At 44.6% G+C, this 254,749-nt stretch overlaps 1 protein-coding gene across 3 annotated transcripts; it reads left to right on the forward strand.

Annotated features, from left to right (window-relative positions):
- The first annotated feature begins 67,018 nt into the window (after positions 1-67,018).
- Positions 67,019-240,157, forward strand: ZNF654 (zinc finger protein 654). Of its 3 annotated transcripts, none has more exons than XM_085622680.1 (9): positions 67,019-67,207; positions 87,731-87,876; positions 92,642-92,723; positions 129,234-129,369; positions 189,259-189,461; positions 201,658-201,797; positions 212,441-212,582; positions 231,344-234,632; positions 235,111-240,157. In XM_085622680.1, exons 1-9 carry the CDS (start codon positions 67,097-67,099, stop codon positions 235,119-235,121), a joined length of 4,260 nt encoding a protein of 1,419 aa, XP_085478806.1. In that variant the 5' UTR covers positions 67,019-67,096; the 3' UTR covers positions 235,122-240,157. The 3 variants fall into 3 exon arrangements, with proteins under 3 accessions (XP_085478806.1, XP_085478805.1, XP_085478804.1); XM_085622679.1 differs by having other exon boundaries at positions 67,025-67,207; positions 234,780-240,157; XM_085622678.1 differs by having other exon boundaries at positions 67,025-67,207; positions 231,344-240,157.
- Positions 240,158-254,749: the final 14,592 nt, after the last annotated feature.

The following is a 254,749-nucleotide window of genomic DNA, read 5'->3' on the forward strand; positions in this document are numbered from 1 at the left end:
TAATCCTTCTTGTTCCAAGAACGAGTCTTCATTCCTATTTTGTCCCCTTCCGTTCCTACTTCCCTTGCTCCTCCTTGTTTTCTTGTATTGTCTACTCTTTTGACCTGCTCCCTGTTCCCTCTTTTGATGCGATTCACCTCCTGTAGAAAGGAGGAGTTTCCCAAAGGGCCTGGTTGTCTCTCAGTAGTACTTGGTCCACCTTCCACATCACTGCCACTTGTTGGTATTGCGCTCAGTGATGTATTACTTGAACTGGTGGACGGCATCTCTGTTATCTTTTTATTCTTGTCTGTTACAATCAAATGGTCATATTTTTTGGAGAACGTAAAAACCCTCCCATTGTTATAATCTACTTCGTCCCTCTTAAGCTTACGTGCTTTCCTTTGTTTAACATCATTTTGATGATTTACTAGAACTCCCTTTAAAATCTCATAATTTTAGCCGCTACCTCAGGCATATTGAGAGATGCGATTTCCTCCTCCAATTGAGCAACCTCTAGCTGTAAACTTTTCACTTTTCTTTCGGCATTTTCGATCAAAATTTCCATCAATTTGACTGAGCTAGATGTAAGCTCTTTCTCCCAAATTCCCAGAAGATCCTCGTCCAGATCATCATAGGTTGGGATGATTTGGGAACGAAGACCCCTTGGGATCCTATTTAATTTTAGATACTGTTTGAGCGTGGTGCCATCCCACCATTTTGACATCTCTGAACGTCTCAATCTCTCTAATCTTATAAATTTACTTCTCAATCCTTCATTCTTGGGTTAATTTGTTACCCTTATGGCTTCTGTTACTGTATTTCATTTACACAGATTATCAAACAACTCTGCAGCCAGTCTGTCTCTATCCAGATTATCACTCATCTTAATAATTCAAAGTGTTTGCGGTGCAGCCACCCTTAATTGGTACAAAAATAATAGGATGGGTGTTAAGGGAAAGAACGCGCAACCTGCAAATTTACACAGTTTTTAACCATATAGACCAGAACTTTCTCAATACGGTGCTTTCAACTTGAGGATAGACACCCTAAATCCTCACAAACAATCGATGATTGATTCAAGTATTTTCTCTTGTCGAAGCACACGTGAAAATTAACAATCAATGTCTCTTGTAACAATAATGAAAATAGGAACAAATTAGTGTGGGCTTCTCTTCTTCCTTTAATTTTCAATTGAATCTTCAAACTTCTTTATTCATTCGTACTTGGTCGTGGCACTAGGCAGGGCTGTCCCCTCTCTCCCCTACTATTCGCTCTGGCCCTCGAGCCCCTTGCAGCGTGGATACGCAATGATGTTGTCATACGTGGGATACACTGGGCGCCAGGATGGGAAGATCGCATATCCCTATACGCTGACGACATTCTCCTTTATCTCGCCTCCCCCAAGAGATCCCTTATCGTGCTGCTCGACATCCTGGACATCTTTGGCAGATATTCCGGGTTCCGGATAAACTGGCAGAAATCTCTCAAATATGTCCTCAGCGGAGACTCTCCGCAACTGCCCCGAAATTGCCCGATATCAGTGGCCACAGACGGATTCAAATATTTAGGCATCTTTATTTCCCTTGATCCGACACTCCGGTACTCTCACAACCTGACCCCACCCCTGCAACGACTTAAAAGCGACATCACACACTGGAAAAAACTCCCCATCTCCATGTTGGGCAAGGCAGCGTTATTCAAAATGATGTCCCTGCCACGCTTCCTCTATGCACTCCAAAACACGGCTGACCCTGTACCTAACTCGTATTTTAGAGAGGTAGAGGGCCTGCAGAGAGACCTCCTCTGGAGCGGACGGCCAAGAATTGCCTTACCAAAGCTCACGCTTGGGTGGTACGATGGGGGAATCGGATTGCCGGACATTAAAAAATATTACTGGGCTGCCCATCTCATAGCCATTAATCATGGCACCTATGGCCCCCCGGACGCCCCGGGTTTCCGTATGGACCACTGGATCCTCCCTGGCGGGACATACAGCCGAGCTCTATATTCCACACCTGGTAGGTTCCCCTTAACAGGGCCCACCAAACACACAGTTAAGGTGTGGCACGATGCGGCAAAATCACTGGGCTGGGCCCACAAACTGACGCTAGCAACCCCGCTATGGGACTCGCAAACATTAGGATACCTGGGCGACTCAAAGGGGTTTGACAAGTGGGACCTGATTGGTATATCCACTCTCGGAGATCTTTGGGCCGCGGGGACAGTCAAACCATTCAGCACACTCCAGACTCAATACTCACTTGCTGACTCAGAGTTGTTCAGATACCTTCAGGTCCGACATGCGCTACAGGCCACGATACCAAGGGGCGCCACCTTGCCAGAGTACTCCCCGCTGGAGGACAGACTCCTTGACGGGTACCTACCTGAGCGGGCAATATCCCTGACATACAGGAAAATAATCAATAACATGAGTGATCCCCTGACTCTTCTGCAAGAGAGGTGGACCGAGGACGGAATAGAATTAGATGACGAAGGGTGGCAAACAGCGATCTCGTCCCCTAAAATTGTAGCAATATCGGCGCGGCTCCGCCTAGTACAGCTAAAAATCCTGCACAGAATATATTTAACAGGGCCTCAATTGGTACACATGGGGGGGCACACGGATGGGTCTTGTAGACGGGGGTGCTCCCAGCCAGGCATTTTCATACACATCCTTTGGCATTGCAGGTTCATTCAGGAGTACTGGCACAAGATACACTCAATCATTAGTGAAATCCTGGAGATTGAACTCCGACCGGAGGCTCCTAGATGCCTCCTAAATATCTGGGAACCCACAGATCTCAATGCCTATGCCATACAATGGGTTACACTTGCTTGCATGATTGCAAAGAGAAATATTGCTCAGCACTGGGGGGCATCCAAGGCACCCACGATAACGGACTGGAAAAAGGACCTTGATTGGTGCATGCAACGAGAAAAATCAGTATACACCGCAAGGGGCTGCCCCCGGAAATGGTCCAAGATTTGGACACCCTGGAACTTATATAGAGGCGAAATATGTACCCCCCCCCCCAAACTTCACGATGTAGATGTCTCCTCCTCTCCGTGATTCTGACTGTATCGTTACATTCTGTATTGATGAATCCTTGTGCTTGCCTTTGCCTATGCTGTATTGCTGTGATACTATGCCTTGCTGTCGGTGTTTTCCTAATAAAAAGAGTTTAAAAAAAAAAAAAAAAAAGTCATGGATAATGCATTTACCTTGGAATGAGTAGACCTGACATTAAGCAGCCTCATCAGCTGGTGTTTGCTAGGTGATTTACTAGTGTATCTTTGTGTCCCAGACTTAAGTGAATGACGGCGTTATATGCAACTCCCAAATAGTTAATAATTTGTGATTGTGATTGAAGGTGTTTTGCAGACATGACAACATGACAGTGTCCACCCTGTGACAGTAGTGTGCATAATTTACATCGTGAGATGCTGAGCGCATTTGGTGTCCTGCATATCTGGCATTACATGATCCTATTGTGGGTACATTTGAACCATGAAATTGTTCTCATAAAACTATATCTCTGCTTATTTGGTGGGGAGTTGTTGAGTATGTGATGCTTGATTAACACGAACGGTGAAAGACTCTAGTGAATTTTACACAACAGCACTCTAATTGCTGTGACACCATACCTTGTAACATATCTGGCAAGGGTCATAATGCTGTGATATGTATCTGAGGTCAACTTTTTTTAATTGAAATGTGTATTTCCATTGTTATCTAGTCTTAATTGTGGTCATATTTAATGTTCTGTTTGTCTAAATGCACGTTGCTTTGTACATTGTGAACTAACACCAACTGTGTTTACACTCTACACATAGGTATCGCAGACGACCTCCAGTGTACAGGCCCTTTCCAGACCTACAAACCATGGAAGAACGGGATAGCATACTGAAATACTGTTGCACAAGGGAAATAATTGAAGAGTTGTCTGAGCAGTTGTCACCTCATTTGTAGCCTGGTCACACGTATCCAACTGGAAGAGGAAGGTGATGGCAGCATTACATTTCTTTGCCACGGGTTCATTCCAGTACACAGCGGCAACTTAGGGGGGAATGTCCCAAGCAATGTTCAGCAATGTCCTTCGGGATGTGTTGGAGGCATTGCTCCGTTACCTAGACCAGTACATAAAGTTCCCGACACTTAGAGAGTTGTCGGACATCAAGGGGAATTCTATGCTTTGGGACGGATACCCCATGTCATTGACTCTATTGATGGCACACACGTTGCATTGATCCCATCACAGGCAAATAAGCAAGCCTATTGATACAGAAAACAATACCACTCTATCAATGTCCAGGTAGTATGTTTGGCTGACATGTCCATCCCCCACGTCTGCCCATGTTTCCCTGGCTCGACACATGATGCAGATATCCTGAGAAACAGCGTCATCCCCCATTTAATGTCTCAGCTGCACTGTTACCGGGCCTGGCTTGTTAGTAGGTGATCTTGTATATGTATGTTGTGGTGTGTGCTGATTGTATGTCAGATAGTGCTCTGTTGTCAGACAACTGAAGTTATTTTCTGCGTTCAATGTAAGAGACTCTGGATACCCCAACCAGCCTTGGTTACTGACACCACTCCGTAACCCTGTCACCCCTGCAGATGTGCAGTTTAATGAGGACCATGGTAGGACCAGGCGATTCTTTGACCGGACTTTTGGGCTACTGATGACCAGATTCTGCTGTTTGGATCGCACAGGAGGAGCTCTCCAATATACCCCATTGAAGGTGTGCAAGATCTTCACAGCTTGCTGCATGCTCCACAACCTGGCAATACGGAAGGCAATTCCTCTCATACCGGACGACGAAGACCAGCAGGCGTCAGCGAGGGAGGATCCAAGACTGGGACATAATGACAGTGGTGATGAGGAGGAGGGCTTGGATTTCAGACAACAGATTATCCACAACTTTTCCGCATGATTGTAAGTATGCAATGAGAGGAGGTGACAAACCCCAATTGTGTGCTTGTGTGTTACAGGTGGACAATGTGTATGTATGCCTGTGACTGTATGATAATTGTCCTGAGGTTTTTAACAAAATGATTCAATTAAATTTGCAGGTTAACATGTACAATGCTATGGTAAATCCTAGCTAGTGTTCACACTGACATTTTTGTGCATTAGATGACATTGTTTGCAAAATTGGGCTACCTTATTCCTGAGTTCCTGACTCTGTTCTATGTTTCTCCTTACCAGGGTACTTTGCTACGTCATCTGCAGAGTTGTGACCTCACCAGACCCATGATGCTTTGACATACTCTAGCATTGAACTGTTGCTGAAATCCCTGGCACACACTTCCTTCTGACCTGATGGGTATTTTTTTTACTTGGGGACATTTTGTTACTGTGTGATGTGATCTGACTTTGTGTTAAGGCGACAGGTTGTATCTGGAGAATAAACCTGTGTTCCACATTGAGGTGTGCCTTGTCTGTTATCACACATCCAATGAATTTTAGACACAAAAATGGACCATGATGAGCTGATTTGCTAACAATAATTGTTGAATGTGCAGGCAAATGGTGATAGTTTTGTAGACAATAGACTTCTATTAATTCTGTATCACATACTACAGGTTGTGTGATAACCTGGTTGTGTCTATCTAACATGCTGTGACAAGGTACATTTACTCACAAGCCATTAGTTAACTTTTTGGAAATAATTTGTTACTAATGTTGTTGACAATTTCTTCTTTGTGATTTTGTAGGACCTTACAATATGTTCATTTGGGATTCAAATTCACGACATGAGCTAGTATTTTGTGAAAAGTGTTTTATTTTGGTGCATGAAGGAAGGAGATAATTCCACACTATGGTGGTGTACTCACAACAAAAAAAATAGAAATGTACAGATGGGAGTTGAAAGTGTTTGTAGATGAAGTCTTCAAAGGTAAAGCCACAGTTATTTGAGTCGAAAGTCCGACTTTGACCCTCCATCCAATGATGGCAGTCAACAATGTGAACACTTGGCACACAATGGAGGATTTCAGGGGCACATTGTCACTTCCTGGGGGTGATGCATTGCCATCTGTCTCCCAGGGATTCTTCCTCGGACGACCCTTCCCACGTTTTAAGGGGAGATCCTCAGCTGCAGGCAACTGGGATGCTTAGGACTCTCTGCCAGACTCCACGTCCCTCCCTGTGACTTGGGCAGTGGTTGGGGCACCAGATGTTGTGGGCACACAGCGAGGTGTGGACAGGTTATTTGTGATGCGGCGGAGGCAGGTAACAATATCCTGGTGCACCGCAGTCATTTCATCTATTTTTTGCATACAATTGTCCGGCCGTTGATTTTGGCCTGCCTGCATCTGTTCAATGTTCCTGAGGATCCCTATGACCTGGTGACCCTCATATGCATTGATTATCCGGGAGAGGTTTGGGGGATCTTCCTCTGCAGCACCAGCTGCATGACTGTGTAGATCCCAACGGCCCCTCCCACCACCCATACCCACCCAAGCAGGCCCAGTTGGTGGTGGCACAGTCAACACTGAGCCTCCTTCCTTGTTGACAGGGTGTTGTTCACCAACTCCAGAGCGCCCTGTGTTGTTGTGCTGTCGTTGGTATCCCAGGCTGTTGTGATCGTCAAGGTATGAGTCAGCTGGGTGTTGTCAGCTGAGGTGGGAGTGGTCGCAGTGGATCCTGCTGTAGCCGCTGCTGGTGCTGAGGGCCGACCCAAACCTGATGGGCCAGGTCGTTCCTAGTCATCCCAGGATGGTTGAGAGAGATCAACCAGAGTCTGGGACTGGCTGTCATGATTAGTTCTGGGGGTGTTCCCAGCTTGCCCTGTGAAGACATAAATGACACAATGATTGATGTGAATGTCCACTGCACCTCAAATCATACCCATTACATAGATTACTGAACCTAGTGATGAGTTAATGTACATAGATTGGCCTCCTTCATCCATGATGCTGGCCTATGTTTTTGGAGAACAATATAATTTGGACAAGATGGGGATTGATGAACATGTCCAGCTATGAGCCTGAATGGGCATGTTGTGTTTAGTTCACATTACATGTCAAAAGACATTGACTGGTTCCTGACACCCTGTGAATGACACTGGTGGGCTGGTGTTGTCCACATCTGTACTTGCATGGTGACATACGTGCTCATTAGCTCCCAATGTTGGTATTTTTCAAGCATGTGTACTGGCCTTAGTCCGCGTCTTTAGCAGTCACATAGGTGTTGCTGCCTACACACTCACAGTCTGTTTATTTACCCTGAAATTTGTGGGAATTGTGTGAGTGAGGTGTTTATTGTTCTCATCTCATTACATACACGTGAATGGTTGTGAGGAGCCAAATGGGTGACTGCTTATCTTTCTGCCTACACAGATAATGTATTTTGTACATTTACTCCATAGTCAGATGAGATCACAAACTCTGCTTTCTGCCCTTTTCTGGCAAAATAATTTAATGAGCTGAGGTTTGAGTGTTTATGGTGTATTTGTGAAACTTACACTCCTCCTCCCACCCAGCCTTACCAGGCCACCAGGAAGAGTGTTGTCCAGAGAATGCTGGGAAGTGTACTTGCAAGATGGCTGTCACTGGTGGCTGGCATTTGTAGCACAAAGGCAAATTTGGTAGTTGTAATAGGTCCAGACAGCAATCCCCAGTGTCAGCCACTCAACTCACTGTCAGGTAGACATAGGCCCGATGACGTGGTTGTGCTGTGTGTGTGGAGGAGTGTTCGCTGTTATTCCAACTCCCATCAGGCTCGGTCCTACATACACCTTCCCACCCAGCCCAACCAGCCAACCTGGAAACACGCTTTTCTAACAGTGAGTGTGAATGTAGTGGCAAGATGTCAGACACTGGGCCCTGGTGCTTGGAGCACCAGGCCAAGATGGGAGTTGTTGACAAAACACAGCCCATTCACCAGTGTCAAACATCTTGCTTGGACATTCCAAATAACTATCATGAAAGCAGAGATCCATGTAGGCTTTTGGTGCTGGGTGGGAAGGTGTATTTAGGACAGTGCCTGATGTGAGTTGTAACCATTGTAAATACTCCTCCTTCCACCCAGGCCAGACGTCTCGTCTGAGCCTATGCCTACCTCACTGTAAGTGGCAATGTACTTGCAAGATGTCTGACCCTGGGAACAGGTGTCTGACATGAGACTAACTGCCATCAGGGCCTTGTGCTTCTCACACCACTACCCAGTGTCAGCCATCTTGACAGTACATTTACACTCGCTCTCAGGAAAGTGGAGTCCCAGGTGGGCTGTTTGGGATGGGTGGGACGAGTGTGTGTATGGCACTGTCTGATTAGATGGCAACCACTACTACCCACACAAAGCACATCCACTCAATCTGGGCCTATGGCTAACTGACAGTGAGTGGAGAATGGACTAGCAAGATGGCAGACACTGGGGATTGGTCTTTGGAGCACGAAGACATCATGGTAGTTATGCTCAATTCAGACACCAGGGATCACTTTGAGCTATCTTGCTAGTACACATCCCCCTCACTGTCAGGTACCCATAGGTCCAGAGGAGCTGTTTGGTTCGGGTGGGAGGAGGAGTGTTTGCACTGACTCCATCTCCCATCAGACCCTGTCCTACATACACCTTCCCGCCCAACGCAAACAGCCCAACAGGACTTAAGGTTACCTCACAGTGTGTCAGAACGTACCTGCAGTATGCCTGACACTGGGCACTGGTGTTTGACTTTACAACAACTCCCCTCATGGCCTTGTGCTCCAAACACCAGGCCTAAGTCTCAGCCATTTTGGCAGTATATTTCCACTTACTGTCAGGAAAGCATGGTTCATAGTGGGCTTGTAGGGCAGAGTGGGAGGAAGAGTGTTTGCAATGGCAAGATCTTCAATCACGCCCTGTACTACACACACACTTTCCACCATGCACAAACAGCACTCCTAGAACTATGCTTTCCTGAGAGCGAGTGGATATGTACTGACAAAGATGGATGATACTGATGCCTGGTGTTTGGAGCACCAGGCCCTGTTGGCAGTTGTGGTAACGTCAGACACCAGTACCCAGTGTCATGCATACTGCTAGTACATTCTGAAACACTGTGGGTAAGCTTAGTTCCTGATGGGCTGTTTGTGCTGGGTGGAAAGGTGTATGTTGGACAAGGCCTGATGGGAGATGGAGTCAGTGCAAACACTCCTCCTCCCAACCGAACCAAACAGCTCATCTGGACCTATGGGTACCTGACAGTGAGGGGGATGTGTACTAGCAAGATGGCTCACAATGATCCCTTATGTGAGTTGTAGCCATTAAATACTCCTCCGTCCAACCAGCCCTGCTAACTCCTCTGAGACTATGGCTAACTTGCAGTGAGGGGAAGTGTACTAGCAAGAAGGCTGACACTGCTGCATGGTGTTAAACTTGAATCCAAATCCCAACAAAGCCTTGTGCACCAAACACCATGCAACAGTGTCAGCCATCTTGCTAGTGCTCTTCCATTCACTGTCAGGTAGCCATAGGACCAGATGAAGTGGTTGTGCTGGGGGAGGAGGGAGTGGTTGACATTACTCCAATGCCCATTAGGCTCAGTCCTACACACACTCTTCCCACCCAGAGAAAACTGACCACATGGCAGAATGGTTTCCTGACAGTGATTGGAAATGGATTATCAAGATTTGTGACACGTGTGCCTGGTGTCTGACTTGGCCAAAAATCCCAACAGGGCCTTGTGGTCCACACACCAGCCCCCAGTGTCATCTATCTTGCCAGTACATATCCACTCACTGTTAGGTAAGCAGAGCTCCATGGGTGCTGTTTGTGCTGGTTGGGAGGGGGAGTGTTTGCTCTGACTACATCTCTCATCAGGCTCTGTCCTCCACACACCTCCCTACCCATTCCAACTAGTCTCTCTGGTACTCTGCTTTCCTGACAGTGAGTGGCAATGTACTTGCAAGATATGTGACACTGGGGACTAGTGTCTGATTTTCCCACAACTCCCAACAGGGCCTTGTGATCCAAACACACGTCCCCAGTGTCAAACAACTTGTCAGTATATTGCCACTCACTGTCAGGTAAGCATAGTTTCTGGTAGGCTAGTTGGGCTGGGTGGGGAGAGTGTGTATAAGACAAGGCCTGGTGTGAGTTGTAGCTATTGCAAATACACCTCTCCCCACCCAGCCTTGCTAGTTCCTCTGTGCCTCTGGTTACCTCACAGTGAGTGGCAATGTACTGCCAAGGTGGCTGACACTGGGGCCTGCTGTGTAAACCACAGGGCCGATGGGAGTTGTGGTAAACTCAGACAAAAGGCATCATTGTCAGACATCTTGCCAGTTCACTTTCCCTCATAGTCAGGACACCACTCTTCCAGGTGTGCTGTTTGAGCTGTGTGGGAAGGTGTGTGTGGCCCCTGGCCTGATTGGAATTGTAGTGAGAGGAGTGTTTGCTGTCACTACAATTTCAAACAGGCATGGGCCCACACACACACCTTCCCACACAGCTTCAACAGCACTCCAGAAAGAGTGATGTTCAGACAATGGGGGGCAGTATACTATCAAGATGTCTGACACTTGGGGCTGGTGTCTGAGTTGACCACAACTCCCATCATGGCCCTGTGCTACAGACATCATGCACCAGTGTCAGCCATCTGGCCAGTACATTTCCACTCACCATCAGGGACAGCATAGTCCCAGGAGTGCTGTTTGAGCTGGGTGGAAAGATGGGTGGAGGACAGAGCCTGATGAGAGGTGTAGTCAGTGCAAACACTCCTCATTCCAGACAACCCAACCAAGCCACCAGGAAGAGTGATGTCCTGGCAATGAGGGGAAGTGTACATTCATGATGTCTGACACTGGTGCCTGTTGTTTGACTTGGCTTCAACTCCCATCAAGGCCTTCTGCTCCAGAAAACATGCAGCAGTGTCAGCCATCTTGCTAGTGCATTTCCATTCACTGTCAGGAAAGCATAGTTCCAGGTGGGTTTGTTGGGCTGTGTGGGAGGAGGAGTGTTTGTTGTTACTACAACTCCCATCAGGACTGTGCCCAAACCCACCTTCCCAGCCATCCCAAAGAGCCTACCTGTGACTCTGCCTTCCTGAGAGGGAGTGAAAATGTGCTGGCAAGATGGCGGACACTGGTGACTGGTGTGTGGAGCACAAAGACTTGCTGTTAGTTTGTAAGAAGTATGTACCTGGTAATAGTCGTATGCATTTTCCTTTTCATTGCAGTTATGTTATTTATCAATATGAAATACAGATCACATGCTCATTGACTATATATTTTTTCAATCTAATGACAGTCGTTTGTTTAACTGTATCATTTACAGTGATATCTATAGCGGTATAATTGGTAACCTTATTGGAATGTGTGGTAGGTACTTACCAGACTCTGGTGCTTCTGGTAGTCCATAGACGCTCTACGGCGGAAGGATGGCATGCAACTTCTCCTCCCAGGAAGTGAAGTGCACAGGTGGTGCAGGAGGGCCACCGCCAGTCCGCTGACTTTCTGCATGCTCTTTGGATAGCAGTTTTTTTACCCTCCTTCTCACATCATAATACCTATTCCTGATATCCTCCATTTAGCATGGGACAGATGCTTCAGTGTTCACCTTGTTGACTAATGTGTCCCACATCCTATTTCTCTGGGAAAGGGGGGGGGGGGTTGTTGGATTAAGTTCCCAAATAAATGTGGCTCTACTTTAAGTATTTAATCTACAAGCACTTCCAACTCCTTCTCTGTAAAATGTGGCTGCTTCCTCTGGGGCATGGTGAGGGTGAGTGTGAAGGTGAGGGTGTGTGTGAAGGTGAGGGTGAGTGTGCGTTTGTAAGAAGTGTTTTAAAGTAAAATCTGTGCAAGTTGTGTGGTGGGGGAAGTGTGTGAGGCAGAGGGAGGCAGAGAGCAGGGAATGTGACAGACTCCTGAAACCTGGCAGCAGTTGTGTTAGAGAAAAAGATCACGGTCATGTTTTGGCCCTTTATATAGGTGGATTTGTGGGCGTGGCTAATATTTGGAGGGGGGGGAATTATTTGGTGTTGCCAATGCTTGTTGTTGTGGCTGTTTTTATCAGTTTATACTTATCATTTGTAACACAACCCGACACGGTTCCGAAGCCGCGTTGGATGCATCATATTTTGGCCGTCAGGTAAACCGAGTCTGTTTCGTAAGCGGAATGCCTATTCGTGGGTGTTTCCGAACGAGTCAGTCGGATCGGGCTTGTTTCTGGACGATTCGGTCGGACGTATTGCTTTCCGACCTACTCGATCGGAATTTTACATGCAATGTATCGTAATACGTCATTCGGAAAGCTTGCGGTCGAGTCGGTCGGAAACCATTCTGAAACAGATTCGGTCGGAATGCTTTCCAACCGACATTGTAATCGGCCCCTTTGTTGGTCATTGCCCTTCCTACTGTTGGACAAGGTATATGCTCAGTATTCTGTGGCGGCCTTTTGGGGGCTACATCTTGCAGTTTATTGCAAAAACTTCAACTTGTTTTACTAACAACAGGTCAGTACAAAACCGAAGGAGAGGACTTCCAGAACTATTGTTTTAGCCCTGAAGAAGTTGCGGGATAACTTCCCGATAACGCGAAAAAAACACGAGTTGGCTGAGGTTGTAAAGGATCTATTGGAATCTAAAGAAACCTCACTCACGGAAGGAAGAAAATATTGAAATCAGAAGATTAAAGAAGACGATTGTTGTTCTATCTTCCTGTCACTTGACTATACACTATAAGGGTGTGCAGGGGAATATCGTGAACTTTAGGAACAATAATAGAGAAGGAAGGCATTATTACATCTTCTCCTTGTGGGACTTTTCTAACAAACTCAGGCGGCCAATCTGCTTCAGCAAAGAGAATGTCATAGGTGGTTGTTAACTTTTCTCAGAATATTACTTTAATAGTACGCAGTATGTCACCCTCAATTTGGATGTCCAAATCATAAAGTCTGTTGGAAGGGTTAACCTGCTGATCTGGTGATTCAACTTGAATGAATTAATTAGTTGCTTTAGAAACCAGAAACTCTTGAAGATTCTGCTGAACTATTGCGACCTCTGCTGCGCTGTCTAGCAGTGTCAATGCCCATGTCTTGTTCTGAAGGAGCATTCTCAATATGTGTGGCATGTTTAGTGGTAATACCTGCCACTTTCTTCTTTTTTAATTGGAGTTTTTGTTGTGGAAGCTTCTTTTCATTTTTTACAATGATGTTAGATGAGCGTTGTGAGTCCTTTTTCGGTTTCACATACTCTTCGTGCCTGCATTTCAGTCATCTCCCTCTCTCCAAGCATTTGTCAGGAGAGTCCTGCACTAACAAGAAGGATGTGTATCAGTGTACTGATACTTATCAGGCTGTTTAAGTGTTTCACTGTTACATAAATTGTAAAGTTTTTCAGTCAGCTCCGGTTGCAGAGATCCACCCCATGTTTTTGTTCTATCTTTTCTGTTTGTCCCAGCATTTTTTAGAAGACTCGTGGGCCTGCTTGGTATCATCTTTTTCAGAATTGCCTTTTAGCTGCGGCCTTATTAGGCCTGGCTCTTAAATTATTTTGACCTATAGATGTATAGTTTCAGCAACAGTTTTTGGTAATTCTGGCTCTTGATCCACAGCCAGAACCTGTGTGAGATGTTGGTGTACTGCCAGTGCTGCTGCCTTGCCTTTAATATTACTTACAATAATTGATTAAACTGTGGTGAAGTTGCCAATTGATTTAATCCCCAAATCTAGGGGCAGCTCCGTATTCATTATGAATCTGTTTTAGCACCTCAGGCAAAACAGCAATGGATTATGGTAGCTATAGCAGCAAAGACTATGCCCCAAGTCGCACACTTGTCTACTGGGAGAACCATACCAAGTGGTAGACACACTGTGATAATTCTATGATTGTTTTGGGATCCCATATGGAGAAAAACTGCTTCATGCTGGTTTGTTTTTTGAGTAATACAAAACGGAATTTCCTCCCATCTGGTGGGAACTTTACCCATAATTGCATTGATAGTGACTGGACTAATTGCAGGCACAGCTAGCTGTGTCTGCACAGATTGAACAGTCCTTGCTGGGGCAGCTGTTATTGTATGCTTAACGAACTGGGTTTAACATCTATATGCCCTAACTAGACCTGTGGACAGAGTACGGATGTCTGCAACATTTAATGGTGCTAAATTTGGCCATGATGTATAGCCGGCAACAACTGGCTAGGTCGTCCCATTATTGCTGACGGTACCCAGTCTTACATTGTTTAGTGGATGTGGAAAGGCACCTTGGAACCAATTCTGATGTTCCTGAAATGTTAATGGTACTTCTAAATATTCATAATGTCTATATTGACATGTGAAATGCCTGTGAAGTGGCATCAACTTTAGAAAAATGAACCCAAGAATAAAATACTTCACATTTATTTGCTTTGTGGGCCTTAACCACGAAGGTAACATCTCCCCCCGCCGCCCCCCTCCCACAAGAAGCTCATGTGCCAGTAACAGTGCTGTAACAGCATGTCTACATTTAACAGGAATGTTAACTGCTAGCACCATATTTAATGAATGGAATTCAAGCAAAGGAAAATACTATAGTGGGGTAATCCTTTTAAAGGTTTAAGCTTCAACAACCTTCAGACATAAATAGTGGTTTCCTATTAAGCTGAGGAGGATTAATCCCAAACACCAAGGACGTCTCCGTACAAGGTGTAAAGAAGACCTTGGGCACACCCAACAACTACTCAGGAGACCCACTAAATAAATACCTGACCTAGAATGTTGGTGGCACCATGGTATACGGTTCCTACAAATTAAGTAGGATGGTGTATCTGGACGTCATGAACTTCAGAATATGGGGACTCATTTCACACATCAGAAATTGTTTGCCCAATTCCTAGCTAGATCACAGTGCCCCATTTAAACCCCTAACCTTACCAGGGTACCAGATGGTATGTGCAACCTCGTACGTGACCACTCCTGTTTCCCAAGGAAATCGTGGCAACAGAGCTACCCTTTCATTGTCACTTTGCCTGCCGAAGGTAAACACAAGAAAGATACAAAAATAACTTTTGAAACCTTTATTGACGCAATCATATTCTTGTATAAAAAGTGTATACTGCAATTATTCAGCAGCTTAAACAAAGCATTGTAACCAGCATTATGTAATTGGTAATAAAGAGAAACAGTTCAACCATGATAACATTACTATGTGATTATACTCCTATCTAATACTATCTATACTATCGAGAGCATAGAGGGAGTATATTCTACCAGATACATTGGGTTAGCCTAACACCCCATACCTGGGTATGATGTGTCTTGAAGCTGATATGATGTACAGCAGGCTATCGTCCTTTGCGGGTTAGAGGTCAGGTCAGCAGGACTGCATCTCAGTCACTGTGCATCGCATTCCAGGACAATCCCAGCAGAAGTGCTCCTCTGCCGAATGTGGCACAGAGGCTGTCTATCTAATAAAAGCACATTTCCAATTGCATTGTGTCAAAGGGGCAGAGCTGATGCGATAATTTTTCTGGAGGCCTAGAGCTGTCTACAGAGGGACAACATAAATGCCAGGGCATCAAGTTCTTTGTGAATAGCCTTGGACAAAGTGAACGAAGAACATGATAGTAAGACTTACTAAGAACTGAACTACATATGTAATAGCTTCTCAGTTTATTATCATGCAAGAGTAAAGCATGCAAAAAGTCACAATTACAAACGAAGCCAAGCTAAAACATGAAACTAAAATGGAGTCTCAGAGTGGACCCTAAGGTACCCTCACTACACCTTGTTATGTAAAGAGAAGAAAAAAAACACATAATCTGCTCCTTAATTCCTATTTGGTATTTTCGGTTGTGGCTGTAGGTGAAAAATTACAAAACAGAATATTTTGTTATGAGAAGCATATTCTCTTTATGCTTATCAACCTCTATTAAATGGAGTTGCATACAAATCTCTGTGTGACTTTTACCTTCCTGCACAAAAGAAACACAAACACACTTCCCCCACATGTGTTGACATAACAGCTGTAAAGCAGAGTGCTTTTGTAGGTGCTGCTCTGTATATATACCTTACTTAAAGCTAGTTCTGCCATATGGTTAGGCCCATGCTTTGCTGGAAACTTCTGCTGTCTAGGTATTGCCAGTTTTTAAAAATATGTAACAACTGTTGTAATGTCAGGATTTTTTACATAGTTAAATATCTGCCGCCTACCAAATGGTATCATGGTCACTTTTTGAGTGCTGCTTTTGCATTCATTTCCTACCTCAGTGGAGTCCCTCTCTCACCTAATCAAGTCAGGCAATGGGAGCGCATCGTTATTTTTTGTGTGCAAACCATATGTGTCCAATTTCAAGACATACTGGATGCGGCAATGTCAGATGGTGTAATCAAGCAACCTGTTGCTAGGATTCCTGGGATATGTAGTTCTCTTTGTTTTGTTACCGTTCAGCATATATGTATGGCCTGTTAAATTGTTCACAATTGTTGCCAAATGTTTGGTTAGGAGTTGTTATTGACAGTAAACACCGCATTCTGTGAATATTACGAGACACTGTACAAAGCCTCTGACAATACGACGAGCGAGCCCATAGAGTTCTTCCTACAGGACCTAAATTGTCACCAACTTTCCAAGGTCGAGCAGGATGATCTAATAGGTCCAATTACCAAAACTGAATTTAAGGAGGCTATTCGAGACCTCCCACGCAATAAAACCCCAGGCCTTGATGGCCTACCAGCAAAATTCTATGACACCTTCTCGGATTTATTAACCCCTCATCTGAAACAATTATGTCAATCGGCGCAGGAGAGTGGCAACCTCCCTCCCACTACCATGCAAGCTTTGGTCGCTTCCCTACCAAAGCCAGGCAGAGACCCAACAGACATATCAGGTTACTGCCCATTATCGGTCTTAACCACAGCATATAAGATCCTAAGCAAAATTTTGGCTCATCGATTACTACCCTATTTATCAAAACGTATACTTGTTGATCAATGTGGCTTTGTCCCAGCCAGTAGCACTCTTGAGTATCAGACGTTTATATCATGTAGTGGATGCCACCCCTGTCGGTTTGTTGAATGCTGGGTGTATCTCTCTTGACTTGCGCCAAGCCTTTGATACTCTCAACTAGGATTATATGATGAGGGCTTTGGATAGATTCGGCATCCCACCAGGATATGTGAACTGGGTCAGACTACTATACACAGACCCTACGGCATGTGGCAGATCTGGAGCCCACATTTCACGGCCGTATCGGGTGCACCGGGGCACACGACAGGGCTGCCCGCTGTCGCTATTATTGTTTGTGCTGGTGCTGAAGCCTCTGGCTATCAGGCTCAGAATGGAAGCTGGGGGAGTGGGTGTTCTGATGGACAATACGACGCATGTGCTGTCTGCATATGCGAACGACCTTATATTATACATTAGTGACTTATCGAAGGACCTAGAGCCCATACCAAGTATATTTAAACAGTTCAAATACATCTCAGGCCTCGCCATAAATAAAACAAAGTCCAGTGCTTTTTTTTTCACCCCAGAGGAGCACCCAGAAGCCATTTGATGTGGGCAACTTTCTATATCAGTTGCCCCAAGCACCTTTAAATATCTATGAGTCCAGATATATAGAGCCTCTTCAGACTTACTGGAGGGCAATTTGATGAAGGCTGTCAGGTCATTGCGATACCAGATTTCCTTTTGGGTGTCGTTGCCTCTCTCTGTGATGGATAGAATCGCCTTTTCAAAAATGGTTGTTCTCCCGCGCTAATTATACTATTTCACAAATTTACCAGTAATGATCCCTATTTCCCTTTTCAAAGCACTATATTCACTCTTGGTGGAGCTCATTTGGGGACAGGGCCGTAGGAGAGTTGGGCTGCCCAAACTACAACTGGGGACAGATAGGGGAGGCCTGGGAGTACCTGACTTCCGTGCGTATTGCTATGTAAGCCAACTGCAATGGCTATCATACAGGCTTGCAGTACGTAATTTACACAAACTGGGTTACACAGCACATTCCCACAATGGGGTACCCTACACACTTTATTACTACCACAAAGTAGGATTCCCCCTAAATCCCCATTGTTGCTATGGATAGCACTGACGTATTGGAAGAAGGCCCTACAATACACCAGTCGTAGCCTGTTCTACTCCCCTAACACTCCGCTGCTTGGAATTCCTACACCTACGGGGTTGATCACCAAACAGATCCTAAGCGGGTGGTTACGAGAAGGGCTCTCTATAGTGGGTGAACTCTTTGAGAATGGAACATTGATGGACTACGAAAACCTTGCCCGAACACAAGGAGTTCCGCGCTCCCTTTTTATTTTACATGCCGGCATAACCAGCTATACAAAGAAGCATTGGGCACCAGGTGGTGAGGAACCCCCAACACATGAGTTGATATATGCAGTATAACTGATGGGCGAAGGTTGTCATCTTACACAATGGCTATACAGGGGCGCCAGGGCACATGCAGATACATCTCTTTTAGTGCAGAGGGAGAAATGGTCTAGAGACCTAGGAAAGGACCTTATGGATAAAGACTGGTCCTCTCTATTGGAATTTCCTTGGAAGGTTTCCCGGAACGCTAAGTTCAAACTGATACAATACATGATATTACATAGGGCCTATTTTACTCCACACCGTATAAATTGTATATACCCTGAAGCCCGGGTTTGTTGCCCAAAATGTCAGTCTGAGGATGGGGACTTGCTGCATATGCTCTGGACATGCGCACATCTAAGAGGGTACCGGATCGAGATCACACAGATAGTAGGCGATATTACAGGAATACCTAACTGGGACTCGATAGAGCTCTGCATACTGGGCCTTTACAATCCCTCTAAGGCACAAAAGTTACAGCTTAGATTAGCGGACCTTGTTCTACTTGTAGCAAAGCGTTCCATTACTATGAGATGGAAATCAACCTTCCCCCCAACCATCCACACATGGCGTGAAGAGGCAATACGTTGGAGTAGAGTGGAAAGTACAGTAATTAGGAGGGAGGAATACCGGGGCCTGAGGAAGATATCGATCTCGATGGAATGGGATATAATGGTAGAGGCACTTAAGTCAGTTGAACTTTCTTAAACATGTAATACAGAGAATCTATACCCTGCAAAAGCCAAAGAGGCCGGATTCCCCTCCCCTGTTCCGCTTTTGATAAGAACCTAATGAGTAGAACTGTGACACTACATAATAGACCCCAATATGTCGTATGAAGCGAGTTAAGACTGAATCCAGAGATTGAATCATGTGAGCAGGTCTGAGCCAGGTAGGAGGGAGAGGGTGGGAAGTTTGGGACTGTTTTGTTAGCAATTGTTAACGAAAGATACTCAGCAAGTAAACCACAAAATCCACAAGTTGATAACAAGAAGGTGTTATCCTACTTTAACAGTAATAATGTGTAGAAAATACCTTGTAGAAGCACGCATAATCGCGCTAATATGTTTCCTAATGACTTAGCTGCGTAATGTTTGTATAAATGCTATCATATGACATGCTATCGCACAAAAACAATAAAATATGTTTTTTTTTTAAAAGAGTTGTTATTGACACTGGCTCCGTTGTTATTACCCTTGTTGGGCACTTTGTATAGGATATGAACTCCAGAGGTTATTGGGATTTGTAGTTTCCTGAATGCAGTTACAGGCCTCTTTAAAACATTTCCCTTTGTCATGTTTCCTTTTAAAAATCTGGCCTTATATAGAAACGGGTCAATTAGCTATTTTTATTTAAATAAAGATGTCACTCGGCGCAACATTGTTACCACTCATATTTATTACTTATGGAAATTACATCAGTACAATCCTTCAGCTGGAGCTAGACGTTTGGATGTATTACGCAAGGTGCATATGTTAAAACAAACTTTAGGCGTGCCAATCAATCATTCAAACCCCTAACATCGGTGGAAAGTTTATAAATACATTCTTGTTGCTTAGATAATCGCAGCCTTGTGTTAAGTCTTTCATTACTTGAAGGTTTTATATGATCAGTTACTGGTCAATGCGGTTGGTCTGTTGTATGTTTCATTAGCATATAATGGGGAAACATATGTGTAGTTAATTTTGTACATCGATTGTACTTTTAAGCTCTAGGACTCTTGTTCTAATTTTATGTGTAGTCTTTCCTATTGAATGTCATTTGCATGGCCACCTAATCCTATATTCCACCTCACAGCTGTTAAAGTTGATGTGTGACCTTTGTTGCCAGGGGCTGTTAAGCCTAAGTCTCTCTATGGTAACATGTTTGGTTATGTTTCCACAGACTACATGTACTGATTGGAAGTACCCCATCACTGGTGACATGTTCCACATGTTAGTTTGTCTACTGTTCTTCTGCAGTCTGAGTCTGATGTTTACAATGTGATCGCTTATGCTGTGGCCTCTTTTGAATGCAAACAATGGCTTATGCAATTCAGTGGAAGCAGTGCTTACTGATTATTGTTTAGCTGATTTGAAAGTGTTGAAAGTGTATAAACACGTCGTTCTAGTATTTGTAGGCATTTTGTAGGTTTTAAGCTTAGTATCTAATTGTTAGGTCGAGCCTTATCAGCGCTCATGCACTGCTCTGTGAGGCATGTGGTATGCCATCTGTGGTGTTTGTCCACGCCCATCACTTGTAATTGGTTCTTTGTAGTGCCCCATGAAAAATCTTGCTTTTGAATGGTTCCTTTGGTGTCTTTGTCCCGCCTTTTGGTTCTTTCTACCCTGGCGACTGACCCAGTGACATGGATCAGTTCACTTATAACCACTTAAGCACTTTTGGTGCACTACTTTTTGTTTTGCCTCAGCTCGCGCGCCGTCCCTTCACTATCACCCGCCCGTTGCTGCCGTTCATGCTTGTTTTTAAACGTCTTGGCACTGTTAAATGTTAAACTGATGTACTCATGCACTGGTAATACTGATGTCCTTGTTGACCTCTACGCTGCCGGCCCGACCAGGGTTGTAGCCAGCATGCCGTGTTTAACAGTGATTTCCTTCAATAAAGGTTTTTGAAAATCAAAACAAAAAAGTTAAACTGAGTGTGAGAAAGCAGTGTAATGAGGGACAGAAGCAAGGAAGATGTGCTAGATGACGTTGGGGGCGTGTATGATGGGAGCTCGCACAATCTTCCTGGAAAGTACTGGGTTAAGTTGGCCCGACGCCGTGGTGCAGTCTCTCTGGCAGCAACTAGTGGCGGTTTTCATGTCTTCTGCTTTAGGCTGCCGTGGGGGCAGAAATAAAACTGTACCCTACAGGCCAAGTTCTTCCACCCTCTCCTCATCGCAGAGCTTAGAAGCCGAGCAACAGCAGAGGCTGAGACCACCGCCCGCTGGCAGCATGCTGTGGGGAAGCGCTGGGCTCGCCCTTTTCAACCTGGGGCTTGTTTAATCTGTTGTCATGCTCTGTTATATCATTTTTTCACCAGCGGAGTACTAGGTTTTTTTTTTTATGCAGAGAATACTCAGTTTATCTTTGCTGTTCCCCATTTCGATGGGCAGCATCCATCTGGAGAGTGTCATCTCCTTCTCACAACCGGTTGAGGCCAAGGTAATTATCTCAGTTGAATACAGCTCAGCCCATCTCATGGCTTCCAGAAACAAGCATTTGCAATGCAATAGGTCTCGCATTTGCACGAGTGTGAGCTATTGGCATTGTAAATGACAAATGCCTTTTATTTATGTTTTGGTTTTTAAGACATAAATAAAAGGCATTGTCATTTACAATGCTAATAACTTAAACTCTGGCAAATGTGAGACCTATTGCATTACAAATGCTTGTTCTACTTTTTTGATCGATTTTAACAGATAGGCTGTTTATCTCTTGTGTTCATTCTTTTGCTTATATACTGTATGATATATCAGAAGAATTTCTCCTAATACATAGGAACTGGCCTATTGGAAGATTTTCATGTAATGATTTTGGATGGCGAGTCTTGAAACAAAAGAGGGCATTTCCATATGTAGATTTGGGAAATTCTTGAATGATTCGTGTCTTCTCTAGGAAGGAGTTCCAGGTCTAGGAATGTCAATTTATCTTTATTTATCGTCATTGTGAAATTTTTACATGGCTCATTATTATTCAGTCACTGTTGGTACTCTACTGATGTTTCAGTGCCTTCCTTCATTAGCAGATCATTTATATAGATAATTTCCAGAAAAGTGATTGTTCTTGTTGAATATTGCTTCTAATTCAAAATTCTGTACGTATAGGTTAGCTATACTAGATGAACATGAACATCTGTAGAAAAAATGTGTGTCCATATTGAAAGTAATTCTTAACAATAGTCTTGCACAAGCAAGTATGAACGTTATGGGAGTTCAATAAAACCATTCCAAACTCTCTAGTAGTGTCTTAATGACTCTTAGGGTTGATTCTTGCTGAGTATTTGTGTATAAAGAAAGGTACCACACAGAAAGTGAGCATCAACTGTGTGTTCTGGTTGAATTATAGCTTCTTAATAAGATTCACTTTCATTAGTAACTTGAAGGGATGATGGCATATTCTTTATTAGAGGTTGCAGAGAGATATCTACAAATTGAACTAAAGGCTCTAAAACAGAACCATTGTCTGATGCCATAGGTCTCCCTTGTGGGATTAGGATACCCCTTTCCGACTGCCTGTTCATGGTGGTCTCACCGCCATGAACAAGCAACCGGAAACAGACTTTGGGGGCGCCTAGCAAGGCCCCCGTCCCACCACCTCCACTATGTGGCCAGGGGGGCACATGTGGTGCCCTCCCCGAACATTCATGCACCGTGTGCCAGCACACGGTGCATGGATGTTTTAAAACATTCCTTTTTCATTTACGGTGCTTTTTCAGGCCAAAGCACAAGCCGCAATTGAAAAAGGGATGTTTCTGACCTCCTACACGGGGGTCGCATCCTAATCTCGTGGGTGGAATCGGTGACTACTTGCTAGCCTGTCCCAATCCTGCAACGATAGCAGTCGGACACACGCCCAACCGCCTTCGTAATTACCCCCTAAGTGTCCAATTCACAATTTTCTTTGCTTTATTTTCAGTGGCTGTGAACTCTGGACTTACGTAGTAATACTGTTTGGTATATGGGCATGTTTTTTCATAACTGACTTTCTACTGCTCTTTCTGAAGTTTGGTTATGTTTCTGTTTGTCAAATATTCCTTAAAGTCTGATGGTTCAGTATTTGTTTATTCTTTTCGTGTTTTATATTCGACCATTGTTACTGTTGTTCTTAGTATTCTTTCCTTGGCAGTAATTTCAATCAACATAGCCACTGAAATTCTTTTTGGTGGTATTAATGACTACAACCAACCAATCTGTGGCCAAGCTAATAATAGAGCGTCACGTTATTTTGAAATTTGTAGGGGTGCATCATATTCACCGTTAGTCAGCACCCACATATTAATCGATGTAGGTTAAGTGTGCCATAGAAATGTATTAGTAGAATTGTTTAACATAGGTGATTAGAAATGTAACAATGCTTTTCATAAAGAGTAATGCTGCAGATCATTGCAAATGTATTTTAGTAAACGCATAATGTTTGTTTTTCACGTAATGCAATGTGTTAGTTTAAACGTGTGCCATGTTGAAGTTACACGTGCAAGTTTGCTTATTCACTTATTAAAGATTAATGAACTAATGCTTAGAGTGTGATTTAGGAGTGTTTAACAGTGTAAAGGCCTGATCGCATATACGTTTAAAGAGAAAGGGCTGTTCATTTTTTATGTTAGCTAAACGTTGTAGGCCGTAAATGATTTCCCTTGATAAAGGCTTTGGGTTACAGGATGATGGAAAATCTTAGAGAAGAGAAAAGTTTTTCGTTCCCATGTTTCTGTTGCAGGTGCAAGGACATTTAGCTCGTTAGTGAGACTAGGTCTTTGTTTTAGGAGTTAGGATGGTACGAGAAGCCAACAGGGGAGTACAATGGAATGTGCTGATGATACTTTCAGCAGAGAAGGTGCCTGGGACCCAAGGTCAAGCTAACCGTCGTTGGATGAAGTACAAGTTTCACTGGAAAAGTACTGGAAGAAGACCTGGCTGAAGAGATGTGCCGAAGGGCTTGTTCTACGCTTTTGGGAGTTTGTATTAGGGACAGTGCCCCGTAGGTTGAGCAGTTGAGGTCTAGATGAGAGGCTAGAAGGAGCATCTTAGAACGAGCTCTGACTAAGTGAATGTACTTCTTAGGAAGTCTTCATTTCTGACACCTTTTTATCCTCTTGCCTGGGGAAGGGAAATGCTAAGTAGGGATGTCACCTTAGAGATAGAGTAGGGAAAGAATAATTGATTTTCTTTTAGGCTAATGGTTTCAGATATAGAGATTGTTCTAACCATTGTTTTATTAATGCTTTTGGAATTGATCATTCTTTTTATTCTGAGTGGTATGAGACTCTTGCGTAGAATTTCCTTTGTATTAGTGCCCATTTATTTCCTTCACCATGTATTGAGGTGTTTGTATGTGCATTTATTCCTGGTTGTAATAAAATCTTAAAAATTTAGATTCGGAGTCAGTCATCCTTAGAAATGGGAAAGTTGAGTTTGTTAATTATGTATTGAGATTTGAATTTTCTCCCCTCTACACTATTTAGCAGATATAAAGATCCTGGTGACCGGAGAGGATTCTTAGAGATAACCAGGTAGGCAAGAATCCGGTCCTATCAGTTGGTAGCAGAGTTGGATGGTTATCTCTGATACTGAGGGAAGATCTAGATTAAGATAAGAAATTCTAGAGGCCCCCAGAAGTCAAGTGATGGTGACTCATCGGATGGCGAGCAGCAGACGACGGCAGTTGATAGAGATTGATGGAGAGTAGCGGTGCGGCGTAAAGCAGCAGTTCGTGGAGGAGTGAGTATGAACAGGGTGTGATGTTGTAGATTGCGGCGTTTATTTGTTTGCGTGATGTCTTGCGGAGTTGGAGTGAGTGTTGAGTGATTGTGAGATCAGGCTGTGAGCGTGCGCAGCCCGGGAAAATCTTAGGCTCGACGAGTAGCTTAAGTGATTGTGGTGTAGAAGACACCCAAGGTAGATTTTGTTGACCACCGAGAGGGGATCGTGAGACATCATCGATTACCCGGACCGAGATAGGGGGTGCGAATGTGTGAGTGCATGAGTAACCAATGCTGGTCGTGGGTTGTTGTATGTGGAATTTGAGCGTTTGAAACCTATCAGAGAGGCGATTGTCCAGTCGTTTCGCGGACAGACAGTTGCCAGTTGAGGTCGACAACTTCGAGAGACTGTGGACGGACAGTCAGAGAAATAACTTGTTTGGGACAAACGGTTATTTCAGCATGTGAATGGGACGAATGCAAGCGTGAGACGTGAATTGTGAAGGAGGGGAACTGCTGCGAGCGGAGGAAAAGTGACGGCAGAAGGTGTCGCGCTGCGATAGGTCGGTTGGTGTGAGTCGTGCTGCTATTGGTGGATTGACATCAGGAAGTGAACGAAAACATTGTGCGCAATCGAAAATGTGTTCATCATGAAATGTTTTAAGGTTTTCCGAGAATTATGTAGAGGTGACAAACATGTGGTTACTCGAGGGGGAGAAGAAGCCCCTCCGGATGATACTCCGGCGCATTATATGGCAAGAAATGTGGGGTTGCATACTATAATTTGGCTTGAAAATTGGCATAAAATGACTCATGGCGAGGGAGAACTAGCTTTCCCACGATATGGTACTTTCAGGTTGGAGGTGTTGTATCAGTTGAAATCTGTAATGTCTTCGTTGTGACCTTTGCCGAGACCAACTCAGTTTGAGGCATTGCATGCATGGATCAGAGCAGCGCATGACAGGCAAAGAGACCGAAGTCAAGAAAGGGTGAAGAAGTCAATTAAGGCATTCCAGGAGGCGAGGTGGGATGCACAAGAAAAGAGGTGGAGAGTACAAACGATAGAGGGAGACAGGTTGTACCCGCTACTGGAAAAGACAGATAGTGCTAAATCAAAGAGTGCAGATGACGACGACAGTGATACAGATGACAGTCTGGTAGAGAGGTTATTGTTTGAGAGACCACCTCCATACAATCCAGATTCCTATGAAGGGAAGTCGGTTCAAGCAGAAGGGACTAGCGGATTACAGACTCAGTCAGAGGTGAGAGTAGAAGGGAAAATCTCGAAAGGAACTGAGGGCACGAAAAATCAGTCTGTAGCAAGCACAGAGGTTGGGAGAGGTGTGAGGTTACCGGATGCTCTAAAGGTACCGGTTACCATTGGACCTATTGTTTCAGTTTACAACCCAGATCAAGAGAGGGTTAGGAGTTCAGTACAGTCAGCAGTAGAATCGAGGAGTGTGGTAGAGGGAAATGGAACAGTGAGCGGGATGGAGCAGACTCCAAAACCTATAGAATGGAGTACACCACTGCCAGCCACCGCAGACTCCTCTAGGGGACAGGTGGATGCGAGATCAGCAAGACCAAGGTCCTTGGACGAGTCGAGGTCGGACCTGAGGATGTGGGTACTTCCTGTAAGGAATCAGTGTGAAAGAATGGTAGAGAGTGAGGAGCGAGGCAATTCAGGAAACAGACCAGTCTCTAGGAACATGACAGAAGAGAATAGACCTCGAGAACAGGACTGTGAATATGACGAACAAAATGGGGCAGCATGTCGAGAAATATTGAAGGGAGCCTTGAAAGGGAGAATGTTAGACGTGGTAAGGTTGAAAGCAGAAGTAGATGAGATAATAAGTGGAAATTTGCCTCTTGAAAGAACGTACATGTACGAGCAAGATGAGTTACTTTTTGTAGCGAAAGATGTGACTCGCAAGGCAAGAACGGCACATGAGAAGTTGTCAGAATTGGCTAAAAGGTATGAGGTGGACCTGTCTAAAACGAAATCATTGCAGGGGAATCATAGATTGCAGTATAGCGACCAAGAACTGGAAGAGAAGAGGGTCATGGGATTGAGTGCATGGATCATGCTTGACAAATGGGAAGAAAGGTGGTCCAAGAAGAAGAGTTCTAAGAGGACGATAGGAGAGACGCCACTTCCAGGTGGGGGGATGATGGATGTAGGAAATTTCCCTTTACGAGAGGTACAGAATGGAGGATATGTGCATGTGCCTTGGAGTAGGGGTGATTTGGCTGCATTTACGAACGATTTTCCCCGCTTGAGGGAGAAGCCTGTCGAGTGGTACAAGCAGGCTGATCGGTTTGTCAAGATCTCAAAGGTGTTGTGGATTGATTTGAACACATTGTTTGACATTGTGGTTCCGAGCGATTTATGGTCGGCATGTAAAATCGCTGTTGAATGGCCAACTTCAGAGCCTGACAGGGATCTTGTTTCAAATGGTCCGTCACTCATAGTCATGAAGAAGTTCGAACAAGTGATTACATGGCTGAAGTCAAAAATGTCACCTCAGGATATTGATTGGGTCAAAATAGATCGGACAGTGCAGGAGCCAAAAGAAACAGTGCATGAGTTTTATGAAAGACTCTTGCAGGCCTTGAAGAAGTACAGTGGATTAGATGTCTTGGATACAAAGGACATGGGACAGTTTGTTTCAAAGTTTGTGTTGGGATTGAGGCCAGAGGTTAGTCTCATGATACAGCAGCATTTGATTTGTTGGCAGAATAAGCCGGTGGATGAGATTTTGCAGTATGCCAGGTACTGTAGTGATGAGATAGAATCGAACCACAGGAAGCTGAAGGACAAATTGATGCTTGTTCAGATGCAAATGACTCAGGGACAGCCTAGTGGAGGGACGTTAGGAAGGAAGCAGGGAAATAACCAAGGAGGGAATCAGAATGTCCAAGGTCAGGGAAGACCAAAGTCAGTTGACCCCAAGACAGGGATGGATGTGGCGACATTGAAAAAGACCACTGCGTGTCATCTTTGTCACCAGGTTGGACACTGGAAACGCGAGTGTCCCTTGAATCCAATGAATCAGTTGCAGCAAGAAGTAGAGATAGTTCAGGTACCTGTACCTGAAGTAGTTCTCACGGTGACTAGACCTAGGATGGTGAAAGGGGGGACTAGTAGTTTGGAGGTGCAAGTTCCTCAGCCACCTAGGGTTCAAAGTGTTCAGCAAGGAGTCCGGACTTATCAGCAGATGCCCTTGTTCGAAGGGAGTGAGGAGTTTAGTCCAGACCCGTTGGCATGACGATGCCTGAGGAGGGAGGAAGACTGCACACTTGGAGCAGTCTTGGAGGTAGACCAGAGGGGACCATTTGTAGAAGCAGATATTGATGGTCACCCTACCACCTTTTTGGTTGACACTAGTGCTACCCGGTCTACTGTGAGATCAGCAGTAGTCCCCAACCTACCCCTCTCGGGACAATCAATCCAAGTTGTTGGTGTAGCAAATAAAAAATTGACTAGCCCGTTGACAGAGCCAATTCCTGTGAGAATAGGAACATTCAAAGATCGACACCAGTTTGTGGTGTGTGATTCAAGCCCAGTTTGCCTGTTAGGAAGAGATCTGTTGTGCAAGCTGAATTGCACCATTTATTGCACACTGAAGGGAGTCGAAGTGCAAACAAAGGATGATGATGCGACCTTCAAGGTTGCAAATCAGCGCGTGTGTATAGAAATGTACCCGGCGCTGACAGTGGAGGAGCTTCCACTTGATTTGAGGGATTCTGTGTCAATTGATGTGTGGGACCTGAGTGGAGAAGAGATCGGATTGGTCAAAGGTGTAGAGCCAGTGAAGATTCAGGTCAAGCCGAATGTAGAATTTCCTAGGACGCCCCAGTACAATTTGTCACCTGAGACGATTGCAGGGATCAAACCTGTAATTGAGGCTATGATCAAGCAGGGAATTCTGAAAGAGATCATGGGTAGCCCATGTAATTCACCTATCATGGGACTACAGAAACAGAGTGGGAAATTCAGGATTGTGCAAGACCTGCGAAAAATCAATGAGATAGTTGTTCCATGTTGTCCGGTGGTACCGAATCCATCTGTGATCTTGTTTCAAATTCCATGTGAAGCTGAGTGGTTTACCGTGATTGATATGTGCCAAGCATTCTTCTCGATACCGCTCCATGAGGAGAGACAATTTATTTTTGCTTTCCGGCTGGAGAACCGTGTGTTAACGTGGTGTCATATCCCACAGGGGTACACAGAGAGTCCATTGATCTTTAATCAGATCTTGAAGAAGAATCTTGAAAGTCTTGTGTTGCCGCAGAACTCCGTTCTGGTGCAATACATTGACGACTTGCTCGTTGCTTCAGAAACTGAAGACGCTTGCAGAATTGATACCATTGCTTTACTGAATCATTTGGCAGAGAATGGACACAAGGTGTCTCCGAACAAATTGCAGTACTGTCTGAGTGAAGTATAGTATTTGGGTCACAGAATTGAGAAGGGCAGGAGAAAGGTGTCACCAGATCTCATTGAGGCTATTATGAATATGCCTGTGCCCACCACTCAGAGAGAAGTTAGAATGTTCCTGGGGATGGTTGGCTATTGTCGCCAATGGATTCCCAACTTCTCCTTTGAAGCGAAGCCTTTGCAACGGCTGACGCACAAAGATGTGAGTGATCGGTACCATGGGACAATGATTGTTTGATGTCATTTTTGAGGCTGAGAGAAGCCCTGTGTTGCGCTCCAGCTTGGGGGATGCCTGATTACAACAAGGCATTCACATTGTTCTGTTGCGAGAGAGAAGGTTGTGCATTGTCAGTCCTGAATCATGGAGGTGTCCATAGACCAGTTGCCTACTTTTCAGCTACTTTAGATCCAGTAGCTTCTGCGTTGCCCGGATGTCTTAAATCCGTTGCTGCAACAGGTGTCAGTATTGAAAGATGCGAGAGTATTGTAATGGGACATCCACTTACAGTTTATGTGCCACACTCTGTTGAACTGTTGATGACAAGGACTAAAACACAGCAACTCACCAACAACAGGTTGACACGTTACGAGCAAGTTATACTTGCTGTAGAAAATGTAACATTGAAGAGGTGTTCTGTTTTAAATCCGGAAACATTGATGCCTATTACAAATGCAGATGGTGAAGATTGTGAGGATCACGATTGTCTCGATGTGACTGAACTATGCACCAAACCGAGACCAGACATTGTTGATGAACCGCTCCCTGACCCTGATGAAATTTTCTTTGTGGGCGGTTCATGTTTAAGAGACGATGTTGGTCGATTGAGAGCAGCGTTTACTGTATGTACCATCACCGGAGTGGTTGAAGCTGCTTGTTTAGAAGGAGTACACTCCGCACAGGTAGCCGAAATCATTGCTTTGACCCATGCCTGTTTGGCTGCTGACCAGATTCGGATAACGATTTACACTGACAGTCAGTACGGGTTTGGTGTTGTTCATGACTTCAGACAGTTATGGTCACAGAGAGGGTTCATGACATCTTCAGGTTCACCCATCAGAAATGGGGAATATGTGAGACAGTTGTTAGAGGCATTACAATGTCTGAAAGAGATTGCAGTTGTCAAATGTTCGGCACATAACAAAGGGGGTGATTTTGTGTCTTTAGGAAACAATTATGCTGATGAGGTTGCCCGGTTCTGTGCAGAACAAGGATGCATATTTACTGGAGGGTACACTGGAGAAAGCCAAGAAAGAACGGATCTCAGCATGATGTTAGCCATGGCCGAGACATGGGAGGAACTAAAGGGATTGCAGGATGAGGTCACTGATCAAGAACGAGATAGCTGGATACGAGCAGGATGTGAGAAGGGAGATGTGGATGTGTGAGTTTCGAGTGATGGACGAGCTGTGCTGCCAGAATGTCTGTTGAACCCAATGGCAAGATTGATACATGGTGCAGTACATCTTGGCAGAGATGCGATGGTGCGAGTGACATGGTACAATCCGAAGTTTCGTGCAGTTGCTGAAGCTGTATGTCAGAGGTGTGTTACATGTCAGCAGATTAATGCAGGAAAGAGAACTGCTGTAACTTTGATCCACATTGGGAGGTCAGGAGGGCCTTCCAATAGGATGCAGTTGGACTTTATCGAGATGCCGAAGTGTAACGGGTTGAGGTACATCTTAGTTGTGGTATGTGTCTTTTCAAGGTTGGTGGAGGCTTACCCAACACGTAGGTGCGACACACTCACTGTAGCTAAGCTGTTGTTGAGGGAACTTATCCCTAGGTTCGGTTTTCCGACATCTTTGGAGTCGGACAGAGGGACACACTTCCACAGTGAGATCATGAAATTGCTCTGTGCTGCCTTGAATGTGGATCAGAGATTGCATTGCAGTTATCGACCAGAGGCTTCTGGGATTGTGGAACAAGTTAATGGGACTTTGAAAGCACGGATGGCGAAAGTGTGTTCTTCGACATCCCTGAAATGGCCTGACGCACTGCCCTTGGTCCTCACGAGCCTTCGTAGTGTTCCTGATAGGAGAACGGGGTTGTCACCACACGAGATCCTGATAGGGAGGGCAATGCGATTACCAGAGATATCTGCTACTGCCTTAATTAGCATCACTGATGACTTGATTCTTGACTACTGTAAGGGACTGGCTGACGTAGTCCGTTCTGTGTCCCAGTAGGTGCAAGCAGCAACTGTTCCAGCCGCAAGTGACCTGTGCCACGACTTGTGCCTGAGAGACTGGGTGCTTGTGCGTAAACACGTGAGGAAGAGTTGCCTGGATGTTCGTTGGCGTGGCCCGTACCAGGTAATACTGGTCACGAAAATGGCAGTGAAGTGTGGGGGACAGCTGAACTGGGTGCATGCCTCCCATACCCGCAGAGTTCCAGCACCCTTGGAAGATACAGCCCCTCTCGTAAATGAAAATACAGCTGAGGTGGCAGGGCCATCTGAGAGGGCAAGCCAAGCTGTGAGGGTTGCTGATGCAGTTTGTTGTGCACTAGATCGAGCTGAAAGGGGTTGTGCAAATTGAAGCCCCGAATTTGAATCAGACGGAGAAAGTGTTGCTGTGGGTGGAGTAGAGTCAAATTCTGCTGAAGAAGGAAGTAGTGCACATGGTACCCCAAGGGAGAGCAGAAGTGCCACAGAAGCAGAAAGAGTTTGGCCTGTGAGTCAGAGACGGCTGAACTTGAGATTGGCACCTGAAAGAGATCTTGTCCCAGTTTCTGAAATGTCTGAATCTGGACAAAGTGACGAAGAGCAAGCTCGAGGTGGCTTGAGAAGATCCAGGAGAACAAGAGTGCCGTGTCAAAGGTACGCCTCACCAGAGTGGACATACGCCGTGACTGATGCCAGGAGTGTTGAGCTCGGGGAGGCTGAGGTCCTTGACACTGGTCAGCGATTCTCCGAATCTGAAAATAGACGTGCTGCTGTTGGTTCCAGGGGTGGAAATCGAAGGAATACTGACTCTCAATATTCCGAATCCACCACTTCTGAGCAAGATTCGTGAATTTATTCTGGTGACGCTGGTTTTTCCAACTTTTGGTTTTGTACCACCGCATCAAGAATTAGGGGTGCTTCGTCTTGAACTTTTGCAACGTGTTTTAGAGATCTTAGGAGCTGATCTTATTTTGGACTAAAGGTGAACTTTGTTGTATATAAAAGTCTAAAAGAAGATAACCTAGGTCAGAGTGGAAGAAGAATAAATTTAGGGACTTTCCGTCAAAGACGACGAAAGAGGGCTAGGCAAGTCTTTTTGTGGACTGTGTAAATAAGGAACTGAAAGTTGCAAGGGGATTTCCAGCTTTTGAAGTGTCGTTTGAACTGATTGACAAGCGATATCTGGAAGAGAAAGAGACTCTTAATTGTTGCTGTCGAGCTAAGAACTTTGGGAACTTTGAAAGATGGCAGATGCTGGAAATACTCACCGCAGGGCAAAATTAGTGATAGGTACACTTATAGGGTTGGCGATAGTTTCTATAGTTGTAATAGTTGTAGCCTCATATATCGTTTCACATGAGCAGGAGGGGGAGGTACAGGGGACACCTACACCTACCACTTCTAGCCAAAAGGAGGCTACTATAGGAGCTAAAAGAGATTTACTAATCGAAGAGAGTCGCAGATTTCACATAGATATATCTAGAAGTGATTTTAAGCTTATTGCGTACGCAAAACTGTTGTACGAATATGTGGATGCGATGGATGCGAAAGATTGCTATGTGTGCATGCAGTTACCTTCTTCAGTAGATGAGGGTATTAGATACCATCACCTTCCACTAACAAATGGAATTTCTTGTAGTTTGTTGCTTAGGGCCATATGTAGGTAGCCTAATACCGGTCGGTAACGGCCGATTTTCGGTAAATATACCGTTACCGACCGGTATTTAGGCTTTTGCTATGTAGGGGGAACATTTCAGGATGCGGTAATTTACCGAATCGGTAATTTTACCGATTCGGTAAATACCGAATCCTGAAATGAGATGTAGGTGACACTCAAATGAGTGATGTGTAGGGAAAATAATTCGGTATTTAGCACCAAATATATGTTGGTGCTAAATACCGAATTCATTGCAAAAAGCAATATTTTGCTGGACTAACAGTGCCATGTGGCAGACATACATGCCCTTAGGGCATGTATGTGCGCCACATGTGCACACATGCAGGAATCAGGGGTGCAACAGGGTGTCAATGTGACACCCTGCCACCCTTGAATGTGCTCCCCCCATTACCGAATCGGTATTTACCGATTCGGTAATGAGGCATACCTTCCCATTGATTCAATCAATGGGAAGGTATGCCTCATTACCGAATCGGTAAATACCGATTCGGTAATTACCGAATTTCTCCGATTCGGTAATATTTACCGAATGATTACCTACATACGAGTTACCACTTCTTAAATACCGAATCGGTAAAGTTCGGTATTTAAGAAGTGATAACTTGTATGCTACCTACATATGGCCCTTAGTATCTTCTATGAGAGAGGTCAGTTTGAGTATTTCTTTTCCAATTACGATGCAGTACTTCCTGAAGTTCCAGCTTGCAAGCATTTGAATAAGTATGATTACTACAAGTCGGAAGACAGACTTCGGAAGTATTTCATACCGTCTTTGGAACTGGATATGGCTTATGCTCATTGACATAATTTGACATGTTCATTATCGGATACAGAAAAGAAGTTTGTAGGTCAAGTAGAAGATAGATATAGAAAACTAACACAAACACAAAATACAGGAGATAGTCCAGTAGATTGGACTGACGAGGAGAGATTACACAGATCTAAGGGGAGTTATGGACCCATAGCATTGGACCAGGTGCAAAAGGGGAAGTTGTGTGTGAGACGACCTCAGACCTAGTATGAAAAAGTTTAGGTAGGACAAAGTACTTGTGACCATATCTTTACGATGGAAGACTCAGCTAAGAACTTTTTGCAAGGCTCGGTGCAAGTGATTCCAACTGTTTATTATGTGTGTGGAAGGAATGCCTATGTAAGGTTGCCTGCAAATTGGTATGATACATGTTATTTGGCTATTATTTTCCCGAAAATCTATCATGCAGAAGATTTGGAGCTTTTGGAGACTGGACATAATTCTAGAGCCAAGAGAGCTGTGAGTGCAGGAGCAGTGATTGGTGATGTTTTTGGAGCGATGATACCGAGTTTGGGTGTGGTTCTGAATGATGTGAAGATAAGAAGGTTGGCGACTGTGGTTGATGAGTTGTCCATGAATACAGCAAGGTCTTTGATCTTAGTGGATGTAGAGATGTTGTCGATAAGGACGATGGTTTTGCAGAATCGCCTTCCTTTAGACGTATTATTGGCAAAGGAGGGCGGAGTCTGTAAATTATTGAAGGTCCAGGAATGTTGTACATATATTCCAGACAATAGCAAGGATCTGGAGACCTATATCGACAACATTACCACAATTTATCAAGAGATTGAGGATCTGACCAAAGAAGGTGTGTGGGAAAAGATTGGTAAAGGATTTGGTCGTGTGGGAAGTTTGTTTGCGAATTTGGGAAAAGGGTTCCTTGGGTTTCTGCTAAAACCCCTAATTATTGTTGTGGTTTGTGTGATCTGCTTGTGGGGTCTCATCAGAGCTTATAAGTGGTACAGAGGAAACAGAATTGAAAGAGCTCTCAGAGCGAGTAAAATGCGAATGGCTAGACTGCAGGACAGTCAGTATCAGAATATCAAGAATATGGAGAGGTTCCGTCGGGGGAGGATGGCAACATGTACTGTTTAGGTCGGTTCTTTCTCCAAGGGAGTTAATTGTGTGATGGGGTGATGACATTTGTCATCAATGGGGGAACTGATAGAGCGTCACGTTATTCTGAATTTTGTAGGGGTGCATCATATTCACCGTTAGTCAGCACCCACATATTATTCGATGTAGGTTAAGTGTGCCATAGAAATGTATTACTAGAATTGTTTAACATAGGTGATTAGACATGTAACAATGCTTTTCATAAAGAGTAATGCTGCAGAGCATTGCAAATGTATTTTAGTAAACGCATAATGTTTGATTTTCACGTAATGCAATGTGTTAGTTTAAACGTGTGCCATGTTGAAGTTACAGGTGCAAGTTTGCTTATTCACTTATGAAAGATTAATGAACTAATGCTTAGAGTGTGATTTAGGAGTGTTTAACAGTGTAAAGGCCTGATCGCATATACGTTTAAAGAGAAAGGCCTGTTCATTTTTTTATGTTAGCTAAACGTTGTAGGCCGACAATGATTTCCCTTGGTAAAGGTTTTGGGTTACAGGATGATGGAAAATCTTAAGAGAAGAAAAAAGTTTTTCGTTCCCATGTTTCTGTTGCAGGTGCAAGGACATTTAGCTCGTTAGTGAGACTAGGTCTTTGTTTTAGGAGTTAGGATGGTACGAGAAGCCAACAGGGGAGAACATTGGAAAGTGCGGATGATACTTTCAGCAGAGAAGGTGCCTGGGACCCAAGGTCAAGCTAACCGTCATTGGATGAAGTACAAGTTTCACTGGAAAAGTACTGGAAGAAGACCTGGCTGAAGAGGTGTGCCGAAGGGCGTGTTCTACGTTTTTGGGATTTTGTATTAGGGACAGTGCCCCGTAGGTTGAGCAGTTGAGGTCTAGATGGGAAGCTAGAAGGAGCATCTTAGAACGAGCTCTGACTAAGTGAATGTACGTCTTAGGAAGTCTTCACTTCTGACACCTTTTTATTCCCTTGCCTGGGGAAGGGAAATGCTAAGTAGGGATGTCACCTTAGAGATAGAGTAGGGAAAGACTAATTTCTTTTAGGCTAATGGTTTCAGATATAGAGATTGGACTAACCATTGTTTTATTAATAGAATTGATCATTCTTTTTATTCTGAGTCGTATGAGACTCTTGCGTAGAATTTCCTTTGTATTAGTGCCCATTTATTTCCTTCACCTTGTATGGAGGTGTTTGTATATGCATTTATTCCCGGTTGTAATAAAATCTTAAAAATATAGATTCGGAGTCAGTGGTCCTTAGAAATGGGACAATTGAGTTTGTTAATTATGTATTGAGATTTGTATTTTCTCCCCTCTACTCTATTTAGCAGATAAAAAGATCCTGGCGACCTGAGAGGATTCTTGGAGATAACCAGGTAGGCAAGAATCCGGTCTTATCACTATACTATTCTTTTCTAAACATAAGATCTTCTAGAAAGATGTATGGTTTATTTGTAACTAATAAACATAAAGAGTGGGGAGACTCAGTTTCTATGGAAAGTATGTTTGTTATATGTATCCGAGATAGGTGAGTGAAGTGCACCCAGGTAATTGGTGCTTGCTTCACAATTTCTCAGATATAACTATCCTTCTATAAAGTGGTGTCAAGTGTATATATAGAGTCCTCACCCACAGGTACCCCCTGTGGCTTGCTTCATCATTGGACCCTCACCCAGACACTGAACGTGAGAGGGTGGACTCGATGCATTTGTAAGTGGAGCTCTTTTTGCTGGTAGAAGTGAGTGAAGGTACGGGTTGAATGAGTGAGTTAAAATAGCCTCTGAATCCTATATAGCATATTTATTATTCAAGGATTTAGGGCTAGGTTAACAATGAAGAACTGTGTGATGCTATTAGGAATTAATGTCCCCAGGCATATGTTAGGTCGACATGTTTCAGCCTTTGTGTACCCCCTGAAAGATCAGTCGGCTTTCCTCAGGACCTCGTTATCACCCTGCTTTTGGCGATTTTAGTAATTCTCAGGACTGCTTTTCCCTTTGGATATTCCATCATAATTGCTCCAGGAAGGGTTGTTTTATCTGATTTTTCTATAAAGAGCATGCAATTATTCGACGTGCCTCATTACTTCTGTGATGTTAGTACCCCCAAACAACAATGTTATACTTTCGACTTAGCTCAACTGTGACCCAGAAAGTCCCTTAAGGGCCTCCAATACACCTTCTCCTTAGAGCCAAGGTTAAGTGCAACCTGCCAGTAGCCGCTGGTCAGATAAACAGGGCTCAAAATATCTTGCTGAACTTAGCTAGTAGACAAACATATCTGTCTGCAGTATAGGGTGAATTTCTTTTTGTGCCCTTGTTGAGACCACAATAGTCCACTCAGAATGTCAAGTCTACAGCAACTTGCTTAGGAACAAATGCATCTGGACTTGCTCAAGATAAACATGAGTTCTTAGTGACTTGAATGTACCTGATCTTGGTCACCTCCTAGAAGCAGTCCTGGATCTCATCTGACATTATGTTATGACTCTTTATAGGAAGATCGTTCCCAGTGTTGATGATGTGTATGCCTCTAGTGTCAAACCTGGGGTCAATGAGAACAGGGCTACATTTTTTCTCAACGGCTCTGCACTCATCTCTTTTTGCATGTGTCAGATCTTCACAGTGGCATAACAGGACATAGTAATATGTCTCGACATGCTGGGGGTCATGAGGGAGAGCTGCAGAGGGGCATGTGGTGGCAATGTGAGGTCATTCATGGATGCACCCCTCACGGGCCAACAACAAGCAATCTTTGCTTCCTGATCAGCAAACTGAATTAGGAGGTTATCCAGGGGTCAGGGGGGCCTCAGGCAGTCTGCATCTTGAAACAGCGTCCTGCGGAATAGGGTGGGAACGAGGTGCTTGATCTAGTTCGGGCTGTGAAAAGGAGATTGATCGCGGATGGTACCAGATCCCACGAGGGCCATAGGAACTGGGTCCGGGGCGGAGGCGTATCCTGCGGCCGAAACGAACAGAGTGGATGAAGCAGGGAAGCCACGGCGAGATCCCACAATACATCGTTGATCGCCCAGGTGCAGACCACTCGCAGAGCACCCCAGAGAAGCGAGATGCCGGTGAGTGGGGGGCACAGCGCGAAGAAAAGAAAGACACAGGCCCCCAATCTTGCTATAATGCTGCCAGTGTTACGTGCGCCTGAGATCCCGGTACCGCCGCGACCACGGCGGGGACAGCGGTGGGCCTGGGGGGACAGTGGGGGCCACTTGTGGGCTCGCCCGCAGTGTCTTCCCCTGGTCCTGGTCCATTCTGTCAGAAATCAGAAGGAGCATATACAGGACCCAGCAAATGCAACTAGAGAGGCTAGATCAATTTGAATACAGCCAGGCTGGATCTTAATAGACAGTGAGTGACGACCCAAAGCAATTATGGCATGCAAACAAAGAAGCTTCTATAAGTGCATCAATGATCACTCACAGTACCACACAGTCCCTAATAAAAGGTCAGTGAGGAACTACAACAGAGGCTGGGACAGCCGTGGTAGCTTCCCCAGAAAACACATCCAGCTATCAACGAAGACCCCCACAATCAACGAGCATAATATACGATCTGAGTCTCCGCCACAAACCAACAAACACCATGGTTGAAAGATTTTGGGGCTTCCCTGCAGCACAGAGGCATAGCGAATAACAGCAGGCACTGACTAGACCCATAAGGGACCTCCTAGGAGTCAACGACCAGCCCTAGAGCAACAGCACGAAATCTCTCTACTACTTGCACTTTCCCCTCTAAGGACGGCTCTGGAAACTCTAGCCCACCCTTCCTTATAGGGTGCCTGCCCCCGTCCCACCTAGTCACTATGCCATCCGCCACGTCAGCCTAATCCAACCCCGCCTCTGCAAACCACTTAAAACCGCACGGCCCAAACTCCTTCTCGATCAGTTTCCCCCCTAACCTCTCACCCAAAGCGAAAAAAAACTTTTAACAAAAACTGATCAGACAACATCCTGAATCACTATTCACGGACATCTATCAATGCGCCTCCAAAGGACAAGTAACAAGCATTTGCAATGCAATAGGTCTCGCAGTTACACGAGTTTAAGCTATTGGCATTGTAAATGACAATGCCTTTTATTCATGTTTTTAAAATGAAAACAAAAATAAAAGGCATTGTTATTTGCAATGTCAATAGCTCAAACTCGCATAAATGTGAGACCTATTGCATTGTAAATGCTTGTTGCAATGGTCCTATCAGAAGGGGTGGGGGAGGACGCACATCTCAGCGCTGATTAAGGCTGTCAGCAATTACATAGTTTATTGACCTCCGCTGACTAGGTACGTGGCTGCTGCACAGAGGCAGCTGTGGAGTCCTAGACACGGTGTGGGAGGAGGGGGGCTGGAGAAGCAAGGCACTGTCAGACCAACACAAGAGCATGTAAAGAGACACAGTATAGGTAGAGAAGCGAGGCAAGACTAAAGAAAAGACCAAAGAGGGACGAAGAGAAAGAAAGCCTTGGGGGCGGGAATTCGATAGGAGAAGAAAACAGTAAAGGTGGAGATATATACAAGTGAGAGGCGAAAAGGGGGCTTTGGAGTGGGGGGTGTTTTTCCGAGCACTCTCCAGCGGTACTGCGCTACTCGCAGCCAGCCACTATTAAAGTGAACGTGCACATTACGCGCTCTGTATACAAATAACACCGCATTGTCCAGCGAGTGCTGGGGGGCGATCTTGGCCACTATTTTTTTTTTTTTTTTTTTTTTGAAAAACCTTTATTGACGTTTCAATCATTTACACGTATGGGCCTACAACCCCCCGGGGCCGGCCGCTAAGTAATCAGAACAATAAAAGCAAATGTAAACACAGGCGGCACCTCGGAGAGCAAAATCTTCAATCCAATATAGTCCGGCCAATGAGCCGCGCAGGTAGGACACCAGGAGAAAAAGGGTTTTTCATTTTATGATAAGACAAAACAGTAGGATCAGGTGCCAAACAATTTCCCAACAGCGATAAGGGGCAAGGATAAGAGACGTAAGCAATAAGCAGCAATATATTGAATCAATGGCGCAGACACAGGAAAGTCCGGGTGGGGAAGAATATCAAAAACAGTTGCGCCTGCAGACCCCAATACCTAACGCCCAGCGAACACCCCGGAAACTGTGGCACACATAAAGAGGCAACGATTCACAATAAGGGAAATGTACCGCGCTGATCCCAGAAAAAGGAAAACAAGAAGAAACAGAGAAGAAAAAGGAGGCCATGGAAAAAGAGATAAAGACTAAAGAGTCCCCTCCCCCAACCCCCCACCCTGCACCTCTGCGAATGAGTATGGCCCCACCCCCCAGCAGTGTGCCTGTCGCCCTGGAACTAGACCCGAAATATAGAAGAAACAGGGAAAAAGGAGTAAGAAAGAACCCCACCAGACGGGGGGCGGAGAAAGTATAATAAACTGGAGGAGGGCCTTCAAAACATACCCCCGGCTTCTCCCTCCCGCACGGTGAAGTCTCCCCACAGCAAACAATAAGCAGCACCAAGTCGATCATATCAAAGAAGGGGGGGGAATGGGGAACATTATGCACCAACTATGCGAATAACCATGAGAGCACGCAACCATGAGTCCGCCCGTCTACTAGGTGACCACCCCCGAAGGATCAGCCTCAGCCTTGACCACTCTTTGCGATTCTGCCCATGCCTGCCCCTCGACCCAGCACCATGTCCGATGTTCCAAGGTACAGGAGTGTCCAAAAACAACCGGGAAGCGACGCACACAGGTGGGGTGGAAGTCTCTGAGTACCAGCACAGACCGCATCATGGAGGGGCGTCTTTTCCAGTGCTGCCCCAGGATCTGCACTGCACACAAGGTCCAGACAGGCTGAATCAGCCAAAGGAGACACACGTTGCTGGAATTGTCCCTGGGTCGCCGGAGACCGTGCACGGGACAAGACCACCATCTTCCACTCAGGTCCAATACCTCCGGAACAGATCAAGCCCACAGTTAGCCGACCACACGGTAGCATACTGTCCGGAGTGTCCTGCTGTGCACTAATCGCAGGGGGGGCCGCAACATCTTCCTCCTGTGTGCAGTGTGGGAAGCCACTGTGTACCTGTGGACCAGCATGCCGCCACTGTCCCAACGCCGATGCCACCCCATCTAGCTTCCTCCCCAGGACCCCGGCGCCATGAGCCAAGGAGAAATGAAGGGCACCAAGGGCCTCCAGGAGGTCACCGTACCCCAGAGCAGCTCTCTCCGATCGCTCTGCCACACTCCCAAAAGTCCCACACCCCCAATCCTGCTGCGACCCAGTGGACAGGATGGTAGGCTGCATAGCAACAAAATGGCCGCTGGGAAGGCCCGACTCGTATTGGGGCCAGGACCCCGGGACAAGCGCCTCGAGGTCCACGTCGCTGAAGACAGGGATCCTGGGGCAGGCACAAATTCAGCCGTTGCGCGGTCACGGGCAATAGTCGTCTCCGCCACGGACCAGCTCCCGCGAAAAGCCGGGAGCAGCCCGCAAGGATCAGGGCGAGCTAGGGACGGCGTCCGGGCAGCTCACCGTCAAAGGCAGGGGCAAACACCACAGAATCCGAGAATTGCTCCCCCGGGCGTGTCCTCGGTCCGCAACGCTCAGCAGGGGGAGCGACTACAGCAAAATGCAGGCCGAGGGCAGCACCACTCCGGCGGACCGACTCCACCCAATCACCACAGGCCGCTGTTGTTAAACTGCCACCCGGCCAAGGCGTCCACTCGAGGTCCCGGCTCCGGGGCCGCACGGGCCGCAAAGTTCAACCGCTGATTTCTCCGGCGGTACGGCAGCCAGAAACCTCGGAGTCACACGATCGGTTGCCACTTTCGTTTACAAACACGATCTCATAGCGCAGAATAAGGATCTCATGCAGGATATCCGTGCGGGATGCGGAGGTTCACGGAGCCGGGAATCTACGCTGCCGTCCCGGTCGCCATCTTGGCTCCTCCCTCGATCTTGGCCACTATTAAAGTGAAGCGGTACAAAAGGGGGTGGTGATCTACGGAGCATCAGAACCAATCAAACACTCACAACCAGTCAACAGATCTGGGTTTGATCCATCACCGTTCTTTAGCCCACTCTGCCACCCCAGCTCAGACATGACCATATGCAAATCAGTTTGACCCTGTGCCTCATGGGAACAGTCCAGCCCGAAATGCCAAGCCATGCCTTCCCTGGACCGGAAACAAGCTTCCTAGGACCGGTTTCTGGCATTTCATCCGTCTTCACCACCCCCTTTTGTACTATTAAAGTGAAGGCACGCATTGCGCGCTCCGCATGCAAGTAGCGCCCGCCATTGTCCAGCGAGTGCTGTGTGGGCTCGCTACAAATTCAAGCGCCGCCATTGTACACTGTAACTTATGGATGTAGTATTACACATTTTTAATATTTTATCTCCCTGCTTTTAATTCTTGTATGATTTATAGATGAACAGTCTTATTGAAATTTGATTGTGTACTTTTATGGCATTTTTTGTCAAATAAAGTTATTATTAAATATAAAGATGCCATACAGCATGGGAGAGTGAAACAAAAAAGGCAAAGGTAAGCCATGGGTTAATAAGGCGTCAATTGACAGTGACAAAGCTAACCAATGGTAAGTAATGGGAGTGCTCCAAGCTCAGTATGTTTTTGATATGGTCCACAAGATTCTTTTGGCTACAGAAAGCGAAAAGATGTCTGAAAGGTGAGACCTAAAAAGAGAGGCGGAAAAAGAAAAAACATGGCAGCTCCAATTGGCCTATAATCGCATTGTGTGCGAAGAGAGCACAGAGGCAAGCACGCTTGTGAACTGCTGCTGCAATGAACCAGTGCCTGCCTAATCATCTGTCATGAAGCTCCAAATAGCGAATTCCAAGAAAACAAAAAACGCAAACTCACTGTGGACAACAGACAGCCCTTCACATATACATCCAGCAGTTTTGATATAAAATATAGTAAATCATGTCCGTAACATCAACAGCACTTTCTGGTCCATAAGTATTCATTACATAGCCTCACATATCAGCCTTCCAGGCACCTAGGCACACACGTCATACCGCCAAACGTTATTTGGCTGGAAATCATAACGAGTGACCTTTAATACCACTCGCATTTGCGCTCAATACTGCAAAACCACACAAGTGATTTGTGTGCGCAAAACAAGTGCCTTAGGGCAAGCACTGGACAGCCATGGACTCCAGGGAAATTAAAGTACCGGTCTTTGGCACAGACACGCATACGCAGCAACGCGTCAAAGATCCCATGATAAGCAAAAGATTACTAAATACAATCTTCACTATCCAGTGTCAATGATTCCAGACAACCTCGAATCCAATCAATGAGAATTCCAATTCTGTAAAGGTACCCCAGACTTCGACAGCGCTACACAAAGTAGTTTATCAAATGCTGCTAACAAACATATAGACCTTATACGATAGGAAACAGTGTTTTCTCAGGAAATAACAGGCCAATGATATTCCAAATATATAAAGAAAATTCTAAACAATACTTCTGTGTTAAGTGTATGACCGATAAGTATTCTCACATCCTTATTCTTGTCGCTGCTCTTGGTCTTGCCGTCCGTATACTAACATGAACAACTGGTCACTTGTCAGCGATGGTCCGTCCCCAGCCCACACCCGGAGTTGACAGCTCCACCTTATGCAGCCTTTCTGACCACCATTAGCCCTCAACAAACCCCAGGGGTTCGTCACAACCACCCCGCCCCTGACATCAACCTCAGACCCTGCACGACAATTGGCAGGTGCTGGCTTTGTCTGACTCCGGTGTGGGTAACTATAATCGTACAGACACTACTCAATCCAGAGCCCTGCTCCCCAAAAATCTCAAGGACTGCTGTTAAACATCGAGAGACGACCTGAATCCATGGCAGTCAAAGTGATATGTTTCACATGGTTCCGTACTAACTGGGGCTGGTGCGGCGGTGGCTCTGTCGAGCTGCGCCCTTCAATGGCCTGGGGCTCCTCTGCTGAGGGTAACCGGCTTCTTCCGACGCTCCAGGTGTGGCTTCATACTGTCAGTGAAACGGGCGCGGGTCACTCAGTGACACCAGCGGCCCCAACCACAGCAAGCAGCCACTTCCGGTTACAGAACACCGAGCGCCCGACATGGAAACAGAAGAAAGACTGGCACTTACCGGTAAGAAAAGTGAGGGAAGGGAGCACGGCAGGCGCCATTATACATTTTCAGTAACGGTGTATTCAATGTGTAGAACTACTGGACACTGTGCTGTTTATGCTTTCTATCAAATGTATATTAAACAGTAGCAGCCCGTGGTGGGAGTGCTGCTGGGCGCTGACGTGGGGCGGGGGAGGGGCAGAGTGGGGGGTAGTAAACTACGGATTATGGCTGATTAGAGGTAAGTAAACATTTAAATAAATAAAACGAATTTCGTTGCGCGCGCTGCATCGCCAAATGCGATGCAGCGCACACAACGAAATTCGTGTGTGGTGTGTGGTGCAAGCTGCAGTGGCCTCCCGACAGGTCCGGTGCACTTATTTTTTCACAAATTAAGCACTGTTGGGTTTGGCAAGAGGTGCCCTGAAAAACAGAATTTGCCTTCTCAGGAGCACGTACATATGCCATCAATCTTCTCAGGCTATGAACGAAGAAAACTCCCTGCACGGATCATGTATTTTAACTGGAAAAGCTGCATGCCGCCACAGCGCACTGTTTTTGTCATCCAGCACATGAGCATGTTTACCACATTCTCTTTACATCATACACTTAGACCTCTCGTGTATACACAAACATGTTCTGTTTCATATCACACCTAGCCCAATGGATGGTCTCTTTCTAGGGACTTCTGCATCTAGCAGATAATGGAAGTATTGTATGGTGAGTTGAAGTGGTGTGCCCAGGATCACACACCTTCCTCAAGTTGAAATTAGAAGTTAGGACTCTTGATTCCAACACGGGCGGCTGTCGCTGAAGCACTACACTTCATAATCTGTGCGTGGTAGTAGTCCCAGCCAGATCTCAGACAGCGTGGATCCGGTGGAAGTCAGCCAGCCAGCCATCCTTGTCTGAAGCCACCTGGAGCTGTGTGACACCTCGCAGCCACTATCACAATGACGTGTACATGCATTTTTACGTCACTGCGGACGCTGCTCAGCAAACTACCCAGAACTAGTTTCTCCCTTTGTTGAAATAGAGTCTTGCTATAATCTGCAAGCACAATGAAATCCATAATGCGGAAGTGACTTTTTATTAATAATAATAACAACAACGTGTCACTATAATGGCGGGTACAATTTAGCAGTTTTGAATCGCTATAATTTGATATTATCCCCATGTGACGCGTGAGCTAGGATTACCAGAGGGCTTAGAGGCAGCCTGGGACACCGTGCCTCCTGACATTGGCGTTCGCTGATAACCAGTTGGATTAGTGGGAGTGTAGTTTACTTTTTCGAAATGGAACTGACTGTATTTGATAATCAGATTACAACAAGGGTCCGTAAAAGGCGGCAATAAAAATCGGTCAATGACGCGTACGGGAGCCGCGAGTCAAATGCATACGTCCGGTATAATAAACTAGTTTATGTCTTGAATAGCGCTAGACGCAGCCACTTTGCACCCGATAATATAAAACGTATAAAACACATATATAAATATGACGCTATGAATACAAAACCTTTAAAGTGAGCAGATATGGAAATCAGCACCCTATTCGAATAATTCACTTGACCAAATGTGACTATTTAATATGTTTAAAAAATAAAAAATCCGAAAGCATCTCTCGTGTGCATCCTTCGTGCACTGAACGATAGGCAGTGCATTTGATAAGACCAGTGCTGTTCACGAGGAGCAGGGTGGCACGGCTCCGCAGCTCTCCTGCTCAGCCTCCTACCTGCCCCTCCGGACCCCACCAGAGACAAAGGACTGGGCCGTCCCAGTGGCCTGCTCGGTGCGCCAGGGTGCACTGGTGCCTCCTGCAGGCGCGGATCAGTTCTGCATGCTGTTGGTGGCAGTGGTGGGTGCGGGGGTTGTGCCCACCACGGGGACCCAGGCAGAGCTGGAGAGCCCGGCGAGGAGAAGAGGCCAATGCATCCTGCGAACTGTCCAGGAGCTGTGTGAGCCCCACAGCTGCTGCAACTATTAGAGGCATCTCAGGCTCAGCCCGCAGCCTCCCTCCCTCACACATCCACCCAGCCCCTCACACCGCACACAGGGCTCAGAGAACACCCCCGGAACCCTTGCAGAATCCTACATGCGGCACTACCGCATTCTCGGGAATAGCCGGGACTGCTGGAGCGAGCAGAATTAAGCTTTGGGAAAAATTGTGCATGCTGGCCAAGTACTTTCAAATAACAAGCACTCGCCATTCCCGCGAGGACCACGCTGCAGCCTGAGCATGGGGATCTCTTGTCTTTATGGGGCCATGTGTTTAAACACATGGCCCCATAAAGATAAGAAATCGCTTACGACAGAGGAAAGCAGTCGAGCCAGTCCGGGTGGGCCGTCCCAAAAAGCCAAAGGGAGGCAACACAGATAGCTCATTTCCAATGGCTGGCCACCGTTTAGCATACACGGTGATGCCGGCCAATGGAAATGAGGGGCGGGGCTTAAAGCCCTTTTCTAAAAGTACTCCAAGACAATAAATCTCGCCGAGCGAACTGGGCATGTGCGCAGCAACGCTAGGCGAGACCTAAAAATGGATCTCATCTTCCACACTGAAAGACCCGCAATATGGAACTCCATCCTAAGAGCGTAACTCAATATCTCCAAAATGACTAACACTTCCCATTGCTGCAAACTGACTTTCTCAGCCCCTAACCACACTAGGCGGAATGGGTACACTACTGCGACCATCTACTCCAATGGCACAGTCCTGATACAAGGCAACAATGACAATCTAGAAAAATGTGATGCTCTCTTCCCATCCCTCAGGACTTCTCCCTCCCACGCTCTCCTCCCCTGCCCGCCCATCCTCCTCACCCTGAAGAACCCGACCCGCCAACAGAACTCACCCATCATTCTTGTGCACCCTAGTAATAACACCTGACTCCCGCCGCGAGACACCACCCCTAACACTACCAGAGAGAACAAGACCCCTCTACCCGTCTCCGGAAACCACCCTCACCCGCCCTCCAACCCTCCCAACCCACTTCCACACACAGTACGTGACTCCCAACCCCCTCCCCAGTCCCTCATGCAATTTAACAGCGACGCCCCAACATGGCCCCCGCCTCCCCACACCCCTGACCCCGCCTAGATCCCACACGGACAGCTCACTCACAAAAGGGCAATTTAACAACATTAGGCTCTCCCCCCCCCAGGTTTAACTTTCCCACCCAGAACACCAATACTGACATAGAGACTGGGCAGCGGCTCACCCTGCTTGAAACCCGGATAACAACCATAATCCAGAGTCTTAGTGAAATCCTTACCAACCTCGCCGCACCCCTAAAGCCACACCATTTCCCTTCTTTCCCCTCTCTCTCTCAACAGGGGCTTTCCAAGGCTCCCCACTCGAAAGGGATCTCTACCCCGCCTCTCTAATCAGACACAGAGATGGAAATGAACTAGAGATGAAACGTCTGCGAGTGAAGCAAGAGCTCTCGCTTCCTTGTACGACAATCCTATAACTGCCACCCTCCAATCCAAAATAAAGGTGATCACTGGACTGGGAAGAGAACAGGCCCCTCTGAAATCCCCTAGACCCCCGGCCACAGCAATATCATCCCCACGGTCCCCCGAACGAAAAAACCCACAACAGAGACGTCCCCCACAAACTGCATGCTCATAAACTGCAGATCAGCCACCAAGCATGCCACAGAGCTAGCGGAATCCATCCTCACCCACGACATAAACATAGCATTCATCTCCGAGACATGGCTAAATGACTCCTCATTTCCACTCATGGATACTCTTGTCCCCCCTGGCTTTGTAATCACCAACAAAGATAGAAAAGATCAAAGAGGTGGAGGCATAGCAATCATCCACAAAAACAATATTTTCGTGACGTAAATAGACTTCTTCTACTACAACACCTTTGAGTACCTAACCGCCAACATCAACATTAGCAACAACAAAACACTTATCTGCCACCTTATTTACCACCCCGAGGCAACACCACCACATTCACTGAATACCTGTCCGACCTGCTTGCCCACTGCTGTCTCCGAGACATGAACAACCTTATTCTGGGCGACCTCAATCTACACTGGAATGAAGAAAACAACCTGCTAATCCAGAACCTGAAGGAGCTGCTTCACAGCAACAACCTTACCCAACACTGCTTAGAGGAAACCCACAACAAAGGAGCAATCCTAGACTCCATTATCGCCCAGCACGACACTGTCACAATAGACCGCACCCTGCCCGTGGACTGGTCAAACCAACACTTAATCCTTTTCCACCTCACTCAGCCAATCACACTTAAACCCCCCACCCAAGACCCTCCGAAATGGACTAGACACTTCACTCAGATTAACATGACTGACCTAAAGGGAAGGGTTAACTCTCTTCTCACTGCCTCCACAGATGATTTATCCACAACAGAACTCACCTCCCACTACAACACAAATATGACATCCATTCTAGATCAAGTAGCCCCCTTGAAACTAAAAAAAAACCAGGAATGTCCCATCCAGATCTTGGTTCAACACAGACGTTAACAACGAAAGAAGACAACTGAGAGCTACAGAAAGACTATGGAGGAGCAACCCCTCCTCAAGCCTACTCGAACAACTCAAAGCAGCCCAAAGTAAATACAAAAAACACATCAGCAGCGAAAAATCCACCTTCTTCTGCGCTGCCCTGGTCAACGCAAAAAAAAAGGCCAAACGAACTGTTCAAAATCATCAGGCAACAAACCTCCAAACCCCCGGAATCCTCCCTACAGGCCTCCAAGAAGTTGTGTGAAAACTTTGCCAACTTCTTCGAATTGAGCTCTCACTGGACATCATCGTCAACCACGTCTGCAAAAGCCTACCCCCAGTGACAGTAGATAGCACGCCACAAAAACCTGGAAGTCCTTCAACCCCATCCCGGAAACCGAGCTCCTCAAACTGATCTCCACCTCCAAACCAGCCTCTCACGTCCTTGACCCGATACCCACCGAACTGACCAAAAAACTGAAACTCTCCATAGCCCTGTTCTGGTGCAAGATCATAAACGGATCCCTGAGAACCGGCATCATACCTGAATGCCTCAAAGTTGGCCAAGTCACGACACTACTGAAAAAAACAGGCCTTGACTCCAAGGAACTGAATAACTTCAGACCCGTCTCCAATCTCCCCCTCCTATCAAAAATCCTTGAAAAATGCGTCCTCCAACAACTGACTCAGCACATGGATTGCATCAAACTTCTTGACCCCCACCAATCAGGTTTCAGAAAAGGCTATAGCACCGAGACCGCGATCCTTAACATCACAGACGACATCCACAATCCCTCAATACCGACCAATGTTGCCTCCTCATTCTCCTAGACCTATCGGCAGCCTTTGACACGGTTGATCACCAACTTCTCATCAAGGCTTTACAAGAAAGGGTAGGAGCTGATGAGGTGGTCCTACACTGGTTCTCCTCCTTCTTACACAGCCGCTCACAAAGGATAAAAAGAAAAAACTTTACCTCCGACCTACACCCCGTCAACAGGGGCGTCCCCCAAGGTGCAGTGCTCTCACCTCAACTGTTCAACATATACATGGAACCCCTCACCGCCCTACTTAAAAATGCTATCATCCCTTTCCACCTCTATGCAGATGACACCCAGATCTATCTAGAAACCTCCTCCATTGATGACCTTCACAGACTAAATGTCACTCTAAAAGAAATCCAACATTGGCTGTCGCTTAACCACTTAAAACTCAACCAAGACAAAACCGAAATATTCCTCATCTCCAACAAAGAAGAGAACCCTCATATTTCAGAATGGCTAAAAGCTTTGGATGCTCTTAACGGCAAGCACACTCTGACCCACTCCGTTAAATCATTAGAAATCACCCTAGACTCAAAACTCAACATGGCCAAACCCATCAAGAACTCCGCAAAGAGTGCCTTCGTCAACCTGAAGCTATTTAACAAAATAAAACCATGCATCCCAACCAACGAACACAAACCAGCCACCCAATCACTGGTGCTATCCAGACTCGAATATGGGAATGCCACCATCACTGGTACTACAAAATCTCACCTAACTCCCCTCAAAACTACTCTCAATGCGCAGCAGTTAGAATGCTCACTGGAATCAGGAAATACAACCACATCTCACCAGCACTCAGAGAACTAAAATGGCTCCCAATAGAACTGCATGACAGTTTCAGAACTGCCTGCCTCACACACAAAGCCCTGCAAACAGGAAAACCTGAGTATTTGGCTGCTCAACTCAAAAGGGCTGGTCAGACAAGGAACCTCAGGAGCACCAGCACCCTACTACTCATCCCTATGAAAACACGCAAGCAAAAAAGTGCTGCATGGTCCTTAGCCGGAAACGCACCCAAAATCTGGAACGCCATCCCAGTCGGTATCAGGACTATCTCGTCCTTCACAAAATTCAAAAAACACCTAAAAGTCCTTTTCCTCAACCGCTCCCTCCCGAATGGATAGCCGCCATCTAAACGTAAATCCCTGCTCGTCGTCTCTCCCAGATATTGTAGCCCTAAGACTTACCTGCTCCCTGATAATTGACCCCTAACTGCTCCTCCCCCCAAGTGGTTCAAACCGTGCACTCTATGAGGTTATCTCAGGACTCACGGACTACCTCAACGCTGCTCAGCACACTTGGACTTCTAAATCTATATATAGAATACTGCTTTACTGTATCAACACCAAGACAACGTGCACTCTATGAGGTTATCTCAGGACTCACGTACAATCTCAATGTTGCTCAGCACACTTGGACTTCCGAACCTATATGTAGAATACTGCTTTATTGTATGAATCTTGCTCAAAAACTGTTGTGAAGTGCTCCGATACCCTCGGGTCAGGCTAGCGCTATATAAAACTCCTTAATAAAATACTAATGAATAAATAATAAATTGTTGGCTCTCTCCATGTTCTCATGTTGTCATGCAGTTGGAATCTTCTTTTTCTAACAATTTTATTTTAACTTTGCATATAATAAAGAAAAAGCATTCTTAAACAGTATTGCTCATATATATAATAATAATCCACATTTGTAAAACGCGACAATCACCCGTAAGGGTCTCTAGGCGCTGGGAGTCGTCAGGAAGATTAAGCAAGCTATTGCCCAGAGTCACATGGTGCTGGGCTAATCTGCTGCTGGGGATCGAACCGTGATCCCCAGATTCCGGAGACAGTCGACCTGGCCCCGGCGCCACACCTCTTCCCTCATAGTATTCTTTGATATCTTAGTTAAAGTGCAATGATGAACCCCAATATCATGGTAAGTAAATAGACTTCATAGCAGTACTTCTATGTAATACAGTTGTGTACTTAGCACTGATGATAAGGTTTTAGCTTCCCAACATAATCACAGTTTAGTTATCCCTGCATCGGGTCCATTTGCCCCATATTTTGGTATTGTTTTGAGGGCATCCCCCTAATTTATAAATCTGCTTCTAGACTGTACACCAACTATTCATTCTGGCTCTCCAGCTGCCTATTAGTTGAGGTTCCGGCTCCCTCCAGTGTTGTTCAAAGTCTCTCTTGCATATAATTAGTCCCAGACATATAAGTATGTCCACCCTATGTGAATCCTTCATCATCTACTATACTGAGTTGGGCCATCATGAAAGAGGTCAACTTAACTGGGTCGCCCAAAAGACACACTGAAGTCTCGTTAAACTGTTTGACAAAAGGGCTGTATATGTCATGTCCATATAATATGAAGAAAGTCCCCAACTACAGTCAGATCTTTATTTGGTAAGAATGCATATAACTTCAGAAGCACCGCTGACCTCATTCCAGCAACCACCAGGCAGCTGATTCCTACTCTAACTATCACCCACCTGACTGATACAGTTTTGATGTCATCACTGAAGATGCCTTCCTTAAGAACATCTTGAAAACCAAGCCTTCGAACCATTCTCTAGACCCTATACCAAGCGACATTGCAACAGACCTCTATACCCTAGGCTCCCCTACTCGACAAATCTTGTTAACCTCTTTCTCAGCAATGGATCCTTTCTTGATGCCCTCAAAGCTGGTCAGGTGACCCCACTACTAAAGAAATCCCCCACTGATGTTGAGGAAATATGAATTTTATGATCAATTGTGTCCCCTATCTTAGACCCCAACGGCTCCATGTACATGCTACAAGTACATGTATGTTCCCTCCACTTCCAGCTATGAAGACGCAAATACATATGCGTCCAACGTTAACATGTCCTCTTTCAGATCCACCATGAATGGGTCGGATATTCCGTTCCTAAGTATGCCTTGCCACCGTCTTTATATGGTGTACCTTTCACGTTTTTCAGCTCTGGCAAGTTAGGCCCTGAATTCTGCCATCGAGCCTTTTCCTGCTTTCTGCCTCTGATTGCTCCAGCCTGGACCTGCATCTGTATCCATGACCTTTGTCTTACTTCCTGCGCGGCTAACGGTGCCTGGCCCGGCCTGTTGCCTGCCAAGACTGTATTCAGCCTTCAAGTTATCTGCTCCGCTCCTCGAGAAATGCATTCCTGTCTAGTAGTTTAGGTAAACATCCTTCCAGCTACAGAGCAAAGGGCCCGGCCTTACTGTCTCCGTGCAAGTAACTCATAGCCCCTGTTGCCATGGTAGGCCCATGCCCCCTCGCATCTCATGTAGACACGTAGACGCTTATACACGCACTAGCAGTCAGTATAGGATAGCCTCTGCCTGAGAGACCTTTCCTTCCAGATAATACCGTTTCTTAAACACAAGATATTAGATACGATTTGGGATTAGGTTGTTCTGACATCCCAGACTTCTGTCTCCTCATGTAGGGCTAAATGTCAAGTCCCCTTCACCCTCCAGTTACACGTCAATCACACGTCATGCTGCCGTGCGCACCTCTGCCATGTATTTCTGCTGACTTTGCAGGATTCTCTTATGGATCCACCCACCTGTGACATCCTCAGAATGACGTTTCTAGTACACGCCCTTATGCACGCCTATTGTAACGCCTTTTTTCATTACGTATGTGTATTCTTATCTCTCTTCTCAACTGTTACGCCTCCTGCATATGTCTTTACTGTAATGCATTGACTATATATATGACAACCTGTCAATAAAGTGGCGCTCTATCCCTTCCCGAACCTTCGTAGTGACGGAATCCGATTGCCTGGTTCGAACCAATTCCTTTGTAAGGAATAAATCCCCTTTTAAAACCTCAAATACCACGGATTCTGCCTCTTATTTTTACTGAGTTATTCTTATTGAATTTTACCGCATAAATTAAGTCTAGGTAATTAAAATTTACCACATAATTGGCGCCCGAATAGGGACACCTCCCCCACCCCACGCGCCGGAGGTGCATTGCAGACCCGGTCTCCTGCCACAGCCGGACAGACAACTACGCGTACCCGCAGGATTTCCTGTATCTCCCTCAGGCCAACGGAGGTGACTGAGGCTGCGATCAACACCCAGACGAGGCGGTGAGGAGTGCGGAGGATCCCGACCAGAGCCTAGCTGAGAGAGCAAGATCCGAGGTATACAGAGGCCCACCAGATTCCGAAGTTCCGAAGTAACTAAGTCACGAGTCGAGTCCAGTCCAGTTTGGTCTAGTCCAGTCCAGACTTTCCGAGGCCTTCTGTTCCGTTCCGTGCTTCCCGGTGAGTACCGTTGCTGGGGACGCATCTAGACGTGCGCATTGGTTTGTGCCGGTCAAGACGGGTTTGGGTACACAGATCCGGTCTGCACTGTTTTAGCAGTGTATCTGTACTGTTTAGCAGTACATCTAGTATTATGCAGTTAACTAGTTTTATTCTAATTATTATTGTTCGTTTTAAAATGTTTTAATATGTTTTAAATGTCGTGGTATGAGTGATTGTTCGATCTTCATTACTGTGTTTATTGTATTAATTGTGTTCAAGTCCGAGAAAGAATCAAGTAGCAAGGTTTAAGATGCCGTTATTCTCAAAATTAAGACAGATTAGAACTAGAAAAAGGATACTCGAGGAAGCCGTTCCCATTCCACCTAGGGACACTCCAGGGTACTTTATGTACCATAAACATGGCCTAGATGCTGTATTATATCTCGATTTGTGGGTGGACTATACGAAGGATTTAGCAGAGAATCAGAGATGGCCCGCTGCTGGGACATGGGATGCAGATTGCATCATGAGAGTAGAAGAAGCATTATGGAAAAAGAAAGCCAGACAGTCACAGAAAGATGCCATTGAATTATGGCGTAAAGAATCACATAGACGCACAGAGAAAGTACTCAGAAAAGAAGAGAAAAGTAGGGAGGATTCAGACAAAGCCCGAGAAAATGTATTAATTGAGGAAGGTATCCGAGTAAAAGCAGAACAAGTAGACAGGCAACGAAACAATCTTATGAATGGTATGTATCCTCTTCTGGCCGAGGGTTTACCTAAGGCCACCCTGGAAGTACCAAAAGATCTGCCACCTCCATTGCTTCCGACTAAATTGCACCCCAAGACCGCAAAGGACATTTTCCTTTCTTCCTATTTAGACGATGTAGCCCCCGAATATGTTAATGCTCCGCCGCCACGCACACCACCTGCTAACGGCGCTCGACCCCGAGATAATCTGCCCCCACTTCCGCAGCAACATACTCCTCCTTCCGTTCCAAACCTTCCGCCCGTTCCTTCACTTCTTCCTGCATCTATTCTTCCTACCTTACACCCAACGAATCCTTTTGGACCTAGCACCTCAGGAGGTGCGACAGGAAGTTTTCATACGCCGCCATCAGCGCGTCGATTGACTTATAGGGATTTAGCACACCAACGTACACCTCAAACAGCGAATTACGACATACTTAAAGAGCCTCTTACAGATTGTAGATATGATCCAGTACCCGGTAAAGACGACAGAATGATGCTATCGTCAGTACGTCTACGACGAGTTGCGAATTATTTAATGATACTACCAGGAATGATTGATCATCTAGACAAAATATATCACTTTGTCCAAACAGGGCAAGGTCCTGAAAGTATTGGCGAGGCCATGGCATACCAGAAAGTGGACACGCAAAAACTGTTGTTACGCTTCTTTATAAACTGCCTGATAAGACACAGAGATAGGCCAGGTGTAGACCCGGAAGAAATGAAAGCACTTAACAAATGGGGTCAGAATATAGCAGACGGAAAACATGATGAACAGAATAGTATAGAAAGTATGTACCGAAGGATCCGAAAAACAGTAGAACAAATATGTGAAAGAGAACAACCTGAAAGAGAAACAGATGCAGATAAGACTGAGTCCTCGGGGGAGGAGGAACAACTAGAAATGACAACAGGACAATTACAATTACCAGCTAGAGAAATGATAGCTTATGTAGGTAAAGGAAGATCCTTTAATAATTCAATACGTCCGATACGTCCAGAAAGTAAGAGAATTTTTCAAGCAGCTATGTCAAATCCAAAGACCCCTGAACACTTATTTCAGGCTACTGATAAAATACTTCAAGAACGAATGGGGTACCATGTACTCGATTCTATGGATGAACAAGAATTAGCCAGGTCAGCAGTACAATGGGCTGACAGTTCTGATAAATATAGTGATGATGCGCTAGCACACACGTTTTTGAATCTTTCACCAGACGAACAGCGTTTAGCTGGTACGTACATGATACAACACCTCCTTATATTGTATAAAGGCCAACACTCCGATCCTGGTCCCCTACCTGATATACTGATAGAACTACTCATGAATAAATGGAGAGGTCTAGGTACCGATCTAATTAAAGTAATTCTAGAATATCGGCACAGATATAGTGCCTTTTTGTGTCCAGAGCTTGATCCAGCTCCCTCCATGGAAAGAAAAATGTATTACATAGACAGACAGAATCCCTTACGCGAAGTGCACCCAGTTAGAAATGATGATAATACTTTTAGACGCGTGTTTGTGTACACGCCTATAACTAAAATAGAACTATTGGAAATGAAAAAATTAGTGCCCAGCCATGACAGAGATCCAGCAGGTTTTCACCGTGAAATAAAAGACATGTTACTCATGGGTGATTATACCTATCCTGACATTATGAAAATATTGAAAGTATTATTGCCTGCCGGTATTTACGAGAAACTAAAAGAAAAAGAATGGGAGGTGGGAGAACAAAAGATTGATTGGACAGCATTAGAAAATGAAGAAAATGCCCGAACTGCAGGCCTAGGGCTTGGGGACAAAACTAAAGCATTACCAGGATTATTAGTACAAGTATTGCCACGTTTATTAACTACGAAAAAGGAAGACTGGGGAGCAATCTCAGCTTGCAAACAGAAACCCGATGAAGACACTAGTGATTTTTATTCCCGATTTGAAAAATGTTTTGGTTTTAATAGCGGCCTGAAAGCAAGTAGTGATTCATATCCACATCTTTTTGTAACAAAATTAGTCGAGAATTCCCTGCCCCAGGTTAAGAACAGAGTATTAAAGGTAGAGAGCTCTTGGCAAGCTAACACCCCGTCACAAATGTTACAAATGTTACAGTACCATCAGAATAGAATTAGAGAAGAACAAGAACACGAACAAAGACGTATGAAAGACACGAAAATGAAAATGCTCGTCGCCCAGTCAGTTCCAGCTGACAGTCATAAAAAGGGTGCGACACAGTCCAGTAATTCAGCGGTTCCTGTTAAAGGGACATGTAACTATTGTAAACAGCCAGGTCATTATATAAACGATTGTGCAGTTCTGAAACATAATATCTCTACGGGTAAAACCAAGGAGAGACCACGTCCACCTAGACAGGATCAGATCCAACAACAAGTACCTCAGAATGTACAGCCTATGCCAGCTTCACAACAGACCTTAGCGGTACCACAACCACAGCCTAGTGTCGCAACACAAAACACGACACAACAGATGTACCAGTATGCACAAAATGACTATCCCGATTATCAGCGATACACATGAAACAGCCTAGAGAGGGAGGTTGGCTTACCCCTTATTGAGGTTCCTGTAGATCAAGAGGGTCCTTATGTACATAGTCAAGTATTAGGGAAGGACAGAAAGTTTTTAATTGATACAGGGGCAAGCAGAACAACTATAAGTCACGACGAGGTTCCAGGGGCACCCCTCTCAGGCTCACAGAATGTTTCCCTTGGATTTTCAGGAAAACCTATTGTTAATGAAGTATCGCAACCTCTTCCTCTTGCAGTTGGTCCATTGACACGGACTACAGATTTATTGCTAACAAAATCATGCCCAGAAAACTTGTTAGGTATAAAGACATTGAAAGCTCTAGGAGCTGTAATATGTTGTTCCCCGGAGGGGGTACGACTATTTTTTGCGTGACTTTAAAGGTCACTATGTATTTAGAGACATGGATCACCGGTTACAGAATGTCCCTGCACATTTATGGGCACAAGGCCCCACAGATGTAGGTTGTATGCATATTACACCATATCGAGTCACACTCAAAGCAGGAGTGGTATTACCACGAATTCGACAATACAAGTTACCTCCAGATGCTGTAGTGGCTTTGCTGCAAATCATTGACGAGCTCATTGCACAAGGAGTGGTTGTGGAAACCGACTCCAATGTATGTAATTCTCCTATCATTCCAATTCTTAAACGAACTGATCCAAATGCACCCCCCGTTTATCGATTAATTATTGATCTGCGCAAATTGAATAAATGCATTGTACCACAGTATCCCGTGGTTCCAGATATCTCTTCATTATTAACAGCTATTGATTCAGAAGCAACGTTCTTTACTGTGATTGACCTCAAGAACGCCTTCTTTAGCGTCCCAATCGATCCGGAAAGCCAATATTTGTTCGAATTTTGTTTAAATGGACGAAGCTTCAAATTTGCACGCGCACCTCAAGGATTCACAGAAAGCCCCAGCATCTACAGCCAAGCACTGAAAAGACAACTTGACAGTATCCACATGCCTGTTAACACTACCCTGCTTCAGTATGTCGATGATCTGCTGATCACCGCCCGAAGCGAGCCCGAATGTGAAAAAGCATCACTGACGGTTTTACATTTCCTGGCCGACAAGGGGCACAAGGTGTCCCCTTCGAAGCTGCAATTCTGTGTTCAGCAAGTTGTGTACCTTGGGCACTTGCTGTCCAAGGGGGGGAGACAGCTCACACCTGACCGCATCCAGTTAATTGTAAACATGCCACCACCCAAGACACAAAAGGAGGTGCGGGCCTTCATAGGTCTCACTTCGTACTGTAGACAATGGATTCCCCAATATGCATTTCTAGTAAAGCCACTCATTCAGTTGACAACCCAGGAGGCAGCGACTTCGACTGTCCTCCCTTGGACTCAGGAACATGCACAAGCTTTTGAAGACTTAAAGAAAGCCTTATGTCAAGCACCTGTTTTAGCGACACCATGTTACAGTAAGCCTTTTACACTTTTCGTTACAGAACGCGAAGGTACTGCCTTGTCAGTACTCACTCAGGAACAAGCAGGTTCACACAAGCCGTGTGCTTACTTTTCTAGCACATTAGATCCAGTAGCCCAGGCTCTGCCTACGTGCCTGAAATCAGTCGCAGCGACAGCTTTAGCGATCAGACAAAGCGATTCCATAGTATTAGGACATCAATTGACAGTGCAAGTTCCACATTCCGTGGAAGTTCTTTTAAACCGAACTCAGACTCAGCACTTGACTATAGCACGACTGACAGGTTATGAACTAACATTGTTCCAGCCACACATAGAAATCAGACGCTGTAGTACATTAAATCCTGCCACACTTTTGCCATTAAGTGGAACAGACCCATTGGCACATGATTGTATTGAAGTCATTACTATTACGACGAAACCCAGACAAGACTTGACAGACGTTCCATTACCAGATCCAGACCTGACACTTTATGTGGATGGTTCATGCATGAGAACAAGTACAGGAGAGTTAGTGGCCGCTTACGCAGTCACGACAGACACCGAAATTATTGAAACGAATTGTATTGACACATTGTCAGCTCAAGCAGCAGAGCTCATCGCTCTGACACAAGCCTGTATTCAAGCCAAAAATAAAAGAGTCAACATATACACAGATTCACGTTATGCATTCGGAGTTGTACACGACTTCGGAGTCCTTTGGCGAGAGAGAGGCTATTTAACTTCTCACGGTGCCAACATTCAACACGGTCCCCTCATTCAAGCTCTGTTAGATGCAATACATCTGCCTACTTCAATATCCATCATGAAGTGCAAGGCCCATACAAAAGTTACCGATATCATTTCCCAGGGTAACGACCTAGCAGACCGAACAGCTAAGCAATCCGCACAGAATCGGACTCATGCAACTGACTTGACAAAGACAATAGTTCCAACATCGACACACTGCATGACAGTTAGGGATCCCGCCCTTGATGTAATTGACATACAGACACATGCTACACCAGAGGAAATCAAGAAATGGACTGAACTAGGAGGGATCCAAACAGATCAGGGATGGATGACGAAGGGAAAATCTACATGGTTTCTCCCCGACTCCATGGTTCAAGTTATCATTAACACAATACATAGTCCAGCGCATCTAGGAGAGAAAGCTATGTTAGACAGTATTCAAAACATTTGGTTTAATAAACACTTACGAGCTGCAGCCAAACAGAAAGTGCGTACTTGTATGATTTGTTGTCAGTTCAACCAAGGTAAAGGCGTTCCTGTAGAGCAAGGTGGATTTCAACCTCCCGATCACCCTTTTGAAGTCCTCCAGATGGATTATATCCAGATGGAACGTTGTCGAGAATTCAAATATGTCCTCGTAGTTGTATGCGCACTTTCCCGTTGGACAGAAGCATATCCAGTCTCAGATTACACTGCCCCGACCACTGCCAAGCAGCTGGTTCGTGAATTCTTCCCACAGTATGGTTTGCCCCGTATCGTGTACTCAGATAATGGTCAACCATTCTCATCCGAGTTAATGAAACACATTTCACTCCTGTTAGGCTATCAATGGAAATTCCACTGTGTCCGGCATCCCGAGGCAGCAGGTCTCGTGGAGCGTCATAATCAGACCCTGAAAATTCGACTTTCTAAAATCTGCAGAGAGAAAGGCGTCGACTGGATAGTAGCTTTACCAGTTGCGCTCTTTTACATGAGAATGATAGCACATTCTCGAACAGGGCTATCCCCGTACGAGGTGGTCTTCGGTAGGCCACCAAATATGTGGGGGACGCCTATACCTCGTAAAATCACTGATGTTGATTGTAATATGCTGACAGATTACCTTGCTTCCTTGATGTCTGCACTACAATCTTGCCGTTCACAGGTAGCTGCAGCCTTTCCCGACAACACCGAGGTGAAGCCCCATGAAGTGGTTCCCGGAGATTTTGTTTTCGTAAGAAATTTCGACAGGAGGAGCCCGCTGGAGCCTCGCTGGCAAACGCCGAAATTAGTACTCCTGACCACGAGGACAGCAGTGAAGATTGAGGGTCGCAAGGGTTGGCTACATTCGAGCCATATCAAGAAATTTCATGGACTGCCTTCTGATTTGAACTCTCAGCCCTACCCTCCTCCACAGACTGACTCAAAACTCCCCCTGGTCGAGAAAACTGCTGCCCAAGACTATAAACTGAAATTAAGGTCTAGCAAGTCAGACAATTTGATTGTTTAAGTCCTCTCCTAGGTGAATCGGTTAAATTAGTCTCTGACATGTATCCTCTAGACCGAAACAGAGAGAGAGATAGACAGAAACAGCTCAAGAAACGTGCATATTGTAAATTACTTCATAGTCACTGTATAGTGACATTATTGATTATGTTTTTCCTAAATCTTCTGATTATTGCTGCAAGTATACTGTTGCACATATACTACCCTATTTTCAAGCATGCTCATTCTGCTTCCGATGTTACTGCCGAACACTCTTTTAGCGAATTACCTCCACATGAGTTGCCCTACAGACTTGCGCTGCGCAACAACACATTCATTAGTAAGTTACATCACTCCCATCAGGCCAACAACGCTACGAATTGTTGGATATGTGGCCGACTCCCTCCCTATCAGAAATACAAGGGAGTTCTGCCTCTCTTTCCATATCCATTCACACACAATGGTTCCTGTCGTGCATGGTTTAGTTTGATTAATTCTTTAGATTCAAATACCGTAGTTTACCAGAGCAACTGGGTATGGGGAAACCTGAACTTAGTTTTGCTTAAAGCCTGCTACCCTAACAAGGAGGGACTTCCCAAAAGGACAGGAACTGATCTAGAAAATGAAGTATATGGATTAGGTAATTTTACACTTAACCTCATGATTCTAAATGTTGAATCTGAAACTACACCAGTCTTGCCTGCTATGTCAGTATTACCAGTCAAAGGTGAATTATGTGTAAGAAAGAATGGTTCAGTACACTTGGGTCACAGTAAATGTACTACTGTGATCGAATTCAGTGAGCAAGGCGAGTCTACATTTAGAGCTTCCCGTCATTCCTACTTCATTTGTGGTCATACCGCATATATACGTTTACCTCTAGATTGGGATGGTACCTGTTACATTGCATTCCTTCTGCCACCTGTTTTCCTAGCCCCTCCTGATTATCATAGAAACACCCATCTAGTACACAATAGACCCCAGAGAGATCTCCCGATTGTCGACTACACTGAAACGGCATGGGAACAATATACAGACTTCAATAAAGGTCTCTTTCCCTACATAGGTGTTGTCTCTAATAGTAAACTGATACGCAGATTAACCAGAACCCTTGAAGCAGTAGTGAATGAAACTACCTCTGCCCTAGGCAACTTAACAGAGGAGCAGTCTGCGATGCGGATTGTTGTTCTCCAAAATCGTCTTGTCCTTGACGTCATCCTGGCCGATAGGGGCGGAGCCTGTAGAGTCATCGGATCGAGTTGCTGTGTTTTCATTCCAGAAAACGCGCCATCAGTATATAAAGCCATAACACGTCTTCATAAGATTGCAAGTCAGATACACCAGAATCCAGGCACCTGGACGTGGTCCGGTTGGTTCTGGAGCATGTTGTCAGCCTGGGGATGGAAAGTCCTATCCTTCCTAGGTATTGGCCTTCTCATAGTATTCAGTTGCTGCCTGTGTCTACAATGTGGACCAGCGATTTGCGGCCTGTGTGCCACATCATGTATTCCACACTCAAGTTCTCATTCAAAATCCCGGAAGAAGAAAGAAGAACAAATGATGTTACATGAACAGATTGATGGATTCCTGAGGATCGATATCTCATGAAGGGTCCGTAGGGGACAAGGAGGGAATGAGGAAATATGAATTTTATGATCAATTGTGTCCCCTATCTTAGACCCCAACGGCTCCATGTACATGCTACAAGTACATGTATGTTCCCTCCACTTCCAGCTATGAAGACGCAAATACATATGCGTCCAACGTTAACATGTCCTCTTTCAGATCCACCATGAATGGGTCGGATATTCCGTTCCTAAGTATGCCTTGCCACCGTCTTTATATGGTGTACCTTTCACGTTTTTCAGCTCTGGCAAGTTAGGCCCTGAATTCTGCCATCGAGCCTTTTCCTGCTTTCTGCCTCTGAATGCTCCAGCCTGGACCTGCATCTGTATCCATGACCTTTGTCTTACTTCCTGCGCGGCTAACGGTGCCTGGCCCGGCCTGTTGCCTGCCAAGACTGTATTCAGCCTTCAAGTTATCTGCTCCGCTCCTCGAGAAATGCATTCCTGTCTAGTAGTTTAGGTAAACATCCTTCCAGCTACAGAGCAAAGGGCCCGGCCTTACTGTCTCCGTGCAAGTAACTCATAGCCCCTGTTGCCATGGTAGGCCCATGCCCCCTCGCATCTCATGTAGACACGTAGACGCTTATACACGCACTAGCAGTCAGTATAGGATAGCCTCTGCCTGAGAGACCTTTCCTTCCAGATAATACCGTTCCTTAAACACAAGATATTAGATACGATTTGGGATTAGGTTGTTCTGACATCCCAGACTTCTGTCTCCTCATGTAGGGCTAAATGTCAAGTCCCCTTCACCCTCCAGTTACACGTCAATCACACGTCATGCTGCCGTGCGCACCTCTGCCATGTATTTCTGCTGACTTTGCAGGATTCTCTTATGGATCCACCCACCTGTGACATCCTCAGAATGACGTTTCTAGTACACGCCCTTATGCACGCCTATTGTAACGCCTTTTTTCATTACGTATGTGTATTCTTATCTCTCTTCTCAACTGTTACGCCTCCTGCATATGTCTTTACTGTAATGCATTGACTATATATATGACAACCTGTCAATAAAGTGGCGCTCTATCCCTTCCCGAACCTTCGTGGTGACGGAATCCGATTGCCTGGTTCGAACCAATTCCTTTGTAAGGAATAAATCCCCTTTTAAAACCTCAAATACCACGGATTCTGCCTCTTATTTTTACTGAGTTATTCTTATTGAATTTTACCGCATAAATTAAGTCTAGGTAATTAAAATTTACCACAATGTGGTTGACTTTAACAACTTCCGCCCCATCACCAACCTCCCTTTCCTCGCCAAAATCACTGAAAGACATGCAGCTAAGCAACTTACCTGACACATCAACGACAACAATCTTCTTGACGTATTTCAATCTGACTTCAGTCAAGGTTGCAGCACCGAAACAGCACTGCTACAGGTTATCGATGATGCCCTTCGAGTCCTAGACTCAGGCAGCTCCGGCCTCCTGATCCTTCTTGAACGTTCTGCAACCTTTGATAATGTAAACCATCACACACTTCTTAACAAACTAAAATAAAGAAGAGGAATTTAAGGCGCAGTACTTAAATGGGTGGAATCTTATCTCATGGGGCGTTCTACAAGGGCTATAGATCAAGGTATCCCTTAAGGCTCTATCCTTTGTCTGACTCTATTTAATTTTTACATTGAACCACTTGGAGCCTAATAAAAGAAGCCGGGATCCTCTATTACCTCGATGCTGACGACACCCAACATCTCACTTCTCGCTACTGATCCAGCGGGTTACTAACATCAGGTACTCAACTACCATATACGCACCTGGGCCATAAACACACACACATTCACATAGGCTAGTGGATACCGCTGGGGTCAATTTGTTGTACTAATAACTGGAAGATGAATTTATCTAATCATTTCTTACCAAACCTTTCTGACCAAATGTACTTTTCTCTGGTTAATGGATCTTTTAGTTAACCTTGTAGGTAAAATTGACGTTAGAATAAAACCTTTAATAACCAAAGACTCAGGAGAGTTTTAAATGTTTATCTGGTTAAATTCATGTGAGCCAAGAACCAAGAATACAATTAGAACATCGTTTTCTCCAAAGAAAGGAAGGGAATAAAATGTAAGCAGAATAATTGTTAAACAGAGTTATTACCATGACAGAACCTGAATAGGGAGAAAACAGAGAGAGCAGTACAATGACATACTACACAGGATTATAGTTAACTAGAATGGTGTGAAAACCAACCACTTGGCCAAGAACCTGGAATGGGTCCCCTGGGACAGATCAGGTGACAAAGGCTCAGAACAGGACTCAGGGACAGGATAGATGACCTCTTCTAGATACGACGTCTGCGTCGCACCCCTCTCTGACACTACCTTCCTCCTCGATTCTTCCGCAATCTTCTTCTATTATGTGCCTCCTCGGTTCTTCCACAATGTTCTTCTAATTAATTGGCTCAGAGTTCTAAGTCTGGAAATGGATCTTCTTCAGTATTCTTTTAATTCTCGGACAGCATCTCGGTCTCTCAGCATTCTGGTCTCGCTGCGGTCTGTGATCTAAACTGACTAACTAAACTACCTCAATTATACCTTTCTAATGGCATGTACCACCCCTAAATATTTCACATTGATGAAACTCCTAACTCTGAATGGACAGAAAAAGGGGAGATGATCATCACACCATGAAAAGATTAATATTTTTCTTTAAGCTCATTGTTCTGTGTTCCCACCCCTTAATTTACTTTCCCATGCTTTATTTCCCACCTGAGTTCACATTTTTATCGATCAGAATTATACATTTTAATATTTTCTTCATTCATCAGTCAAGAAGACAATTCTGTTCTCAGGACATGTAGAGGTTGTGGCCTTGGATGAGTTTCAAATTCATTTGTCATGGTCCCTGGCGGATTACAAGTTCGCCTGTGCGGAGGCCACGTGGGGTATGAACATCGGTCATCCTTTGAGGCTCAAAATACGAACTAATAAAGAAGTCACAAAGAGACATATTAAATTAAAAATAAAATGATTTCACTGTATACCACCTATCTCTACTCTAACCCCCTTTACTTATATAGATCTTTCACATTAGCATTTTATTAAATTTGCATGGTTTAGTTTCAGCAAAAGCATGCGCATTAACACGTAGGTTCAAAGCGGCCATCTTGAAAGTGATTGCGCAGCTGCAAAGATTTCCCTCCAAAGCATAGACACGTCATTACTACGTAGATGTAGTTGACGCATGCGCAGTAAAGATTCCCGCGTTAGCAGCCATTTTTAGTCACTCTAGGGTTACTTGTTAGTACGACACATTAGCAAGCTTCCCCTAAGCTTAAATGTACGAATTTTGATGCATTATTAGTATTTACAAACACACGTTTATTACGGTATTACGAGTTATCTGAGAAGATTTCATCCGAGCAAGTCTCTTTTATACGAGTCCTTGCTCCATCATTACCACCCATAACTCCATCCAAGAATGGATGACGTCTCATCACCTAAAATTGAATCACTCTAAAACTGAATTATTTACTCTACCTCAAACTCTCCACCTCCTATTTAATCATGGATGGCTAATCTGAACATTCTCAACAGTAAACCTACCATTGTTGACAGTGCCAAATCCCTAGGTGTCATCCTTGAAAAAAGCTCAAATCCAAAATAAAACAAAATAGTCAAGAATGCACGCTTCCAACTGTGACTTCCCTGGGGCATCAGATGTTGCGTTCCTGAGAAAAACCTGAAAACTCTTGTCCAATCTTTGGTACTCTCCAGATTGGACTACTGCAATTCTCTACTTGCAGGTCTCCCTAAGACCCACCTATCTCCTTTAAAATCCATCCTCCACTTCGCTGCATGTTTCATCTACGGGGTCAAAAGGAATGACCATTTCAAATCTTTGTTGAAAACTTTTCGCTGGCCTCCTGTTGAAGCTAGGACTATATATATATATATATATATATATATATATATATATATATATAAGACTGTTTGCTTCACCCATAAAACCATTCACACCTCCACACCGCACTGCCTAGCAAACAAACTGAAGTTATCAGTTGGCTCTAGACCTTCACAAAATGCTGAAAATCTGCTGCTCGGACCTCCAACTTTCAAAAGGGTAAACTTATGGCACAAACGTTCTCAGGTAATGCAACTAGAATTTGGAAGTCGCTACCTCCGAACCTTCACACCACTACCTCTTTCCGCATCTTCAGAACAGAACTCAAAACTCTTCTCTTCCAAAGACATTTTTCACAATAACACTCCTTGCCAAGCTCCCCACCAGGCATACGCCCTATCATTTAATGGCATACTCTGGCTGTTACATAATGTTCTCGAGAGGTATAACTCTGTAAATTCACTTAACCTAAATTAAGATAACTTGTATTTAACTCTGTAAACATGTAACATGTATCTGGGTAACCTGAATTACTTAAGTTCTCTAAATATGTAACATGCAATTTTAATATATAAGTTGTAAGTAAATACAGAAGTCTCAACATGAGTAACCGTAGTAATATGTTTTGTCTCCTACTACCCTGTTTTTCTTAATTTCTTATGTAACGTTCTTCGCTCTATTGTAAAGCGCTCTGACACCTCTGGGTGTAATGTCCCCGCTATATAAATTGGCATAAATAAATAAATAAGCGAACAGTCCACATTAGCCATGTCACTCATACATTCTATTATATCATATCACCTATACACAACACGTCACACCACCCTTGGTATGAAGACAGTGCGCTGCCCCTCTTCTGTCTGTCATCGTCTTCCCAGTCTGCTCACTGTCTGACAGCGCTCTAGGAGCAGCGTGCACACCAAACCGGACGCGCGGTCACGAGCTCAGAGAGGCACTTAAGTTTTCATCACGTGATCTGAGTCGTTCCTAGGAGCGCCTGTTGGGCTTTCCTTTACTGGGAGCTAGGGACCATACCAGTTTTGCCAATCAGTCGCTCGATTCCTCCGCTTCCGGTTGGTGATTGACTGGCAGCCGTATGGGCCAATGCATGGCGGATGGAGGCGGGGCCGGACGTGGAGGCTCGGCGGCTGCTTTTGGGTAGTAGGTACGCGCAGGTCTAGAACTGTAGCATGGCGGAAGATGAGAGCGACCAGGAGTGGGAGCGTATGGGCGAGGAGCTTGTCTCCCTGCAGGAGCCTCCACGGATTAGCAGCCGAGAGTACTGTCGCCGGTTTTGTGAGGTGAGATAGGGATGAGCTGTGCCAGTCCTGTGTACGGCGAGTGCGTAATAAAAATGCACTACCGCCGTCCATGGACATAGTACGGGGGGCTCACTATGCGCAGGTATCAGTTGCCCGCCCCCTTTACTAATTTTCCTTTTGTTGCTGGTGTTCTAAAGTTGACAAATGTGGGTGGTGCTATATGGGCAGTGCCCGAGTTCATCAGCTCTGGGTTCTGCAAGCTGACAGCGTCCAACAGTCTAGGCTGTGTTCCTTGATTATCTGCGGTATAAAACCACTTGTCATTCTGACAGTTGTATGTTTAAAGAGCCCATGATGCGTTTTTGCACAACATCGTCTTTACTCCGGGTCATTTACTTATATTTTTCACTCTATAAAATGTTCGATATCTTTTAGGTTTTAAACCAGACGATTTACTATTCGCACGCATTTTTGTTTTAATAAGAGTAGAAGAGTGCTTTGAAACTTGCAAAACTCTTTGCGTGATTTTACAACTAAAACACGTATGTTGTTTCCCATGTAGTCATCCTCTTCCCAAATTACTGATGCCAATTCTTCGTCTTGACATGACATGTTGCTGAAGTGATATGGAGAAACACAGAAGGGTGGTTAACAATAACCCATTGGCTTCTTCAGATGAGAGCCTACTAGGAAAGCGTCACTTATACATTATATAAGTTGATGCATGCTGCGCATTTTACCACCAATGGGCATTCCTATTGAAAAGGGGGCATAGATAGACAGCTAGTTTTTATTGCACAATTAATTTAAACCATTGCAATCATACTGAATTAAAATAAAGTGTGAAGTAAAACATTTCCTGTATTATAAAAAAGTATATAACAGTTTGCCAACCAGTGGTTCTTGAGATTAAAAATGTGGACACTATATTTTCAGCTGTAAAGCGTGTAGGTAAAAACGATAGGCGCAACATTGTGCCTTACAGTTCTGTGTGGTTGTCAAAGTCCGGCATAGTTTTTATTGCTGTCAAAAATGTCATAAAGCGTGCTGCCAGTTGCACTGATGCCAGAAAAACAAGTGTTCACAAGGAACTCAATTCATTAAACAATTTTTGGATATGCAAAATAAAGTTATTTGCGCAAACTCAATTTGATACACAATATTAATATCCAATATAACCTTTGGATAGGTCCAGGTACACTTTACCATAAATAGTTTTTAAACAAGCCCATCACAGCAATAAATTAATTTTTACTTACTCCAGCCGAAGTAAGTGGCATTTATTATGCATTCACAGCTTATATCACAAATGTATTGCATTACACAAATTTTTTAAAAAGTTATGCATATAATAGCACAATGTGAGTGATACGTGAGTCCCATTGGAGTGACCATAACCCAACTTAGTGAGCCTTAAGTGAAAACAAGTGAAAAAGTGGGGAATTGGTTATTGGATGCCCTGTGCTGTACTGTCCCTAGAAACGTTGTCCTGAAGAGACCCCGTACCAAGAGAGGGTCGAAACGTCGTCGACAAAAAAACAGAAGAGAGAGCTTAAAATAATTTGTTCCTTATTGTATGCAGCTTTCCTTTTGATGTTTTTTTCCAATAACCAATTCCCCACTTTTTCACTTGTTTTCACTTGGCTCACTAAGTTAGGTTATGGACACTCCACTGGGACTCACGTATCACTCACATTGTGCTATTATATGCATAACTTTTAAAAAAAATTGTGTAATGCAATACATTTGTGATATAAGCTGTGAATGCATAATAAATGCCACTTACTTCGGCTGGAGTAAGTAAAAATTCATTTATTGCTGTGATGGGCTTGTTTAAAAACTGTTTATGGTAAAGTGTACCTGGACCTATCCAAAGGTTGTATTGGATATTAATATTGTGTATCAAATTGAGTTTGCGCAAATAACTTTATTTTGCATATCCAAAAATTGTTTAATGAATTGAGTTCCTTGTGAACACTTGTTTTTCTGGCATTAGTGCTTACCCAGTTCACAAGGACGTATGGGTTGCTCTTGTTTCTTGAAATATTGATGTTGCACTGAGTCACCTTTCATGCACTCTACCAGCGCTTCTTGACATGTCTGCACATTTGGAATGCGCCAAATGGGGCGAAGCCAGTAGATTCTCAAGGTGCGCAGTTTGTCACAGTTGCACAGTATATGAATTAATGTTTCCTCTTCACTCCAGCATGCACGACACTGTAAGGCTATGTTTCTTTTATACCCTTGGCTGTACTTGTATTCCAACAGCAGTATCAAACCGAACCATAGTCTCATTATTTGGCGCTTCATTGTTGGCTTTAAGGGAGAGGACAGATAGTGTGGCAGGCCCCCGCTGTTGTAAAGCTTAGCCGCCCAACTTCAGTGACTTAAATTTTTCACGATTGATGCGTCGCTAGCAGTCGACATTATCTTTGCGTGTTTGGTTAATAGTTTAGCTGCTGCCGTTGTAGGTATGGAGCCCGACCATATTGCACGAGCTTCCAGTGCTTCCACGCAGTTCGTTAAGAATTTGTGCCAGGTTGACGCAGGGTTGCTTATCATTAACCAGATGTACTTCTTTAGCGTGTGGCCCCGTGCTTGTTTGGCTTTCAGGCAATAGGCTATGAACCTGGCTTTTAGCATCCACTTTTGCGACATCAAATTGAATTCCGTAGGGATTTGCTCATGGGAGGTAGAATTTGGGAGAAAGAATACTCTACGAAAGCAAGCCGACTGAGCTCTGTCCAACCATGGTGACATTTTGTCTTTGAGTGCTATTGCGCCGTGAGCCAATGACGGTAAGAATTTTGCCCCCATAGCTCGAATTAGGGGCGTGAGGTTAAGAGAATTCATGGCTTTTCTTTACTCTTCAGAAGGCCCCCTCTAACAACTGTTTCATTCCTTGCATTGCGGTGATATGGGTCGACTACCTTCCTTTATGATCGATCCATACTCCAAGCACTTATATGCAGTAACTATCTCGAGTGGTTGTCCCTCAACATTCCATGAGCCTCTCCTCTTTATTTGTCTGGAGATAATCCTCGCCTTTATTTTTGCCGTATATATTTTCGAGTTGTTTGTTTTACAATATGATGACAATGTTGTCAAATGCCGCTGTAGCCCAGTTAGCGTTTGATCTAACAGTATAGTGTAATCTACATATTGCAGCGATTGAATTTTTTAATTCCAGCAAGTTTAGGGGGGAAAAGCTCGGGCGTCAGCCTGACAGTCAGGTAAATCTACCAAGTATAGATTAAAGAGCATCAGGGCCAGTATACATCCTTGCTTTAGCCCCTTGTTTGTTTTTATTTTTTTTTGGTCACGCACCAGACAGAGGAGACTCTTATCTTGACCCAAGTTTCCGAGCATAGGGCAACCAGTGCTGTTAGTAGTGTATTGTTGATGCCCCAGATTTTTAATTTTAACCATAATCTCGGGGGGGGGGAGGGGGGCACGCTGTCAAAAGCTGTTTGGAAATCGATGTATGCTAGATACAGAGATCTCTTTTTTTGCGAGTGTGGTCTCAATCAGGTGGAGCATACAGACCAAGTTATCTTCAATGTGCGATCCCTTTTGAAAGCCTGTTTGCGTATACAGGATAAACTTACGCACTTCTGCCCAAGCCGTCAGTTCTTGTAGTAATATACTGGCATAGCACTTCCCATCTATGTCTAAGAGTGTGGTCATCCGGTAGTTTCTGGGGTTAGATTGCAAGCCTTACTTGTACATTGGGACCAAGAGGGAGCCCCTCCATGATTCGGGGATACTTCCTCCCAAAATAAAGGAGCCATTAATGAAGCCCATTTCTGTTCCGTACCTTTGTACACCTAGGGGCGGGATGCCGTTTAGACCTGGCGCCCCTCCAGAGCACATTTTTTTTGATGAAGTGCATAACTACCTCTGGTGTTTTTTCTTTTCGGTCTTGGGATTGCTCCTGTGAATCCTTGATCCTAGATATGTTATTCATTTCGCTCGTATTAATGTTTGCACCATTATCACTAGATAACTCCACCTAGAGAGCTTCAGTGTGGTTTTCCCAAGCTGTAGGCATGATGTTAGTTATTGCAGGTCGCAGGTTTGATCTAAAAGAATTGTTCATCCAGTTCCAAAACCGCTTTGGTCTTGTGACTTTGATTTCACGTGCTTTCTCCCAGTATTGTTCTTCCATCATTCTCCTATAGGAGAAATCTTGGTTTTCTATAGTTTTGGAAAATTGCTGAAATCTTTGCCTGTAATGTTCTATGTCCAAAAGTGTTGTTGGTGTTTTTTCGCATGATGTTGTTTAAGTTGCGTTTTGTTAGAGCCATTAGTTCTTTTTGTTTTATTAGGCAATCATCTTTTGGGGATAATTTGTTTAATCTTGGCTTCATCCCGGTAGTTAGTTTTTTCTCTTATTCCTTCCAATAGGGATTCTCAAGGTTTTGTCTTCGATAGTTCGCCATTTTTTCTGGGTTGCATCGTTCAAGAGAGATTCCACTTCTTTGTTAATTTTTTTCTTGATGTCCTGTCGACCACCTTAGTTTTTTTGTTAGTTCCAAATTTTCCTCCTCACCCATGGGTTGGTTATTGGCTGGTGGCATTGTGGAGATAAGATTTCGCAGGTGATGATTGCGTGGTTGCTTGCCACTTATTGAGTTACAACAAAATCTTGGATTAGGGCATAGTGTGTCAAAGCTAAAGCTTAATAACATGTTTACATACATTGTCGCTTAGTTGCACAAATACTGCGTTTTGTCACGAAAATGTAAATTTTAGGAATTCGTTGAATCCAGTTAATTGTCTGGGCCGGAGATGTGACCCGTTTATTGACTATCGAACCGGAAGCCCTTGTTTTTAATCCTCACTGACAGTAACATAACCTGTCCATTGAAATTATCTCCCATTCCTTCTGTTTCATTATCTGATCAGATTGAGAGCTTTTAGAAACAGGCTGAACCCCAAAGCTGCACACAGATTTCTCCTTACAAACTTTAATAGATTGTGTAGAATTACCAAAAATATAGATGAACTAACTTGAAACTCATTATAGGCTGGGACACTGGAATACCTCTAGGACCCAATTGTGTGGCATGGTCGACTGAATTATGTTCTTCAAAAAAGGAAGATTATGTGCCATATATTGCAGCTAAAGTTAAGTTATATAGCACTGTGGTATTGTCAGTATTTTTGACACAGAGACATTTATGTAAATGGAGCCTAAATGCTTTACAAAAAAGTTCATTACTTTTTGGAAGAGGTCAATGTCTTAAATTATAAAATTAGTGATAAGACCTTCCATGTATGACTGTAGATGCCCCATCAGGGTGAAAAAGAATGATCACCAGAAGAAGCAACCAGCTGTTCTCAGCAGTCAGATTTAAATAATCCTGAAAACTGTGAAGGCAGCTACTAAGAGTGGTTTTACTAGTGCCAAAGCCTGAGGAACTCATTGAACACTGATATAGAGCAACTATTTAAAAAACACATTACATGACACTTTACCGATTTAGACACAAAAGCCTAAATGTGCAGTGTAGGAAGCTGGCTCCTTATGTGATATTTCAAAAATCTGATAAACTGTGTAAAGAGTCCAGGGGTTTCCTTATGAGTGGACAGGGACTTGCTATGCAATCTCAAGTGCTTTGTTAGGGCGTAGTGTGCTCGAGCAGCCTGAAGCTTAACACAGAAGTACAAAACATCTGAAAATACACACAATGATCAATAAATGACACACGCACACTCTCGACTCAAGGAGGAGATCCACACCAATTTATAACAAGCATTTGCAATGCAACAGGTCTCGCATTTGCGAGAGTTTGAGCTATTGGCATTGTAAATGACAATGCCTTTTATTTGTGTTGTTTTTCAAAACGGCTAAATAAAAGGCATTGTCATTTACAATGCCAATGCCTTAAACTCTCGCAAATGTGAGTCCTATTGCATTGCAAATGCTTGTTACTAGTCTGTGTATATAAGTGCACGCACTTTAAGAATGTTAGATGGGTGGGTCTGTCCGAGTATTTACACAAAAAACAATATAAATAGCACTATTTTATTTCTTTTTATAGCGCTACTCATCCTAATGCAGAGTCTTCCAGTGAGGTCACATCCTGTGATGCCAAGTGGGATGCCACGCGTCTTGACGTCATGTGCTGTGTTGGCACGCGTTATGTCACTTGCATACTGCCTAACTTGGTCAGTCCCCTCACTTCTTTTTACAGGACTTGTGCCCTGGAGAGGGGTGATGTATGGTGGACTGTAGATGTGAATTTATTTGGTTAAGGGAGTGCCCCCCCATCGATGTATGCCAACTATCAAATGTGTTTGCCGACCTGGGGAGTCGGATGGGAAGGGGGGTGGCGAGGGCGATGTATGCCAGCTGTGGATTTTGATTGGCGGAGGGTCAGTGTTTGCACTTCTTGTTATTCCTATTGGCAGCTGTGTTTTTTTTTTTTTTTGCTGGAGTGCAGACACTTGGTGATACATTCCAGATATAGATTTTGTTGGAGGGGTGTGGGGAGAGGGGGTTTGTTTGTATGTGAACATTGATACGTAAAAGTGGTGGATTTCGTTGGGTGGGGGGAGTGGAAACTGGATAATAATGAATGCTAGTAAGAGATTTTTCTTGGGAGGAGGTACGGGTGATGTGGGCGCTATGGATTTTTAGAGGGAGGGCAGAGGACGACGGACTGTATGAGCCAGCTATGGATTTTCCTACACTCTGATAGCAGTGACTTAATGAACAAATATGCGAAGCCAATGCTTGGGAGTATGCCTTGCACATTTGCAAAGCATTCTGGGTAGTGGAGGTTACTGGGACTCCAGCTGAGCACACTGAGGGAAGGACAGGCAGGGCAGAGACCTCTCAGCCTGCCGATAAGAGAGAGGAGGGCACTGCACGTGAAGTGAGAGAAAAAAAATACTCAATGAAAGAGGCTGAAAGACAAACAGCAACAGAGTGTGCGAGACAATGTTGGAGAAATGTACGTAGGATGGAAAGCGACTAAGACCGTGCAGGGTAGAGACAATAAACTAGAGAATCAACAAAAAGAAGATAACGTGTCCGTGTGTGTGTCCTACCTGTGGGGTACTGGTGTGCCTGTCTCGGCGGCGCGTGTGTGTGTCTGCCTGTGGGGTGCTGGTGCGTTTCTCCCTGTGGGGCAGACACACAGCCCTCTCTCCACCCGTCTGCAGTTTTCAACGTAACTAGGGTCGAAAGTGTACGCATTGGCTAAGCTGGTCACCTGTTTCATCCTGCCGTGATGCGCTGTGGGCTGGTCCTGTGAGCGGAGGGGGCGTGCCTAGAAGCCCATTCTAAGAAAGAAAGGCTCTGCCTCGCAGTGTGGCACTCTCTCCTCCCGAGTCAGTCTGCTCATTCACACTCTGTGCCAATACACACGGACCGGACACCTTCCTCCTAGCTTTGTCACGACTCACAACTGAAAGCCATCAGGCGCTTGAGGGGGAAGGGGGGGCGGGGTCAGTGCTGCTGGACTCTCACTGCGACACACAGGGGTCCTGCTGTGCACCCAGAGCGGCCATCAACCCCCCTCCCGCCGCATGCCATGCTGTGTGTCCTTGGTAAAGCTTTGCTGCAAAATGCGTGGGTGATGACACAGGGTTTATCCCGGAGAGCACAAGAAAGAAGGCGAGAGCGCGGAATCTGTTCCTAACAATAAACGCAGAGCCGCGGGGGCAAGGGAGCTGCGTGTGTACCACAGAGAAGCGGGGGCGAGGGAACGCGGCAGTGAGGCGAACGAGCTCTGCTGCGCTTGCTAGCCACCGTCAGGAATGGGCGGAGCAAAGGCGGCCGACTTTGCCCAATTGCATGCCTTATTGCTGTAAAAAAAAAACACGCACAAGCCAATAGCAGCGGGTGAAAGCCTGATCACACGCACAAGCATGTGGTCAGCTTTCAAAACCCCATACAAAACGCAGGCGCGAGCCCTAAAAATAGCAAGTGTCTTTATGTATGTTTAGGCATCAGAGAAAAATTGTTCAGGTAAGTTCATTTTTAAATATACATTTTTTTCAATTCAATAAGTGGATAGTTAGTGCAGTTTTTGAGTTCTGCAATGTTATCCTATGGAAGGAAGAAAAAGTTCTGCAAACGGGTACAGTTCAGCGACTTACGGACCCATCTCCAGAAGTTAAGATGAGTGGTTGGCAAGGTCCAAGGCAGTACACCACCAGCAGCATGGGGGTTGCAGGGTGCACAACCGCATCATAAGCCCAATAGGTTTTTATGGAGATCTGTCACTGCAAAAAGAGACATGCAGTGGTGACTTAAAGCTTTGGATTTTCTTGCCTGCATCGGGTAGTCCACAAGGGGTGAAATCATGATGGACTCAAGCTCTGGAGGGCTGGGAGACCTAGTTGACTCAGTTGGCCCACTTCAACTTGGGCCGGGGGAAACGGGTGCACTGGTTGCTTCAGATGTTGTGTTTGGCTAATCCGGAGGCCTCAGTCTCTGCTTTGGAACTCCTGCAGGGTGCAGGAGAACAGGTCTGCTGTTCACAGGAGGTCTTGCGTCTTTATTGTAGGCAGGCAATCCTTCCAGGTTTCTGGAGTCAACAGCTGCAGGAGAAGTGAACCTTGGCGCAGTTTTTGACAAGGGATGCAGGCAGGCCAGCATTGTTGCTATCAGATCAGCTGTTTCTTCTCTTCTCTCTGCGTTTGCGGCTCTTCAGTGTCCTCTCTCTTTTTAGATCATCAGGGTTTGCATCTCTGGTGCCAAGGACACTACTGAATTTATGGGCATTCAGGGAGTGTAGGGTAGTAGCCAATGGCCTACTAACCCCTGGGGTCACTACGCCCCTGTATGACCACTTCTGTGGGGATTGGGCATAACCCTGTACCAGAATTCCTATACCATCACAAAGATGGCTACTTCTGAAAAATCGTGTCCACCTCATTGTAGCCCACCTTAGGGGTGGTACGAGCCTGGATGTGGCATGCCTAACTGACTAGCTAATTCTCCTGTCTGCCCAGGTGTTAAGGGGGTCCTGGACAAAGGGGGCAGCTGGCCCTCCTGTGAGGGGAGCCAGATTAGCATTTCAAAGGCTGCAACTCTTTGAAGCTTGCCGGCCTGGGGAGCTAATCAGCAGATCAAAATGGTTTTTGAGAATAATTTACATGTATGGACATTGAAAGTTTTTGACAGTAAACCATAGCTTATGGTAATCAATTTTGTGTAATAATACTTTGGTGAAACCTTTTTTATTATGAAGTGCTGATTTGATGCATTATATTTTAAGCTTTAAACATGTTCTTCCTTGAGCTGCAATTTTCCCTTACAAGCATAATAATTCATTGACATTTTTTCAAATTCTGCTTTGTTTGTCCTGTGCATAATTCAGTATACAGACATTCTTTAGAAGTTCATGGTGGAGTGGCTCAGTGGGAAAGTCAACTCTCACCCAATGTCATAGTCTGTTACATTGTATATTTTCTTGCAATTGACAAACCAGTAAGGCCCAGTAAGCTAAGTTGTTCTCATGAGGAGCCTGGGAAAGAATGCCGGAATAACTACATGTATTTTGTGACTACATACATAACCTAATCATACAATCGTGGAGTGGAGTGACACCACATCATTAGGGTGTCATAAGGACTATAAAAGAAGAAACCCCAAAGGAGGGGCAACACCATTGCTTTTCTTTTCTTCTCAATGTAGGACGCCCACATTGCAACATTTTTTCAATGGGACATCACTCATTGCGCTCTGGATTTTATCCTTTCTCACAACGCCTAACTTTCCATATATTGAACTCCCCTTTTGCTAATGCTGCTACATTCATGCAGTCAACGTAGAATTCTTCTTTGCCAAACAAATTGATTTTTCTTTCATATTTTCTTTGTGCTAATGCTCATGGACTCACCCTCACAGGACTTTAAATCTGATTCTTCTACCCCTTTGCTTGGATCTTAGATAGGACTGAAATATTCTTCTGCCTCTAATGGTGGTAGAAGCCTGTAATGTTGTATCTGATGTTTTGTTTAAACTCATTGCTTTAGATCTGAACTTTTACCAAATGTGTGGTCTCGTACTACATGCTTTATTATTCTTGACCAAGATGCTTAAGTAGTTGCTTATTTTTATAAATTGTGGAACATTAATACAACAATTAACTATCTAAATTGCCCGAGTCTATTATTTTGTCCTGATGTTCTTTATTTGAAACTGTACTGGATTACTCTTTTAAATCTAAACGTGTTGTAGGGAAAGTCAGCAAATGTTTTCAGAATATCAAGTGCTACTTCTTCTATTCTGTCGCAGTAGCAGAGCTTCTAAGTTTGTATCATTCTGGCCAGACTTAATTTTTTTAGGACATTGGGTCTCCCCTTTGCGATACTGTTTTTTTACAATATGGTCCTGAGAGTAGTGTATTTGAGCGTTATTTCAAAATTGTTAGTTGGTCAATTGGGTGGCTAACTTCGATGGTTTTAACATACTAATTCCCACCCCTCCTGTTGGCAGAGAAAGATCCATAAGTGGACCATTCTCCTCTGTGGTGAGGGCAATGCTGTAATCCATCTAACTATAGGGGGCCCAGTGCAGTTAGAGGGATGTATGAGTAAGTAGTGAAGTGAAAGTTAAACGTAAAATATTATATACCGCTTACACTGGATCAATACTATCTCGAGAGAAGCCCACAATGGATATTAACAGATTTCTTTTTAGTAATTCGCACTAAGAACAGTACTCCAGGGAGGGCCCCATTCGAGAAATTCGATCTCTCGGGTGTACGACAGGGGTATTGGGAAATTTGTCAAAAGCAAGTTTGATGCCAGTCTGTGACAAAAAAAGGTAAAACTGCGCATGTGCATTTCTCTAAGGTACAAAGATTAAGTCCTCCGTGACCTACAAGAAGTGTATTGCTGCTTTAGCGTCTAAGAAAAATATCCTATAGTACCTGGTTGCAGAAACGTGCTATAGCATTACTTAGAAAACCATTACTTCCCCACCCTCACTTCGTCCTCTCATTACTTTGATCCCTGTTCCAAACATTTTGATGACCATTAATTTAACCCTCTCTAACTCCCCCTTACTTAATACAAAACAAAATTAAAATGTGATTAGATTTTTATTAAAATTGTACTTGCATTTAATGTTAGTATTTACCCTAAATTAAATATAAAAATGTTTTTATTCGGCCAGTGTAAACCATAGGCTATGTTAAATTGTGTTTTATCAATAATACTGTAAAATAAAATGATAAATAAGTGCCCTTATTCTGATTCTTTAATTGAATTACATTATTAACTCTGATCCTCATTCTATTTTACATTTAAAAAAAAGTATTCCATCTCATACTTGCTCCAAGTCTACATTAAACAAAGTAAATGAAAATAAAACTGATACTGACCATCGGCATAAATCAACAAAAGTAGGGTTATTTAAAATAGTAATCTTATTCTAATTCCAACCCGAATTCTTCTTGCACCAAAAGTTGAATTCCAGGTACATTCATCAAAGTGATACTGTCTCAATAATGGCAAACAAAATATTGATGTAGTCAAAGTTATGTTCACACTGAGCAGGAGAGAAGAACTATCGCTTAGTAATATGCCCTCGCAAATATGTTAACGCACCATAAGGTATAGTAAGCTTTTGTTTAAAAATATGTTCTTTCTCAGAAATCCATCTCTTTCTCTAGGAGTAACCCTCATCCACAATTCGTGGAATACTTCCTCGGGTTCTACATCCTGACCATGGTAGGTTGGGTTGGGCTTGACCACTCTAGTGAGCGCTTTTTGGATTTGTTTCTTTTTTTATGGCTAGGGATTAGATGTATATTAAAAATGCCTTAAAAATCGAGTTTATTGGGTATATTTCTCTAGGCATGATTTTATAAAGTTAACTGGGAAAACGTATATCACGTGAAACATTTAGACAACTGTAGACATTACAAAGTAAAAAAACGTGTGATACTTTCTTTCGTGCCTGCTGTTGTATATGCGCCCCACTTTTAATGGCTACTCATCTCATAGGGTAGGTAGAGAGTACTGTCCTGTGGTGATACATTAGTCAGCAGACCGGTACTTCAGTTATGTGCCTTGCCCCCTCACTGGCCAGTTACCTTTCTAAATATCAAAGAGGGGATTTTGACATCCTAAAAACAAGTCTTGTGACTCATTCAGTATTTAAAAAGAGGCTGAAACGGGTCAGTGTACCGAGGTGGAAGGATGCATTAATTTCTGAACCATCCCAAAACCCTTGTTCTAATTGTGCCTTCAAAATTATAACTAATAAACTCAATTTTTTCTGAGGGATTTTTAATATACATCTACCCCCAGCCGTTTAAAAAGTGCCAAAAACCTTAAATCCAAAGAGCTTCCACTAGTGGCTGAATTCATCCTAACCACCATCGTTTAGATATAGAGCCCGATGATGAAGCACACCACTAAATTGTGCTTGAGGGCTTCTTATAAACAAAAAACAAAAGAATACCGTTTGGAGAAAAAACATTATAATATTAATTTACCATTAAGATTTTTTTTCAAGCAAACCTTGCGATACCTCGTGACATGTGAACATAGACAAAGTGCTGGCAGGAAAGTATTGACAAAGTAATGAGTCAAATTAATGCTTGGACAACCAAAAGCCAGCTTTCAGCATAGTGTCTTTGAGGATTAACAAAGGCTCAGGAGAGGTCCAATGTATGGACTTTGGGAGGTTTAACAAGCTTTGTTGCATGATTCTGGATATTGGTGCTATTTATAATTTTTTTGTTGAGCTGGTGATGGGATATATACTGACTGAAGAAGTAATTTATGATAATGGGCCTGGTTCTTTGCCTAGATAGTTTGTGTACCTAACATATTAATTTTGCTGTTTGTCAATTCTAACGAAGCCAACATTGGACTTGAGTTATGTGAGGACCAAACTTTTTGTACCTTGTGTGGCTGGCGCCAGTGCAGTTCTTATTCCATGTTAGTGTGAAATGGGGAGGTGTGTGCATGCTTTCCTGCTTCTCATATGGCTTTCCATGACAGAGCCTGGCTGTTTGTGTGCAACATCCTTAAAATTGTTGAGCTTTAGTTCAAAACTGCTTATTCTGTTGACAAAAGGCCTCGTGGAACCCAAACTCAAGGTGTTTAGCTTATGTATCTTATCTTTTGTAAAATATAGAAGCTCACTCCTGTCTGCTTATGGCATTCAAAGTTATTCTCCCAAGGAGGAAAATTTTAGCTGAATAAAATTCTTAAAAGCTTGCTGATTAGATGAAAGTTTACAAATGATCTTCTTTTTATCTTTTTCATTTTGCTACATTGCTCTCTGTAAAAGATATTTTACAGGTTAGTCATGTTAGCACTCGTACAATTGAAACAAACACTGTAAAGTAGAACACATGCATGCAAGAGACGAGTATACTTGGCTTGTTAATTTAGTATATAAACATATTCCAATTTGTCATGTAGGTTTCATAAATTTTCAGTGTGAACAGTTGCATGGAATTTCATCTTCTTCCACATATGGTCACCAACACATGGCATGTCCTATTTAGACTGTACTTTTATCAAGCCAGAATGGAAAGATGTGAGGCATCAATAGAGCTATAGATGCGGCCCATTTGTAGAAGTGGACAAGTATATCTTGGGACTAATTCGGGTATGTGCGGATATGATCAGACAACAGGGTATACTCTTCTGTAAGGTCTTTCGTAAAAGCACATTATCTTGTCGCAGGGATTGTATCTCAGGAGAGCCAATAAGCTATTTTTCTTGGTATTAAGCCAGCGTGCAAAACAAGCCAGTACTGGTGTATGTTCCAGTAGTTATTATAAATTTTGTTTGGGAACAAGGTAGTTACCTTGGCGTGTACTGCAATTGTGCCTGGCAGCAGGGAAAATAAATCATTAGTGGACCATACAAAACTGATCTGTGCCTTAAATGCTGACATGCCATGACTTCAGCAACTGCACTTAGGGTAATGTGCATTAAAAAGGAAACATTAGTCATGATGAAACACCTAAACTTTACACCATAACTCAATATGGAATTCAGTTATGGTGATTATAATATGCTTCTTTGTTATATATATTTGATGGTAGTTCCCCAAATTCCTTCAGGAAACACCACAATTTTAATAAATTGCTGCAACTGCTTACTGTCTCACTGATATGTATGTTTATTCAACTCTTAACTGGACTCTGATGTTATGGGCATTTCATAACCTCTGATATAAACATCCCCTCGAGCTATTGGGTGGCTCACTTTCCATTTTCTCCTAGAAAAGATATGCTCACCATTTCATCTATATGCAGGTTCTTTTTTGACAGTTCCCAAAATAATTCTTAAACTCAGTGCCACTCCCAAGCCCTCCTTAAATGTCTGACTCAGAATTCCGCGAGCTCTTTCCTGATATGTACCAACAAACATTGTTTGCAGGTCTAGTATTATCCGATTGATTGTTTTTGTTTTAAATTGGAAAACAACGAGAGCACAGGCTATGCATGGTTGATGGAGCTTTGGTTTGAAATTGACTTTGAAATTGGTTTCGTACTCGGGGATTTGGGAGAAATGATAGATAAAAACAATTATATGCTTAATTTGTTAACCATAACAACAAGGTTGTTCGTTAAATGATGATCAACAGTCTTTAAAATGTAACTGTACAGATTTGTCCCTCCTGTTGCCAAGTAGCGGCAATTCAGTTTGTGCAGAGTTCTTTTTGTGACTGGTTATATAATTAAAAATTATAGTCTAATTAAATGTCCTGAACCTGAGTTATAGACTGGAGCTACAGGCGAGGGCCTATGGCTTGGGTGGAGCAGAATTATTTGGCCTTCCATTGTTATAATAATTGCAGATTGTCCATATTAATTCAGTTTTTTAGGTCTCACACCTGCGTTGCAGTGCGTAGAACTGCTTGCGCAGCGAGAGACCTCTTGTTGGGGGCCTGAAAATGTACCTAGGAATTTTCCTTTTGGCCTACGTGATTGGCCTTTCCGTTCGTGTTTTTATTTGAGACATCACGCAATTGACCAAAGGCAGGCGCATTGCTCCGCCCATGGCCTATTGGTGTCTATTACGCGCATTCCTGCCATGTGGTTTCAATTATCGTGCCCAGACACTGGCGCGATAAGTGAAACCACATGGCTCGCTGTGGCGCACGCGCGCACCACTCGTTCTTCATTCTAGCGTATGAAAAAACTTCCAGATATGCGAGTTCAAATTGTACAAATTGAGATTTTAGTGGGGCTCATTATCATGACGTATCTGTCCTCTTGAAAAGTGCCGACTTGTTTTAAAAATCTAGGAATTTCGAATCTCTGGGGTATTGTTTTTCACTCAATTCGTAACGGGGACTTTATCAACAAACACAATAAATACAAACAGGTCAATCAAACCTGATAATACTATGGTTGTACATGTAACAGTTTGAAGAACTCAAAAAACTTGTAATCTTATGGTTAGGTTTCTAAATTGTGCGCAAATCTTTTGTCTCGTATTAAGCATAAACCCCTTCAGTTTTTAAAGTGGCAGGTTGACACGACGGTCCCGTAAGCTTAGGTGGCTATACCGTCACCGGGCAGCGCTGTCAGCGGCAGGGAGTTGGCCGAGCGTGTCCTGGAATGTAGTCGGGGAGGAGTAGGCTGGTGCGTGCACGGTGCTAGCCTTTCCATAGCCAGCTGGTGCTGGGTTACGCGCACGCGTCCCCGCTCCTCCTAACCCAGCCCCATCGCCGAGCCAAGAGGAGCAGGCAGTGGGAGTCCTGCAGCGGAGCTTCTGCGACCTGAGACCCCGGCACACAGCTGTGTAGAGGGGTGAGTGCAACTCTACAGTAGTGGATGGAGGACGGGGGTTCGGTTGCGAACCAAAGGAGGAAATGAAAGGATGCTGGGGGCAGTCAGACCCACCCTTCATCCCAAGGGACCTAGGACTTGACGCGCTTCACCGTCTGCGGCGGGTCAGAAAAGAGAAAACAAACAGTGACCCTGGTCCATAATCTCTCTTGTGCCCCTGACAAGAAGAACATCACTATGGTCCCCGTTCCGAACTCACAATCTCATCTTCTGTACGCACCTCAAAGACCTTACCTTCTTCCAGCGCGTGCTTGCCTCTTTTGCCCACCTGTCCGTTACCAAACTTGTCTTCTGTCCCAGCCCTACCAAGCCCACTCACCCTTTCCACTCACTGCGCATTCTCTGCTAGCCGTATACTTGCCGTAAGAGCAATTTGTGATTAGTACACTCGCTGTAATCACGTAATATAAGAAATCGTAAAGTTAGTATCATAATAGTACTTTTGGCAACATTTACAGTAGCTTAGAACTCTCATTCCAAAAAGTTTTTTTCCGTATTACAGGGTGTTGTGGAGAGCTTAGTAACACTGGAGGCGGGGTCTTGAAGCAAGTGCGGCCATTAGATCTGAAATTAATCAAATGACAGGGACACAGGATGTTTGAATCGGGGCAGTAAGCATGCTGTTTACATAATAAAACATCAACATTGTTTTGGGATGTAAACTACAAAGTACACCTCCATATTTATCCTCGGTTAACTTCTTAGCATTTGGTTGTTCGTCCCTGCGGTAGCCTATGTTTTATGATGAATTCATGGCAGGTGTGACCTCTTCCCATAGTATCGTATGACTCGTGAAAATTCCATTATTGACATGTGGGGCCCTCACTTGTCCAACCACCAGAAATGCTGATCTGCCTTCCATTCTCCATGTGAATGTGGTTTGTTGAGTTTCAACTTTAATAAGTCAATACTCAGCCGTTGTTCTTTAAATAGCCATGTAGTATTTCGTGTGGATTCAAAGAGTAGTCTGATCGCGCGGCTTGTGAGTTTTTAAATGTTTACTTCCTATTGCGATCCTCCTTCTCTGTTAGTGTTGTCGGATAATGTGGGTGCAGTTATTCCACTTTTGAAGCGATTTGTATTTTGCCATTTAACCTATTCCCTGCAGCATAGCATAGGAAAGGGCAGTTGTAATCCGCAGAACACATGACCAGTTGCGCCATTCTTTACCTTTACGTAGACTGAATGTGTGGCAGAAAGCTTAGGGATTTGTGATGGTAGTGACACAAGATGTACAGTGACTGCCGTCCACGCAGCACATGCCCTTCAATAAGGTTATGAATTGTTTTTTGTTTTTTTTAATCGCATCAGAGCTTCCTCTCCTGTGCCATCCTTCGTTGACCCACTGTGGCCCGTGGAGGAATTCCCACTAACCTCTAAAATGTCATTATGTGTGTTATCCGTAGGTGGCCTTTGAGTGTGTGTGTGTTTTTTTTTTTTTTTACATCTAACTTGACCATGCAGCTCTCTTTAAGCTTTATTTGCTACCAGTTATTTCAACTATACATATTGCGGGCTGAGGCTCCACCCAGAGTGTTAGTCTCCCACCTCATGCTATTGGCTACTTTATAGTATTCCACCTTCCAGAAACTTCTTCCGTTATAATACACCAGGAACTATTTTAAATTCGAGAAGTACCGAAGCATAACGCATTCAGTTCTTTATCTGCGGTGTGTACAATATGCACACAATAGTTTTTCCATGCACTGGCGAAACCAGTAGGGCAGGTTTTACTGTACTAAACAGCATTTGTGCATGCAACATGTGTATAAAACGTGTGAATGCCTGTGTTTACATGTAATGCTACAATAAAGACAGACATATTGGCTCTGCCAGTGTTTGTTTCTCTTGGCACAGCGGCAGGTGGTGTGAAAAGTGACCAAATCTTGAAGATATGTGGATATTTTAAATCGGCCATAATGTTTTTAACCTGTAGTTCCATTGCTATGCCTGCTTGAACAGCACTTTGTCTTATGCTGGGTTTTGTAGCGTACTGTGCATTTTTTAGCACACCTTCAAAAGGCCTATGGAATAAGTATAGTTGGAAATTTGCCACAGTACCAGCAGATGGACTCAAGTTGTGTATGCCTGTCCCCACGCCGTGCACACTCATGCCCCGGTGTCTCTGCCACTTTCCCTTCGTGCCCCAGTATCTCTGCCTCAGAATTAGTGTCCGCCCCCTCAGCGCCCACTGCCCCTGTGTCAATGCACCCGTATATGCAGCCACTACACTGTCCCATAAGCGCACCACCAGTGCGCGCGCCACCTGCTTCAGCGCCTCTGCCCTCACCCTAAACACCAGAGCATATAATCTATGTGCGTGCAAGTCCCACAGGATATCTGTACCATTGGCTGCGGGGACGCTTACTGTACTGCCCTCTTGCCCTCAATAAACGGCCCTACTCGCTACTGATGCCACTCTAACCTTATTGCCTAGGTTGTTCTACATTATTGCCCCTAGTCACCGGCCTAGTAATTGATCCCGCATACCTCCGGTGGCCCAGCCCTTCTTGCCCCGGTGGTTCTGCCCTATTACCCATAATCACCACCCCTACTTCTCCCTCGTCCCTCCACTAACTCTGCCCTTCTCGACTCTGTGATTCTACCCCTACCTCCAATAACCACACCTAGTACATACGCCTTCGTAACTCCAGGGATACTCCCCTTTTTGCCCTGGTGGTTCTATCCTATTACCCCCCCAAACACCGCCCTAGTAACAGCTCCCGCCTTCCTGACTCCAATCATACTACCTGCGTGTAGTTGTGCAATATGCAATGTACAATTTCTCTGGCATGTGTCCTGGAAGCTGCAGTATTAGTATACGTGGTGTGTGCAGGACTGTTTTTCACTGGCAAGTAGTTATTTAATAGTCTATATAAGAAATATTTAATTGCTACTGTCCAGGGGTATGGGGGATGTTTGTCAAATGAACTGTGAACTGCTGTAACTGTTTGTGAAGGGAGCTTCTATTAGTAACATGATGGAGAGAGAGGACAAACTCTGCACTGTGGACGCTTCTTATGTATTTGTTTCTGAGGTAAGCTTGTTATTTATGTGTTTTGAAAACGTGCAAGCGGTGTTTATAGTCCTTGCTTACGAGAAGCAATGCTGGCAGTAACTGCGCTTCTTTTACTGCCAGCCTTGCTTCTATAAGTACAAAGTGCGTATTTACACACCGTTTGCAAGGTGTCAAAACATATAAATAACAGGCATTGTCATTTACAATGCCAATAGCTCAAACTCTCGTAAATGCAATACCTATTGCATTGCAAATGCTTGTTTCATATCCATTTGAAAATAGTTCAGATAAAAGTTACGCATTTAATTATTTTGCTCTAAAAGAGCAAATACTTCATTATTTGGTCCCATTTGCTGGAGCCAGCACTTCCACATCTGCGCCTTTATCCTCACCAGACAAATTCTAATGGTTGTTTAATGTATTGTTTGGCGATCCACATCAATATTCATCTGTATTTTGTTTGCAGTTGACTGGCGCATCAGAACTAAATTGGGGATATTCCGATAATAGCAATGATATGAAAGTTAGAAGTGCCTTGCGTTACTCTACATTCCACCAAGCTCTACTTTCCTGGATGTAGGATAGGGGACAATTTTTATTTTTTCTGTCCGAGACTAAAGCCAGTATAATTTGGATCTAGACACGAATAAAAGATAGACTATAGTATGGCATTGAGGGCTGCAGAGAGGTCTACTAGAACGAATATACATACATTGTTAGCCATACAAGTACAATGTACCTTCCTGTAAGCACTAATTTTCCTTTGCATTATAGCTATTCATTTCTTCTCCACTATGCACTATGGTTTGATATGTGATTGGTCAGCATTAGGAAAGCCAAACTACAGCAGAAATAATGCTCAACACTGCTTCACAAAATAGGCAATTGTTACAGTTTCTTTTGGCTTTTTCGAATTTCTATGAAGTTTATATAACTGCTGGTGAACTGATTTGCCCTGAAATGCTGGGTGTTAGTGCAGAACAAGACTAGAAAATGTGCCTGTATGGCTGATGAGCAACATTCACAAGTTTAGAGTTAGGACCAGGAATGGGTTTGGTTTGGGATGGGTACCATCTTGCAAACTGTTTTGAACACCCACAACACTTAATGTTTGTAATTATTTACCATCAATTTATTGGTCGTTCCCACTGGAAGAACGTGCAGAATTACTCCTATGAAAGTTTGTAGTAAGATCCTTTCCATGGTTGGAAAGGTTGGGGGGGTGCTCATAATTTATTGGGCATTCAATTGGACTTTAATATTGAATGTTCTTGTCAAGCCAGTGTAATGTGTACCATTTACCAAAAGGTATAATAGAAACCACCTTTGATTGAGAAGCAAAAGGAGTGGCACTGCCTCCTAACCGTTGTAAAAATCACTAGCTTCACATTTTCTCAGTTTAAAGTTCCCTCACATGCTGGTTTGCTTATTGCAATGGGAGCAGCCTAGTGATGACTTTCTAGTGATTGAAAGTACAATTGGCAAGATTTACATTTTCCAGTAAAATTATATAGTCTATTAATTCCTTTTTCCTTTCATTACCAATATACCAGATAGCAAAATCCATTAAGCATGCTCAATTGTCAGGTAATTTTAATGATTACTAGTTTTACATTCTATTTTCAGCCATAAAAAAAAAAAGAAGCAGTGGAAATGTATGTAGTTGTGCTGATTGTAACTGTTACCAACTCCCTGATGGATTTTGACTCTACAGTTTACTGATTCTTTTGTTTCCTGTTTTTCTCAACTAAGGTGGTGCACGAATATGCTGTGCGGTGGCAAGTTCCTTTGCCTCAGCTGCAGGTTCTTCAAACTGCTCTTTGTTGCTTTACATCAGCCAGTGTGTCATACCCTCCTGAATGTGAGCACTTACACAACGTTTTGAGTAGACTAGCTTTGTAAGTATACATACCTTGTTCACCTCTTATTTAACACTTTAATGTTTTCTAGTTAGGTACTATATGTCTAAGGTTATTTTAGCTGGTTAAACATTGCCATATCTACCATTGGATGTATAAAATATTATGTTGCTTTTTCTTGCTTTGTGCTTACCCATCACATGAAAACCCATGCTTTTCAAAAAAACATTTTACAAAAGAGTGCAAATAGATTGTGTTATCAATTGTTACAGTCCTGTCTAAACTATTGGGGGTGCATCGTTATTTACTTAATAAAGTAAAACCAGGTTTGTTGGAATTAGCTACAGAATTAGGCGATGACTAGCCGTTATATCACTTTGCATGTGGCAAATGTACCCTGATATTTTCTAATGACTTAGTGTAGGTTATTATACTGTATTTTGACGTTTTTTTTTTTCTTCCTGGGCTTACTGAATTTTAGCCTCACTCCTGTGGAGAGCACAGGGCTCCATAGGTCAAATAAACATGAGTCAGTAACTCAATAAGTTTGCTTCAGTTTTGTGGGTTATTACCTCATTTGCATTTCGTGTTATTTTCAGAAGTTGGTGCTCTAAGTATCTTCTTGTATTAAAATTACCACCCAAACGTCCTCAAATTGCCCCCGTTTTAGATCATTTTATTGCATGAGTTTGTCCATATGGTGATCCAATAAATGAAATGGTAGGCAAGCCCTCAGTAATAGGTTTTTGAGTGACATGACTTGGATTTAGTCACAACCCCATGAGGGGGTATAGCCCTGCATTTCCATTATTCACATGTACTCCTCATGTTTGTTTCATCTCCAACACTGCATGTGTTCTTCCTAAGTGGCTGCTTATTTCCAAGTCTGTTTTAAAATTACTGCATTTCCTCCTTTACAGTCAACGTTGTACGTTTTTGGCAAGGAATGCATGGCGTTTAGTGCATCTGTTCTTCATGGTCCTGTCACAATACTGATAACATGGCGTCCAGTATGATGGATTTCTCTAAGGATTGTTTCCACCCAGCTCGGTTTATTTTCAACTACTTAGACCCATTGGTCTTATAACTTTATGCCAAGCTGTCCCACTGAGCTCTCCCCTTCTGAGCCTCCCCCAGTAATTCCACAACTCACTTTGTAGACAAAGAATATGGGCAGCCACAAATGACACAACAGTTTCTCGGATTTAAAATGCATACAGTTGTTGCGCATAGTCTGAAACTTAGCATTGATGCAAAAACCAATTGGGTAGTGTATACTGATGCCTTACAAATAAATATACTATTGATTGGCATCTTAAAGGCTAAAGCATCTTGTATTGATTTTTTTTCACCATAAATAAAACAACCTTTGCAGGCAGCAAAGTAATGTAATTTTGTATGTGTCATCCACCTGTTTCACTAGTTTCCATCTAAATGTTAAATGATTGACACAAGAAATACTTTTACTGTTATTCATTATAGTACACTACAGAACTACTAACAATGTGAAGGAGTAAGCATTTCTTTAAAAATACTAATTTAAAAAAACTTGCAGGAGCACCAGGGAAACTTTCAAATAATTATAAATCAGACAGCTCTACACTTTGAAAATGCTGCATTTTGATTGGCTTCTAACTGGCCAAGACCAGCGCGGGAGCTTTTAGCTAGTACCTGAGGCAAGCCTTGTTACATTATCAAGCAGCATATCGCTACACCTTTTCCACAGAAGAGCTGCCTGTCAAAATTGAGTTCTAATAAAGGATAAGAAAGTCCACCTATCTCACAGATTGTACATCCACTTGGAGATATGCTGCTGATAAAGGCAGCTTTAGAATCGTTCACTTTACAGTTGACTTGAGTAAGAATCTCTCATCTGTTTTTAACAATTTAAATATTATGATTTAAATATTGTGATATAAATGGCAAAAAACGTATGCTTCCCTCACATTTTTGTAACAGCAGTTTTGGAATTGCATTTACCCCTCGTTGCTCTTTAATCTAATCTGCTCCATGGGGGAAGGTTGTACATTCAATAGCTTATGTTCTAGCAATATAGCATTCTGGTATGCCTCGCTTTTGTCATGAACATTGGCACTCTATTTGTTCATTAGAGATCTGTGGTGAAGCTACAATAAAACTTTGGGAAATCAACTGAGGCTGCTGTTGTACAATGTCAGACTTCACAAGTACGAGAAAGGCAGTTTTGAGTTTATAGAAAATGTATCCTCATTTTAACTTATGAAGCACTAACCATCATTTTCTTAAACATCATGAGAGAAAAATTATTCTGTTAAAGGTTGTTCTACAATCCTTACCAGAGGATTAGCATTTTTCACAAGGTGGAATAACCTTGGGCTCACTACAATTCCTAACATTAGTATGACACCACTAATAAATTACTTGTATCGTAAATAAAATCGCCTAACAATCTTTCTAAATTAGGCTGTGACTCTCAAAACAAGGCATTCACTACAACACATTTTACTATAAAAAAATAATTAGCAGACCCTTCCTCATAACGAAATAAATTCCAAGGGTGAGCTTCTTCTATGCTTCCACCAATATATTCGAATAAAATATGCATCATCTAACCATTTTGTAAATTTAACCCTAACTTTTAAGGTTCCAACTTATAATAGCAATATTATCCGAGGGTAAGATTCCTAGGCAGCTATTGACTGTGGTGGAATAGAGCCCTTGGCTTTGCCTCTGGGTCCACAGATCCCACCCTAGTCCATAGCTATCTGGCAGTGCCTTCCCCATAGATAATATTACATAATTAGTAGCCCGGACTTCCATCATCCATCTAAAAAATCATGGAGAAGTCAGCAACTATCCTGGATTGATCAGATAGTTTTAGATCCTTTTCCCTCAAGCTGCTTCCTAACTCTGTCCCTGACTCACGATTCTGACACTGTTTTTTCTTACCCATATTCTATGTAAGGTACAACTATGATACACCTACTTAAAATAATATCTGACAAACACTTAAAATATTTCACTTAGAGTGTGCTGGCATAGGAAACAAACACAATACAGTGGTGTATCCTCAAGAAAATGTCTGCATGTTTTACTTCCTTGAATATTTGCATTTTCATAATAACAAATCAATTTTTTCTCTCTCTATTCTCCCTACCTCTTGAATGATTTTAACAAAATACCACCTTTTCAGTCAATTTATAGATGGGCAACCCTCAATAAAAACACAATGACAATGTCCTGGTGCAATATTAGTCCAGAATTGGTAGTAAAGAAAACCTTTGCTGCAGAAACTTATCTCAACTGTCCTTGGCAAAGCGAATTTGTCTTGGGTTGATGTACTTATGCTGGCAGGTTAAGCGCATTTAAGCGAGACACTTGAGGGACCCAGCAGTAGCAGATGGGGAGAGCTGTAGTTTTAAAGTAGTCCCTCATACAGTTAAATTCATGATGTGAAGTGGAGGTAGAAGGATGCAAGTAGTAGCATTAGACTGGAAGTGAATGATCCACTGGACTGAACTAAGATGAGATGAAAGCTGCTGGTCGAAGAAATAGTTGAAAGGGGCAGACCCATCGTTAACAATAGGTCTGTTTGACAGTCAACATCCAGACCTAAAAAACAGGAAGCTGTGCTTCTTGAGCCTTTCAAAGAAAGCCATCTGGGAAATGGTTATTCTTATGTCAACATTCACAGCTGCCTGAACACATTAGTTCTATACTTTCTACACTCAGGAAAGTAGCAATCACATCATGGTTGTTTGAAAACATTGTCAATGCGAGAGCTTAGATGTGTAATGATATTCGTAATGTGGAGGGGTAGCCACCCAGGAACTTTTGGGAAATATGTTCATGTTAGAAAGCAAAATCTAACTATTAACCTTTCACATGTTGAAATGACTAGAATTCCTTTTTAAAAGCACAACTTCGGCAAGTGCACTAACGAAAATGTTAACGTGTTTTCTACTGCAGTTGTTGCAGTAATTTAATAGTGTAAAACAAAAACGGCGTATTAGCCTTTTGCACCAGAAGCAATAATTGTTGGGTGCAATCGGTCACCTTGAGAACTAAATTAAAGTTCCCCCTGAAATGGAGTGTTACAAATACAATAATATAAAGTGGAGAATTGATGTTTCAAGGGACAGTTTCGAATTTTAAATCCAAGCAAGAGTGCTTGTTGTACTGGCAGTTGTGTTTGTGTTATTGTAGTACCTTGCCGTTGCTCTTTCCTCACATGGTTGCAATTGTGAGAGATCTTAGAGGGCTCTCTTCTCCACTAGCCTGGGCCAGTTTTTTTAGGTTGTGCCAGACTGCTCACCTAAAAGGAACCATGATCCACCCCCTCTGCACCTGCCAGCACCACCTGGGACCTAGAAGTCCCCCATAGTATTTCTTTGCTAAATCTACAGAAAAAGGCACAGCATGCGAGCTTCCATGCTGCCCGAGTATAGCTGAGTGCAGGCAAGCCCGAGTGCATCAAAGAAAGCCCCGGCAAGTGAGAAAGCTGGTTGAAAGACTGCAAGTCAAGTCCTCATCACGTGGCGTTATCATGAGCTCTGATTGACAAATTAACTTTATTAAGGCAAACTCCCTTTAGCATACGTTTAAAATCCTGAAAAAGGGTGATGTGAATAGGATTGGGGGACGGAGGAGATTCATTAAGAGCTTTCACATTTATAGCTTGCTTAGCCCGATCTTAATTCCACGTCTTGTATTCATAATGAACTGATTTATAAATTAACAATTTAATATATCCGTTAATCTATCATGTTTTTTCGGTATTTCTGCTTGCCGTTTGTATAAAGAATGTGTGTTTAATTATTTCTAGAAGTCTTTTTGAACTGCTGCTGTTTTTTGGCAAAGATGAATTTTATGAAACTCCATTAAAAGGCATTCTTGAGTCAATACAGGTAAGACATGCATGTTTCTTTTTTCTCGTGGATTTTTCCATGTGTCACATACAAATGTTCAAGAGTGAGTCATTCAGTAAAATGCTGGGCATGAATCACCTTTGCTTTCTTTCTGTTGGTCAGACATTTGATTTACTGATGTCATACTGCTTCCACTATGTCTTTGTCTTTATCGATGAAGTTGAGGCTTGAAGAAAGACAGGTTTACTGATTATTTATGGAAGCTGGAAAGTTGCCTACCTACTAACGGTCTTGCAATGAGATTTTTAAACCCCTCTTTCTGAAAACCTATGTCTCCATAGGACCCATATCTTTGTAACTGTTAGTTTAAGGAGCAGAGATGATTTCTTTGTTTTTAGCTCTTTTACAAAATCAGTAGACTGGTACTTCAGAACGCATACGTTATGTTAACAGTAGCTCATAAAACACATCATCATCCACATTATCTCTTGGTGCTGAAAAATATCTGAGTGCAGAAGAGCTCAGTCAGACGCTTTAGCTAAACTAAAAGACCTCAGGTCGCAGACTCTACCCGCCCGGGGTATTGACGAAGAGAGCGGTGCCCCCTCCCCTGAGCTGTCGCCAGGTTAAGGTGAAGCAACATGCCCAGTTGTGATGGGTATTGACACTTTTCATACAACAGGAACCGCAAGTATATTTGGTTCCGTGCTTTTTGTTTTTCCTATAGATATTTTAGTTACACTTTTCACGTAGCAGCGGCATCTCCGAGGTCCTGGAGAAAGCCTTGCCCGACATAGGGGCATGACGGCTGAAACATGTCGACCACAAACTTTCACCTCACACATGCGGTTTAAATCCATACCGCAGATGCACTGTTTTTAATCCTAGCAGTGAGAGCTTCCAAATAAAGTATTCATTTATTTCTCCTTAGCTAGTTTTAACATCACTTCACTCACGTTGTTTTTTCTTTTGCGCTGCGTCCTCCCCACACTACTATTCTCATTTGGTGGATGTACTAATCCAGTTAGAGTAGGAATCAAAACATCCCTGTGCTCCTCCCTCTCAGAGGGGGGTTGTAGCCCCCAGAGGAACTAGGTCTTCCTCTGGGAGGAGAATCCCAAATGATGAAGCATGCCACCATAGGTGGGTGAGGGATTTCGTCCTGAAGGGACTCTTCCCTCAGCTAGGTCTGTTGGGATTTTGTCAGTGCCTTTTTGTCTTTCTCCTTCTGTGTGCAGAAAATTCAGACCCAAGGATTTTGTTGTATTTATTTTAGTATAGAATTGGGGATTTAATCCTTTGCTGGTCAAAAAATGTTTTCCCTAGGACCCTCCCTTCACTTTTCCTTCTGTTAATAAACTAAAAGAGCTTCAGTTTCTAACTAAATAAGGGAGCAAAGGGATTTTCCTAAGCATATTATTGCTCACTTAATGACTCTCTGACTTGCATAGTCAACACAGAATTGCGTGAGATCAAGATGATACATTTAGGTCTAAAATGCACTAGGGGCACCCTGTGGCATATGACTTAAACCGTGTGTAACACAACAAAGTAAATTGTGCTATAAATTGTAGAAATGTTCCCCGTTTCGGCTATAGAACCATTTAATAATCTAGGTAACAATGATGTTGAAGCAAGGGCCCAGTTATGTGGTCTAGTTGCCAGGTGGCACCGGCAAAGACAGGTCATGCCTTCTGCCAGGGGGCAGTCAGGGAGTTATGGCAGTAGCCCTTGCTATCAAGGTCACGGTCCTTCCTCACCAGGCTATTGTGATTGAGAGTCAGTAAAGCTGCTAGACTCTACCTCCATCCACTGCTCTGCTAAGGGTTTAATGCGGAGGGCTCTATGTTCTTCTATGCACAATGCTGCCCTTTCAGCCAGAACCCAGTTCTCAACCTCTACCTTCCACCGGCTAGTTTGCCAAGTGGTATGATTCAATATGTGGTAGCCTTAGACCCCAGGCAGTCCTACTTGTGTACGTAATTAAGGGAATTTAGGCCTCTACTTTTTCTGCCTCCATATACATTTTTTAATCAGTCAAAATCTTATAGTGTGGCATTAGGGATTTGGAGAGTTACCATAGAAAACATTTCATTGAATATTCGTACAATATTCATCTTAATAACGTACTTTACCTCACAGCCATTATTGTAAATCTTACTAGGAGGAAAAGCCTTTAGATTTTCTTTGTATGAGTACTTGTATATTGTCCATCATGTTTATTAGACCGAGGTTGACTAGTATGCCCAGATATTTGAGGTTAAAGGGTACCCAACTGAAAGGATGGCTTTTGTTGTCCTCTTGAACATAGGCATTGCTTCACTCTTGGTCCAATTTATGCCACATCCTGAAAAGTTTGACATTTCTTCTTTTATTGGCTATGCATGGCATTGAGCATTTGGGCTCTCATAGTATCAGCCTATAGGAATAGTTTCAGATGATCCCCTAGTTATTGGTGTTTGAATGAAGTATGTTTGAAGACTTTTAGCTTCTTAAAGGCCGACCACGAATGAGAAAAGCAGGAGTGATTAAGGACACATTTTGCGGTTCCTTCATTTAATGGAAAGCAGTGTGGAGAGAAACCAGTTACATGAGTTGTGAGCCATTGGTTTGTTCTATATCCATCTGACTTTGTTTATAAAATTGGGTCTCTTACCATGTTGTGTTTGCTGTTCTGAATTGAAGAGGTAGGCCCACTCCACAAAGTTTACCTTTTCAGCTTCTCTGGGTACTCCTTCTGTGTGGTCATTTCTAGGTTAATGTAGCGGATGTAGTGGAGATCTGCTCTCTCCTTATGTGTCAGATTACAGTTTTTGAATTTTGACAATAATTGACTTAGTCTGTTGGCCAGGATCTTTATATCCATATTTAGTATGCGTATGGGCTTGTAACTGGCACAGTCTCAATAGATACTATCAAGTTTTTGAATGAGTATGTTGATAGCCTGATTAAATTCTGGTTCCTGCGCTGCCTCTTTGAATACTTCACTCAATGCCCATAATGCCTGATCTTTATTCTGTAATATGGTACTTGAAATCTGTATACTCTTGGTGCTTTATTAGTTTTCATATGAACTGCTGTTTTAATTTCTTCTTCTGTGATGCCACTGTCTAAGATTCACTCGTTATCGAAAGCTTGGATGATGTTATTTCAGCTCGGAATTCATCCTCCAAACCTACTGTATTGGCCTGAGGCGAGTCCTGTAAAGAATTTAATGAATGTATTTGTGAAGTTGACTGGGTGTGTTATAGTGTTTCCTGATGAAGTAATGTATGGTTCAGATGGACTATAACAATTCTCTTTGGCACAGCTGTAGGGCCTGTAAACCCCCACCCCGTTTGCATTATTTCCTTCTTAGTCTGATAAGAATGCATTCTGCTTGAGGTATGAACAAGGAGTTTAGTCTGTATATTGCCCTAGGCAGTTTTTGCAGAAGTTCCTTGTTACGTGATGAGTTATATTGCAGTGTGATGTCATTGGTGATATTTTCTGAGATTGCTTTTCGAATTCTGTTTTCTTGCATGTAGGCCTACCTTTCCTCATGTCCCGCCTTAATGTTAAATGGCTTTATAGGGGAATGCATACTTGATTCGAATCAAAAATAAGCTTTATTTGAAGTCACTTAGTGAATCATAAAACCTACACAATATAAGAATATCTAGATTAAAATCAGTTAAAAAGAATAAAAATACAGACTAAAAACAAACATAAGTAACAACCCGCGTCCCCGTCATGATTAATAACATATCTACTGCTGCTTCCTACAGTTAATCACAGCCAATAAAAACCGAGACAACACAGTGCATATATACGAATTAGGGAGCAATTTCAAATACATAAAAGCTGGTCAACATTGTACAAAACCTAGTTGTAATAACGGAGGTTTAATAACGTATTTTCTCAGGCCAGAATAGTATTTACAGAAAAAAACAATATGCATGGTAATCTGTGTGGAAAGTTTGTCACATGGACATTTCACAAGATCAGTCGACCAGTTATTAATAGTGGGAAAGCTGATTAGATGATGGCAAATATCCAGCCAAAAACGGGTCAGCATGAATCTATGACGCTGATTATACACATTCACTAAACGCTGGAGACCAAGTGGTGTGCAAGCCATTAATACAGCATCATCGGTGTAAAAAAGGTGCCGGAATAGAATGATGACCAACTTGAGGTAAGTCTGTACACCTACTTACTGATGTGCTACTTACACTGTTAAGGTAAAGATTTAACAAAAAGGGGGCAGGTACGAAGCCCTGGCGTACGCTTCTTCCTATTTTGAAAGGCTGGGTATAATTGTTAAGGCCGTAGCATACTCTATCCTGGCCTAAAGCATACAGGCCTCTAAGAAAATTCACTATGGTGCAATCTACACCCATATTATCCATGATTGACCATAATTTATCATGTACCGCGAAATCAAAGGCGGATGTTAAATCTAAAAATACTAAAAACAAACTTCCTCTATTGATGTGGACATATTTTCCAATAAGTAAATTTAAATTAATAGCCTGTTCTGTAGTCCCCAGACCTGGCCATAATCCATACTGCAGGGCCGAGATGATATTGTTGGACTCAGCCCAGTCCTGCGGTCTGCCTAGGAGGATACGACCAGCCACCTTAACTAGAGAATCCAGCAAATAAATAGGTCTATATTGTGCTGGGCTGTTACAATCTCCCTTCTTAAATATAGGGATGATGAGAGACTCAAGCAAGGTGGGCAGAAATCCTACATTCCGACATGCTCTGAAGAGCAAGGTTAGGATAGGGCCCCAGAGATTAATGTTCAATTTTAAAAGATCAAAGGGGATCCCGTCAGGGCCCGGGGCTTTGCCACCTTGCTTGCCTTCAAGGGCAGGATTACTTCATCTAAGGAAAAATCTTTTCGGTCAGTTGGGTAGAAAATAGTAACAGGAGTGCTCATGGAGGCTGTAACTGGAAGGGGAGAAACAGTGGCTTCCTGAGATTAATACAAATTAATAAAATGGATTAGCCAATCGGCCTCAGCGATGGCAATCTCTAATCGGGGACTATCAGGAGTATTAAAAAAAGGGGGATTTATAATACGCCGAAAAGTAATATTATCGTTTGTCAAGCTAGCCTCAAGTAATTTATTCCAAGACTCTTCCTTTTTACTTTTTTTCCGTTTTTAATAGAAAAGTTGTAAATTCTTCTACACTCCAGAACCTTCTGAATATTCCTAGTTGTTTAGCTAGTGCTGATTTCAAGCTACTAAGGGCTTTTGTGCAGGCAGAATCAAACCAACAACTGCCCTGACCCCTCTCTATTCCGAGTGGCAGTAAGCCCTTCTCTAATTACTGTTTTAATCAAATCAAAGGCCATTATGAAATCGTGGGCCTCTGTGGTCTTATCTAAGCATGTATCAAAAGCCTCCCTGTGTTTGGCAATTTGTTTTTAGGTCTCGCAGACCTAGCGCTGTAGCGCGAAGGGCTCCTCGCTCTGCGAGACACATTGTGGTAGAGTGGATTTTAGAAATGGACTCCAAGCCCCGCCCATGTTTCTTACTGGGTAGCATCATCCTTTATGTTAAACGCTGGATTTTAATTGAGACTCAGGCTTTTTTGTTACCGCCCTGTGTCCTTTAAGCTCCGCCCATCCGGATTGGATCGTTTACTCGCGGAAAGCACACGGTGCCTTTATGTTGTGGCTCAACACTATTGTCTTTCACTCGTGTTTGGCAATGGCAGCCGCGTGTTGATTTTTGCATCGCGCTTTCACTTAAAATATAAACAAGCGGCTGCCTTTGTCACTCGGCTTTTGCAATCGCAGGCGCGTGTTTATTTTTGCCTCCGTTTTTTTTCATTCAACTGAACTGGGGTGGCAAAGTGAGCTAAAGAATGATGATGGATTCAACCCAGATCTATGACTGGGGGTAAGTGTTTGAAAAGTTTCAGCACTCCTGTGACATCATGCTTGGTTCCATGCAGCATCTTACCTTTTAGTTCCATGTAGAATTCCACTGTGAAGATTCTTTAGTTGTCCGTTACTTGAAGCTGTTGATGGCTGAAGTGAATAAACCGGACCTGACTTCAACTCAGTGTTTGCTCCTCATTTACATGTGCAGAAGACACCACATTTATTTGGCGACGAGCGTGTGGTATAACCTCAACATCATGCAGAGGTTCAGCTTCTCCCTCCTCCAGCGGCAGAATTATGCGTAGATAAGAAGGATTGTCTTCCTTCTCCAGCGGCTTGTAATGTGATACGGATCTCCAATTGAATTAAACAGATGAGGAGGTGAGTGGGTGTCTGCGGTGCGATTTTAAAGGATTTGCGCATTTTGGCATTGACTCCTTTGCGCTACGAGTGTTGGAACGCATATGCATTTCAGCTGACGTCTTGTCTTGGCAGCATATGCGTTTCAGCTGATGCAATGTTTATTAGCGTCACCGTGCGTGGTCACGCAAAGGAGCCATCATAAAACATTGGGAAAAAGGAAGATTCATTTCAAGAACGTCCCTATTGTGCGTCGTAACGCATTGGCGCCATCTTGTGGTATTGGGAATACTGGTGAGCCCAACATACAATACGAGGAGTATTTGTTCATTTTCTTTTCTCAATGTTGTTTGGCAGAACGGACCTTGACATTCGTTTGCCACTTCATCCAGCTTATCGAACGAATTTGGCACATTTTAGAGATAAAGTTACGCTTCTAAAAAAGGATGGTTCTCTTGTTGGTTACGGGGGTCTACCGATAAACATTCTTGGGTATGTTTTTAAGCATGTATCGAGGTGAGTGGATGTTTGACTGCTGGTAAAGTATATGTGACCAAGAAAGGGGATGCACTTTTAGGATGGCCTCATCAACGTATGCTAGGTGTTTCCCTCAACCCTAATGCTGTCCCCCAAGTTGAGGTGGTGGATGATTCTGTTGCAAATTTGGCGGAACGCTTCGCTGATGTTTTTGAAGACATATTAGGGTGTCTGAGAGGGTATAAACATCACATAAAATTGAGAGAGGGTGCTATCCCGTTGTTGCTAAGGTCAGGAGAGTGCCTTTGAACGAGCAAGCTGGTGTACAGAAAGAGATTGAACGTTTGGTCAACATGGGAGTCATTGTGCCTGTTGAGGCAACAGAGTGGTTGGCTCAAATAGTTGATGCTAACAAGGCCAGTTGTGAGATACGTCTCTGCATTGACTTGCGCTCACTCAATAAAGAGGTAGTTGATAGGTTTCCACTGCCCAACATAGATGAGTTGGTTGGCACTTTGGTGGGTGCAAAGTACTTCACCTCCCTTGATCTTGCAACAGCCTATCATCAGATGGAATTAGATGAGTCTTCGCAGGATTTGACGGCGTTTGTCACTCCCATGGGAACTTTTACATTTTTAAGGATGCCTTTTGGGCTTGTTTCGGCTGCGTCTGGTTTTTCAACGGATAATGTCGAATGTTCTAAAAGGTCTTTCTGGTGTGAAGTTCTATAAAGTGGATTTGTGGATTTATGGTAGCACTAAGGCAGAGCATTACTCAAGGGTTTGTGCGGGTTTTGAATGTCTGAGAAAGGCTTGTTTGACCCTCAAAAAAGAGAATTGTAAGTTTGCAGTTGAGGAAGGAAACTATCTAGGTCATTGTATCTCTGGACAGGTTGTTTTTCCTAAAAAAGAGCTTGTTGACTGCATTGTGAACATTAGTGAGCCTTCTAACAAGGAGGAGTTGTTGTCTTTTCTAGGAATGGTAGAATTTTACTTTGGGTTCATTAGGGGGTATGCAGATAAGACACAAAACCGTAGGAGGTTGACAGGGAAGAGTGTTGTTTTTGATTGGAGTACTGAGTGTGCTAGTGAGTTTGTCTTAATCAAGGAGGAATTGAAGAAAGCCCCCTGCTTGCAAGCTTTTGAGCCAGGTGAAGAGACTATCATTTTGACTGATGCGAGTGCCAAAGGTTTAGGTGTGGTGTTACTTCAAAAGAAATGTGCCGTTGAACGTTTCATTACTTGTGCTTCGAGATGTTTGAGGGGCTCGGAGATTAATTATTCTGTAATCGAGAAGGAATCTTTGGCCATCTTTTGGGAATTAAGGAAGTTTAGAAATTTGGTTTGGGGTACCAAAGTGAAGGTCCTATCAGACCAAAAACCTTTAAAAGAGGTGTTTTCAAAAAAAGGTCTGGATTCTATTTTTTCAAGGATTAAGAAGTGGATTATTTCACTTCAAGAGTTTGATTTTGATGTTGATTACATTCCAGGTGTAATCAACAAATCTGCTGGTTGTCTTTCTCGTTTAGTAGATGAAGAGTTCTGATTTAGATGACGAAAGTCTGGTGGATGATGTGAAAAATGTCTGAAATCACTTTGGGTGCGATAGATGAGTCTGAGTGGAAAACTAAAATTGGTAATGATCTTAAAATCACAAAAGTTATTGAGTTGCTTCTATTGGGAAAGAACAGACATCTTGAGAAGCCATGGTCCTTAGTTGGTGAGGAATTGTCTGTTGTGGATGGTGTGCTTGTTCGGTGTACAAAGCTTGTTCCACCATTTGGTGTGCGTAGTAGGCTTCTTAATCTTACACATGTTGGACATCTTGGTATTGTGAAAACGAAAGAGTATTTGAGAATGCAATTCTGGTGGCCAGGGGTGGATAAGGAGGTTGAGAGAATGGTCTGTGATTGTCTTAAGTGCTGTACTTGTGTTAAAATATTGAAAACTAAACAGATGCCCATGGTCTGTAGGAGTGTTGATATTGTTGGACCTTTGCATGGTGTTAGTGACACTCCTTATTTTATAGTTGTTCTTGATCTTTACTCTAGATAGGTTGAAGTGACTTGTGTCAGAGATATTTCGCCAACGAATGTCATAAGGTTCTTGGAGGAAATATTTAAGAGGGAAAGCTTACCCAATTGCATTTTCTCAGATAATGGGAGAGAGTTTTGTTCTTCTGAATTCTAGTCCTATCTGAAAGATTGTGGTATTAACTATAAGAGAAGTTCTATTTACCATCCAGAAACTAATGGGGCTGTAGAAAGAGTTAACAAGACTTTAAAAGAAAGCATTCAATTGGCCAGGGCAAATAACTAGAACTGGAAATCGGTCTTGCAAGACAGGATCACTGCTTATCGCATGTCTCCTCATATGACCACAGGAAGATCTCCCTTTGAGTTATTCAAGGGTAAAGCTTCATACTCTAAGTTATGTCCAGGATGGATGAGTTTGAATAAGGGGTTTAAAGATAATCAACTAGGTGATTGGAGACAAGGAAAACTTGATAAACAGTTGACAACAAAACTGTATTTTGATGTTAAGAAATGTGCCCAATCTAATGATGTGAATGTTGGTGATCATGTGAAGATTAAGGCACCTGTAGGTTGTCAACCCTGGTCAAAGTACACTAAAGTCAGAAAAGTTGTCAACATTTTCAAGAATGCTGTGAAGACTGATGATGGCAGAATTTGGAATAAGAGCCGGGTGGTGTTGGTCAATTCTAATTTAGTTTCATCCTCGCGTCCTAGGGATCTCACTTGCTCTTCTTCCTCGTAAATAAATGCTGATTCCGCTCTGATCGGTTCACATTCTTTGCCCTTTAATGTCAGAGGAGTCAGAGGATCCGTAGGTTACCTTTGTATATGAAGGACTATGTTTGTTAATTACCCTTACATACTAAGGACTATGTTTTTTTTTTCTTTTGTTCTCTTCTCTTTTAAATATAGTATTTATTGTAAAGAGGGAAGATGTGTCACGTCCTGCTCGGTTCCATGCAGCATCTTACCTTTTAGTTCCATTGTGAAGAATCTTTAGTTGTCAGTTACAGAAGCTGTTGATGGCTCAGGTAAATAAACCGTACCTGACTTCAACTCCGTGTTTGATCCTCATTTACATGTGCAGAAGACACCACAACTCCGTCCATCATCTCCTTGTGTTTGCTTTGTTCGCCCTAAGTTGGCTGGGTATGCCCAGACGTGGGTCCCTTGCTCACTTTGCCACTGCATTAAAGCTAGCCTGGCTGAAGAGGGCCCAGGATGCTTGTTTCCGGTCCAGGGAATACATGGCTTGGCAGTTAGGGCTGGACTGTTCCCATGATGCACCGGGTCAAGACTGATTTGCATATAGCTGTGTCTGAACTGGGGTGGCAAAGTGAGCTATAGAATGATGGATTCAACCCAGATCAATGACTGGGGGTGAGTGTTTGAAAAGTTTCAGCACTCAGTCCATCATCTCCTTGTGTTTGCGTTATGTTGTGGCTCAGCACTATTTTCTTGCACTCGTGTTTGGCAATGGCAGCCGCATGTTCATTTTTGCATTGCGCTTTCACTTGAAGTGAAAGCGCGATGCAAATATAAACAAGCGGCTGCCTATGTCACTCGGCATTGGCAATCGTGTTTATTTTTGCCTCGTTTTTTTTTCATTCGACATTGGTGCCCCAAACAGTGGTAGCAGCAGGGAAGGGGCGTGTGAACCCTCGTTACTATAGCATGCAGCCTGCTTGCTCTTCAGTTGGGGCGAGGGGGCCAGTATCCTCCCATGCTCCGGCTGGTGTTTGCACTCGCTGCAGGCAGAAGACAGTTATTGTGCTAAAAAAAGAAAACTCACCAGACCCAATACTGGCAGCCTTTACAGACACGAGTGAATATGCAGCACTGCTGGAGGCAGAAGGGGAGGGCCGGGGAGGCAGGCAGGTTTGAGATAAATGGCAGCTCCCTGAAGAGGCCGAGACAACGTTAAGGGGGAAGAGCAGGCTGATTGATGCATGTTAAAAGGAACGAACGCTACCCAACTTGTTTTTGGTTTCATTTAATCATGGCGGTCATGCGTCTTGTTGTGCGCAAGTCGCCCAAATAGTTTTTTTTAGGTTGAGACATGCGCTGCTCTGCAAGGCATGTTCATGGACTCCAGTGTCAATGAGAGAAGTCCGGACCGATTCGCTGTGAGCCATCAGTGCAGCAATAGAGTTCACCACTCGCATTTCACTGCCGCGGTATTCATCCCGCAACTGCGAGAAAGCTTTGAGGTTTCTAAGTGCAACATGTCCTCTATTAGCCGGTTGTGAATTCAGGGAGCAGAGCTCCCTTTCTGGACTCCCTTGTCCTGCGCCGCGTGGTTCATGTGCACCTCTGGCCCATTCCACCTTTGGACCCGGGGGACGGCGGCTATTGTAATCCTTCAGTCAGGATAGGATTGTAGGGTGTAATGTCCAGGTCGGGATGGCTGCTTGTTTTTTTGTATTCCGATTCTTGGAGACTTGTAATTTGAAAGGAGAAACTACAAGTACCAGAATGCAAAGTGATGAGTTTAGACCCGCCCAGCACGAGTGACATCATACAACCTGACCTTTAGAGACGGATCTGTAAAAAGTTAAAGTTCTCTAAGACTATTTTAAGGCCAACAGCCGGGATTACACTAGATTCATTGTCTCCTGTCTTCTGAAAGTCCAACGTGGCTGTAGGTAACAAGGGAGTGAGAGTTTAATTAGACCCAGGTAGCGGCTGGTATTATTCAATGATGTGAATAAAGGTTATCTTTCATAAATATGTGTCGCGCAGGAAACTTTGGGTTAGTCGGGGTGAGGGGTAGGGGGTCAGAAGGGTTTATCCATATCACGTTATTCCCTCGGAGTTAAAAAAAACCAAAAAAAAAAAAAAAAAAACCATTCACCTCACAGCCTCTCCTCTCTAACATGTAATCGTTTGCAAAGGAATACATTGCAGATTCTGTGTGTTGCCTCCAGTGTGTTTTGGGATGTCCTACAATTGGTGCGTCATACCTAGAGATGGGTGAGCCACTAAAAGTTCAAGCTAGGTTCAAGTGACGAGTCAGATGTCCAGCTCTGGCTCAGCTCTAGGTCCTCTGGGACCTTCGAGCCCAAAATGAGCTGAGCTTTCATGTGGATTGTGCCTGCTACCCTCTAACCTCATGTAATGTACAATGAATTAAAAACAAAGCCGTGATATTTGATTTAACAAGCATTTGCAATGCAATAGGTCTCGCAGTTACGCGAGTTTCAGCTATTGGCATTGTAAATAACAATGCCTTTTATTTATGTTTTTAAAAAGAAAACAAAAATAAGTCATTGTTATTTGCAATGCCAATAGCTCAAACTCGCGTCAATGCGAGACCTATTGCATTGCAAATACTTGTTCTAAAAAGGTGACTGGATTCACCAAAGACCATCTCGTGGCGCGTACTCATATAAATGCATCTCTGCACTCCCTGCGACCTAAATGGGAAGACAACCTTGCCTGCGCTCTGGACAATAAGGAATGGCTCTCTGCCCTGGACATCCATGCAAGACCTCACGCATTTCATGATTCAAACTTATACAATTCTTAATTATACACTGAGCATACCTGCTGCTGCTGAAACTGCACACAATCTTCCCGACAGCCGCCCCTACATGCCCTAGATGTCTTACAAATGCTGCAGACCTATTGCATATGTTATGGGCTTAGCCAGCGTTGGCTACTTATCGGGAAGATATATGTAACACACTGTCCACACTAACGAGATATGCACACCGGGATAACATTCAACACTGCCTTCTGGGCCTCTATCCCAGACCCTAGAGTTTTAAAGTTGCAGCTAGGCTTGTAGATCTGGCGCATCTTCTGGCAGAGCTACAGATCACCAGACGCTGGAAATTCTTGATAGCGCAGTTCATCTCGGGCTAGAAAGAAGTCATATTCTGGTGCACTGTCAAGAGTTATGCCTTCTGCAGGGAAGAATACCGTAGTCTCCGTAGGCGACCTGTTGCCATAGGTTGGGACGCTTTATTGGGAGCCTTTAAATCTCAAAAAGATCCCAAATAACATTCATCCCTTACATCACATATCATACGACTGAAACAATACACCTGGCTCTTAATCCCAATTCCCAACGAACATAGCCACATAATGTAGCATTACTCCCTTTAGCCATCTCTATGCAAAGGAAATTACTCCTTAATTATCCTACAATGCCCAGAGACCTGGATCAGAGATGACCGTTTGGGGTTCTGGGTAGAGGGTTCAAGTTCGCTGGGATATTCTTTGTTTGTTGGTGCAGAACAGTCACATGTGGAATCTTTAACTTAAGCTCTATTTAACGAGTTGCCTACTACTGAAAAGCAATTGCGCAAAATGTTTGAGTGTTTTGTATACTTGAATCTTACTGTGTTGTCATATATGACTGGTATGTAATGCACAATGCTTACTAAATTGCAAAAAAATGTGTTAAAACATGTACCCGTACTGCCTCACACATGCTTTGCTTGCAGCCCATAGCGATTGTCTGGAGGTCACTAAGCTTTCCTTTGTCATTCACAAACATGAAAGTAGCAACATTTGCTATGTTGGTAGTTTGTACTTGTTCATACTCCAGCAACCTGTGGGGGTGGGTAGCAATCACTAAATCCAGCTGTAATAAGATTGGCTTGTCATAAGAACTACCATCTAAACTCTTGCGAGATGTATTAACGGGCAGATCATTGGCAGATGTGAGGAAGTAGTCTAAGCAAGTTCCACGCTTGCATGATATAAAGATGTAATCTCTCTAGCATGGGTGTAAGAGTCTCCATACATGGTGTGGTGCAAGGTCTTTCAACATATGCCTGTCCAATTGAAGCCGAGTCTGGTCTACTGTGTTTATCTAAGAAACTGCTATTGTCTGAATCCAATCGACCCTCCTCCCTCCCCCTACTGTTTTTGTTTTAGTTTTACCAAATTCTGCAATCTAGTTACTTTGCAGAAAAAGGTTTGTATGGGTACATCGGGAGCATATATTGTACCCCGTACATATGTTACCCTGTATTGATAACGTCATCAACACACATCATCCTTCTGTGTCAGCCACAGGTTTTGTATTGTAACTGTGATTAATTTATAAAAAAGTATATATACTTCGTTCCTTCGTCAGATGCCCTTTTTAGGTCAAGCCTAGAGCAGCGCATGTGCTGCTTGCTCGACTTTTAGGAAAGGGGTAAAAAAAGTGCTACCAGATGCTGCCATGGCCGGTCTAGAGCTTGAGTTCATGTGCGCGGGCGCTCACTTTACGTGTCTCTCTTCGCGCTTCAATTCCCTCCCCCACCACAGATCTCGTCACTCTGCTGGCCTCATTAAGTGCATCGCGATCACTTTCACACACCACTCCCGAGCTTCTCTTGTTGCATTAGTTTGTCAGTTCAAAGGTCAGAGTAAAAATGACCCTCGCCAATGCAAACTTGTTTTATCTTGTCCCAGGTGTATACTCTACCCATCCAATGGGTGTTATGCAAGATAAGGCTGCCAGCTGACTGGCTCTTCTCAAACCCCCGCTGTTCTTTGTTTCGGGCAATCTGGAAGCTTTCACACTTTCTTACCGACGAGTCTAACATCTGAGCTCAGAGTCTGCAGACCCCCCTGTCCCGTTTGGCGCTCCCAAGCCTTAGATAAGCAGTTATGTCTACCTGGGCTCTGCCTTTCAACGGAGATAAGGTCTCGTGCACCTCCCTCCGCGCGTTGTCTCTGCTCTGTTTCTTCCACACACATTACCTGTTGTGTGTGAGAGGGAGCCCCGCCAGTACACTGGCTGTTCTGCTTTGAAGAAAAGGCTTCTCTAAACAGGTTTATATATTTACGGTTATACTATCTGTTTCATTTTATTTGTATGGATGCGCTCTCCAATGAGAAGCCGCTAAGCATAGTACCAGAAACAGCAAATTTAAGTTAGCTATTACGGTAAGTTCATGTTAAATACATATTTTGTTGCTTTAACAGCAAACATATCGGAATTAACATCTTCCTGATGCTCTTTGGCTTTTTCTTGGGATGTATAAGCTTTTCTTTAGCATTACTATTTCTTTAAAGGGGCCATTTAGTGAATGAATTCCCAATAAGTCTTACACCCCAAACGAGCTTCATCAAACATAGACATTTCAGAGCCTTTACTGTTGGACATTGTGGATGATGTAGATGTGGATTAGGAGAGATTCAGCCTCTTAGGAGTCTAGTTCCAGGCAGAGGGCAGGCTTCCTCTAATGATGCAAGAACAGCCCTTTATAGGTCTCGCCTGAGACAGTGCATGCTCCGTCTCTTGCAAGACGTTTTGTTATCTTACAGGAGGGAGAGGTGCGAGGGGGTGGAGGGCTTAGAGGCCTCCCGTTGCTTACCAGTGGCTGGTTTTATTGTTACTCTCATTTATTTTTTTTATTATTGGTCAGCTTCCATAGGCGTCTTTCCTCATCCTCTTTGACTTTGTCCCTCCCCTGGAGCATTGATGTATTACTTGTATCCCTCCACTGCATATTTTCTCAGGTGCTAATTTTATAATTTTGTTAAACACTTTACAAGACTGTGTTTTTCAGCTATCTCCCTTTTGTACTCGTCCCCCCCGTATTCCTCTTGCCTGCTGACCCGCCTTTTTCCATCTGCTTGCCCCAGCTCATCTCTCCCAACCTCTTTTGTCCATCTACTGGCCCCCAGACTCTCCCTCCCATTCTCCGTTGTCCCTTTGCTTGCCCACTGTCCTCCCCTGCCACCTTCCATTGTCCGTCTACCGTCTACCTACCACCAGCCCTGCCATCTCACCCTTTGTGTGTGTGCTCCCTTCATTGCCCATCGCTTGCCCGGAGCTACTCCGACAAACCCTCCATTGCCCATATGCCTGCGACCTTGCCTCCCGCCTTTAGTGTTGCCTCCCTCTCACTGTGTTGCCTCGGGGGAGAAATAAAAAATGCTATGATGTGGCTAGTGCTGGTCACATCATAGCACTTTTTAAAATTACTTTTAGCCATGCTGCACAGCAGATGCACTTCTGCACAACATGGCTAGAAATCATTAACAAAGACAATAGTACAATTAGCCTACTAAATGAGACTTGTTTTATCAACCTCTGTTAGGGCAAAGTGGAAGTGAGCTCTGCTGGGATTTCAATCTCTGACCTGCATACCACATATGTTTCTGCAGTGGTTTAGGAACCATCTATGGAAACTGTGCAGAGAGGAGAAACATTAAGGAGGCTAAAATTTGGGAACCCGAGACCCAATGAAGTGAGCAGCGGTGACGCTATGGCGCGAGTGCTGATGCAACTCACTAAAAAATCATACTACCTATAGAATTATGAATAAGTGTTTGCGCAAGCCCTCTGAATGTATTACAACGCCTGTGAACAGCTTTCCAACTAAATAAGCAAAGAAACCAAAGAGGGAAAACATTACTTACGTTATAAAAAGTAATGCATATGATGCTTACTGATTTGCCACGGCCAGAGAGACTCCAACTTAAGAATTTGGAGCGAGGACAGCAGCTATCAACAGTTTATCAGTATGGGAAGTCTTCAAAACTTTAAAAATGCACTCCTTATGCCTGAGAAAAGCTTTATGCGTTTGTCATTTAGGGCCTTAGTTTGAAATTGGCAGGCAGGCTACTCCATCAAATATTTGGTGGTTATTCCTCCCCTGTAGTATAGATCCAATGTAGCCTACGGCTCGTATATTCTGGTGGATAGGATATCTGCTAGTTTGTGACACAGTATCCCATCTGCCAAACTTTAAACAAGCATTGGCATAGCCAATAGGTCTTGCCTTTGGGACCTTATACGTTTTTAGCCATGCAACAGTTGATGTTGTTGCAGCAAGGATATTGTGCTGCATAACTAAATACTTTTAAGGTCCCAAAAGCGAGACCTATTGGCTATGCCAATGCTTGTTATTGTTAAATTCTCCTCTACTGTGTTTATGTGCGTGGATTATTTTGGCCACCCGATCAGTTATTAGTTTTCATGCCTTATTCAGTGACAAGTGGTTGTTTTTTGAGTCATTGCAATGCAAGTTTGTTTAGTTGACAAGAAATATATTGATTTTCTTTTTCTTTATATAAATGTTGTGCCATTAATATTTGAATACATTTTATTTATATCTAAGTCGCTCACGTGAGGTTGTGCTGGTTTGTCTTAGAATGTTCAGTTGCATATCGTTTTCTGCCGGGCACCCTGTGTGATAGTGTAAACTAAATTAGCAAGCATTGGCAGAGCCAGTAGGTCGCGCCTTTGAGGCCTGTTGTCTTGTCAATGGCTTTTGTTTATGCTGTACACTATTGTGATATGGCTAATGCCCATGTTTTTTAGTATGCCAGTGTATATGCATCTTCACTTATGTACACACCTCCAAAATAAAACAAGTCCTTAATGTTTTGGGGGTTTATTCGGAAACTAATTGGGAAATTTAAAAAAAAGTGTGAAAGACAGTGAGAATGTGCTGCTTGGGGGATGGGGGAGTGGAGAGAGAGAAGCTTACAGAGTACAACACGGAGAGTGTCGAGGAGGGAAGTACACGGATTAGAGAACAACCACTCTTGAGAGAGAAGCTCATGATGGAGAAAATGGGAAAACACATGCACTTTCATAGTGTTAACTTAAAGCAACAAGCATTTGAAATGCAATCGGTCTGGCCTTTGGGACCTTATATGTATTTAGCTATGCAGCACATTAGTCTGGGTGCTGAAACATCTACTGTTCTTTAACATGGAGGGAAAGTAAGCACCAAACTGCGTGACACGCCAGGTATGGAAACACATGGAGAGAAATATTGCCTTTGAGCTGGAAATGGTATAGTACAAAGCTCTGTTGTTAATATAAAATCAGGGCCTTCAGTGGTCATATCACTGAAAATAGAAGATTTGAGAAAAATATTATTGTCTACGGGTGCTCCTGGAGGACAATTTATTTCTATGGACTGGAATCTAGAGAATGCTTAAGTGATTCTGGTATTTTACTGAGCTATGCTGGTCGTTTTCTATCAAGAAAGTTAAATAGAGACAGTTGCCAGAAAAAAAAGTCCCTAAGCGGGAGCAGACAAGTACTAGGGGTGATCTCCAGAGCCCACAAAGTACATACACATACAAGTATATACTAAAGTATATACAAGAGGTCTTGGATGCTCGACCTAAAAAGAAAAAAAGCAGTTCGCTAAAAGTGTGCAGTGAATGTACACAGGAGGCTACTACACTCTACCCAATAAACCCATCCACTCAAAGTTGTGGATTAGGAGGTAGTATTTATTCCGGTGCAGACCAAAAAACACTGACAGCGTAACTGTATGTCTGCAGAATCTTTTCCCAAGAATGGAAAACACATTCTACATGAAGCCCTAACCATTCTGATCTTAAAGTAACATAGACCCAACACATCTCCCCTTTAAAATTAAACAAGGTAAAACAAATCCGAACAAAATACCAGTTCATGGATAATAGCACCAGCAAGCATCTCATCCCTAATAGAAACATTTATACAGTGTAATAGTTTACAAAACTCACTTGAAATAGAGTAGTACACCAACAGAAGTGGCTCAACGTCTTGGAGTTCAAGGAACGTAATCATTGAGAAGTGCTGGGCAAGCCTTTATTCTCGACTCCTGTCCCATCCTGGATGCTTATTAATTCACATCACTCTTACATTCAAGAAGTTCAACCTTGCCCACCGTAATGAGCAAGTCTCCTGATGTTCCCCTTTCCTCATCCTCTACTATAACCGTGTTACTCAAGAGTTGCTGAATCTTTCTGCGTCTCCCTTGACACAATGCCTCCATAAAGACACCCAGTGACCACCTGTGAAACTGCAGGATGATTTTAGCAGCTCTCTATTATGTCTATTATGGCATATTCCCTGCTTGGCCTCCACCCTCCTTGCCCCTTTTGCTCGGTCACAACCTTCTCCTTCACACTCCTCCTCCCCCCGGTCAAAAACCAATGTGTTGGGCTTCCTTCCTCGCAACAGCACGGACCGTGGCTGAACAGATGATTCTGTATCTCCAAAGCAACTACCTTAATTTTTCCTTTCAATTCAACCTATTCCGCAGACATTTGCAAGCACCCACTCAAAACACGACTAAACCTTTCCAGCAACCCCCTCCATCATGAAACAAAAGCAGTGCAGTGCTCTGCCTTCACCTTCTCTACTATCCGCACCTCCGGCCATTTTGAGTAGTAATCCATCCGCTCCATGACTAGTTTTCCCTTCACACTTCCATGTCCAAATGATCCAAGAATATCCACTCCAACCTTCTGCCCTTGCCTCTCTGGATAGTTCAGAGGTACAATAGGGGATTCTCTCCTAATCTGTTAGTCTGCACGCAGTCTGTGCAATCTCTTGTACACCTCTCGAGATCACGATCTATGCTTAGCCAGAAAAAAAAAACATTCTTGTTTTCCTCATCATAGTCTAATAGTCGTCATACCACTATGCCCCTCGTGGAGCAAAGGCATGCTGATGCAAGGGAATTAGAGGCTGGCGTTTATACAGGAATCCCATGTAATATAAATTAATATAACAAAAGTAGCCATTGCCTTCAACTACAGCAAAATCGAGCGCTACGCTTCCTATACTGGTGAAATAAAAGTAGCCACTGTTGACAAAAAATGAATTGCAGCACATAATCCTCTTGATCCCAGTTCTGTAGAATGCATGCAAGAAATCTCTCCTCCGTTTTTAGTTACTCCTCAGATAGACACAAACCACGTTCTGGAAGGCTGTGAACAAGCCTTACTTTGTCAATCAGTTCTAAAATTCCTTTTTTTTTTCTTTCCAAAGCCACGCACTCATTTTGATGCCTTCGTGCCTACTACTCTCCCATATTCCTACGTGAGAGGAGACTAAAACCTTGCCATCTGCGCTGTTTATAGCATAATGGGCGCGTAAAGAAGGCTGAAAGTCTGGTGACACGCTCCAGTAGTTGACATGCTAGAGCGTGTGGGAAAACGAAAGATTATTCCATTAAGGAAATTTAGGTCAGAGCTCCCTCTAGTGTCTATCACGTTTATTTTTAAATGCACATCAGAACACAAGCTTGAAGCCAGTGGCGAGCGCCCCTTCAAAAGCATATCTAACACAACAAGCATTGGCAATGTATCCGTTTCACCTATGTAGTGAATAAAGAGTTGTTTTCATCAATCGTTGTTTGGGAGAAGGAAAGAGCTCCCTGTCAGATAACACAGATGTGGAGTCTGGAGAGGATTTGGCGCAGCGGTCAGAGTTGCTGACTGAGTCTGGAGCTCCTGCTTGGAGTCTCGTTGGCGCAGCACAACATCCTCTGATTCTATGCAAATTACTGAATCTCTCTGGGTGATAAATTGTTCTATAAATATGCTGCAATAAATATGCTGCAATAGTAAAAGGCAAAACTTTATGAAAACATAGTTCCACCAAAGCAGATACTAACAGTATTTCAGCAGGAGGAAACTGATAAGAGAAGCAGATGAGGAACAAGCATTGGTAAATGCAGGAAAATATGCTACAGCCAATATAAATGGAGGAAAGGTAAGCAGCACACACAGGAGCCAATGAGAAGCCAGGAAAAAGAGGAGGCGGGATGTAAGTTCTATTTAAGTTTATATTAAAAACAATAGTACAGCGCAAGCAAAACCTAAAATGGAAATGCGAGTACGGGTTGGAAGACTGTAGTGTGTGTGAGACTGTAATGTGTGTGACTGTAGTGTGTGTGGGAGCCAGTAGATTCCTAGCAAAAGCAAAAATACATGAAGAGATTATGGCGAGACTGCACAAAGAGGAGGATAAGAAAATCCTATAAATTTAAAAGAGGACTATGAAAATGGGCAGATTTTTACGTTCTCACGTAAATACGACTCTGAGAAATGGTAGGGCTAGTAAACCAACAAATGGCATATTAAATAGGCAAGGATCATCGCCAATCAGAATCTGAAGCGAGCGCCACAAGACCTAGCCAAATTATCCTTGGGAGCAGAGTTAGATTTTTTAAGACAAAGCAGAAGAGACACTACGCCCGAGGAACAGCAGACCCGTAAAAAAACATAACAACAAAAGAAGACTGGAAAGAAGAAAGGCCGGCCCAAGGCGGAGGCAACAAGAAGACAGCACGCTCGCGGGCATGGTCACTGGAAATGCAAGTAGTGGAAGGTCAACAACTACCTAGTGTTAACACCAGTGCCAATACAATAATCAATCTAGCCCATGTGGACCTCAATGCAGCTGAACATCAATTACTCACTTTAGGATTATCTTATTGGCCCAAAAGCAACTTCAACTACACGCCAACTAGAACTGACAGACGTGTATACATTTATAAGAAGGCTAAAGTTGAAGAAATACCACCAACTTCAAAGTCAATCAAAGAATGTTGACATCAATATAGTAATGACATTTTCCTCAAATATATCCAACTTAGTAGTGGCAGGTTTAGACCTACTTCAAGATCTCCAGGATCTACAGAAGGAAAATATGATCCCAGATAGTGGGGAAGTTGTGAGTGAAAAACAACTGAGATCAAAAATTGCAAAAACGCTACCTCAAGAAATGTGTGCTTTAAAATCAGATCTAAGTTCACCTCAGTGATGCCTCGAAGATTCCTTGGATGTTTTTAATGAACAGGTGGTAGCGCAAATTAAAAATATGAACGTTAATCTTAATAAAACAAAGAGGAAACTCACAGATCATGAAAGGAAATACCATCAGCTGATTGAGAAATTGCAAAAGGAAAAACAAGTAGTGGTCAGAAATTCTGATAAAGGAGGTAACCTCGTCCTGTGGCCACTTGATTACATGGAAGAAGCATTATCACAGCTCAACAATGCTAAATGTTACAGAAAAACTTTGCTTTAAAAATTGAAAAGTACCCAAGATTACTTTTTTACCAAACTCTTAGTGTGGAAAAGTGTGGGCTTACTAAGCTTGGAGGAATATAAATTCACCCTACTATTCCGGTTATATATTTTATTCCGAAAGTTCACAAGAACATGCTAAAACCACTGGGGAGGCCAATCATAGCAGCTTGTGATGGCCCTCTTGAAAATATGTCTAGGTGCATTGATTATTTTTTGCAGGAACATGTGAAAAATCATATGTACAAGACAGAAGTGAATTCTTGTGCAAAATTGAAAATATACAATGGAGTCCTGGGTATCTTTTAATAGCTTTTGATGTCACATCACTCTATACGAGCATTAGACATAAAGATGGCATCAGAGCGGTTGAGCACTTTCTGAGTTATCGTCCTCTTAAATATGCACACCACAATCGGATGTTAATTAGCATGCTTTTGTTCTGGCTTGAAAATAATATATTCATGTTTGAAAATAAGATTTACCAACCAGTCCAGGGTGTGGCTATGGGGCCCAGCTTCTCTCCCAGCTGTGCTTGTTTGCATATGGGCTGGTGGGAGGAGCTGGTCCTCAAGAAGCAATTTGGCTACATATTTCAGGAAAATGTAGTAACCTGGCTTAGATATATCGATGAGTTATTTATAATTTGGCGTAGAACAGAGCAAAGTGCAGTCGAGTTTATCTCACTGATTTATGTAAATAATATGAATTCAAATTTTACTTATACCATCAGTTCGGAGAAGGTGACTTTTTTTTAGATGTCCAGGTTCACATTTTAAACAAGATCACTACCTCTATGCACTGTTAGCAAACAGCTGGTAATACCGTACTGCATGCTACGTGCTCGCATCCTGCGCACCTTATACAAAGTATCCCTTATGGAGAAATGTTAAGGATAAGGAGGATATGCAGTGATGAGGCAGACTTAGCCGTAAAGCAACAGGAAAGTAATGAGCGATTTTTAGCAAGAGGTTATAAAACTGAAACTATAGATGGCACTATAGCACAATCTAGACAACGAGCTAGGTCCGACCTCTTGCAATGTAACATGAGGCAAAAAGGCATAGATACCAAAAATCACAGTGATCTAATGATTGAACCAACAAGACTGATTTTAACATACACCAAGCAGGAAAAACAGCTTAGAGGCATATAAAGCGTAATTGGCCAATTGTTTTAGATGACCCAGTGGTAGGCCATCTTTTACGTAGAACACCAGCAATCACTTACAGGAAGACAGCATCAATGGGAAATGCTCTTGTGAAGAGTAGCCCAGAGGATATACAAATAGGGACTTGGCAAAGCCTGTATGTATGGCATTAACAAAACCTCTTACCAGACAGCATTTAGCAACAAAATGCAGGTGATCGACAAACATTTAACATGCAAAACTGATCACGTGGTCTACATACTGGAATGCAGTTTACAGTATGTAGGCAGTACCAAACTGCAAGCGCATGAGATGATCCTGCAGCATATTAGGGCCATAGTTAACAATAATCCCAGTTATCCGGTGGCTAGACACTTTAAACAATTCCAGAATAGTGATTTTAAATATTTTATAATCAATGCAGTCCCAGTTAAAAAAAGAGGAGGAACCGGGAGGAAAGGTTTAGGCAATTGGAAACCGGGTATATCCTAGAGTTGGATACAAAGCATCCGGGAGGCCTGAATACAAGCGAAGATCGTCACACACATTTGTAACAAAATGTTATAATGTAGCAGGCCCCAAAGCAATATGGGAGTGTATTTTCTCAGGACACCAGCCTTACATATGTTCATTACGGTTTTAAGGTTTCATGGTTTTAATGTAGCATTTTATAACAACTTGTAGATGAATTAATTTTATCTAAAATAATGCACTTTAATGAGTTGGAAATCTTAACTTGTATTCACTCTATGCACTTAATCCATTGCTGTAGATGAACTAGCAATACATTGTCAATATAGGTATAATCTGCAGCAACATGTATTGATACAAATAATAACAAAAGCACTTTCTGCACTAGGCACTTTAGTAAACAAATCCTGGCTGGAAAGGTTTTGTGAGCACAAAGTCACTTTATTCGGTGATTGTTATTTGCACATAAGATTGAACATGATATGCAACAAATGAGACAGGAATTGTACTGCATTGCAATCAGTATAATCGGAGTATGGAACAAATATATAGATTTATACTCAAAGATTGTTGAAAATATCATTGGAATTACAAGCCATATGTAGATTGGTTTTTTGAAACATCTTTTTATTAACAAAAACAAAATGCTTCCATAAAGATGGCACAGTATACTCCGCAGTGGATTAGCGCACACTAGACCATAACAACGTTCACAATGTACAATTCCCGCAGTTCTCTGTTGTCCTCACGGCGATCTCTTTTGACCCAGTAATTACTTGCACTCTGTTTGTTGGTTTTAATAGGTCAACAAATCCCCCCTGTAGGCCATCCAGGCCCCCAGATCTTCTCCCATTTCCGTAGGCATCCTCTACTCTGGTACACAGTATGTTCCGCCCCTTGACACCAGTCTAGATCCTTTTTCCATCCCTCCATCGACGGGACCTCACTGGCACCCCATAGTCGAGCAATATTTGGTTTTGCCACTGCACCCGATACTGTGAGCCAGACTGTGGCCCATTTGGGCAATACCAGATCACCAGTCATTCCTAAGATATGCCACGTAGCGTCCACCAGGACCGTGGTGCCCACCACTTCAGACATCACCTGGGCTACGTTCTCCCAGTACCTTTGTATCCTAGGGCACGCCCACATGATATGAAAGAATGTCCCGGACTCATCACAGCCCCGCATACATTTATCGGACCCGCAATACCCAATGCGATGCTGCACTGTCCTAGGGAGGTATGACCTATGAAGAACTCTGAGCTGGACTAAGCGAAATCGTGCCCTTATCGCTATTTCTCTGGAGTTTTGTAGGGCTGTAGGGCCTCTGCCCAGTCGTCATCCTCGAGGAGATCAGGTTCGGACTCCCACGCCTCTCGAAATGGCCCTAGGGTGTCCGGTGTGTTATCAGTTTTTCATACGTGAGTGAAATGGCCTTGTCGATCATTGGATCGAGCAGAAGCCTATCTTACAACGGAGCATATCCTGGCAATTGGTCCCCCTCCTTCAAATGGCAGTGTAGTGCATGTCTCAGCTGTAAGTATCTCAAAAATTCCCCCTCCCTGTTTGATATTCCGATTGCATGGTGGCAAAGTCTAGCATCTTCCCCTTTTTCTAAACATCGCCAAGGAGATCTATACCGATGTTACTCCAGCCACGGAAGCCCCCTAAGCGCGCCGTTTGCTCAGAAAGTCCCCTTCCCATAATGGGGTTTGCTCCGTGAGTTTGGCTTCCCACCCCGTCATCTTGGTTGCTTTCCGCCACACTGTAACCACTGCCTCCGTGTGAGTCGGGAGGATTGATTTGCTCCTTCGTTCCTTGTAAAGGGCTGAGAGATAGCTGCCCCTACCCAGGGTCATTAGGTCCCCCCGAAACGCTGGTTCCCCGGTAGAGGAGAAAACCCACCCATTAATGTTGACAAGCTGTCGCCCAATAATACTTTGAGGTCCGGTACCGCCAGTCCTCCCTCATATACCCCCAGTTGTAGCTTTCGTAGGGCACTTCTGCTCCCCCCAACCTCCCCCAGCAACGTGCGCTGATCAGCTTCCAGTGCACTTAAGAAACCCTCTGGGACCAGAAAAGGAGTATTCTGTAGTGCGTACAGTAGACGCGGCAGGGCCATCATTTTGAACAGGACAGCGCGTCCCATGAGCGAAACCGGCAGTCTTCGCCAGTGGGCCACATCTCCCTTCAGTCTATCCAGTTGTGCATAGACATTCAGGTGCAGAAAGTCTGTTTCGTACTTAGTGATCCATATACCCAGGTACTTAAAAGTCTCCCTATGTCTCAGATCCTTACATGCAGATGTCCACACCGGAGGTGCTCCCGCCAGCGAGAACACTAAGGACTTGTCCCAGTTAATGCAATACCCAGAGTACTCTCTGAAAGACCTTAAAATGTGGAAAAGTCTATGGAATGTTTGTCTGGGGCGGTGTGCATAGAGGAGGACATCATCGGCATAAAGGGAAATGCGCTCCTCCCAACCTCCCCCGTGTCAATGCCCCTTACTACCGGGTCGCCCCGCACCCACGAGGCTAGCGGTTCAAATGCCAGCGCAAAAAGAATCTGGGAGAGCGGACAGCCCTGTCGCGTGCCTCTGTGTAGCTTGAAGACCCTAGACATCGTCCCGTTCATCCTGACCCGCGCCAGCGGTGCCGTGTATAAGAGCCGCACCCAGGCCTGGAAATTCAGCCCAAAGCCCAGTTTGGTCAAAACAGCGAACAAATATGCCCATTTGATGCTGGTGAACGCCATATGGGCGTTGAGGGACAGAAGTGCGGCCGGTACTCCTGGGTGTTGGAATACTACATGCATCACGCCATAGAGGCGCCGGAGATTGAGTCTAGTGCTCCTATGGGGCATAAAGCCAGACTGGTCCGTGTGGATCAGGGATTAAATAATCAGGCTTAATCTGTTTGCCAAGACCTTTGCTAGCACTTTGGCCTCGAAGTTAATTAATGAGATCGGTCTGTAGGAGCTGCAAAGCTCCTATGGCTTGCCCTCTTTATGAACCACAACTATGGTCACCACAACTATGGTCGCCGGTCTTAGATCTTCCGGCAGTTGGCCTGCTACCTGTGTGTCGTTGAACATACCCAGCAGATATGGGGCTACCGTCCCTGCCACACATTTGAATGATTCTGCCGGGAATCTATTGGGGCCCGGCGCCTTCCCTGCCTGCAGATCCCCCATAGCCCCTTTAACTTCCTCCACAGTCAGATCAGCGGTGTCTCGATATTCCGGACCAACCGTAGGCAGCGCTATATCCCTGAGGAACTCAGTACAGTCTGCTTCCTCTCTCCCAGTCTGTGACTGGTAGATCCCCTCATAGTATTGTACGAAAGCCTCTACGATATCTGCCCCTACCAGTCGTGACGCGCCTTCCGTCGGTTGTATGTTTGGGATCCAATTCCGACCTCTGTCCCTCCTTTCCAGCCACGCAATAACCTTATTAGCGTTGTCCCCCAGGACGTACAGACGCCTTTGTCTCACTATTGCATGCACACGTGCCAAATTTGCACCAATATCTGTTAGCTCCTTCTGTTTAAACTGAATCGCGTGTTTGCGCCCTGCCTCACCCCCGAGTCTGCGCTCTGCGCAGTCTCAAGTAACAATATCTCTTGTTCCAGATTATCGCATTGCACCCGTTTTTCCTTGTGGCTGGTCCCCACTTCTGCTTGCACAAAGTCTCTCGATACCGCCTTATATGCTACCCATAGCACACAGTGAGACTGAACAGTCTCCACATTCTCTGCAAAATATTGCTTCAATCGTTCCTGAAACTTGTCTTGGAACTCACGGTCCCTGAACAAGTATGGGTCTAAGCATGGGGGTACCGACCACTCTCTCTCAGGGCCCCACAGCCATACCTATGCAGGGGAGTGGTCCGATATTCTCGAGCCCTGTGGCTTCCGGCTCGTAAAAGACCATTTGAAATAGTGTGCGTTAAAATATAGTCTAAGCGAGAACCGCTGCCGTGTGCCGCAGAGATACGGGTGTAGTGTCGAGTATCCGGATTGTGTGCTCTCCAGAGTTCTACTAGCCCCATTGCATTCACAAACGCGTTCAGTGGCTGTGCCCCCGGGGTCCTGTGAGTTAGTGTCTCTGTCTAGTTCCTGTGACATCGACTCATTCATGTCTCCCCCCATAATCAAGGTACCCAAAGGCATGTCTAACAGGAGCCTACTAAGCTCAGGAAATGTCACCCCGTGCATCCTAGGCAGTATATATACAGAACAAATATTCAGGATAAGACCTTCCCACATCCCTGCCTGTGATTGCTACGTATCGTCCCATATGATCACACCACGTGCGATTGGTTACCAGTGATAGCGAGTTTTTGGACAGTATCGCCGTTCCCCTTGAGTCTGAAGTGAACCTGGAGTGAGCCGGCAGGGTGTAGCCAAACCGATTTAGAGCTAAATAATTGTTACCTTTCAAGTGCGTCTCCTGGAGGAGCACTATGTCTTGGTAGTGCCTATGCAAATATTGAAGAACCATAGTCCGCTTAATCTTGTCCCCCAGGCCTTCACATTCCACGATAACACCTTGAGTTGCTTTGCCCACTGTGTATTCATCTGGGAAGTGTACAGTCCCCTATCCCCCACCTTGTACCACCCTTCACCGCCCAGCCCGTATTTATAGACAATAGGAAGCATTGAACACATCAACATTCTACAAAAAAACTATCTATCGACATGGATCCCCCTATCCTAAGACCCAGGTCTCTCCGGATGGCAATAATATTCTGAAACATACAAACTAAAATTGCGAAGAAGAAACCCCGTTACTTACAAGCCCCCTCCCTGCTATCCTGCTTGGTAGGCCTAGAACAACCCACATCCCCAACTAGCAGAGCACCTGACGCCCCAAAAAACACACAAAAAACAATCAAATGGGGGCTGCCAAGGGTCACCACCCTAAATCTCCCCAGAGCCACTATCCAGTCCGAGTCCAGTACAGTTCCTTTGCAAAACATTATCACAGTTCACGTTGCCACCCCACATGGCGAACGCAAAGACCCATTAAGCAGGTACTTCTCTATACTTAACGTGGTGCAGCTGACAGCGCGTCCACCCCCAAGTGCGTGCAACAAGTCTCATTTTCCACCAGTCTCTGAGGCCGCTGGGTTTAATGGTTGCCGATGTTGTGTCTCTCGCCGCTCCAGTCCTTCGGCTCCACTGAAAGAACCAGACATACGATCCCAAGTGTCTCTCCATCCCTCTTCCCTGCTTTGACTGTTTCACTGTGGCCCCCCTCATACAACCATGCCTGCACCTCAGAGGGGGCCGTGAATAACCAGGATCTGCCTTTATCGATGACTTTCAGTTTCGCCGGAAAGAACATCATATACTTGATGCCCCGCTCCCTCAGGGCACGCTAGATTCCATCCAAGTGCGGCGCTCCTGCTGCACCTTCAAAGTGAAATCTGGGAAAAATCTGACAGTTGTGTTTTCGTAGGCCAGATCGCCTTGAATGTGAGCAGCCTGCAGAATAGCTTCCCGATCCCAATAATTCAAGATCTGTGCGATAATTGTCCTAGGGGGAGCCCCAGGTTTCGGCGGAGGGACCGGAGCTCTGTGGGCCCGCTTCACTGTAAAAAGGGTGGAGAGCTGTTTGGGTTTAAGATGAGTCAATATGAGGTCTTCCAAGATCCATGCTAGGGCCCTCCGCCCCCTCTGGGACCCCCACCACTCGTTTGTTGTTGCGTCAGGCCCTACCTTCCTGGTCCTCCAGCTTCAGGGCCACCTGTTTGTGCTGGTGCGCCAACTGCTGAACCCGCTCTTCCAACCTACGCGTGGTAAATTGCAACTCAGTTATGTTGGTCTCCGCTCTTGTGACCCTCTCCGAGGTCTTGTTCATGTTCGCACTGATCATGGTTCATTTCAATTGAAATTTTATCAATCTTTGTCTCCCGTGTCGTTCCGAGAACATAGATAGCCGCCATTATCGAGCTTAATGATGGTTCGGGTGCCACCTCCTGGCCCCCAACGGCCAACTCCTCCGTGGGCGGGTGCTTCGGAACCGCATATTTGTCCAGTTTGTTGCACTGTACTTGCGCGGCTCCCTTGGGCTTCATCGTGCACCGGATGGGACTTCAATAGAAATGCAAAATGGTGGATGCCCCGTTTGCTCCCCGGTGTCCTAATGGCGTATCGGGGAATTGTGCAGGACCGCCCCCATGAAATTCGCAGGGTAAAAGACACCTAGTCCTTCAGTTCAAGTGTCCTTGTTAAACGTTTTGTCCCGCTGATCTCATTTCGCTCTACTAGGGTCAAACTGCAGAACTGACTGAACAGAAGGACCATATATCCCCCCAGAGCTCAAACAGACCCCACTTGTCGTGTGTCTCTGCCCCACTGGCCTGTACTGTTCATGCGAGGAGGGGCCAGCTCCGCTACCCCACCTGTGCAGGCCTGTCTTCAAAGGATCGCCAGTGTGACTCCCTTTATTGGCCAACCTCCATTCTGCTACCCCCCCCGGCACTGCCCAGCATCACAGGGCGCCCCAAGGACTGGAGAGGTAGCCCCATGCAGAGATCCCCTTCTTCGAGCAGAACCCGGGCGCACAGATCAATGGCGCAGTGGTGGCACCTGTTTCCTTCACGGATGATGTGAATTGAGGGCTGGCCTTTGCAACGGCCCTCTGTGGTAGGAGCTCCCTCTATGGGTGTGGGTTGGGGGGGGGGGTAATTCCAGCCAGCCCCTTCCTTCGCAAGACCAGGAAATGCGGGCTGCCTGGTGCACTCCCTCAGCCAAAAGCCCGCCTCCGTTCGATACCGCCCGGCTCCACGGGTTTTACCGGGCGGGTCAGATGGCATGGCACAGGATCTCAGGGGTCAGACTGGGTGCTCCTGGGCCTCTCACCTCTGCGGCACCCACTCGCGGCCAGGTATATTGCGACCCCCGGACGTGGTCAACTCTGGCACCGCCTACTCGCTCCGGAGGCCTTCCGCGTCAGCCGGCCCCATCAGCTCTGCGCAGTCTCCTCACTGTCATGCTTGGCATCGCTCCCGTTTTCGGACACCGGGCAGTAGCGCTCACTGTCCCGCTGGCAATTTTAGCGTTGCAGGAACAGGATTTGGCATGGATATCACGAGCCTTTAACGTGGCCCCGGCGGAGCTCCCGGTTCACACGGCCATCTTGTCAGACATCAGGCCCCGTCCGCCATATATAAATTTATGTGAGTGTGCAGTATGCACGTGCCATAGCATGTTGGTGTATATACAGAAGCAGTATTTATACAAGCATATTGACCTGTCAAGAGAAAAGCAGAATTTTCATTCATGGTTATATGTTTTGCATATGCAATACGTTCTAAGCACTTGTCACTTTCAAGATTTGATCATTGAACAAATCCTAGCTGGGTAGGGTTTGTGATGATTAATTTTGACACTTAAAAATATTTGCACAAAAATGATAGTGGATTGTGTACAAAATTGACAGTAATGAAAAATTGCATTTGTGCCATATAGTATTCATCATGAATAATTTTGTATTTATACAGCTTAAATGCAGAGTAAAGAGTCATACCTGTGTAATACAGTAAAAAACAAGCATTGGCATAGGTCTCGCTTTTGGGACCTTATAAGTGTTTAGCCATGCAACAGTTGGTGTTGTTGCACCAAGGATATTGTGCTGCGTAACTAAATACTTATAAGGTCCCAAAGGCGAGACCTATTGGCAATGCCAATGCATGTTTTTCTTTTTATTGCGCGAATTAGACCGGAAGATATCAAGTATCGGAGCGCTTTACATGAAAAGCAGTTTCGTTAGACAGGGACACCTTAATTTTTGTTAGGGGGGGGTGGGGGGGGATTAAGTGATTTGCCCAAAATCGTAGCATGTTGAGCGTCGTTGTCGAGACTCGAACCCAGTTCCCCAGCTTCAAGTTCGACCACTCCAGCTGTAAGACAACATACAGTTTAAGAACTTCTCCCTTCAAGGCCTTCCTTGGCACCAGAAGCCGGTGTGTAAAATGCCATTACAGTATTTGGGGAATACATGTTTAATGCTTGCCGCTCGTCCTTTAAAGTGCAGATCTGGGAAGCAGGCCAACTAACACACGGGATTGGCATACAACAGTAATATCGCTGAAAGTCAAACTAGGTGACTGCAAATACTGAACCAGAACGAATCATGCTTACTACAACACAACCAGAGACCCACCCACAACACAGGAACATAAGGAAAGGGTGGCTTTCCTTCCAAGTGACTACAGATATATTTTCGTGAAGACAGATTAATATTAAAGGACTGTGACATCAGGTCGCCTTGCGGTACAAAAGGGGGGGGGGGGGACAAAAGGGTGTGGTGATGGACGGAGCATCAGAACCAATCAAACACTCACACCCAGTCAACAGATCTGGGTTTGATCCATCACCGTTCTTTAGCCCACTCTGCCACCCCAGTTCAGACATGGTCATCTGCAAATCAGTCTGACCCTGTGCCTCATGGGAACAGTCCAGCCCGAACTGCCAAGCCATGCCTTCCCTGGACCAGAAACAAGCTTCCTAGGACCGGTTTCTGGCATTTCAGCTGTCTTCAGCCAGGCTTGCTTGAATCCAGTGGCAAAGTGAGCAAGGGACTCACTCAGGTCGCCTTGCAGCACAGCAAGGACAGGGCAGAGAGGATCCGCAGCTCGGAAATTTCTAATGCGACACAGACCAATCTATCAATGGATAACCAAAGTGCAAACGTCAGCCAGGCCTTTATCAGGTGCACAGACTGCAGAAAAGAATCCTGCATCACGACATCCAGTCTGGTCTGCTAATCAGAACTGAATATTAAGAGATTATGTAGCGGCAAACAATCTTTTTAAGAAGTTAGTTCAACTGAATCCCCCTCCCATACCAACAAAGTATCCCAAAAAATTGGCTGTAAAAAGTGCCTTTTCCTTAATCTTTCTGTTAGACGGTTAGAAAGATAATACTTTCTAAAATTCTAGACTAATCTAATGATTCTAAAGAAAATGTTTTTCGCATTAGAATGTAAATGGATCACTCTATGGAATGATACATGACGTGTGGCCCCAGAAGCAGAACTTTGCCATTTTAATTAGAACTCTAAAAGGTGCAAGGACTACATACAGCACAGCCTAGAAGTGGCCTCCAAACAAAGCTCGTTATTCTCTGTTCTGAACATGTGTCAAAGGCTGTAAGCAAATTTTGCTTAGCTTAACAGAAAAACTTACTTGGACTACTCCTGCCATTCACCATCCCAATTTCTTAAGGAGAAAGGAGAAAGGTGATCACTGCCTTTGAACCAACATAGACATGTGTTTGCTTTTAACAGGTTTATGATTTGAGCTATTTTAGGAAATCACGAATACAAGAATTAAAAAAACAACTCTGGTAACCAGGTCCGACACTGGCAAGCCGGTGCCCGGGTGTGTGCGTCCATCCAGCTCCACAAAAACCTCCCCGTTAATCCACTCTACTTGGCTCTTGCTGCAGCCTGTTTGCAAGGCTTAACAGACTGGGCGTGGGTCCCAGGGCGCCACAAGATGGCGTCTCCAAGAGCAGCAACTTCCTTGCCATGAGCTCCCAGAGCAATTAATGACCCATAGCTGTTTAATAAACAACCACTAGCAACCCATATTCCGAACCAACTGAAGTTAGCAATGCAGCGTATTCCTGCATGGTTAAATGTGGCGACAAATCTTCATTTCGAGTGCTTTATCAAAGAGTAGCCTAGGAATTCTGTTGCAAGCTTATGCAGGAGGCAACAATGGAATCAACAAAGAGTAGCCTAGGAATTCTGTTGCAAGCTTATGCAGGAGGCAACAATGGAATCAACTTGATTCTGTGCAGCCTTCTTTTGTGACTACGTAAAGAGAGATGTGATATCACTCCATTTAACCACCCAGGAGGTGAGAAAGAATGCGAGTACAATTTAAAAACAAGCGGCCGTGCGGCTGCGAAAGTAATCGCGGTAAACATCAAAGCGGCCGTGCGGCCGCGAAAGTGAAAGCAATCGTGGTCAAGCGCGGCGCGCGTGCTCCCGCACATTCACTGTAGGTCTAGGCTGGCCTGGTAGCACTTTTTGGAGCCCTCTCAAAAAGTCTCGCCAGACCAGCGCGTGCGCTGGGTCAGGCGAGACCTAAAAAAGTATTTATACATATATAATGGTGTATACGTACGCTTGGATAGTCTGTTGTCCACATCCATTAATTGATTGTTGAGCACTGTCACTTTAAAAGAGCCGATCAGCAGGTCCAGGGTTTTCATGTGATCAAGGCCAGTAATGGCTGAAACGCATTATGGCAGACTGATTTCAATAAAAAAGAATATATGTACAGAAGCGTGGTCCACGCTCGTTTTCCCCTGCGAAGAGAGAGATATATTTATATATATCCCAATGGTGATTTCCATTGGGTAGTTAGTTAGGATGTTGTTTCCATAGAAAAGGCATTTTTGGTTTGCTTCTGACTTTGTTACCGTTTGCTGAGTCTTTACAAAACTTTCCCCCCAAACATGGTTTTCATCTCCGCTTCATTCTGGAAAGATTCAGAGTGATTAGTCAAGAGGGAGCAGAGAAAAAGGGGAGGCTGAAAATGGATTTTTCCATTTCATTTTTTTTTAGGAACTTCTAAACACAGCTACAGCCCCAACTACTTTACACCACATTTGATACAAAGTGAGATCATGGTCCAGAAAGAGTGCTTTTTGTGATTTGGTGTAAATCTGTTAAGTAGTTTTTGAGCAATTAATTCTCAAAAACTTTATATAATCAAACTGTGGGCTCTCAAGGTGAGATCTGATTGGCTGCCACCATATGAACAAGGATGTGGCGGCATCCATCTTAGGACTTGGGACTCAGTACTGAGCCTCCAAAAATGTGAAAGAAGGCAGTGTAGGGATGCCCTGACCCCTAGGCCTATGGCCAAAATCACAGAAAATCTGCATATTCGCTGAAATTATAAAATAAATAAGGTCTCCTGTGGAGTTGCATTAGTTCAGCGTCCTCAAACCAGTCTGTTCCTAGATGAGTAGTTTTTGCATTGCTATTTATCAAGCAAGTAGGCCCTTTGCAGTAGACCCAGTACTCTTTCCACAAGAGAACAAGCATTTGCAATGCAAAAGGTCTCGCAATTACGCAAGTTTAAGCTATTGGCATTGTAAATGACACCGCCTTTTATTTATGTTTTAAAAACAAAGATAAAAGTAATTGTTATTTGCAATGTTAATAGCTCAAACTCGCATAAATGCGAGACCTATTGCATTGCAAATGCTTGTTCTCAAGGGGGCTAAGAAGTGGTTTGTTCTGCTCTGTGTCTGAAGTACATACGTCTATCTTTGACGACGCATTAGCCTGCAGTGACACCCCCCCCCCCCCACAACACACACACACACTTCCACCCTTGAGCGGCACTGAGGGGATTGTGAGGGGTTCGCGAAGAATTGGTTCACTTTAGGTGTCCCGAGGGCATTTTTTGCCGAGTTTTGAAATAGGAGCTGCACATCTCTCTTTGATTACTCCAGCTCACGCTCTTATCACCAGAGCGCGGTCAGGACGTGCATTTCATGCAGAGAACTGGTTTACAATTACAAAAGCCCCGTTTACGCACGGCCAGGGACAGGAAACAACACGGCCTGCCCCTGGCACGAGACAAGAAGGGATGTGCAAAAGCATGGCCTCAATAGGGAGTGAAAGGGGGAAAGAGGAAACGGGCAGGAGGAAAGTGAAAGGGGAGAATTGAGGAAGGAGTCAAAGCAAAAGGGTGGCGAAGACGGTGGGAGAAGGAAAGTGAAAATGTTAAGAAACAAATGAAAAGGGTAGATGAAAGGACGAGTAAAGATAGAGGAAACACATAAAATTGGAGAATAAGGAAGGAACGTGAATAAACAAATGAAGTGAATGGCATAAATTGAGAGAAAAGAAGAGCTGAAGATGAGAACGATTTTGTGAGGAAATAAAGCACAGGGTGAGAATAATAGAACAAGAAGAAAGAAATCAAGACTGAGAATGGAACGATGGAGAAAGAACTGAGAAGGAACAAAATGAACAATTGGGAACTGCAAGGTAGAAAGGAGAAGGAAGTAAAAGTAAGTCAAAGGAATGATTGGGAAACAGAAGGGTGTAGGTAGGTTTAGCTAGGGAAAGGTGGACATTAGGAAGGGGAATGAAGCAATTGACCGAAAGGAGGAACCATTGAGTAAGAATGCACCGCAAATGATAAACAATTTGTTATATAGCGCCTACTATCAGAGTCTTACTGGACTGCATAATGCTGTAAAAAAGGAAAATATACTATCCAAATTACGTATGTTCTTTACATTTAAAGGAGGTTTGTTTGAGAACATAGAAAATTGGCACAAGTGTATTGCTACCCTGTCAGTTGTAGTAAGTTACTTAAAAGTAAGTTCTCTGTGCGGAGGTAGGGGAGAGAGGCACGCAGGCTGGCATATGTTGAGCACTTTCGCGGCTGCTTTGATGTCCTCAGTGGCCGCGCGGCTCACTGAGGACATCAAAGCGCCCGCGAAATGTAAGTGATCGCGATCGCGATCACACTTCAAAGCGGCTGTGTGGCCCGCGAAAGTGAAAGCAAACGAGTGCTTTCAGGCCTCCAAATGGTGCGCGCGCCCGGATGGCGCACATGCACTGTATTTGGAGGCCTGAAAAGCCACTGTTTGCACTTCCAAAACTCGCTTACTATAAGTCTCGCCAGAGCAGCGCTAAAGCGCTGTCTCAGGCGAGACCTAAAAAGCAGCAACCACTGTTCATTCCAATCTAAAATTTTCAGTGTGGTCACCTCGAGATAATGCCACACCTTTCTTAAGACTATTACATTGACTCTAGAATGGACATCTCAGTGGATCCGACCTACCTCCACAACCTATTTGCATGAGCACATTAAAAAATTTCTCTGTTCTTTGAAGTATGTACCTCTGGAGTTTAGCGATGACCTTGCTGTTCTGCTGTTTGATTTCAAAATGCTTTAACAGGAGAGAGTAGGAAAGTTACTTGTAATCTTAGTTCACATTCGCTGATCACTTCTTTAAATTCATGAATACATTGTCCCCACCCTGCTGTTACACCAGTAAAATAGCTGGATATATCCGCACTTTGAATTTCCTGTCAGTATGATATACTTCACTATAGTTGCTGTGCTTTCTTGAAAAGTGAAGATCCTAGATTCAAAGCTCATAGCCAATTAGGATTAGAAATAAGGGACATTCAATTATGAATAATTTGTTTATTTGTATGGGTTAACCACTTCTTAGCTTGTTTATTTTAATGCCAGTTCTTAGTTAATGGGAAGACTGTACTGTTGAATGTCATAATGATGAGACCAGCTATCGGGCTGTAAAATCTTACAAAACCTTAAATGGGTTATTATCATGTATAGTAATTAATTTGGTTACTAATCTAAACTATGTTTAATTTACAGGACTGCAATGACATCTTGCTGCCGTATGAAAACACGGAACTAAGACTTGTGACCCAAATCATGAAAGATGGGGGACCTTGGGAGAGTCCGGTATTGCAGGCCATTCTTAAAGGAAAGGATGAACCTCTGGATTTAGGTAAGGTTTATTTGAGCGATTTATTTTTTTGTAGTTTGCATTCCAAGGCTAGTGGCATGTTTTTAACAAACGTATTCAACATAAAAAGAGCCCACATCTGAAATACAAAGAAAACAGTTTCATCGTCTTCCTCCGTTAGCTATTCATCCTGACCTATCTAAAAGCCCCTTAAATTGTAATCATAATTTGCCTTTTGGTGCTATAAGTAAGTGCCTGTTGTCAAATGTATCCCTTTTTTTAGATTCCCAAACTTTTATTGGTTTCTTTGGTGTAACTAATGATGATTAGCAGGGAAAATTCTGAAGCTGCACAAGAGAGCAACGTTTTATAAATGCACTGACAGACAAAATAATCATGTATATGTTTTTGTCAGATAAGAGTACATCTATAAAAATAAACTTTGTCTTGATGTGTGGAGGAATTTATCAGAAAGTAAGACTGCCGCCAAATCACGATCAGTCATGTCCTGGTGGATTATTTAGCTTTTGTTTATAGATTTTGCTTTCACAAATTAGGTGCGAGTCTCTCCTTTATGATGCACACAGCATGTCTTTGTGTTAAGTGATACACAGACCCATCAACTGTGGAGAGAAGTTGAATAAAGCTCTCCAATTTAGTGTGGTGAAGCATGGTTTTACTAGATAATGTGGCGTGACAGAGGTTTGAGGAACAAGACTTTTGAGATCAGGTCATTGTGTAGAACAGTATTTTACAAGGCTCGGTGAACTATCTGACATCTTTTAAGTAAAGTGTGATAAATTACTTTTACGTTGATAGTGTGCAGTCTTCTTAATAGTTGGGTGACTTTGAGGAGTTGTTCTGCATTTATCGTATTGTCTTCAGTGATGCTAAATGTTCTCAAGTGTTGTAACTAATAATTCGATTTGGTAATTGTAGTCTGTTATTTTTCTTTGTGTGATAATTACATTAGTGGTCATGATATTTAAGTGTACATGTCAGTTTGTATCTCAATCAGGCACGTAAATTAAAATGGCCAGTAAGAGGAGTTTCTGGTTTATAATTTAAGGTATTTATTCCTATGTTCCACTTTGTTGGTTTCATAGGGGTTATTGTGATTCCGGTTGTCTTGATAGTTTTCAGAAATCTTGTTATTCAGTCTGATTCCTGAATCAAAGGTTAACAACTGTGCTTGTTTTGGGTTAGGAGGGTGGGGGTTGTTTTTGTCCTTTTGGGGGGTGGTAGCTTTGAGGTTATCCACCTCCAACTTGTGCGTTCATTTTCCATCAAGACCGTTTAAAACCTTACTGTAGATCTCGAGATTGCTTCACGATTGAGGCTAGCAAACCCATTATGCAGTGATAATCACAATGAGTCTGTGCAGCAAGCAATACAACAAAGCTGACATAACTAATAAAACAAAGCTGACATAACCCAGCTGTGTTGTAGCCTTTCGCAACTTTGCATTCCCGCTTTAATTTCATCTCAGAGGCAGGGGTGCTGTTATTTGAAGGGTTTAAAGTATTTAAATTGAGGATAGTTTCTCACACTTGATGGGCTATGCACACAGCATCGATAGCAAGGTTTGCTGTAGATGCTAGACGTTGCGGTCCTCGGACATGAAGTCATTACTGGAAACTATCTGGTATGGGCCACGTTGTCCTTTCAACTGACATTCAGAGGTCCCCTCTACTGTTACATTACAATTAAACAACTAAGTTACTCTGTGGTCTTGACTCTGCAGGAGTCCCTAAGATGAGCAGTTGAGGCTTATTGTTAGGAATCAGAAGTTACGTAGAGCATCACAAAGTAAATAACTCTACATAAATACAATGTCTGATCAGTGTTCTAACTTTAGAGAGGAATAGGTCTTCTTCTCTTGAAAGCTCAAAGAATACTACAAATTATAGCAAAGAGCAAGCATCTTTTGGGGTTTTTGTATCACCCCAAGCATTTTTTATTGCATGTTTCCCTACAGAAGCTAGATTTTTTTCAATAACCGTGGCTGCATGGTTAATGTTGACCTTTGAGGCTGCGGGAGGGAGAACGTCAAAGACTTCAGAATTTGTTGAGTTAACTGCAATGTCTGTAAACTATCCCAATCGATGGAACAGAGGCACAGGAATGAAAATGCTTCACACAATACTATACCTCTAAAAGACCAATGATCCCACCTAAGTGAAGCAAATTGAATTTGTTTGCCAGGAGTGTAGTTTTCCAGGTAGGATGCCAGGTATCAAGATGTGAGTTGGTTCTGTTAAATACCCATCAAGTCTTAGAACATTAGAAGTCCGTTATGACAAGGGCAGTTGAGATGGGAAGTACTTATGGGAGCATGCATTGAGCTTAAGGCTTCATCAGTTCCTAATGGGAACATGACTTTAGGGTAAGGACATAACATTAACTTGAAAGTTCAATATCTCTTTAAGAGCAAAGGCTAGATAGATGGTGCACATGAGTTTGCAAATAGGGTGGCAGACTATACCTTATCAGTGAATTCATATCCAAGATCCTCTCTTTTGAAGGTCCGGAAGAGATAGTCCCCTTCAACCAATCAAAAGCCTTCTCGGCATCTAAGGAGCTATCCAGTGCTACCTCCAGAGAGACTTTAGTTTGCCATAAAATGTGCAATAGTGTCCCGTAGCAAACCCAACCTTAGATGTGTGAACCAATCATGGTATCACCTTGCATAACCTTGTTGCCGGCACCTTTGCAGGATTTTGATATCCTCATAGATTATTGATATCAATCAATAGTTAGAAAAGTCTATCTGGTCTTTCCTTAAAGCTGGTAAAAGAGAGATGGTTACCCCATTAATCATGGAACTAAGGTTACTAGTTGTTTCTGCCTCTTCGAATGCTGCATTTAGAAGTACGGTCTTGTAAAATTCACTATGAGATTTGCAGGTGTTTAGATCGGTAATAACATCAGCTATTTCCTCCACACAGATCTCTCACTCCAGTAAGATTCTACCTTCACTGACGACAAGGGTAAATGTTGGAGATATATATATATTCACTGAAAAAAACATAGGTTTCAGGGGTGTTCTAGTTAGCTGGACATTTCCCTCATACAAAACCCTAGAAATTCCCCCGTTATAGTTAGTTCAGCTAACTATAACTCGCGCCCCCGCAATGCACTGCTGATGACGTCACATATTACATCACTCATGACATGGTCAGTGACATCACTGACATCTCAAATGACATCACTCATGACATCCCTCATGACATAATCCAGTGACTGTGTGTTTCTGTAAAGTTTAAATATGTTTTATATATATAGGGAAAGGCCTATGGAAGAATGAGTGGGTGTATAAGTGTGTGAATGGATGAGTTAGTAGGTGCGTGACTGACTCTAAGTGAGTGATTAAATCTATGTAACTGCGGACTAGTGACTAAACTGTGTGACTGTCTGTATCTGTCTGTCGGTGTGTAAGCAGCTGCATGGGTTTGTGAACAGCTACATGAGTGTCTATATGGGTTATTGATTGGTTGTCTGAGTATCTGTATTGGTGCCTGAGTGTTTGTGTGGGTGGAGTGTGTGTAACTCTGCATAGATGTGTGAGTGGGTGAGTCAGTGGGTGCATGGTTTTAAGAGTGCATCTGTGATGGACTGTATGGGTGGGTGAGTGTATGTATGGTTGTGTTAGTGAGTGAATATATATTTCATTAGTACATGTGTAATTTACTACATATGTGAACGGCAGCATATATGTATGTTGGAGTACAGAAATATAACTGAGAGTGTGTGATAGTGTGAGTGGCTGTATGGATGAGTGTATGCTTGTATCATTGATTGTATAAGACCATAAGAATTTGCTAGTATTTGTATGAGTAATCGAGCTTGTTCGTGTATAATTGTATAGGTGAGTAAGTGGCAGTGTGATTAATTACTTGCATGACTGAATATATGTGTGAGTAACTCTATGGATGAGTAGCGGTGTGGGAGTGTCTATATAGGTGTATGAGTGCATATGATATTCCTGTACTGAGTGACCATAAGTATGAGAGACTGTACGGGTGAGTGAGTGGATGAGTGTTTAGACCTAAGAGTCAGTGATGGGGTATGTACTTATTGGTGTTGAAGTGTCTATGGTTTTGAGAGTGGCAGTATGTAATCTAGAGTGGGTTTATCAAAGGTTATCTTAGGGTGTGACGAGAAGCATCAAATGATCACATGAATTACATCATCAGTGATGCCATCAGTGATGTCATCAGTGATGTCACTGACCATGTTATGAGTGATGTAATATGTGACGTCATCAGCAGTGCATTGCGGGGGCGCGAGTTATAGTTAGCTGAACTAACTATAACGGGGAATTTCAATGGTTTTGTACGAGGGAAATGTCCAGCTAACTATAACACCCCTGAAACCTATGGTTTTTTCAGTGAATTTCTAAGGTTTTTTAAATGCTAATTCCTAACTATAACATGCATGAAACCTATGGTTTTGTCAGTGAATTTAAAAGGTTTTTTAAATGCTAATTCCTATCTATCTCTAAAGCTATTATGTTTAATGATTTTCATTGGATTTCTACATTTTTCTATTTCAGTGTGTCAATTCCTTTAATTATGTTTTTTATATTGTTTTTTCACCATTTTGTAACTTATTTTTTCAATTAATTCTTTGAAAAAGTAAAAAATATTATTTGTTTTTAAAAAAAATGTAATTTTTTTATTTTTATATATTTTAAAATATTTTTTAAACTATATTTTCAATACTTTATTATTATTATTTTTTTACGTGTTTTTTTAGATTCGCGCACCCTATGCGCATCTTTCTCGATCCCTGCGCGAAAGCATCCGTGTACGGTATGCGTTGGGTACGTATTTTTGTGCGCGATTGCAATGCGTTCCGGTACGCGACTCCAAGCCTATACGCGACACGTACGTGCGTGTTTAACGCGGTGGGTGCGCGAATCCTGCAAAATATTTTAAATGTCAAAAAACATATATATGTGTATTTCATGTGACTATTAATTGAAGACCTAATCTAAACTACTCAGAAAATTAATATATTTTTACTTCTAATCCTATATTCCTTTTAAATGCAATTTTGCGGATTCACGCTCGGTGCGTGCTGCCTATGCGCACGTGTGCGCGTATCCCATTTGACCTGAAAAAAAAAGATTTGATTGGTTCATTACACTTTCTATTCTAACTATTGAAAGACCCCACCCATTTCAATCATTCTTCTTTGACCTTCTTTGGAGGAGCATCTCTCTGCAGAGAAGAAATTTTTTTGGACTATGTTTACACTTAGCTCTAACTTTTTTTTTCAAAACAATGGCTTCAGGGCAGCAGGCATCTCCAGGATCTGCTCATTCATCTGAGGATGAATTTTTGGAAGAACCACCACGCCCACAAAGATACTCATTTGTGGTGTGGACATTTTTCACTTTTCCTGAGGGGCAAACCAAAACTAATGCCACCTTAGTGACGTGTAAGATCTGCCAGCGAGTGCTCTCCCGTGGGGATCCCAACAAAAAATATTCCTGCGGAACAGCAAGTATGATTAAGCATCTGAGGACCCTCCATCCGGTGAACCTTGCTCGAGAGGAATGCCGAAGAATGCAAGTTCTTCCAGCTCCATCAGATGCATCGCAGCCAAGCACTTCAAGGGTGGATCCATCTGTGCAAAACTTGGACATTCGTCCACAGTTTGCAACCCTAAAAGTGCTCTGCATAAAATGCAACGCTGTACTATGCTGTGGAGAGCAGTCGATTGACCTTATCTGTCGAAAGCAAGAGAACCATCATTGCTAGTTTTTTTTCCCTGAAGTTCATTGTTTTGTTCCTCCAGTTCTGTTTTTTCCTTTTTTTTTCCAAGAAAAACCAAAAAAATTAAAAAATTGTTCAAAAAACCAAGAAAAAAAATATAAAAGAAAAAAAAAAGTTCTTCTAAGAACTAACTTTCCTGGTTTAAAAAAAGAGCTATATTTATTTGTGTGTGAAAGTTTAGATGAATGTTTGTGTAGTACGTAATTGACTGAATGAATGCATTAGTAGCGTATGGTGAATGTATAAGTGCAGAACTATGAGGAAGTGCTGCAGCATCACACAGTAACCTCTTTAACTGCAGTGTGCTGTAGTACTTCCGAAGCACAGGGATGCAACATATGTACATAAATATGTTGCAAATCTATGCTTCTCTCTGCACGGCTGATTAAACTGCAGCCATAAGGTGACACAGGCCCCCTTGCACCATGGTGCAAGGATATTTGTGTCATGTGGTGTTTGTTTTTGTGCAGGAAGACACACCTTCCTGCACAAAAACAATCAACGCATTTTTCTCCTTCAATGTATGCTGAACATTTTAGCATGCATTGAAGGTTAAAAAATGAGGAGAAATGAAAACAATTCTCCTTGTTATGCTTTCCTGCACCAATTGGAGAATGGTGCAGCATTCACACACATGTCGAGATTTATGATTTCTGATAAATTTGGAAATGTGTCTTGTTCTAGGAGTATTCAGTGCAATCACGCACAACAACACTTGTAGAACACCCTTTCAACGCAAAGTGGTGTGTATGATGAGGTTGTATTTACCTGGAGAAGAAAAGGTACAGAGTGCCTTTTCCTCTCTTTGTAAATATGAAAGAGTGTCTTGCGCAATAACTATGTTACAAAAAGTGACATATTTCTGTTTGGAAAATTGCTTGCAAATAATAGAAGGTAAGCACAGAGTTTTGTCTGCAAAGATGCTCAAAGAAGAATGATTGAAATGATTGCGGTCCTTCAATAGGTACAATGGGAAATATTATGAGCCACTCAAATCTGTTTTTTTGGAGGTCACATGATATCCTATGACAGAGAGATTCCAAAACTACATAGGTATAAACAGTGTTTTTAAAAACGTATTCAAACTTTGTAGCTTCTTGCAGATCTGCCCATTCTGCATATTAATACTTAGTTAAATTGACCTTCACAGTAATGGGAATAAAAAATTGTACACATTTTTTTTAGATGTTTTTTATAATGTAAATTGGGGTAAATTGCTTATTTTAGAATTAGGATCTGTGAAAGAAAATAGTTATAACATGTAATAATTCATTTTTAACAATACAGCATAATTTAAACAGTCTTTTGTTTGACTTTTTAGCTTTTCTCAGAATATATTGAATTTCACTAGAAATAGTGATTTCAATCGTACTCATCACATAACAGCGGGCAAAAAAAACCAATAAAAGATTGTTTAAAAAAACCCAACATGCTATTCTCAGTAAAATACCAGAAAATACAAATCACACATATATGAAATGCTTAAGGCTAACAAAATGTTATGACTTTAACTTATAAAAACTGTAAATGTTGTCGCTTTAAAGTATTCACCGAGTCAATGAGCGCGAAAAAGCCCATAATTCAAACATATACCTTTCCTTGAGGCCAAATGGTATTTTTGCACTCCGTTTTATGTAAATTGTCCAATGGTAATCCTATTAAATTATAATAATAAATTCCTCAGAGAGTGAATTATCTTCCTAAAACTTTGGCTTTAAAAATATTGGATAGGAATTTGGTAATTCACTAGGCAAACGTTGTTTGAAAACCAACTGGACATCATTACAAAGTGTCCAGCCGTTGTCACATTTTAGATAGGCAGTGTAATGTCCAGATGTTGTGGAAGGACCATCATGGAAAATTATTGCAATTGCTACAAAAGTCCTTCCTGATATTGATAGTTGTGTTGCTACAAATTGCTTTATTAAAGTATCCAATTTTCTTCCATCAGCTGTACAACGTTGCATCATTAAAGTTATGTATTGTCCATATATTTTTAAAAATAATGTGGATAACATTTCTGATTTACATTGGCTACACTCCATGTTTAGATTTGCACCTTTAACTAATTTATTGAAAGACACTGATTTACAGTCCGGTAATTGTAAATACAGAAATCTTTCAGTGTCTACATTAGTGCTAGATGTATACATGCAATTTTCACAATGATGTTCCCATTTGTAAGAAAGGCCAAAAATATTTTCTATTTCTACACCTTCATTTTCAACAATGGTAAGCATTTACATAAAAAATTCCTGAGCATCTTGTTGGATATTTTGTGTAAATTGTGTAGAACCAGAACACACATCCAAAAGATTATGAACATCTGAAACAGTTTGTATTTTACTTGTATCTGTTGTAAATTTTTCATAAACAGAATGCAACAGAGAACAAAATCTTTTTTCCCGATTCTGCATAATTTGTTCTTGCAAACCTTCAAGATATAAAACAATATTGACCACTACATTAGCATAGCAGTTGACACCAGAACTATTTTCAAACTGATAACCAACAATCTCTTCAATAGTGTCCTTTTTCTTTTTACTTGCTATCACAACATTATCTTGTTCTTTTCCCTTCTCTTCACCTTCACTACAGATATTCTCAAACCTTCTTTTTCGACCAACCACACGCTTTTCAAATACAGGATATTGACCTAAATTGGGAGCATACGCCCTTCTTAACCTATTATACTCTTTTACACAGTTTGCATTTGCAGTAACCTTTGTCTCATCAAAATCAATCAAAAACAAACCAGATCATAGGAGGAGCCTAGCGCTTGACCAAGATGGCCGCGTGAGCTTTGAGCTCCCGAGACCCTCGTGCCCTCCGTCGACTATCCTGTCTCTAATCCTGTTTGCATGCATGGCATCGTGCAGATGACTTATCAGGGAGGCGATTGATGCTACCCGCGGTCGGATCGCCCACCGGGAACCGGAGTTATGCATGGCGGAAGATTGAGGCCTATCTCCGAGGGATGCCAGGGGCTAGAGTTGGCAGGATGCCCGACCTCTAATTGAACAACAGTGGCCAGGCGAGGTGTGAACTACCGGACGGAGGTCCCTATCCTTTCACTTTCACTTTCTCGCCCTTTGTTGGCCCTGCCCAGGGAGTGCTCTCGGCTGCTTTATTATCATTTGGACGCTCTGCACGCTACTCTGGCGGCCCATCGCAGGACTGAGCACTCCTGCCTCCTTTCGCTGAGAGAGGGTCGTCCTGTTTGAACCGACCTGCTTGAGCCAACCATGTTGGGCAAAGCAGAGGTGGATCGGCTGAAGCCTAAGGCCACCAGGCGGGGAGCCTATACTCAGGCCAATAATATGGACCGCTACGCCCAGCAGAAGGGGTCACCGGGTGGACCGAGCCAGTCGCCGGATGCACAGAAGACTGCCTCACCCTTGGCCCCGGAGCTCTCGCTCCAGGATGTCATGGGCGCGCTCGAAGGGCTGCAGACTTCGATTGGGAGACAGTTTGATGCCCTGGCGCACAAAGTGGATGCCATCTTGGTGGACGTTAATCTGATCGGCGCGGATTTGGGCAAAACGAACTAACGAGTTAAAACCCTGGACCTCAAGACCACGGGCCTCGCTGATGATGTCTCGGAACTACAGACCGAGGTCCGTAAGTTGCGGACCGAGAGTGATCTCGCCGCCCGTCGGCTGGAGGACTTTGAGAGCCGGGCCAGGCGCAACAACGTGCGCGTTATCGGGGTCCCGGAGTCCTCGGACGAGACTTCTGTAGACCTGCTAGTGGAGGACTTGGTGCTTAACCATCTGCAGCCTAAGGGTCTGGGAAAGTTTTTCGCAGTTGAGAGGGCCCATAGGGTGCCGGGTGGTAGGCCCAAGGTGGGAGCCCCACCGAGGCCGATTGTCGCCCGGCTCTTTCATTTTCGAGATCGGGACGCTATCCTGCAAGCATCGAGGGTGACGGGCCCGGTCCCCTTCCAGAACGCGTCGGTGAATTTCTATCCTGACTTCATCCAGCAGGTGCAGAGGCAGAGGCAGGGCTTCCTGGGGGTGAAGAGGCGGCTTCGGGAGAGGGAACTGAAATATGCCATGCTCTTCCCTGCCAGACTACGTGTGGTGTACGAAGACCGAACATTCTTTTTTGAGTCGCCTGTCATGGCCGATGAATGGCTGGACGCTCTGCCCCGACGACGGACGGGAGAGGACACTGCCGCAGACGGGGACAGTGGCCGGGATGAACAAGGTTGATGTCTTCGGAACCGGACTGACTCGATTTGACTCTAGCTAATGACTTGAACAGAATGCAGTAAATACGGAGGGTTGTGGGAGGACGAGGGGAGCTCTTTCCTCCCTTAGGGTACTTTTTGTAGATTTTGGGTTTGGTAGGGCGACAGGCACACTGCAAGTTGGGGGGGCTTTGTAAGCTGCAGCAGGGGTGCAGGGTGGGGGGGGATAGTTGGGATTTTGGGTTTGTTGTTGGGGGGTTTGTTTCTGCAAGGCGTATTGATTATTTTCAGGACTGTTCCATGGTGGCTCTTCGGGTGTGGGGTGGGCCTCCTTACGTTTGGGGATGGGGGGGTAGGGGTTTAAGTGTTATTAGCTGGAATGTTAATGGTTTGGGGGATCGCATTAAGCGCGGGATTGTTTTGCAATTTTTGAAACGGTCATTGCCGGATGTCGCCCTACTGCAGGAGACGCACCTTATAGGTAACACGTGCTATGCTCTTAATAGGAAGGGTTACAAATTCATAGCTCATTCGGGATTTTCCTCTGGGTCCAGGGGTGTGGGCATCCTAGTCAGAGCCTCGCTACCATTTGAGGTGGACTCCACCATTGTTGACGGTAGGGGGAGGTTTGTGGCGGTGGCGGGGCGGTGGGAAGGAAGAACTTTGATTTTAGTTTCGGTTTATGTCCCGCCGGCCCTGCAGGCCTCCACGTTTACAGATCTGGGTAGGGCCTTGCTGGATCTCCCGGGGGGTATGCTTGTGGTGGGGGGTGATTTCAATGCTGTCTGCTCTGGGCTGCTGGATAGATACCCGCCCCACACAGGGGGGGCTCAGAAGTGGCTTCCAGACTTTCTTGACACACTTGGCCTGATAGACTGCTGGAGGCTCCGGCACCCCACACAGAGCCAATACACCTTCCACTCCGGAGCGCATGGTAGCCTCTCTAGGATTGATTACCTGCTCACTCTGGCTGCGCACGCCTCAATGGTGTCCGAGGCCAGGCACATGGCGCGTGGTATATCGGACCATTCGCCAGTGTGGGTCAGGCTGGATGTTGGCCGTGAGGGAGGGGGAAGGGTGGCTCCTATTAACCCTTGGTACTTCCGAGACCCCAAGATGCGCAGCGCACTGGTGAAGACAGTTGATAATTTTTTCAAGGACAATCAGGGATCCGTGGACTCGGCAGTGTCGCTGTGGGAAGCATTTAAGACCGTGCTGCGAGGGGAGGCCCTCTCCCTTGTAGTGGCGGCCAAGCGGCGGAGAGATGGCGAGGTTATGCAGGTTGAGGAGGAGATCGTGGCTTTGGAGGGAGCGCTAGAGGAGGAGGTTTCAGAGGCCTCACTGCATGAGCTGAGCTTGAAGCAAGCCGAGTATAAGGACCTGGTGACGAATGCCGCTAAGACCCTCAGTAGGGAACAGCAGGGCCGCTTGTATGATGTTGGTGACAAGGCCGGGAAACTCCTAGCTTGGCTGGACAAAAAAGAATGGGTTAATAGAGTAGTGCCGGAGTTGACGGGAGAGGGGGGAGAGGCGATTGTGGAACCTGAGAGGATTGTACAGTGCTTCACGGACTATTTCCGTATGGTTTATGCCTCCGTGTCGGATAGGCCGCCCGAGGACTCGCGTGACCTCTTGCGTGATATCGCTTTGCCCTGTCTATCCGACGTAGATAGGGACGATCTGGATGGAGACATAACGGTCGATGAGGTGGCGGGAGCTATCCGCGCGCTGAACTCGGGCAAGGCCTCGGGCCCGAATGGCTTGCCAATTGACCTGTATAAACTGTTTCCGTATAGGGTTGCCCCTCACCTGCGCGCCATGTTCGTGGAGGCGCGGGGGAGTGGAACCCTCCCGTTGGAACAGCGACTGGCGACAATTGTTGTTATACACAAAGATGGTAAACCCCGAGATAAGTGTTCCTCATATAGGCCTATCTCACTTCTTAACGCCGAGCCGAAGATTCTGGCTAAAGTCCTTGCGGCCCGATTGATCAGGGTACTTGGAGACCTGATCCATCCGGATCAATCCGGTTTTATTCCGCATCGTAACACTGCGTTAAACCTTCGGCGCCTTCATGGTGTAATCGCCAGGGCGGGCACGCTGCGTGAACCAGCTGTTGTGGCATCTCTCGATGCCACGATGGCCTTTGATACGGTGGAATGGGCATATTTGTGGGCTGTGCTGGCCAAGTTCGGCTTTGGCCATGGTTTTGTGAGCTGGGTGAGGTTGCTGTATGAGGGACCCCTTGCGAGTGTGGTGGTAAATGGCCGGGCGTCGACTCCGTTTCAGCTTGGGAGGGGCACTCTGCAAGGTTGCCCCCTGTCGCCATTGTTGTTCGCCCTCGCGCCACTGGCGGCGTGGATACGCTGGAACCCGGATATACGGGGACTTAGATGGTCGCCCGAACACGAGGACCGCATTTCGCTATATGCTGATGACATCCTGTTGTATCTTGCCTCGCCCAAGAAATCACTGATAGTGGTCTGTGACGTTCTTACATCTTTCGGTAGGAATTCGGGTCTCGTCATCAACTGGAGTAAATCGTATCTATATGTTCTGAGTGGCGAGGTTCCACCGATCCCGCGAACTTGTTCGATCCAGATCGCTCAGCAGGGCTTCGTGTATCTGGGGATCTTTATCTCCACGGACTCCGCTTTGCGGTATGAGAGGAACCTGCTCCCCCCCCCCCTAGCGCGCCTGCGGCGGGATGTAGAGGGCTGGCGGAGGCTGCCGCTCTCCCTCGTTGGGCGCGCTGCCTTGTTCAAAATGATGCCTCTTCCCCGGTTCCTCTACGCATTGCAGAATACTCTAGATTGGGTACCGGCCAAATACTTTCGGGAGATCGAAAGCCTCCAACGAACGTTGTTGTGGGACGGGCGGCCGCGAATAGCAATTGCTAAGTTGACGCTTCCATGGTATGATGGGGGTATTGCGCTTCCAGACATCCGACGCTACTATTGGGCCACCCAGCTGAGCGCAATTAATCATGGTCTCTATGTACCTGCCCACAGCCCTGGTTATGCCATGGATAGGTGGTTGCTGCGTGGTGGTAACTATCACTCGTCCCTCACGGGGCCCACTGGGGTGGCGGTGCGTGTGTGGAAGATGGCAACTGACTCGCTGGGCTGGAAGGATAGGCTCACCCTCGCTACCCCGCTGTTTGAATCTGAAAGATTGGGTAGGCTTTGGCATACAAAAGGTTTTGAGAAATGGGACCTGATCGGCATCTCCAGGGTCGGAGATGTGCTGATTAAGGGGAGGGTGAAGTCCTTTGAAGAGTTGCAGAAGGAGTATGAGCTGGGGACTTCCGAGTTTTTCCGCTATGTTCAGGTGCGTCATGCCCTCCGGTCAGTCCTCGTGGAGGGTGAGAAGGTGCCTGAGTCCTCCCCTTTGGAGGACCGGATCCTTGATGGCCATATGCCTGAGAGCACGATCTCGCTCATCTACAAGAAATTGATAAACGTCTGGGCGGATACGCTTCTGGGGCTGCGGGACCAGTGGACTAGGGATGGACTCGAGTTGGATGACGAGGATTGGCAGTCTGCTGTTTCCTCTCCCAAGGAGGTTGCGATCCCGTCGCGTCTGAGGCTGGTGCAGCTCAAAATACTGCATCGAGTGTATGTGACGGGGCCAAGGCTGGTTCATATGGGATTCTCTGAGGAAGGCCTATGTAGGAGGGGATGTGGTATGGTGGGTACTTTCCTGCATATCATCTGGGAATGTGGTGTCATCACGGAATTCTGGAGGAGAGTCCATGCAGTGATGGGGGAGGTGACGGGCATTGCTATGCAGCCGGAAGCGCGGTGTTGTCTCCTGAATGTCTGGGGGCCCACTGATCACGATGCGGCACAGACCCAATGGGTGACTCTGGGTAACATGGTCGCTAAGAGAGACATCGCGCGATTGTGGGGCTCCGTGGGGCCCCCCACATTGACCGCGTGGAAAGAAAATATGGATTGGAGTATGCTCAGGGAAAAGACAGTATATTGCGCTAGAGGCCGCCCTCGGAAGTGGCACGCCATCTGGGGGCGGTGGAATCAATACAGGGGGGGAATTTGTCTTGCCCCTGATTTGGATCCCCCCGAGGAACAGCTTTCTTCTTGACATTCTTTCCAGCCCAGTATATAAGATGTGATGATTAATTGACTTCTTGGGCCTCTGCTGTCCCCCTTCTTCCTCTTATCACAGTACTGTGACTGTTAGATGATTGGGGTCCGGCCTCCCCTGGGGGGCTATCACCATGGGCATTCAGTGTTCTTGCCTTGCTGGGGTTTGTTGTGTGTTTGTGTTTATTTAAAAATGGAATCTTTTCACTGCTCCTTTAATGCAATGTGGACGCTTCTTTGTCCTTCTCTATCGAAGCTGCCGAACCTCCGGGTTGTCGGCTGAATAGCTGTGTCCAGACTCTTGGAGAAATAAAGGTTTTAAAAAACAAAAAAAAAAAAAAAACACCAGATAATGTTCTGACTCGCGACAAAGCAACATATGCCATACCCTCTTTAAATACGGTAGATCCAATTTTCACCAATGCACTGTCTACACTTAATCCTTGAGATTTATGAATTGTCACTGCATATGCCAGAGAAAATGGAAATTGTTTCCTACGGACATATAAATCTTTAACAAGCAAAAAACGAACTGAACAACGACCAATTTCTTTAACTTCTTCAATCTGATCAAATTAAATTTTTTAAAATTCAATTCCTTCTTTTTTCTGATAATTAACAAAATCCACCACTTTTCCCATTGCACCATTAACTAAACCTTTTTCTACATCCAAATTACGCCTTAAAATTACCCGACAGTTCACACATGCATATAGTGTCTTTTCTAAACCAGCTGTTTTAGATATTTTTTTTTCTAAAGAATCCAGTTTTGTTTTCAACTTTCCTGTCAAAATAATAGTGATTCCTTCATGCTCTATTTTATCGATGGCTTCCATTTTTATAATTTCTTCATTTTCCAGTTTCAATAGTTCTTCGTTGAATATAGAACACTCGCGCAGTGTTGGCATCAAGCAGATCACTGATTTATTTTCTGCAATTTTCATGTACATTTTCTCAGGAACTACATTTTCATTTGGAAACAAATTGGAAAGTAATCTATTCTCCAAAGCTTGTTTGCCATGTTCTGTCAGAAGTCCAATTCTTATATCTTGAAGAATACTTCCATATTCAGCATCATTTGTCTGTCGCATATTTGTTGTCAGTTCTTTGTATTCAAAATATGTCCAAATGTTCACGTTACCAACACTACCAAGAGACTTTCTGGTATCTTCATGTGCAAGTGTTTTAAATACCGGTTGTCCTTTTACCGGAGTCAGTTGCAGTAGATCTCCAAAAACGATGATGTGTTTTCCTCTAAATAAAACGTCATACTCTGTTTTAAGAATCTGCTGCATTCTTAAATGCACAAAGGCAAGCATCAAGTTTGAGACCATGCTTACCTCATCAATAATGAGAAGTTTCATTTTCTTCAGGACTCTTGAAACTTCACTACAAGCTTCTCCAGATAGCTTGTGGTATTCCAATTTGTTCTCATGCTCTACTGGTAGCATTAGTAAACGATGTAAAGTAATGCCTTTAATGTTATGTGCTGCCAACCCAGTTGGAGCAGTGACAACACAAGACAAATGCGACTCAGTTGTTGTCTGCAGATAACTTGTAATTACTTTAATTAAGAAACTTTTTCCTGTTCCAGCTTGACCACTCACATACATTCGGATAGGTTGAAATGATGTACATGAGCACCCTTTCTTTTCATGAAGTAATCCATGGTCAATCTGATATATTTGTTTCTGTTCAACATTTAGTTGTTCTTCCAAGTTTCCTAACTGTATTACATCTTCTTGAGCTTGATACATTGCTGTTTCCACCTCGTTCATGGCAATTGCTGCTTCATTTTCAACAATTGGTTGTCCTAGTGGATCTTGACTGCAGCAGAACTTTGACTGTCTTGAGAACTATCTCTAGCAGTCTCAGCTGCAATTGTAGCTTCTTGATCAATTTCATCATTCAACATTTTCACATAATTTGCAAAAGCACTGCATTGTATGGTATCTTTGCAAGCATTAAATGAATCTTCATAGCTCTTCAAATCTCCAAGTAATTCCAGTTCTGAACGCCACGGTTTGAACATTTGCAAAAGGGCTAAATAGTAAAATTCCCTTTTGTCAGCAGTGTCGCAACTCAGTTTCCTGTGATTAATTACATTTCCTTTCCTTTGTTTCACCAGACATCCTTCGGAACCAATCACTGCATATTTTCCATCATTGATGTTCTCTGTAGTATTCCGTTTAAAAGTGTAGTTTTGCAGCACTTCATAGAGACACATGTTCTCAAGATGATGACTTCTGTTTGGGTAATATGTGTCCAACATATTCGTTTTCAAAATATCTGTACTCTCTGGTTCTTTTTCTGCTAAATATTCAATTTCTTGAACAGATTTTAGTACCCAATTTCGCATTGCTGCAAGGCCTAGACTCACCCAAATGATTCTTCTACTTTTGGAGTATAGACTTGCAGATGATAACCGATCTGAGCATTCATATGCTCCAATTTCACGATGCGATAACATCTTCAAACTGAAACTGTATAATTTCTTACTTGGTCTTCTCGTGAGAAATCTCTTCCCACATTTCTTTCAATTCCGTCTTCTGATTTAGTAATGTAGGACGTTGCATATCGAGCAACAGCAATGGAATTGTCCGCAACATACTGAATATCCATGTCAGCGTTTCATATGGATAAAATAATAACTGGATTGTAGTCATTTATGTATTTTGACTCTTCGCTTCTTCATAAGTTGTAGGTATTTTTTGGAGACTTTCTTGTGATGGTATGTCGCATAGCTGACCTAAAACTGTTCACTCTTCCTTTGGATAATACAGGACGTGGAAATCAAAAAACGACATTTGGTATAGAACTTATCCTTTGACTTGTACTTTCGTCAACCGTATTTTCCACACCTATGGCTTTGGAATCGTAAGACTTGTTGTTTTAAGTTTTTATCTTCTCTGCTATTGGGTACAGCACATGTGGCATAATCTTCAATGAAAGACAAAACAGTTTCATCTGAATCTGTTCCAAATTTGGGGGCGTCCTTGATCCATAAAAACATATGTATATGAGGAGCACCTCTTGCTTGATACTCCTTTCTCCAAAACAAATCCACAACTTCTCCAAGAGGAGGATTCATTTTATTGCAGATGAAAGACATCATAGCTTCAAATATATGATTGAAATATATGCATACATTAACAGGATCCAAAGAGCACAATTCTCCAGGCGTCTTTTGTTCAATATTTTTTATATTGGAATTTGCCTCTCGAAGAAATTCAAGTAAATCATCCCAAGCATACTCGGCACAGCTTAGTGTAACAAACCATGTAGGAGTTCCCAAGTTCCGTAGCATACATTTCAGTTCTCCATGACGACTGTACCAATATTCATTAGTCCCACGCTGACATGCCATCAGATTAATCAACTGAGATTCTAAATGATCATCTCTCTGATGCACTTTATCCATCAAATCCTTTGCAGTTATATTTTGCAGATGCATTCCAGTTTTTAAAATGTGATTTACTGCATATGAAAGTCCAGACAAGTCACTATCAAACAGAAGATGAAACATATGAGGGATACATTGTCGAAATCTTGGATCTTCTGCATATAATCTTGTTGTCCGATATTCAGATGCAGGAATCTGCACAGGACGTTCATCATATCGTCCACTATTTCCTGTTGGAAACAACTGCGGGAAACGATGAGCTTCCAAGCTCTCTTCCCATACACTCATGGGACTTCCTCTTGCTTTTTTCATTTGGAACAACTCAATCGTATTCCCCATCACCTCTTTGGAATGAAGTGGATGTACACTGTAATGTTCATAGATTTTTTCACATCTGGACATGTTCACTTTTTCAATTTGTCCACTTGATATTTCAGTATCTTCTGCTAAATCTATTTCTTCTTCTCCTGCAAACACATTTCTATAGTACTCATTATTTTTTATCAGATACAATGATGCCTTTTGCACTTTTCTAACATCCACTAACTCTTGCCAGATTTTCTTATTCTTATTAGGAACACCATTAACTAGAATGACTAGTGGTTCATTTTCTGCATGGTCTACACCAATAGTTTCAATGTTTTTCTTTAAATCTAAGGGTAAATACACAACACTTCCTTTCAATCCTCTTTGTAACTCTGATGGAGGTAATTTACCTGTTTTAGGCTCCATACGAACAATAGCCTGAAACGGGTGCACACATTGAGTGAGAATAGACTCATACGTATTTAAATCTATCAGCACTGGATGAATAGCAACCAACTCTAGATTATTATGAACAGCTCTAGCAGGCATTTTATTCTCATCTAATTTGTTATAACAATATTTGTAAATGCGCTGCTCAGATCCCAAATCAAAACAATCCTCTACCAACAAATAAGTTGCAAATTCCTTCCACTTATCATTATTTTCTATTTAACTTTTTAAATACAGATTGACACTCCTAGACTGATTTTTATAGTGACTTCGTCGACAACAAATACAAGAAACATTTGGTCTTTCACCTGAAATTACCCTAAACTTTGTGATTTGATCTTCAAAATGTTTTGTAATCACGGTTCTACATTGTCTTCAACATTTTGTTCTACTAATGTGTCAGTTTCTGCACTCTCTTGCTGAGGACCAAAGTAACAAAACTTAATATCATCACAAACCTTCTTCACATCTGATACTGACCCACGCAAAAGAGCACTGTTCAACTCATTTAACTTTAGTGCTGGACTTTTTGCATAATACAATCCTCTCACAAACTTCCGCATTTAAGTATGATGTACTGCCAACATCCTGAAATGGTGAAAAACACTTTGACAAACTTTCCTAGAAAGACAAGCCAGAGAATGACCTGGCAAACCAGTATTTTTTCTCACTCTGCAAGGGTCTAGTCCTTGCAACACCTTAATCTTTTGTTTAACACTATTTTTACTATATGCTCGTAAAAAACTACATAATTTATCAATAGATACACTACAAATACTACTGCAATCCCAAGTGTACACAGGGTGTTTAGGATGTCTACCTAGAACTTCATCAGCTATCACTTCTTCTGCATTTCTTTTAACCATTTTCTCTTTGTCAATTGGACAACCATCTTTAACCTCATAACCTCGACCACTGGTGTCAACTGCATGCAATAAATTATTGCTCTGTAAATAACTCTCCTCATTAAAGAAAGGCTCTGAACTGGAACTGTTTCCATTCTCCCCCCCCCCAAAAAAATCACAATTTTTTTTCTCTATTAATTACTCTTTTCCTCCTACTTTTGGCCTTGATTAAATGGATTGGTGTATCTAGTGATCAAATTCTGTTTAATACTAAAATGAATAGTTTCCTTTTTACTTCAAAAGCCTTTTCAACAATGGTTTCAATATGCTTCTTCTTTTTATAAAATGGAGCTCTCTTTTTATATTTCTTCACATCTTTCAGCAAATTATGTACTACTCGCTTGTAAAATATTTTTGGGCGTATTTCCTTATACTGATTTTGCCTTCTTTTACCATACTTAGTCTCCTTTGACTGTCCATTTGCTTTTTTGCTTTTCCTATTATTTTGAAAAATTTTTCTAGTTGAAGCATTCTCAGAGGTTTCAGCATTCTGTACATTCTGTTTGGTCCTACAAACATTTTTAATAAATTGCTTTATGATCTTACCAGAAGATTTTTTTTCTTTTTAGCCACATTCAATACTTGTAGTTGATTTTTCTTCAAGTAACTCTCCTTTCTCTGTTCTTTTCTTTTTCTTTTTTTTCTGGCATGATTTCTCTATTTTAATGGTGAAAAACAGTATCTGTAAAAAATAATCACAAATAAATGTATATTAATAAATTTAAAATGTATACTATTCTATTACTGTACAAACTCATTTTATATAAATACTGACTAAGATACTATAGCCCTGAAGCACAAGTGTGATGGTGGTTAAACCACTACATGCATAGTGCATACTACTTTGAAGCAGTTCATGCCCTAAAGCCTGCCTCACTCAAAGACTACATGCTTACTGGCTGAATGATTACAGTACTATAAGGACAAGTGTGTAGGTGATTAGAGACCTACATGCATGGTGGATACGTGTTTGAATCAATCCATATGTTAAGGCCTGTCTCAGTCCAATAGTACTTGGATACTGACTGAATGTTTTGAGTATTGCAAGGAGAGTGCCAGGATGAATTTATAAGTATTTGTTTTTTGGCGCAGTAAGAACATTAGTACATGGTGCTGAATGAGTCACTGGAGCAGTATAAGGGGAGTGACAGGGTGTTTGCGGGAACTGTATGAATACTGACTGGGGTATTGAAGGTGTGAAAGACAAGTGTGTTAGTGGCTAGAGACCTGCATGCATAGTGTATAGACGTTTGAAACAGTCCATGGAGTAACACCTGGATCACTGCAAAACTACCTGATTATTGACTGAATCATTAGAGTACTACAAAGAGAGTGACTGGGCGAATCTTTTGAAGTGTTTGGGCTTTGGCACAGTGAATAGATTAGTACTTAGTGCCAAATGAGTCAGTGGAGGTGTGCAATTGAAGTGACAGTGTTTATGGAGTTTATAGATACTGACTGGGAAATTGAAGGTCTGAAAGACAATTGTGTTGGTACTTAGAGGCCTCCATGCATAGTGGAAACACGTTTGAATCAATCCATGTGCTAAGGCCTGCCTCACTCCATTACTACTTGGATATTAACTGAATGTTTACAGTATTGCAAGGAGAGTTCCTGGGTGAATACATAAGCAATGACTAGCTTCTAATTCTACCAAAACTTGAAAAAAGGAAAGGTTTTTAAGCAGTTGTGTATGCAAAGATATGAAGTACTCAAATGCTTCTCTCACAATGGTTACCCACATGCACACAGACTTGCAGTGTGATTCTAGACAAGCAACACTATCCCTTGGACTTTACCAAAACACATTCACTATTCTGGAAGGAGTAAGGGGACTGCACACAATCTACATATTTCAGTACTGTACTTTAATGTCAAAGCCTGACTCATTTTATCAATGCATAAGCAAAGACTGGCTTCTAATGCTACTAAAACTTGACAACATGACAGGTTTTAAAACCGTTATCTGTCAGCAAATACACGATGTTACCAAATGCTTCTCTCACAATGCTTACCCAAATGCACACAGACTCAGTGTGATTCTAGACAAGCAACACTATCCCTAGGAGTTTACCAAAAGTCATTCACTACTCTGGAAGGGGTAAGGTGACTGCACACATTCTACATATTTCAATACTGTACACTACTGTGAAAGCCTGACTCATTTTGCAATTGCATAAGGAATGACTGGCCTCTAATGCTACTCAAACTTGACAACAAACCAAATTTTAAAGCAGTAATCTGCAAGCAAATACATGATGTTACCAAATGCTTTTCTCACAATAATTGCCAAAATGCACACAGACTCAGTGTGATTGTAGACAGCCAACTATCCCTTGTACAAAATACATTTACTAGTCTACAAGATGTAAGGTGACTGCACACATTGCAGAAAAAGATTCTACTACACCAAAGTACCAAAATGTTTCTCTCAAAATGATTCCTAAATGCACACAGACTAACTGTGTGATTCTATACAAACAACACTATCCCGTGCACTATACCAAAACACATTTCTTAATCTACGAGTACTACATTTTAGTCTAGAAACCTGACTCATTTTGCAAATTCATAAACAATGACTGGTTTCTAATTGTACTAAAACATAAAAACAGCACAGTTATCTGTCTGCAAACACATGAAAAACACAAATGCTTATCACAGAATGGTTTCTTCATGTGCACACACACTGACAATAAGATTGTAGACAAAAAAAGTACTCCCGGCACTTCAGCAGGAGAAATACATTAGTCTGATTAAAATCAAAATAGACCACATACATCCCCTCACAATTAAATAACTCGCCTTTCAAGTTGTTTTGTAGATTAAAGAAGTATGTCAGTCACACACCAGATTTTCTTATACAGAATCTCTGCACTGTGCACCTGTCAGCAAAACCAAAGAATGGCAAAGTTTCCCTCTCATTTTGCACACATATACATGTAAATATCAAATCACATTACTTCCCACATTAATTCAAAAGCTAACACACATTTCTGTTGGTTAAACATTTCAACCCTTTCCAAATAACATAAATTTGAACCCTACCCCTAATCTGCATTCTGCCTGTTACCATAGAAACAGGTCATGGAACACTTAACTGAGCACACAGGTCACAAGTTCAGCACACAATGTTGCTAATCAAAACAGCAAGTGTGCTTGACTTTTCAACATATCAGCATATCATATATAATGTTCCTTTCAATCAGTTTTTGTTAACCAATAAGAAACATGCGTTTAAAAAACAGAAACATGCACCCTAGTTTTCAGTGTAGAAGGTTGTCAAACAACCAAAGATTTCTTGTCTTTTTTCAAAACTGCATCTTAGCCACCATTTTAGAAAAATCTTACTTTTCAAACTGCCATTTCATTTACAGAGACCATCTTAGTGCATCCAGACCTCCCTTCAAGATGCTTAGAGTGTGGATTGTGGGACACAGCTATATTTTCTGGACCCAAAAGTATGCAGAAAACAAAGGCATTCACAAAGACCTAGGTTTGCCAAATGTAGACATTAAATGGATTGGACAGAGAGGGTTAAAGTGGCACCAATTGATGCCATTGGTAAACTCCTTTATGCATCTCCAACACCCTGACCTCATAATAGTGCACTGTGGTGGCAATGACCTAGGCACTTTGACTGGGGTAGGTCTGGAAATGATTATGAAGGACACCTTTGCAGAATTGATTTCACTTTTTCCCAAAACTGCCTTTGTGTATACTAACATATGCCAAAGGCAGAAATGGAACTGGTCCAATCATTTTTGTCCACAGATTGTGAAAGCTAGGAAACATGTGAATAAATCTGTTTCTGCTTTTCTCCGAGACTATAGAATGGGTCCATTTACAATAACAATCTGCGCTTTCATATGCAAGAGATGTATAGGAGAGATGGAGTACACTTTACTGATGAAGGAAACAGAGTCTTCCTCAACAACTTTAGACTCCGTATAGGTACTTACTTATAAGTACCAAAATCTCTCAGTGAACGCAAGGGCTCTTTTTAGAGCCATTCAAGAACAAAACACTTAAGCTTGATGTTTATCTCCAAAAACTTTCAGTTTTTTTCCGTTGGAGTTGCGCACCCAACGCGCTAGGAACCGCGCACCCTACGTGAGGGAAATCGTGCACCCAACGCAATAGGATGCGCGACTCCTAATTTTACTGTAAAAAAAAGAATAGCCTCTATCACTAATTTTTATTATCCCCGGGGACCCCATCCCCCGGGGTTTATTTAAACACGTTGGGGACCGTGGGGGGAGCCCCAACGCCCCCACGGTCCCAGCCGGCTTCCCGCGTCCTTCAGGAACCGGCATTGCTTTTCCACATGGGGAGCTGCTGACATACAGCTCCCCGTGTGGAAAAGCAATATCGTTTGGATTTTGAAAGAGAGAGCAGGTTTCCCTGCTCTCTTTCAAAATTCAAACTAAGTTTGCTATGGGAGGGCGGGGGACTCCCGCCCTCTCATTGCAAACAGAGTCCTGGGGTGGGCACCCCAGGACACTGTAGGAGCCGGCCCTGGGGGGTAGCGGTCCCCAGGGCCCCCGAGGGCTCCAGGAGGGGGGCCACGCAGCCCCCCTCCCTCAAACAATAAAGCCCCGGGGGGTGGTGGTCCCCAGGGCTTGGGGGGGCCGTTCAGCCCCCCCACCCTATTTATTTTCTAGCCCTGTGGGGTAACAGTCCCCGGGCCTGGGGGGCCCCCCTGGGCCCCCCATTAATTTTTACAGATTTTGCCCCTGGGATTTGGCACCCCCGGGGGCTAATTATTAAGGGAGCGTGGAAGCCCGCGCTTCGGGTTGTTTTTTTTTTTTTTTCCCCCCGTCCGGATCCGTGCACCCTGCGTGCATTTTGCCGTTTAAAAAAAAAATAAAATAGGAGGGGCCCCCCGCAACACTAGAGGGTCAGAGTATTTCCACCCTGCCCCCTTTACATCTTTCACACACTTATTTCCCTTACTTAATCAGCCTCGCTTCTACCGAGGCACAAAATGGCTGCCAACAGTTCCTGGTTTCGAATGTTGACACACTTGACAGCCAATTACCATTCAGCGCGTGATCGGGAAGGTGCGCGCACGGTTCGCAGAGGGTGCACGGATCCTCCGAGGCCATAGATATATATGTACTTTTAACTCTAATTTTCTCAGGACCTACTGAACGGATTTACACCATTTATGCAAAAAGCACGAGTCTGAACTGAGGACTACCTCTTTGCCAAATTTGGTGTAATTCGGTTGAGCAGTTCGGGCTGTAGCGGCGTCAACAGGTCCTATGGGAAATTGCATGGGGAAAACGCGTTTTTTCTCGGTCCCCGCTTGACGAATCACCACGAAACTTTCAGGATAGGAGCGGACCGGAGCTGGCCAAAAGTTTGGAAAATTTCGTGAAGATTCGTCAACCGGCGCCAGACCTATTGGGAATAGAATGTTGCGGATTTCCTATGGAAAATAGGTCCTAACTATAACTACCTGTTGGCCAGTAGGATATCTATCTCTATCTCTATCTCTATCTCTATCTCTATCTCTATCTCTATCTCTATCTCTATCCTTTCCTCCCCCTTTCCTTTCCTTTCCTCCCCCTTTCCTTTCCTTTCCTCCCCCTTTCCTTTCCTTTCCTCCCCCTTTCCTTTCCTTTCCTCCCCTTTCCTTTCCTTTCCTCCCCCTTTCCTTTCCTTTCCTCCCCCTTTCCTTTCCTTTCCTCCCCCTTTCCTTTCCTTTCCTTTCCTCCCCCTTTCCTTTCCTTTCCTTTCCTTTCCTTTCCTCCCCTCCTTTCCTTTCCTTTCCTCCCCTCCTTTCCTTTCCTTTCCCTCCCCTCCTTTCCTTTCCTTTCCTCCCCTCCTTTCCTTTCCTTTCCTCCCCTCCTTTCCTTTCCTTTCCTCCCCTCCTTTCCTTTCCTTTCCTCCCCTCCTTTCCTTTCCTTTCCTCCCCTCCTTTCCTTTCCTTTCCTCCCCTCCTTTCCTTTCCTTTCCTTTCCTCCTTTCCTTTCCTTTCCTTTCCTCCCCTCCTTTCCTTTCCTTTCCTTTCCTCCCCTCCTTTCCTTTCCTTTCCTCCCCTCCTTTCCTTTCCTTTCCTCCCCTCCTTTCCTTTCCTTTCCTCCCCTCCTTTCCTTTCCTTTCCTCCTTTCCTTTCCTTTCCTTTCCTTTCCTTTCCTCCCCTCCTTTCCTTTCCTTTCCTCCCCTCCTTTCCTTTCCTCCCCTCCTTTCCTCCCCTCCTTTCCTTTCCTTTCCTCCCCTCCTTTCCTCCCCTCCTTTCCTTTCCTTTCCTCCCCTCCTTTCCTCCCCTCCTTTCCTTTCCTTTCCTCCCCTCCTTTCCTCCCCTCCCCTCCTTTCCTTTCCTCCCCTCCTTTCCTTTCCTTTCCTCCCCTCCTTTCCTTTCCTCCCTCCTTTCTTTCCTTTCCTTTCTCCCCTCCTTTCCTTTCCTCCCCTCCTTTCCTTTCCTTTCCTCCCCTCCTTTCCTCCTTTTCTCCCCTCTTTTCCTCCCCTCCTTTCCTCCCCTCCTTTCCTCCCCTCCTTTCCTCCCCTCCTTTTCCTTCCTCCCTTTCCTTTGCTTTCCCCCTTTACATTCCTCCCCTCCTTTCCGTTCCTTTCCTTTCCTCCCCTCCTTTCCTTTCCTCCTTTCCTTTCCGTTCCTTTCCTTTCCTCCTTTCCTTTCCTCCTTTCCTTTCCTCTCCTCCTTTCCTTTCCTCCTTTTCTCCCCTCCTTTCCTTTCTTGCTTTCTTCCTGCTTTCCTCCCCTCTTTTCCTCCCCTCTTTTCCTCCCCTCCTTTCCTCCTCTCCTTTCCTCCCCTCCTTTCCTCCCCTCCTTTCCTCCTTTCCTTTCCTCCTTTCCTTTCCTTTCCTCCTTTCCTTTCCTCCCCTCCTTTCCGTTCCTTTCCTCCCCTCCTTTCCGTTCCTTTCCTTTCCTCCTTTCCTTTCCTCCTTTCCTTTCCTCCCCTCCTTTCCTTTCCTCCCCTCCTTTCCTCCTTTCCTTTCCTTTTCTCCCCTCCTTTCCTTTTCTCCCCTCCTTTCCTCCTTTCCTTTCCTGCTTTCTTCCTGCTTTCCTCCCCTCCTTTCCTCCCCTCCTCCTTTCCTTTCCTTTCCTCTTTTCCTCCTTTCCTTCCCTCCCCTCCTTTCCTCCCCTCCTTTCCTCCTTTCCTTTCCTCCCCTCCTTTCCTTTTCTCCCCTCCTTTCTTCCTTTCCTTTCCTTTCCTCCCCTCCTTTCTTCCTTTCCTTTCCTTTCCTCCTTCTTAGGACCTATTTTCCATAGGAAATCCGCAACATTCTATTTGGAATAACGTTGGCGCCGATTGACGAATCTTTGCGAAATATTCCAAACTTTTGGCCAGCTCCGGTCCGCTCCTATCCTGAAAATTTCACTGGTTCGTAAAGGGGGGTCCCAAAACGCATTTTCCCCATGCATTTTCCCATAGGACCTGTTGACGCAGCTACAGCCCGAACTGCTGAACGGAATTACACCAAATTTGGCAAAGAGGTAGTCCTCAATTCAGACTTGTGCCTTTTGCTTAAAAGGTGTAAATCCGTTCAGTAGTTCCTGAGAAAATGAGAGTTAAAAAGATAGATATATCTGGGCGGAGCCTAACCACACATCTCATCGTGAGATCTGATTGGCTGTCAGTACTTCATCCAAGAAGTGTTGGCAGCCATCTTGGGACCAATATACATGATAGCACCTCATTAAAAAGCATTGCAGTTAATAGAAGGTTTTAAGACTTTAGTTACATTATAAATCATTTGTTGATGGTACCATACTCATTTTAGGAATTGTGGTGTGTTCTAAGGTGATTTTACCATGTGAAAAAGCCTTCTGCTGTTATATCATGAATCATGTTTGAGAGAGAACTATTTTCTCATGCTTTTCCCACAGAGGTTTGGAAGGTGATCTATAAGCTAAACTGAGAGTATATTTTCTGTAAATTCAAATTATCTTTCTCAGTCATGTGAGAATGAAGTCTGACATTCTCAGTAAAACATGTACATCCAACAAGGGCAGAGACTGTCAGTTGATTCCTTTGTGTTCTACTGCAGCTTCCCAGAGTATTCTAAAGAACAACTAGAGCGCTAACAGTCCTACTTGTGACAAACGTATTGCACACCTGAAGCCATCTTGATTGGAATAAAGTGGTAACTCTTAAAACATTTAATTTAAAAAGGAACAAAATGAGGGGGATCATTTTGCCATAGTAAGTATGATTAGTGCTGCATAAAGAAACATTAGGGCACATTTTGAGTGACTTCTCAAATCCTCTTCTATTTCATAAAAAAATTCTGACATGCAGACTGAAACATGCACTTTCAATGCCAGCAGCAGACTTCCCTGGTGAGCAGTAGCTTTACTACAGTGATCTAATAAGCAACTAGAGTGCTAACATTCTGAATTTATGGCAAATGTGTGACACATCTGAATGCCTTCTTGATGGAATCAAAGTAAAAAACTGAAAGTATTTCCTACTGAGGAGACTGTAGTAAATGAGGAAATTAGCAAACTTCATAACAAATAAGTCCCCCAAAATGGCCACCAGAGACAAAAGAGCCCAAATGTAGCCCAAATATCACCCAAATGTAGCCCAAGTATAGCCCAATGACAGAAGTGTGCAAAACACTTATTTTGTGTGTATTTGCAGTTTTATATAGTGCAGACTTGTCAGGTATTGGAGTGCTTTACATGAGCATTGGTTACATCACACAAGATCAAATTCATTTTGGTTGTAGACATGGGGAGATTAAGTGATTTGACCAGAATCACAGAATGTTGAGCTGAAGCAGAAACTCCAACCTGGTTCCCCAGTTGCAAAGTCTGCAGCTCTGGAAGTAACACCACATTCTCTCCCCTAGGTGCAACATTTAATCAAGTTGTCAACTGGATAAAAAAACATAAATATTACAAATAATTTAAAAGTTCTTTGTCGCTATTTGAAAACTCAGAAAATATGTCCTCATTTTAGTTTTTTAGAGCACTAACCATAATTTTGATGCAAATAAGACCCTCTCATATATGTAATTTCTAAAGGAAATGCTCTAGGTATTACAGTTTTGATTGCATCAAGATGACGTCAGGCCTTCCACACTTTTGTAATAAATATAGAATGTTAGCAATCTAGTTGTTCATTGGGATACTGTTGAGAGGCAGAGGCCAGGGGCACGGACTCTGAAAATTGAAGGCAGGTAGGAGAGTGCAGAGGTAACAATTTGACCACACTGGGCAGGCAGGAAGGGCAGTGGCAGCACAACAGACTATGGAGGGCAGTGGAAAGGGGGGCAGGGGCAACAAACCAACAATACAGGACTGGCAAGAGAGGCTGTGGCAATATAATAGACCATTGTGGGCAGAAGGAAGAGGCAGGGGTAGTACAACCATACATGCCAACAGACCCGTTTCAGCCAGGAAACGTCCAATGTTTTTAAGCTCAAATGGGCTTTATTTGATCTGTCTCCTGTCTACAATCTCCTCTTTTTCAATGTAACTCAAAGGGGAAAATCAATACCCCAGATTTTATTCAAAATCTCCCTCTTACCAAGTTCAAAATGTTCGCAAGTATGGTACATTGGATCATGGTAGGCAAGAGGAATTGGGGTAGGGACATGGACTCGGATAACAGAGGACAGGAGGGACATGGAGAGGTGCACCAAACTGACCCTACAGGGCAGGCATCAGGGTTTGCAGCAGCACAATACACCACACCGGGCATGCGGGACGGGAGTGCAGCACAACAATCCATAGAACGCAATAGGGAGGGGACAGGACCATGCACAAGGAGAACAGAGGGGAAAGAGGCAATGGTAACTAGCTGACCATAATGGACAGACAGGAGAGAAAGCTGCAGCATAACAGACCTTAAAGGGCAGGAGGGACGGATCAGGGGCATTACAATGGATCAGACAAGCCAGGAGGGAGGGAATAGGGGTCTGCACATGGAAACAGAGGGCTGGGGGCAAGGGGGCAGGGTAATAGCAGCAAGATGACCATGGAGGTCAGGCAGGATGGGCACTAGAAACAAGACACACCATGGAGAGCAACAATGAGACTATGATGGCATACACACAGACCATGGAGGGAAGGTGGGAGGGGCTATGGCAGCACAGAAGACCATGCATGGCAAGCAGGAGGGTTAGTGGCAGCACAATGGCTATGATGGGCAAGAAGGAGGGTGCAGGGGCATGCACAAAGGACCATGGAGGATAGAAGGGAGGGTCAGGACCTGGGCATAGACAAGAGAGTTCAGGGGAAGGGGCCTCACAACAGACCGCGCAGGGCAGGCAGGAGGAGCAGTTGCAGCACAACAGATCAGGGAGGGCAGAAGGGTGTGGCAGTAAAATGGACCATGGAGGACAGGAGGAAGGGGATAGGGGCATGGCATGTGGACAGGCAGGGTGGAGGTGGCAGGGACAGGTTACAGTCATCTGACAATGCTAGGCAGGTGGGAGGGGAGTGGCAGCTCAACAGAACACTCAGAGTAGATAGGAGTGGCAGGTCCATGGAACATGGTGGGCAAAAAGGATGGAGCAGGGGCATGCACAAAGACATCGGAGGGCAGGGGGAAGGAGAATAGGGGCAGCAAGCTAAGCACAGAGGCTAAGCAGGAGGTCAATGATGGGCCATAGAATTGGGCAATGGAGGACAGGAGGAATGGACTGGTACATCATGCTAAATGGAGGGCAGTGGCAGCACATCAGACCATGCATGGCAGGAGGGAGGAGGCTAGTCCATGGATTCAGACAACAGAGGATAGGGAGGAGATGGATGGGGCAGCAAGCTAACTGTTTAGAGAAGGTGGGTATTAGGAACTTTATTTTTTTTTAAAATGTATGTCTGTGCGAACTACTTAAAATATGAACAAGTATGCAGCATAATCTCACTTTTATTCAGGACGAAGAGGACGTCTGTGACTGTGACTCCGGGCTCACTTGGCAGAAACACCCCCTGACCCTCCACCCCCATCGCAAAATGTAATGCCCGTGAAAAGGGTAGGTGGACGCAGTGTTATATAGAACATAGTCCTGAGAGCATGATTGAAAATGAAAACTAGATATAGTATATGGTATAAACTATGCACCAAAAAGTGTGATATAAGATGAACCGGGGCGTGAAATATAATATGCAATACATTGTGCGCAATGACAGATTCATTGGAGAGCGCGAGATAGTACAGGCACTAGCGCGTGCTATGCGATATGTGCCTTGGAGTGTAATATGCACAGGGCAGTGTTGTGTAACCTAACTAGTCTCTAAAGTTGTAATATAAAATATGTGCTGGGGAGTGTAACGTTGCATATGCACTGTGACAAAGATATGGACCCCAGATTGTAATATGTATGGCCTAGCGCTGTGCGTTATAACATAGGCATCGAGGAAGGCACGTTAGATGGGGCAATATAACCCGTGCGAAGGCAAGTGTGGCATGACATAGTCACGGGGTGGTGTTACAGTGCACATGGGCTAGAGAGTGTCATAGCATACGCACTAGCTGGTGGAATACAACACAGAGGTGTGTGGCACTCGGCGGGCACTGGTGGGTGTAACACAGCATTGGGCTCAGCCAGGAGCACGCTGTGACTCTCAAGTGAGGTTTGTCTCCATTCCAGAGAGTAAAATAAAAAGTATTACACATCTGGCGGTGGATGTGTGTTTAATTAACCGTGAGGGGGTTTCTTGCATAGTTTGGTTGAATTTTTGTCGAATCCCCTTTGAATGGCTTGGTGTGTGTGTGTGTATTAAATGTGCCCGTCAATAGCTACCCATGTTTGTATAAATAAAAAAAAGGGTGTCTACTTGGAGAGTACCCACCGGCGGGGGCCCCGGGATTAGGCACGGTAGGGCGTCGGACACGTCAGAGCTTCACTAGCGGTGTAAATACATTCCACGTTGATTCATTGTATGCATATTCGCCTTTTAATGAATATCACGCAAATCGTCATGGTGATAGGTGCATACGGTTTGTCCAGCATGTCCTAGGTGTTTCTATAAATATATATTTTTTAAATAATAAAAAACAAAGGCCGGCCCCGGGGGATGGGGCCATAAGTGGCCTGAGGATGGGGGCAACGCAGCCCCCCCCCCTTAAGATTTTTTTTTTTAAAAAGGCCATGACCCGGGGTATGGGGTCCCCGGGCCGATTAAGGCTTTGGGAGGGCCAAATTAATTTTTTTAAACAAAAGAAATTAGGGTGCAGGCCCTGGGGGATGGGGTCCCCAGGGCCAATAAATTAGAAAAAGAAGGGGTGCCACACAGCCCTTCTTCTTAAAAAAAATAAAATAAATAAAAGACCGGCATCGCTCCGGAGGCCACGCCCCCCCTCCTTGTGGCACTCTGCAAAATGCGCCCCCTGGCCAGTTGTAAGTTGGGGAAATAATTCCCCTTCAATCCTGAGGGTCCCTGAGGGCCAACTAGCCCAACAGGTATCTCCAGTATGCGCCAGGGAGCTGCGTTGCAGACAGGTGTTCTGAGGCCACGCCCCTTTTTACACCTCTATGCAACGCAGCTCTGTGGCGCTTACTGGAGGTACCTAGTGGGCTAGTTTGACCCTAGGGACCCTTAGGATTCAAGGGGACTTAATCTCTCAACTTAGAACGGCCACAGGGCGCGTTTAAACAGTGGTGAAGGGAGGGGACGGGGCCTGAGGTGACATGTGCAAACACGCCCTGTGGCGCGTTTTAAGTTGGGGAAATAATTCCCTTTCAATCCTGAGGGACCCTGGGGGCCAACTAGCCCACCAGGTGCTTCCAGTAAGTGCCACTGCTCTGCGTTGCAGAGAGGTGGTGCAGGCCGTGCCTCTCTTTACACCTCTATGCAATGGCGCTTACTGGACATACCTAGTGGGCTATTTTGCCCCTTGGGACCCTCAGGATTCAAGGGGACTTAATCTCCCAACTTAAAAAACGGCCACAGGGCGTGTTTACACTGTGGGGAAGGGAGGGGACGGGGCCTGAGGTGATGTGTGCAAACACGCCCTATGGCGCGTTTTAAGTTGGGGAAATAATTCCCCTTCAATCCTGAGGGCCCCTGGGGGCTAACTAGCCCACCAGGTGCTTCCAGTAAGCACCACTGAGCTGCATTGCAGGGAGGTGGTCCAGGCCGTGCCACTTTTTACACCTCTCTGCAACGCAGTTCTGTGGCGCTTACTGGAGGTACCTAGTGGGATAGTTGGAGCCTAGGGACCCTCAGGATTCAAGGGGACTTAATCTCTCAACTTAGAACGGCCACAGGGCGCGTTTAAACAGTGGTGAAGGGAGGGGACGGGGCCTGAGGTGACATGTGCAAACACGCCCTGTGGCGCGTTTTAAGTTGGGGAAATAATTCCCTTTCAATCCTGAGGGACCCTGGGGGCCAACTAGCCCACCAGGTGCTTCCAGTAAGTGCCACTGCTCTGTGTTGCAGAGAGGTGGTGCAGGCCGTGCCTCTCTTTACACCTCTCTGCAATGGCGCTTACTGGACATACCTAGTGGGCTATTTTGCCCCTTGGGACCCTCAGGATTCAAGGGGACTTAATCTCCCAACTTAAAAAACGGCCACAGGGCGTGTTTACACTGTGGGGAAGGGAGGGGACGGGGCCTGAGGTGATGTGTGCAAACACGCCCTATGGCGCGTTTTAAGTTTGGGAAATAATTCCCCTTCAATCCTGAGGGCCCCTGGGGGCTAACTAGCCCACCAGGTGCTTCCAGTAAGCACCACTGAGCTGCATTGCAGGGAGGTGGTCCAGGCCGTGCCACTTTTTACACCTCTCTGCAACGCAGCTCTGTGGCGCTTACTGGAGGTACCTAGTGGGATAGTTGGAGCCTAGGGACCCTCAGGATTCAAGGGGACTTAATCTCCCAACTTAAAATGGCCACAGTGCGTGTTTACACAGTGGGGAAGGGAGGGGACGGGGCCTGAGGTGACGTGTGCAAACACGCCCTGTGGCGCGTTTTAAGAGGTAGTTTTAATCCCTTGCACTATTATATACTAGGAGGTCATGCTAATCACAGGGGGACCCCAACGCATAGTTTTCCCTAGTGTATGTAGGTGTTTTCACTGTATTCTGAGTGTCTTTTAACATAGCACTGGCTCTAGAACTGGTTAGTCAGACTCCGTTACCACCAGTATCCGTCTGAAAAAGTTGAGGGTACAGGATGATTTTGCAACAAGGCTTCTTTCTGCTCTTCTGTTTGTTCTTTCTGCGCGTTATCCTTCTTCCTGCACTTTTCTTCGTCTTTGAGGACTTCTGTTGCTTCTTTCTACATTTCTTTTTTTCTTTCTGTGCGTTTTTTCTTCTTTCTTCACATGTCCTATCTCTGTAGGCATAGTTAGAAATTAGTTTTGAAAAACCTTTGAAATTCATTGAAAAAAACATAGGTTTCAGGCACGTTCTAGTTAGGAATTAGCATTTAAAAAACCTTAAAAATACACTGAAAAAAACATAGGTTTCAGGGGCGTTATAGTTAGCTGGACTTTTCACTCGTACAAAACCATTTAAATTCCCCCGTTATAGTTAGTTCAGCTAACTATAACTCGCGTGCCCGCAATGCACTGCTGATGATGTCACATATTACATCATTCATGACATGGTCAGTGACATCACTCATGACATCACTGATGACATAACTGATGACATCATCCTTGTGATAGTGGCAGACCTCCTCTCCCCCTAATATAACCTTTGATACACACATTCAAAAATAGAAACTAAAATTTTAAAAACAATGTACATACCAATACCAGTTACAACAACCTATTCAGTAATTCTAAGATCCACATCCACTCATTCACCAACAGTCCTATACAGTCACTCATACATGTACTCACTCATCATATGTACTCGTACCCCTATACATCCTGTTACACAACGCCACTCATCCATAGTTACTCACACACACAGTCACTCATGCTAATAAAGAATCAAACATCCATTTACTTGCATATACAGTTATACACACACCACCACACTTACTTCTACAGAAACGTACACATTCTTAGTCTTTTAAACAATCACTTATAGAAACACATACTTATTCATACAGGAACTCTTTCAATATCTCACTCTCACATATACTCACTTTTATGCACCAATAGTCACATATACTAGTTTAAAACATATGTAGTTACTCATAAAGACACTATTGAGACAGTCATTCACTCACTAACACACCCATGCATACACTCATCCACCCATATAGTCCTGCACACATGCTGTCTTCAACACATACAAAAAGTGAGTCACTCATTCATGCACCTATGCACTACGTAATACCCCCCACCGAACCATATAGACACTCATACTGATACTCAAAAAACCAACTAATAACCTATATAGACACTCATGCAGCTACTCACCAACCCATGCAGCCACTTATACACAAAGTGAGAGACTGATACAGATATTTACATATTTAAACATTACTCACCAAGCCATGTATTCACTAAGATACACTTAATCAGTCAGTTATACAATCAATTTTTCAAAAACAAATCATCCATTTAGACACTGATATACCCATTTATTCTTCCATCGACCTTGAGATATACATATATAAAACATATGTAATTTTCAGAAACACACACATTCACTGAATGATGTCATCAGTGATGTCATTTGAGATGTCATCAGTGATGCCATGAGTGATGTCACTGACCATGTCATGAGTGATGTAATATGTGACGTCATCAGCAGTGCATTGCAGGCGCGCTAGTTACAGTTAGCTGAACTAACTATAATGGGGGAATTTCAATGGTTTTGTACGAGTGAAAAGTCCAGCTAACTATAACGCCCCTGAAACCTATGTTTTTTTCAGTGAATATATATATATATTTTTTTTCTCCGTGGTAGTGTCAGTACACTCTGACCTATAAAGGATCTCATAGTAGGAGATGCTGACCTCCATAATGTCCTGGGACGAGTGTTAGGAGTCAGCTAACTGTCTCGGATTGCAGCTATAAGCGTCTGTGATTCTTTCTGACATAGCTGGGCTGCTAATGACTTGCCTGTCATTTTGCCTTGATTAGAGTGTCTGCTTTAAATTTCCAAGTGCCTGTTGTGTAAAGGGGGCATTGAGGCTAAGGAGGCAGGGGTGTATTGTGTAGTGAACACCCTCACTAATTGTTCCAGCCTTATTTGTTCGACCTTCAACGCGGTTTTGCTGTGGCTGTATCGGTCATTGTGAGTCCTCTCCAGGTGGCTTTGCCAGTAGCCAATGGGGTTTGTGCCAGCGGAACTGTATCCATGCTGTCATCTATATCGGTGCTGATGTGAAATTGAAGAGTGTTTGTCTTTAGGATATCTGTATCCTGGAGCCTGCATCGGTCATTGCATAGAATGACTGCAACATGCTTTGGTTCAGTTTTCAACTGCTGAGTGGTCCATTACCCCCTCCTTTGTAATGTGACTGTGTGTAACATAATAGTATGCCTTGAACCAGTAAGTAGTCCGTTCTCGACATTGTGCCATGCAGACATGAGAAGATAGTTTATTCTCTTATCAGTTCTGTGTAGAAGGTTTCAAGTCCACAAGGCCTTGATCTCTCAGCTTCTTGGATAATCTGCGTCTGTTGTCCCCATTGCACATTTGGTCATCCTAATTTGTCTAGGATAGGGTCATGTGCTTGTCGCTCCCAACCCCATGATCACTAGTGATGTGTCTTCATAAATATAGCAACTTCACATTTCTTGGAGCTATTACTTGTAGGGACATAGTCTTCCTAGGAGTGTGTCGTGCAGCTACTGCTGACTCAATTCATTTCAGTTTTAAAGATTATTTTTCTGATAACTGGGATTCTTGTGTATGTCGATGTGAGTTTTACCAGTATTCACAGCTCACTCTTTGGGCAGAGTCTGCTGCCGATTGTCAGGCTTTGTCCAGAAATAGCATTGCGAATTTACTGCTATCAGCCTTAGCCTCTCGGGTGCCAGGGGCGTGCTGGTGCCGTCCTCTGCACCAGTGCTCAGGTCTGCTCAAGCACGTCTTAGCACCAGAGGCATTTCCTTTTTTAGGTCTTGCCTGGGCAGTGCTTGCGCTGTCTCTTCAAGATATACTGTATCTAGGCTATGGGCTTGAAAAAACGCCCATCTTTTTCATTGGTTCCACTTGCTGTCCTTCCCAAAAGCCTTCTTTTCGTTGGTTACTATGCTCAGTAGTCCTTCCTTTTCTACTTTGGTAACCTCCCATAAGGAATGTCCCTGTTACATGTGCTGTTACTCTTCATCTTAATTCATAGGACTTGGAGAGCACTCTTTTTTTTCTTTTTGTTGGCCTGCCTCTGCTCGTGGGTGTTATCTTTACTTTGCGCAGGCTGAAAGGTTTTCGTCCGAATCATTAACCAGTGCTTCCTGCTTCATGGCTGATGCACGTTCTGCACAGCTTTGTGCGGTTATTTTTTTTGTTTATTTAAACTTTTACAGGCTTCGCAGAGTGTTAATTTTATTTTGTTTTTGGTGCTTCCCCTGTCGTCACTCCTTGCCGCTCCCCCTCCGCGTTCACAGTTCCTCCTCGTCCCCACAAGCTTCTCCTGCTGGTATTTTTTTTTAGTTTAGCGGCATTCTTGCCATTGTTTAAGTGATGATCGATCATCCTACATTTACATTTTATTTATTTTTAAAGGCGCAGTTTTACCGAGGCAGACACTCACACCCTGTTTCCCCAAGGCTGACGTTGGCAGCTGTGGAGGTTACGCCACAGTCTCTCTCCTGACGTTTTACTTTAGTTTGGTAAGCTCTCCATTTGTAATATCAGTTGTCTGCAGCAAGTGGCGCCGTTGTATTTCATGCATATCAGCCATAAGTTCCAAAGGGCTGTCCCAGCCTTCAGGCTGGATGGAGCCCCTTTAAGACACCATCAACGTTTCCCGCGTTATAAGCGGCACAGTTATGTTAGCTGGTTGCAGGAAAATAACCTGTACCTTGTGCTCAAATATATCGCATACTAACGTCCGGGACCGCAAGGTGGGGAACTATTGTGAGATTGAAATTTCATTAGTAATTAGTGATAACAATATGTTCCGTCCAAACTCCTACATGCAGATGGCCACATGCAAACTGCTGCACAAATGTCATGCACCCTCATGCCACATAAACCCTATCCATCCATCCCCCACTCCCTCCTTCCCTGCCTCCCTCGCCATCTCTCTGCCAAGATTTTAACATATATCGCAGCTGGTAGGTTAAGAGCGTGGGACTGACCATCCCTACACTCCGTGTCTTTCATCCTATTGCTTTGGAGGTAGCCTCAAACACCCAAAAGATTTACAAAGAGACCTTAGACATAGAATGCTGCACTTGTTCCACTGAAAGGATAATGTCTGAGTGGCGCAGAGATCAGGGGAAAACGCCTCCTATTCCCCAAGTAGTGAAACAAATTCACACATATATTAGTGAGAATATGATCAGCATCCACTATTCTCAAACGATTTCAATATTGCATCAAAGTTAGAATATCACATTTAAGTAGGTCACAATTAGTTCCATGTAGACATTTTTTATAAGTTTTAAAATTCTTTATTCTTTATTCTTTTCAAAGATTGTCTTCCAAAAGTAGCATCAAACCCCCCAGCTGGGAAAGGCAGCTAGAGCTCTGAAGTTCAGCATTCACGTTAATAGCTTGACTGAAAGTTGAGCACTATTGCTTGCGCTGGAGTAAACCGCAGCAATTTCAAGTAGCGTATTCCCCAAGATGTACACTTGTGTCCCCCGGGCAGCCCAAAAACAAGCAGTAGCGATCTGTGCAAATTCATTAAGTGTACAAAGTCGACGCAGACAGTAAATAAACGGGTGCTGTAATTTACAGTTTTGACTGTCATTGACAGTTGTGGCTGTTACGCTTCAATAGACATTGATTGGGATCAAGGAACAATTGCATGTCGATTTGTTTGTAATTTGGATTCTCTTCTCTTTGTGTGTGCGCTCGCCTTACATGCTGTCAAATTTGCTGCTCTAGCTCTCCAGTTGGAATAGAGCAGCGGAATATTTGCTGCATTTCTTTGCCCTGAAACTTATTTTATGTCTGTTCTTTTCATTCGAATGCATCCTCTATTTTCTCCTCGTGCCTATATGTTCCCTATGAGAGTTGTTTTTTGCTATTGTATTTTTCTTTTCGGCTAGGAGGCATGTCTCTCAGTGCACAAAAACGCGTTGGGGGTAGATGTGGGTGTAGTGACAGGGTCACAGCTAAAAATCAGAATGTGAGATGGGCAGGAGACGTGATATAATGTATTTTCATGTGCTGCTTAAGGCAAGTTTTTATTTTCTGTTTGAATGGCTGTACATGCGGGCAGGCAGTGTGCATCCTCTTCTTTTTTGGGGAGCCACATAGTCATGCACTGCTAGCATGTTTCAAAGTGTCAACTATTTCCCATGCATCAAGTTATCTCATTGGTTTTACAGTTTTGTTTGTTCTGTTGATGCCAGTGGCTACTTGAGTGGCCTCTCAAAAAAGTGAATAGCTCACTATGTTTTACAATAGCAGAAACCTGTTGGATTTCAATCATGACAGAAACTCTTATATAGGTTGCAATTCCTAAATTAAATTGATATGATGTTTAAACGCAAAGACTTATTTGGGCGAATATAAAAAACACAAAATCACGCAGTGAATTCCGATATTGCCCAAGCAAACAGTTAAATGCTAAGCATTTATGAAGTGTCTGCCCCTCCTGCTACAAATTTCAGAAATACGTATGTTTCCTTGATACCCATTTTTCACTATGAATTGCTCAATATCCGTTACACAATAAAAATATGTTCTACGGTGCAGCTCAGTCAGTGGCTCTGGGTACTTCGGGTTCTTGGAAAGCCTACAAACCCTATATATCCCCACATCCATATTGCTTTTGTTAATCGGCCATCGTGACAAAAAGTTACAGATGAATACGTTCTCACAAATTGATGTTTTTACCTACTGATTGCCAATATTTATACTTTGAAACCGCTCTCAGTTTTGGACCCAATCTAGCTGGCTTTCAGAAATGAGCCCTCTCCCACTGCCAACCTCAAAAGCTAAAAGTCTAGGGGTGTTAATTGATGACAAATTAAACTTCAGCAAGCAAGTCAACACGGTCATATTCTTCATTCAACACCCTCAGAATAATAATAATAAAATATGCTCCAGTATCTTCCTATAAATACCAGGAAAATGGCAATCGCATCACAAATTCTATCTAAGATGGACTACTGTAATGGACTGTACATTAATTTAAAGGAACAATACTTGAAAAAACTACAAGTCTTACAAAATGCTGCTGCCAGATTATTCCTAGGCGTTCAGTAATGTCTCATAGTTTTTCAGCTTAGCACTCCTGGAGGCACTTACTGAAGTGGTTGTGAGTGGATCCTGGCATATGGAGCTAAGGTGGCATGGGTATTGGTGTGTCCAGTGCCCTGATGACCTCTCATTCTATTTCTCTCCTTTATGCACGCTATAGAGAAAGTGATCCAATTGCTATTTTTTCCCCCAACATTGTCAAAACAAATAATGGTGACTTTAATGTGATAAATGAGTTTGTGCATTCAGCTCATGCAAACAGCCTTTTAAATGTCTGTGTTTTTTAGCTTAAAAATGGAAGGCAGACATTTTGGCTTTGCCAGTGCCTGTAACTCCTGGGTTCCTTCTTGTTCACGCTGCCTTGCACCAGATAGTCAAAGACTACTCCCCTTCCCTGTTCCTTCTAGACCTAGGACATGTTTCTCCACCAGTGAAAGGTAGATGTATGAATACTTTCTGGTAAAAAGATACCAGAGGAACAGAGCCAACTGTTTGCCAACATAGGCAACTTTGTCTGAGACAATGAGTGCTTATTCCAGTCAGATCAAGGTACTGGGCAAGGCTTACCTTAATGGCTCGTTGATGAGCGACTCTAAGCTGAGGAGAAAGAAAGTAGTTGATGCTCAATTCTCTCTGGAAATATCTGTTAGGCTATCCCATTATACTTTCACTGCTGTTCCTTAATTTTTGACGAAGCAAAATTTCACCTGAAATGTTTATTCACTTCACTAAAATGGCAACACTATGAAACAGAAAGAATCTTTGTAGGCTATCTAAAGCAACTTAAATCCCTGTCTTCTATCCTCTATCTTTATTTTGCAAATGGGGACCCCCTTAACATACGCTGAAATCACTGAAGAATTTGCAATCTTCTCCAGCAATCTATATGACCACAGTGATGCTAGAACAATTGAGGCTGTGGTGATACAGCAAGCATGCCTGTCTCGTTTGTCCTGCCAGTTAAGAGAGGCTCCTGAGGATGGCATAACTGCAGAAGAAATTCCTGTATTCATAGGAAAATGTCAACCATCAAAGCCTGAAATGAAGACTGCCTTCTTGACAAATTCTAAAACATTGGTAGGTCTGACTGCTTTCAGTCCTGTGCAGGCAGTACAATAATGCTGAATCCAGAGGATTGATGCTTGTTGCATTTGTTAGAGCCACCATTTTTATTTTGTAAAATGTTTATTGATTATCATCCTATATCACTCAAAAACAATTCAAACATGAGCTTCTGCTCACATATACCTTCCCTAGTACACATGTCTCCCTATACGGTCTTTCCATTAAACCACGGGTACAATTGGGAGTGCTCAATACTATATTAGAGAACAGTGTGGTGTCCCACCAACAAGGCCCACAATCGCATTTCTATATTATATGAGACATAACAGGGCATTCAGCGCAGTATCTACAACACAATAACCCTGCAACTGAAAGGTGCACATCAAACTTTCATATCAGAGGACAGTTGGTAGGCTAATAGAGGTATCATCCATTCTCCAACACCGTTCTAAACAGGTAGTGAGGAGGGCAGGCCGTGCGAGTCACTAAGCACAGAGTCAACATCAGTATCGAAGTCTGTGGGTTTTAGCAGCTCCGTTAAGGCTCCCCAGGCACGGTCAGAGTCCATTGCTTTGTCGCTATGTGCTTGAACAGCCGTTTGCAGTCGGAGAACCGCCTCGCACTCTGCCCACCGAATAAATTCAGCCTTCCACCTCTGCAATCTCGGCCCCTGCTGAGCCTTCCAATGAGCAGTGATTTCCCTTTTGGCCAGGACCAGCCCCGGGTCTATAAATTTACTAGTTATTTTTGTCTTAGAAGTATGGGGGAACCAATGTAATAAACCTGGACCTATACCAAATTCAATATCCCTCTCCGTAACATCACAAAGTATTGTCCACACTACCCGCCAATGAAGCCCAATCCGGGCGCAGTCCCACATCATATGGCGGAAATCCGCTCCCTCTCTGTTGCAACGGGGGCAGGGTGCTGCAAGTGTTTTAAAATATTGTTTAATTTTGACTGGGGTGAGATCAGCTCTGTGCAAAATAAAAAATGGAATCTGTTGAAATCGGGCGTTCCTGGAGCATTTCCATGGGCGCTCAAGCAATTCAGCCCAGAATTCGTCAGGAATTTCCCCTTCCATGTCCTCCTCCCATTGTTGCTTCAACCACAGAAGGGGGGGGCAACTTTTCACAAGTCATCCGGCGATATAAACAAGTAACAGCTTTAATGGTACCGGCCGCCAGCACCACATACTGGCAAGCCATTGATGTCTTAGGTTCAGACAGCCCCCCTTTACATCGCCGCTGAATAGCCGACACTAAGGCCGCATGCAGCAGATAATCTCTGCGAGGGAGATCAAAAGGCTCACGAATGGCCTCAAAAGGCATCAGAACATTATCTTCATATAAATCTCCCACAGCTGTCAATCCTGAGGCACACCAGCCCGGTAGCGCCGACCAGTTGCCCCCATGAGGCAATTGCTGGCACATCAACAACGGGGTCTCTGGAGCGTACGGGCAGGCGATCCGCGCCCTCTGTTGACCCCTATTCCAGCACAACCGAAAAGTCTGCACGTCCACAGGGAGATCCCCATGGCGAAGCGGCTGTTGTAAAATAATCCTAGATAGCAAGTAGGCAGGATGTCGCCCCCGCAGCATCTCCCACTCCCCGGAACTCCCGAGCCACTGCTTGAGTCAGCCATTGCAGCTGGGCCGCCAAGTAATAGGACTCGAAGTCCGGAACTGCTAGACCTCCCTTCCCCCGTGGACGTGGCAGAGTGTGGAAAGCTACACGTCGCCTGCCAGAGAAACCCCGTTACCATCTGTTGAAGCCTTTTAAAAGTAGACGCAGGGAGCCAAACTGGAAGCATCCGAAAATAATATAACAGCCTGGGGAGGGGTACTTGATCTGGACCCGCGTGCTTGCCTATTGGGCCTGATTCCACGAGATTCCAAGCGCAAGACGAGTAGGCGGTTCCTGGTTCTGGGCCATGCGGTTAAGCTGACAGCACCACCACTTGCCTCAGACTCGTAAGCGTTTAGCGCTGTTTTTAAAAACAAGAATTTTCCCGTTTTTCTATTTGCTTTGGTGTTCATTTGTTTCCCCTGATTTTACTTGTACTACTACCCTCTTACCCGCACTATAAAAAATCTGCATCTACACCGCTGCTTTGCGGATTACTTCATTGGGGTAGCGTGGGTGATTCTCTGGCGGACATCTTTGTTTGGGAACTGACCGGTGAATCTTGGGCGCCATTTTGGGGGAGTAGGCGGGCAGTGCAGGCATCGACGCTGCATTTAAGCTGGGCAGTTGCATGCGTCAGCCGGTTAAGCTGACAGCACCACCACTTGCCTCAGACTCGTAAGCGTTTAGCGCTGTTTTTAAAAACAAGAATTTTCCCGTTTTTCTATTTTGCTTTGGTGTTCATTTGTTTCCCCTGATTTTACTTGTACTACTACCCTCTTACCCGCACTATAAAAAATCTGCATCTACACCGCTGCTTTGCGGATTACTTCATTGGGGTAGCGTGGGTGATTCTCTGGCGGACATCTTTGTTTGGGAACTGACCGGTGAATCTTGGGCGCCATTTTGGGGGAGTAGGCGGGCAGTGCAGGCATCGACGCTGCATTTAAGCTGGGCAGTTGCATGCGTCAGCCGGTTAAGCTGACAGCACCACCACTTGCCTCAGACTCGTAAGCGTTTAGCGCTGTTTTTAAAAACAAGACTTTTCCCGTTTTTCTATTTGCTTTGGTGTTCATTTGTTTCCCCTGATTTTACTTGTACTACTACCCTCTTACCCGCACTATAAAAAATCTGCATCTACACCGCTGCTTTGCGGATTACTTCATTGGGGTAGCGTGGGTGATTCTCTGGGGGACATCTTTGTTTGGGAACTGACCGGTGAATCTTGGGCGCCATTTTGGGGGAGTAGGCGGGCAGTGCAGGCATCGACGCTGCATTTAACCCGGCCATTTGCACGCGCAGCGGTAACGCGCAGTGGTGTGCGCCCTCCCTGCGCCGGAGTCCGCGACTCCGCGCCTCGCCTGGGCCCGGCTAGGCTTCGCAGAATACTGACCATGCTTACCGCTACTATTTTACGTAGCTATAGAAGCAGGGTGAGTCCTTGTGGTCACGCTGCCCTGGACCCTCTATCCGGTCCTGTGCACTGTGATGGATGTAATTTCGAGCTCCCAACTCCCATGCCTATCAGGGCCTTACTGCCCCCACTAGGCGTTACTAACTCTGCAACCTGCACCCCGCTCTCTCATCGCCCAACCACTTTTAAAATATTACACCTAAATGTGAGGTCCCTTGTGTGTCACTACTTTGATGTGTTCACCCTGCTCACCGACGAACAACCAGATATACTGTTCCTAACAGAAACATGGTTACATGATAATGCCACGGCGGCGATCAATCTTGCCTTGCCTACGGACTACACTATGTTCACCTTACACCGTAATTCGAGAGGTGGAGGGATTGCGGCTGTGGTAAAAACATGTTATCCCTGTCTATGGAATGCCTTAAATATAGCGGGCTGTGAAAGCGCTCACTTCACAATTTCGATGACCTCTCAGTTCACTTTCTCTGGTCTGGTCATTTATAGACCTCCTGGTCCTGACGACGCCTTTCGTTCAGCTCTTCCAGAGGTAGTTTCTTCCCTAGCCCTTAGATCAGCTAATTTCAGCATAATAGGCGATCTGAATCTGCATATGGATGCTCCTCGATCCTCTGCGGTGTGCAGCTTTCTCACAGATCTGGAGGCATTAGGACTACATCAGTTAATTTGTGGTCCTACCCATGTAGGGGGTCATACTTTGGACCCCTTCCTGACGAATCTGGACAACACTAAAGCACTTTCACCTAAACCTATCAGTTGGACAGATCACCATCTGATTGACATTCGGATCAACTTGACAGCTCCACCCTTTAGAAATGTTGCACCTCTTGTTTTTAAACGACCTTGGAGGAATTTGAACCTGGAGGTTTTTCATCAGCTCCTATCACAACATCCACCAGAGCTCTCCACTGAGGTTTCATCCGGGTATGATTCCTTTTGCAATTGGCTGACCCAGGCCTTAGACATTTTAATACCAGCAGGCTGGAGTAAGACCAGGCCTGGCCATTCTAGCCCATGGTATGATGAATCTCTTAGGCTCCTTAAGGTCACCTGTAAAAGGGCAGAAAGAGCCTGGCGCAAGGCCTATGACCCTATTTTAAAACAGGAGTATTTGGCCAGGATTAAGTTATACCATCGGGCCATTTGCAAAGCACGTGCCTCCTTCTACTCCTCGGAATTTAGGAACAGTTCTAACCCCACCAAACTAATCTTTAAGGTTCTTAAGGGTTTAACCACTAGGAAAACCACTGCACCGGGGAATGGCTCTCAGGCCCTTTGTGAAGAGCTGGCTTCCTTTTTTGTGGATAAAGTGGATACTATCTACAGATCCTTTCCTCCCCTCACTACTCCCACTGACATTGTTAAAGCTATGAATGTCATCACCAACCCACTGGTAGTGCTTCCTGCTCCATCTCAGGAAGAATTCGATTCTCTGGTGGTGAGGGTCAAATCGGGTTCTCCTATGGACCCTCTGAGACCAGCACAATTCAGGGAATCTGCTGAGCTCTGTCTTCCGTTTCTCCACAATTTAATTAAGCTATCTCTGAGTACTGGGTCGGTGCCTATCCTATGGAAGCAAGCTATAGTTATGCCAATCCTGAAAAAGGCTACACTAGATCCAGCAAAGCCGGAACATTATCGGCCCATTTCCTTGCTTCCGTGGGCCTCTAAAATTACTGAGGCTCACGTTAACAATATTCTATCTGCCCACCTTCAACAAACAGGTACCCTCCATCCTTCCCAGAATGGCTTCAGAGCAGGCCATAGCACTGAGACAGCTCTGGTGGCTATGGTCGAGCAACTTCGAAGACTCTTAGACTCAGGTCAGACGGCGGCACTGATCCTTTTGGATCTCAGTGCCGCCTTTGACACTGTTTCACATCCTATTCTGCTTCAGAGACTCAGAGAAGCCGGAGTAGAGGGCACGGCGCTGGACTGGTTTCGCTCATTCTTGACTGAGCGTACTTTTAAAGTGCGTACTCCCCCATGTGAGTCTTCTCCCCGCTCCATTTCTCAAGGAGTTCCACAGGGTTCAGCACTTAGCCCGACCCTGTTTAATCTGTACGTTAGACCATTGATGGAGGTGGCCAATAAATGGGGTTTAACCATAGTGTCATATGCTGATGACACGCAATTAGCGGTCACTCTAAACGGGAACACTACACTGGACGCCTCCAACTTTCAAAGCGCCCTTAGGGAGGTGGCAGGTTGGATGACCGATAACCGTCTCCAACTCAATGCCACTAAAACTGAAGTCCTGGTGTTGGGCAAAGAAACTCATCTCTGGGGAGACGACTGGTGGCCATCGGAGCTAGGTCCTACTCCTACGCCAGCAACTCAGGTGAAAAATCTTGGGGTCTTGCTCGACGCCAATCTTTCATTCATACCCCATACAAAGAAAGTGGCGGGCACCTGCTATGGCGTTCTTCAAAGCTTTAGGCCTATTTTTAAATTCTTCGATGCCCCCACTAGGCAACTTATAATGCAGGCAATGATTCTTTCCAGATTGGATTATGCCAGTGGCCTTCTATTGGGCACTAACCAAGCAGAGCTCACACGCCTTCAGCATGTGCAGAACGCGGCCGCCCGTATGCTGATTGGTTTGCCTAAGTTTTGCTCGGCTAGGCGTTCTATTTCCGATCTACATTGGTTGCCCGTCAGGCAGAGAATAAAATTCAAAGTGCTGTGCCTGACTTTTAAGATTCTAAAGTTTGCCTCCCCTCCCATTCTAGCCCAGACCATCTCCCTCTACACCCCTGCTAGAGCACTTCGCTCAGCGGGTCAATTTCTAGCTAAGGTTCCTCGCTTTAAAAGAGCCAGAATGGGCGGCCGCTCGTTTGGTGTTCTGGCGGCTGGCCTCTGGAATACACTGCCTGTCAGTATTCGGTCTATGTCAAATCTCCTTCTCTTCAGGAAAGCCGTGAAAACATTTTTGTTTCCCGAGGCTTAGTGGTCATGACTGGTTCGTGTTATCAGTTGTTGTGTTGCTTGTCCTTTACAGCGCCGGGACGCCGCTTGGCTGGGGCATCTGTGCGCTTTACAAATACAAAATAACATAACATAACATAACATAACATGTGATCGCCAAAAGGCGTATCACGATCCATTGGCTAACCCAGCAGGGGCCACTAATGGCGAAGTGGAGGACTGATTTAAGGGAGTGGGCACTAGCAGAAGAAGTGCATATGCGTAACACCAGGAGAGATAACAAACTACCAGAAGTGCTGCTGGCGTGGGGAGTTATGATTCACGAGATAGCCACACACACCGCACAATCTACACAGGCAGGTTCAGAGCTGCCGCATTCTGCGGGGGGGACGGCCCCAGGTTCTAGGGAACAGACACAAGGGGACCCAGTATAGGCGATACGACACTTGGACCTCGAGTTACCCAGACCCGGCAGGATTGGGGGGGGGGGGGAAGGCGGGGGAAGAGAAGGGACGGGAAGGGGGTTCAGGGAGGGTTAGTTGGGGAGGGGGGAGATAAGTTGCAGTTAAGTTTTGATGATGTTTATAACACTGAATAAGAACAATGACATAAAGTGACCGGGAGGACTCCTCCACTGATAAAACTGGTGGTCTAATTCCTGATTTGTATTATCACAAAAAAAAACGTGTTCCAACTCGGCTGAGGCGGAAATGATTGCTGTTGGTTGTTGTACATGGTTTGCTGTTCTGGAGGAACACCTAATGAAGAAGTAAAAAAAAAAAAAACAGCCTGGGGAGTGCCACCATCTGAAGGAGCGCCGCCCGCCCTATCAGGGAAGCGGCAATGACTGCCAAATGTCCATACTGCTTGGAGACCCCGTATAGCCCTGCCAATATTACCCTCTACTAGATCTTTATGCTCATGGTAGATACGCGTCCCCAGATACGTTATACAGGTATATTCCCAGTTTACAGCTTCTGTAGACCGAGGACCCTCAACTGTCTTGGAGGTGGGAAACAGGCACGATTTTGTCCAGTTCACTCCCAGACCTGCCATTTCTTCAATATGTCGAAGCAGACGATTAGCTCCTAGCAAAGCCTCCTGGGTGTTGGCTAGGAACAGGAGGAGGTCGTCCGCGTAAAGCGCAATATAATGGGTATCGTCATGCACCTGGAGCCCCCTGAACCACCTCCCCGTTCGGGCCTGGGCCGCCAGTGGCTCTATTGCCATTGCAAATAATAGCGGGGATAGAGGACACCCTTGGCGAGTCCCTCTATGCACCACACAGGGAGCCGATATCAGACCTCCAGACTTAGTTCTAGCCGTGGAGTCCCTATATAGCAAAGCCGTCCAGGTCACAAACCTCTCCCGCAATCCAAAGGCACGCAGTACCTGAAATAAATAAGGCCACTCCAGGCTGTCAAAGGCCTTTTCGATATCAACCGAGAATATGGCAGCAGTATGTGACGAGTACGTATCGGCCTCTAAAACACGGAGCAGGCAACGAACGTTGCCCGCTGTATTCCGTTTGGGTATAAACCCCGCCTGATCCACATGTACTACTTGGGTCATATACGGCAGGAGACGAGTGGCTAGTATCCGACTTAAGATCTTATAGTCGGTGGTAAGCATGGAGAGTGGACAGTAGGAAGTCCTGTCCGAGGGGGGCCTCCCAGGCTTCAACAGAGGTATGATAAGCGCCTCACGCGTCGTAGCAGAAAGCTGGCCCACCCTCCGTGAACCATTATAGAGGGCCACTAACCTAGGGGCCAACAGATCAGCATAAGATGCATAAATTCGTTCGGCAAACCATCCACCCCTGGAGTCTTCTTTCGCGCCATATGTTTGATTGCACCTCGTACTTCCCCCAATGTGATGTCTTGACCCAACAGATCTGCTTCCGTTTTGGCGAGGGCCGGTAAATCCGCCTCTGCTAAAAACCCCTCTAGACCATCCTCGTCCAAGGAGACTTTATTGCAATAAAGTTCCTCATAATAGTCAGAAAAAAGGCGATTAATGCCCTGCTGAGTGTAGCATATACTCCCCACTGGTTCGCAGAGTGCCAAAATAGGGACCTCCTGCCTCGCGGGGTTCGCTAGCCACGCCAGGAGCGCGCCAGATTTGTCACGCTCTGCGCGGGCACGTACCATATACCTCTTATAATCATAACATCGCAGCTTCTCAACCCCCACTGCTACTGCCTCCTGGGCCGCTAACAGCTCCTCCTGCCCAGCTGGATGTTCTGGGCGATCACGCTCCAAGTCTCGCAAGCACTGGTCCGCGGTGTCCTTCTCCTGGAGGAGAACTTTTCGTACCCCAATCATATTAGCAATACAGAGTCCCCTCACCACCACTTTAAAAGCGTCCCACTCCACTGCCAGTGAGGACGCTGTACCGGCATTCTCCTGAAAATACTGGGTCATCCCAGTTCCTATCACCTCCCGGAAGACCGGGTCCCGAAGTAGCTCTGGATTTAATCGCCATGTCGGGATCGCTGGGCGCTGTGGGGCCCAACGAAGTCTCAGCAGCAGGGGATTATGATCCGAGAGTGTTCTGGTCAGGTATTCACTGTGCTGGACCGCCATGTGTATGTCAGGGGAACAAAGTATTGCATCTAATCTAACGTGCAACTCATGGAGCGCGGAGAAGGAGTAGTCTCGCTCATGTGGGGGGTGCTCCCTCCAGGTATCCAACAACCCCCAATTCGACTGCCATGTACTTCGAGCCCTTGCGATCTTATTAATTGGTGCTACAGGAAGAGGGTGGTGAGACCTGTCAAGGGCGACATCTGTAATGGAATTAAAGTTACCTCCCAGCATCACTATACCAGACAAGTAGGACACCAGCTTCCCCGACAATAAAGTAAAAAAGGCCTGTTGCTCAGTATTCGGGGCATAAATACTGTCCCAGCGTAATGTCCCTCCCATCAAGTCTTCCCTGTACCAGTACATAACGCCCTTCCGGATCTACAATGTGCTGCATAGGTTGAAAGGGGACCCCAGCTCTGATTCACTCCAAGACTCCTCGTGCAAGGGCAGAATATGAGGTATGAAAAACCTGACCTCTCTATCTGCGCTGCAGTGCAAGACCCTTTGAACCCGTGATGTGTGTTTCCTGGAGGAAAGCTACCTGAACCCCCCTCCTCACCAGATATGTATGGATCTTATGCCGACTGCTCATGGTGTGCAAGCCCCTAACGTTCCACGTTATGCTCTTTAAATCATTCAGTGACCCCTTGGTATATGGTATGTCCAGTGCCCCACCAATAAAGTACAAGCGCCATGCTAGAGCCCCTGATAAACATTCCCAAACCCCCCTCCCAAGGACAGTTACCTTAAAACTAGTGCCCATCCAAACAATAAAAATTAGCAACTAAGCAAAGTCCTCTGACTATTTCAGAGGCAAGGGTGAACGTAGCTGCCCCAGGACGAGCTCTGCAACCAAACAGAAGACACCAACCGCATATAAACATAAAACCTTCCCAAGGACTGCCCACCCAGCGCACAAGCAATTCATTTCAGAAAGTCACCAGAATTTTCCAACCTCCCCACAGTAGAGTCATATAATATCATCCACACTCTGGGGCGTTACCACTGGGAGTCTCGCACTACAATTGTCTGAGTCATTATCTGCAGAGTCCCTGGTAGAGCCTGCCTCATCTTTCGGCGGGGTGGACTGACGGAATCCGACACAGATTCCACCGCCCGTAGAGCGGCTGGCCGCTCCAGTTCAACCTGCGTCATGGAGGGTTTCATCCGGGCTCTCCGCCGCCGAGACCCACGCATTCCAGTCAAACCACCTCGGGGCGCAGATACCCCATGCCTGGCCGTCAGACCACCTTTATACTCCTCCAACCAGTCCCAGGCCTCCGCCGAGGAGTCAAAAAAGTAGGAGGTATTATCGACAACAATTCGTAGCCGTGACGGAAACAAGAGGGAGTACTGCAAGCCCTCCTCACTCAACGCTTTTTGACCTCCAGGTAAGAAGCTCGCTTTCGCTGGACCTCCAGGGTATAATCCGGGAATAGTTGGACTCTGCTGTTATCCACAATGAAGGGGCCCGCCGTTCTTGCCCTTTGAAGCAATAGATCCCGGTCACGATAATGTAGAAGGCGAGCAATCACTGGCCTCGGTGGTCTGCCCGGCCCAAGTGGCCTAGCCGGGACCCTATGAGCTCGCTCCAAAGTGTAAAAGACAGATGGGCCCTCCGGGGCCACCACAGTCTTAAGCCAGGTCTCTAAGTACGCCACCATGTCAGTCCCCTCCACTCCTTCCGGCAGCCCAACCACGCGGACGTTGTTCCTCCGATTTCTGCCCTCCGCATCTTCGGCTCTGCGTTCCAGGGAGTTCACTCTATCCGTAAGAGCATGCAGCTGTTGGGCCGTGTCCTTATGGGCTGGGAGCAATTCCGCTATGCTGGTTTCAGTGTCCTTGAACCTCCCCGCTAGCTTCTTATGTTCATCTTGGAGGAGCCCTAGCCCAACCGCCACCGTACTAATGTCCTGGTGGAGGGTGGCTTTAGTATCTGTTACGGCTGCTAGGATTTCTTTGAGCTGCTGTTGGATAGGTTTCCCAGGGGCCATCTGCGACAGGTCAGGTTCTCCATCCTCAGGGTCCTGCCCCGTACCAGCGACCCTAGCTTGGAGCTTACCCATGGCAGCGAACCAGTCCCCAACCAAAGGCGCCCCTGGTCTTCAGGCCGAAAGTCCCTGGACTGGAAAGGCCCTCCTACTCCCCGCGCCGCTCACCACTCACCGCCGGCTAGGAGGTCCCAGAGACAGGCCCCCACAGGCTCCCTCAGGGCACCGCAACTAGTATACCGGACCCTCTGATCTCGGAGGAGGCAGATTCGTACTGTCCGCAGTCCACAGCCAGGCCTCACAGGACTCTGTTCCGCACCCAGTCCCAGATAAGTGTAGCAGCACAGGAAGCGCTCAATCAGGGGGATCTCGGCTCCAGCACCCCCATATCCCTAGGAGCCGCAGCCAGGGAGAAACGCACACCACTCTGCGGAGGCTTCACCGCCAGCTCCGGGCACCAGCGGCAACTATCCAGAGCCCAGCAAGATCCAAAATGGTGGTAGACCCACGTCGGCCCCAGCAGACACTTCCCCTCAGTCACCAGCCCAACCGCGGTAGGACCGGCTGACACTCCCCACCGGGATACCGATTGAACTCCAACCAGCTAGCTCGTCATATGGTCCATCCGGGTCACCAGTTGCGTCACACCGCCCCTCCAGCAATAACCTTACGGGGCCGATGGTCCCATCGCTCTGCTATAATTCACCCACCTTCACTGGGCAAGCGTTAGTCATTTGCAGGGTTTCAGCGTTGTCGCGGTGATGGTCGCGTTGAAGATCCGCCGCCCCTCCGTTACGCACGCCGCCCCAGCGTCTCGGACGCAGCACCTCGGGCCCATCAGTCAGCCCGCGACTGGGGATTCACGTAGTCGCGCAGCCGTCCGTGCGCTTCACAGGAAGTCGCCGCCAGAGCCCCTCGCACCCAGGGAACCAGGAACAGCCGCCGCCTCGTCCACACCGCAGCGAGGATTGCCCGAGCGCTGCCGGCGAACACTGCTGAACACTAGTGGGCAGTCAGGAGTGGCACCGCAGCCTCGGTCAGCGTTTGTTGCAGGATTTATGTGCGGTTGGTGCAAAGCTCCTCGCTCACGCGTCTGCCATGGATCCCAGGCAAGCCACGCCCCTCTTGGTAGAGCCACCATTTGCTACAAACACCAGTCTAGGTAAGAATCACTTTTTACTCCCTCTCCAGTCCCTCTTGCTAATTAATTCAATTGTAAAATTATTGGTGAAGATCTTAGTGGATAGGCTTAGAATTGCAATGCCACTACTTATTCATATTTCAGGACTACCTGCCTGGCCACTTGTCCAGAAACAAATAAATGCACAATGCTTCTGAGAAATGAAAGATGACATGACAAACTTATACCTTTTACTCAGTGCTGAAAAATCACCTCACTGTGTTGAACAAAGTTTCTTCTTCTGCATTCTAGAAAGGGCAGGCTGTGGCACTGTAGCAAAATAGTGATATACTAAGCCTATATCTCAAGCAAACTGTAATGGTTTCCTTTCAAGCCACTCAAGATCCAGAGAGGGAGATGTCAAGGTTGTCACTTAGCTCATCTATTTTCTGCTTCTGCTTAAAGCACTAGATGCAGTGATCAGGTAGTCTGCGACATTACAAGGAAAGCCATCACAGTAGGAGAAGAGAAAATCATTTTCTAGGAAGATGACATTCTCCTAACGCTTTCACATCTGATTCATGCTTTACAACTGCTAACTTTCTGCCCTTCTCAGATTATCCATTGATGATGGATAAAAGTGAAGTTCTGCCCATAACCAAGTACGATACCAAGTCTTTTATAGAAAAATTGTACATTAACTTGTGAGTCAAAACATTTCACATAGCTGGGAAGTTGATTGGTTAAAGGCCCACCCTACATGATGGCCGATTATATCCAGCCTCTACTGGCTTCCAAGACTTCTCACTTTTTGCATTTGGTCCAAACTCAATCCCGCTCTGTTTGGCTGCATATAGGTGGTGACAAGGACCTCAACTTCTCAATTCCGCTACATCTTCAGTATGCAGTCTCTCATGGTTCCTTGACCACTTCGATCCATTGATCTGATCAAACGCTTTTTCTAGGATGGCTTGAAATCTTAGCAAAATTCTTTAAACCATCATCTAAGCACATCTGGGGCCATTCGCGTATGTAATCCTGTTATAAAGCCCATCAACTCTTGTTTCTGTCGTAACTTGATAAAGAAGATGCAGACAAACCTATCTGGCTGAGAAATGTAAATATTATATGAAGGAGTGGTGAAGGACTGCGGGTCCTGCACAGATCCAAATCTTCAAGAAATGTTTTTTCAGCTCATTATCACGATCCTTGTTTTCAGCATGGCAAACAGGCCAGAAGAAGCTGAATATGTAATCACCTTTGCTTGTGGATGCCATTTTCTTGGTGCAAGGCTTGCCTCCTTATTGACAACCAAACCTTTTGAAGTGTTACTTTATCAGACCTAATCCTAAAACACATTTTAAACCAGATTACAGAGGATTGACTGAAGTCCTTTGAAAAACAGAACGATGAGTACTTCCTGCAGAGCTCCTGACTTTGGCAATATCTCCAACTAATGCATTGTTTCAAGCAGTGCTAAGGACAGTATGAGAAAGATTATTTGGAGTGCTTGCTTGCCTCCCTCAAGGGATAATAACACTAACTTGTCAGGGTTAATTCTAAGGTCACTTAACATGAGTTCAATCCCCTGGTAGCTACGGTACAAAGCAGACAGGCCTAACTTAGGGAAATGTGAAAATTATTTATGAAGTACCAAGCCAGTAATGCATTGAAAACCCAAAACAATAAAAATACTAAATGAATTAAAAAAAATAGAGTACATTTGAATAATCAAAATGACACCAAATATCTAAAAAGATTACCAGAGATATGAGTTTTTAAAATTTTGAATTAAAAATAGAGCCATAAAATGCTAGTGTCAATGATAGCCTATGAAAGTTGTAGATCGGGGTTATAGGTGGGATTTCAGGTCAACTGCAACAGTGTGCAGGTCAAGAACACCTGGTGGGTTAATCTCAATCAAGGATTTTAGCTTCAGACTTAGTCTTTTTTTATGGAGCTCAAAATCCTCCAGCGGGGCAAGCCTGAGGCTGTATCTTAGGAAAGTACATTGAAATCTGTCATTTGCCACAGTGTCCCGCTTATGGCTCTAGAGGTTTTAGAAGTCCAAAATGTTCCTAAGTCCCAACTTTTCAGGGTTTCTGGAGCAGCTCCACTGGGTCATCTCTCAGGCTCCTAGGAACTCAGGGAAACACTTAGGGGCCAGGGTTCATTCACTTTAGCAGAGTCCACCAGCAAGGTCCAGGCCCACTTGGTACTGCTCAACTGATCACTTCAGGAAAAGGGCCTCTTGCAGCTTTTTGCTTCCATGTGGCCACAAATGAGGTCTGCAAGCTGACCCTTGGAGTTCACTTCTTTGTCCTGGGTATTTGACTGAGTAGATCCAGTCCTTCGGTGCCCCTCGTGTTCAGGACAGCAGCCCCACTGATCTTCTGCAGGTTTAGAAAGTGTTCTGTGGAGGTGCCTTGTTTTTTTATGCATGGCACCAGCTAGTTTCAGGGGTGAGGGGGGTGAGGTTGGCTCTTAGGCACTCCTTAACCAGTGGGGTAAAGGTCACAGGGGCATGTTTATCCACTTATCCAGCAGTTTTCGTTAACTCTACTGCAAACAATACCACAGTGCCCCTCCCACTCCACAATTACAAGTTGGTGGTAACCTTTTCCCCCCCTTTTGTAGAGCTATTGGGGCCATCCAGATGTGAGGTGATGGAAATGAGCAGTCTCCTCCCCTGTGTCCACTTATAACTTGTTTTGTGGCTAGCTTCCATCCCACTGGGCTTGTTGCCAGCCCGGGTAGTGTAGGCTTTCAAGATAAAGACTTTCTCTTCTTCAGGTATCCCCATACACTAAACTATGAATGGACAGGCTTCACCTCCATCCCTTTCAAGTTAATGAGGTTCCTGGACCCACTCCAACTGTCCTCCCTTAGCTGATCGGGATCAAATGCCCCACACCCAGTTTATCCTATCACCAGACTGACGCCATAGTTCTGCTCTAGTATTAGTTTTCATACATCACTAAGGTCAAGCACTTGTTGGGCAACTGCTGGCAAGGCTAATGCAAATTAGCCCCCAGGAGCTTCTGACCGGGAAAATGTAACTTCCTAAAAGTAATGTTTCCTAAATATTTATTAAGTTGAACTCCACCAATGAATTGGATTTTTAATAAATATGACAAATAGTCTTTGCCTTTTGTAGCTGTTTCCTTTTTAAAAAGTTGCAAGTTAATATGTATAATATACACTTTGAAATTAACAGGATTCAGCTAAATTCCTGCCTGTGAAAATAGAGTTTGAGGATCTTTCCGATTTTATTTTTGTGCATATTCCACATTTAGATATCAGCACCTCACCTTGTGGGCATCAAGGTGTACGTAGGGGTGAAATTAATATTTAAAAGCAGAGTTTCCCACCTGTTAAAATGATTGGTAACTAATCTGTACATCAGCTTTTAGGTTTCTGCAAGCAAGTTACTGAGGGTAGCACTGTATCCATGTTTTCTCTGTCATGGTAGTGGATTGCACAATTAGTGTTGAAGTAGACAAGTGACATGTAACTTTCCATGCCTTTGGTGTATTTCTGCACCATATATCTATGGCTTTATTGAAAAAGATAAATATGGCCATTTGGGTTAAGCCAATTTAAACATGTTTAAAACTGAAGCACAGGCACTTAGCTCCTTGTTAGCAGGAGTAAAGTAGAGAGAGTTCTAAATCCAAGAAAGCCAATAGGGCAGCAATCAGGGAGGGAATTTATACAAAAGATGGTCATTTACTACAGTCTATCTATGGTTTGTACAAACTTCTCCCATCTAACATAGCTTAAGACCAGTGGATGATTTTTAAATAGTTTTCTCCGGTCTGTACAGCCATGTGATTGAGATCTTATTTAACAAACCCATAGAACACACACTACTCAGCAAATGACGGGGATGCCTAAACCTTGCTTTTTGATCCTATTCATTGTCAAGGGTCTACATAAAGGTTGCTTGAAACTTAGTTGCTTCAGAAATCTTGCAAGGCTGATACAGGTTTCCATTGTCGCTATGCCAGTCTAGAGTTAGTCCAAACACAATTTGCTGGAGTTGGAATCTGCTTCAATGCAATATTGCCCACATTCATTGGTCCTGCCATAATCCGACCAACTACTGGTAGCAGATGTGGTCCTATGTGAAGGCTTCATGCAGACTCTCCTTTGTCGTTTACTTGAATCAGGCACTTGGACATGTCACAGACCTACCTGCGATGACCTCTTACTAAAGACGGTGTTTTGCTGCAACCCAAGTAGAGGCCAAGCTCTGCTAACAGGTGGTGGTAAATAAATTACAGATATGAACAAAAAGCGAGCGAGGAAAAAAGAGAAAACTTGTCCTCTTCCCCAATAAATTTTCAAAAACAAAGTGGACACGTTTTTTGTAAGGTAACTTTGAGCAAACGTTTTTCGCCGTCACCTGTTGAGAAACTTAGAAGGAGAGTACACAACTGTTGTAGAAAACCCCTCACCCACCTACCTAGTAGGTGGCATGCTTCATCATCGGGGCCCAACTGGATTGCCTAATGCAATCCAGCTGTGCTACAACGCCTGAGTTACAGCGGAGCAGGATGTTGAGTGAAACAGAAAGTGACGTGCTATGTGAAGTGTAACTATGGGTTAAAAAATGTCTCTGAGGAATGCCCTTTAGAAATATTTTTATTAGAAGGGTCCCAGGACATGAGTTAAAAATATATTCGGGATCTCTACTAAGGTATATTATTTTCCTTGGTATCCCTTGCAAATAAGGTCTACTAGTTTCAGCCTTCTAGATGGTTCTTGAGGCTTTCATCAGGACCGAAAAATGGTGAATGGCCTACAAAAATAAGAAAGGCCATGTAAGGTGTAGATATCAGCACACACCCTAAAGTGTGCTGTGAGTGTAGTGGATAGTGAAGATTTACTCACAAAACCTCTGTTGGGAGTACCTGTAAATGAAAAAATTAATAGGTACACATAAACAGTTGTTTTTACATGCATCTATATTAAATGCATGCTCCTTTATATTTGTACTATACATGAAGGGTGAAATGTGCACATGGTGAGTGTGTGTGCTGGCAGTGTGTGTTTGTAAATTGCACATACTGGTTAAATATAGAAAAGCTTCAGTGCTGAACAGTGTCCACAGACTTTGTGTCTGTGCTGTGCTGCTATGCCGAATGCTTATGTACATGTAGAGGTTCTTGTATTGGACGGTAAGGATGCTGTGAATGTACTCGAATAATTGTGCTTGCAATGGTACATAACCTGGGTTCCATTTTGGAACGCCCAGGCCTACCTGGTGGTGATGTGAGGAGAGGAATCCCCCGGACAGATTTGTGGATTGTTACATTCCTGTCAGCTGGGTTGGAGACGCACTGAAGGGAAACAGAAGAGACTCCCTTTACACTTCAGAAGACTGCTATTTGATTCAGTGATGGATCACAAGGAGGGAGCCTGGATACGTTTCAGGAAGGGAGATGGAGGTGATAAGGGACTCATAAAGAGTAGGCTGGTAGTCTGGGATTAAACTTTTGATGCACAAATCGCTGCGGCTGGCATCTAGGTGTGGACTCTGGGCACCCCTATGAATTGTGTTGTGGGTCAATCAGCTTTGGAGTCATGCCTGCTGTAACAGACCTCCTTCATGAGTAAAGAATAAAAAAAGAAAGGTCCACTTCAAAAGAAGCAGAACCCCAACATAAGACTTGGATCCTAAATCAAATTTGGTCTCTGGAAATGGACTATAAGAAGGGGAGGTTGAGACCCCAAACTTCGACAGCTGCCAAGCAGCCAGATGGGTTGTGTGATAAGAAAGCGCTGCCTGTGGCCAGGACTGGGAGGGCGAGGCCTGCTAGTCTCCCTGTTGACTGAGCACTTAAACCAACAGCATGTACCCTGGAGCACCAGCGCCTGTCTGCTTGAAGTCCATTGTAGAGTCCAACAGTGAGGACCCTGTGCGAGGTGTGATGATTTGGCTGTTCACAGATCAAGCCGTAGCCAGTGCACATGACCTTTTTCTGGCAACCCCTGTATGCCAGGAGAGGGCATTTGTAGACTGAGCCAAGTATTGAGTGCAGTGCGAAGGGCCCCATGCCCACATGTCATAGTTATGGTGACCCCATATGCCAGAGGGAGCCACAGTTGAAGTAGCTGCAGGACCAGCCTGCCAGGACTAGTTAATGCCTTAGCAGTGACACCATATGCCAGGAGGGTCTGCTGTGGTGTGGCCGATGGCACCAGATGAGTCCACGTTGCACCTGGAAAGTACTGCGGCAACCCTGTATGCCAGGAGGTGCTGCCGGGACCAAATCACCAAAGACTTCGGGCCTTCGCGCAGTACTGGAGTGAGACTGCGACCAGCAGGTCTAGCCGCACTAAGATCTGCCCTGACCGACTCCTGAGAACCAGGAGGATGACACGCCCTCATGGGACTCTGGTTGGGAGCCAAAGGATTGAATTTCCCCACTGGGGAGAACTTAACCTATTGCATCTTGCAATCTGGAATTTGCTCAAATTGCTGGGGAGAGCCAGCCGCGCCACCCCAGATTGTGAGCCTGCGCCTGACTGACACTGTCATGTGAAACAAAAACAGCCTGACTTCTCCGAACAGGACTTGACCTTGCGAGTGCCTGTGCTGAGGACACCTGTTGTAACACCGAACGCTTCCATGCTGCTGGAGTGGGTAAGACTTGACCTGGCCCTGTGGGCCACAGCGGATTAGGTGCTGAAGGTGCAGCAAGGGTACTTTGCCTAGTTGAGTAGGATCCATAGTAGGCCAGGCCCTGTGACTTCAGGAGTAAGAGGTCTCAACCACCATGGTCGGGCTCAGTATCCCCTGTGTACCCCATGGACCTCTGAAAGGGGCTCTGACAGATTACTTATGTACCTAATCATTCAGTGCAGAAGCACCGCCCAGCCTCATTCTTTCCCATTTCGTCACTAACCATGAGCATGTTCTGATGCAGATTTCCCCCTCTCCCCCCTTCCGGTTACTAGGCAGCATAGAGGTCTTTTCTTGTTATGCTTACCATGGAGGCTACTGTATGCATCTTAAGCATTGCAAGTATGAAGTAAGAATAAAAAATGTAAGGTTTTGTTTATTTTTCTTTCCTTTTATTTATAAAGAAACAAAATGAATGGGACTCCAATTAAAGGAGGCTGGATGCATCATTAACGGTAAGAGCTGGTATGAGCCAGTAAGCACTACCCTCCACAATCTCTCGCTCCCCCCAATGATGAATTTTTCTGCCGAACATCTCACGCCTCGTAGCCTGAAAGGTAGAGGCAGAAGCCCTCTTAATTCAGTTTGGGCGGAGGGGGACCATATTGTACTCTGTCAACAGAGCCTACCCTAGCTCTGCCTAAGCATGACTAAATAAATTGTGAAACATCTCTAGTAAACTTGTAGTTTTTCAAGTTCACTGGAGGAAAAGACGTGGGTAAAGTTGAAAAAACAATTAGGGCAAATGGCAGGTGTGCCCGCTCAATAAAGAAGACACTGCAACAGCTAAAAAAATACATATTTGCTTTACAAGGTAAAAAAGACTAAATCCTGTTCAAGCAATGGAGGCGTGCATTGTTCGCTTCTTTCCTTACTTGGTCAGGAAAAGTTTTCTGATTAATGTGCATCCGTAGCAAACTGATCAGTTCAAATAATATGAGCTTAACAGTTTAAATAAGTTATAAAGGTGTAGTGATTTCTAGAGTGGAAATTGAAAGTAAATTACTCGGTTTTACCTCTGAAATGATTGTTCTCAGTCCTGCATTTAAGATATGCACTGCATTTCTTTATTGAAAGGTTTATAAACAACTACATATTTTTTAATAATGTTTGTTCTTTCTTTGCAGTAAACAAATACTTAAGCTCAGAAGATCAGCTCTTCTTTGAACTGCGTGTAAGATACCTGATTGCTTGCGAACGTACCACTGAAGCAGTAGCTCTCATTACATCGTGTCTGAATCACCCAGATGTTAGTAAGAACCTATACTACCATCAAGCTTACTTTACTTGCCTGCATATGGCGCCCTGTACAGATGGACTCCTTCAAGAGGTAACACAGCCTTTTGTTTTTGTCTTTTCTGGTTAACCAAGCACAAGTCTTTATTATTGACAACCCAGTTATTAGTTCAGTGAGTTAATTGGGTATATGTTTAGACCATAGTGTGAACCAAAATCCCTCTCGATCATAGTACTGCTTGACTATTATGATTTTTTTTAATACACTGACTTTGACTGTTTTGAAACAAATGCCACAATTTTACATAGCCACGTACATATCAGTGATGAAACTCCTACAGAGACCTCGCATGATGCTCCTCATAGTAACTTTGTTCTAAAGAAATCCCCAGTATTAAAGCCATTTTCCTCATATCTTTCCATGTTTCTTTGGGCATCTTTGTGATGTATAAAGTGTTTCTTCCTGCTTGGCACACCAGTTCATTGCTCGTTCCCAGAGAATGTCTTTTTTTTTAAAATTATTATTTAAAGCCAACATGGTTTCAATCCCTACTAAGGTGCTGTGCCCCACTGTGTTGCTCACACCCACCCAAGACTCATAAGAGAGCTACCTCAGGGATGGATCCACCGCCATCACCAATGCTCCAGAGAGTGTGGCAAATATTGTCTGCCAGTATTGTCTTATATGGGGGTATTCCTATATAGAGGGGAAAAAATGTGCTTGCGGGTCTTGGCAGCGCCAACATATTGGTGCTGTCTATGTGCCTGCGTGCCATAGTCTCAGTAGGTCATGTGCCGGAAATGAAGTAGAACGAGTCTGAGCCTTGAGGAGATGGACAATGCTCTAGATGACACATATGCATCCCCCCAATCTTAGTCATTCAAGGGGCCCAACGATCCCTCCCGAAGGGTCAGTAATGGTGTAAACGGGTCTGGGGAGATACGTTTGAGGGCTTTGTAAATCTGTGAGAAGCCTTTTCCCTTCTATAGGACTCTTAAGGATTTGGGATTCTAGGCAGCTGAATTCTGGAACCGCACCAGGGTAATAGTTGTGTTGTTCAAAAGCATTGCGAAGTTGTAGGTATCTTAAGATTTGGGACCTGTGCAGTGTGTAGTCCACCTGAAGGGACTGGAATGACTTAAAATGGGATCCCTGCCACACGTCTCCAATCGTGGGGATCCCGATTCCACCTTCCCCAGTCCTCTGAACCCAGCCAAAGAGGACGAACAGCATAGCCATCCTCCCGTCCACAGCACGGTCTCAAGCATAATCCTCTTATCCCAGCCAATCAATGCCTGCGGTGAATGCCATGTTAGGAGGACTACCCAAGTCGTCTCAAGTAGGTGTGAGGGGATGGTGGTCCCCATAAAGCATTCCTCTAAAATTGCCCAATCTCATGGTTGCCACCCTCCAGGCAGAAAATTGGGCCACTTCATCCTCCGTTCAGCCATTCAGTGACCACCTATTGGTGGGCCACCCAATCATAAAGGCAGACCTCTGCCATGCCCATCACTCCATCGTAGCTTGATTGGGCACATTTACCAAATGTGATACAAGGGCAGGTTAAGCCATAGGAAGGTGTTCATCTTGGCCAGTAGTGTTCAAAATGAGGTGTGTGGAATCAGTAATGGATAGTTTTGTTACGTGTACAACATTCAAAGTTGCCCGATCATCTTGAACAGGGCCACGCAGCTAGGATATGAAGATGAAGCCACGCCCACCTGCCCATGTCTCTTGTGAGCCGAACAATGAGGGGCTCCAGGTTAGGTTAGGTTCAAGTGCTGTGTGAATCTCTAAGTAGCAAAGGCTGAGTCTGCGGATTGTGAGTTGTTTTTACCAGTTTGTCACTTGCTCATCTCCCCTCAGAGGGACCAGGACTGATTTGGGACAGTTAATTTTCAATTCCAATCCTTGCTGTACAGGGTGCGCATTAGAAGCAATTGTGTAATTGTAAGGGAAGGCCTGGAGATAAAAAGGATGTCATGCACATATAGGGCCATTCTGTCCTCCGTCACTGCACCCAGCCAAATCCCATATCTGCGCATCGCAACGTATCCAGGTTGTCAAATGTTCGGTGGTCCGGGCAAATAGGAGACAACCCTGATGGTTGCCTCATCCTATTGCAAAAGGGACAGAAAGAGCCATTGGTGCGGACTTGGGCCGGAGGACGTGGGTGCAGTGCTTGAATGAAAAATCTAAATTTAGGGCCCTAACCTACCTTTTCCATCGTCTCCTCAAGGAATGTCCAGTAGACTGTGACAAAGGCTTTCTCGAAATCTAGGAGTAGGAGAGTGGTTTGGTCTGCCGGCATAGAGAGGCGGGTAAAGGCCATGTGCAGTCATGGTAGACATTGCCTGGTACTCCTGTTGGGCATAAACCCACATTGATGCAGGTGGATTAAATGTGGGAGGGTTTGAAGTAGTCAGTTAGAAAATACTTTTGCATAGATTTTTATTTCGGAGTTGATGAGGGAAATTTGGTGATAAGATGCACAGTGATCGTCACGGTTTCTACAGCACCACTACGGTAGCCATCTGAAGCTCGGGAGAGAAGTATGATTTATTGATCGCCTCTTGATATATGTGAACTGGGCCTGGAAGTATCTGTACAATTCCCTAGAGAAACCATCTGTGCCTGGCCTGGAGTTTTCCCTGAATTTATGTTGCAAAGTGCCTGTGTGATTTTCTCCATCCTCGGGTGGGGGGAGGGCGGGGGGGGGGGCGGTATCCCGGGCTGTAATCAACGGGAGGATCGGGAAAGCCTGTAAACCCTTTTCTTCTATGCCAGCCAGGATTGGGGGGCCTGCCGAGAACCACCTGTCAAATGTAAGCTTTCTCGATTGCCAGACGGGGATGCTTGGAGTCAGTCAAATTGGCATAGCGGATTTGTTTCAGGACATCTTCATCATATATGTAATGTTTCTCCAATGGTGCTACAACCCAAGGGCTCATTCTAGGGAACAGTCGGTAAAGGCAATAATTGGGGTGTAGTACCATCCATACCAGATTTTGATGTGGAATTCTTGATTTGCTACAGATGTTGAGGATGAGTGTGTATCCATTCCCAACCATCCACACTGCTTATGAGAGGTCTGCTTGCTGGAATACCCTTCTATTCACTTGTCTGTCTCCAATGTTGTGGTTTGTCAGCTTCTACATAAATTGACAGATAGGAAATGCAGCCCTTAGTTCCAATCAATTTTGAAAAGAGTTTTGAAATGGATCTTCGTTATGGCCACATGTCTATCATTGCTTCTCATTTACATGAAAATCAACCCAAAGTTCAAAGGTTTTGAACAGGTCATTATGAAAATGACCAATATCATTCTGCATCCATCTGTTCTCCAGTGTAAAAATGGGTGTTCTCCTGCCACAGTGGTAAATTCATCATTGCGCTTGATGAGGTTATAAGTCAACGGGGTACGTAGTCCCCATGCTGATCTCTTCAATCCTATCTTTGTCCCTAAGTGTGTGGTAATCAGAATACTTTGATAGGCATTGGGAAGCCTAAGTTTTATCTGTACCATTGTAAATCCCAGAGGGTCCTGTGTACTATTGTGTAGGCCATGTGGATTTCGTTTTTGTCATATTCTACCCTGGACTGTTCCACTTTGATCTGTAATTGAGCTGCAGTCTATTAATGGGGTATGTGGGAAGGGCCAACCTTTTAGTGTCTCATGGTTAGTATAGGATCTTCTGTGGTAGGCTTAGGTTTTTATATTCTTCCAGATGAGCTTTTGAATGTGACTTTTTCTCATTCCTTATCATAAGGGACTGGAAAAAGTAAAAGAGCATAGGGAGGATATTTATGTTGAAGGTAATTATTCTAACAATCCATGGATTAATTAGTTTCACACTGCTTCCCGGTCCATTTTAAATAGCTACCTTCAAGCGCTGGTTGGCCTCAAAGATTTCCTTCGATTTTTGGATAATCTTCACCCTAAAGTGGTTATTATTCTGTACTTTCTAGCCCATTGAAAAGGGAGACACCTTGCTAAGTGGGTGGCCTCATCATCTACCAAGGTTAAATTAAATTAAGGGCTTTTGGTTTGTCATAGTTAATCTTATAACTCTATTTGAGTTTGAAAGATAAGTTCATGCCGGGAGTGAAAAGGTGGGGGAGCCTATCGTGAGCAAGACATTGTCTGGATATACAGTGACTTTATAATCTCAGGAGCCTAATATGATGCCCATAATGGAATTTGTCAGATGTGGCATGCAAGGCATTCTTTAAAGAGGGCAAGCTGAAGTTGCAAGAGGGGGCAAACCTTCTTGATGCCCCATTGTAGATGTATCCGATCTAATCTTCCACCATTAAGAGTGACTCTAGCTATGGAGCTGAAATAATTAGCGGAATTGAAAGGCCAGGACTTCAGTTTCTTGCCGAATTCAAGAAAAGAGGAGGCGGCTCTGATGTTGAGTTGGGGGTCGTTCCACTGTTTAAGAGCAATATAAGAGAACGCCCATCCTCCTGATCTAGTTCTGTGTATGCATGGGACGTGTGTGAGGAGTCCTGCAAAGCAAAGGTGTCTGGGTGGTTGGTGAAAGGAGATGCAACTGTTCATGCAGGTGTGGCCCGCAATTGTGTAGTGCCTTGAATATGTGCGAGGCGTTTGAAGTGAGCTTGTATGTGTATCTGGAGCCAGTGGACCTCCCTGAAGTGTGATTTCTGTGAGGGAGGTTGAGAGTGAATGACTGTTGAGATCTGGATGGTTTGTAATCTTCTAGTGAGTTGCATGGTGATCCGGTCATAGTGGGTGTTCCTGTAGTCCAACATGTTGGTGACTAGGATGTGAATTACTGTTTTTCTGGTGATGCTTGTTAACCATTTGAAGATCTTTCTCGGCATGTTGAGGGGGTGGAAGCAGGATGGAGTACTGGTGTTGATTTGTGTGGACATGTCCAGTTAGCTCTAAATCCAAAGGTTCCTGGTGTGGATCTGAGTTCGGCCGGCCGCCTGCTGGAGTCCTTGGAGAGGTGTTCTTGCCGAAGATCACTACTTCCTGTCTTATCTGATAGAAACACCTAGCTGCAGCTTTCTAACCTTTGAATTTCCTAGGCGTCCGACTGGATCCAGAAGATTTTTCTTTGAGCAATACCCCTGTGTGCTGGTTGCTAGTGTTGGTTGGCTCCGCGTGACGCCCGCGTCATCCATGTTGCAAGGGACATCTGCGTTACCTATATAGGCGCCACCTCTTTTTTGGTGTGAAGATATGCCATGTCGAGAAAAGACTTCAGGGTTCAAGCCATGTGGCGCCTATCACTGCGCCATAACTGTGACGGACCCGCCTTTGGTTTGCCTCTGTCGCCTGGAGGGCGACCCCCACTTGAAGTCGTGCTCCGACTGCCGGGTCATGGTTCCGAAGGCTTTGAGGGAGTGGTCCCTAAAGCTGCATTCTGCCTGGTAGGCGACAGTGTTGATCAAGTTCTCTGAGGTCACGGTAGAGAGGAAGGTCCCAGCACTCCTCCAGGAGTCCCAAGTCCTTTTCGTCTGATTAAAATCACCTGGACATTCCGGTAAGAAGCTCAAGAAGTCGAAAGCGTGGTTTGACTTCTCCCCGTCTGTCAGCTAATGCGACGGAGGAGCCTCTGCTTTCAAAGCCTCATTCTACAGAACCTGCACGTTAAGTGAATTTTATGTGGCTTTGCGTGTCATTTTTGGGCAGCCTGACCCTTCCAGTGCGCCTTTGGGCCCTGCGGGGGTCAGAGGGGGCTCCATAAGGTTCCTCGCTAGTAGCTCCGGCGCCTCCCACCCCATGGATCCGGACCGGCGTCTGTCGTACAACTGCAACCTTCGCCAATGCCAGCCCTCCAGTGCCCACCAGCATTGACTGCCCCATTCTGATAACCCGACGATCCTGAGCCAGGACCGCGTGGCCTGATGCCTCTTTCTGAAGGGTTAGGTTGGGGAGAAGATTGGAACACTATGGCTGAAGGAGCGTCTTATGCTATGGTGGTGCGAAGGGCAGTTGAGGTCCGTGGCCTTCAGTTTCCTTCAGTGACAGTCAAGCCTGACATCTTGATGGCGGTGCTACAGCTGGGACTTTCCTCCTCGTAACCCTTACTCCTGTTTAATGAAACCCTTGCGGACTCCTACTGGAAACCTTTTCCAAGTCATGCACCGGGGTTCCAGAGCCAGAAGTAGCAGGGCTCGAAAAATCATAGTAAATGCACTAGACCTGCAGGTCTAGTAACCTACAAAATCTCCTGGACCAAACTGAAATGCACTTGACCTCTAATCTGAAAGCTGAGCAAATGTGACATGTTAACAAGATTTAAAAGCATTTTTATTGCTCATTTACTTTGTGAGCAATAAAAACGCCTTTAAATCTTGCTATCTTGTCACATTTCCCCTGTTTTCAGAGGCAGAGGTCAAGTGTCAGTTTGTATTCCTACTCGCCAGTAAGGGCGAGTAGGACCTAAAAGTAGCTCGTCCTGAATTAATCTGACTCGCAAATGCGAGCGGTCGAGTGAATTTTTCAAGCCCTGAGTAGGCTGTGGTTGCTATTCACAATACTTTCTGGTCCCAAAAAAGGACAAGGGTCTTCATACTATCTAGACCTACGAGCCCTCAACTACTTCCTCAGAAAGTAACATTTCAAGATGCTCACACCAGCTTACGTCCTGCCTGCCCTAGACGGTAGTCTTGGATTTGCAGGATGCGTATTTCCACATTCCCGTCCTGCCTTGCCATCGGTATTACCTGTGGTTTACTGTAGGCCATAAGCATTTTCAGATTACTGTGCTGCCTTTTGACCTTACCAGCACCCATCAGGTGTTCACCAAGCTGATGGAGATGTTCGCATCTCATCTGTGTAGATCAGGGGTGCCGGTATTCCCCTATCTCGACAACTAGCTGCTGAAGGAGGGCTCGTCCCAGGCTGTTGTCTCCCATCTCCAGACTACGGCGAAACTTCTACATTCGCTGGGGTTCATTATAAACGTGCCAAGCTTCCTTTCGTCAGAGGCTTTCTGGATACAGTGCATTTGAAGGCTTATCCTCCCGAACGGTGAGACCAGGATATTCAGGCTGTGATACTGATGTTTCAACCTCTATCCTGGATTTCGGTGAGAGTGACTCAGGCTGCTGGGCATCATGGCCTCCTACTGGTGACGCTTGCCAGGTGGCATATGCGGGCTTGGCAGTGGGACCCGAAGGTCCAGTGGGCGCAGCATCAGGGAAATTTCTCAGACATGCTCTAGATCTTGGAAGGAACTGCACGAGTCCTGCATTGGTGGCTGACAAACTGCAATTGGGTCAGAGGAAGAACCCTCTCCCTTTCCCAACCAAATCTCATAGTAGTGATAGATGGCATCACTCCTGGGATGGGACAGCCACCTGGAAGAGGTGAAAACCACAGGACTGGTCTCCGGCGGAATCCGAACTCCACATCAACATGCTGGAGCTCCGTGTGATCCGACTGGCATTGAAAGCCTTTATACCCTCCATCAGGGGAAGGCTAGTGCAGGTGTTCACGGACAACACCACCGCCATGTGGTACTGCAACAAACAACGCTAGGTGGGGTATTGGACTCTGTCCGGTTCCCTGAATACCAGGGCGGACTAACTCAGCTGTCGATGCCCAGTGGATCACGAGTAGCGGCTTCATCCAGAGGTGGCGCAAAGGCCTTTCAGCAGTAGTTTGAGACTTGGTTAGCTTTGTTTGCCTCCAAAGAGAACTTGCAATGTCAGCAGTTTTGCGCGCTGGAGTTTCCAAGGCAGCTCTCTTGGAGACACTTTTAGTCTTGAGTGAAGCTCGGGCTTCTTGTATGCCTTTCCGCCATACCACTTCTGCCCTGAGTTCTCAAGAAGATCAGGAATGACGGGGCCCAAGTTATCCTTGTGGCTCCGGACTGGGCACGGATAGTCTGGAATCCCAATCTTCTGCAAATGAGCATCGATCCTCCAATCAGACTGCCCCTTTGGGAGGACCTTCTGTTGCAGCAGCAGAGGAGGGTTCTCCACAAGAACCTGTAAACTGTGTCGCACATCACAGGACACATTCTAGACCCCATCTTCACCTCCAGTAACGGAGTCAAGTACCGCCACGCCACAAAACTCACCATCTCAGGAGCCAACACTACATAACTTCGCCCCCCCCCCCCCCCCCCCGGTCCACACCCAGAGAGAGAAAATGATATCAGAAGACCAATGAAACAACACTGTGGGCCCCCGCCTACCAGACACCACACGCGACACGGAACTAGCAGCAAGAATCTTCTCCTGATGGATTACAGATAGCACAGATCGCATCCTCCCAGCCAAAACAAAGAAAAAAACAACCAAAAAAGCAAGCCGCTGCAATGAATAACTGCCCTCCACCATATGCTTCTGCTGACAACTTGAAAGGACGTGACTCACCAATAGAAGGCTGGAAGACCACATCGCCTTCAAAACTGCTCTCAACCTGTATCACCACCTACTGAAAGACACCAATAAGAACCCCTAGCAGACTGCATCGAAGCCAGCACAGACCGCAGAAAGGAACTCTTCACCATCAAGAGGGAATTCAACAACCCCTCCCAGGAACTGTGGGACAATCTTGCGGACTTCTTCCACAAAACAATATCATCCATCTTCAAGAACTTCAAACGCCAACCCTCTGCCGTTGAAAGCCTCCACCAAATCATACCCACAAAAACAAACCCTTTAGCCCTGCTCACCCACTGGGTTCACCTGACGACACAAGACACAATTGCCATCATGAACTCTGTGCACTCAGGAGCACCCCTGAACATCAACTCTGCCTCACCACTTAATCAACTTCTGATATGAGACAATCAGCGATGAACTCAGGAAAATCCTGACCACCACCATCACCGTGGCCTCCTTCTTAGAGGATTGGAAACACCTAAAAGTGAAACCCCTCCTGAAGAAGCCATCCACCGACCCAGAAGTTCTCAAGAACTACCAACACATCTCGCTACTCCCCTATCCAGCCAAAGTCCTTGAGAAAGCGGTCCACCAGTATCTTGCAAAAAACCTAGAAGACCGCAACCTCCTGGACCTTTCCCAATACAGATTTCGAGCCAATCGCAGCACCGAGATAGTCCTCATTGCAGCCACAGACATTCGAGCTCTCCTAGACCATGGAGGAACAGCAGCCCTCATCCTCTTAGACCGGTTCGCCATGTTCAACACCGTCTCTCATCACATCCTGATAAACAGACTCCCTCACATCGGAATCCAAGACTCCCTCAAATGGATCACCTCTTACCTCACCGACAGAACCAAAAGGATCCGCCTCGCACCGCTCACCTCCGAACATAAAAAGATCTGTGGAGTTCCCCAAGGATTGCCGCTCAGCTCCACCCTCTTAACCACCTACATGACCCCCTCTGCCCAGCACCGTCATATGGTATCGACTCAACATCCTCTCCTACGCCGACGACTCCCTGCTCGTTCTCTCACTGTCCAATGTCCCTTCCACCACCAAAGCCAACTTCCACAGGTGCATAATGAACGTCACAGACAGTATGAAAGACAATGGTCTTAAATTCAACACGGACAAGACATTGGTCCTTATCTTTGGAAGCAATCCCTCGCCATGGAATGATAACATGTAGGCCTGCATACCTTGGCAAACCCCCAGCCCCAATAGACCATGCCCGCAATCTCTGCATCATCCTGGATAGCAAGCTATCCATGAAGAAACAAGTCAGTGCAATCTCATCCACCTGCTTCCTCACCTTTTGCATGTTGCACAAGATCTTCAAGGGGCTCCTGGTTAACACCAGACGGACTATCACAGAGGCCCTTATCACCAGCAGATTTGACTACGGAAACAGACTATGTAGGAATCACCTTATGCCTCCTAAAAAGACTTCTGACAATATAAAACTCAGTGGCAATACTCGTACTCGACCTTCTCAGAAGAACGCATTTCACACCCCATCTCAAGAGACTGCACTGGCTCCCGATCCAGAAGAGATGCCAGTCCAAGATGCTGACCCACGCATACAAGGCCCTGTACAACGAAGGTCCGGCATACATTAACGAACACCTGACCTTCCACCAACCAAACATACACACTCAATCTGCTTCGCTATCCCTTGCAAATACACAACTTATCCACTGATCCAACAGTGGGTGATGCTCCTTCTCCCATCTAGTGGCCAAGGCTTGGAACGGCCTCTTCCTGCACCTCAGGACTGCACTGTCACTCAAGCAGTTCATGGGAGAGCTAAAGTCCTGGTTGTTTGAATGACCGTACCTCCACTCATCAACTACAGCTCCTGCACCTAAAGACCACTGGGAGTGATTTGTCACGCTTTATAAACGTATGATTGAATGTTCGCTCCTTTCGAGTCCCTGCATAATTGCCCCATAATGGCTGCTCAACATCAAAAGTGGCCATTAAATCTGCCAGGTGAGGTGTTCAAGCTGCAGGCTTTATCATGCAAGCTCCCCTTTCTGGCTATATTTCCTGACAAATTGATGCTACACAATAGAACCTCTTTCCTTCTTAACTCCATTTCATGTGGGGCAATCTGTCACCTTGCCCACTTTCTACGCTCCTCCATATACCTCCAAAGAAGAGGAACAACTCCATCGCCTGGACCCAAAAAGAGCGTTGTCATTCTACCTTGACCACACATAGTTCTGGGTTGACCACAAACTCTTCGTGGGGTATGTTGGAGCAAAGAAATGTCATTCGGTGCAAAGGTAAGGACTCTACAGCTAGATGTTTCTATCAGATGGACAAGTTACTTACCTTCGGTAGCGCCTTATCTAGTAGAGACATGATCTAGCTACAGATTCCTTTCCGACCAACCCATCTTCCCCACTTGCTGGAGCTGGCCCTGGCGGTCCCCAGGGCCATGTAGAGCTCCTGGAGGGGAATGCGTGCCCCCCACCTTTGGACCACAACGGAGCCCCTTAATTATTGCATTTGTGCCCCATGCAGGTGGCGCTCCTTGGGTCTGCCACCCCAGGAGACTAAATTAAATAAAGCGCGGGAGCCCGCACTTCGTTTTTTATTTTATCAGGAGACGTGGATCCGGTAAAAAGAATAAATGCTTTTTTGGCCTAGGCTTAAGGGGTCAGGGTGTTTCTACCCTGCCCCCTTATTTTTTTATTATTTTTCTTTTGACTGTGTTCAACCAAGTCACAAAATGGCTGCCAACATTTCCTGGTTTGAAGTGTTGGCAGCCAATGAGATGTCGGGTACAAGATCGGGAGGTGTCGTGGATCCTCTGCTGCCTCAATTGTATATCTTACATTTCTCTGCAACTACTGAACAGATTTACACCATTTAACAAAAAGGTTGCTTTCTGGACTAAGAGCTAACTTTCTGCCTAATATGGTGTAATTCCGTTCAGCAGTTCAGGCTGTAACCATGTCTAAAGTTTCCTATTGAAATTAACATGGAGAAAAAGCATTTTGGGACCACCCCCTTTTTCTTGGCCCCACTTGATGGATCACGACAAAACTTTAAAGATAGCAGCTGAAGTGACTGTCAAATTAGTTTTAAACATTTCGCGAAGATTCGTCAAACGATGCCAGAGTTACTGGCGAATGAAAAAACGCTCTTCCTATGGAAACTACATCCAACTATAACTATATATATTCAAGGGATCCTTGGGTAGTTTACAAGTTTTAGGTGGAGAGCAGTTCCTTTTTATAGAACAGTCTTAACACCACCAACACTCCAAATATGCTCACCTCGAATGTCTGTTTTTTCTAGCAAAGTTTTAAAGTATTGGATTACCACAGTGCCATCTATTCCGAACTACAAAGAGACAAAGCCTTTCACCATTTTTACAGCAAAGTCTTTACGCATGAATTACCACAGTGCCATCTACACTGGACTGAAAAATGACAAAAGCCTTTTACAATTCCAGTCACAGTACAGCTTTGAGTTAGTAAAATACCATCCAAGCCACCTGGAATAAATAAAAAGCAACCCCTGACACTTGTTTTGCTCTTATTAGTACGTCCAATTGTGTGTGTGTGTGTGTGTGTGTGTGTGTGTGTGTGTGTGTGTGTGTGTGTGTGTGTGTGTGTGTGTGTGTGTGTGTGTGTGTGTGTGTGTGTGTGTGTGTGTGTGTGTGTGTGTGTGTGTGTGTGTGTGTGTGTGTGTGTGTGTGTGTGTGTGTGTGTGTATATATATAATTTGCATTTCTGTGTATTGTAAATTACTTTTTGTCTCTTCTTTTAAGTGATATTTGTTGTTTATTTTTTTACCTTCGCTTGTATGCCATGCTTTAGCTTATATTATCCTGTTAAGAATGTTTAATTTTGAATATTTCTAACTGCTGCATGGATGATTGTACTTTTCTTCCCCTAGCATGTTTTACGGATATGCTGTAGTGATGGGATTGACATTATCTGTAGCACCGAAAAAGAAGGCAAGACGGCTTTGGCTTTAAAACTTTGTGATGCATTCCTGCTGAGACAGCTCCACAGTGGGGACATGTATCGTATTTGGTAAATATTGATTTTGTGTTTATTTTTGCACTTTTATCAGTATGCTCATACAGCCCCACATTTAAATTCGAAATCCTTGCAAATGATGTACTGAGAAGTCACAAAACCTTCATTAGATCACATCAAAAGTGTCGCAAAGTGTCTTACTGCTCACTCCTAGTTTTTTTTTTTTAATTAAGTATGCCTAGAGTTTATTGTTGTCCTTACAATGTTAAGCATCAAATTGTTCATTCTGACTTTCACTAATACAAAATGTTTCCATGTATCTTGGGCAATACTCCAGAAAGTCTAATTTGTTTGGGTTATTTATTCCTTCTGCTCTGTCCAGCTTCAGGTGGATAACATTTACTTGAGAACGAAACCCTTAACTGCTTTAGAGCTGTTTCCAAAATTAAATTAGCTTTTGCAATGCAATCGGTCTCGCCTTTGGGACCTTGTATTTATCCATGCAACCATGGACTGAATGCAGCTTTTCTCGCAGACAGTCTACAAAAATGCACCAATAAAAAGGAAGCATTTAAGAGAAGCATAGTAAAGAACGAATGGCAATAGATGGGCGATAGGTTTAGAATAAGAAAAAGTTAAAAACTTTGAACAGGAAAAAAATGTAAATTATTGCAATACTCGGAGCTTTGTAAACATAATTAAAATATACATTTTTATCCAAATGGCTATCTGAGTGAGCAACACAGGGAACGCCTCAGGATCATTTTAAGTGGCTTGAAAGACAGATGACTACCTATGCCTGGATGGGCAGAAAACACAAACCCGAATTCCCAAGATTGAGAGACCCTTCTAATCATTGCAAATCCTCTTGAATGGCCAGATGAATTGAAAGAAGACTCTTCATGGGAGCCTTTCCAAGTCGTCCAAGGTATTGGAGCTAAGCTCCTCCCCCTCAAAGAAAATACAGGGGTCCTTCACATACAGTTTCATCGCAGCTGAAGTAGATCTGATCGGTCGGACATTGGGGCAAATAGCTGACAACCTTTCTGGATGTGACAACGAAGGAAAATAATTATTCACACGAAGAGGGTACAGATTTATCAACACCCAGAAGGCTTGTTAGTGAAGCAAAACCCTCTGCTTTAACCCCCAGAGGTCCAAAACCTGCTTTTAAATCACAAAAGCATTTGAGACATTCATGGCACTCCTAAGTCCGTTAAATTTGATAAATACCTAGTGGCCAAGCAATAAGCTAGCGCAGACGTATACAAATAATCAATAACATAACACATGACATAACCTTAACCCCTTCAGCGCTGCGCGGATTCCCCCGCGGTGCTGAAGGGTTCGAGCGCGGGCGGGGCCATGACGGAACGGTTCCGTCATGAGCACAGCTCAACCGATGCTCATGACGGAACCGTTCCGTCATGGGCATGGAAGGGGTTAAATAGAACTGTAGTGACACGCTAGACATATTGACTCTGTACTGTTGTTACCTGTATGCTCGCATTCCCATTCTCGTCATAATGTCCTTAATCAAACAGTTGACAAGAATCCTTTCACTCCACTTCAGGAACAAAATATGGTAATGGACCCCCGGGGTAACCCATTAAAATAACTGCTAAAATAATTTTCCTTAGAAAGGGTGCATAGTCTTTAGCCTCAGGCGCTGCGAGTAGGTAGCCGTGCAGCACAGTCGAGTTGATAACTATTGTGCTGGCATTGTGAGAGCGCAATATGGCAGCTTGTGATAACTTAAGGCTTTTTCTTCAGGAGAAAATTGCCGTTCTTGTGCAAGGCGTATTAAGTGATCGTTGAAAAAATGAGGCAGCGCAGAAGAGGCAATTAGCCTTTTTGATCCTCTCGCTTCCAGATAAAGTGAAAAGGCTTCCCTCCTATCCCCAGTGGGCGTACCTGCACACTAATCAGAAGAGGAGCATTCTGCCTTTCATCCTGCATGGCTCCAGCCAGGGGGAAGATGCGCAAGATGCTGCTTGTATGATGCGGCAATTATAGAGAAATTAGGTTTCATTTGAGGGATTGTAGGCATTATTTTAAGCAATATCAGAATAGGAGCTGAGCTTGGCAGCATCTAAAGATCTTATTGTGTCTTCCTTCTGCTCGTCTGAACAATCGTGCAATACTGTCTCCAAAAAGCTGCTGCTTGGCATCACTGCCAAGGAGGGAGGCGTACCTCCAGTGTTCTTATCAACATAAGTTATTTAAAAAGGACGGTCCCTGCAGTCTGCTATACAGCGGAACCCTGCTGCTGCTTCTGTGTGCTGAATAGACTCCTTTAATGACATTTATGTAAAAGACAAACACGGCTGCACAGGAGTCTCTTGGTTATTGTTACACTACAACAGCCATTTTAATTGGTTTTATCTGGACTCGAGTGTGAGCCATAGCTTAAGATCGTAAGACACATCACAAAGCTGAAATTTGTTGTGCAACGTGATACGGGACTTTAAGTGACAGACAGCATGAGAGAAGCTGTGTGCCCCTTTCCTTTCAGGAATATTTTCTCACCCTCCTTCGAATGTCTCTCGTGAGCTGGGGCCGGTGGGGCCCGAGGTGAAGGGGGGGGGCGGCAGTTATGTCTGTGTGGGTCTGCAGCAGTACAAGCTGAGCCTCGCAGGGGGTGTAGCGGAACAGACTGGAAGTGGAGAGAGAGCCTTAAACAGTAATGGCTGCGATGCCCAGGCGGGAGGAGAGGCAATCACATGCTGGAAGAAGCTAGAAAACAGTGATGGCCAACAAAACTTTCACTGAGTGAAAGCGCCTGGGCGTCAAATAAGAACCCAAAGGAGGGACTTTGAAAAGCAACCCTCTAATAGCAAGCAGGCATGTATGAATGCCACGGATAACAACTAATGGCAATTGTGTGTGTGTGGGTGTGTCAAAAGCATACAGATGAGATACACCAGGTCTTACAGACAGTGCAAGCGCTGTGAGGCTCGACCTAAAAAGTGAATTTTAGAATGGTCCCTTCTGCACAGGCATTGATGTAGCATACCTTTCCCCAGTTCGTTATGTTGAGCCTGCGTCAGTCTACAGATACATCTTAATTCTTTCCTGAACAATGATGTGTAACAGTTCCCTTTCTAATGCATCATAATATAGTATCCCAGTGAAAATCACAATTATTTCATTGTACATCAATGGCCAAACATTCAAGGTCTTCATGGCTTGTCACAGTAAGATGGAGAAATTTCAATTCAGCTCGGCTAATTTGGCTAAAACATGTGCAAACACACATGGCTGATAAAGTTCGACCGATAGTGACCTACGCGCGTTTCGGCCCTACAGCCTTCATCAGGAAGCCATGATGAATAACATCTTAGTGCACAGTTTGTCGCAGAGCAGGTAAATGGTACCAACAGCCTCTCTCTCCAGACACGTTATGCCGACATTTTCAGCAGGAGATATTCAGAGCGAGAATTATATGTAAACTTTATCTTAAAAGTATATGCCGCCCGCCTCTATTCAGACTTCAGAGTCTTAAGTGGTTAAAGCGATGAACCGCGGTTGTAGCTCCAATGCTATGGGCATGGCATGGGCAGGGCAGGAATTTGAAGGGCCATATCATGCAAATCTCCATTACCACAGACATTTCCCAAGCCTGGTGGGGAATCATCTTAATCTTGTCATAGTGCAGGGTGTCTGGACCACTCTTCAGCAAGGTTACCACATCCGTACCTCGAGCGCCAGGCCATCTGCCTAACTCTCAAAGCCTTCCTCTGACACAGCTTCAAGATCACTCCTTTCTGAGGTTTTTAACACAGAAATGTAAAAATGTATGCACAGTATACAAATGTATGGTACAAGTGTGACCTTCTAAAAGGTCAGGCTTCCAGCCCCGTCACACCTACAAGAAGCAAAAGTCTATTACCGGCCCACTTGAGGACTGTTTGGAAGCAGAAACAGAAGTCACGAGAGGTTAAAAACCACAGTGTCGAAGCATGTTGTCCATTGTGATTAAGGAAAGGGATGCCAAACTTTTAGGATCTGCGCCTAGGAAGACTGATGAACTAGAAGATCAAGATTCAGGTCCAGCTCACATACACCAGTTCACGTTCTCTATCCTCCACGTCATTGAAGCAAAATAAGCAACACAAGAAAAGTATTCAAGCTCCCCAAGAGGGTCTAGAGGTAAGCCTCCAGCTTCCATAAGTGGAAATTCAGCCTGCCTTCCACCAACTTGTCCAGCATCTTTCTCACCAGATCCACCTACTCGACAGTTCTGCAGTCCCTGACTCCACCGGTGCTGCATCCACTCCCTTGTACATAGGTGCTGGTCTACCCTGAGTTCCAACACAGTGAGCAGACCCTTCTGCCTTCCTACATGCAATGTGGGACATGTTTATCTTGGCCTCTGTCTACTCTTGTGTGTCCTTGGCCCCCACATGTCCGCACAAGCCTCTGCTTGTGATACTGCCCGCTGGACTTCCTTTGGCACCATGTGCCTCTTATTCAGCCCACCTTTTGCCTGGTTCCACTTACCCTATCCGGGCACCACCACCTTTGCGGCCAATACGATGGATGGTGCAGCTTTCAGTACCACCAACTCCACCCCCCACTGCCTCTCTGCCAGTTAATGGGTTGTCTGCCCCTCGGGTCAAAATTCATCACTGTAGGAGAGAGGCACAGAGAAGGATTAAGGAGGAACAACTATATGTGCCCTGATTCTTGGCAAGTTTATTTTGAAAAAATGCTACACTAATTTGGCAGACTCTGTTAGTGTTTGGACATGAAAGAGGTGGATAAGGACGCATCTGTTCCTCCCTTGATCATTAGATACATCCAACTATTTAGCGCTGCAAAATGCAGTGAGTTGAACACCTCACCAGAGGGAGAAATAGACCCTCCTGTGTGTCCTGTTACTTCTTGAAAGCTTCCTCCAAAATACTGTCCTCGGGAGCTCAAGGGAAGGATAATTGGCAAGACAGTGTTATTGAGCAGCTTGACTCTTGTTCGGAAGGGTATAGCTAATGTCTTCTCCAAGCTGCAAAATTAATTTGGGCTCTTCTACTAAGGGTTTTTATGCAATAGTAGACCCTAATAGTTATGATGTTTTGAAGAAGTACGGAACCAATGGCATGATGTAATGGGCTACATAATTAACACATTTTGAAGGAGTCATATATCTGTACGAAGATCCCTTTATTTTGCTCTACATCTTCAAAATCCTCTCAAAAAAGGCCCAGAGTTGCTTCTCCAGGACCCCCTCAAAAGAAGACGCACAAAAAGTCTTCTGAGGCTCCCCTTAAGGCTTTCCCAACAAAGATTTCTCTACAGGAGGTTCCACATACCTTTAAAAAGCCTGGTTCCACCTCGTCGGCGGCGGCTTCGTCGACGGTGAGAAAATACCCGTCTACAGTTGTGGGGAGACCTTCGTCGACGACGACCGTCTCCACCTCTTTGGCATCTTCTGCCTCATCCACGTCGACTTCATCGTCGACGGCTGCTAAACCTGTATCGTCGACGATTAAAATTAAGAAATCATCGTCGACGTCCAAGTCAGCGGCGACGCTGCGATCGCCGACGAGCGAAGGGTGTTTCGTCGAAGTCTACCCCGTCGACGACGAAGATGACACTGTCGACGAGGGCACTGTCGGCGGTTCCGATGCTGACGACACCGTCGACAACTGCTCTGTCGACGGGAGCTTTGTCGACGTTTCCTTCAATTTTGCCAGTTAGCGCTTCACCGTCGACGACTACACCGACGAAGGGCTCGTCGACAACACCAGAGTCCAAAGTGGAGAGTGCGTATGTCCATTTCAAAATCACAAAACGCACGTTGACACCTGCCCTGACTTCTCCTAGCAGGGTCCAGCAGTTACCTCCGACTCACCTTTTGGAAGAGGAGGAAGATTCAGATGATGGTGGTATGTTCGGAGCTGCCACAAGTCCTTCCGAACTCCATGTCAAATACCAAGAGAGTTCGGACTATGACGAACAAGAACCAGAAGACCAGCCATATTATCCTGACGACAGCCATCCTCCCCAACCTCCCATGGTTTGTCTACCCGCGTCTTTGGTTTCTCTCCTCAAATTTCTGATTACAGACTACAAGCAGATATTTCCTACTTTAGCTACGTCTCCTGCTCCGGTTGTCTCTCCGACGTCAAGGCTGTAGCCTCCACCTCTTCCTCCACAGTCTGTGCCTGTCATGCTACCGCCTCCAACTTCCAGGGAGAACTCCATGATTCTCAATCGACTCATGTTGAGTGGGATGATTGTTATCCCTTGTCCAGCATCCCAGGTGCCTACTCAAGCTGATTCACCTCCTGAGGATATCGAAGGTTTTCGTAATGTCTTGGAAAGAGCCGCACAGCGTTTCCAGATCCCTATGCCTTCTCACCAACAGGATTGTTTCCTTTATGACTTTAAAGAACCTTTCAAAAAGTCTGTATGATCCATCCCTATTATAGACTACATCTGGGATCAGGGTGTAACGATAATGCAAAATACATCTTCGATTCCTCCAGTGTTACCTCGGCTAGACAAAAATAACAGAGCTCTGGACACTGCTCCAGCCTGCCTTACCGGACATCCAAAGACTGATTCCGTCATCACTCAGGCTGCTCAGAGAAAATCTAGAAACCCTTCTGCCCCACTGTCCGCTCCTCCTGACAAAGAAGGCAGACGATTTCACAATATTGGAAAACATTTTTCTTCCATGTCTGCATTGACAGTGCGCGCGTCAAATTCCTTAGCGTTATTAGGGCGCTATAACAGGCAGATATGGGCGGACATTGCTCCATACTTCGGAGCCTTGCCGGACGACTCGAGGGAAGAAGCGAAGATGATCTTGCTGGAGGGCGAACGTTCGGCTTCCGAGATCATCGATTGTGCGATGGACATCGACTCTACTGGTTTTCGTCAACTAGCTGGCGCTGCTGTACTAAGACGCCAAGGTTGTCTGAAGGCAACTTCATTCCGGCCAGAAGTCCAGACAAAATTTCTGGGCATGCCCTACGATGGTCAGCTTCTCTTTGGCCAGCATATTGATGAGGCTCTTCAGGGTATAAAAAAAGGATGCCGACATGGCTAGGGCTTTGGGTACCCTTCAATTTAAAAAAAACCCTTTTCGTGGCTCAAGGGGTAGAGGTCAATCTTCCACCAGAGGAGGCTACCAACACTATCGGTCTTCCTATTCCTCCTCCAGCCAACAATATTGGCCACAGTACCAACAACTTCAACAACCGCAATCCTCTTAACTAAAACCTCCTTTCGAGGAAAAGGAGGACGACAGGACGCTGCACGGCGGCAATGACTTTTCTCTATCGCCGGTCTCCATCTCCTCTCCTCCCTTCAAAGTTGGAGGAAGGATTTCCCACTTCTTAAGCAATTGGAAACCAATAACGGACCGCTGGGTTCTTCAAATGATACAGTTTGGACATTCGCTGGAATTCATTCACACACCTCCCCAGACCCCTCCTCGACCTATGCTTCACAAAAATCTACTCCTGTTACTTCTGGAACTTTCACTCATGCTCCAGAAGGAAGCTATAGAAAGGGTTCCTCTTCGTCAATGGGGGAAAAGGTTTTACTCCCGTTGTTTCCTGGTGTGCAAAAAGGAGAAGAAATGGAGACCAATCCTGGACTTGAGAAGTCTCAACAATTTTTTAAAGAAACAGTCGTTTCGCATGATTACCATCCAAGAAGTGCTGCAACTTCTCAACGCAAACGACTACATGGTGTCTTTGGATCTTCAGGATGCCTATTTCCATATCCCTATCTACTACAGAAACCACAAGAAATTCTGAGGTTCGCCATGGCAGGCGGTCATTACCAATTCCGAGTCGTGGACTAGTCCACGGAATCTTTCTCAAGGCCTGCCTTTCTTGCTCCAGGCTTCTCCACAGGTCATCACAACAGATGCGTCCCTGGAGAGTTGGGGAGCTTTACTCCAAGAACTTCGAATCAGCGGGAAGTGGTCTCCTGCCGAACGAAAGCTTCACATAAACCTACTCGAGCTACGAGCTGTCTATCTGGCTCGCCTGGCGTTCCTTCCCAGGATCAAAGGTTCTCTAGTGCTCGCCAGGACGGACAATACTACGACGATGCACTACCTGAACAAGCAGGGAGGGACTCGTTCACTGACACTATCTCACGAATCTCAAAAAGTCTGGAACTGGTTACTCCATCACAACATTTCCCTTCGAGCGGAATATGTTCCAGGAACAGACAACGTACTGGCCGATTCTCTCAGCAGGCAACAAACAACATGCCACGAATGGGAGTTGAACCAGCGGACTCTTGACCGCATATTCTCCCAATGGGGCACTCCTCTCTTGGACCTGTTTGCTACCAAACAGAACGCCAAATGCCAAAACTTCGCAAGCTGGCATCCCCAACGGGGATCTCTAGGGAATGCATTTTCAATTGCATGGTTCAACGTCTTTGCATACGCTTTTCCACCGATTCCCCGGATTCCCAGGGTCCTCAGGAAAATGAAGACAGAACCCTGCACGCTAATCCTAATAGCTCTGGCGTGGCCGCGTCAGCATTGGTTCACGGAGCTCCATCTTCTCTCTCTGGAACCGCCGATCTCCTTGAAACAGTTTCCCTCTGTCCTCACAATAAACCGGGAACAAGTCCTGCATCCGGATCCAGCATCTCTCAAGTTATCGGCTTGGCTCCTGAGTTCTGAGAGTTTCATGGCCTAGACATTCCTCCAGACTGCAGGGCGGTTCTGGCTCGGTCTCGAGCCGACAGTACTAACAAGACATATTCCTTAAAATGGAAGAGGTTCTGCATCTGGTGTAAGTCAGCGAAAATACACCCTCTTTCGTCTTCCCCAGAACAAATACTGCCTTACCGTCTACATCTGGCAACTTCAGGTCTTGCTCACGCCTCTATTAAAGTTCATCTAGCAGCAATATCCAGTTTCCGAAGATCTTCTGCAGGCCCTTCTCTTTGGTCTAGTAGGCTGATTAAACAATTTCTCAAAGGCCTATTCAGGACTTTTCCTCCAGTGAAGTCTCTGCCTCCCACTTGGCAGCTCAACACAGTTCTTGCTCAGCTTATAAAACACCCTTTTGAGCCGATACACAGAGCTGATCTTAAATATCTTTCTTGGAAGACGGCACTCCTTCTAGCCCTTACCTCTGCCAGGCGAGTAAGTGAGCTCCATGCATTCTCAGTTCAAGACCCTTTTCTTCAGTTCAAACGTGACAGGGTTATACTGCGGACTAATCCTAAGTTCGTGCCCAAAGTCCTGTCAGACTTTCATCTCGATGAACCTATAGTCTTACGGACCTTTTTTCCGAATCCTCAAACAGCGGCAGAAAGAGCTCTACACTCTCTAGACCTTAAACGCTGCGTTAAATTCTACCTTCACAGGACAAAATCGTTCCGCAAATCCAACCAACTCTTTGTGGCTTACAGTCGACCTAGGAAAGGTCTTCCACTGACTAAACAAAGTATGTCTCGTTGGATCTCTGGAGCTATTACTTTCTGTCACCAGCAAGCGGGCCACCCCTTGCATTCCACGGTTCGAGCCCATTCAACTAGGGCGATGTCTACTTCCATGGCACTATTTGCGGGTGTCCCTATCAGACATTTGCAGAGCGGCAACATGGAAGACGCCGCATACATTTACCAAGCATTACTGCTTGGATACGGAACTCATAAAGGATGCTGCAGTGGGACAGGTGGTGTTGCGTCCTCTATTTCGCTAGAGGTGAGCCCTTTTTCATCCCACCATCCTTTCTTTTATACGCACATTTCTCTATTGTGTTCCATAATGGTTTCTTTGATTGACCTTTGGTACTTTCTATGTTTTACATTGATATGTTATTATCTGGTGAATGTTTTATATGCTGTTCCATCGGAAATGTCCTTATCATTGCTTCTACTCTGATTCAGGCATGTGAATCTATGAAAGATACCCTAATACTGAATAAGGAATGCATTACTTACCTGTAACTGCAGTTATCCAGTATTGGTATCTTTCATAGATTCACATGCAACCCACCCACCTCCCCTGGAAGGGCTCACCTAGTTCTCTCAGTGATACACCTTCTTAGCACTGTGCTTCCGAAAATCTGAGGGACAAGAGCTGCTTCCAGGTGGGTTCCAGAGGGTGGTGATAGCTGATTGGCTCTTCTCTAGAGTTTGGTCCTTTTTACAAAAGAACATGGAGATGTTACTAATGTGAGGCCCTTGGCCTATTACTATATATGTATAATGGGACATTACTTTATATATGTACCGGGGACTCCCACCCTGACGACGGGTAATGATTCAGGCATGTGAATCTATGAAAGATACCAATACTGGATAACTGCAGTTACAGGTAAGTAACCCATTCCTTCTGGTTTCCAGATGTCAACTCAAATTGCTTTACTGTAAAGCCCACTTGAGTTTGTGGAAAAGTGCTAATAGAGTGACAAAGGTTGTAAGAACTGTGGCTATACAAGTGCTCTAAGAATATTAGTGTTTGCCATGCAGTATATATTAAAATTGCTCACACAAGCCTGCTCCATAATACAAATCTAGCTTACTAGTATACGCCACTCTGCCTTTTCAGGGCCTCTGGTTGTTTTCAAATGATTTATAAAAAATGTTATCACTGTATGCCATTTATGACTAAATAAAAAAGTACACTGTTCACGTCCTAAGCTGTATATTTTGTGGTACACAGAGAGGTTATTATAAGTGTGATTTTCTGTGCATTTGTTTTTCAGGGACTTGATCTTCATTTGGAGTAAGTTGCAGATGAAATCAAACTCATCAAAAGAAGTATTTGTGCATCGATGCTATCAATTGCTAAGGAATGCAACCAATATCAGAGTGATTTTTCCCTTTATGAAGATTATTATTAACGAAGTAAGTTTACATATACCTTTTCGTGGTCATTAATTAGGTTTGTCTTTTTGTTCAATACGGTAACATGTAAGAGTAAAATTAAACACAACAGTGAAATTGCCATAGTAGCATACAGGAGGTGAGCCTCCTTCCATCCTCATAAAGAAAAACTGCCATCAAGATTGATGACACAGCTAATCAATACTTTTCGAAGCCATTGTGCAACTGCTTGGACCGTGCTCCCCTTTAAAGAGGCCCTGAGTGATACCTTGATGGGCACTTTACCAGTGAGCAGGAGCAGGGCTTTGATAAAGAGTAAGGTAGCCAGGCATCACCGACTGGCTCCAGACAATCCTGATTTTTTTGATCCTACTCCAAAGAACCTGGCGGGTCAGACTTCAGCAAGGTAGGTGAACCCCAACTTATTCTCCCAGGGTAGGGGGAGGATAAATCAAAAGGACCCCTGAGTGGTCTAGACCTTGGCCAGTTGGAAGGATGGCTAACTCCATCCTCAGCGATAATTTAATTGCAGAATAGACCTGTCTGATCTCCTTCCAGCACGCCCAGCTGTCAGTGTGACTTTGGCACAGATGGGCTTTGCTGCAGTATCCCCATTTAAATAGTGACAGATGGGTTGGCGCATTCAAGGGGGTAATCAACTAGTGCTGGGAATTAATATATTCTAGTGCTGGGAATTAAAGCATTACTGGGGTTGTATTACACATAGGATGCACCTGCCCTATTTGTGCAACGGCGCACCTTTCAAAAATGTGTACCGGGTGCAGACAGGGTCCGTGCACCCTATTACAACAATGAATGCGCTGCCCTTGGGGCAACTGTGAACTTGTGCAACCTTGGGGGTATAGCATTCAGTGACAGACTGAGCGGCATGCTGCCTACACTTTAATACGGGGAGAGAGATCCTCCTGCCTTGCAGGCAGTTGTGATGAGTGACTGCATCATCCTGCAGGGTGATATCTTGCGGGTCTGTGGGACTCCTCTTACCTCTCAAAAAGGTTGCCTACAGGAGGCTCACTAACCGTGCCCCACCTTTTCGTGGTGCACTGTAAGTGCGCCTTCTAATGGCCTGTTTGCGTCTGCAGTCACGCCTATAATATGGTGCAGGCACAAAGATTCCATCATTTGTATGGGGCCACACCCCCATGCAAATGAAGGCGTGCCCTCTTGGGGATAGTGCTGGTGCTACGTGTGCGCCTGTGTTATCAGTATTAGAGAAAGGGCATCTGAGGCCCTTTCTGTAACATCATTGTTCCCTTGGTGCACACACATCAGTTGCCCCCATGGGGCACAATTTCTAATACAGCCACTGGTGCACAGACCTGGAGATAAATGCACTACTTTCACAGTGATGGATGAAATGGAAGTAAAAGATCAAACCTTCTTCCAAAAGGACTATGGCTCTCTCCATAACTATCAAATGAAAGAAAACAGCATAAGTGCAAATAAAATAAATTAAAGGCACGTCTGGTTACTTGACCAGTTCACATATTTCGGTGACCTGCTGTCTCTACCATCGAAGCTAGGCTGGTAACGGTCATGCCTTTTTTCAGATTCTGGAGCAACCAGTGGTTACTGAGCACTTATCTAGTGCCTGGTATTTACCACTATAGTTCCAAAGTGTAGATTGGTTCAGCTGCCAACACGTATTCTAGGAGGCAGTGAAATTTTGGAAGTCTAGTGTAGGATGCAAAGTTGTTTGTTTATTTGTTTACATACTACACCGATATGTCACCTTGCCTTTGCTGCAGAGTGTAGTGCTAGAAAACTGGAAAATACAAAAGCTGAAGGTTGCCATGATAGATGAGAATCCAAAATCGTTATGGGGCTCTAAAACCAGCACATGCTTTGGCTAAGCTCTTTTTCTAGCAGGTAAGGGCCCTGGCAAAAAGCTGAGCACTGGCAATTGTCCATTTTAAATAGCAGTTGTCTGACACCCATACATCCTTTATAAGTTGGGGAACTAAGAATCTAGCTATCTTTTAAATCAAACAAGAGAGACAATTTTGAGGATGGCAGTCAACTGAGTTGAAAAGCAAAAATGCTATTTAGACATTTTGCACATGGTACTGTCGAAAAAGTGTGCTTTTTTGTGCAGTGATGTTAGACAATGCCACGCATGGCTATGGGGAGCGCGCTCATCCGGCATACATTTCTTTCTCTGTGTCGTGTGTTTTTTTGTTATATCCTAGGCAGCCTGACAGTCATTGCAAAGTGATAATCTCCCTGTTGCAATGGACTGAGACACCAAAGGGGTGCTGTTAGTTCGAGGTGGATCCAAAGAGCACTTCTCTTCAAAAGAGCTATGTCTGTCCTCTCTAACTGAACTTTGTGTAACTGCAGCAGCTGGTAGTCTAATATTAGTAAAGGAGCAGCCATTTTTACGTGTTCGAGGCATGTGGGCTGCTGAATTCATATCTGTGCATAGATCGCCGCCTAGTGTTGGGTCCGGATGTTTGCACGTTGTTGTCCTGGAAGAGTCTTCGAGGTATCCTGGGATAGGTGACTCCTCCCCTGGACTACAGTGCGCATGGGCATCCTCTCCATCCTCAGATTGTTTTTTTCCACCATTGGGTTCGGATGTGCTATCTTAACTCAAGTTAGGAAAAACTTTATCGAGGCCAAAAGGCCTTTAGTTCGCGTCGGTACTGTTTTCTCGATCGGTTTCGATACTCCTTTGTTAGTTTAACAACTTTCAGCACCGACTTTTCGCTTCTTACCTGCCCATCGACGATGGAATCGAGGACACCGTTCAAGAGATGTCCGGTATGCAATGCGAAATATCCCCACATCGACGTCCATCCGTAGTGCAACAAATGCCTTTCGCCGGATCACGACGAATCGACATGCATGGCCTGTGCCCGGTTCCGTTCCAAGAAGACTCTACGGAATCGACGAGCGGCAAGACTCGAAGCGCAGCACGCGGCACCGGCCCCAGCAGACATCTTCAACGCCGAGACCGAAGATGTCGAAGAATTGGAGATCCTACCCTCCAGTCCCGCTTCCGAACATGACTCCGGATCGAACGACGTCGACGAATCACTCTTTCGCAGAGATGAAGACGACACCGAGGTAGGAGACTACGATGAGGCCTTAGGGGCCGAAGAGAGTAGCTCCAATGACGAGCAAGGCCTACCCGTTCAGACTGAAGAGAGCCCAGTGCCACAGTCTATGGCTCCGGTCGAGGGATCGCCTTCGGGCCTTACCCGAGACCTATCCCGCAGTTCTTCGGCCCCGCCCTTGGGCCCGGCCTCGGACGTTCAGCGGCAGCCATTATTACCTAAACCGGCTGGTTTCCCTTCTTCCAAACCGAAACCGAAAGCTGCACTGGTTCAATCGAAACCGAAACCAAAAGTGGCGCTGGTCGGATCGAGGCCTTCCACACCTTCGACGCCAGCGAAGCGCGTCGGCACTGAGCGCACCAAGCCAGACTTCGGTGCCGAACTTGAAGCGGCCGACATCGGAGTCGGCATACGGAAAAAGGCCTTCGGTGCCAACAAACCTGATTGGCTCCCGACGTCGACGCCATCGACTCCGACACCAAAGGTCACACTGCCGGCTGCGTCTCACATCGCTTCCACGGCAACACCAAAGCCTCATGCATCGAAGACGTCGACGGCCATTCCCGCCCCTCGACTCGATGACCCGCCGGCGCCGAAAAAGTTGACGACCGCTTCTACAGACCTGGTCGGCGCGAAAGCCTCAAAGGCGCTCCAAGTGCGACCTGTTGCAGCACAAAGCAGCAAAACCAAAACGGTCCTCCAGGACATGTCGGGCTCCGGCCCAATAAAAGCTCCAGCAGCCTCTTCGGCGCCAGCCAACATTACTTTTGGCCTGCCTCCGTCCACGATCCCAAAAATATTCCAACTCAGGACACGGGCCACCCACACCACAACTACACCTGCTGAGGCGCCTCCATCACATGTCATCGACGCCAACACCGGCAGGATGGTTATCCACGAACGGAGGATAACTTCGGAGCCACCTTTGGACCCTTTCCGGATCCCACTAAAAAGGAAGCTGCCTGTGGACTCAGAACCTCTCCTAAGCGAATCTTACCACTCGCCCTACCAGGATCCACAATCATTCTCTCCCACACACTCCGACACGGACGTGTTGGAGGACTACATGGGTGACCAAGTCCCCTACCACGGAGACATAGACCCTGATTACCAACAGGACCCTGATCAAACTTGGGGCGACCCTGTAGATCCAGGTGCACCTCTAGATGCACAGGACCCACAACTCTATGGGGCGAAAACATCTCCCACAGAGGACACTGCAGCGTTCAACGCTCTTATCGAACGTGCCGCAAATAATCATGGAGTGCAGCTTCACTCTGACACCATCGAGGACGACTTTCTTATGGACACCTTCGCATCCTCAGAAAGACATGTAAAAACTCTGCCCATGTTGCAAGGGGTCCTCAAACCAGCCAAGGACATCTTCAAAGAACCCACCAGGGCACGAGTGATAAACCCCAGGATCGATAAGAAATACAGATCGGCGCCTGGGGACCCTACTTACATCAGAGGCCAATTACCACTAGACTCCATTGTCGTAGCGAATGCTCGCAAGAGGGCACACTCGCAGACGACAGGTGACGCTCCTCCCCCGGACAAAGAGTCCAAGGTGTTAGAGACCTCTGGCAAGCGAGTTGCCGCCCAGGCTGCCAACATATGGCGCATAGCCAACACACAAGCGCTCCTCGCTCGCTACGATAGAGCGCACTATGACACATTGGAGCAACTACTCCAACATCTCCCTGACCAGTACAAAGAAGGTGCAGAAATTCTTATCAGAGAGGGACAGCTACTCACAAATGCTTCCATCAAGTGTGCACTAGATGCCGCAGACACGGCTGCCAGGGCCATTAACACAAGCGTCATGCTGCGACGACATGCCTGGTTGCGAATCTCCGGATTCAAACCTGAGGTGCAAAATAATATACTCAACCAGCCTGTCAACCCCGACTATTTATTCGGACCGGAGGTTGACACCACCCTTGAGAAAATAAAAAAGGACACGGACACCGCAAAGTCCATGGGGGCTCTCCAGACTCAGTCCTTTCGGAGCAGCTCCTTTCGTCGCCCCGGAAATAGAGGAGCAGGTAGAGGACAGGGGTCACAGCAGACATACAACAAGGGCAATACACAAACCACCTACGATAAAAACACCCGGGGTGGATATCGTGGCTCCAGTACAAAGGGAAGAGGACGCGGCTACGGCAACACCAGGTCCTCCCCCAAGAACAAGCAGTGACGCCCTCTCCCTTCCTCCCGACCACATAACACCTGTCGGGGGAAGGCTACAAAGGTTCCTGTCCACGTGGAACTCCATCACCACGGACAGGTGGGTCAAAGATATTGTCAAATACGGTTACTGTCTAGAGCTAACCTCCACTCCACCCACAATTCCTCCAAGAAACCGTCCTATGTCCTCAGAGCACTTAACGCTCTTACAGCAGGAGGTGCAAAGCATGCTTCTAAAAGGCGCAATAGAGGTCGTACCCGTCCACGAGCAAGGTACGGGGGTGTACTCCCTGTACTTATTAATACCGAAGAAGGACGGGTCACTCAGACCTATATTAGACCTGAGACCCCTAAACAGATACATTCTTTCCGAGCATTTTCACATGCTCACTCTCCAGCAAGTCCTCCCGCTGCTCAAGCAGGGAGACTTTCTTGCCACACTGGACCTCAAGGATGCGTATTTCCACATACCCATTCACCCATCACACAAAAAATACCTCAGGTTCACTGTTCAAGGGCAGCACTACCAATTCAAAGTCCTTCCCTTCGGCGTGACAACGGCACCAAGGGTGTTTACAAAGTGCCTAGCTACTGTGGCGGCACATCTACGGAGGCAGCACATACGTCTACCCTTACCTGGACGACTGGCTCGTTCAAGCGAAGTCAGCCCAGCAATGTGCCAGCCACATGTCCCGCACCATTCACCTCCTTCACAGTCTGGGGTTCTCACTAAATTACCCAAAATCCCATCTCCAGCCCGCACACGTACAACAGTACCTAGGTGCGACTATAGACACTCTGGCGGCCACAGCTCAGCCAAATTTAGTGAGGATCAACAGCATGCAAATGCTGATCTCCAGGTTCAAACCCCAACACTCACTTCCAGCACGAGTGTTCATGCAGTTGATAGGCATGATGGCCTCCTGCATTTTCATAGTCCCACACGCGAGATTACATATGCGCCCGCTTCAGGAGTGCTTAGCACGTCAGTGGAATCAGGCTCAAGGACAGTTGAAAGACCTAGTGTTGGTGAGCGGTCGGGCATACAACTCTCTGCATTGGTGGAATCCTCAAAACCTTTGCAAGGGCCGACCGTTCCAAGAGCCTGTTCCACAAATAGTACTGACAGCGGACGCGTCTCTCCAAGGATGGGGAGCTCATGTACTCCACTACACAGTGCAGGGACTATGGACGACACAACAGAAGAAGATGCACATCAACCTTCTGGAACTGATGGCAATCTTCCTGGCCATGAAGGCATTCAAAGTACATCTATGCAACAAAGTCGTGTTGATCCGGACGGACAACATGACTGCCATGTACTACATACAGAAGCAGGGAGGAACACACTCTCCACAGTTGTCTCATCTGGCTCAGAGCATGTGGAAGTGGGCCATTCAGAGGAACATGTTCCTCATGGCAGAGCACCTCCCGGGCAAGGACAACCAGATGGCGGATCTGCTCAGCAGACACAGCCACCAGATGCACGAGTGGGAGTTACACCCATCAGTACTCCAACCGTACTTCCAGCAGTGGGGTCATCCAGAGATGGACCTCTTCGCCACAAGCGAAAACGCAAAATGCCAAAGCTTTGCCGCCAGGTTCCCACATCCACAGTCGCAGGGCAATGCGATATGGATGAACTGGTCCGGCAGATTTGCGTACGCTTTTCCCCCAGCGCCGTTGATACCGCTGGTGGCTTGCAAACTCAGACAACACTCCCTGACACTCGTCCTAGTTGCTCCTACGTGGGCACGCCAGCCATGGTACACCACCTTCCTCGAACTTTCCGTGGTGCCGCATCAAAGGCTGCGGATCAAACCCGCGCATTTAACGCAGAACCATGGAGAGATTCAGCACCCAGATCCGCAACAGCTGAACCTGCCAATCTGGCTCCTGAAGTCCTAGAGTTTGGCTACCTCAACCTGCCACCTGACTGTATGGACATCATCAAGGAGGCCAGGAGACCCACTACGAGAGCTTGCTATGCAGCCAAATGGAAAAGGTTCGTCATTTATTGCAGTAATAATGACATTAACCCGCTGGACGCATCCATCCAAAACATCATTTGTTACCTCTTACACCTATACCGATGCAATCTGGCGTACACCTCTATACGTGTCCATTTGACCGCAATATCCGCCTATCTGCAAACCAGGCAGCACCTCTCACTATTCAGAGTGCCTGCCATCAAAGCATTCTTGGAAGGCCTCAAACGAGTCATTCCACCAAGCCACCCACCGGCTCCAATGTGGAACCTCAACCTGGTCCTCACACGCCTGATGGGTCCACCCTTTGAACCTCTCCACTCATGCGAGATTCAATTCCTCACCTGGAAAGTAGCTTTCCTGGTAGCAATCACTTCTTTAAGAAGGGTTAGTGAACTCCAGGCACTAACAGTTCAAGAGCCATTTATACAGGTTCACGCCAACAGGGTCGTACTACGTACCAACCCCAAATTCATGCCCAAGGTAATCTCGCAGTTCCACATGAATCAAACTATTGAACTGCCCGTTTTCTTCCAAAACCCACAAACTGTCGCGGAACGAGCACTCCATACACTAGACGTAAGGAGGGCCCTCATGTACTACATCGACAGGACTAAACCCTTTAGGAAGACAAAACAACTGTTCGTTGCCTTTGCCCCACACCACAAGGGTAACGCCATCTCCAAAGCAGGAATAGCCAGATGGATAGTTAAGTGTATTCAAATTTGTTATCAAAAGGCAAAACGCACATTAACTATTCCCCCACGAGCCCACTCAACACGTAAGTTAGGGGCCTCCATGGCTTTTCTAGGAAATATTCCCCTGCATGATATATGTAGAGCAGCCACCTGGTCCACCACACACACATTTACCAAACACTATTGTGTAGATGTGCAATCAAAACAGCAGGCAGCTGTAGGACAGGCTGTTCTCAAAACCCTTTTTCAGACCGCTGCAGCTGGCACTGGTAGCCGCCGCTAATAGAGGGCACTGCTATACATTCTATGCACAGATATGAATTCAGCAGCCCACATGCCTCGAACTGAATATGCTACTTACCAGTATGCATCTGTTCTTGGCATGTAGGGCTGCTGACATTCATATCGCCCTCCCTCCTCCCCGGCGCCTGTAGCAGCTGCAGCTCTCAGAATTACTGTAAGCATGGTCATCACTTTTCTGTATCTACTCCATCACTGCCACAATGGCGAAAAACAATCTGAGGATGGAGAGGATGCCCATGCGCACTGTAGTCCAGGGGAGGAGTCACCTATCCCAGGATACCTCGAAGACTCTTCCAGGACAACAACGTGCAAACATCCGGACCCAACACTAGGCGGCGATCTATGCACAGATATGAATGTCAGCAGCCCTACATGCCAAGAACAGATGCATACTGGTAAGTAGCATATTCAAACTGCTTCATGGAGAGATGCCCACTACCTTCCCTAGTGTAGAGGTTTCTGCTAGTCTCCCTTATGTGGGTCTTTTATTTATGTATGATTTGGTATGTGTGAAAGGTGTTTGTATGGTCTGTGCCTTGTCTTAACTTGCGTGTCGAGACTGTGTATGTGACTGGAAGAGTGCATGGTGGAATCTGTTTTTGATTCCACATGTGTGATGTCACCTGAAATGGTGGAGGGCTTTGTGTGGGACATTGCCAGAGCAATCCCCAACGGATATAAAATCACGTACCAGGACCGCACCAACAAGACTTGAGGCGGAGCAGTCATCATTTACAAAGAGACCATACAGTGTACTACCACCATCACCACCCCCCAATGAAACATCTCAACTTCAAGCTCCATTCGGACGACAAGACAATCATCAGACACACCCAGGCCCACACTCCAGCTTCTGCAACAACATTGCAGACTTCATTTTGCCCCAAGCATTAGACTGCAAGAACTACATCTTCCTCAGCAACCTAAATTCCCACATGACTACTCCAACAACAAAAACACCACAGACCACCTCGACAGTATGAGCAGCCTCGGATTGACCCAGATCATCCACACTACACACTCTGCAGGACACACGCTGGACCCAATTTTCACCTCCAGCAACCACGTCAAATACAACCATGTCACAGAACTCACATGTACCGATCACTTCAGTGTTAACTTCAGTTTCTCCAGCCTCCACACCACCACCTCCAAGATGATAAACGCCCCCCACCTGAGCTGGAACAAAATCTCAGACCAGCTGGGCGAATGCCCTCAACACCTCCGAACCTTCAACATCGTTAAGGAATACTCCAAACCGGCTGCCAGCGTAAACAACCTTACACCCTCACTGGATCTGTACGACAACCTCACCCACTTCTTCCACAACAAGATCGCATCCATATATAGAAACTTCAAACCCCAGCTCACACTTGCGGACTTCCTCAACAGATACGCCACCACTGTAACAGACATGAACCACACTGACCACCTGGAACATCCTCTCCACTCAGGACACCACCCCACTGCGAAATCTATGCACCTGGGTGCTCCCACACACCCTTGCCCACACCACATCTTTAACCTCTGAAACCAAATGATCGGTCAAGAACTCGCCACCCTACACAACACCTCTATCACCACCGCAACATTTCCAGACACCAGGAAACATGCCAAAGTCAGACCACTACTCATAAACCCCTCAGGCAACCCCTGTGAACTCAAAAACTACAGTCTAATCTACCAGCTCCCATTCCCAGTGAAGGTACTGAAAAAGATCATCAACAATTGATAACACACCTGGAGCAGAACCAGCTACTCAATGCCTCCCAATCCTGCTTCTGCAGCAATCGCAACACCGAAACCGTACTGATTGCAGTAACCAATGACATCCTTGACCAAGCAGAAACAGCAGCTTTGACCCTCTTCGATCTCTCAGCAGCCTTCAACACTGTATCCCCCCACAGGCTGATTGATATACTCCACCACATCAGCATTCAGGAGGATGTTCTCTTGTGGATCGCCTCCTTTCCCACTTGAAGATCCCAGAGGATCCCCCTCCCACCCCTTAACCCAAGGAGATGACCTGCAGTGTTCCCCCAGCCCTCATCCCACGCTGTTCAACGCATATATGACTTCAGTGGCCAACATCCTCAGATCCCACAGTCTCAACAGTTTCCTACACAGACGACACCCAAATCATTCTCCCACTCACCGACAACCCCACCAACACCAGAACCAACTTCCACAGATGTATGAAAAACATTGCAGACTGGATGAAGAACTGCCTGCAGCTGAATGCAGAGAAGCCGGAAATACTGATCTTTGCCAACAGCAACAACACGTTGAATGACTCCTGGTCGCCATCAGACCTAGGACCTGCATCCACTCCCGCTGACCACGCCAGAAACCTCGGCATCATCGACAACAACCGCACCATGAAATCTGAGATCAACGCAGTCTCTTCCCTGCCTGCTTCTTCGCTCAGCACGTGATACGTAAGATCTTTAAATGGGTACCCCTACAGACGAGATGCACCATGACGCAGACCCTCCTCACCAGCAGACTGGACTATGGCAACACCCTCTACATAGTAATCGGCACACACCGCCTACAGAGACTTTGGACCATGCAGAATGCCGCAGCCAGACTCATCCTGTGTCTTCCCCAATGAACCCCACATCACACCCCAAGCAATTCCACTGGCTCCCCATACAGAACAGATCGCAATTCAAGCTGCTGACCCGTGCACACAAGGCTCTAAACAACCAGGGTCCCGCATACATTAACCACCGCCTGAACTTCCATCAACCTCTGAGAAGATTACGCTCTGCCTCTCTTTCACTTGCCCATACACCCCGCATCTACTGAAGCAGAGGTGGAGGACTCTTTTTCTCCCACATTGTGGCAACGACCTGGAACAGGCTCCCCGCGCACCTCCAGACCGCACCTCACTTTCGCAATTCCAAATGGCCCTCAAGACCTGACTGTTCGTATAAGCCTCTGGGACCTACAAGCGCCGGATACCCTATTGGGTAATTAGCCTCTCTTTATAAATCCTGAGTGATTGAAATGGTGGAGGGCTTTGTACGAAGTTGCACAGACCACTAGTGACCTGGGGCTCACCTTTATACATTCCTCCTACCCCTTAACCCTGGGATTAGGCAGTGGAGGGAAACAGTGTCTTGCGGGTGGGGGTGACGGGCCTCTTCCCTTTGCAGTTTTCCGGCGTCCCTCAGTCAGAGCACTCCCAGCTCCTCCCCCTGTTTGCCTATACGAGAGAGATGGCTTGCTGTCTGAACCCTTACAAATCTGTCCCTGGCCTGTTTAGAACTAGCCCAGCCAAAGGGCTCTATTGTCCATAAGCCAGGCCATGGAGTAACCTTGCAGTGTTTATTTTTAGGAACTCCCCAAAATTTGAATAATGCAAAATATGCTATTAGTCAGCTGTGATGATAAATACTGGTGAGCTTGACCAATGGTTTGTTCCACAGTTCCTTGTGGCCAAAAAGGATCTGTGTACCAGCACAGTTGAGGAGCTTTGAGTTCCAAGGAGCAGGTCTGCTTGATGGGTTCTCCCTGCCAGGTTAGGGCCAGAGTTTGGACACAGATCCTGCAGATAGGTGCTGCTGGACCTGCTTCACAGGCAGAGACTTGCCTGCTGCTGGGCTACACTGTATAGAAGAAAGCTTGTGTGGAAGAAGGAAATAATCGGCCCATCTCCCTTTTGAGGTGCTCATTGGATCCATCATGAGGTGAGAATCATTCCAAGACAGTGTTACCCAGACACTGCATGAGAAAAGGCTCACTAACCTCTCTCTCCCTTGCCTGAGACGTATGGAAAGCATTTGCCAACATTGTTGTCAGTGAGCATCCTTAGTCTCAAACTGTGCCCCTGCTTCAGGAAAACTTGTGTGAGTCACTAGTAGCCTCCAGAACCCTGAAGACAACTTTGACTCTACTCTCTGACTTGAGCAAGCTAGAGCTGTAACTAGGAGAAGCTGTGATTCAGGATGTTGACCATTTAGAAATCAGACCAGTGATTTGTGTGATTTCTGTTCTTGAGCCCCTGTTCTCTGGTGTCCAGCTTGGTTTTTCCCAGCAGAGCCCATTCCTCTGGATCGGTAGCTCTGAGAAAATTATAGGGCTTATTAAATACTTTGTGCCCTTATTTGTTGAACGGACAACTGAATCAACATTAGTAAGCCCATGGTAATCTTTTGGGCTGGTGGAATCCCATGGATTGTGGCTTGATTATTGGGCATGCTCCCTTCACCCTCCTTTGTGACCTTACAGTGGCACTCTGTTACTTATCTGGGAGGTGGGGTCTGCAGGTAATTCTTTGAGTTTTACAAAGTTTTATAGGAATCGTATTAAAACCTCAAAACTTTTACACACTTTCAACAGTAGCACCACCATCAATCCGTACTGAAAAAAGCTTTCCTTTCTGAACACTGAACAGACTCCAGCAATGAGGAAAACTATAGTGCTTAGCTCATAGGTCTTATAATAACATTTAGTGTCACCTCTCTGGCTAGGAAGTAGTTAGTTTTGTTGTGTGTCTTTATATTAATTATATTATTTTTTGTAATTTTCCTATGTATATCTAAGTACTTTTTACTTTAGAAAATGAAGCACAAACAGAAGTGAATCTTTTTGAGCAGTGGTATTAGTTATGTTGTGTTCTCCTTATCCTGCCCATACCACCTTCCTGAGGAAGCTTGGAATAATCTGCCTCAGATTACTTAGAGTCGAGTGCTAAAGGGGATTACTTGGTCATCTAGTTTGGTCACTATCAGAACTGTAAACAACTCCAATTGGGCACAGTTAGTGTCCAGTAGCTTATGATTGCCCTGGAACTGCCTACACCAGGACTCGCATGAATACTCTTTTTAAAATGGCCAATTGCATAATTTTCCCACAATGCTGTAGCTTACATTTTCCCACTAAAATGATCTGTGGGCAAGCTGAAATTTTTATTCTATTAAAAAGTGGTGCTGGTAATATTTTGTATATGCAATTTAAAATTTGTGATGTAGAATTGTATCAAATGTTCCTAATTGGCAAAAATCACATTCTAAGTTTTTTATGGCAGTCCTTCTTTGCTATGTATGTGTAGCCCGGTGTTCAATTTGTTTTTGTCACATTTCCTCTTAACAGTTAAGCCAACCCTTTCATATCTTTCTCTGACATATACTAGATCACCACTGGCTGATGATTTCATGTAGTATCAATTGCCCTCCATTCTTGTCTGATAAAGCTGTGAATGCAGCAGTCAAGCTGTATAAATTTAACTTAATGCAGAGGCTAGCCTCAGAAATCTTTGACTTGAAAGATTAAGAGACTTAACATGAATTTATACCTGTAATTTCAAGTAGATTAGGTAGAAAAAGATCAACAAATGCTCTGCAAATACTTTACATCAATATTAGCCTTTTGGCTTGGTTTAAGCAAAGGGCCTAAAGGAGTCATTGATGAAATTGAGGGGGACGTTTTGCAACGTTATCTAAGGCAATGCTTCCGTGATAACCTTGCAAAACTTTCATGACATTTGCTCTCGATCTTATATCAGGCTTTCAAGGCCTGCCTTGTGCTAGTTGATTGACAGTGGTGTGGTTTAGACTCTCCATTTAAAGAGTCCGCTTGAGAAAAATGCCCACCTAAACAAGGGTTTGTGTGAAATTTCAAGTTTGCTGTCAGAGTTGTGCAAAGTTCACAACTTTTTAAAGTTGCAAAAATTCTTTTGGGATTCCATGGCTGAAGATTTCTGCAAAAGAGTTTAGCAAAATGTTTTCCTTGCCAAACATTTTTATGTAGGAAAATACTCCTGGCAAATGTAGATTTTGTGGAGTTTTCCTTGTTACAAAAATGTGCATCTTGTAAGTTATTTTCACCAGCATACTTTTTAAACTTCATCAACTTTGAAGTTCAGAAATTTGCCAATATGTAAAAATACAAATACAAGAAAGGAAAAAAGCTAACTTCTGAAGGTGAAGAAGCACAGTTAGCAGCTTTGCACATCAAGAGTCAAGGCATGCATATGCATTGTCTGCCTTGCAGACTCAAGCCTTTGTGGGGATTAGTTTAACTAGACTGTGTTCGAGTAATCTTGCAGGAATCTGAATAGGACTTATTGTGCAGTTGAGCAGCAGAGAGCAGTTATGTGCATTTTTTGGGGGGATGGAAGTGTATTTTTAATAATTTTCTTTTATGGTCCCCATTTCAACTATATAGGAGTGTGACAGACAGTCTCTGGCAGTTGGAGAGTTTGCAGCCAGGGCATTGTAGATTCTAAAGAATGGACAAAGGAGGTAAACCATAGAATAATCTTAAAGACCTCTACAACTCAGCTGCTGTTCTTGGCTGCTCAGGGACCATATTGAGAGGGCAGAGGAACCATTATCCATGTAGCTAAATGTTACTGGTTTGAGAGTTGGAGCTGGAGCGGCGCAGTCCGGTATTATTTCATTGCACTTCTGCAGCTCTGCCGCTATGTTGAGCAATTATTGCCAAGCCGAGGCAATTAGCTGCCTTCTGGCCTCCTTAGATCATCTGGGTTAAAGGAGTTTTAGCAAACAAGCACTGGACAAGCAAGTGGAATATGGAGGCCTCTCCCTGAGACTGGTGACTGAATCTAGTGACCTAAGCTCTGCAATAGATATAAGCACTTACCATACAAGAACCTTTTCTTCAAATGCACCAGAACAAGGTTGTTCTTCGTACCAACCCAAAATTCCTACCTAAAGTCATTTCCCCTTTTCACCTAAACCAATCTGTAGAACTACCAGTATTTTTCTCGCAACCTCAGACCGTTGCAGAAAGGGCTCTGCACACGCTAGATGTCAAATGAGCCTTACTTTACTACATCGAGAGAACGCAACCTTTCCGAAAGACCAAACAACTGTTTGTCTCTTTCTCTCCACCACACAAGGGCAACCCCATCTCAAAATCGGGGATAGCTAGGTGGATTGTAAAATGCATCCAGATTTGCTACCACAAAGCAAAACGAACGCTTTCCGTTCCCCTCCCTAAAGCCCATTCTACACGAAAGATAGGGGCCTCCATGGCATTTCTAGGGAACATCCCATTAGATGATATCTACAATGCAGCTACATGGTCAACACCGCACACTTTCACCAAACACTATTGTGTAGATGTACAAACTAAACAACAAGCTAGTGTGGGCCAGGCTGTACTTAAAACACTATTTCAAACCACTGCAACAGATACCGTGGTCGCCGCTAAGGTTGGGAACTGCTATATAGTCTATGCAAAAGTGTGTAATCTGCAGCTCATATGCCTCGAAAGGAATATGCTACTTACCAGTATGCATCTGTTCTTGGCATGTAGAGCTGCAGAGCTACACACGCCCACCCGCCTCCCCGGCTACCTGTATCTGTACCAGTTTATCTTATTTAGATACAACACACATGGGTTTCTTCACTGTTGTTACTACGCTCCATCTTTCCCTGCTGGCGAAAAACAATCTGAGGATGGAGCCGAAGCCCTTGCGCAATACGATCCAAAGAAGAAGTCACCGACCTCGTGACTTCCAAAGACTTTCCAAGCGGAAAAACAAACTGCAAACATCCGGGCCCAACACCAGATGGCGATCTATGCAAAAGTGTGTAGATCTGCAGCTCTACATGCCAAGAACAGATGCATACTGGTAAGTAGCATATTCCTTCTAGTAAAACCCATGCCCTGCCTATTCTCTCACCCCGAAGCTGGGCCGCAAAGTGTGCTTTATCACTGGACTCCCATCATACATGTTGCAGTGTACCTCTGTCTTGTGAACCAGAGGAAAAACCAAAATTGCCTCAAGTCATTCCATCGCCCCTACTCTCTGTATTCAACTTTTGGGGTGCATCGCAGTAAATCCAACATGAAGAGTTTCGGAAGCAGTCTCAATGCTCAAAGTTGTGCGGGCGTGAACATGAACAGGGAGCGAACTTAGATATCTGAAAACCAGAGGCCATCTTGCACCCAGTTGCGTGCCCCATGTCCCCAACCGAAAGGTTCAAATCAACCTAGTTACTCAGGCCTCTTTAGTATGCAGTTGACAGAAAAAATTATCGCCATAAAACTTGGCAGTTTAACTTAAGAACTAGGTAATCATTGAAAATTGACACCTTTGATATTAAACAGCAGTAGTGGAGCCATTTATTTCTCTGCGAAAAGAGACCTGTGAACATTTTATGCTCTAAGATACAAATTTTGTTCCCGGCGCAAGCATACTTTTTCTGATTTGGCTAAGTGCGCTCAGGTTAGGGATGGACGAAGGCAATGTATGCCGAACTGATTCGGAGTGTGTGGTTTTCCTGTCAATCACTTGTGCTTAAATCTCCATATTCTTTCTAGTCATCACTTTTACATGACCTAAAATGTATAAAGAAATGTTTGAAACCACTGCTTTACTTGACAGTTGTGCATCTTAGCCCAAATAAGCCCCGCCTCCTCAGTGATAATCCATAGAGATGATGTCAGACATTAGCATGTTGTTCATATGCTTTATTCATTTGAATCAAATAATAAAAGACCTGTTCTCTTCCTTAATTTTTTCCTTTCACTTGCTAATTTAGTGAGTCAGTGACTGACCCTATTTCTGCACACTTTAAACTACAACTCCATTTTTGCCTTACAAGTCAGTAGAAATGAGTTTCTAAAGAGTTGTTTGGTAGAAGACTATTCTTCTCTAACCAGCTGTAGTCTTTAATTGAGACACTGAGGGCAATTCACAAAAGTAATTATCATCATAAAGATATGATTGATGGAATTTCCCTTGCTCCAGTGTTGGATCTCTCATAGATTCGCATGTTTAAATTACTCCTCGGTGGCGAAGTAGGAGTCCCACGGTACAATAGTAAAGTGGTATAAAATATTACCATAGCCTATAATGGCAATGAAACATTTAATAACTAAGCCACATAATTTAAAAGGAAACAAACTTCAGCCTGCCAGGCGACAGCACCCTCTAGAATACTCCCCACAGAGGCAGAATACCTTAGATCTTCAAGCACTAGTGGGAAATGTAATCTTGCAACAATAAGGGGAGCCTCTACGGAGAGGAGGGTGGGTCAAATGAATCTATGAAACATACCAATACTAGAAAACCACAGTTACAGATAAGTAACTTATTTTCTTCTCCAGCTTGAATTAGAATAGCTAGCAGTTATAATATTTGTACAATATATTTGAATAATTTCACAATAGTGGATGGTGGGTACAAATAATATATAACTCCCCTTCTTGAAATAAATGATGTAAGACTGCTTGTCCTACAGCCGCATCATCGTGATGCACAGATTCCAGGCAATGATGTTGCGTGAACATATGTATGTCTGTTCTTCCATGTCGCCACTTGACATATAGTCTCAGTAGGCACCCAAGCGAAAGAAGCTGTCAAAGTAGAGACCAATATAGTGGAGTGCACCATCACCTTATTTGGCTAGGGTCTTCCATCCTTGGAATGGCAGAATTGGATAGCAGTTGAAATCCATTAAGTCTTTGAGACTTATCCACCTCTACTATGATTCCCATATGCTACTAACAGTTGGTCTGTCTTTCTGAACTGTTTGGTACGATGTAAATAACATTTCAGGAATCTTTTAACATCCAGTGTATGCAGTGATTTTTCCGCTGCTGACTGTGGATTTGGAAAGAAAGTCTGCAGTACAGTAGTTGCTTTGGGATAAACTGCAAGAAATGGTCATTAATCGTAAAGGCTTGCATTTCACTAACCCTTCTGGCTGATGTAAGGGCCAATAGCAAATCCACTTTCCACATCAGAAATTTGACCACTGTCTTATGTATAGGTTCAAATGGATTCTTCATTAGCTGTGCAAGTACTGTATTAAACGCTCATGTAGGAGAGGACCCTTTATTGGAGGGAAGACTGAAGAGACTGCTTAATGATTTGTGTGGACCATAAAGATGGTGAACCCCATGAACGGCTATACCTTGAGATTGCTGCAAGATGCACTTTAATCGAAGCGTGCAAATGACAAAAGATCAGGCAACAGTTTGTTAACCATTTGCAGGTAAGTAACTCATGTTCTTTTTTTTACTACTGCCCCTGGACTGGTGTAAATCCTCTTCCAGAATTGGAAGGTGAAAAATCACCTCCAGTTTTGCAAAAGGCTTTGTCCACAGGGAAAAATATTTTCCCTGCAGAGATTTTTTCTTTAAATTGAATTTGCACAGTGGAGCCTATTTCCCCATATGTGGACTTCTCTGCGATGGAGAACTCCACGCTGTGGGATTAGGATTCCATTATGAAGATCACATGGCCTTCTCAGCTTACATCTGCAAATCTGTGACTGGTGCAGCTTTCCAGACATAAGCCTGGTAATGTTTGTGGATTCCAAAAATTAGGAAAAATATGCTCAGTCGGAAAGCTTCCCATTATTTTTTTTGTGAATCGAGCCTTGAATCTGCAAACGTGTTTGATAATTTAAAGAATATTAGGTTGCATATCTCTTGTTACACTAGCGAATTAAATATGTATGCTGTTTCCACCTAATTGTTAACGATTGATTATCTTGCTGAAATTTCAGAAAATAAACCTTCATTTCTTTTTGCAGGTTGGGGATGCTGGCATTCAGCTCGCTATTGAAATCTGTGGATGTGCCTTACAGCTGGACCTCCGGGACGATCAACACACTAAAGCTTTGATTTACAAAACTATTGCTCATCTTTTACCAACTGACTTGGAGATTTGTCGAATTTGTGTGCTTTCCGTATTCTTTCTTGAGCGTTCCATGGATTCCTATGGATCTGTTGAGCGTCTCTATGAACGCCCAGATGAAGACTACAATGAATACACAAGTTCTGTTGAAAATCGTGTGCGCTTTGAGTTGCTTCCCATCCTAAAAAAGGGACTCCTGTTTGATCCAGAGTTTTGGAATTTTACCATGATCAAGCAAAATTGTGCTGCTCTTTTGAGAGATAGATCTACTGATCTGCTATGTGCAAATTCACAGATTAGTTCGGATTCTGGTAGGACTTGTCGAATACAACAAGAATCTTTGAGTAGGAATAAAGTTCGCTTTATTGGTAGGCGTAATGGGGAACTGGAAAATAAATATGTTTCTTTGTCCAGAACGAGAAGGGAAACTCTTGCTAAGAAAAACCATGAAGACCTTGGGACATGTAAAGTATACCACAATGTACAAAAACATCGTTGTTTGATGTGCAACAAAGAGTTTCTTGGTGGTCACATAATGAGACATGCACATGCGCATCAGAAAAAGGGCTGTTTTACCTGTGTTGTATGTGGGAGAAAGTTTAGAAGCCGTGCAATAATGCTAAAACATTTAAAGGATCATGTCAAGAAAATGAAACGGCAAAAGCTCACCTTTGATCATTTTAAAGAAACTGTAGTTAAAGAAAAACGTAACATCTGTGTCAGTTTAATCTCTGGAACTGGAAATACTGATGTCTCTATGGACTGTAACCAAATACTGGATAATGAAGCTGCCACTCCTTCACTTTCAGTTGTTGAAACAATGAGGCTAACCAACACACCTTCAGTTGATGTGATCTTAAATCATGTATCTGAGCACAGCGTTTTTGAGAATGGCAGTCTCAGTCCCACTTTAAATCAACCTTGTGAACCTCTTATTGACAAAGACTTGGATGAAAGTGAAGAAACTCTGAACCGGGAGTCCCTACCACCTCACAAAATAAATGGCTCTTTGTGCCATTCAATGAATGTAGACCCTATTGAGATACCTAAGAAACTGAAGTGTCCTGTGGAGGGATGTGGTTGTATCTTCAAAAGGATAAGATATTTGAGTGAGCATGTCGAGATTTGTCACCCTTCTGACCTAAATGCAGAGAAACATATGCGCTCCATAAAGGAAACATATGCTTTAGAAAAACATGCTAGGTTCAAGTGCCCTGGTCCAGGTTGTGTCCGTGTGTTCAGATGGATAGGGTCGCTAAATAAGCATGCAATGACGGCACACCCAGAGGACTGTAATATCCAGCAAAAAATATGCTTTCCTAAAGACGTTGATGCTGTTGGCAAACAAGTGGTTTTTAAGTGCCCTAGACAGGGGTGTTTGCGTGTATTTAAAAGGATTGCTACTCTCTATAAGCATGCAAAGAATGATCATCCTAATGACTTAACTCTGCAGCTACATCTGTTTTCTCCAATCAAGAGTGATACTGTGATTGATGGTAAACCTGGCAGCCTCAGGTGTCCTGTTCAGGAATGCAGAGGCTTCTTTAATACAATGGCATCTCTTCAGAAACACTCAAAGAAATATCACACGCATAACTTGGATCTACAACAACTTTCCCAAAGTGAAGATGGTGCTGTACCTGGCACCTTCCATTGTCCAAGTCAGGGATGTGTGTATTTCTTTAAGGAGGTCATGTCTCTAAATAAGCACGCTAAGGAAGCTCACTCCCATGATTTGGAACTACAGCAACAAGTACAGTCATTATCCTTGAATGAGAGCCAAGGTATAGATAAATCCGGCACCTTCCGGTGTCCTGGTCAAGGATGTATTCATGGATTTAAGAGGAGAGCGTCTCTGAATAAATATGCAAAGGAGACTCACGTTGATAACTTGGATCCACAGCCACAGTTTCCGTTATTAAATATGAAAGACACTTTAACTAGACCAACTTGTTTTCGGTGTCCTGGCCAGGGGTGTTTTCGTGTATTTAACAAGGTGAGATCTCTGAATAAACATGCAACAATCTCCCACCCTACTGACTTGAAAGCGCAACAACATATCATGGCATTTTATAAAGGAAAATGTAGTTTCTGCCAGAGGCAGTTTGAAAATGTCCAACATTTTGTTGACCATCAAAAGAAACATGTATATCCAAATGTTCATTTCTGTCTGCATGTTGACTGCGATAGAAAATTCAAATTGGCAACTGAACTCCTTGAGCATTCCTCAGCACACACCAATTTTGAAGCCATGTGTAGTTACCCTGGGTGCTTTCAGCTGTTTGTGGAGCTTCCTAGACTGTATGAACATGAGGCTGAACATTATTCTAATTGTTCTCCAGAAAATAGTTCAGAAGTAATTGGCCATATGTCGTTACACCCTGTTTTGGATCCTCCATCCTTAAACCTGGAGCCAAATGTTTGCCAGGATACTGAATCTCTTTCTCAGCAATTTCAAGCAGCTAGCACTGAATCCATCTGTTTATCTCGAGACCAAACATTTTCTTTTAGACAAAAGGAGAAACTGGATCCGTCGGTTCCAGCATGGAAAGCTAAAAAAGAATATTCAGAGCCGAAGACATACACACAGAGTGCTGAGAAGAAGGCAAACCTGTTTTTTCAAAGTGGAAGTGAAAATTCCTCTTCTAATGCTACGATTGTGAGCTTGGTAGACCAGATGTCATCTGTTTTACAGCCAATTTCTGAAAGTTGTACTACTGTGTGTGAGCAGCTTGTAAATGGCCATGTGGAGCAAGAACAGACATCTTTAACTTCATTTGATGCTTTTAAAGAACAGGAGAATGCTATTTCAAGTCCAGAAAAAAATAATTTGCTACAAAGTGAGGACAAAAAAGTGGATGATGGCCCTGCAATATCTCCACTTCCTTTGAAACAAAAAATACAGAACAGTACACCTACATATGGGTCCACTGCAAACCAGACCTTTAGTAGACCATTGCCTACTGCGTACCTGGATGAAATGTACCTTAGCATGCCAAAGCGCAGGAAAGTGTTCAGTGACAATGTAAACACTCCAGCTGTGCTAGATGATGTCTCTAAAGGATCATTGGAAAGATTAAGGTGTAGAAACTGTCTAACCACGTACTGCAACTCTGAAGCACTTGAAGCACATCTTGCACAGAAGAAATGCCACTCACTTTTTGGATTTGATTCAGATGAAGAAAGTAAGTCATGTAATGAATCTAAGGGTAAGGGGATGGTGTCAAAAACAAGAAAAATAGAGCTAGCCCTTGAGGGGGGTTGGGCTACAGAACAGGACAAGCTTGCAGACCGCAGAGTAATAATTGAACCTCTTGATTTATCATTAACAGATACTGAAAATCTTTCCAGCGATCTGGAATGCACGCAGAGAGAGCATACCAACATGAATGCTGGAAAGGACAGTGAGAGTAGCACCCATTCTAACAAGTGTAAGGTGAAACCTCAGGTAGCAAATGACGTTATCACGGAGTGTCAGCTGGCAGCTACAATACAAAAGCCTTCAGATCAGAAAGTCTGTGAAAGTTACGCCTGTTCCAATTCTCCTTGCATGTTTAAAACTAGGTGTATTGACCAGATGGATCACCACTTCAGTGTAAAACACCAGTTATTTTGGAACCAAATTAAAACTAACAAACATGACCAACTTTCTGTCTCCTACAGGTGCCTGGTAGAAGTTTGCAAGAAGTTCTATGTATCGCGTTCTGGTGTCCTCAAGCACTACAGGAAGATGCATCGTATTGCTCGCTCAAAGTTGGCCTTATTCTTAAAGCTGTCTGTCATTCCTCTAGGAAAATGTGTGGTCAATGCTAAAACGAAAAGCAACATTGTATGGAATAACCTTCAGGAGAATAGTAGCAGTTTTAGGTCCAAAAAGGGAAACCAGCCCGAATTAAACTCGGATAAGTCATTTCCTTATCCATTCCCCAGGCAGTATATAACAAGATCAGGTTTTGTACGCCAGGTGCAATTTGACACAAACCTAAAGCAGGGTGGTAATTCTCACCTACCCACAGTAAGCACAATTGCGGAGTGTGAACAAGGGAGTGCTACAGAGGAGGCAAACACACATGCTGAGGTGATGGCTCGTCATGCAGTTTGGAAAGGCAAGACAGATTCCAGAAAGTATCCTGTAAGGAGCATGTCACTTAGAAAGAGAAAATATTGCATAAAATCAGTTGATGTGGGGTGCCGTAAGATCGATTTCAAATCAAAAAGCGTACCTTCATTTTCCTGCATGATTAAAGGATGTCGGTCTTCTCTTTCAAGTGAGAAGTCATTGGTTTCTCACTATTCACATTGCCATGGGATAAAAAAAGCAATGATTAAGAAACATGCAGACATATGTTCCCCTATGTTGTATCCACCCACAAAATTGGCAAATTTCCAGAAATCCAGTATGCATAATATGGATGCCAAACCAAAGAATGTGCAGCAGAAAAAGTGTAAAGAGAATACCAGTGGCAGCATAACCTCAGTAGGTCAGAGTAGGGATGCATTGAAGAAACATCAAGCAGATAGCAAAATCACAAAAGGAAATGCAGTGATTATATCTGTAAAGAAACACAAAAGTAAATCAGTCAGAAGGTGTTCGCGCCACATCTCCCTTAGAGTGAGGTCTGTACATAAGTGCAAGGATCTACTGAAACCTAGCAACTGGAATTCCAAAATAACTTTCAAGACACTCCGAGAAATAAAACACCATCAATCCAAATGTGGCTACAGTTCTCTGTATCTATGTATGCTGAAGGACTGTTCAGCCTCACTGCCAACAGTAGGTGATTTAAAGCAACATTACCTAAAGTTTCATGGGTTGACAAAAAAGCTGATCCAGGAACGAGAAAATAAATTTTTACCCAAGCTTGACTTGAAAGGAATAAAGAGATCAGGTTTTTCTCATTGTAGTACAGGACCTCTTAGAAAGAGTAAGAGTGGGCAGGCATTGCCTTGTACTTTGAATTTGGATGTAAAAATCTTGGGTAAGAAAGGCAGTGCTAAGGAACATGTAGGTTGCAGAAATCCTAGTGCAGATGTCCAAAAAAGAAAGTGCCAATCGAGTAACAAAAGACCTGAGACTTTACCTCTGCAGCACCCTAAAGAAATATTAAACCCCATGGTCAGGTACATTACAGAAAAAATTAATGTCTCAACACGTACACGTGCATGGAATTTGGAAGCAGTGAGTTCACTCCGACTCAGAAGCAGATGTCTCCCTCGTAGACCGCAGGAGAAAAAATACAGATGTTCTCCCAGTAAGCAAAGTGATGATTGTGTGAGTCATGCCACTGAAAATCAAATATGGAAACCCCTTTTGGAAAGATCATGCAAATCAAACTGTAAACCAAAATCCACAAAATGCTACTTAAAAGATTTGGCAGGTTGTCCGAATAAAAACACTGTGGTCAATAAAGGTATTCTCTGTGGGAACAAATGTGCACTGCAGACAGCAAACAAAAAGCTGAATTGTAACAAAATAAGGCCTTACTCACAATTGTCAGATATAGAGATGGTTGGCAGTAAATCCAATCAAAATGAGCTTCCTGTAGAACAGAGAAAGCAAACATTTCCTCTAAGGCACTTACCAAAAGACAAAGGCTCCACAAATTCTGGATGCACAAGTGCACTTTCATTTAAGTCAAATGTGGCAGACTTTCAGATTAATCACTCAAATGGCCTGCAGACATTCACACCAACAGTGGTATTTTGTAGACAGCACAGAGCTTACATTTATTTTAGGCCATGCACAGTGCCATTAGTGAAATCTTGTTTCTTATGGCATAAGGACACAAGTTCTGGTGCTGGACATCCAGATAAGCAGTTGAATAGGCGATCTAGTTTCAAAACACAGTCGTGTCCGAGGAAGACCAAAAAAAGATCTACAGGGTTGTGTGTCTGTGATCATAAAGGACCACAACCATGCACTTTCATAGAAATAAGGGGTTCTGTTCGCAACCTCAACAGTGTTTTACATTTGAAACTTTGATTGGCTTAAACTTTCTAAAGTAATTTATTGTGGTGTTTCTTTTACGTTTCACAGACTGCATTCATTTTTCTAATACAGATGACAATAAGGCCTGTTATATAGGCTTATAGCTCGTTCTGAGTCTTGAAATACCACTAAGATTGCCTCTGCAGTCTTGACCCTCTTGTTCCATTTGGCTAAAAAGGTGCACATTTTTTTATTCAAGTTTCATGTGCTTAGCTTGTTTCCAGAATCATTAACTGTCTACAAGCATTTGAAGCACCATATTTTTGTGGATGACATAGTTTTCCAAAGTTATTTCAATACACTTCTTCATAACATGGAAGAATATACTTTGTTCAATTGAGCAAACTGGATTGATGGAGGACACATTTTCAGTTTCTAATTTATTTGATTAAAGATGATAGATTTCAATTTTTTGTTTCAGCATCATGTTTTTCAGAACACATTACACAATTGTCATTCATAAATTAAAGAAACGTATTACTGTCACATTATGGATGATTAAAGTTTTCAGAAAAAAACATGTTTTTCAGGTACCCGCAGCTGAAATATTTTAAAATGTTTGTTTCTCCCACCTGGTTAATATTAATTATCGGTCTGTATAAAATGTGTGTAAAAATGCCTAATCCTTTGTGTAATGTCAGCTCTCCATGGACTGCTGGCCCTTTTATTGTCACAGGCAGAGAAGATTGTCTGACTAGCGTATATTGAAATTATATTTCATGCTGATTTAGCATTCTCCAGTATCGCCTTATTTGTGTTGAAAATGTTTTCATGGTGAACAGCAGTGCACACCACATGCTGATTATTTATACCACATGTTCTAATAGTTTATTTGTTTTACATATTCCAAGTTGTTTAACATCTGAAAAAAGTGATGAGCATCAGAAATCTGGAGCTCTCATTAATCCAAACTCACACATTTCAGTGATACCATATAGTTAAACTTGTTTGAGCTCACCACTGCTACTCTCTCTTCACATACCTAAAACAATATAGCACTCCACAAACAAAACGCATATTACAAGCCAAAACCCACTCCATGACCCACTATTAACCTTGTTAAATTGATACTATTAACCTCTAGCACAGTGCAGTACTCCTCAGGCACACATTTCAAGCTGGCCAGTGGACATAACACTGCTCTTAGATAACACACATCATAATTGGTAAGGTAACCTACACCAAGTAGAATGCATACAACTTTTCAAATGCACAAAGATTCACACTGTTGATAAAATTAAAACAACTAGACAGTGGTCTGTGACAGACTCCTTGGGACCTGTGCTTGAAGGGATAGCAGAACTCAGTTATTTCGAGGCTAAAATAATGGAATAAAACAAACTTGCATTTCTACAGCTTAATACATATAAGGCAGTGTAGACATCTGCCTTTTAGATGACTTGGGATCCTTTTCTAAAGGTTTCGGTAGTAGTTGTGATGAGGATGAATTTAAACTTTGTTGAAAATAAATTTGAATGACTAAGTTCCTAAGAAAGCTTTCTTCTATTTATTTTTTAACAGACCTGCCAGCTTAATTGTCTGCTTTGTTCTTTGACTGTCACGCAAGTGTCCATGGACATTAAGGAAAAAATTAAAGATTTTGAAATCCATATGCTAAAAGCATTATTCTCTTCCTCACACACATACTTTTGCTCTCTTGTTAATGCCAATCATTTATTCTATGTTTAATAGTCTAGGGTGGGTAGTTTGACAATCACAGACCCAGTGCCCATTAGTAATACTATTAAATGTTGGGATAAAACTTGTTAATGGAGGTTACATCAAGCTTGATAAATGACATGCATTTCTGATCACTACTGTTTACTTTAAATACATATTGTCCTTATCTTTTATACATTTGGATTTTACCAACAATGGCCTTCCTAAAGCTTTTACATAGTTGGTGCAGGTTTCATTGGTTAAAATGTGCTGTGAAAGTACAAAGAAATCTATTAATACATGTGGTATAAAAACCCTTGACTACTTTGAAAAATATAAAGGATTTCCAAAAGGTGATCCTGAAGCGAAGATCATAAATCCTTAAATAGATATGTTATCTTTAAAATTGCTTCAAATATACCCTAAGCTTCTCCCATGTTCCAGATCGTCATATCCGTTTTTTAAACATATTTTAAAATGTTAAAAGGGTATGTAACTTCTACAAATTAACAATGATGGTTGCTTTCGTACTTTTTCAGTTATATAGATTATGTATTTCTTATGTAACAATTCCTTTTCTATAAATATTTACCAAAAACCAACAGAAAATGCTGTTTCCTGAAAGGTCACTGATATTGTGGTTCATTGTTCAGACTGAGGTTAAACCCTATTTTGAATTTGCAGTAACTCATTTATCTTTGTAAGGCACTGAAGGTTAATCTGTATTGGTTGCTCTAGTTCTTAATGGCACCGGGTGATGTGGATACAAACAAACTTTGATGTTTTAAGTTATTCAGAACTGTATATAACAACCGTTTTTCCTTAATTACATATGTTGCATTGCTGGACTTAAACTGTTTTTAAAATGCTTGCAATTTATCAGAAAAGATGTGTGCTTCCTTGTTGAATGGCTAATCATCTTACTCCGTGTTTTATAGAAGAGTACAATTTAAAAACAATGAGCCACCAAAATGCAATAAATCAACCATAGTGTTATGTTAAAGAAGCGTTTTCTACTGTACATAAACATGTTGAATAAAAATACTGTCTATTGTTAGTAAAGGGTCATTTTGTTAAACATGGTGACAACTTTTATTGAACTGTTATGTTTATTTTTTTTAATCTATTTAATTTTTTTGAGTGGTATTGTTTGCCTTTGTATTTAATTTATAGTTGGGCATTATCCTTTGTCATTCTTTTAAGATGTTCGTTTGATAACTACTTTTTATTTGACCATATGTCATATAAATATGAAAATTAAAACATATATGTATAAACTTTCATAAAATCTAATATATAGTTTTATAATACTAATAAAACACATCAAGCTAATATACATTTTAAAGTAACACAACACCCTGACATCTGCACATGCATTATTGATTTTTCCTAGCATGTTTTTTAAAAAAAAATAATGCCCACTGCTACTCTTGGTGAGACCATTAAAATAGTTGTGAAAAAGCGTTCTTGGTTTAAAGCAGTTTTAAATCATCAATCTCAGTTTGGACTGCAGTTCACAAAAGAGTGTGGTAATTTAGCTGGAATCTTTCTATTGCATAAGCATTTATCATGTGTAACTCCAGTTGTATTGTCAGATACATTAAGCATGTATTCAAAATGCTAAGTAATCTTTTACCCATTTCCGACTATGGAGTAAATATTTTGTGTTTCTATTTCCTCCATAAATTAATTTAATATCCATAATGCATCATTTTTTATCATGAGAGAACATGTGATTAGTATTCAAAATACTTTTTTGGAGACTTGTATTGGTCTACCTTTCTGCACATTAGTCATACAGGATCTCAGTTTATACTTTTTTTTGCCTTTACTCATTGTGGCCCATTGGTTTTCACCAGTTAGCAGACCATTTAAATATCCTGTAATTAATAGGGATTCTCACTTCTGGCCCCAGTAAAAAAATGTAATCCTTCTAATAGCCCTCAGAATTAAACCCTGTCACACTTACTTCACAACAGTCCTTTTGTAGACCGCAAAGCATTTTTCAAAAACTGTACACTGGTGTTCATTTCATAAGACTCCTCCCACGTTCTTCTGATGTTTACTTTTCAGCAACTTGTTTTTTACCTAACCTTCACTAATGCTGAAATTTTACCTCAGATGTAGTCCATTATTTTATTTTTTGTTATGGTATTGATTGTGAACTTTTGTCACAATACTTGCTTAATGCTTAATCTATTAATCTGTTTTTGGATTTCACTGGGAGTACACTTTACAGGTTATCTGTTCATAGTAACATATTTACATGTCTTCCTTAGATCTGAGGAGCAAAGCCATTTGGTGCTGATAAAGGCATAAGGCTAAATCTGACAGTGAGTAAGTAGGCAAAGAGAAGGCGAATTAGAATATGCAGACTTTCTTCAGATGTTCTTAAGTTCTATCCTTTGAGACAATTTGCGGATCAAGAGGATCAAACTTAGAGCGCAAGTCAATATGAAGTGCGTAGATTACCTTTTTTCGTAATTTCCAGTGCAATTTAATCCAATGAGAAAAATATGATGTTGAGTACTTAAAGTAGAACTAAATCCATCTTGCTCAAAAGGTAAAAGGATCTTTTCCTGCACTCATTTCTCAACTGATTTTTTAAAATCAATTTTGCCCTATATTTATGCTGATTAATCCAGCAGCATCAATCAATACTATTGGTTCTTCTTGGTCAGCATTTTTACATATGGGCTTAACAGTTCAGCCCTTCCATGTAGGTGGCATTTCATAGATTTTAATTGTGTATTAAAACAAGGGAAGGTATAACTTAGTCCACAAGATGGAATCCTTTTTTATAACTTAATTTTGTACCGTACTCTGTCTATCCTGAACTCTACTACCACTCAAACTATTTGATTTTCACACTTTTGTTCAAATTGTTTTTAGCATCAAGGAGTTCATCGGGTGGAGAACATATTACCTCACTTGAGTAAACTAAACATTAATACAACAATCCCTCTTTTCAATTATGAGCACACCATAAAATTGTTGGCAAGTAGACCCTTTGAAATGCTTTTAATGTGGTCTAATGATTTATTTCTGATTTCTCAGCACAGTTTTGTGAGTATAATTTGTAATCTAAGTGTGGGACTATATGAGCACACTGATAAATTTGTAAAAATAAACACAATAAATATTTACCAAGTACAAAACATGTCCCTACTGTGGAGGTGTCTCAGCAAGAATGCCTATCAAAGCTTTAAAGCCAAAGCTGTCCTGCCTTCTTTTTCGATGTTAGATCATTTCAGTCCCGTCACTGCAGCACATCCATAAAACATGCATGGGAAGAAAAATACAATCCACCAGGCAGCAGTAAAATTATTCATAATTAAACATCTTAAAGATGATAATATAAGCAGAATCACTGGAATTATATGGCAGAGTGGCCAAATTGTGTGGCAGGGTAGACCAGGTTATGCAGCAAGAAAAGGCAACTATGCGGTGTAATACTACACAGATCTTAGTCTAGAAAGAGTGTTTTTTGTGATTGATAGTAAATCCATTCAGTAGTTTTGGAGAAATTAAGATCTGTTTGGCTGCCACCACATCAACCAGGAAATGGTGGCAGCCATTTTAGAACTCCAAACTCTGTCCCTAGTCCTAACAAAAACTGTTTTAAAAACGACATAGGGGAGCAGGGTAGAGATACACCTCCGGGTATTAGTGCATGTTACAAATCCCAATTTCATTTCATTTCTCTGAACCACTAGGCCTGGTGGTGTGGTCCCAGAGGGACCCTGCCAGGGGCCAAAAACATGTTTTCTTTTTCTCTTGCATTTAGCCGTAAACTCCCCTGTTTTTTTTTTGTTTTTGTTTTTAGGGCTCCTGGCCCAGAGGCAAAACATGAGAGGATCATGTGCCCCCCCGGAGCTTAATTTGGCATCAGAACCCAATCCCAAGGGACAGAAATGTAAATTATAGGGGAGGCGAGCCTAAGATGGTCCCGGGGATCCAATCCCCTGGGACTGAGTAATAAATTAAAGGGAAGGGATGCGCGACCCCCACTCCGAGCCTAATTATGGCCAAATCCCTCTGGGGCTGAAATAGAAATGAAAGGGAAGTTGGGCTGCGGGGCTTCCTCCCTGAACCATAAAAAGGCCCCAGAGACCCAATTCCTTGGGCCGTGCCACTTTTTTAAGAGGGAGGGGGGCTGTGTAATCCCCCTCACTGAGCCATTAAAGACCCAGGGACCTCATCCCCTGGGACCGGTCCACTGTGTCCCAGGACTCAGTAATTTCCCTGCACAGGCAGGAAAACATGTGTTTGCTCCCATCTGGTTGGAGCATTTTCCAGCCGGCAGGAGGTTTACAAAATGCTCCCACCAGCGGTAGACTGAAAAATGCTCCTGTAGGCTGGGAGCAGACTTGCGTTCTCTTTTCCTGCTTGTACTGATGTGGACAGGGAAACAAAACACATAATTGCTCCTGCCTGGAGGGAGCAGCATAGATGCAGCTGCTCCCTCCAGTGCCAGCTCCCGCACCATGTGGGGAGCTGTGTGGGCCACGGGGCCCTGGGCCTCCCCTTGCTGTCCCCCCCCTTGCTGTCCCCAACGGGTTGGTAGGTGGGTGCCTCAGGTGTGTATCCACCTATTATAAAGAAAGGCCCTGGAGGATGGGACATTGCACAGCAAGGGGTTGGTTTCTCCCTGTGGTAATAAAATATTACTAGTCATTAAAAAAAAAAAACACACAAATTTACTGGAAAGCCAAAAGGTTAAAGTAGCATAGTTAGGTGAAATGATCAGTAGCAACGTACCGTTTTAAATGCTAAAAACCACAGAAATTCACCAGTTATAGTTATCTCAAGTAACTATAACTCAAGCTCGTAGGTATCTATAACTCGCTCCTTCGCCATGCACTGCTAATTACCTAACATAAATCACTAATGACCTCTTCTATGACATCATTGAAAATGTCACTGCACCACTGCAATTAAATTATTGATGAGAAAACTAAATTGTAGAGGCACAAGTTAGTTTCCATAGGGCACGGGTTATAGTTACTTGAGAGATCTATATATTCAACAATGATTGTGGGAAACCGGAATATTGCCCAGCGCTAAACTCAGTACACTGGTACCCTACCAGTGTGATAAGTGTAATACAAAAAGAACACAATGCTGAGATAAGTAACAATTTCATACAACAGAATTTCTTCTGATGATTTATTTATTCATTCATGTAGTTAGTTTCTTATACAGCCAACACGTGTTTCTCGAACACTGCGCCCGTTCAGGGCTAATGCAAACACTTTTTCTTCTCATGTGTCGTTCCCTTGTGAAAAGTTTGTTCCCCCAGTGTCTTGAAATTATGTTTTCAATCTCTATTATTTGTTTTACATGTGCATAATCATAAGTTCTCTTCCTGTGCAATTAGAGTATACTGTCCTGTATATTGGAAGTCATCATTGTTCACTTTATAAATGCCTATACTCGTATTAGCTCCCTTCAGTCGAAACAATGTAATATCCTAAAAGGTTAGATAATCTCCTTCCTTCTCCTTAGTTCTCCATGATACGGTACTCGCTTCTCAAATCGTAGCTTCTTTCCTCTGGTCCATTTTCAGTGCAGCGTGCACAGTTCCAGCATACAGTACAGGAGAAGACACCTTAAGACTATGCACTGAAGAAACGCAGTGTGCGTGAAGCACGTGTTGGCTGTATAAGTAACTACATGAATGAATAAAGAAATCGTCAAAGTTCTGTTTGAAATTGTTACTTATCTCAGTATTGTTATTTTTTTGTTTTAGTAGATATATATGTAGTCTAACGGTAGTAAAATGTATGACCACAATATTGAATAAATCTGAAAGAGATTATTAGTTATGGATTTCTTACCTTAGAATTATCCCCAGGCGTCAGACTGGATCCGGAGAATTGTTTTTCAGCAGTACCCTTGCACGTCGGTAGGTGGCGTCAGTCGACTCAGCGTTTGTCTTTGGCATTGTGATCGTCGGAATGACGTTGCGGTATCTACAGCTCTTTCTCTTTTCACGGCAGCCAGCGCAGATCCGGAGAAAGCGGTGCCCTTTGTCTTTTTGGACTAGAGTTTTTTCGACTTTTTTTCTCAAGTCGTTCGACTCCTGGTGCAAGAGATGTCACTTCGACAGACCGGCTTCAAACCTTGTGACTCCTGTCACAAGTTGATGTCGGTCACGGACCCATATCTTGTGAGCCTCTGGTGCCTGGAGCTCAACCAGGAACCGTAGTCGTGCTCTGACTGTCGGGCCATGTACCAGAAGTCTTTGTGGGAGTGGTCCTGAAAGCTTCTCAAGGCTTGGCAGTCAGCTTCACGCCGCTCGAGGTCCCGGTCGAGTGGGAGGTTGCGGGACAGGTCGCGAGGTCACCACCATCACTTCTCTTTTGAAGTCTTCGTCTTCAGGTAAGTTGAAGCAGAAAAAAAAGGCGAAGAAGCACCGTCGCTCTTCGCTTTCTCCCGTCCGTCGGCCGATGCAGAATGTTGTCGTCCTTCGGGTCCACAAACAGAGCATGTTGGGTCTGCTCCGAGCTTCCCTCCCTTCCCGGGAGCCGGAGTGACCCCTGCCCAACTTCGTACCTTTTACGAAGCCCTCCACTCCATCTTTGGGCAGCCTGACTCTGCCGGTGCACCTTTAGATGCAGAGGACTCGCTGGGGGTTCTAGGCTTTCGAAGCCGGCGGCTTTGGCCCCGATGCGGCAGGGATCCAGGCTTGGATTCGTATCGATGCAGGCGAACCTTATGACACCTCCTCCGGCGCTAAATCCATTGGAGACCCCTCTGCCCCCTCCGACGCTGATTGTGTCCCCAACCAAGATCGACCCTGGCTTCTCCCTCAACATGGGCACAGAACCGGTACTGGCACCGACCGGTAATTTTGTACCTCTGTTCTATCCTGGTGTTCCTTATCGCCCTAAGTGGCAGCCAGAAGATGGTGAGGACTGGGAGGGGTCTATTGACCCTCTGGCAGACCAGCATGAAGAGCCGAACTGGAGAGAGGAACTGGGTGTGGCCAGTGGTCTGGATACATCACCGGACCTTGGTATGCTTTCTCCCCCTACCATGGCTACGGAGGAGGGAGCCTCCATTGCTGTGGTGTTGCGTAGGGCGGCTGAGGCCTTGGTCCTTGTGCTACCTAACCTCCTGACTGAGGTGCTTCAACTGTCAGCAGCCTCTTCGGAGCCCCTGCTGCCGCTCATTGAGGCCCTCACAGACATCCTTCTGGGCACTTGGTCCAAGCCCAGCACAGGGGCTCTTGTGGATAGGATGATTGCCCGACACCACCGCCCCAGGAGACCCCATTTTCCTCTCCCAACATCCTACCCCGAGAGCTTGGTGGTCCAAGCCTCAACGTCCAAAGGCAAATTCCCTACTGCTCCTCCAGAAAGGGAATCCAAGATGCTGGATCATCTTAGGAAGATGATGTTCTGCCAGCTTAGGACTGCGGTCGGTGAACACAGTAAGTCTCTTGAGCCGTTACACCCACTCTGTGTGGGACACGGTTGCGCAGGTGTTGCCACAGTGCGTGGAGGAGACCCGGGCCGTACTCTCCCATGCGGTCGCAGAAGGGAGGGATGCAGCAGAATTCGCCCCCATTCGCTGTGGGCTGGACACCGCCGACTCGCTAGGCAGGATGATTTCAACGTCGGTAGCCCTGAGACGGTACGCCTGGCTGAGGTCCACCGGATACCTAGGCGATGTCCAATCGTCTCTTTTGGACATGCCCTTTGATGGCTATTGCTTGTTTGGTGACAAGGCGAACAATGCGCTCGAGCGCTTCAAGGACTCTAGGGCTACGGCCAGATCCTTGGGCCTCGCTAACAACCTCTCGCCCTGCGGAGTCTGCTTTTTGCCCCTTTTGTGGCTACTGAAGGGATGCCCCAACACGTACCGCCCAGAGCCAAACACCCACTCAGGCCGCCCAGCCTCTGCGGGGATGTGGGACCCACCTCTGTGGGTCAGGGAGCCAGCGGGCTAGCCAGTCCACCAGTGCCCCCTCTGCAGCAGCCTCCTAACCTTCCTAGTCCGACCTTTCAGGGCCACCAGTTGCCAGTAGGCTGCAGGGTCCACCATCACCTCCCCCACAGCCACAACATCATGTTGGACAGGTGGGTTTTGCATATAGTCCGAAGGGGCTACTCCCTCCCCTTTGAGACTACCCCTTCCTCCATGCCACTTACCCTCCATCGCATGTTGGAGAATCACTTGGCCCTTCTCCGTCAGGAGGTTGCGGCTCTCTTGGCCATGGGAGCCCTCAAGCGAGTCCCTATGCCAGAAGTAGGTCGTGGCTGCTACTCCCACTGCTTTCTGGTGCCCTAGAAGGACAAAGGCCTGGCTCCTACCTTAGACTTCCGGGGTGTCAACCGCTTCCTCCAGAAGGAGAAGTTCAAAATGTTGGCATTGGCTCAGGTCCTGTCTGCCCTGGAGACTGGATGGTAGCGTTGGAGTTGCAGGATGCTTATTTTCTCATCCCCCTCCTGCCGGCCCACAGGAGTTACCTACAGTTTACGGTATGCCAAGAGCATTTTCAGTTTACCGTGCTCCCCTTTGGCCTTACCAGCACCCCTCGGATGTTCACAAAAGTGTTGTTGGTGGTCGCAGCTCATCTGCACAGGTCAGGGGTTCCAGTCTTCCCCTATCTTGAGGACTGGCTGTTGAAGGCGAGCTCGCCCCAGGCTGTCGTAGCCCCCCTCCAGAATATGGCAGACCTCCTGCATTCACTGGGGTTCACAGTCAATGTGCCGAAGACGCACCTGAACCCTTCTGAGAAGCTTATTTTAATTGGAGTGGTTCTGGACACAGCGCAGTTTCGGGCCTATCCTCCTGAACAGTGAGACCGGGATATTTGGACTATACCGTTGTTCTAGCCTCTCCCAGATTTCGGTGAGAATGACCCTGAAGCTGCTGGGCATCATGGTCTCCTGCGTCCTGCTGGTGGATCTTGCCAGGTGGCATAGGTGGGCTCTGCAGTGGGACCTAAGTTTCAGTGGACGCAGCACCAGGGGAATCTGTCCGATGTCCTCCAGATCTCGGTAGGGACTACACACCAGTTGCAGTGGTGTCTCACGAACCAGGATTAGGACAGATGTGTCACTCTTGCGATGGGGCGGCCACATGGGCGAGGCGGAGATCAGAGGCCTCTGGTCTCTGGCAGAGTCCGGGCTCCACATCAATCTTCTGGAGCTCCGGGCCATTCATCTAGCACTGAAGGCATTCCTTCCTTCTGTCAAAGGACGAGTTGTGCAGGTGTTCAGACAAAACTTCTGCCAAGTTGTATTGCAACAAACAGGGCAGAGTGGGGTCTTGGACCCTCTGTCAGGAGGCCCTTCGTCTCTGGAAGTGGCTGGAACATCAGGGCATGTTCCTGGTGGTTCAACACTTGGCACGTTCAATCAATCAATCAATCACTGCATTTGTAAAGCGCGCTACTCACCCGGGAGGGTCTCAAGGCGCTGGGAGAGGGGGATGTTACTGCTCGAACAGCCAGGTCTTGAGCTGCTTCCTGAAGGAGAGATGGTCTTGGGTTCGCCGAAGGTGGGTGGGGAGGGAGTTCCAAGTCTTGGCTGCCAGGTAGGAGAAGGATCTTCCTCCGGCGGTGGCTCTGCGGATGCGTGTTACGGTGGCGAGTGCGTGGCTGGCCGATCGTAGCTGGCGGGTGGGCGTGTAGAAGGTCATGCGGTCGTTGAGGTATTTGGGGCCCAGGTCGTGGAGAGCCTTGTGTGCGTGGGTGAGGAGTCTGAACGTGATTCTCTTGCTGACGGGGAGCCAGTGCAGGTCTCTCAGGTGTCCGGTGATGTGGCTGTGTCGGGGGATGTCCAGGATGAGTCGTGCGGAGGCGTTCTGGATGCATTGGAGTCTTTTTAGGTCGAGGACCGTCCGGTCTGCCGAAGGCAGAACCGGAAGTCGGAGATTTAATGTTTTGGAGAAGAGGGGCTTGAACCCGCCCCTCTTCTCCATTGGCTGGCCTCTTGAATGCTGGCCAGCCATTGGAGAAGAGGCTTTGTCACTCCGAACTGGCCCCGTCCTTTTCGGATTCGGGGGCGTGTTTTTTTCTACTTTTCTGATCATCTCCTCCAGCCAATGGCAAGAGGAGAGAAAAAGAAACACGCCCCCGAATCCGAAAACGCCACTGCGTTTCTCCGAGGCATTTCTGCTTTGCCTCGGAGAAAGGCAGTGGTTTTAATGGCGTCCTCTCCCCCTGCTCTCGGCTCCCGTGTTCGGCACATATCTTGTGTATACTTGGTAGGCATTTAATTACGTTGCTGTTCGGAGATGAACACATGTAAGAGCTCTTGAGTGTTGCCCAATTAATTACCTTTATAGTTTGCCAATCTTCACACATAATCACTCACACCACTTTGTACTGTGTGAGCTTCCACAACTTTGAAATGCTTCAAGTGCATTCAGAGCATAGCACTTAGGTAGCAATCCATCCATCCGATCCTGCGCGCTCTGTCGTGTGCTCTTTGTGAGATCTGTGCTGCTTGTTTTTTGTTCCGCTGAAGCTGCAATCAGGAAGTCGTGCCAGTCGATGTGTTCTGTGCTTCCCCAGCTCGCCCGTGTCAGGAGCGCAAAGACAGCGCATGAAATGTCAGCAGTCGTTGATCGCTCGGCGTTTCACTTGTAGAGATCGGCAGCGCAGCTTGGACAAGCAGCAGCAGGATTAAGGGGGCATTTTTGATTTCCCCACCTTTTTTACGTTGCCTGGAGAGACTGAAAACAAAGAGCACGCCGCTCTCTGGCTGTTTTACTTCGCCGACGGCAACGGGGGATCCACGTTACTCGGAAGGAGTGAGTCGCCGAGCGCCCTCCAGTCTCGGAGCCTGCCATCTGTAGGGACTGGAGCTGGCACCAAGCTGCCTCTGGAGAGACCCTTGGATGCTTGTTTCATATTATTGTTTAGATACCCTCTTTATATTCATACGTCTTTCCCTGATCACGCCACTGTATTTATGGTTATCTATAGTATTCCACTTTTTTGGATACTTTCCTTTTTGTTTATTAGAACATTTATCTGGCTATATTAATCAATCGAGGGTCACACAGCACGCTCCATGCATTTTCCACATTGTTAGAGACTGCTGGGGATTGCCCGCACGGAACGATTAAAGTTTTTGTTGACATCGTAGAGACTGGCCCAGATTGGCCACATTCTAACATGTGACATACAGGAAGATGTCATAATGCGGAAGCCGTTACAGCGTCGGTTATCGAAGCGTGAGGAGGATTATCTTATCAGGCGCACATGTTGCAATTCTCAAGTAAGTCTACAATAAGACAGCGCTAACTTACTATTTACATAGATTTTTATCGCTGAATAGCAATATTGGACGGCTCCTATCTAGGAGACAGAGTCCCTCTATATCGTTCGCCCATTTGTCCCATCGCGCATACATATATATTTTAGAGCTCCGTATTCTACCATGTTAGCCATCGTGCCGTAACATATTACAGAGTTTCACTTATGCATATTTCGTGTTGCATGTACACCTATTTAGATTTCAACTCTGTAGTTTTGAACCCTAATTCTGTGGGTGGGTTCACTCATATGTAACACATTGAGTGACGAGGGTAATAGATCGGGTATCATTGTTTACTGCCCCTTCGTCGCTCCACCGCATCCCCATTACGTTTCCACATATTCACCAGTTTCATCACATCTTTTTGTGATATCGTATGTATACACCGATTTCCCTCACTAGCAGGTTGTCATATCGTTTTCCGTGTTTTTCTTTATTTCCTAGATTTATCCTATATCATATACATCGTCTGAATTCTGATGTAAGTATAATTTTCATACTTTTTTGAAATCCTCAGTCTTTTTCGGCTTCTTTTTCGGCTTACATTTAAATATACTTATAGCAACTCCAGGTAATTTTGTTCATTCATTACGTAATGTGAAGGAAGCATTGAGTGGCCTTCATTTCTTTTTGTAGTATCGTCCTATTTCTGGCTCCTTCTTTTTATCAATAGACACCTGTATGTCGATTTTATCTACAGACATAAATAAAAATATACGATGTAAGTATTAGGGGCCTTTAATCTTTTTCTTACATCCTTTAGAACAAATGGTGAATTCTGTTCCATTACTCGTTATAGACCCATCATGTAGCCATCTCTCAAACATTAAGCAGTTTCTTTTCTATTGCAGTATCCTTCATTATTGACCTGACCTTACCACAAATTATTACTACATCCACCTCTATTTTATGCGTGAACTATTCACCATCGAGATGTCCTCATGCATTGGACTTTACATCAAGGTATAGATCACCACATCCGAAATACATAACATTATCACATCTTTATATGACAACCTTTATAGAAGGCCCTGTGTTTACTTTCCAGTGATGAATAATGCAGTTTAAAGCAGAGTCCATGCTACACTTTTAAGAGACAGTTCAGGGCAATCACTCTCGTTAAAACAGGGTACAAGCCCATTACTTATCTTTCTTACTATCCCCTCTCTATCTCCTTACATCGGTCGTTCACAAGTATACGCACAGTAGGTTTCAGTTGGGTATAGTTTTTATTGATACCTTTTGAGGTTGTGGCATTTCTATCATTCACTGAGCATGACACTTTATTGCTCTCTCTGTACATCGCTTAGGAGTTGCAGTCTCTGGTCATAGGAGCTATGGTAATCCCGCACAATGTATTGTATTTGTTATCTTGAAGTCATTTGTGTCTTGTGCGCGCTTTTCGTTGAGAGCTTGTGGAACTGTGGCCCTCTGTTCCCGGCTGCCACATAAATAACTTTAAACTGAAGAGGTCTTGAACGAAGAAGCGCTGTTCTCTGCAAACACTTCAAGAATGTTCTTTGGCGCTATACATGCAGATACGTGAACTCAGATGACGTGCTCTACAATACTGATTGTCGTCAACAACTACGTTAAAAATCCTTATGGCCATCTAAGTCCACGCTGCAGGTCCCGTTTATATTTATCTTCACCTTAGATAATTTGTGTTTTCCATAACTCTCTCTACCTCACTACTCCACTCTATCTCACTACCTCACTATCTCACAACCTCACTATCTCACAACTTCTCTCTCTCAAAACATCACTACCTCACTCTCTAGCTCACAACTTCACTCTCTCTCACTCACTACCTCAATCACTCTCTATCTCACTACCTCACTCTTTCTATCTCACTAACTCACTTTCACTCTCTCTTTCACTACCTCTCTATCTTACTACATCAATCTATGCTTATATATCACTACCTCACAACATCCCTCTCCCTCACTACCTCACTCTCACTACCTCACTCTTTCACTACCTCACTCTCTCACTACCTCACTCTCTCTATCTCACTACCTCACTCTCTATCTACCTCACTCTCTCACTACCTCACTCTCTATTTCTATACCTCACTCTCTCTCTCTATCTCACTACCTCACTCTCTCTCTGCTAATGCAATAGGCATCACATATGCAAAAAAAAAGCTAATGCCAATAGAAATGACAATGCCATTTATTTAGGGATACAAAAATGATAAAAAAATAATGAGCAATACCAATAGCTCTACCTATAATATTGCCGAGACCATTGCATTGTAAATGCTTGTTTGAAGTTTGGCTGTGGTTCCGGCGTAGAGGGTGTTCCCGTAGTCCAGTCGGCTGGTGACGAGTGCCTGGGTAACGGTCTTCCTGGTTTCAGTGGGGATCCATCTGAAGATCTTGCGGAGCATGCGCAGGGTGTTGAAGCACGAGGATGAGACGGCGTTCACTGAACGCCAGGGCAGACTAACCCAGCCATTGGTGCTTGATGGATCACGAATGGCATCTTCACTCGGAGGTGGTCCAAGGTCTCTTTCAGCAGTGGGGGGAGCCTTGTTTAGATCTATTCGCCACCAAAGGGAACGCGCAATGTCAGCAGGTCTGTGCATTGGAATTTCCAAGGCAGCACTCGCTAGGCGACGCTTTTTGTCAAAAGTGGAGTTTCAGTCTGCTAAACGCCATCCTCCTATACCACTTCTGCCCATAGTGCTGACGACGATCAAGCAGCTACCGGGCCCAAGTAATTCTTGTGGTTCTGGCCTGGGCACGAAGAGTCTGGTATCCCGAGCTCTTGAACATGGCCATCGATCCTCTGTTCAGACTGCCCCTTCGGGAGGATCTTTTGTTGTAGCAGCAGGGGACGGTCCTCCACCCGAACCAGTCCAGCCTCCACCTCCTTGCGTGGGGATTGAGTGGCGACAGCTGACAGCCTCCGACCTTCCTCCAGAAGTCTGTAATGTTATCTTGACAGCCAGGCGTCCCTCCACTAAAATGGTATACGCCTGTAGATGGGACACATTTCTGGCATGGTGTGCAGCAAAGGCTGTGGATCCCCTTTCTGCCCCCCTTTTTAGGTTCTCCTCTTCCTACTTTCTTTAGCCCAGCAGGGCTCTGCTCTGGACACCCTCAAGGGCTGTCTTTCGCCATTTCGGTCTTTCTTCGACTTCCTGATCAGCCTTCTCTTTTCAAGACCCCTTTTGTAAGTTGTTTCCTTAAGGGAATTACTCACCTGTTACCTCTTATTCCTTTTGTAATGCCCCAGTGGGACTTGAACCTTGTTCTGACTTAACTTATGTGCGCTCCCTTCGAGCGGCTATAAAATTGTCATCTCAGACTCTTGACCTTAAAGATTGCCTTTCTGGTTGTCAACATCTCTGCTCGCAGGGTAGATGAGCTTCAGGCTCTTTCTTTTAAGCCGCCTTTCCTTGCTGTTCATCCGGACAAGGTTCTCCTTCGAACTCTATCTTCTTTTCTTCCCAAAGTGGTTACCTCTTTTCACATAGGTCAGACCATCACTTTGCGCACCGTCTTCCCGCCACTTCATCCTTCTAAAGAGGAGGAGAGGCTCCACTGTCTGGATACAAAACGTGCGTTCTCATTTTACCTGGACCGCACAAACCAAATCCGGGAGGATGATCAGCTCTTTGTTGGCTATGTGGGCAAAAAGAAAGGTCAGGCCTTGCAAAAACGAACTGTTAGAATCCGGGATCTCTGGTTGGCGCAGGTATGCACTTGCGACAAGCAGGGACCCTTTCCTCTAAGTCAGGGCAAAGGATCACCTCTTTAAAAATAACTCCTGCTCACCCTCTAGGTAACGTGGCGCGAGCAGTCAGGCTAAATTTCCAGAGGGCATTAGGTTAAGCGTTCAAGTTGTCCCACACAATAATCACCTCCCCACCACACAAAGACACAAGGCTGTATTTCTGTAAAAATATATATTTTTATATAAGGATTTCTTGTAGGCAGGTTGCTCAAATACAGTTGTCTTGGTTACTCACAGTTCCAGTTACTTGCAAAGGCTTAAGGGCAGTCCACAGGTCTTTAAATGCCACAGTTCTGTGTAAAATAAGGTATTTTGGGGGGTTGTGCGCTTCGTGGCGCTTTAAATCCGCTCTTTGGGGTTATTTCGGTACGTCGTGCCGTTTCCCACGCTTCTCACGTGAGGTACGCATCGCCAAGCTTTGAGTCAGACGGGCCGTACTGGATGGGGGCGCGTCGAACGTACGTTTGGCTTCGCGTGCTGAGTCTCACGCTTCACGCGTGAGCGCGGCTGATGTTATCCAATGCTGTACGGTCCGTACAGCCCACCCAAGACATGCTTCGTACCCAGGCAGCAGCTCTCGCAGGTACTGGGCAGACTTCAGGGCCAGCACTCAAAACCTTACGGGGCGAAC

This window comes from Triturus cristatus, chromosome 8 (genome assembly GCF_964204655.1).
Source record: "Triturus cristatus chromosome 8, aTriCri1.1, whole genome shotgun sequence".
In the NCBI taxonomy this organism is placed as follows: domain Eukaryota; kingdom Metazoa; phylum Chordata; class Amphibia; order Caudata; family Salamandridae; genus Triturus; species Triturus cristatus.

Excerpts from the sequence above, each read along its gene's own strand:
- ZNF654 (XM_085622678.1), top strand. The coding sequence starts at position 67,097 with ATGGCGGAAGATGAGAGCGACCAGGAGTGGGAGCGTATGGGCGAGGAG. Across the intron at positions 189,462-201,657 it reads CAGATGGACTCCTTCAAGAG|CATGTTTTACGGATATGCTG; the intron begins GTAACACAGCCT and ends TTCTTCCCCTAG. Across the intron at positions 201,798-212,440 it reads GGGGACATGTATCGTATTTG|GGACTTGATCTTCATTTGGA; the intron begins GTAAATATTGAT and ends TTTGTTTTTCAG.